This window comes from Syngnathus floridae, chromosome 2 (assembly GCF_059516105.1).
Source record: "Syngnathus floridae isolate MCC-2025c chromosome 2, RoL_Sflo_1.0, whole genome shotgun sequence".
Classification (NCBI taxonomy): Eukaryota; Metazoa; Chordata; class Actinopteri; order Syngnathiformes; family Syngnathidae; genus Syngnathus; species Syngnathus floridae.
This window is the reverse complement of record NC_142414.1, coordinates 11,139,894-11,359,576: the sequence shown is the minus strand read 5'-3', so window position 1 is coordinate 11,359,576 and position 219,683 is coordinate 11,139,894. Positions and strand designations below refer to the sequence as shown.

Here is a 219,683-nt window from a genome sequence, read left to right as displayed (position 1 = left end):
ATAAATGTATATTTAAATGTCTAATTTCTACACATAGTGTACTGGAATAATGTGCAATAGTAACAACAGCAAACTAATATTATACATGCCGAAGACTTATTTTATACAAATATTCTGTAATTAATTTTCAATTTGTACTGACTACACGATATTTTTAAAACAATGCAATTTTGCGTAATAAATAGCAGCTATATGCCGGTGCCTTTATGCTCTGTGTGGATATTTCACGTTTGTGGACTAACGGTGACACCCAGTGGTTAACCTGTACAAGTGACTAAAAGCCCAAGAATAGAACTGACACTTCATGCATGATGCATTATTCGGGTTTTATTTTAGGATGTAAGAGAAGAAACGGCAAGTGACAATAATTTATACCGGTGACAACTTGAATATGCATCAGGCCATTTAACATGCAATGTTTGGTTCACTTAGTTACTGTACGTTGTGCTTCTTTGGGCTGAGATTGGTTTTACGGAACTACAGCAATGGTACAAGTCATGCAAGTCTCTGAATGCCACGAATTAGAGGCAACTCTAGTAATATCACAGCAAACTTGTAATAGAGTCGTTTTAGCTGAAAATTGAGGAAAACCTAAAAACAAAAGCATTTTTTAAGTGTGCATGCACTATTAATTCGAAACAGAAGCCAGTTTATTGAAATATAGTACCCCATTTCTAGATGACACAATTAAGGGTTGTGGACATTCTGGTGGCTAACCATCAATGAAAGGGTTTGGTAAATGCTTAATAGTTCTTTTGAGGCTTTCGGCTACATCTGAGTGCATTTGACTACATTATAATTCGCCATACTGACAAATAGCACTTTGTTTGGTTTTCACAGTTTTACATGTACAATGCTCATGTGTTTTTGCACGATCCATAGAGGAATGAAATGACAACTAGATTAATGAAAGGAAATTGGCACTCAACGGTGAAAAGGCTGCACAAAGGGTTAAGTCTGTCTTCTCACAGTGTCATCATGGGACCATTTTGAGAAATTAAAAAAATAAACTGAAGGTCAAGTTACCAGTCACGTTCCTAAAGGCACCTAGGTTATGAGAGGGCAAAGGAATTAACAGTGTCAACATGGGAACCATTCACAACATTTCATTTGTTCCCCATAATTTATCATCCAGTATCCAACGAATACAAATTCTAAAATAAAAGAAAAATACCAAAGCCTATGGCCAAGACTGCAAGGATTCCCGGACCTGAGCCTTCTCTGACTATGTACAAAGTATGACCTCATCTCACATTCATTAGTGTGCGCACGGATCTAATACAAAGGAGATAACTATCAAAAAGCGAGAGCTATCAAGCATGGTCACAGTTGTGCGCGTAGACATGATCAATAAATACTGTATTACATCTTTATTTACATGGAAGATGAGCAGGTTTAGAGGATGCGGGAACGCTTGCTGCCAAGGGAACCATGCTGAAAGAGAAAGGAGACAAAAGTAATTCTGTTAGTAGGTGAGGAACGCAAGATCAAGTAAAACAACACTGAGTAGCACACGTCCATCACGGTTTCATCTGCAGAAAGAACAATAAATTACAACCTGATCTGATGAGAATGGACAGACATGTAAAAATGTCAAATTCTATTCATCAAGGTTGTATTGAAAATAATTTGAGATACAAATGCTTTGAGTTATGAGCATTGTCACAGAACAAATTGAACGTGTATCTTCAGGACACACTGAACAATAAATTACAATTTAACCACGTGTTTTTTAAATAAATCAAGGCAAATGTGCCGAGTTAGGCTTACTTGAGCTTGCTTGTAGAAGTGGGGAGCCAACTCAACAAGCCAGGACGACTCCACTGCCGTCACATCTCGCATGAAGTACTTGCTTGTCTGCAACACTTCATTGAAGACAACCCTGTGGTAGAACCGTGTTGCCAAAAACATAACTTCATGTGTCTATTTTCTCAAGAAAATTTGAGGAAAACAAAAAAACACGGTATTTGACACCACATTTGTGACATCAACAAAAATGTACTAACCATTTTGGTGGTTTCTCTCCATAGAGTACAGAGTTGGGGTGGATGTGAAGCTCACGATCGTCTCGTAAAGTCCTGAGGGAGAAACGAATATCATTGGGGTCATAAACAATGTACATGAAACAACCACCGTGTGCTAAGCAAGTTTTCAATGTTTCGATTTCAAGAGTCCAATTTCACGCCATTAGTCCAAGGAGGAAAAAAAAAAAAAGAAAAGGCTTGGGAAACACCACTTTAGGCAGAACACCAAGGTGGATGGTCAGAAATACATTCTAGAAAAGAGTGTTTACCTATAGGAACCAGAGTGGTGTATGCGAGCTGCATTGGCAAAAAACCCAGACACGATGCACCTCAAGATCACATCAGGATCACCTGCAATGAAGCAAGCAAGCAAGCGGTTACTAGAAGTGAGTCGAGGCCATACAAAACACTTAATAAACCCAGCGTACCTTCGCTAGAAGTCCACACCACCTTGAACTTGGTCATGAGGCGCCGCAGCTGCTCTCGTACCATCACGGCACGCTGCAGACCTTTGTAATTGAGAAAATGATCCTGGCACCACTTGGAACTCTTCTGGTGCTGCAGAATTCAAATGGGGAAAAATAGAGGCCAGACCTTCCAGACTTCCTGACCTGCACGGGAATTATCCACTCACTGTACCTTCATATAAGCTTCATACACATTCAGCATGGTGAGGTGATCTCCTTCGGCAACAGCAAATTTTCTGTGCTGACGGGCCTGCGGGGGGGAGGTGACAGAAAATGGTTAAATACGGAAACCACTTCAACATTTGTTATTATTTATAGTCTCCTCACAGCATTTTTCTTCTGATTGGGCGGAACAACAAAGATATTCTGAATCTGCATCATTGCTGCAATGGTCACAATTTCTTTGGAGCAGCCAAAATTTCCAGAATCCAGAAGCATCTTAGCAAACATGGGGCTGAGAGGGAATTCCGCCATCCGCATGCCCATGGGATCGGTCAGACGTCCGTAATTGTCCAGGCCTACAAATAAAGAGGAAGCTTTCTTTATATGATTACTGCAACAATCCCCAAAAAAATGCAGAATATGGTGAACACAAGGAATACAGCTTCTCAGTGCAAGTCAGTTTCATACCTCCAAGAGCATAAAGAAGCTCTAAAGCCTGAACCATACTCTGAGCTGGCGGAGGCTGTGGGAGGGATTAAAAGAAAAAAAAAAAAAAGATCGTATGAGTAATTCCAGTCGAAAAAAGGTCATACTTTCAAGATAAAGTTTGTAACCTTTTCTTGCATTTTACAACTTTATTTGTTATTATATTATTACTTGCCAATATAATTATTGATTCTTATTTAAAGTGAAAGCTTCAGGGATTTGAATCTTGTCTTGGGTGTTTGAGTGAATTTTTGGTTCCTCCCAGTTAAGATTGATACCAAGTTACCAAAAAAGGTGTAAATCTGAGTATGAAGGGTTCTTTATCTGTATGGAATTTAAAAGAGAGCGAGAGAAACTTCTGAACAGTATTTGGAATCTTTCAATTTGTAAAAATGCAACTCGAAGGTTACTACATATTTTATGCTTTAAATCACATAATTATTTTGTCTTTCCACTCACCGAAAGGAAACTGAACCGCAGAACATTGTCAATGCCTAAAGCTTTGAGCTGCAAGATAACGGGAGCCAAGTTGGTGCGCTGCATCTCTGGCACAGTAGACGCAGGCAATTTCTCAAAGTCCTCCTCTGATGAAAAGAATCATCGATTTCAGCGCACGAGTACGCTCACAGAAGACAAAATTGCAATTCTTGTTTTCTTATAAAGAACAGACCTGTGTAGAGTCTGAAGCATTTCCCAGGTCGGTTCCTGCCGGCTCTTCCTGCCCTCTGGCTGGCTGAAGCCTTGGAGATGGGCGTCACCACCAGTGACTCAATGGCAGTGTTGGGATTGTACGCACGGAGCTTTACAAAAGCGCAGTCGATGACAAAAACGATACCGTTGATGGTGATGGATGTCTCGGCTATGTTAGTGGCGACCACCACCTGGAAGAAGCGAGACATTTTGAAGAAGTGAAAGGCAGTCGTAACTACAGTGGATCAAATGAAATGAAACCGATTCTAGAAAACTGCCCGTTGGCAGTGGATTTACTTTGCGAACTGTGGCAGGCACCCGCTCAAACACCTTCATCTGCTCAGCATAAGGTAAACCGGAATACATTGGCAAAATTCTCAGGTGTTTCTTCATGCCTTGCCGTGACATAGACCTGGCCTGCTCCACGAGAAGGGACACCACCTTCTCCACTTCTTCCTGAGAGGACATAGCCAAAGCGCAAGACAATGACAATGTGACGGAAAGAAAAAGAATGAGCACAGGGTGTGAAAGCCTAAACATTAACTGTATTTAAAAGATCAATACAACTGAACTGTACTTGGGCGGTGACTCTTTGCAGTACTAGTAGAGTGAGTCCGTGCACATGTGTAATGTGAATTAAGAAACAAAGCCACAAACCTGTCCAGTAAGGAACGCCAGCACATCTCCAGCCTCCTCCGCCTCGTGTATTTTCATCACAGTTTCCACGGTGGCTTTCACATAGTCTGGTACAGGACTGGGGACCAAACAGAGAGACTTCCATGTAGAAAGATTCAAGTCTGAAGGTTGTATAGTGGTCACTACCTGATAGTGTAGAAAATATCCACTGGGAAGGTCCGGCCCTCCACGGTTAGGATGCCACACGTGTCCTTGCTGGGATCTCCAGACTCGTTCAGGTTGAAGAACTCGTGGAATTTCTTCAGCAAGCAGCAATTGTACAGTTAGCAAGACAAATCAAAATTCCTGTCCGACCTCTGAGCAAGAAAATAATGACTAATGCATTTTTTTTTTTTTAACAAGTTGTACCTGAAACGTATGTCCAAATTAAACTGAATAACTTGCACTTGAATAACGAGACGCACGTTTCAGTTGACATTAACATTTGTGCAGTATGGCACTTATCAGTGTACCACAATCTGACCTGGCAATGACTTCCACTTTTTTCACCACTGCAGCATATCTGTCCATCTTAATTACCTTGGCATCCAGAGTGGCGGAGGCCACGATCAAACGCAGGTCTTGACGTTTCTTTTGGATCTGATGAAGAAAAAGATTTGGAAGCCTCGTGACAGTGAAACAAGAGAAAGTTTTCCACCTACAGCAAATGCAAAGCACCTGAGCTGGAAACGTTTGCAACAGTGTATCAAAACTAGATATAAAATAATAATCAAAGGCAGGGGCAATCATGATTGGACCAATATTAGTGTCGTCACATAAAACATTTGATAAGAGACAAGAAGAGTAACAGCTTCACACTGTGCATAATGTTACAATGATTTACAAAAATATTAAATATAATTTTTGGCCATAAAACCTCTGCCTCAGATCTGTCATTTTTTTATTAAATGTACACAAGTTTAAGTTCCTTGGGTTACATTTTTGAATGCGTAATACCTTCTTTAGCAGGCCAATGGCGATGTCTGTGTACAAGGTTCTCTCATGAGCTTCATCAAGCATCAGGACACTGAGAAAGAAAGCAAAGCAGAAACTTTGCAACTGCTCTGAGCCATTAAGCAAGGTCAACTTTGCAGTTCATGACACTACCTGTATTTTTTAAGCAGGGGATCAGCCATCATCTCCCGGATTAAGATTCCATCTGTAAGGAACTGAAGCCCACAGCCACAGTGACGCAAAAATATGAGCTTCTGTCTGTACTATGCAGTTGTAGCTTGACATGCAGTTGTCAAAACAATCTAATGCAAATTGTCAACAATAATGCAATTAATTTGTTCCATCCTGTAGAACCCGGAAAAAAAAATGGTAATGTGTATTTCAATGAGGAAAGCAGCATAGAAAGATATAACTAAATAGGATTCAAAAGCATTAAAGCCACACTATCTATTGGCTGGGCATTGTGCAGCTCCTTCTGGTGTGGCTGCCTTAGCTACCTGGAGGCAGTGTAAGACAAAAAGAAATTAATGTTTAATGTTTCAGCTCATCAGAGCGGCATTAAATAATATATGACTGATTACTATTGTACTGTCTGTCTACATCTGCTGTTACATTCGTGTTCAATCCGTTGCAACATAGATGCTATTTGGCGTTGGCATTAAGTAATGTCAATCGTGTTTCGAGGCGCTACTCTATAAATAAGTTAACCATATGAACAGGAATACCTTGATCCTTGTTGCTTGAGGGTCTGAGCGGTCATCAAATCGAATGGTGTAGCCCACCTCATGTCCTAATCTGGCGGCTCTCTCTTCCGCAACACGGCCAGCCACCTGGCATCAAGGAAATGCAAAAACTGCTTATAGCGGCTGCCGCGTCCTTGAGTGTTCAACTAATCCTCCTTGAATGAAAAGACTGTGGCAAAAAAAGGGCAAATCATAAGAAATCTGCAGAGCTCTTACAGAGATAGCAGCCACACGCCGAGGCTGTGTCACACCAATCACCCTGCCCTCGGCCGCCCAGCCAGCCTCCAGCAGGTACTGAGGGGAGACAAATTGAAAAAGATAGCTGCAGAATGAGCAGAGCAGAATGACATCAAAGTTGCAGGAGCGCTGACACAGCACAAATCGGGTCACGCCACGGAGAAGAGGTCATGTTGACGATAAGTCACACTTAAGCACAGCTGATTGGAAAAAAATGCACGTGATGCAAAACATTTGTTTTTCATATTATCTTTCCCCACTAAAATGAAGTTAAATGCTATTAATCTGTTCAAGCTAACTTCTCAAAAAAAACTTTTTGGGGTCATTATAAGGAAAAACAGCACACGATAATATTGCTTTTTATAAACATAAAGTAATAAACATTAAATAAAAGATAAAGACTTAAAACTGTTTGTGCATCATGATTTAAAGCCCACTTTAGCCACCGGAAGGTAGATAGTGTTACCTATCATGCAGACACAAATCAAAAATAGACTTCATCTCCTACTACTTAGAAAGTTGATGTAGTATTAGTCATTATTTTCATGGAGGATAAATTATATACAGTATGTCTGTGAGTATTGTTGTACTGTCAACTAAGACATTATTTTGCATCACTGCAAAGTTGTCAAGATGCTACACTTACCTGGGGGATCTGTGTCGTCTTCCCGCATCCAGTTTCTCCGACTATGATGACCGTCTGGAAGCTCTCGACCATGTACAGGATGTTGTTTCTGTGCTGCAAATACATTTGGTCCACGATGAGACACAGTGGCTTGGGGCCGAGGGGGACATGACTAAGGTGTTAGGGACACCTTGAAAACGGGAAGCTTCTGTCTTTGCTTCTCGATGGAGAGTGCAATGAAGGGATTGTAGACGACAGTGGAACCGCTGGTCTCAGTGTTCAGTTCACGTTCTTCGGAGATCCCAGGCGCCTCGGACCCTAAACACACGGACGCGGGTCAACGGATTGACCGTACCCAATGAATGCAATGCAAAGCATAATCCGAAGAACGACGAATAATTATTCCCCGTTGTACTTTGCGCCCCATGTTTTAATTTGAAAGGCGACTTTCCGCAGGACTGGCTGCACATATCGCGCATATTCCGAATTGAGGCTTAAAGTTTCGCCAAGGATGACTGGCTTGTAAAGATGTCTATATGGGAGTGAATATAGAGTCGTATACACTATAAACGATGCCGAACATTCATGTAGACTAACTTACCCGGCTTCCAAAATTTCATCGTGGAACGGGTGCCCGCCATCTTGGATTTGACGTCACAACGTGTATTCGTTGGTCGTTGACGTCAGCGTTGCCAAAATTTGCACTGCAATTGATGAAGATTCATTCATAAATTTTCGAACAATAAATTTCACGGAAATTAATCAAATATGTCCCCGTCTTTATTACTTTTCTTTTTTATTTCTTTTAGCACTGCCATGAAGTATAATTGTTGCCTTAAACCGGAATGTTTCTGCTTTTGTTGTTAATTGTGTTATATTATCTCTCGTATTGTGTATAGAGAGGGACATCTTTTTTAAGTTCCATTCCTTCCGCACAGCTTCCAGTCCCCACAGTGTTGGGGTTTCAAACCATGGTCTAAACTCGGGTTAGGGTTTCCAATTCAGATTCGACACGATGCAACACTGCCATCTACAGGGATCTGTAGGCAATTTCATTTACCAGCCTGAATTTTGCAAACCACGCTTACACGTTTGAAAGACGCACTTGGCAAATATTGAAGTGGCAGTAAACGGTTGATTAATACTATTTGGCAGGTAAACCTCCACAGCAATGAATGAGTTGGTACATTTCAGAGTTTTTACTTCAAAAGTTGAATCAGCACTTTTGAGTGCTTTTTACATACTCCGTATGTCTATCTAATCTTGTCGAACTGCTGTTAAATCTTCTATTGCACCTCATAAATTGTGACTTCTCAGTTTTCATTTTCTTAAAAATAGGAGATGAGCTTTGTTTTCCGTCATTTGTTTTAAAAAGGCTAAAAATAAACCAGACCATCTCATTGAAAATGGAGGCCAAATAAAGCCCATGTTTAATGATTCCCAAAAGATTTGATCTGAAAAACACGATCGTTTCAACACACAATCTGCATATTTAGGCTAACAGTTTCATTACAACTTTGCAGGAACTGAGAACAAATGTTCTCGACTAGAAAATACTTAGCAACGTTACATCCTGCAAGACGTAACGCAAGTACAGAGATTTGGATTTGACAACAGGTTCATTGAAAAGAATTTACTTTAAATTAATATCAAAACAAGAGGTAAGACTGATCTGGAAGCTACGTTAAATTATTTCTACCCTCTTTTCTATTTATTAATAACCGACAATGCAATACACAAACAGTTTGTCTTAGTGTGCTCAGGCCAAGTTTAGCTTACATTAGAAAACAGTTTCCTCCTTGCTTGATGGACAGATCATGATTCAAATACTGTATCGTGACGACAGGTTTGGATCTAGGCTGGTAAAATGAGTTACAGCAATATTAAAATGCATCCACTCGTAAAAACCCACTTGGAACAAATGATAAACGTCACCGTGCTGCGGTCCAACTGAGAATGTTGCTCAAAATAGACAGGACAAGCGATGAAAAACAAATACAAAATAGCAATCAAATTGCAAAGGCAGTAATATTGGGTGTCAGTATGGTTCCAGGATGAGTGTCATGAAAATGAGCTTTGTTACCTGCATCTTAAAACTTGAGGGACCAGCACTGGAGTCGTACGGCTACAATGAAATGAATATTCTAACAAATGGCAATACAAATGTTTTTTCCAGCAGATAGGTCAGGCATGATAGCATCCACACTCCATTTTCTATCAAGACTTTGATTCATCAGAAATAGAACCAGAGCCACTATTCTTTTTTTTTTTTTGCATGTTTTGTCAGACATGGTGACAACGACACAAGAGAGTAAGAATGAATGTTTGTCACTCGTTAAAAGCAGCCCGGCAACAAGAGAAACTGATTTTTATCATGTTGATCTTCAACCAACTATTCCCATTATGCAGCGCACACTGAGGAGTCGTACTGTTGGCGGGTACGCCGGCACCCTTTCAGTCACAGAGTCCCTGCTTGTCGACATTAATGTTCGCATCAAATGTTGAGTGGAATCCTTTCAGTCAAAGTGTAGGGCTGTGTAAAAGATAATCCACACCACCTGAGAAGGACAAACAATGGGAGACATTAACAGCAGAGTCCATCAACGGCAAGCTTAACACAAGAACAATTGTCATTGCTCCATAATTATATATTTTGTTCCAGAATATACTGAATGTAACGAATCTTCAGTAGGACTGCAACTGCTTCAATCCCATTTTATCCAATATACATTTTTTATTCAACCGAATAAATAATCCTGCTTTCATAAACCAAGCTCAATATATTACAAGCCTAAAAGATGTTTTTCAGAAAGTCTATCCACGCCATCATGAAATATTCTCCCACCAGAAAAAGAGCAAAAGATGTCATGAAGCCTTCTTTGGTGAGCTCCCACGTTCCACCGTACTCTTCCTCGTCAATTTGCTGAAAGCTGCTGAAGTAGACATAGAGGACGCCAGCGTTGATGATGCAGAATCTAATGAGGCAAAAACGTGACAAGAAAATGAGCCCATCACATCAAACTGATAAAATAGGAAGGAAATTCCAGATTGAAGAATGCTTACATGGCAATTCCAAGGAATCCTTTAAGCGGGGCAACACCCCAGATGACACCGAGGATCACTGCAATGATTTGCCGGAGCCAGTAAATCACATCTAAAAACTCATCCTGCAAAGATATATATAAAAAAAAAAATTATTAACTGTAATGGTGCGTTTTCAATTAAATCCCCACAGCACATCACAATTTTTTTTTTTCTTGATGAATCGGTTAAGTAACATGTTTTGTTCCTAATAGTTATCTAATAATACTCATGCATCAAATTCACGTATTGCATGGTGAGAAATGCTGCAGGTCAGCTGATCATAGAGGTACCATGGTCTACCTCAGTTCAGAAGGAAACCAACTTTAGAAAGACCTCCTCAAAGATGTATATAATGTTGTGCAATTCACTCCCAATTTTGTTGTATACCTGTTGAACAATGGCAATAAATGCACTCTACTCTACATTTTGGAAAACGCCTTAAAACAAATCTTTTATTCTTATCCTTCAACACAGCATGACATAGGGCCATTTTTTGGGGAGCCTTATTTGTTTTTCCTGTTTAACTTTCTATGAGTAAAACTGAATTTTTTGGGGTGCCTTATTTGTTTTTCCTGTTTCACTTTCTATGAGTAAAACTGAATGGGGTTACATTGTATCGACACAATAGTATACTTAGACTTAACTTTATTCATCCCTTGAGATTGCTCTCAGGAAATTACGGTCGGTTCCAGTAGCTCACACAAAAATTGTTTTTACTTTGTCTTTTCATTACAAGGTTTACGGCTTCACTTACAGTTGCTGATTAGTGGACCCTTTCTTTCGTTTTGTCATTGAGTAAAAAAGCTGATAAAGACGTAAAAATAAAATAAAAAAAACATATGAAGCGATTTCTTTGGGAATACAAAACCAAGTCTGCATTCGGCAAATGAAAACGTTACTCAAAATATGATCCTCGCTTGATTTAAGTATACGTATTACGAATCGTTTTAACATAGCTGCAATACAATGTTATCCGCTCATAATGCAATGGACAATAAAGCAGGTGTTTTGCGCAAAACAAAATCCGACCACACGACAGGTTAGAGTTGAAAAGCGCTGCTGACTGACCTTCCCCTCCCAAATGGCATTACTGTTGAACGCTTTGCTCCATGTGGACTGTTTGACACCCCCATTCAGCAAATGATTTTCTTCTTTCCGCTTCGAGCTGCTCGTCATTCTTTACTGATTCTTTACGCCACACGCGTAGAAAAACAAATGTTACAAACTAAAGGATCTTTATAGTAGATTTAAGTATCTGGCGCCGAGTAAATGGAAGCAAGTCAGTAAGCTATTAAGTTAAGACAGTGCGCTGATCTGACAGATTTCGGACGCTAGCCTTTTAAGGCTGACTGAGCATGCGCAATGTACTTTGACCCCAGCCAGAGTTACCCAATCAGCTAGTGTGACGTCCGAACGTTTCTGTTGCCAAAAAAGATTCAGAAAATATAGAGCGACATCAAGTGGTCAATAAATGTAAACCAATGCTGGCCCTACGAACGTTACACAATACAGATGTCATATTTCCCCATAAATAAATGAATAAATGAAATGCATTCTGTTTCATCTATAGAGAAACACTAGCATCCTCAGGTAGAACTCCTTGCAGATATAGGGATGAAACAAAACAAGTGCTGATATTGCAGCTCTGTCCTAGTATTCAGCCTGGGGCAAACAAATACTCCGATACAACACCACCGATATCCGTTTGTCAGCCTGACATGCACTTTCTGGACAGGTGGATTTGGAGCCACGTCAACTGCCTGAAGATACTTTGTGGCAGGGGTCATCAACACGATCCCTGAGATCACTCGGTAGCCCCCAAAAGCCACATGAGTAGACTGCAAGGATGTTTGAAAAATGCAGTAGCTCACAATTGAGATGCCTACTTTTATTAGTGTGAAGACGAAACGCTGAAACCCTAACACTCTAAAACCCTAATCCACTGTTTTGAAACTCTCACCCAAGTTTGAAACCCGAACCTACTTTTTATAACCTTTACAATTATTATTACCCTCGTACTTTTTTATACCCAAATATTTTATTTGCCACGTTACCCATTTCTATGTTTTGAATTTAGAGGTGGCTGGTGAGTCTGAAGTTCAAGTAAAGTATCAGTTGCATCAGTTGCAACGACATAGGAAGTAAATATTAGAATTTCGTTTGGCTGTTTACCTGGTAAACTGGCAAACGGGTTATTTGGATAGGCGATGAGTTACATAAGATCCTTTTTGCCGTTGCGCCTAACACGGAACTATTTTCAACCCCAGTATAACAGCTCGACAAAAAAATATAATCCCTCAGGATATCAAGCTTCAAAGTTAACTAGCAAATTTTGAAGGGATTTTTTTTTCTTCTCTATGCTCCATTTAAATACTGTACCATCACAGACAAATACCCAAAACCTGTTCCCACTTTGCATTCTTGCCAAAGCGCTTGTGATTTTTCCTCGGACCAGTATTTGTGGATAGGGACTCTCAAAGACCAGACTTGAGCACCCTTACCCTAAACCGTGGTGAATTTGAACAGGGCTAGCGACTCTTTTATACCGCTGCAAGATGGCAGCAATTTGATAGGGTGGGGGAAAAGACATGTCAAAGAGGAGCGGAGCAGAAGAGCCAAGGCTACAAGGCTACAAAAGTGTAATCCAAAATCTGGGCACATCTCCATGGAAACGAAGGCCGGATTTGAAGGCCGCGTGAATTTGAACACCAACATACAGGCAAGGCACAGCAGAAGTTACTTCAAATTCAGCCTTTGAATTTGGACAGAGCATGTGACTCAATGAATAGTGCCACCTACTGTGGTGGATGTGCAATTATCTATTCATCCCATCCATTCGTCCATCCCAATGACTTCCTTAACCTACCTACCTACCTACCTAATCCAACCCTAATCCGCCAACCCACCCATCCTTCCGCGAGCATGCCGTTGCCTATTCCAGCAGTCTTTGGCTGGTAGGATTGGACAATTTGGAGTGGGCTACCATGCATGTTTTTGGAACGTGGGAGGAAACTGGAGAACCCGGAGAAAACCCATGCGGTCTCAGGGAGAACGTTCAAACTCCACAAAATAGAATTTGAAGCACTTCAATAACTTGTAAAGGTCTTTGAACACAATTTCAAACAAAACAAATATATTTAAAACCCTAATTGGGACAGAAAATGTCACAGAAGCACTGCAAAGTCGAAATAAAAAAACAACTGTCGCAAATTTGGTAGGTTGCAAAACTTGAAGTGTGACATGCCAAATTTGATGGCAGATGCAAATGTTGACAACCCTGGTGCAGGCGAAACTTTAATGAGTGGTTCTTGTGCTTGATTGAAACGCAAATAGACTTTTGCGTTTTTGATTGCCAACTGAATGAAGAAAGTATGACTGGTATGGGCCTGTGTCTTTAAGAGAGGTCACCTGGAGAGACAGGTGAGTTCATGGTAATTTTAGCCGTACTTCATGCAGTTGAACAGTGCCGGTACGTTGGGCCTCGACAAGTCCGATGAATGTGGGTTCGAATGACGGCGGGACACCGCTTCCTCTCACTGGGGCTCTTCGCCTCTTCACGCTCTCACGCCAACTCCACCGTCAGTGACGTATGCGTGTCACGTGCTCGCCTCTTCCCTCTCGACGTCCGCCGTATTTTCCTTCCCTCCATTGGCTGCTCACACACTGGAACCACTCGAAATAAAACAACAAGCTCGAACCGAACGAAGCAGGGTCGCGGGCGCGAGCGACGGGGCTCCACGCGTCTTGACGATCGGCCGATGGACGGGGCAGCTTCCTCCAGCAAGTTACCATCAATGAGGCGCCGACCTGCCGTCGGTGTGTTGGTTCCGCTGAGCTGCTACCATTGAAAACTTTTTAGGGTGTGTGTTTTGTTTGCCTCAACGACGTGCGCCGACAACGTGAGGTGAGTGCCGGTTCCCGATCTGCATTTCTTCTACTGCCGGTTCAGCCTTCGCCCAACTTCGCGTCCACCTTCTCCGGCCAGCTGCACCGTACGTCGCCTGCTTAAAATGGCGACAGCCGACGGGGGGTGGGTGGAGAGGGTTGTTCGAGAGCTGAGGACTTTTGTCTTTCTATATTTTTTCTCCCCACTCTGTGCTGCGAGAACCAAGGTTCCAATACGCGTATCATCGTCGTGTCCACGAAGTTGGGACTCACTCCGCCTGCCTAAGTTGAGCGGAAGGAGGATGAACACGCATCGTAATGGGAAATGTGTGATGGCGATGACGTTCCCATTCGGTTGTTCCCATTCCATTTCAGATTATTATTATTATTATTATTATTATTATTATTATTATTATTATTATTATTATTATTATGCAGGCTGATAATTGGGGACACTGTATAATTTCCAACAGATTTAATTATTCCAACCTAAAATATACTATGAATAAAATTGTCCCAGTTTAATGACACTCATTAAAAGTTTTGTGAATAGGCTTTTGATACACAACCTCCAAAAATACTTGAGTACCGCAGTGTTCCTTGGTGAAGATGGCAGAAGTTGGATTTGTACAAATTGAACTAGGATATTTATTATTGTAAGCCACTGTGATATATACAAACAACCCTACACGAATATAGATCCAGTTTTCTTGTGACATCATCCACTGAATTGTATTGTTGTGCTGCCTAATGAGTGTTTGAATAGAGAATCTTCCCGATCGCAAACACAAAATTGGCGAGCAAACAAATGCTGGTCATACGATCAACAGGAAAAGAAACAAATATTACATAACGATTCCGTTAAAATTTATTGCACAGTTATTTTGAAAACAACTTAACTTTAAAAAAAAGCTTTAATGTTCTGTACACACCTCATATCTACGGGTTCCACTGTCATTGATTATATTTTGTGTTTTAAATGAGTCTTTTGCACACCACTAGAGAAAGCCGGCAGTACTCCTACCACACTATAGAAATCGTTGCCCTTTTGTGTGTACTGTACTATGAAAAATAATTTAAGTTTTCCAATTGGAATGACACGCATAGTTGCCTTTTTTAAACGTTTTGCAAATTGCCGTCTTACCTTGTGCTCCTTTCATCTCCAAACTTAACTTTTCATTAACATGGTTTATAATATTAATATTACCCTTTGCGATTCTTCTAATCAGAATAACAAACAGCGGCTCCTTTGAAATGTTTTGCAAATAATCTTATGCCTTTTTTTTAATCATCATCTTTTGCTTCTTGTTTTATGTTTAAGTCCAAGCGGCTTGATTGTGATGCCCCGTAGCCAACGATAAGTTAGCATGCTGGCTCGGTGATGAATCATATGTTGTCATGACTGTGTGACTCTGGGGAATTTAAAGGTTCACCCACGGTGACATTAGTGCCGATGACTCAATGTTGGAATCAGATTGTAGTGCTGTGAAGGCCCAAACCAGCATATGTACGACAACACAGATGTACCTCGAGCTTGCAGAGTTTTCTTTAGCCGTAAGTTCATAAAATACTTACAACTCTTTCCACACTTTGCGGGCTTCGGATTTCACCTTGCAGAGGATGAGTGAATGAGCGATATGTCTGTTTGAATTGTACCCTCAGTCTTCACTCAAGGCTTCGACAAGGAAGTCAAGTTCACGGTGCCATTCTTTCAGCAACGTCACGTTCCCTCCCCACTGTCATGCCGACAATGTTTTCGCATATTTCTCTACCGAGTTGAAAACCAGCTCGGCATCAACTGCTTGTCAAGAGCTTTCTAAAGTCTTGCCAAGAGCATGCTGATTCACTCCCACATCCGACGCAAGCAGGTTTGGGTCAGTGGCGGCAGCCCGCGTTCTGCTCGGCTGGTTAGCAACCCGTGTGCGATGTCAGCCATTTTAGGTTGGACAGCGCAGAGCACGATGCGACGCCATTTTTCCTCTCTCTCCTTCTCTCACTCACTCTGTGTCACTCTCTATTCAGCAGCCCAGTTCTGCACGCCCCGACAGAGGCCACAGCACTGCAGCCCTTTGCAGCCCACACAGCCATCTGCTCTGTGACCTGAGTCGCTCAGAGAGGATAGACTGGGCCAGTAGGAAACTGAGGGTTTCACAGTTGCCAATGTTGAGCTAGAGTCATGGACGAATAAAGCAAATCTCTCAGAGACTTGCAAATGTCGCCAAAAGAGCAACTGTAAAGAACTCTTAAGTTGATAAACAAAGGGAAGTTAAATAAACTGGGCTTTAGCTCTTTTTTTTTTTTTTTTAATTTCAGTGCAACTTAGTTCACTGAAGACCAAGCCCAAAGATAGATAGAAGCTTTATTCATTCTACACGGGAAGAGAGTGAGACGTAACCAAGGCAGGGCACTGAGGCATGTGGTCATCAGGAAGAGTCAGTATCATCTCCGGCCAAAAATTTAACCTGGCGACCGCACCCATCTGGGAAAGAGTACTAAAATAAGAGCAATCCAAGGATGCTCCAAATGCGGCTTCAAACAAAACAAACTTTGGTAGCCGCAATGAATTTGCCTGTGTGCGTGGTTCACACACCCATTTTGTGTGCCTGAACTGCCAGTGGGTAGTGCTAGTGGTTGGGGTGAAGGGGTAGGAGGTGGTTGCCATGGGGACAGTAACACACCAGTGGCGCTGCCGACCTGTCTCCTTCGGCCAAGCATGCTACGAGAAGGAGGAGGGGGAGGAACACTGGGAAAGAAGGGAGGGCCAGAAGGGAAATGGAGGCGGATGGGGTGGGGGGGTATCCGAGTGACGTAAAAGGACAAGCGAGGAAGCTTGAAAGCAAGTAAACAAGCAAACAGCATACATAGGACATCTCGTAAGCACAGCATTGTCATCAGCACGAGTGTGTCCGCTGCTTAGTGACGGGTATTTTCATGGCCCTTCCGTGCCGCCTTCTTTCGAGTAGCGTGCGCTATAATTGGCTTATACTTTGCGGATCTAGCCGAGGCCTGCGCAAAAGTCAGACCGAGGGATGAAAAGAGGTCACGTTGTGCGGAATCACCAAATGGTTGTTGAATGACCAGCAGGAGAAAAAGATTTCTTTGTGTCACAGGCAGAACTGCGAATCTCACCCGCAGGAAAACGAGCCGACTCGCAAGCTTCGTAAACAAGCTTCACACGCACTCACTGGCACGCAGGCAGCCACCCCCGCACCCTACACGCATACGAACGTGAGCACATATGTGGCCTTGCTCTCCCAGCCCCCCCACCTCCCCATGGCTTCTTTCAAAATCGCACAGGAAAGCCACACATGCAAATGCTGCCACTCAGACCCAAAGACGCCATCGACACTTGTGACGTCCAATTTGATGACGTTGCGTTCATACTCCATGAGTCAACAGGCCGGCTGGGGTTGGGGGGGGGGGGGCGGTGTTGTTCATAGCGCAGCCTGCATATTGCTTTGTTTGTATCCTCACCTGACTGAGGCCTATAGCGTGAGCCCTAATTAAGCAAATCTTTGCGGCACAATTTTGTAGCTCTGCTCATTGCACTGGATTTTATACCCCCCCAAATACATTTACTTAATCTAAAAATATGTGTGTGAAGACAAACTTTAGTTTATGTCCTCCGACTGAGGAGCTTCTTGGCTTGGAATAATCCAGTCTGAGCAAGAACAGCGAGGAGGGAAAGGGGGGGGGGTGTCGAAGTTGGGTGGAGTCCTGCATGATTGTAGTTTGGAGTAAGAAAGGGGCGTCGAAGAGCGGGGGTGAGAAGGGTGCGGCGGTTGGAGGGGGGTATCGGGTAGGCAAAATTCCTCTGTGAAACACCTCTGCGCTTCCTCCACGACAGTTAACACCCCAAAGCGGCTCCCCATCCCCCATGGTTCGCTCGCGCTGGTCCCACCCGACAAAGTCGTGTAATGGATGACCAAGACTGTCCACCCAGAAGCCTTTGTTACGGTCATGTGACCAGTCCGCCTTGGCAGCGCGGTGCCCCCTGATGCAGAAGTGAATGGCAGGGTAGTAGGAGGGGTGCGGAACAGCCAAGACAAGAGAGGGACTCTCCCCCGGGGATGCTCGAAGGGGTCACGTTCCTTCAACCCAACCAAATCTCAGTTGCCAGTTTGCTCCCTCAAGTTCCGCACGATGTGGCGGCTAATGGCATGGGGGAAGAAATTGTCGGGTTCTTATCAAATGGAAGCCAATTCTGTTCTCAAGCGGTGTGAACCAACGTTTTAGCATTTCAATGAAGGGAACTGATGTTGGCGTGTTAAAGAGTAGCGTCCCTGCGGAGTGATCGTCAACTCGTGTCTGAAATTAACCTACCATGACCTTTCTCTTGCTATAACTTTTGGCGTGTTTACTTTGTGGCAGCAAGAGAAAGGCAGAAGGAAGGTCTTGACGGTGTTTGGAGAAGGACAGGTTTGTGACTTGGCCAATGTTTTGATTTGTCATATCTATCAGCAAGTGTGCCTTGTGTAATAAGGGGCAGGACTTGGAGAGTCTTTTGAATTTACCACTCAAATTGGTGAGCCATTGTCTCAGAACCATCTTCCGGTACATTGCCAGAGGTGCGTAGTAACCAGCTACATTTACTTAAATGACAAACCACATACCACTCATGTTAAAAAGCAAACTGACCTAAAAAAAACTTGAGGTTTGGCAGAGGGCATTTGCACCATCTCGAGCCATAACGTAACCCACAGCCGCAGGACGTCACCCCCGAGTCAAAACCCTGCACATATTTCAATTTGTGTATACTCTAGCATAATCTTGCCTATTTGACATTTGTGCTCTATTTAAAAAATAATCAGGTTAGTCACCAGTTAACACAATTCTTTTTTTTTTTTTTAATAGTAACCCTTGCTCAAGTAATTATTACGAGGACTACTTTTTACGTTTATTGGAGTCATTATTTTAAGGTGACATAATTCTTACTTGAGAAGGATTTTGGGTCACCTCTGCCCAGTGCCTCGCCTGGGGGAGGGAAGGAGGGAGCAAGCGAAGGAGGGATGGTGAAACTCCTCCCAGGAAGCCTCGGATATGGAGGAAAATATTCACTCAGTTGTAGCAACAAAACTACCAGCAAGCTGAGGGATGTTCCCAAACGACAGATGATGAGTAGAGCCGTAAGGTGAGCGGTGGCGGTTGTCCCAATATTTGTCAAGATGTGCAAGGACTCGTTTTTGTTTTCTCTCTCTCTAAATGGGGAGTGGAAAGGGTGGTAGGGTCACGATTGTGGGGAAGTGAGACATAGCGGCACGGGGGAGGGGAAGGAGTGGGTCAAACGGGAGCAATCCCGCTTTGGTGAAGAAAAAGTCGAGTTGTTGGAAAAATTCACTTTAATGAGCTTCCCTTTGGAGGTTTGATTGCTTTTAGTGTAGAGAAAGCCATCACGTTAATTGCTAGTACCCTCCGCTTGTTTTTACGATTAAGCTTGTCTACTTAATGCACACGAGCAACCCTCCTGAACAAGTTGCTATGCTCGTTGTGTTTTTCGTTCAATGTAACCACCCAAATGTTTTGTGATCTCCACATTTCCCCTCCAGGCTACCATGAAAGTTCCAAGTAGACGTACGGACGTGCTGCGCGCTGTCCCTCCCTCCACGCCCGGCCTATAGGCTGCCAGCAACGACCCATCCTCCCGATCACACCCCCACTGGCAGTTATTTGAGCGACGCTCCCCGCCGTGTGGCCACACCATGGCCAGCAAAAGGAAGTCCACAATACCTTGTATGATCCCCAGCAAGATCATACGGCACTTTGAGGACGTCGAAGCGGACATTCCAGTTCTCCAGCGGCAAACTACGATTTCCGGAGGCGGCGGCAGGCGCAGCCCGCCGGACCTGGCGCTCTCGCCCAAACTAGAGACAGCAGACCCTGTCGTAGACGACACGGGGACATACATCTGCAAGCCTTGCAACTTTGAAACCTACGACCTTAATTTGTTCTTAGACCACGTGTACGCCGGGCACCCGGAATTCCGTTCAGACCCGAGCTTCCTCTGCGTGAACTGCGGTTTTTCGGCGCTTAAATTCGAAGGCCTCGCCCTTCATAATGCCAGGATTCACCCCAGCACCTTCAACTGCCCTCTGCAGCTGAGAAGGAGGGATAGGAGGGCAGTGGTGGAGCAGACAATAGCAACCGGGTCAGATGAAGGCAAAGATAATGAGATTTCCATCACCAAAACCCCAATTATGAAGATGCTGAAGGGCAAATCGGAGCTCAAACGGATTGTAATGTCCCAGCCTTTGTCGGATGCGCACTCCTTATCTGGCTCCAAGGAGCCTGAGAAAAAGGAGACTGTCACAGTGGCCCAAGGCGCTCACGTGCCCACAGTTGTCCACAACAATGGAGCAACCAAGGTCACACTCCCCTCAGCCATTCAGATCGTCAATGGGTCTGGAGCGTTACCGGTGCTCAAGACCCCCATCGCACAGGTTGGTTCACTCAGAATAGCTACTGGTTAAACACTGAAATTCCAAAGATTTGGACACTTTTAAGTGAATTTTTAAGTGAAGTTAAGGTCTCTAAACAATGACTTGCTGTGGTTTAATTGTTGCACCACTAATCCAATGTATTTATAGGTGCTCTCTGTTCAGAACAAAAGCCTTCACCAGTCATCTTTGACCACAGTTTCCACTGATGCCTCATCTTCTAAGAATCTCCCCAAAGTAATGCTCGTTTCAATTCTAGTTCATTGAACATGGACGCCAGTCTGCATGCAAACTTTGTGTTCACGTTCTCGACTGTTCCCATCCAGGTGATGATTCCTTTGAGCAGCATACCCACCTACAATGCCTCCATGGACTCCTCCTCCTTTTTGAAGACCTCTTTCAGCAAATTCCCGTATCCCACAAAGGCGGAGCTCTGCTATCTGACTGTGGTCACCAAGTTCCCAGAGGAGCAGATCAAGATCTGGTTCACAGCGCAACGACTTAAACAAGGCATCAGCTGGTCTCCTGAGGAGATCGAGGAGGCCAGGAGGAAAATGTTTAACACTGTCATACAAACCGCTTCCACTAGCGCACACAATCAGCCACAGAGTCAGGCTCCGCACACCATCACGGTCCTGGGGGCCACTGGGATCCCTCAAATCCTGCAGGGGTCTCTCATTAGCCAAGGCGGGGTCATCGTCACGCAGCCCATGATGGCCAACGGCATTCAGGTCAACGGTACCCCTGTGGCGCTAGCTGTCACACCCAAGCCCCAGGCAGCGGCCCGGCCTACGATGCAGGCCCGGCCCGCTGCGGCCCCTGTGGCCGACAAGGGCACCGGTATATTGGTGGGCTCGGTGGCCAGCGGCAGTTCGGGAACCAACATCATTGGCAGCAGTAAGAGCAGCAGGAGTGGAGGAGCGTCTGCGAGCAACGTCATTAGCAGCAACACTCAAGCTAGTGTCATTAACCTGACTCTAGGTAGTAATAATCATGGCAATGCAAAGGTGAGCGGTGGCAATGTGAAATGCCACAGCAACGGAAAGAACAAAAGCGACGTCAGTAAAAGTGCATATCACACCAAAGTCGTCGCAGACAGCAAGTCTCCGAACGGCAGCAGCAGCACAAACGACAGCAACGGGCAAAAGAGCAAAAACACAGGCAGTGGCGGGAACAAAAATGACGCCGGTGCGGATGACGCGGATCCGAGCACGAGCAATTCCTTCAAAATGGACGAAGCCTCCTCGCCCTCCTCCAAATCCTCGTCGCCGTCTCCCGTGGCAGGCGGCTCTCGCGGTATCAACACCTTCCTGGACCCTGGCTTTTGCAAGGGCAAGAAGTCCCAGGAGCAGCTCGGCACTCTCAAGGACAGTTTTCTGAACAATGCCTATCCCGACCAGGAGGAGGTGGACCGCCTCATCTCACTGACGGGATTGACGGTGCGCGAAGTCCGCAAGTGGTTCAGCGATAGACGCTACCATCTCCGTAACCTCAAGGGCCCGCGCTCCGGCCCGGGTGGGCCAAACAAGTCGTCGTCAGGGAGCGGGGCAACGGCCGGTGATGAGGGCAGCCCTGGGCCTATCGATCTGTCTGAAAATGGCGGCGCTAAAACGCCGCAGCACAGTTCTGCTCCTCTGAGCCCGACGTCAACGCACACTCCCACATCCCCTTCCACGCCCTCGCGCAAACTACCCAGGTCACCATCTCCTGATTTCACCATTGTCCGCTACAAGGAGAGAGAACCCCACCAGGTGAGCGCATGGCCACAAAACAAAGAAAACACAGATTACACTGCTCAACAAAGGAACATTTCTAGATGTACAGTTTTAGCATTATGAATTTGTAAATTCTGAAATTTAGAATACCATGAATAAATCTGACTAATAGTGTATAGTGACACAATTCGTTGGGTTGGCCAACGTACACAAACATATTGGTGAACTCAAGTGTATTAACAACCAAAAAAACAGTTGACAATTACTCCATTGAAACAGGAACAGCACCTCCATATGCTCCCTCACAGTCTCTCTCCATTCCCCTACTCGCAAACTCGCATTCACAAACTAAATAAGAACACTCAGACTCACGGGACATGACATATTTGCCACAAGCCCTCTACTGCAGTGGTCCCCAACCTTTTTTGTGCCACAGACCGGTTACATGTCAAATATTTTCGCGGACCGGCCTTTATATAAATAAATAATACATTTATAAGAAATATATAAATACGATGAAATAAAATGACACGACTGGCATAAAAACGAATACAAAGCACATCAAAATCAAACTCACCATGAAGTATCTGCTCCGTAGCTTTGTTTTGGTCGCTGTAGCCGCAGAAAATCCCGTTGGAAAGGGAAGCAGGGTTTTCAGCGCTTTCGTGGCGATCGGGATATTCTGCCTTGATTTTAATCCAGTTTTCGTTTCCTTGGAAGTTGTATCCTCTTCTTCTGTTTCCACATTGGGCCTTTTCCTCTTTCCAAATATCTCTTTTACTTACTCACTTTTGCTAGCTAGCTTCGGGACGGGACCGGGACGAGCGTCTTGACCAGAATTCACCTGTGTCAAGAGACACAGGTGTACCGACGGATGTAATTGGGAGAGAATCCCCAAAATGTTTGATATTTTTCAAAATAAAAATCATTTTTGCTAACTTTGCCGGCGCGACCGGGGAAACATGTCACGTGACCGGGACGAGCGTCTTGACCAGAATTAATTGATCGTCGACCCCTGCTCTACGGCATCCAATCATAAAACACAAAACCCAGTTGGTTAAAATATAAGAGAGAGAGAAAATCGTTTGGTAAAACTGCTAATCAATGGCATTGAATGAGTTGTCACTGTTCTTGACTGATGTTTTTTATTCAGATCAAAGCGCTGGAGGCCAGCTTCGCTCAGGCTGCCGAACCGTCAGGAGAAGAAGTGGACCGATTGCGAAGTGAAACAAAGATGACCAGAAGGGAGATACACAATTGGTTCACCGAGAGGAGGAAGAAAGCAGCGGCGTCTGAAAGACGGAAAGAGGAGACGGCGCGGGCGTCGGGCGCTGGGGCGGAAGTCAACGGGGATGAGGGACTAAACGACGACATTTCAGGCGAACTCAAAGTCAACCCGATTAAGATCAATCTAAAGATGCTTAAGGTTACCGAAGCCAACGGAAAACTCGAGGACGAGGCGGTGGACGGCCACGGGGCGAGCTCTCAATCCAGCGTGTCTATGAACCCGGCGCCAACGCCCGCCGTCAAAGGGGCCGTTCTTAGAGGGAAGAAGACGGCCGAGCAGTTGCACCTTCTCAAGCGAGTGTACGCGCGAACCCAGTGGCCCAGCGCCGCTCAGTACGACGAGCTCATCTCAGGCACGGGGCTGCCCCGGCCCGACGTGGTGCGCTGGTTCGGGGACTGTCGCTACATGCAGAAGAACAGCCAGCTCAAGTGGTTGGAGGCGTACCAGAACACGGCTCTGGACGAAGACCTCCACCAGGATAATGAGCGTTTCCTTCAGGCCCACCTCGACAGCTGCGGCGGCCAGGAAGAGTCACAGGTACGAGTTAGCGAGTGGGTCAAAGTTTCCTCTGAAATAGGAGTCATTCTGGTAGTTATCTAATCCAGAACTAAATTCGTTTAAACCCGGCCTCTGCTGTACTCGCACAGGTTGGTCAGTAGACTCAAGATGTGTTTAGTGATCACCCATAAAGTAGGAGATCTCAAAACTACATATACGTAGAAAACCAAACCAAATGAACCAAACACAATGACTAATATTTGAGCACACTACAGGGGATTTGTCAAAATGATCAAATTTGACACTCCAAAATGAAAACAACCAAATATCAACTCAAGTTGCAGGGACAGCTGCTCTGAGAAACTGGGTGTGTGTTTACGCTGGTGGCTCCTCACATTATGATGACATGGCACAGTGGGGGGGGGGGGGGGGGGGGGGGGGGGGAACTCGGGCGTATTCTTGGATTGGGCGGGGCTGCTGCTTCAACAGGAGGAATGAGCAGGAATGCTCCAAGATGAGTGAATGGAGGAAAACAATCAGTATTTTAACTTAAACCTCCAAAAAGTTGATTTAGCATGATAAATTGTATTCAGAAATAAATCTATGAATTCAGATTATAGGGTAAAAGTTTGTGAATCACATCCAACACTTCTGTACTTCAGGAGAGAAAGTGTGTCTGTTCCTGTGCCAAGTTGCATTGAATTGATTCATTTGCATATGTTTTTATTGTGCAAATGTTGAGTGAAATGAGCAGCATTAAACACTGGTCCCTCCGGCTGCAGTTGCAGGAACTGGCAAAGGTGACTGGTTTGACAACAGATCTGGTGAGACACTGGTTGGCCACCAAGGAATCTGCAACTCGACCAGAACGAGTGTCTACTTCAAAACCCGCAGCGGCAGCTGAGCCGCCGCCGCCACTAGGCTCCTCCCCTTTGGAGCCGCACCCGAGAGGAAGTAACGAGAAAATTGAGCAGTCGCTCTGCGGCCAAGCAGGGGAGGGCAACACTCACAAGACTACTAAAGGTAGTTTGTGTGTCTTGAAATGTAAGATGAAGTGTAGTTACACTCTAATGGTAATGTTCTACTGTTTGACTCGCTACAGGAGCAGATTGACAAACGTGGCAAGATAACCCAACGGAAATGGGCCTTGAAAATGGCGTGTGGATGTGACCTCAGCCGCTACGCAAGATGGACACAGAAACCTGTAGCCCACCCTGACCCTTTTGTTTTCTTCTTAAGATTTGCTGTGCATCATGTCCCTTATTGGCTGTTTAAGTAGTAGTGGAAGAAAAAGTGATAGTAGAATTTAAAAAAAATAAGTGTGGTGGGGTTCTACAGATACTGAGGAGCTTTCACCATAATTTGCTTTGCTGATGGATGGGTTTCCTGAAGCCTTAAAAAAAAAGCCATCTTGCATTAGCTTACTCCAGATTCAACTGGCAACTGACAAAGAAGTGCAAGATGGACTCTTCATAATGTCTGAATGACAAATGAAGCACTGAGGTTATTTTCCTGATTTTTGTCCATTCATTGGTACATTGTATATACATGTATAAAGGATGGGATGCTTCATTCTCAGAAGACAACAACAACACAATAACTGACAGGTGGTGGACTTTTGTTTGTATCATAGCATCAAGTGCTCCTTGACGTCCTCGACATATGAACGTTTATTTTTATGGAGCATTTACATTATGTACATTTGACTGTAAAACATAACTTTTCCAAGGTTCTCTACTTAGGTTAAATGTATCATTTTTACAAGTGTATTTGTAGAATAAAATGTCGTAAAATATTTCACCACTCAAAATCCAAAATTGTGTGCACTTGAAGCTTGTCAACACGATTATTACTTTTCAACTCAAGACTGAATGGCATCTTTACATAGCGGAACAAGGACAACGTTGTGTTAAGTAGTAAGTATTTTATTCTTAAGCTTTAATATGTTTCTTATGAAAGGCAAAATTAAAATGAATACACTGCCTCTCCATAGTTTAGGCACATTACGGACAGGCGAGACTGTCAGTGAGTTAACAAAAAGACACTTTGGGGCCTTGCACCACACATCCAAGGTGTTGACTTTCTCATCCATTTTTCCTCTTTCACTAAACTGCATGAACCCAACAAAAACAAAAAAATTACAAAAAAAAATGATTACAAGGGCAACAGGCAGCGTTTTGTCTTTCCGTGTTGCTTAGACCAAGTCAGTCGAGACGTGTGTGTGTGTGTGTGTGTGTCGGCAAGTGAATGATGGGGGTGTGTACTGTAGACAGACATTTGCAGTACTGCAACATTGACAGCTGGTGGGGAAAAGCCATACGGGGTACCCAGTCTCTTTCACACACACTCCTCTCTCTCTCTCTCACACACACACAATTCTAAAAACTTTCTGTAGAACAAGCGTTTTTGAACATCCCTGCTTGAACCTCCAGCTCTTCATGAACCCTTATGGCTTGGGAATCTCAGTGTTGGAACACTGAGCAACAATACTGACCTAACATCACGACAGAGAGAAAACAAAAGGGCAAAGTTACACACGAGCTTCGAGTGAACCCACTGAAGGCACCTTGACGTCCGTCCGCAGAGCAGCGGCATCCCGCCTGCTTTGAGTTTACAAACATGCAGAAGCCAGAAGGCGTAAACAAAGATGATGGTTGACATTTCAACAAAAGCGCATCGGCAGTGCAACTTTAAACCTATGAAACACATGATGGCAGTGGTGGAACTTATTTAAATATATGGCATATTTTTCCACTCCTTCAACAAAATGACCATAATGGACAGCTTTCTTATCATGACGCTGTAACATTTTCCACGATTCGGAATTAAAACACTTTTGTCGAGATGAACCGAATTGTATCATGCGATCAACTGGACAAATGAATGAGCAACTGAAAACGCAAATGTGCAAGTTTGTGATTTTTTTGGAATGTAACAAAAAGAAAATGGCTACATGTGCTGTCTCACCAGCTATGACTTCTTCCTGATGCCTTTCACAAAAAAAAGTTAAATATGTAAAAAGGAGGTGCATTACATTCCCCCCGAAGAACAAAAAGAGCAAGAGAGAGAGAGAGAAAAATGCTCAAAACAGTCACAGAGCCCTCATGTTTTACACATATACATAGAAAGGAAATGGAAAGATCACATTATGAATGTTTAAATAATGGGAATAATTCAAAATGAGGGGAGATGGGAGCTCTTTGAGAGCAGGTCGGGTGCTGCTGTCGTCTGTCCGACAGCACAGCAGGAATAAATACATTTTCACACACAGAGATGAGTAAACAGCCCGTAACAGGAAACCCTTTCAAACTTTTCACTGAGCAGCTGGAACGTCTTTTTGTCTTCTTCCCGTGTGCAGCAACCAGCTTTCTCTCTGGCGTGGCGGTCCCTCCCTCTACGATGGTGAGTGGGCTGGGCGAACGGGGCGTGAGGTGTGGGGTGGATCGTGTGAGCTGCCTGAAATGTAGGCCAAAGCGGTGGTGGGCGTTTCCATGGAAACAGTATTCACAGCAGTCAGTGACATCATCAGTACGGGCAGAGGCATGTGGAGGGTTGTTGGAGGGGTTGTGGGGGAGGGGGCGGCTTTTGGATTCAGACACGGTTCTCTCCGCCCACTCGGGTTCGCCGTAGCATCCTGAGGGGGAGGCGAAGACCACAGAAGAGTCACGTCTGGAACCTTCTAATCAACCCTCGCGCCAGTCCGCACACACCTTCTGTTCTGCGTGTCCATGTGGTCGAGCAGTGGCTCCTGCGATACCCTGAAGTCGTCAAGCGGTGACTGGTAGCGAGAGTCGAAGGAGCCTTCCCGGCCCCTATACGACGCCGCGGCCTGACCGGCCGACTGCGGCACGGGCGACACAATGGAGGACACGGATGACGCTGAACCGTGCTCCCCGAAACGTTCTCGTCCGGCGTGGGCCGATGCGGTGTTTGACGGGGTCGCAAGGAACGGGCATATGATCTCTCCGTTTTCATCCTGGAAAGGGACATGCGTTAAAACACTGGTGGTGTTTTATGTTATTAGTCTACATTTTTCAAACATATACAAATATTAATACGGTCTTAAGTTTGGTAACATTGAGATCATATGGCCACATCTGATTGGATGCACAATTGCCGACAAGACCGTTTTTGGCCGTTTTGGAGACAACACAGGTTTGTGTCTGAGAGCATCACAATTGTTGTTTTCAATATTGTGTGTTACAGCCTCAGCACCTTGTCATATGTCCTCAAATCTGGACCAAAATTGTCAATTTGTTTCCCTTTTAATATATATATATATATATATATATATATATATATATATATATATATATATATATATTAGAGTCACTGAAGACTAAATTGTTCAAACGTAGGAATGTATCACTATTCACATGATGGCAGTGTTCTCAGGAACACAAGATGAATGCTTACTCTTCCTCTGACGATGTCCATGTGGACCAACAAGGAGGCCAACTCCAGATCCTCGTTAAAGCTGTTCTTCAGAGGGACTGAGCGATAACCTGGCACAATGCAGAAGGCAAGAGGTCACCACAAGGGTGGCGCCGCTTTGCTAGCAAGTGACGGCAATGCACCAGCAGCGTACCTGTCTTTAGGCTATGAATAGGGAACGTGGCCTGAGCCAGAAAGTTCTGGTCACTGAACATGTCGATCTCGTAGACCACGAAGCGCAAGAAGGCAAAGGATGAGTTGCTTACTGCAAACTGAAATGGCTTTCTGGGCCACGTGGGGTTCAGACCATTATCAGCTGCAGAAGGAAAAAGTACAGCAGTCAGACCAATGAAGTTTTGGCGTAAAAAAAAAAAAACACACATACAAGCCTAATCTATTAATTCAAATACGGCATAGCAGTTAGTTAAGAGTTAAACCGCCCAAAGTTTTCTCTCCCGCTCTATGCCGAGCCAGCATTCCTCCCATCATGAAAGCTTGGTGGAGGAAGATGAGCCTGCGACGCGCTGCGGCACGTCAGTCCGTCACGCTGACACACTGGGTCCTTGTCTAGCTTCATACCCTGGAGGCTACCCGCTTGATTCCGCCAGTAGTATATGCTTGCAGCTTATTATAAGCTTGTCAGACAGGTGGCTTTGTGCATATGAATACTTGTCTTTAAGAAAGAGCTGATGAGCTGCTTTAATTTTTCTTTTTAACAACAGTACTTAAAATGAATGGTAGTGGTATCAGTTTCTGATGCTGAAATACAGAGGTACGATACTGGTATCGGTATTCCGTGGACTGAGAGTCATACAACACCACAGCCAGCTTTCTCACATGGCTGGGAGTATCTCGTGAGTGGTTTGCATTGTTTCTGTTTACGTGACAACCAGGAGAGCATTTAGCTGCCGACACAACATCCGTCTGTCACCATATTGCATGGTGTTGTGTAAACGTTTTTTTTCTTTTTTGGATGGAGAAGTGCTCCTCCTCTTGTCTGCTTGAAGCAAAGTCACGACATTACCTCCAGAATTCAAACACAGTGAACTCGCTCGAGACAAGCGGCACGTCGTTCATTCTTCATATTGTCTGTATTGGCGCATGATAAAAGGCAAGGCAGGCCGGGCGTGTCTCTGTCAGTCGGCACTTGACCCAGTTGGAGACATTTAAAGGGACAGAGAAACCCTCCCCCTCCTATTAAAACCCAAAAAAAAAAAAAAAAAAACTTTTTGTCTTCCGATCGCAAAAATCGGTGTCCGTCCAGGACAGATGGATTTGACCGTTCTGTCCCAGGAACGGAATATCCATGACGGAGTAAAAAAACAATCACGTTTGCATTTGTTTAACAAAATTTGAATGAAAACGAAAAATCCTCACAATTGCAAGACTGAAAGGCATTATCAAGTGCCAGTACTTGCTATCTATGCTTATTTAAAATTGACCCTAGGTAATTCTAGTTTGGTTACAATCATAACTACAGCACAGTTAAGGGTGCTAACTATCACATGCAGAGCTCCGCAGCTTGTTTTTTCCTTTAAGAATCGATATTTGACAAGACAATTGTTTTGTTTTGACACTCAATACTCACCTTCCGAGTCTGTTTTTTGCTTGGCGCTGTCATACTCCGCCCCACACACCTCAATCTCGATCAGAGGACAAACAATGCCACGCCCGTGTTTGGGTAGGTGCCTTGCACCCAACACCTTTAAAAATAGACGCAAGTAAATACTTTGTTTACATCACACTTTTCATGGAACAAACTTACCAAGTGCTTAACATGGTTAAAACAGTTAAAACAGATAACAACATGAACATATCTAGGGATGCACCATGACTATTGGATCAATATTGAGGAAAAAAACCTCACATTCATTTAGCCGATACCAACAAAATTGGACAGATGACAAGAACAGAAATACCTCGATCTGAAGAGTGACTTCCGCGAGGCCCCGCACCGTGTGTCTGTCAAAGGGATCAAAGGTGTCGTCCCTCATGATGGGGGGCTGGAGGACGTAGCCGCTCCTTCCATTCAACATGAACAAGGCCTGGTTCATCTGCATGGGCTTATCTGAACAGGCGACAGTAGGAGCGTAAAACAATCACACGTTCTGACTCGGAAAGTGTGAAAAATGGGGCATACCCGCCGTCTGGAAGTTAAGCGCTACAAGCTGTGAGCCGCAGAGCCACATGGGCAGAGGGTCGTAGTTAGACGAGTCCAGTCTCTGGCCTCGAGGGTAGATCCTGGACAGCTGCAGTCGATTGTATTGCAGGAACTTCTTCCCTTTAATCTTGTTGACGTATTTCTCCGCCTTGGTCTCAGGAAAGGAAGACATGTCCCGGAAACAGGCGCGCTCCGTGCCAATCTCTAGAGGATGTCGAGAAACAAGGACAGTGTTGACTCACCTGGATTAGTGTTTGTACAGGGGAGGGAGTGAGCCCTGACTGGCAAAAAATTGAGCAATTAATGCCCCATTTTAATAACAGTTTATTTTAGTAACTCCCAATACAATTCAATGATATGTCTAAGTCACTTACCTTGTGTGGGGTGAACTCTCAGTAACTTCTGCTAACAACCCAGGTCGAATTTAGCCCTCCCCCAAAATTATTTGTATTTTAGCCTTTGCATCACTTCTATATACAACTGTGACAGAAATGACTGCTTTCCTATCAGCCAAGGCTTTGACGCCTTTATCCACAAAAGAGTCTCAAAACATGGAGACGTGAAACCAGCAGGTGAGTTTTCCAGTGAATTGTTGAGGAAAATTCACACATTCACGCGCACCCACGATGAAATGGTGGTTCACTGCAATATCACCATTAAAGTTGCGTACAACTTACTGTCTTCATCAAATGGCACAGGTCTACAGTAGACAACCAGGTCGGACAACTCCAGTGCAATCTTCTTTCTCCTCTCCATCATCTTCCCCTCCTCCAGCTATGGAAAGACATGCAACTGACGTTAGGAAACCAAAGCCAATGAAGGAGCAAAAGCTCCGGTGGTTATGTGTCACTTTGGAACCACAGAAAGTACAAAACAAAGGAACATATAAAAGTGTCTGTGTATGTGGGGGGGGCACACACACCTTTGCCTCGGAGGTCATCGCCACCTCACGAATCTTGTGAACCCATTCCTTTAATTCTTCCTGACTGCTGGCAGCAACTTCCAGCACTTGTCCAGACCGCATGGCGGTGGTTGGCACAAGGGAGAAGACATGTGGCCTGCTTCCTTTCCCATCCGGCCGCACACCTGTTCCGGAAACAGATGTAGAAATAAAAAATATAGTCTTAACACAACTTTTGTGAGCATCCCCATCACTAAATTTACTGTCTGAATTTATGTACATGTAATTTGATTGCTGAACTCTCCAAAAATAATTTAGAAAAATTCTTAATACTTGATATTAGTGTAAATGAAACCCCAAAACACTGAAGGACTAAGCACATAAATCATGCGGCTATGTACATCAAACACAGGTGTCAAATGTGAAGACAATACTGTTTCTATGGCCTACACAATTTAATCCATTTGTTTGGGATATAACATTTCAACACATCACCTCCCCATACATCAGTAAATGCACAACTTGTCAAACTCATTACTGCCGCCAGAGGGAGACAAAAGCACAGCTAAGGACAGAGAAGCAACTTTTAGAGCCTCACTACAGTGAGCATATCAATGCAAGATGGGTGTGCCCTGCCGAGCTGCAGGGCCTAGATTGCCGATAATAAAGAAACAAAAGAATTACAATAAAACCAAAAATGACCTATTGTAATACTAGAGCTAGACAAATCAAATGCAGCACAATTAGCTGAAAATTGAGATTGCAATCCTGGAAGAAGGCTGCCCTAGCACAATGAGTGCCGGCACCTACTGCTGCCATCGAACCGAACAGGAAGAGGAGTGGGGGTAGCAGAGGGTGGTGCTCACCAATCTGACAGGAGGAGACGTCCACAGTTCCTCTCAGCAGATCTCCCAGAGGGCTGTTTTCTGTCATCTCCTGCTGGACATAAAGGAAAAGCATAGGTGAATCGAGTGAAGCCGAGGAAGCACAGAGCGCTGCGTAGATTTGCTCCTCACATTTCTGTCTGGCTCTGCGGCTGACGGACTGATCTCCTCAACATAGTTTGCAGGAAACCACAGCTGCTTCTTCCCTCCACAGTCGCCCTTCCACCTAGTAGAAGTGTAATTTTTCAATCAACTAAAGCCACAGTCACTCCGGGAATCTTCCCACCAGCACTCATCGCCACCGATATGTTTTAAAGCATGAGAGCTCCTTCTACGATGCATGTCAAACTCACCATCCTCCTTCCTGTTTGTCCACATTGGAGATGGTGGCGTTTTTAGTAAAGGAGAGCTCGTCATCTCTTTGGGCTTTGTACTCATACATGGCTCTTACTGTGCACTGCAAAAGGCAGACAGAAAGTGCAAGAATTGTCAGAGGTAGCAATTCAACTGAAATATCTCCATAGCTGACACTCACCTTAAAGACAGGCATTTGATTGGCTTCCACATAAAATCCAGGATTTCGGCCTTCGTAAAGTGACCCGTAGTCGGGCTCCTATCAGACAAGACAAACTCATAATCGGACTGTCACTGTTGCATTCAAGATTACAGAAGCACATAAAGATCAAACCAGTCCAGTCAGTCCAAAGTGGTACTCACAGCAGTGCCAATCTTTTCTAGTGTGTCTTCATTGATGGGATATCGCAGCTTCATTTTGCGATATAGAGGGTGCTTCTCATAGTAGCTGATGAGATCCACAAGGCTGTCAAACTCTGAAGTGCCCAGCACCACGGTCTGACCTTCCTGCTGTACACAACAGTGCTTAATCTTGCCCTCGGCCCTGCATGGCAACAATCATAGGCAGACAACAAATGATTATCAGCCTATCACATGATTGATGCCTATCTATCCTTACAATCTCTCTGAACGTGACATTTAAATCAGAGCTATACTTGCCTGAAGGAAATGGCAAATGAGTTGGATTCAGCCCTCTTCCTGACAAGGAAAGCACCATCTCTTGGAACTCGCATCAACATGTTCTCAGCATGACTCCTAGATAGGTTGGCATGGTACCACCTGGAACAAACAACCGAGGAAAGACCAGATGAGAACAGGTACATTTTCTGATTTTATCATCACCCGGGCACTCCAATTAATACATTAAACCAAATCACAGCATTCCACACACTTTTTAATTGAAGGAAAACATGTTTCTCTGTATTTTTGTGTTGATGTCCTAAATCAGCGATTACCAGTGGGGTACAAGCAACGATAATGTTTGTCTTCAGCGCTATGCAAAAGACTCATTCAATTAAAAATAGAAAAGGGTAATTACAACCAACACATGCTAAACAATCCATCCAGGAATCAACATTGAAACTTTAAGAATCTATCTACCTGAGACAAATCCCTAGCGTGTGTTATAATCTTTGTCCAAAAAAGATTTATTATAATTCTGTCAAATAAGAGGACATGTAGATGATTGCATGGTAAACTTGTAAAAAACAACCTCTAAACAATTCTTTCATTCTTAATATGTTTTTGAGTCTCACTCTTTGCTCTCATGGGCATTGGTCTGCGGCACAGGCTCAGTCAGTTTCATCTCAAATTCATTGCAGCGCAAGGCCACCTGCTGGTAGTGGTTAATGAGGGCAAAGAGCGTGTCAAACACCAGGTTGTCAGTCAAGTAGAATTTTGGGCTGCCGGCCTCCTGGCGGGAGTGAATGCGACAATGCTGCACTCGTCCCGAGCGCCTAGAAGAGATGGATGAGAAAAAAAAAGTGACAAATGTGTTTCGTTTTCACTCCGTGAGTTAATGTATTAGAATGGGCATTTTCACAAATTAAAGATAAATAAATAAATAAATAAATAAATAAATAAATAATGAATACGTAGCTAGCTAGTATAGATTATTAGGAGAGTCACAGCATTTATGAAGTAGTGTATTTGGTTGAACTTTTCATGTGTTTTGGGGTTTTCCAGGGTGCTTGCGAGCCTGTATAACAGACCTTCAAAAATCACTTTGTTCAATATTGTCCTGTCCTGGAAAGGTTTGAGCATATACATTCAATCCATCACTTTCCTTGATTACTCTGTTTGTGACTGGATTTATTCAGAGTAAATGCAATGACAAAGTCAATGATCCAAACATGACAATATTAAATCCATAAAATGCAAATTCACTAGGATGAATCAGTGTTTGACTGCAGTCGTCTATTTCATGTCCCCAATACAAATTAGGTGTAAAATGAAAATCTAAAGTATTCAGTTCAATTAGAATGTCTCCAAAATATTCATTTAAAATGTGTAAAAACCAAACAATTCAGCCATCTTCCTTTAGATGACGACGTACATATTGCTTTATCACAATTTTCAGAAAGTACATAAAAAAAAAAAAACATACCAGAAAGACAGTGTGTAATCCCCCACAAAGGTCTCACTCTCTCGAACCAGGAAGGAGCCATCCGGCGCGCCGGTCTCGAGGCAGTACTCGGACAGCAACCGTTCAGCAATCTGTCGCCCGTCCCGCCCTGCGCCCAACTTTCCATGGAACCACTTTTCTGTGACATGCTGATCCATCCCATTGGAAACCTGTCGATTAGCAGGAAGGACTGATAAAAGAGCTCAAACCCAACACAAACAGGAAATACTTGACGCCACATAATTGAAGTGTTGCAATGATCTACAAAGAGGCTGGGGACAGTGTGGTCCCAGGGTGGCGTCACGTAAAGTGAGGCCAACTTACCTCTCTGTGCTCCTCCTCCTCGTCGTTACCCTGATTGCTTGAGGTCTCCTCTGAGTAGTAGATCTTGCTGCTGGTCAGGACAAAGAAATGAGGATACCACTCCTGCAGCGAGAGGGACAGGATATGAGGAGGCAGAATGTGTGAGCTACATTAATTATTTAGAGCATCCATGTGTTGCACAGAAATATGACCACCATCTAAGCGGGAAGAGCAGTTCGAAGATATTTGGCTCGAAGAAGGATACAATTACACAATAATAATATAAGGCCAATAATATGTACACAGACAAAGGGTGAACATAAATTACAAACGTGTCCCAGAAGATACATGAAAGTTTCAGTCTGTTCCGAAGGCACTTACATGATTGATCGGGTCTTCCAAATATAGGATTCCGTTTTTGATGGAGTTGCTGATGTCGTTCTCCGAGTAGGGAGTGGAGGTGGACACCTCCTCATAGGCGCTGCCCTCAGCGAGCTTCTTATGCTGCCACATAGAAAAGGAGAGCAGTGAGATGAAAGATGAATTTACAACTATGACAACATGAAAAATTATGCAATTTGACTGTGAAAACATGATTACGTGACGTGTGCCAAAGAGAGAATACAGCAGACAGTGAAATCAATTTGCCACAAAAGATCTAAGTGTACATTGTTGATTTAAAAAGATGACATAGGAAGCCCAACCTTGATGAGGATCTTCTTCTTCAGCTGGTTGGGTGAGGGCAAGCCATCCGCTGCGATATCCACCGCCTTGGTGAGCAACATGTCTCCAAACAGTTTCTTAAAGTGAGTGGCCATGTTCCTCTGCTGGACAATACTGCAGTGGTCCTCAATGGACAGGATTATGGGAAAGCTGTAGGGAGAGATCAGACTTAAAAAAATGGCAACTTCCCCTTTTCACTGCACTTAGGTGCCGTTTCTTATCTTATTTTCTCACGCAGTACAATTTCCTCAGGTCACATTGTTTCCCCACACATTATTTGTGCAGCGTGATTATCTTTGTCATACATCACTGGGGACGCCTGGAACACGACACTGAAGAGGGCCTGACAGTCTCTGGGAACTCACTCTGACGTAACAAATGCGTGCTCTTTGATGGTGGTCAGCACATCACAGAACTTGATCTTTGTTGTAAGCGTGTGCCCGTGGTAGATGACTGGCATTCCATCTGGACCATCCCAGCAGTCCACTGCAGAAACAAAACACATGTAGCGACATGATTGCAAATACAGTCAAAAGGAATAGAAACCAGTATTACAGAGCTACAATTTGAATGTGAACCTCACCTTGGTATTGGAATTCAAGTGTCTGAGGCGTGATTCAATTTCTATGACATGCTAACTCTTTCGCGCAAGTCAAAGAATCCAGCTTTACTAGTTCACGTTTGTGATCATATACAGTGGTTATGAAACTGCTTTGTGTGTGCATGTGTGTGGTGCTTTTGTGTACGCATGCGTGCAGCTGTGAGGGTGTGGTAGCTACATTGGCAGATTAACTGAGCGACCAGTGTTTACTCACATTCAATACAGCGGCAACCCATTCTTAAACAGCGCGCATATGCTTCCAGAGATGATTCACTGGAAAATTGGTCTCCTGTCAGGTACCTAAAAATAAACATGTGACGAGTCAAAGTATGCACACCTCTTTCACTGTGCAGCATCAACACCCGCATCGCGCACACACACATACGTCATGGTGCAATTTTTCTTTTGTTGCCCTGTGCAAACACCCATTTCAAACTCTATCAAAGCAACAATGTTGTCATTCTCCCTTTTGAGTTTGGCGCCCAGCATAGAAAGGTGCACATTAGAACAATGTTTCACACACTTTTCAACTGAAGGAGAACATGTACATAGTTTCCAGACAAAATATAGGCAGTTTGCCTATTGAACTATCCACTGATTATCTGATTGATGACGTCAGTTCAAAGGTGTGGAAGTTTCACGCCAAGATGCCAACTCAAGTGTTCCGTAACACAACAGTAAGTATAGACAGAAACTAGCTGGACCCTTACGTGTTGTGTGAAGAGGAGATCCAGTAATGGGACAAAGGGTTGTTCATATTTTCTGGACATACTTGGTCCAAGGAGGAATCCCAGATGGTGTTCTCTTTGGAGAATAAGTATGTCAGGAACTAGACAGGCCAGACCAAAGCACAAAATAATATTTTACTCAGCGAGTATGAATTTGTTAAAGGACAATAAAGTCGAATAAATAATATTCCCATATACATAACTACTCGTTGATAGAAACTTGAGCAGTAAAACTACAGGAAACCAAGGTATGAATTAAACAAGACGTACGTATATTGTTTGATATGTCACATATCACTGGCACCAGGCTGGAACTTCCTATTTCACAATTTGGTAATTTTCACCTATCCTATTGGTTAATATTATTTGTTACAAATTATTGACCAATATAAAGTGTTGAAAACGGCTTGCTCTCTTTTTTGGAGGTACAAATGTTCCGCCCGATGGGAGTGATATACTGGAGGGATTTCCTAATATTTATAAAAAAACAGAAGACTTGAAGGGGTTTTAGACTTGATGGAGAATGTCGCAAGATGTTTCAGTGCTTGATTCCCAGCATGAAGCGCTTTTATGTGCCATAATATGACCCCGTGAAAACAGACGGCACCAACTCCTACAGGCTGGTTTGCATAAGTGCTCTCTGTTCTCTGCTGTCTAGTCCATCACTGCTTTATGGCAACCACAGAGCGCATCTGTCACTTTCTGTATACAACTAACACAATACCACAGATAACCTTTTCTAATTGTGTGGGAGGTGTTTAAGGCCATATTTGGGCTTTCCTGTGTCAATTACCAAGCACCACCTACCTACACAAACAATACCATTTCACATTTTATCAGCAGCCAGCAAAAAGCCTCTGCAGTTAAAAATAATATTGGGAAAGTAAAACCAAAAAAAATGTAAGCGCATGCGTACCTCATCTTGAAGAAAATAAGGCTGTTCCACTTCTCGAAGAGGGTCTTTCAGGTAGCTGAACATAAACTCCTGAACTTTGATGCTATCGGTGGCCCACATATCCTGCATTTAACACAAAGTGTATAAAAACACCAACCTATTCAAGAATTAGGGGAAGCGATGTGCAATAAAGCAGAGGGATTATTACCATCTGAGAATCCAGCAGGAAGCTCTTAAAGTCCTCAAGGGAGATCCTCTGCTCTGGTCTGTCAATGAACCTGGCGGAGAGAGTAATGCCTCAGTAAGCACACATATGGGATGCGGCTGAGCACTGTCTTATTTGTTTAGTTTTGGCCTACCTCTGCAAAAATGGGACCTCGAGCTGAAAGGAAAGAGGGAAAAAATGTCACTTAATTGGAGGCCTGAGGATGGGCACAAACTGGTGTTGTATGAGGGTGGTTAGTCATGGCAGGCATTCATTTCTTTTAAATATGCCCCAGCCTGCCTCCTCTTCATCTGTAGGAGTGTGTTAATGTGTGTCCTAATGGCCTTCACTAGAAGGGCTTGTGAGTTTTGAACTGGACTGTATTGATCTTGCAGTCATTTGAGAACAGACAGATGGGGGAGGAAGCGTGCCCGGGGAATGGCATCGGACTGTGGGGGTGGATTGTCGAGGCCGGGGGGATGCACAACCTCGGACAGACTTGTCTGTGAACAAATTCTAGATGCGTTATATAAACTTACGTTCTTCTGAGCATCAAACATGAGGTTGCGATAAAGTTGTGAAAACTGGCTGAAGGACACTTCTCCGTTTCTCCACTCAGAGTCCTGAAAAAAGACGAGGACAATACAAGGTTCCGTCGTTCATCTCAAGCTTGGTGATAAATACAAAAGCAACCAGGAAAAGTATCAGAAGTGCAAGCCAGATTGTTAAGTAAAGTGAGGTTACCGGAAGTTTCTCTCGGAGGAACCTCATGTTGGGCACCCTGTAGTTGACCTGGCTCAGCATGTTCTTCAGATCCTTACAGGATATCCTAGACAAGAGCAAAAAATCAAACACAAATATGAAGACGCACGTAAAGCGGACTTGCTCTCTCGTCCAGGATGCGACAGACAAACATCTCTGTCTATTACTATAAGTCTTACATGGGCTGCTTCCTGCAGCATGAAAAACTGCTGGTCTATAACTGGGAGGTTATGTAGTTTCTTCCTTACACCTAACATTACGCAAGCCTGCTGTAGCTCATAAACGTACTCCCTTTTCCCTAAGTACAATCGACCGCCGCTTCAAAAAACACTCTAAATATACATGATACCAGTTGTGGTGGTGGTCAAACACGGAACCCCGCCCCACCCAAAAAAATCAAAACAACGGAAAAAACTCCTACGCAAATGCCAACGTGAAACTTCAAATGAAAGCAACTTACCTATCTTCTCTGTTGCGGTCAACGGCATAGAATTGCTTCCGCAGCCACCTAAATGTAAACAATGATGGATATGATGCATTAAAAACACGACAGCAAATGCCAAGACGTGGTCCACCTTGTACTGCTTTACCTCTCTATTTGAAGTGGTGTTGTGGACTGCAACGTGTCAGCAACAAGCCAATTTAACCCCTTCACCCACAAGGTCATCTCTTCATCGGATGTTGCTATAAGCAATGACAATCATTTTTGAAAAGTCGCTACATGTTTTTCCAGACATACAAACACCTTTTAAAACATACCTGCTAGGCTGAGAGATTTAAGGCGGAACTCTGTCCCGTACAGAATGACAAAGCAGTGAGCTTGATCCAGCCTGGCTGCAGAGTCCTCCATATAGCGCTCAAAGTCACGAGACTTCTGTCCGGGTCGGATCTCTTTGATTTCTCGGATGTCAACTGGTGATAAGGGCACACATATGACATGACACGACATAAGTGCTGGAAAGATTCAGCTGAGCTATGGCTTGGTTGAATGTGGATCGAAGTTGTTCCGAAAATCGATGTATGGATACTTAATGCAATGACGCTGCACTGTCTTAGAATACTTGTTGAACTTGCTGCATTAGTAGGAAGAGATTGAAATGTTTTATTCGTTTAAGCTGCAACAACAAATAAACACCACTTCCTCCCCAAAAAGCTAGCAGTATGAGTTTGGGGAAAGAGAAGACAAAGCTGGCTGCTAACCAAGTTAAAATTCAATCAAGCTTTTATACTCATTGACACATATGGCAGATTTTTGGAACCTGCCTCTTGTTAATGAGTGGACACAGAAGTTTGCATGTGGACTGCTTTTAAGACCTTGGCAGTGAGGAGACTCACGCAAGCACGCAAACACGCACACACAAAAGCACGCACGCACACAATCACATGTTTTTTTTTCTCAGCTCTTGACACTCTTCCTGCTCCTGCACCACACTTCCTGTGATTTTGTCGCCTACACACCACATCTGTTTGTGTTAAGGTGTAAATGCTCTTTTCTGGAACACCCCCCCAACACTCCAAAAAAACAGCTGAGTCTTCTCATGATGAATTTCACCATGCTAAAATGTGGAAAACCGTTAACAGGTTTCACCTGTATTGCATCTTTAAAGCTCCACTAGGGAACTTTCCAGTTCTTGTTGATTATGGCAGCGCCACATGTACAAAAACGGTAGTGTTTTGCCCGAAGTCAACGACATTTCCTACGAGTGCCAGCGTGCAGTGTCGTAAAATCCTGAACTGAATGGACTCAAATACATTGCTATTTGCAGTGGCTGTGTGAAAGATTACATGCGGTGATGACTCTAATGGTGTCCAAACGTTTAACTTTGGTTTGATACCATAACCGCATGACGCCCAGATAAGTTTAGAGCCTGAAAAATGATAAACAGAGGTGGGCATATTGCCCTTTTCGTGGATGAATGACAAGGAAAGAGAATTTAAAAAAAGAGATGGACTGAGGATGGTATTTTTGTGATGAATAAGGGGGGAATTTTGAAATGTTAATCATTACCTAAATGGGGGGGGGGGGAATGAAACAGTAAATTGCAAATGATGCCCGCTATATATTATTTTGCATGACATTGCAATAATTGACTTGGATTTGATCCTACCTTGGGCTTCAATGCATAGTCAGATCCTTTTAAACCTTTTGGCATGTGTTGCGGGAATTGTGACAGCTTGTGATTGAGCATGAAGAAGCATTTTGGACAAGGAATGCAGGAACGAGAATAACAGTATGCTACAAGAGAGTAAGTATCGGAACATTCATACATTGACTGTATGATCCCCCCGATTCCCCACCCCAAGCTACACGTCACTGAGTTCACCATACGTGCGGAAACCAGGACAGGTTGATTTGTTTCAGTCCTTTGTGTCAAACTTTGTGGGGGCCTACTTGAGCAGATGCCGGAAATAAGGAGGTAGGCAGGGGTATAACCTTATTAGAGGAGATGAGCGCATGTCGCCTGTGTACCACACTGCCACACTTCCTTCAGCTCTGCATTTTGCCTCCTACGAACACTTCTAATGTCCACAAACAAAATGTGCATTCCTGTACAACCCAACAAAGCAGCCATTTTCAACACCGCTTGTTCTTATGAGTGCACACTCAGGTTTTGAGTTACAAGTCATAAAATATTTTGTGGTCTCTGTTACAGGTATTGTGGGAACAGCATTTGATCTCTTATGATTACATATAGAACAGATTCAAACCTCTCCATAGGCAGACAGTTATGTTTTGTGCATTTTGAATGTAACAGGAAAAACACAGTCAAGTTGTGAGTATTTTTTTTCTAAACATTCAAAAAGTGCAGCCCATAAAACCAAGTTGATTGGCTCCCACTGGTGTTTTATCGAAAATCAACTGTCTCAAATTTACTGTAGGTGTTAAATTGGACAGTGATTTTAAATTGGACCAGCAAATGTAGATTGTGTGTCTGGCAGTGAAACCCTTGATTGTAATCGGGACGAGACTAGATAAGCAGAATTGCTTCAACCCACTTCCCTTTTCGACGAGTCATGTAAAATGTGAAATTAAGTTGTAATAAGTTTGTTGTTCTTGCTGAAATAAAATAGAAATAAAAAAGGATAATTTCTTCTATTACAATAAGGACCTCTAAATGTTAAAAAAAAAAAAAAAAAAATCACAACCTATTCCTGAACACATATGTGGCATCAATTCACCTCTCAAGATGTATCAAAATACAGCCATGAACTGGTGTGTATGAGAGATTTGCATGTATGGAATATTCCTGCAAAAAAATTATAAAGTGAAATATTCTCTTTTTTTTTTTCTTCACTTTTTACATCTGTGAGTGTGATGCATCCAGAGCAATTGTGCACAGGGCATCCTGCTTAGGCCAGAGGTAGACATAAAACTACACAACTCAGTGGAAGACTGCATGTTCGTAGATCTGTGCAGCACTTGCACCCAAGTACATGACTCAGGGATTCAGACTAATTTTTATTGTTGTTTATAGGGGCAGAGTGTATCATGGACTGAACTTTTAGGGATGCAAGCTGGATGTTTCACACAAGTGAATGGGACTTCGCCAGCAGTGTGCGAGCTCGCGAAAAGTTTCACTCCAAGTAGTGTTGTCCCGAAACTAAAATACCTTGATACCAGTACATGGCAAAAACTGAAAATATCAGTAAAAAAAAGCCATGCAATTATAGCTGACAGGTAAACAACTTAAAATGACTTTTATTTTTATTAATTAAAATAATACTATAAAGATAGTATGGTAATTTGTATCTATTTGGTAGCACAAAAAATACATACAAACAGTTTAGAATAATTTATCACGAAAAAATTAACATTGACACTACTGATATACAGTGTACATGTTCTCCCCGTGCCTGTGTGGGTTTTCCCTGAGAACTCCGTTTTTTCCCAAATTCCCAAAACATGCGTGGTAGGTCGATCAAGCGCTCCAAATTGCCTGTAGGTGTGAGTGCGGATGCTTATTTGTCTCTACACCACTTATGACTATCTCCGTTCACCACAAAAGTGAGATAATTACAAACGGTAAGGCAAATATCCAAGTACAAGGATTTAGCTGTTACATGGCAAGCGTGATCTGAGTGATCCACTTACTCTTTACACGCACAATAAATGTGGATATTTATTCATTTACATGAGAAGGATTTAACCGGCTGATGCACATTACTGAGGCGCTTCTGCAGTCATGCGGCGGCAGGTGCGCGGCGTGGCAGCCCCGTTTTTTGTTGGAGGGCATTGGCAGATTTTTTTATTTTTAAGTAATGATATTCAGGAATTACGGTATTGAGTCATTTTTGCCAACTGAAATTGACAGTATGATATTAGTACCTGTACTGCAACGCCATTCCTAAGCTTCAAAATGTCATCCATTAGTACATATGAAAATGTAAATATGTTTTTTTTTTAGAGTCAAGGAGATTTTTTACACCCTCTATCGCCTGATTAGACGTACGTTATAACCTAGATTTTTTTCAGCCACTACATTATGAAATTAGGATGCCTAAATGCCTAAACTGGGCACAGTCTAGAGGCTCTGCAACTTGAATGCATCCAGCATTAGACTTAATCGGTCTTGTGATCTTTTTGCGAACAAAGAACTTTGATGTGGCTAGTTCGTCACTGTCAAGAAAGATTGGTAGATTAGACAGGCTCGCTCAACAGATACTGCAGAAAGATTAGACGGACGGCCGGCAGGCAGGCAGACACTGAAGTCAAGCAAAAGACCCCTGAGAACAACTTATTATTATAGGAAATACTGTTTCAAAAGTTGACCAAATCAAGTTTTAAATAGCAGTACCAAACATAACACACATTACATTCTCAAAACATTTTAAACCAAGCATGTATGCACAACCCATCCATCCAAACTCATCCATCCATCTAAAACTTCAGACATTAAAATTGCCACAACAAATTTTTGCAGACGTAAAAAAGACATGCATGCAGCTATGAAGTAAGCGCTTTTCGATATAGATAGAATCAGTATCAAGGTATTTTATGCAGGGCGCGAATAAAAGTCAGAATTTTGGTATTGTGTATAGATGGGTACTTACTTTCTCCCTCAATTTTGTCCGTGCCCCGGGTCCAGATAATGGTCCTTGTCTCCAGCTTGACCTGGAAAGTTCTCCTCTCTGGCCTCTGAGACTTTTTGGAATAAAACAGCGTCAGCACTGTGCCCAGTTCCAGGTCTCGGTAGAGGTTGTTCATCTCTGCGTCGTTGTCCATCCACGCAACGGGCCCGTTGGAAAAGAAGCCTGCCGTCCCAGCCATGTTCACTTCCCCTGTTTGTTATCCGTTTCCTTTCAGAACAATATGCTCAGCCCAGGCCTAGTAGACAGGCATACCTACAACAGACGAAGGAGTGAGGCCTGTGGAACAACGATTACAAAGTGTGTCAGCTTCGTACATACTTTCAAGCATTTGACTCAGGCCGGAGGAACGCTCGGCAGCTTTGGCTGAATATTTACTATTCCGGTTTATATTTGGCCACACAAGGGAGTACAGGTAGTCAGTGTTCAAGGTATGATTAAAAAATATTTTGGTCAACAGTAGTTACTAATTATAAAAGTTCAGCTCATCTTTTTGACATGAGAGGAAAAGACACAAGGATCCATTGTATATGTAGTCATAATGTAACTACGCTGACGACAGATGCAAGTTAGTTTTGACTTTTGTGAATTCATAGTTTGAAATATGGAACGCATAAAAATATCAGTTGCCATTACGACAAAAATAAATAAAAAGAAAATAATATCTTGCAGGGAAGCTACTGTGTCTTGAAGCTAATATCCCAACACGGTAACTTTCTTCCTCACATTGGACCGTACACGTTCCACATCCAAGCATTCATATGTCGCAATCCTGCACAATACGTTTATGCAACATTGTTAAGGGGGGCGCGGGGGGGTCACTCGGTTGCGGCCATGGGATGCAAACAACCGAGTGGGGAAACAAACGTCGTCGTCTGGCCATTTCCTCAGCCTAAAATCGTGGCCGGTGAGAGTGAGCTAGCATGTTGTTGGGCCGCTGACATGCTGCTGTGCTTCGTTTCAGACCCTCACAGGGCTCAGGTAAGAAGAGCTACTCTCTCCTGTCTTGACGTGTCTGCTTTCATATCTTGGTCGGAAAAAAAGTTAATTGGGGGGGCGGGGGGTGTCATGGGGGACACGTCGCAGTAGATGCTGTGTTGTGCTGGACTTACCACCACAATCTCGGCCTGACCGCACATCTCTAACGGCTGCCTGCTCCCCTTTCCCGTTTGTTGCCTTTCCTTCTGCGTTTCGTCCGCTTTTCCGGGATTTGAGCACCGCCGAGTCCTCCGGGGGACTCACCAGCTCCCGACGACAAAACGCACAATTTTCTCGCCTCCCCTCTGGCAATCCATAGAGAGGGACAGGCAATCCGCGTGAGCAGTGCCAACGGTACCCGAGTCTGCTTTTTGCTCAAGTCGCCAACTGGCAGTCCAGCCGATTCTCCTCCCTGCGACTACTAGTGGCGTCAAGAAAACCTAGTATTTCCGGTGATGTCTTTCACAATAAAAGCAATACACGCCTATTGATCGATTATTGAGACAACTTCCTGAGCCGGTCCAATTTTTTAACCAAAATTGAGTTGTTTTTAACCCAGCATTTATACGCACATTTGAAAAGGCTGAGTATAATTTTTTTTTTTAAAAACTCATTTTTTTCGCGGACCGCATTGTAGTCATAGCTTCTTTCGGAGGGCCATTATGACTGTCAACCCAAATGAATGTATGACCACCTCATATTATATACAGTAAAAGCTACAAAACAAACTGACAAATAACTCGTCTTCAAATCAGATGAGTAAAACCTGGTCAAATATAAAAAAAAAAAAGATATTAAAAGTGAAGACAATTTGCAATTCTAGTAATGACACACGAATTTGGTGCACAATTTGTCTTCGCGGGCCACATAAAACGATGTGGTGGGCCGTATCTGGCCCCCGGGCCTTGAGTTTGACACCTGTGATATAGTTGCCCTGAATGTAGAACCCTGTTGTGTTACTCTCTGAATTCCCAGTCCTGGTCAGGTATGTCAATTACCCAATTCTGGGTATCAACTCAATAGGAACGTCCCATTCCTTGGACCTGTCAAAGAGAAAATAATCCAATGAACCCACCCGTCATGACACTAGACACAACAAATTCAATCTCACAAGGTAAGGTCTTGCGGTTGATCATCTCAGCCACTACACTCTGCTGTAAAGTCCACAACAAGGTTGCATTTGTTATTAGCTTCCACAAAGGCCGACAATGTCTTCACAACCGCTGCATGAGAATGTCAACACAAAAGCCTGGCCACTGTCAGGTCAGTGTCTTATTGACCTCTTTTATTTGGATTTCGCACATGTTCAGCGACATTGTACGCCGGTTTCCCATGCACCACCCTGAAAGGTGAAAGCCTTACGACCGGGCAAAACACAGAACATTCCTTTATCCATTGTGCTAGAGGAGGAGGCTAAATATAAATAGCAGTGGGCCATCGGTGAGGGAGGGTGGACCACCTCTTCAGTGCGGCCTGACCCTCCAAACAGCTAACAGCTCCAAACTGACTTCCCACATGAGCCAAGATGCTCCACGGCTGCAACTATGTTGCTGTGATTTAACCTTTCAATCGTTGGATTGAACGTAAACAGAGAAGCATGAATATATTGAAGAAATAACAGTATTCGTGGTCACATGTTTTGTTAGAATATAACATTTGCATTCCTTGCTTTTTAATTTCAATTAACTTTTTAAGAGAGATGCTGCACTTTTTGAGCTTTAAGCAAGGTTGTGTAAATGATCAACATTTAAATTATATCTACTTCATAAAACTCCAGTCAGCTATGTATTTGTTGAAATGTTCATTGAACTTTATAAGAGATGCTGCTGACCCTTGGAACTCCCTGCAATTTTTCGTTTTGAACATTTCGGTCCAATTTTAAAATGAACATGTTTTTTTATTTAAGAAAAAAGATGAAGAAAGAAGTTGTAAATCTGAAAAGCGGATGTTGAATAAACATATGCCCTTTTGGCATTTAAATGAATGTAAGTGTTGGGTTTGTATTATTTAAAAAAATTATGCACCAATATTCCTTTTTACTGCAAATGAATATCCACTTAAAATATCGGTCATCGGCCTCCACGAATAATCAGTAACGGTATCGGCCCTGAAAGAAGAAGAATATGAGTCTATCTCTACTACCGAGACGTGCACATACATCATAAAGTCATCAAGGCCTCCGTGTATTTAGCACTTCAAAGATGCAGTTCCTCAGATTTTATGCACTGCAGAAGTGGCCATGACCTTCTTGGGTCAGCATGACGGACAAGTCTGATTTTTCAGAGCAGGAAGATGACCCAGATGTTAGGGTCCAAGGGTTAAAGGCTGATGCAAGTGCTCCATGTATCAGTCCACGGGAGGACTAATACACATCTGCCAGAGGTGGAAAACTCGAAGAATGCAGGGTGCTGCGGAGCAGAAGACTACTCGGGGAAAACCGGAGTGCAGTGTGTTCATACAAGTTTGGGTGAGTACGTTCAATGTTTTATATTTCATGACGTGTTCAGATGTTGAAAAAAGAGTGACATTGCAAAATGTAGTCTTTTAAATACACACTGTATGTTTTCCTACAACTGTTAGCAGAATTTCAAATGAGCCATGTTTATTCATGGGCACAATTGCTGCTTATCATTTTGTTTCTGCATGCAGGGAAAATGCTGCTGCCACAAAATTAAGTTTTCCACATCATTACTCAACTGTGACTTCATTTATTCTATTGAAATATAAAACAAATGTCCTCATGCATGTTTCTGGGTCTTAAGAAGGTGAAATCATTTATTGTAAATTATGATGAAAACAAATATTTGGTCAATAACAGACATTTAATTCATTCCTTTGTAATCTGAATTTTTGAGGCAATAATAGAGGTCAACTGTTACCTGTTAGTCCTTCACCAGATATGCACACATTATATTTAGTGTTCTGGGCCACTCCTCCATGGATCTCTTGTCGAGCAGTAATGTTTTGGGCAGTGCAGGCTTTCAATTCTCGCCACAGATTTTCTCTTTGGTTGCGGTCTGGAGACTTCCTCGGGGCTAGGCCACTCTTGGTCTTTGCAATGCGTCATCTGGAGCCACTCCTTTAATGAGGGCGTTGTGTTTGGATTCATAGTCATACTGGAAGATCCACTCGTTTCATTTTTAATGTTCTCACTGATAGCTTGAAAACTTCACATGGGCCTGAACGTGAACTGGCTTAAGCAGAGGGACACATCTGACACTGCAGGATTTGATTCCCATGTCAGCGTAGTGTGCTCATGATGGTAACTTTTGTTAAATTGGTCCTAGCTCACTGCAGGTCATTCACTAATGTCGTTTGGGGATTTTTGCTCACCATTCTCATGATCATTTTAATCCCACAGGAATGTTACCTTCCTTGCATGGAGCACCCAAACCAGCCCAGCCAAATAGCTATTTTCCACCATTGTTTACAAATCAATTCTCTAAAAATCCTAAAATATAATTTTCTTTGACATCCTTAAACATACATATTTGACACACTGGCTAAAGCAGTAGAAAATTTAATTCACTTTTAACATCCTTTGCAAACAGGACAATCTCCATTATCAGTCTAAATGATTACTCTAGCATGTAACCCCCCCCCCCCTCCCCAAAACAAAACACGCACAACATATGCACACGTTTTAACTACAATCTCACATTACAGGACGGACAATACATCATTATTGTTTTTAAAACGATCTGTACATGATTTCTTCACCGAGTAAAAAATAAAATAAAATAAAATCACGAGGTGGGACAGAAATCCAAATCAAGTGATTCACAGCAGAGAACAGAAACATAACAAAGCAGACATTTGCTTCTATTTTGACTTCCTTCGTTTGGCCTGGGTGGGACTGGCTCCAGTTTCTGTTGAAAATACACGCCATGAAGTTTAGATGAAATGTGGAAATTGACATTCATCAGATTTGTTGTTGACAGCATTTATTCACTTGTGCTACCTTTAACAACAGCCGCAGCAGTCGTTCCAGGCCGTGCTGATCTCTTCCTGACAGCACTTTCTGTTACCGGCTCTTCCTCCACCTCCTTCTCAGCTCGTGAGCTGCGTCTACTAGGCCCCTTGGGTTTCTCCACAGCGGCCCTGGGAACATCAGAAGACCAACAAACAGAAGAAAATACAACACGGCATTATTAAAGAGGGGGTGAGTTGAACTCTGCACTACTCAGGAAGATAGAATACCGCGCAGGACTCTGCTGTTTTTCCTCATCTACCACAGATACTGTCCATCTTCATCCAGACAGCTCCACTACGTCAACATGACCACCGCTTGTGTCTTTGCTGCGCAAACATGCTCAAATACATACCTTGGAACTAAGTTGATGGGCGTCTTTCTTTTCTTTGCCCATCTGTGATAGAAGTGGAAAAACAGCGGTAAACTATCAACTGTGCTTGAATAAACATGGCTTCACTTCCAAACCATATGAATGAAGTCTCCAGAGAAGAGATGAGGCCATGAAGGTCAGCCGAGTTGTATATATGCATTGTTGCTCATAAGCAATGTCATTGGGTTTCACCTGAGACATGCATTACCGAAGGATTAGTAGACCGTTACATGCTCATCATACATACCATGTGCCGAGGCCACGAGGCTCACTGATTCTCACCATATACCCCGTTGGCAAACCATATGACCTCCCTGAGTTTCAGTGGAGTTAGAAACTTCTAAACATTTCTGAGGTGATTATTAATAAGAAATGTCGAAGTAAATCCCAAGTCTTCAAGTATTCAGCTAGACATCTATTCTACAGTAACAACAGCACTCTTGCTATGAGGAGTCTTACCCTGGATCAGGACTTGGTAAGACCTTGTCACCTGAAAGGACAGAAAAAAATCTATGTAACCAAATTACAAATAAGACCACATCAATTTTCATTTCTCTGCATAAAGTGACACACTCACTTGTCTTCGCAACAGCAACTGGCTCTTGTGAAACATCTTGCTGAACAGATTCTAAGAAATGACAAAAAGATAGAGTTACAACATATTTACGAGTTTGAATTAGGGATGTGCTGATCACGTCTTTTTTGCAGCCAAGTCCGAGTCCTGTGATTTAGAGGATGCAACAAAACCGATCTGATACCTTGGCAATGTATTAAGGAGGGGAAATAAGTGCATCCCAATTGTCTCTTTTTAACAAATATCATATATAAATATAATAGATCATACAGTGGCTGGTTTTCCGTTTTTTTAATATTTAAATGAGCACATGGCATGTTCTGTTTAATGGAGACGGCAACACTGCCTCCCTGCGGACAGAGAAGGGATGACATTTCAACGCATGAATATCTGAGACGCGTGTGGATTTCTTGATAGAGTGATGTTTGTGTCCAAAATGAGTATCCACTGAGCCACAAACACATTTGACAATCCACATTCAGAATTGAATATTTATAAATGGTAAGCCATGACAAATGCGCACACACAATAAAAACCACCTGTAAATCACGTATATATTTGTGAATGTGAAAAACAAAAAATTACGCCTACATTTGTGAATCCAAAAAACGTGAATATCATAAATGTGAAAATCAAATATTAATTTGTGGATCTAAAAATGTGAAAATCACTGTGTTTACTTCCGCTGTTTCCAGCTGTGTTGTAATAATGCATAGTATAAAACATATGCATATTCCCCCGATTCCGACTAGTTGAAAATAAGATGATCAGGCTGGACTTCCAATCATGTGATCGGGACATCTCTAGTTAGAATTAATGTGCGCAGAACTACACATTGAGGACATACAAGTACCTAGCATCCAGCAGAATTGATTCAAAACCTGTATTTACCTGGTGTGGTCTGAATAGTTTCAGCAGGAGCCACTGCTTGTGTAACAGTGGGTTCAAAAGACCCAGGTCCAGTCTGAGAAAGAACTCTGCTTGCAGTAGCAGCAGAGGAATTTGCAGGTGGGATCTCCTGAATCAGTCCAGGTGTGGCAACAATTGGAACCAAAGATGATACTGGATTTTGAACTGGACTGCCTGTAGAGAGCAAGGTCATAGAGGAGGCCACAGTGGTGGTACCAACTACACTGGTGATGGGATTTGGAGACGTTGCAGCCTGGGTGAAGTTTGACAGTACAGTTGTAGGAGGCAATGGAGCCTGGGTAGGAACAGTCACCTGAGCAGGAACCGAAACAAAAGAGGAGATTGACGGTGTCGTAAGGTTTGGAGTGGCAGCGGTGGTTTGGGCCACTGAAGGCTCAGTTGGAACAACAGGACTAGCAGAAGGGTGTAAGACTTGTGGGGGAGCAGCCACAATGGATACCTGAGCAGGTATTTGGGAATCAGCTGTTCCAGAGAGAGCTATGGTCACTTGCAAAGGTTTACTTTTTATTTGGGCTGTGGGTGCGGCAGACACAAGGCCCTTTCTTACTGTGTTCATACTGTTAGGACTTGAGCAAGGTGGAGATGCAATGGGAGCTTGAAAGGAGGAGGACGTTGAAGGGCTTGGAAGAGCTGGCTGGCTGACTGGTGGACTTGATTTTTGAGCTTCAACTACATTTTCTATTTTGGGGGCCCCGTGGTTGATTTGCTGAGGAGTTGAATGCGTACCAATTGGGGTAACTGAGGACACATTGGTGACAGTCTGAAGGTGTCCGACAGTGCTTCTCGGGAGTTGAGATGCGCTTACGTTTGCCCCTGATGACTGTGTGGAACTCGGGGCAGTAGAAAGTTGGATGTTTGCCGTCGACACTTGGATGGGTCCCACCATAGTGACTGACTGAGAAACTACTGTGGTATTGGGCGAGACAGATGTACTCGGGACTTGAAAAATGGGGTTGAATAACACAGGGGTGGTGGTGATAAACTGTGCTGGTCGAGTTACAGGTGTCTGATGCCGAATATCCTGTGGCCGAATATTTTTGTTCGGTAGAGCCACCATTGTGGAAACAATAGATGCAGGAACTTGAGATGTCGGGGCAGAAGTCATTGGGTTAGGGGTGACAAATACGGTGATCTGGTTGGAAGAAATGGAACTGGACGAAGCAGGAATCTGTATGACAGAGTGAACACTTGTAATAGGTTTCGAGCCCGCGCCAGATTTGAGCATCACGCTGGCTTGGCTTGGACTACAGCTGGTGTTTGAACCGCTGCTAACGGCTAACGGATGACTGCCCGGAGTGGAAGTCGCTGGTTTAGGGCTTACACTCTGGACAACATTTGTGTTAGTGAAGGTCGAACAAAGGCTAGTAGTTGTACTTAAAGTGGAAGTGATACCAGGAGAGGATAAAGGGTTGTCGTTACTGCTGGGGGTGGTATTGAAGGTCACGTTGGGCTGCATGCTGTGGCTGCTAGTAGGAGTTGACAAAGGAGGCTTGGCTTTCGTGTCTGATTCAGTAAGAGTGGCAGATGTAGCAACAGGGGCTGGCATTTCTGCACTTAACTGAAGTTGTCTCTCTGGATCCATGGCTGACTTGGGGCTGTCTTTTGTCATAACATCCCTAACCATATTACCATGCACGGGCCGAAGAGGTTTGTTCGCGACGTCTAGAAGCTGGTTGAGTGAAGTGGGAGCGGGCCTGACAGCCACTGTTCCTCCAGACTCTGGCAGTGGCGCTTTGAGCGTTGACTGCCTATCCGCTGCTTGTAACTCCAAGTCGGATTTCGGCTGCTGAGGAGCGGAAGGACGAGGACTTGTCATCCGTGGAGCCGATAACTCCCGCACAGGCTGAGGATGCGGCTGAGGCTGAGATACCTGACGTTGCTCGGACGCCATCATTATCTGACCTTCTCTGCTGCCCTCAGGAGGGTTACCTTGCAAACCATGGAAGGGACTCTGAGTCTGTTGTGTCTCCATGCTGCCACTTAATTGCGATACTGGATTTGGTGTTACTGATGTGGGGCTTAGCATCATGGTTTGCCCCTGAGCATTAACCAGCTGTTGAGGTTGGGGAGGGCATGTGATGGCCACTTTAGGACCTTTCTGTCTTCCAGGACTTGGTGTGGTTGATTTACGACTTGAAGCTGGGCTTGACCTTCGACTGTTGCTAGGACTGGCCCGTTTACTCTGTCCTCCAGACTGCTTGTCTGGTTTAGAGCCTCCCCCACCCGCACCAGTAGAAAAAGGTGGTTGACTGTTGCTAGCGTTATTTCCACCACTTCCACTGTTGCTATTGTTGCCTGGTAAAGTCAAGTTTGGAGGCGCCTGTCCAATGGCTTTCAATGTTGTTGGATTAAGGCCCTGTTGGTCAAATCCTCGGTTTAGGTTTGCCTGTCTGGGTGGCAGAGGAATGTTGATTTTAGGGGGAAATAGCCCAGCAATTGAAGCATTGAGCCTTTCTGGTGAAAGGTTGATTTCTGAGGGCTCAGTGCTCGGTGGACGATTAGTTGGGGTGAGGGGGTGATGGTATGGCCTGGGACTGGCCCTGTTGGGGGTTTTTGGTCTGGAACTCTGTGAAGTTGTTGAAACGTTAGGGAAATGAATGCCGGACATGGGTGCTCCTTGTTGAGGTTGAGTGGGTAATTGTTGTTGAGGACTGGCTCCAGTGTGCTGGGCCACTGATGACGGAACAGGGCCTTGCTTCATCACGTGGGTTGTGGAGCCCTGGTTGGCCATCATCTGTTGGGTGCCGTTTCCAGACTGCATGGCCATTTCTGCACCACTTGGCCTATCCTGCTTGGGGTGGATCCCAGAAGTTGTCTCATCAGATCCAGTGCTTTGGGGACCCTGGCCTGGATCAGGAAGGGACATTCGTCGAGCAGTACCTGCAAGCTAAAATGGAGAAGACAGTAGAGTTGACTCAAATACACTGCACACTGATAATAACTTTTTTTCTTTGTATGTAGAAACTTTGACTTGACAAAATGTAGCTTTCCTTAACAATTAAGTATTTTCTTGAAGAACAGTTGCCATGAAATCACCAGTTGCGCTCACCTGGGGATTTATGATCAGGGGCATTCCTCTTGTTTTGTCAGGTGAAGGCGCTAACCCTGCATGTCCTTGAAGGCTGATCATAACAGGCATGTTCCCTTGCTGTGAAACCGGGAGTCTTTGTGCCTCAGGTTGATTGCCAACGACACGAGGAGGAAGTTGACCTCCTGGAGCGATGGCCATGCGATTCTTCTGCTCTTGCTGCATCTTGAGCATCATCAACATCTGCTGCTGTTGCTGCGGATCAAGGTTGAAATCCAGCAGGATTAGATCAGTGGGTATCTATTGCATATTGCAAAATGATCTTGCAGTTTAATACAACTACCTGTTGTTGTAGATGCTGCTGCTGACCCTGCTGCTGTTGCAGCTGATGGTGTACCTGGGATTGGCCTTGAGCCGGAGTCTGTGGTCCTGTCATGCCTTGCTGCCCTTGAGGATTCTGGAGACCTTGCATTTGCAACTGTTGCATCTGCTGCTGCTGCATCTGCTGCTGTTGTAATTGTTGCTGCATTTGCTGTTGTTGTTGAATGTGTTGCTGTTGTTGAATTTGCTGTTGTTGTTGTTGTTGTATTTGCTGTTGTTGTTGAATTTGCTGCTGTTGTTGAATTTGTTGCTGTTGTTGTATTTGCTGCTGTTGAATTTGCTGCTGCTGTTGAATTTGCTGCTGCTGTTGTTGTTGTTGAATTTGCTGTTGTTGAATTTGCTGTTGGTGCTGTTGAATTTGCTGTTGTTGTTGCTGTTGAATTTGCTGTTGCATGTGTTGAATTTGTTGTTGCTGCTGTTGCGGTTGCTGTTGCTGTTGCTGCTGCTGCTGTTGCTGCATGAATTGCATCGGTACCTGCTGCAATATCCTTTGATCACCTGTTTGACCAGGGAATACTTGGGGCAAACAGATACCAAATGGAAATATGTCAACAAAGGTACAAAGAACTAGCTACAGCCTACAACTGGACATAGAAACTTAGCATCTCTGGTTGCCTCACACATATCCAGCTCTGGTCCTCGAGGGCCGCTATACTGCCTGTTTTACGCCTCCCTTGTTAAACACACCTAATTGAAATAATATCAGCTTGTCAGCTGATCATTTCAATTTGGTGTATTGGATAAGGGAGATGTGTAAAATAGGCAGGACAGCGGCCCTTGAGGACTGGGTCTAGCTAGGCCTGGGCTATATGAAGACCAACAACCCTGCGATTGACCCTATTTAAAACCAACTGTACTTAACTGAGCACAACATGTACTCACCGCAAAAATGTGTTGTTTTTAGCAATGTCACCTGAAATCATGCCATTTACTATTCTACTCCTTTAACATGCCACTAAAACTCAATGGACATTACAAATAAAATGACACCCAGGCAAGTGGATTTGTGTGTCATACCTTGGTTCAAATTTGCCTCTAAAAAATATAGCATAATCAAATAAATACAGTATGTTTATGAGGCTAATTAATATCTATTTAATACAATGAATTTAAAAATATTCTAATGAAAAAAACCTATTCCTAAATACCTGCCGGCCTGTTGGGAAAGTCAGCGAGCTTTGTACCAGAGTTGTCCAGGCCTAAACTCGGTTCGCCACCAAAATTTTGCAGGTCCGAATCCTCCATAGTACCAGCCACATCCATACTACTAAAAATATAAGAAAAACATTTGTCAACTTGAATCATAATGGTAATGTACAATATGCTTTGAAACCGTCTTTTTGTTGCCAATAAAACTGGTTACCCAGGTCCCTCGATTTGCTGAGGCCCTTCTCCATCTTTTGGCTTCTTCTTTCGTGCAGGTTTCTTTTTTTTGGGTTTGACCTGATTGCTCCCGCCTGCTTGCTTTCCTCCTGGTCCAAATTGGCTGGCTGAGATATCACTCTGCAGCAGATTTACCAGCAGGGGGCTTGTCAATGTTACATCTTTACTGACAGGGAAACCACCTGCCTGTGCACAAGGTCCCCCCATTGGAACCTGAGCCGGGAATTGGGAGTTAAAGTTCATGCCATGACCAGCAAAGTGTCCATTTCCCATTTGCATGTGCTGAGGGCCCCCCATCATGCCTTGTGCCTGCTGTACCTGCATATCAGGGACCATCTGTTGGACCCCCAAATCGCCTGTCCCACTACTGGGATCTCCCAATTGATGTGGGTGTGCTTGAGCTGTCTGTTGTTGTTGTTGTTGCTGCTGCTGCTGCTGCTGTTGCTGTTGCTGTTGTTGCTGCAACATTACTTGCTGCTGCTGTTTCTGCTGCTGCTGTAACTGCTGCTGTTGCAACTGTTGTTGGATAAGAGGATGACCAGCAGGAAGCCTCAACTGTTGCCCGTGCATACCCATCATTTGATTAGGATTGACACTAAGTGGAACCTGTTGAGGCTGCTGCTGATTCATCTGCTGGTGGTGGTGTTGCTGTTGCTGAAGCTGTTGTTGCTGCTGCTGCTGCTGCTGCTGTTGCAGTTGATGTTGCTGTTGTAACTGTTGTTGTTGTTGGAGATGGGCCATTTGCTGTTGCGGTGTCATCTGCTGTGGGCCAACCTGGCCCTGGAACTGAGGCATGTTGCCTGGAACGTTTGGTGAGGGGCCACGCATCATCTGGCCAGGCATGACCCCAGAAGGTATTTTTCCTCCAAATGGCTGTTTGTTGCCTTGCATTTGGTTTACGACCATTTGTTCCATCATGGAATTCTGTTGTTGTTGCTGCTGCTGCTGCTGTTGTTGTTGTTGCAGGAGCATTGCCTGATGCCCTTGGCCTCCAACCATCTGACCCTGCCCATGAATCACCCCCTGGCCTTGCTGAGGCATCATTTGCTTGGGTGGGGTCATCCCCCCTCTCTGCCCTTGACTGAGGGGCCTTGAGAGGACAGTCTGACCTCCACCCTGGCCTTGAACCATCTGGCTGGGGGAGGAGGACACGGGTTGGGCCTGATGCTGGAGGCCTAAGATCGGGGTCTGAAGGCCTGGCTGCTGTTGCTGGGTCATGCTAGGCCCAGTAGCTGTACCTGGGGACTGACCTGGATGGCCACTTTGTACACCCATAACGTTGGGTTGGGCATGGATTGAATTTGGTGTGGAGGATGGCTGCTGGACTCCTGATGCAAAGAGTGAAGGAAAACATTGGCAGTATTGTCGTAAACAGGTATTGCAAACATTATCTAATGTAAAAAAAAAATACATCCAAAGCACAAGAAGTATGCAAATACATTTTTTCGGAATATGCACTTTGTAAAGTTTAGCCTCAAAACTATGGTTTAATTACAGTGATCCATTGAGGGTATTTTACCTGTATGGGTCAATGTTTGGCTGCTCTGTAGCTGCTGATTAGATCCTCCACCGGGGGCTCCTGGCATGCCGGTGCCCACCTGCCCTTGAGCAAAGTTTTGGGTTGGATAGGCCATTGGCCGTTTCGGTATACCTGTGGGCAAAATTTGTTGACTTGTCATCTCAATGCCAAAGTAATTCTTATGATAAGTGGTAGAATATATATAACAGATGATTTATTTATAGTCACAATTATATACAGCAAAGAAAAGTGCCCAACCTGGATGAACTTGTGCTCCTGGTTGTCCGTGTTGGGGCATTCCGATGAATCCTTGTTGCATGTTACCTTGTTGGTTGAGGGCTGCTCTTCCTGGTGAGCCAACACCCTGTGGAAAACCCTGCGGAGTTGTAGGCCTCTGAGCCATCATTGGGGGAGTTCCAGGTGAACCCTGTTGAAAAGGAGATGATGAAGACCCCGGCGATTTGGCAGTGAGATTCCCTTGGGGGCCACTTGTAGGTGGAATGGGTGGAGGAGGTCTCGGTGGTCCTACGACACTACCAGGGCCAACCTGTGGAACTTTAGGCTGAGGAGCAGCAAATTGGCCCATTGCCATCTGTTGTTGCTGCTGCTGCAACTGTCCTTGTCCCATAGCATTGAATACCTGACCTGCCTGTTGACTACCAAATGGATAAGGTGGTGGCGGGTGACTGGGCGTCTGAACTGTAGTAAGGGAGGGAGGGCGTTGAACCATCTGAGCTTGAGGTGGAGGCTTCCTCCAAGCAGGACCTCCTTGGGCAGCTGGTGTCTGGAGGACTCCAGAGGGGTTCCAGCCAGGAGGTATAGCCATTTGGCCTTGTGGGTTGAATGGGGTTCTGGCTCCAAGCTGAGAGAGTTGCGCTTGCTGTTGGGCCTGTTGCTGTTGGTGATGTTGTTGTTGAAGTTGCTGTAAAGCAGCAGGGTTGATTGGTCTGCCAGCCTGCAAAGCCTGCATGTGATGGGCAGCCTGGGGAGGAATGGGGCCATGGGGACCAGGCTGTTGATGCTGAAGCTGCTGCTGCTGAACTGACATGCCTGGCATCATTGGATCCATGACATCTGTAACAGCATAATGTATCATTTTAGCACTTTTGATCAAATGTGCATTAGAAAATATCTCCAACCTGTCTGTGAAGCTGGTCTTGCGACACGTGGATGCATCTGTCCACTATTACCTGGCACCAGAGCTTGACCTGTCATGGCTGAGCCTGGGGGGACCATGGAAGGATTTGACATCCTCACTCCTGCTTGTGGGAAAGTAGCATATTAAACTTCAAATGCAAGGGTTTTTGTGATCTGAGAAACCAAGAGACCAAGAGCGGGTTGGACGATATGGCCAAAACATGACTGATGCACAACATCAATGTCCCATTTTAGAGTAGGAGCAAAATCGGCACAGTTTCAGTCTACTGAAGGGAAACGGCTGCGTTTTGTGTAACCTACCTTTTTTCTACTGCTGATTAGAAAAGAATGGAAAGGCAAATTCAAACATTTTCTTTTTCTGGTTAAAGGAGAGTCTATTCTTTCTCTTGGTAGTTTGGTGTATATTAAATACTGACCATAATATCTCGTGGGTCTTGAGATGGAAAATTCCATAACTAAGTTCTATAGTACTGGTAAAACAAACAACAATTGTTGCAATTTTAGATTTTAGCAACAAAAGAGCAGCAATACCTTGACCAGGCTGACTTGGAAACCCCACATCCATTCTCATTTGGCCAGCGGCTCCAATTGGTCCATTAACTCGGACTTCTTGTCCTCGATTTGGTCCCCCTGCAACGTTGATGGCCCCCTCTCCTAAACAATAGAAAAAACAGATTTATTAACACTTGTTATTATTACTTAGTTTTCCGCTCTAATCGCGTGTTCAATGGTTGTGAAACAAGATCTGTGTATCTGACCTTCGATTTGCACTGAAAGAATTCCCAGTTCTCGGAGCTGCTGCTGGTGGTTCTGAGCCAGCAGTCTCAGTCGTTCAGCAGCATCCCGTGGAATGTTGAAGGTAACACGCACGCTGTTCCACGGCTCGACATGCTGTGGCTGAAGCGTCTTTGAGTCTAGAAGAGGGCAGAATACAACTTCCAATTGGAGTGTATCGGAAATGGAATCAACCTATTTTTATTTGAACATAAAGAAAAACAACGGGCAAACCACCACCTCTGTAAGAAATATCTATCGAAGACAAAACTCATTTCAGACATGTAGCAAGTCAGCTAATGTGGATAGAATTGTGCATAAGCACGATGTATTGGCTCATTCATCAACTAGTATGATAGAGAAAGGCATCTCCTTTTTATTCTGAAATTATCACTTCATGGCAAAGGAACTGATGGGGTAGAAGACATTTTTAATTTTCCACAAATTAACATAACTGGGTATTAATTGTAAAGTTCCAACATATGTTCTGCCTGTAATTTACATCTTTAGCTTATTCATGATAGATTATTTCTAATTGGCCAATTAGACATGATCTGATTTTTTTTTTCCCCTAACAAATATCGACCTCATCCTCATAAAAATCCATTATGGTCGGGCCCTGCTAATGACAAGTTTGATCAGAAAGAAAAGATGGGTTTAAGTAAAGCATACTGACCCATATCAAGCATATTGGGTATACCACTGAGCACAGTGTCAAGTTTCATTTTGAAGTCTTCGTCTTCCATATTCCCTTGAAAGGCAACAAAAACAGTAGAATGCGCTCCTGCCCCACTTGTGCCTTCTGTGGCATCATTGTGGTTGTCCTCTTCAGTCTCAGGGCTTCTGTGGCAACTGTCAACCTCATCGCCGACACCAGAGTCCCAATCTGAGTCACTCTCACGCTCCAGGTCCTCCTCAGACCGTTGGGACAGCTGAGCTGGAGTGCCTCGATGAGCCATTCTCCTCTTTGTCTGGGAGTGGCGTTGAAGCCGTTTTATGCTAAAATTGCACATAAGAAAAACAAGTGATTACAATTTATTCCTGATTACCACTGATATTGTCAAATGCTTAGAAGAATCAGCAACTGGTGGTTTTGAGATTTCATTGTAGCCTGCACAGGTTCAGTATACCAAAAGCTGGATTTAGCAAAACAGCTCCAGAACACAAGTTAATTAAATTGTATTTCTTTCACTGTTTACAATGATTTACTGCAGCTCGTCGGGAATTGGAAAAGAACCATATTATTTGACACATTTATTGAAGATTGAACAGTTACGGAGCTGAACAATTTCGATGTAGCTGGTGACGCAAAAATAATTAGAGCCCCACAAAAAAATATATGGTTGGGGTAAGGAAAAGTAGGATGATGATAATTCAAATGTCAAAAGGTTTAAGAAATCTATGTTTGAAAAACAAAAAAAAAAACAACAACAACGTTACTGGACTGTCATAGCCCTCACGGCCAGAGCTGGAATCGGGAGCCATTTAATGTAAAAACCAGTACAATCATAACACGGTAGGCCAAGAATTATTCACTCCGACAAATCACCAATGAGAACCATTCTACCTTCTTATTTAATATTTCAGTTCTGTCGAATTCACATTCATGCACCAAATACCCCGCATGCACCGAAAAGATATTCGGGCACTCGCAGTTAAGCAGCATTACAAAATAAAAAGCTGTTCTTCTTGCATGAGTGACATTCATTCAAACATCTTGCTGGCAGTAAAATACGTGTTGTTGCAGTGTATGTTTTGCGTTAAAGTGATGTGTCAACGCACGAAATGCTCACATTATCTAATATAAGCAGTAACTACAACATAATAAAATGATCGGCCCTGCAGTTGTAGCGGGCCATGGCACAAAGCCTTGGTACCATGGGGGGTGGGGGGTCTCGATCAGAAATTCTGCATAAATGTATTTTGCATTGCTTCACGATAAAGTTAGCTTGTCGTGTAATATATTATATATTCGAAACTGATCAAGTCTATGACCAGGCTGATCCTTCGAGCACCCAAGCAAGCAATCAATTAGCAATAGCCAGCGACGTCCAGGTAATTCACCACGGATGCTTCGAAAATGCACATAATAGCTTCTGAATTCTTTTGGAGGTAAACGGATCAGCCACGCCTTGTTCATTGCAGGATACTCAATGATGAGGAAAAAGTCTTACCACACATAGTTTCTCTGAAAATAAATTGGACCTGTCGACATCTGCTAGCCAAATTAGCTAACAAAACAGGGTAGCAAAGAAAAACATATTAAGCAGTTAGCGTTTCCGTTTAGGCTTTTCAAAATAAATCGAAAGCGTGTACACACGTAGCCTATACACAAGTTTGATCATGTCCACAAAAAGCTAAAAATAAAAGTAAGAAATAATTTAATCAGTGGAACAAGTACAAATGATGAACAGATGCAATAGAGCAGTCTTCAGTTCCATTTTATTATGAGGATGGATGTAAGAAAAACAATCACATAAAATCGTTCACATAATGTGCGAATGTGTGCATGGCACTCTCCAGACAACAAAGAAGCATGAAAGCCATATTGCACAATTTAGGATTAAATTAAATCACCAGTGTATACTAAAATAGAACCACTTTAAGAACTAAACAACTGCTGTCGATTCTAACCTTTATGTACGCAACCTAAAGTAATTTGAAATATAAATAGACAATCTGTGGCTGCATGCATTGAAAAAACACGACAACAAAACACCTGTACACATCAAAATACAGTAACAATTGTGAATAACATTTTTCTGGTAGCTTGTTGGTCAAACATCTAACTAAGCATCTAACCAAAGTTACACAGCAAAGTAGAAACCACTGTACTTTTTTTTTTATTGTGGTCATTCTATGGTGGAACAATTCTGATGAACAGCTTGGCTTGAACGTTGGCTTGTTGATTAGTAGTATCACACCGCTGGACAATTGCTTGAGAAGTTCTTGAACCATTTGCACAATTGTTGCAGCATTAAAATTACTGTACTACTGCCCAATTTAAAATGCTGCATCATTGGCAGACTTGTTATTGAATCAGTTTTACTGCAGTTACATTGATTAATGACTCTCAACACCTACAGAACTTGTTCGTGTCCGTACAGCAGCAATATTGTATTGTATGCAGTTGCTCATGCAGCTTCAAAGAAGCCTGCCTGGAAAACACTACATCTGTAAATTCCACATTTATTTTCATAGATTAATTGTAGATGAACTTGAATCGGAACAGATACACGTTTTTCTATATATGCTTAGCACACATCAGGAATGTCATTTTGGGTGGAAGAACAGATAATATTCAACTGTGGTAGGCAGGCCAAAAATGGTCTCTTGGACCATAAAATATGTTCAAGCAACAGCTGCAAAGTAATTTAAAACCACATTTATGTAATTTGGTTTTACCAGGAACAGTTCATTGTCGTCCGATTTATTCAGTGTCCAAAATTAATAAGCAGCTTGTTTAAATTTGGTTTTACCAGGAACAGCCCATTGTGATTCAATTTCTTCAGTGTCCAAAATTAATAAGCAGCTTCAGGAGTGTTTTTGGACAACAGCTAAGTCCTGGAGTGTTCAAGGGCTAAGGCATCAGCACTACGGGGGTCTGTCACGCCAGTGATAAGGTCATTAGTTCTCCACGTACCCTCTACTAATGACAAAACATCAATCCTCTCAACCTTGTGTCCTTGACCCTGCAGGAGCTCAATGTCTTCATCCAGAAATTCAGCTGTAAGAGAGGATGGGGCATTGGGATTTGATGCAATCATCAATATAGCTTCAAAAACTTATTTAGTTCTGGAATTAACTTTAATAAAAACAAGTTTAAAGAGAAAGTCAACCAAAAAAATATATGCATCTTGACAATGATATTTTGTATGTGCCCCCACTAGGCCAAACACCACATGCTAATAAATATTGCATTCGTGGAATATGAGTTATGCAGCAAAATTTAAACATTTTTATGCATCTCAGGGGGCGGCCATTTTGCCACTTGCTGTTTTCAGTTTGCCAGTCGACTGAAAATGACATCATCATTGCCAGCTCAGATCACAGCCAATCACGGCTCAGCTTCAGAAAACTGGTGAGCCGTGATTGGCTTCGGAAACTGTGATGTCATTTTCAGTCGACAGCAAGTGGCATAATGGGTGGGGCCTGACATGGATAGAAAAAAATGGTGGATTATCCTTCTTTAGTTCATATTGCACAAACAAAACATTGATATGAACACTGTGTTTCAACAAGTCGGGCTGTACAGAATATATTATGACAAATACATTTTGGGGTTGACTCCCCCTTGAAGAAGCAAATGTCATAAAATGTTTAAAATCTCTGCAGCTGAGATTGAAAAATACCTTTAAAAAAAATTCACAAAATGCATTGCACAATTTTTGAAGAGCCTAGAATATCTGCAAATTAAGGGAGTTGGAAAAAACTTACAGTCCACGAGTAGGGTGTCTGTATCCAGTTCTGGGTGGAGTCTACCATAAGATAAACTGTCAGTCATATTTTTACGTGAAAACAAAACATTTAGCAGCACCTGTGACATAAGAAAACATCACACCATTAAATGAAAAAAAGCAAGATAATGTGAAAAAAATATATAAATTATTCACATCCTGCTAGCCCTCGGCTTCAAAATACCACAGTTGATTGTCGGAATTCAGTCATGCCATGTAAGATAATCACCTGTGTGATGCCACTAAGAGCTTTTGCTCCATTGGAGGATCCAACTGCAATGTATGTACCACACATCCTGTTGGAAGGCCTCACCACAGTGGGCATCAGGAAGGACAATGGTCGCTTTCCAGGCAGGACGCTGTTATGCTAAATACATTAACCATGTTTCAGAACGCAATAAGAAATCAACATTCAATATTAGAAATTACAGTGGTGCATTGAGATACAGGCGACCCCCACATTTTGAAACACGGCCAATGTTTTTGCTTTGACTTGAGAACTCAAACTGGAAAGAAGAATTCATTCATTCATTTTCAATCATTTCAGAAATTATTTGAATTATGAATGTGGCCACGAAAAAAATGAAAACTCATATCACAAGGCACCACAAATAAGGTTTACTTACAGGGTTCGGTGTGGAGCTTTGGGTTTTATTAGGCCAAGAGAAGGCCATGATTTGGCTGTTCAAAAGGATTCCTGAAGGAGTCACTATCCGACTGCCAAATGGTTTATCTAGGGAACTAAAAGATCAAAATATAGTGTGTAACTATTTTCTCTTTAATATTAACAACGAAAACAAGCCAATGTGATGGTTTACCTTACAACTGAGACTATGTGGTCATCTGGGCCCATGATCATGACCTGGGCAGCTGCAACGCCATCTTCCAAACTAAACGAAGGCGTGTAATGGCTGGCTGGAAAGGTCTGAAAGTCACTGATCATTTGGCGGAGAAAGGACGCCTGTTCTTTGCTTAGAGATTGGACATGGAAGGACTCTATGAATGAGCCTGACAGAAAACATATTTGAATGCAGCAGAGCAATGCACGTTGTATTACCTCAACATCCTACTGACTATATCTGAGACTGAAGTGTCAAACATGGGGTCCCCAAGGCCACTCGCCATGGCCAAAGCTATTTTCACCGACTGGAAGACATCAGTGGATAAATCACTCTACAGTGGAACCTTGTCATAGCGGACCTGGAACTAATAGATTGTGACGGTTAAATTAATTTATTTATATATGATTATATATATATATATATATATATATACACATACATACATACATACATACATACATACATACATATATATATATATATATATATATATATATATATATATATATATACACATACATACATACATACATACATACATATATATATATATACACATACATACATATATATATATATACATATATATATATATATACACATATATATATATATATACACACACGTATATATATATATATATATATATATATATACATATATATATATATATACACACACGTATATATATATATATACAATTTTATATATATATATTTTTATCATATATTATTTATTATTATTTCCAGGATTGACTCACAATATATTTTATTCAAGAATTTATTACTTATTGATCAAAAAACATGTCCTATTAGTAAATTGTCTATTCGTCAGGTAAATTGAGGTTCCACTGTACTGTATTTGAAATAAGTTTTAATGAACGAATGGTTAATATTACCTCTGCAGTCCAGTGATAGGTGTGGTTCCTGGGCATCTGGTTGGTAATGTTGTAACCTTCCAGGATGTTGAGAGCTGCGATCAGGCCAATACCCGCATGAGGTGCCGGAGCCACCATCACATCGTGTCCTTCATAAACATTCACAAAGAACAATATGTCAGTTGTAGTTATTGCAGAAAAAAAAAGAAGGGAAATGGAGAATGAAAATGGTACTCGCCTTGATAGCTAATGTGTGCTGGCTCCTGTAGGACTGTGCTGTAGTTCCCAAAGTCATCTTCTATGAGCACTCCACCACTTGCTTGCACCTTGAAATGAGCACAATAGTCAAGTCAGTTTCTGAGTCAGATGACTGAAATCAGATACAAGCGACCTGACCTGATGAAGTTTTTTTCCGTAACGAACCACTGTTTGTCTGATCGTTGACTTTGACTTGCGAGCAAAAAATTGAACTCAACCAAACTCACTTCACAAGAAGTAGTTGTTGTAGTGACTAATTCATGTGGCTTCAAGCTGTTTAACGTCACACTCAAGTTTAGTGACAAAATAAACACATTTTAGAAGAGAGTCACGCGCTCCATTGTGTATTTAAAACACCTTCCATAACTTATCTTTAAGTCCACAAGGTGAACGCTAACTATGTTTGCCTAGAATGATGGGCTAATGAATATCATCTATGTGGCGGTTTAAGGAATACTTTAAGAAATGATTTTTTTAACACAAATTGTGCACCAAAAGTAACAATTCTCATTAAACAACTTAGTATATTACTGCAGATTAAATTCAAAGTAGTTGCACAAAACTCTTCATTTGTTTGCGTGACTGTATTATACTGTCACCCAATGGCTATGCACACCCCTAATAGAGTGATATTTTCTTTATTAAAAATTACAGAACATTACATTGTTGATTTTAGCGAAGACTTTAACTCATGGATCAGTTGCGATTGACATATCGTACAAATAGTTTAAGCTTTGCCTGTATATCCCACTGTACTTCGTTTGAGTGCTTTTGATAATGAAATATTTATCATTTATTAAATTTATCATGTCAGGGCATCAGAGTGTGTGAAGAGTCAAGATGATGTTGATATTTGTGAAATCTTTACCGCAGAAACAATTTCCTGCGTCAGGTTTCCACTGTAGAACTCTGGTATCCCTTTAACTGCGATTGCATCCAAGACGCTGGCCAAATCGAGTCGTCTGCTCAACAACCCAGAGAGGGGAGCCTGGCCATTAGGTAGGAAAAGATCCCGAAATGCATCCGATATGTTCTGGTCCTTAACATTAGCAAGAGCTTCAGCTAGGGGTACAAAGACATGACAGACATCAAATTTAATTTCCTACAAGCGACTTACACACCACAATACGATTGTGACTTACCCAATTCATGAGTGACATTAAATCCGTTTCTTGCCACATCTGCTGCCAAAGAAACCACGTCCTTCCACGGTATTCTGGCAAATTTACGACATGGGATAATGGCTTAGTTGACAAAGGTTTGAAAACTTTTAAAATACAAAACAAATAACTGATTTGTCATCTGTACTGATTCTGCTAGGGGTAGGACAGCAGCTTCAGTGAAAGATAAACAATAAAAGATAAATATCAGTTGTGGCTCAGCTAGGTTAAATGTATTATTACATACGTACTTGCCATAAAGTTGGTGTGCCTGATGCATTCCACTTAGCATGCCTGGTACTCCAACAAGTAGACCGGGCTGAAAGGCACAAGAATTGCGCAGTTACAAAATCATAAAAGTATGGCTGGCTTAGCAACTACATGAGAGGAAAATATGCCTCACGTTGAGATCAAGGTTCGTCTGGAGTAACTCTTCCCGAATGGCAGCCGGCGCTGTTTCTCGGAAGTCAATGACTCTTGTCTCATTTTTACGGATGTTATGCACCAACATAACTCCCCCCCTGAGGACATCATAAAGACAATAAAAATGCTTCCCCCATGCCATACGTGATTTTTCTTTCGACAACTCACCCTCCTAAACCAGAGGTGTGGGGGTGTACAATGCCCAAACAGAGGGCAGCGGTGATGGCAGCATCAACACTGGACCCCTGCTTCCCCAAAACCTCAAACCCGAGGGATGTGCACCGAGCCACATCTGTCACCACCGCTCCTTGGTGAAAGACCTGGCAAGAAAAATGAGGCGATCGGTGTGACTTAGAGGTGTAAAGATTTAGCGATTAATCGACAACAAATCGATCATTGAATTAATCGCCTTGTTATTCAATAAAGTAATCATGTAGAGACATTTTCCAAATTTTCTGAATTCAGCCTCTCAAAAGTAGTCATTCTTTGAATTCTCTAGTCCTTCATGAGAGCAGACAGATTTTGTTTTGAGTTAATCAAAATAAGACATTTGCAAACATCTGTTTTTATTTTGGAAAACAGTGACCATCAATCCGACATGTGTAAAATTACTTAAATCCATTGCTTTTTAATTACTAAATAATACCAATAGTTAAAAAATGTATCCAGTTATTCGATTAGTCGTTAGAATAATCGATAGAATAATCGATTCTAAAAGTATTCAACAGTAACAGTCCTAGTATGACTTCTCTTGTAAGGCCAGAATTATTTCATCAAATCAACCCTATTTTTGCATGCTGATGCTCACTCCCACCTGGGGGTCTCCAAAGTAGATCTGCATGATGAGAGCAACGGTGACCCCTGTGGCAAATGTGAGACAGGCTGTGATGAAGACGTTCAGACCATCCCTCTGGCAAGCACAATCTTCCGAAAAAGGATTGCTTGTGGTCTCCCTGAAGGACACGTCATCGTAATAAGCCAGGTCAGATGCCGAGGAAGGGAGACGCTGGAGACGAGCAGAACTCAAGAACACATCGGGGTCTGGAATGGAAAATATATCAGATATTTTTAACAACACTTTTCTGAATTCCTCATGCATGCCCCATCCTAAGTGACTTTTGAGGACAGCTTTTAGTTTTAGGAAACGCCAGGTGACACAGTTTGACCCACCTGTCTCTTGCTCGGCTAAGACGTCATCGTCTTTACGAGATTTTAAGGCATTGTCCCCCTGGATAACTTCATCCTCTGGCAACCTCGGGAAGCTTGTGATGCTCATGTAGTCCACCGGAGAGTAGGCACTGCCCAGTGTTGTCTCTGGAGTGGCATCTTTAGCCACCACAAATCCTTCAGGGTAATCTGCCACGACTTCAGGGGTTGAATTTTGCATGGCTGTTCTTCTGGATAGTGCTGGTCACACACTGCACCTGTCCTCTCTTTAAATATAACATTTGACGCATAACCTTTATTAACATAACAGCACAACTGCGGTCCACAGCCTTTTTATGAGTGTATAAGTGTATGAGTCGTGAGGAAAAAAGTAGCGGCTTATAGTCCGAAATTTACGGTAATAGTAGAGAGGCTGTATTTTGAGACCCTTCGTAATTAGTGTCAGAATTTCTTTTCAGGCCCACTTCTTGGTTAGAATCAATTCTATGCCAAATTGGGTCACAGTCTAATCTTTTGTTTATCACTCCTGGCTAAGAATGTGGTGTGTTGCTCCGATGACGGTGCATTTTGACACGTGCAGATCATCTTATCTTCAATTCCATGGTTGACTTGCTTTACATTGATGACTCGTCGATACTGTGCCTTCGCTTAACAGCACCGCGTCAACACAATATTCAATTACAAACAACAAAAAGGACCTAACATTACCTGTCAGGAATTTCCGTGCGCTCTTTGCACGAGCCAGCTAACAAGCTACGGCAAATTCTAATCAATTACGGGCCCAAAAATAAGACACGCAAGCTCCTTACTTACCGTGCCGGCCGGGTGAGTGAGGAAATCGAAAATATTCCTTTTGACGGGTTATCACTCGTGTTTAGGTGTCGCGGTCATGTCGTTCTTGAATACTAAAACAAAACGATCGTTTCCCCCGCTGGAAGGTGTTTCACTGTGAAGGGAGGGTGTCCAACCTGCACAACTTGTTCGAGAAAACATATCACCGTAGGAGACACGCCGAGATATTTTTTTGAGAATAACAACCCGTGCGTGTCCAAAAACAGAAGTGCCACAGTGACAGTTGTTGTTGTCATCCTTGTAATCTCCTCCGCCTCCTCCTTCCATGGACGTCACGTATATTGGGCGCGTTTGGAAACTCGAACGCCCGCTAAGAGTGTGGGTTCAAAGACGCAGTTCGTTCCGCTCCCATTAATGTCCAAAGCCATCACTCTGTGTCCACGGTTGGAGCGCCTAAGTGCGCACAACGGCATCTCAGCGATACATTTGAATGGATGGACTACCAATAGAACCCTTGCGGCTGAGGATAGAGGGCAGCCATTTTACGTTGCCACTGTTACGAACACTTTTTGCACTGCTGGGAGCTGGTCATACCAGTAAGACGAGGTCATCAGCTATCACCAGGTCCTGCCAGGGTCCCAGGAACACCCTTGCCTAGCTGGGGAAGCTGCGGGTCAGTTTATTGAGCAAGACGAGCAGGTTGTCCAGTAACTAGTGATAAGGCTGTTCAAATCTCAGCTGTTTTGGCACAACAAACCATGCTGATAGTGGATTCCCTGCTTAAATAAAAATCTCTCATTATTTGAATTGCAACAGGTTTTCATTTTCCGGTTCACATCAGTTCACATCAAATACAGGCAGGTAATTACAATAAAGCCTCGAGTAAAAGCTATTAAAAACAAAACCTCAATTCAAAGCTACTAATGACAGTAATGTTCAGAATTTAGGATGTTAATAAAATGAAGAATACAATACAATGCAATACAATATTTGCTAATAAAGTTCATGAAAAAAAAACATGGTTTTCCATGAGTCTCAGTTATCTTTAACTTTAACCTTCTTGCCTGTTGCTATTTTAAGCATGTAGATCATACTTTGGTAAGTACAGCATATCACTGAGGGACAAATCTGAGCAAAGGGCAGGCACTCCTCAACCACCTTTTAATCCTGAAAGAAAAAATGAAATGTATCTGCAGCTTGTACAACAAAAGCACAAATATTTCTCAAACATAGACCCCGGTGTCTAAAATATTATGTTCTCAAAGCTGCTATCCTTAGGGGAATTTGTCATAGATCCCTTGTGGTTTCATTGTATCCTCCTGGGGAGCATGTATTAGGGGCTACGTTCCCACCCTGCACAGCCTGTCCTTGCTTTTTGCAGTGTATATCAGCTGCCCCTTTCCAAGGACACCTCCAGCCCCTGTCCGCTCGTGCCTTGTAGGGACACATCGAGGGGATTCACGTGGGCTTTGCGAGAGCACAGAGGCAATATGAAGAAGGAAATGAGAGAAGGTGGGAGAAGCTGACAAATTCCCTTTGCTCCCCTTCTGTCTGCTAAATGAATTGAGGGGGGTAATCTCTTGGAATATAGGAGGGGCGTATTTGCCTTACATCAGCTCAGTTGTGTAATTTGGATGGAGGTCAGGAAGCTATCAGGTGGCGTCTGTGCTGGCTAAGTGTTATGTGTATTTAGGAGGTTATCTTGGGACCACACAGTGCAGTTGAGGACAACGTTTACAAACAAACTGTTTGTAACATGATGCCCAGAGCTATACACAGCACCGATTTGCTAAATGTAACCTGAAAGCAAAATCCAGTTAGAAAAGCAATACAGCTTCGAAATGTTCCAGTTTGTGTGAGTCCAATGCTGACACGACACCACTACACTTAACTGTACATACTTGGTTTTAAAAGTCGATAACAAAATCTCCCCAAAAGAGGTGGTGACTGTAGTTCAATGAGGCCTAATTCCAAAAGGTACGTTTGGTGAAAACACAACACACAACGCCACACCATTAAAATAGAACTGGAGCCGTTGTAGCATCATCAAAATGCAGGGAAGAATTATGAACAGTTTGAAACAGCATTAGAAAAACACTTTTAGGCTAATGCCCAAAAAAAAGAAGTCAGAAAAATCCTACAAGAACATATTAAGTTAATTTGAAGTTAATAAGTACTTAAAATGACAGCGTGAAGAATGTTCAGATTTTTTTTTCAATGTTTATTCATTTTAAACACCACTATTAATTTCAATAATATGCCAAAAATATCAATTGTATCACATCAACACAATTTAATGATTGTAATGTCTAGTAATCGCAAATGATATTAAATGGGTCGCACTTCCCCGTACAGGATGCTGACATGTCTCACCTCTATTTTTCTGCTACGAACACCTGAGAGACAATGACCCACAAATTTGCTGGATCAATGCCTGCAGCATGTGTTAGAAATACAATACACTGATGGGAAGACTAGAAGTCATTTGTGATGACATTTTGCCGTGTGCTCTCCCTGTGGCACCCCTAGTGTGCACATTTAAAAATGCACGCACTTTAATCGTTGCATTCCATTAGGTCACCACTAGATAGGACTAAATTGCACACTGTCCCTTTAAAATGGTAATCGGAGCGTTCTGACGCGTCTTTGAATTTGCCTGAATAATTCTGAACATTTCTACATCCTAGTTGTCAGAGGGTGTGCACACTTGTGTAACCACATTTATTCAGTTGTTTGTTTTAACGTTCTTTTTTTTTAATGAAATTGAATTATAGAAGTAATTGGTTGAATTAATTGCAGAAAAATGTTGAAATGATTTACCTTTTTTTTATATCACAAAAACCTGGCATTAGAATGGGGTGTGTAGACAATTTATATCCATTGTATGTTTATGTATTACGTCAGAATTCAAATGCTTGTCCTCTGGGCATCCAAAATTGTGTCACGTGCAAGCAGTCTGACATGGCACTTCAACTCTCATCTGGCATGACACCCTTGGCCCATGCTTATCATATGTAAACAGCCACTAATGCTGCAGGCCAGAGAGGAAAGGAGAGCAAGAAGGACCAAAAATAAAAACTCCAAAAGTCAGTGTATCAACCCCTCGGACAAGGTCACAGTGCTGTTCTGCTCATGTTTTTTTTTGTTGTGTCACATGGTCAAAGGGGCAGTGCTTTTATTGTATTGGCATGTTTCCAAATTGTCTCTTGTATAAATACACAACAACAAACCCTTCTCGTCCGTCACCATGTCCATGTCACAGTTCAGGAAGGGGTTAAAGGGAGCAATTAGACAGCACCCAAAACAAACAAAGAACTGGTATTTAGAGGCAACAGATGTGAAGTATGAGTCAACCTATTGGTAAACCTAAGCCTTCTAGTACTTTTTAAGCAGTTAGGTGTCAGCCAGGGCAAGAACAGGCATGGCGCGTGTCACATTGGTGAACATCAACATTCTCAGGGAAGGCAAGGCCTGGCTCTGAACTTTCACCTATTTCTTCAGCCAGCTTGGGGAAACTATGGGAAACCTGGCAAAGCTCTGGATTTGTGTTGTGCAGACTATAAAAAAAGGAGTCAGAAAGCAGACCTGTATCGTACATAGATTACAAGAACATTTGGCTTGATTTGGGAGGTTAATTCCACCACTCATATGACGAGTTCGACAACAAAAACATGATTGCATGTACAGACTGTTCTGTTGTGTAACTCACATAATCATCTCTATGAGGTTTGTTTGAGTGTCTGCATGAGTTGCCTAGCACCTGGTAACTGTATAGGCCGAAACCTTATCATCTTGCTTTAACAAAGCTCAAGCAATGCAGGGCCCTTAGCTATCATCGCTTAGCAGAGATACTACCTGCATTAATTAGAAAAGTGTGTTTTGACTAGTTGGGTTGCAAGGAACATTTTACAAAGGGACATTTTGGACTGGCTTCCCCCTCAAAGTGTATTACATGACCTTTTGGATACAAGTCATTTGAAAGAGGAAATTGGGATGCTGTATGTTTTCCTTTTCTGAAGGAATTACACACTTTAAAGTAATCTCTGTGAGAACACAGGTGCATGCATGACCATGCATGCAGCTGCACATGCCTCACGACACGCGTCATCACAAGCAAGCTGGGAGACATGACAACAAACCCACGAGTTAACTATGCTACCAACCTGAACTTCAACAATCTCAAACGTGTAGAGGCATTGTCATGCCACACATCATGAGTTAATTGCTTTGTAAAGGCAGTGACAGACTGCCAAATGTCAAAAAGCTTTTGCGAAACCAATGCTGCTTTCAAACAGAGCTCTTTTGATTGGCTGTTGAATGTTGAGTGGCACGTGGAGGTCCACCTCACCAAGACGGAGGTCAAGGCGGAGAGGAAAAAGGTTTGTTTACGAACAGATTTTTAAGTGACAACAGCATAGATGGGCTAATCTTGTTTGTTTATTATATTTTGGGTGGCCTACATATAATACCTAAAGATATAAAAAGCAACTTTGTCTTCATAATCAACTACAAGGCGCATCCAGGGAATACAGACAGTAATTTGGCATTACCTCACTTATGTGAGCTAAGGAATAATAGTCGTGTACAGTGATCCCTCGTTACTTCGTGTTTCGTTTATCGCGGCTTCACTACATCGCGTATTTTTTCCCCCCAAATTAAAAAAACATTTAAAAGTCAAAATAAACTTCTAAATTGAGGAAACATGTGTCTAACCTTTACAACAATGTAGTATTGCTCCAAATGTTCATTTACATTCCTTTAGAAGTCCGTTTTCGCGTGTTACCACGATCGCGAATTAGCATCTTTCCGCTAACTCGTTAGCCTGCCCAGTACTTCTTGTTGGTGACCGTACTTCGCGGATTTCACTTATCGCGGGTGGTTTTTAGAACCAATTATCCGCGATAAACGAGGGATTACTGTATATGAAAGCGTTTTACGACTGTATGAGATTGTGTATGTGGGTGAAATAAAATGCATAATGAATATGATACATTATTCGTTGCGTATGAGTCTTTCAGTAATGTGTTATAGCGTTTCACTTGTGTATGTCATAAGCAACGTTTCTATAATGTGTATGCGAGGTCATCGTGAATTATGTCACTCACGGGCCCTCATACAGACGGCGTATAAGTACAGACTCAGAGTCAGTTTACCATCCCCCAGTTTTGTATTCTAAACAGGCCGCAGGATGTCAGCTGCTGATCAGAGATCAGCCAGCAGAGCGTCCTTCGTTTCTCTCTGGTTTCAGGTTGGTCTCAGTGGCCCAGCCCCCACCCTTCCCGTTTCCCACAGTTTGAGCTTGTGCTTGTGTCCGATTCTGATTGGCCCGCAGGTTTTAAGTAGGCGGAGCAAAGGCGTGTCTCTGTGTATTGTGATCTCACAATCAGCTGTTTTGTACGTTCTACATACTGATCTGAGGATCAGCTGGAGGCAGCAATAAACAGAAGGAGAAACGATAGCAGAGGCTTGAAAAGCTGCAGATGTTATGATCTGAAACATCGGTGTAATATTTTACACGAAGCCCTTCTTCTGAGAAGAAAGCCTTTTATTTTTATATGATGATGTTTTAACTACCTCGCTTAAAGGCTACCTAAAGCTATGCTTTAAGAATTGTCGTTCCTACTGTGTGTGAGCTCGTTTACAACTTGAATAATATTGCAAAGGCAGGTAAGCAGCTTTTCTTGCTTTTTGTGTTCGTCATGCACTATGCTTAATGAAATGATAGCTATTAAGATGACATGTCAACCGTCGTTTTGGAAAAATTCCATTGCGTATCGTCATCTTCTACTTGCACAGTCTAATATTTTTAATGTCGTGTGTGACTCAAAGCTTTTTTGGGGTGATTTGCGACGCCCTTTACTCGGAAGATGACACCAATCTGCATTGTGCAGTCGCTGTTGTGCAAACTGCACCAAATGCTCGATGGGGGATGTTAATGTTTTTCGAGAGGCGGACATTAAGGTTCTCAATCAACATTGCTGTTATTTTCCTGTCTGCGCTATCGTCAGGGTCGGTCGACGTCTTCTTGCGAGAGCCGCGTCGCTGATATGCCGCGGCTGTCATTGCTTTGACCCTACAGCTGGAGGGCTTACACGGATAATTCATCTGTAACCTGGATACCATAACCGACACAAAGTCTTCCGCTAGCCGACTGGCTCTGCATTATGCCGTCGGGTTTTACTGCTTTTACGCAACAACCGAGGCGATGGCTTTACGACACACCGCCGGACATTTAATGCTTTTATCTTAAACGGTAGACGGCATTTTGAACATTACCACGATCATGAATGCCGAGGGACTAATTTCGAGCGGTGTCACTGTGAACATAGCCAACAATTTCGCTTGGTTTGCGTTCGGACTTGTTTCTGCGGCTCCGTGACGTTGCAGTGACGTCAGAGTATCTTGTTTTCATTCTCTGATCACGCCCACTATAGAAGCCCCGCCCCTTACAGGGAAAGGGACACCATCTGTTATACAAGGATCCTGTTGGGAAAAATCAATGTGCAATTGTGTTGTTTCAGTCGTAAAATAGGAGTACAAAAACACTGACTTTCAAGAACTAGTAGCAGTGGCCAAACGTTTGTGCGCAAGTCCCACATGTCATTTTTTTGGGTAAAATAAATAAATAGAATAACAGAGATTCATAATAATATTAATATAATTGCAAAACTTGTATGGTGGTAGTGAACTAAATTTAACTAACAGCTTGACAGTGACTAAAGTTTTCAGAAAAGAGGCCTTTAGCATTTTATTGCCACTCCCAAGTGATGTTTACAAAATGCACTTTTTATTCTTAAATTTTATTTTTAAAACAAAATCACAGTTGTAAATGACTACCCTAGCTGCAAACGTCTGGTTTTTAATGCTATATCTGCATAGGTGCATAAAGGCCCATTTCCAGCAATCATCCTGCCAGTGTTCTAATGGTCCATTGTGTTAGACACTTCGGATTGTTCAATAATTTGTAAAAATAACATTCTCATGTTTGGATTAACTAAAGGTATAGATTTGTAAAATATGAAATTTACCAAACTATACACCCTTAAAAACACTGGCTTAAAAGCTCTGTGATTTGTATACACTCCTCTAAAGTTCATTTCTACCATTATGTTCTCCAAATAAGGACAGAACATCATATCTTATGCACCTGCACTCATGTCAGCAGACTTTTAACCTCGAACATTATTACATCATTGTTATGCATTAGGCCAGGCCTTATCCCTTGCCCTAGTACTTTCTTCAGTGATTGTCTCCTTTTCTTTGAATGTTCTGTACATGTGTACTTTCTGTGTGTTTGCGGTATAATGCATATGTCATAATTTTTATATATTGTATTCAAATAAACCAGGGCGATCTTGCAAACAAAAGCTACAGCTCATTTGTGGACCAAATTCCAATATATGACAATTCTGCTGAGCAAATTTGGGTGTCACGCTCTACTTAACAAGGAATGTACTTTTAAAGGGCACATAGTATATATGTATGTAGTGGTGCTACCAGTGAAGAACACAATTTTCTAACATCATTATCTGTTTGCTCTCTTTCAGGCCTTTGCTCCAAACCAAGTGAAACCTTATATTTGCACTACTGAAGCCCACCCTCCGCTTGTCCAAACCAAGATCCAGCAAAGGGCTCTGAGTCAAAGCAAAGTCAAATAATTATAATAATACACAGCTTACCTGAAAACAAATACCATTCACAGGCAGCTACAGCTTTTTTTGTGTGTGTGTGTGTGCGCATCAAGTCTTCAAAACCTTAAGGCCAAGCAGCCATGTTTCAACGTCTGAGCAACTTACTTTTTGGTGAGGTAGAGGAAGTGGCAGCTGAGCTCAAGGGACCTAATCCCTGTGTGACAGAGGCCGACGAAGATGGATGGATGCTTGTCAACCTGCCTGGTGAGTCTCATCTGTAGTTTGAATGGATAATAATTTTCCAAAGTTAAATATCATGACGACTGACTTTGAAAACTATGGAAATTAAATTTAAAGAGTGAGCACTGTCCCCACTTGCGAGCGTGTAGTCAGGAATTAATGAGGTGCAGGTCCAGAAGGCAACATAAACCTCACCTTGCTTGTTCATGATGACAATCATTATCAAGTGGATTGTTAAAAATAAAAAAGTGTGTACTCGCAAGCCAATCCAACAACGAAAAATAGGAGAAACATTTAAAACTCAAGAGGGTCAACACAATTAATGATGTGACTCTTTTATGTTTTGTGTCTCCTTGCCCCCTCTTCTTCCCCCCTTCCCCCTTCGATTTTTTTGTATACACCTTCACGTCCCCCACACTGGTATGCGTGCGCGTGCGTATGTGATGGCCACAAAATGATCCCTTCCACCTGCATAACATTTGGAACGTCTACAACATGTGGATCATATCCTCCCCCTTCCGACTTATTGGCATCCTTGATATCATTCGTACCATAGATGAGTCGGGCAGCATGGTGCAAACTGACGTTGAGACACAGGCCCAACTTACTTTTTCACAGCCAATCCCAGACAGCAACCGATCAAACCTTGACGACACTCAAACGCGGACTGAATGCTTAACTTGTATTCCCCGCCCACCAATCCATCGACGAAGGCCACGTACTGGGAGGGCGCAAGGGGCAATATTAATGCCAGACTCCTCGGCTAGTTTGAACCCATCAAGCACGGGTGTCACTACATTGTCAAGACGGGCCAGACGACCCGCAGCCTCCTCTGCTTCTCAGTCGACTTCTCCCGCTGGGAGCGATTGCGGGGCCAGTGAGGCTAGCAGCAGGGCAGGCTCAGAGAGAGGCTGCATGGATGAGAGCTGGTTTGTCACCCCTCCCCCCTGTTTTACTGCAGAAGGAGCCACGGCTGAGGCGAGCCCCATGGAGGACCTGCTCATCGAGCATCCCAGCATGTCTGTGTATGTCTTGCCGAGCAACATCTCCATGGTCTCCAATGCTAACCTCTCCGCGGTGGGTGAGGAAAGCATTGTGAGCATGGCGAGTAGCGTGAGGTGAGAAACTCACAAAACACTTGATTTTTTTGATTTTAGCATCATCACGAGCGGCGCAACAATCACAGTTTGTTTTGTCTCCGCTCCTGCAGCAGAGTGGCTGAGCCGACCGCTGCTCCAGCTACCCACACCGCCGGGCCATTCAGGGGAAGTTTCGGACCTTATGTCCAACCTAAGGTCGCTCATGTGGCCAGAGTGCAGCGTAGCAAAGCTCGCATGGAGAGGCGCCACCTGAGCCGTAACCGCATTCAACGCCAAAACCGCACCAGGGAGCAGATTCCCCGCCACGCCAGTCATGTTCGAAACGCCTTCCTGCACCAGCCTAGCAAGCGTAACTTCTGCCACTAGACTACCGACAAACCGGTGGCATCATTTACTCTGAGGGCAGTAAAAGAGCATAGTCAGCTTTTTACGCATTCAGTGCATTCAAGCATCTGATTTCTTTTCGGCACATTCTGGCTAATTGAGTTGGTGTTACACGTTAAACTAATTGGATTCTCCCTGTTTTGCAGTTAAGCCCTCAGAGTGGATTTGAATAGAACTTTGCTGCAATGTCCAAAAAAGAAGCAACAAAATATTCCTAAAAGTTCAAATAAGTATAGTTCTATTTATTTTCTCTTTTTAGCTAAATGTCTTGGACATTTTCCCTAGGTATGTTTGAGAAACAACTTTGAGATGAACTTCATGACTCATTTAACATTATTACACGATCTTTTCTGACTGAACAGAAAAAAAAAATTGGGGGAACTTTGCATGACTGCCACACGGGTAGACTACATTTGCAGAGAATGCAGCTCATCATTTCCTTGCAGCTTTATGTGAAGTTAATATAGCCACATGAAACTTTACTTTTGCCCCAAAAAAAAGAGGATGGACATACAGTGTGATGATTGCGGGTTGAAAAGCACAATAAAAAGTTTGCATTGGAGCAAACGATTTTAACACAGGAGCTAAACATTGTGTGATTCTCACATTTCACTTTGCGAAGGATGAGAGCAAGTAGGCGATTGTGGGAAAGTGAGAACAAAACAGACTAAAGAGTAAATGAAATGATGCGTGACTTAAACGCAATGAACGTGATTAAGAAAAACAGCTCAATGCAAAGTGACCCATGACAGCGGCCTGCGTTGCCCAGCATCAATTAAAGAGCATTCAGAATAAGTAAGTTAGCCTTTTAATAGAAAAGTATTGGAAGGTCCATGAATGCAAAATTCAAGAAACAGGCCTTCTGCTTCGGTCACATGATATATACTGAGTAGAGCGGTTCTGATGGTATGGCTCTTTAATTTGTTTTGTTGGTTTTCCAGTCATTGCATGGTTCCACCAATATCAATCTGTTCACGACGACAAGGTCAATGCATTAAAAGTTGTATGCAGAAGGCACACAGCATGATAATGACCTTTCAATTTTGTCAATTGTGCCAGCCGAAGCAATGCGCCCAGCATACACCAGCCACAGTGTGTGCCGTGATTCTCCACTTTTCACGAAACAAAAAATGACAAGTGTGATGGTTACATTCATTATCCACATTTTTAAAAAAAAAAAAAAACTCAGAATTAAGCATTTTTTTTCATCTTAAACTTTGACCATCAACACCCGCTGTTTGTTATCATATGCACACCAAACGCTAACATTGTTCACTTAGAGGTTCAGCTTAATGATATGTATTCAACAATATTAAACAATGGTGCTGAAGTGTAAACTAATGTTTGTATATTATTGGAGACATGGATGTACATTTGCACTGTCATTCATTTTTGTGAGTCAAAAGTTTTAGTGGTGTGCTGTGCGCTTGTGTTTTTCATTTGTGACCATTTCTCTTGACCTCCCCCCTCCCCCAAAAAAGTTTATTATGGTAGTCCTTTATTACACTTGTAAATATTTAAAGAACATTTCTAGTGCTCTGTTAGATGTCAAAACCTCTCAAGACCTGAGTTACAGATGGAAAATCCATGTACAGAAAGTAAAAACCCTGCCTGCCACATTTGAAGTTTAGTCACAGGTCCTTTGACTTAACTGACTTGTAAACAAGCTCATTGGCCTACTGATTTAAGTAGAATCATCTATGGCAGGGTTTTTACTTTCTGGATCTGGTTTTCCCATCTCTGGCCTGAGTCCTCACTGTTGAGTTCAAAGGGATTGAGATGAATCCTCTGCATCACTTTGATGCTCCTGATAAAAATGGAGTTGTATCTCACGAAGGAGCACAATGAAAATCACAGCAAAGGGCCTGCTTGGACTTTTGAGAGGACATTGACGTAGCTGCAATACGGCGATGCTTTCACAATCTTTGACAACAGAATAAGTGTTTTTAAAACATTAATTCAAGTCATTATTTTTTTTTAATTACATACCAAATTTGTTTTGTTCAAGTAAATAATCTAGTAAAAATCTTTGTTTATTTAGGTTTCTATTAATTTATGATGTATGAGCCCCCTAACCCGTTTACTATATTCATGTTGTGCAGGGTATGAAATGACACACCGAATTCTTGATAGATCACTGATCTACGTGTGTGAGATTGTGTGTGTATGTATGTGCATGCAAAGATCAAGCTACGTGTCTGCAAAACAATTTATTTTTGGGTTTTCCTCACCTCTGTTGTCATGTAAGAAGAAGACGTGCTCCGTGTGTTGTGTGTAAGCATTGAAAAGTGTGTTCAGAGTAAAAGTCATCCAACAATGTGGAGAGGGAGTGGTCATACTGTGTTGAACATCTTTGATGAAACGAAATAGACAGGTAAACAACAATGAGGCAGGAGCTCGTTTATATTTCAAGAAATCAAATCATGTATCATAATAAGACAGAATATGCTTGTATTTTTCTGTAGAGTAATTAGAGCTCGAGTGTTTTAAATGAAAAACAATGAATGTCTGGGGAGTTTGATGTTTATGTTGTGCCCTGAAATGATGGCAGCTTACCAACACATGGGCTTTAGCTCATGTTACATCTCAAGTAGTACACACCTCCCCATGAAATGAATATTTAGACACATAACATGTGGTGTATCTGATATGGTATTGTGCCTTTCACTTTTTTCTGCATGGTTTTTGTGATTTGCCCCCGTCATCACGTAAATGGAAAGTTGTCCTCGGACAGGCAAAACCTATGCAAAGTTGATCTGATGGGTATTCCAGCATCCATTCAGAAAACACAGGTACCCACCCACCTAGTCAGTCTCGAAACAACACAATAAATGCTCAGGTTAACCCCTGAATCCTGTGTCATTATTTTTATGTGAGATGAGGCCAGATCAATGTGTGTTATAAGGCGGAATAAAATGAATGGCCCTATTATTATTCGCTTAGACATTATATAGACTAGAAATATTTACGTACACTAAATAACTGAATTTAATAATAAAAAAAGTGTGCATAAGAAAATCAATCCTCTTTTTCATGTTAGGGGTATCAAAATTTGCGAAAATAATGGCACAGAAAAAACCAAGGGATTTTTCCCCAGCAAAAAGTGTGATCAACAATGAGTTAACAATAAAAACATTTATAAACATATATATATATATATATATATATATATATATATATATATATATATATATATATATATATATATATATATATATATATATATATATATATATATATGTATATATATTTTAGAAAGTGACTATCATCGTCAGACGTCACGCTGTCGTCATCTCCTGGTCAATATGAGAAATGCTGACGGTGAAAACTTCCGAGAATCCCAAACAAATATACGTATCAGCAATTTTTGACCTTGCTTTGTACAACATTCTGTTTTTGTTTCAGAAATGAAAATTGAAATTTTGAAATTAGAACTGTTATTAGACTTTTCCTTCCTCAACTCGTTACAATCATTATGACGTTAAATATTTATACTTTCCCTATATTTTCTATCATAATAGAGTGTAATGTAAAAATGTTGGGAGTACGCGCTATGTGGTTGGTGGCCCAACATTTTTATGTCATTTAATATCTTTGTACTGACCAGATTGGACACGTGAGAGGCACAAAAATTGCTGTCGTGTAAAGAAAGGGGGTTAAAGGTGCATGTCATGAACATGACAAGAACGCCGTGTCTGTTTGCGTACTGCAAGACCGCGCGCGCGCGCACACGCACACACCGCTCCGATGTCATCCGCAGTAAAAAATAGCGCCCAGAAGCTGGTAGTGGGACGGCGACGCTTCTTGAATGGACCTACACTGCTGAGATTGGAGCAGCCTCATCAACGTGCGCTCACCCAGTCCGCACCACGCCTCTCTCCTGGAACATCGTGTCCTTTGTGCAGGCACAATGACGGCCAAGCATCGCAAGGGAAAAAGCAACCATAAACACGAAGAGGACCATGGAAAAAGTGAAATTCCGGAATCCGAAGTTCGAACCGGAGGGAATAGCTACACACTTGTTTTGTTTGCATGTCTCGTCGTTGTAGTCGGTGTTGCAACGGGAGCATGGTTCTATTACCAGCAGCACCAAACTTTGACGCACTTGACAGACACCATAACGGGCATGCAAATGAAAGTGGCGAAGCTCCAGGCGTCACAGGAGACCATGCGACAGACTAGTGATAAGGTAAGAACTTAATAGTATAATACCAACTAGCTCCTCCGCGCGTTGAGGCTGCAGTGCGCGCTTCAGCTTGCAAGCTTTGTCATGACCTACTGACTTGATATCCTTTATAACTCCACGATCCAGCAGTAGCTACTATTCATTTATAACCTTCCACTTATGCAAAGTGTCTGATCTTACATGTGGCTCCACAGTCTGCAGTTGATATAAATAATATTATTAATAATACACAAACTGGATCCGTAAAGTCCCAAGGCTAAATATAGTGTGTGGTTTAGATGATACCGTAACACAAGGGCACACTGTTCACCAGCTCCCTTTGAAAGGTTAACCCACTAGAATTGGACTGACATTTGGGGACTTTCAGCAAATGCTCTATTCGATTTATGTTTTTGTGTCTGCTGGCCACTTTGTAAATATAATTAGATTTTGAATCTTTATTGTCAGTGTACAAAGAAATAATATAGTAATAAAATGTTGATTGTGTTGTGCGCATTAATGTCACCATTTGGACCTAATCAAAGGGATCTTGTCGTTACTTGATAATGATTTAAATCTTTACCCTTGGGTAAATTGTGACAAATTTGTTTAATCATATTCAAAAAGTCTCATTATATACAACTCAAGCCATATGGAGTGGGTACTTCTACTGTACAGGAATGTCCTTGAAAGCTCCCTCAGCCACTTTGGATTCTATAATGTTTTGGAATGAGAAGGAGCCAACAAGCTCAAGCCGACTGTTGGTTGTGATCTCAAGTGGCTCAACATCCCTGTTGCGCTTGTCGTTGCAGGTGCGTGTTTCAGATGATGTAGAAGGTCGCATTAATGCTCTGGAAGAGTCGTACGCGTTGGCTCAGAAACAAGTGGACGAGGCCTTGGCTACCGCAGAGCAGCTGAAAACGTCGGATCTCCCTGCTCAGGTGCTATCGCTCCACACGGAGATGAAATCCCGCCTGGCAGAGATCCAGCAGACCACTGTCTCTGTGGAGCAAATGAGCCAGCTGCAGGCGAGGCTTCAGAAACCTGAGGAATTGGAGCAGATTGGGCTTCAGGTTGAGGGCCTCGCTACGTCGAGCGCCGACTTATCTAAGCAAGTCCAAGCCGTGATGGGGCGCCTGGAAGAAGCAGAAGCCATTTTGGATGATGTTGCCACTCTGACGGATAACCTGAAGCAGGAGACTGCACGGCTGTCGGGACTGGAGGCGCAACTGAAGTCGTACCAGACGGAGATGGCGACTATCAGGTTAGAGAAAGCAGCTTTTTGTCCCGGGTGGGAATAACTCCTGTCTTCTGACCCATAACATTATGTTTGCTTTTGTCAAAGCCCCGCCGGCCACGGCTTTGTGTTGCGCTAAGTTGCTATTGGTAGGCCTCGTGACCACTGCAACATTGCAAGAACACACAGAGGCTGAATATTTGATAAGCATGATTTACTATGCATGATCTCACTGTGCAACCAGCGCAGGAGTAAAACCAACAAAAAGCATTGACATGCTTCGTCCTCAGAGAGCTGCTGTTGAATGAGCACGCCGAGCAGCTCGACGTGGAGGAACTGATCAGTGCACTTCGAATGAGTATTCAGAAACAGAACTCAGCCAGCCACAGCCGTCACGCAGAACTCAAGGCTCAGCTGGACAACCTGCAATGGCAGGTTAATCAGGTAATGGTAAAGAAATGATTAATGGTGGTTATAACAACACAGTGCAATGTTTGGATGTACCGTATTTTTCGGGCTATGAAGTCACTTTTTTTTTTCATAATGTGCATTATTGCCACCATCATTAATGCCTCAAAAGTATTTACCAACTGCCAGAAGAAAACGGAAAAATAAGTGGAAGCAGTAGAATATGAAGAACTGTTGTCATGGTAACTAATTGCTTCCAGCCCTAGCATGCAGCATTCACCACAATAAGCATTTTCTAATTTCAACAGTATATGGTGAAATAACTGACCAGGATTCTATCTCTGGCCACAAGGCAATGCTGGTTTCTAGTTTAAGTAAACCAGGGGTGTCAAACCCGGTCATTAAAGCCCGCTTTCCTGCATGTGTTAAATTCGAATCAAATGTGTTGGAGATGGAACACACACGACAGCAGCTCTTGGAAAAATAAATAAATGAATCAAAATTGCTCTAAATAGTAATTATGTCATTAAATAGCGGTTTATCTATAACATATGCTGCCCAGAATTTAAAAAAAAAATCAAATCTTATTTGAAAAGGAAACAAACAAATGCAATGCTGCCTGTGTTCAAGTTTCAATCTATAACAAACAAGGAGACTTTGTGTGTGTACAACCTGTAATATTTTTCAGTCACAAAATTTGGGTGCTTGGCTGCCCAAATTAGGCGCACCATCGAGCGACCGAATGTCCTTGGATGTCATCTTTTTTGCTTCTCTGTTCCTTACATGCCCAGAGGGAATCCTCATTAACTTTTTAGCTCTGTAAATGAAGCAACTAATTGCCTGACATAGATTCGGTAATGGATTCACAGTTCTGCTTGAGTCTAAGCATCTTGTATTTTAGTGTTGTCATAAAAGGTGTTTCTTTTATTTTTTTTATTTTTTGCATTTACAGACTTAATGCATCATTGCAAGGCATAAAGCTCGACTGGGGAACAGTGTTCTTCAGTGTTCTGCAGCCAGTGTACGGACCACTCAGTACACGCAGAGATTATAAAAAAAAAAACACACACACACAAATTCCGTACCCCAATTATATGTTATCACGGCAGGATTGTAACGGATGGTTGCCATGCAATTAAATCAATTGTCCGCGAAGGAAAAAAGGTTATGGACCACTACGCAACTATGTCCCCTTCCTCTCAGACACGCACACTCTTACGCTGCCCCAACCCGACTGCTATATTCATGCTGAAACTAATGCTTCAGATGTTAAATAATGTATGAATGTAAGCAGTATTCATCATTATATCGCTCTTATTGTGCCACATTAGCTTAGCTCAATTGTACACCATTGTAGCAGCCTGGCTAAAACGCCGCACCTAAGTGGTGGTTAGGGTTTCCAACTAGGGTTTTGAACTAGGGTTAGGGTTTCTACCAAGTGTTGCAAACTAGGGTTAGGGTTTCGACCTAGAGTTTCAAACTAGTTTTAGGGTTTCCAACTAGGGTTTCAAACTAGTGTTAGGGTTCCATCTGGGGTTTTGAATTAGGGTTAGGGTTTCTACTAAGTGTTTCAAACTAGGGTTGGATTTTAAAACTAGGGTTAGGGTTTCCAACTAGGGTTTCCAACTAGTGTTAGGGTTTCCATCTGGGGTTTTGAACTAAGATTAGGGTTTCTAACTAAGGTTGGGGTTTCTAACTAGGGTCTCAAACTAGGGTTAGGGTTTCCAACTAGGGTTTTAAACTGAGGGTAGAGTTTCAAACTAGGTTTTAAAACTAGGATTAGGGTTTTCAAGTAGTGTTTCAAAGTAGTTTTCCCTGTTGCATGCATTGGAGAATATGGATGTGATAGCACTTCTTGTTTTGTTGTCTCCTTTAAGATGGTAGGAGATGCTGAAACTGTGCCACAGCATGTGGAACAAGCTGAGGGAACTCCAGCTCCTGTTGTTGAGGAAGAAGATGCAGTTTCAGAAGCGGAAGCAGCAGAGTCTGACTCTGATGAGCCGGTACAGGAAGTTTCAGATGACGAAGCTGATACTGAGCAGATGGAACAATCCCTTACCTCTCCGGAAACTGTGACAGAAAAGGAGGAGCCAAGTTTGGAAGGGACTCTGAATGATGAAGATGAGTTAGTGCTTGACAACGGTGATGCCAAACTGGAAGATGATGATTATGATCATAATGATGAGAGCATAGTTGATGCTGAACAAGATGAATCAGACGAAGAGGAATTCGGCAATGAAGTTGAAGTGTAGGATGAATGCATCAGAAGGCAAGGTTTGTGAGGCAGTAGGAGAAGCGGCATGCATCAAGTGCTCTCTCCAGTTGATGAATTCAGACCAGAAGGCGTATTACAAGATTTCACGTTTACCTGTCAATAACCTCACAAGCCTCCAAAGCCTTATTGTCTAAACACTTGTTTTTTTAGCTGAGTATGTTTCACCTCCTTCAAAATCTAGGTTGTGCACTTCACAACAAAATAGATTTTTTTAAAATTACTGTAAATAATTGTTAACTCTAAGCCGTAGAGTTTCCTTGTTTCCATGTAGGCTTTATAAGTATGTGAGGGGAAAAATAACGAAGGAAGAAGAATAGCCAGCCGTAGAGGTTGGAAATGAAATAATGGCTTCAATAATTACATTTATGTAGGAAGTATTTAAAATTGTTAGTAGGATGTTTGCAATATTTGCAGAATGACAAAACTGCCACCAATTTACAGTACGGTTGTGATTAATTACCATTGTTTTTTTTTTTTTTTAATGAAAACAAACAAAAAAAAGTATATTTTTGTGCACTAACCTAGCAAATTAAGCTGGCAACAATGGGCTTCTCAGGGAACGTGTTCTCTGTGTGTTGCTTATGTACTGTAATTAATATGCAAATGTGATTTATATTGATCTGCAAACCAACTGAAAGACACACTGCACGTTGTTACGGCACTGTTACGGTTGTATTTAGCTACTGTAATTTTGAGCTTCTGTGATCAAGAAATTTGCAAACAAATTGCAGTAATTGTATTGAGGAAATGGAAAAAAAAAACATTGGAAGCACAACTAATTGATGTGAGCTTTAGCAATATTCAGCTTTGGCATGAGCAGTGCTAATGTAACACACAAAGAAAAATGCTGGAGGCAACAACTGGAGCTCAAAAAATTTGACAAAAACTATGCAATGCAGGACAAGCTGTGATTTTTTTTTGGGGGGGTTAAATATTCTGAAACAATATCCTGTATTAATGTTTCATAGACGGACAGGTGTGCTATAATTCCTTTTAAGCATTGCTGTACATTTTACCAAGAATTCAACTGAACTAAGATAAAGTTCAATATCAACTGGTCTTTAAAATAAACTCAAATGTTCAGTTTTGTAAAGTGATTGTGTAATACTTACTTTGGTTTTGTTGATCATGTTCTATTCCAGCTGACTTTTAGGCAAGAGGCAGGTTAGATCCTGGACTGGTCCACCAGCCAATCACAGAGCACATACAGACAAGAAGTTATTCACACTAATACTTAATTTTAGAAACGTCAATGAGCATGCATGCTTTTAGATGTGGGAGGAAGGTGTAGTAAAATCTCTTGGAAATTCTAACCCTCAAACAGCAAATTAGCGATAACCGATAACCTTTTTCTTTTTTTGGTATGCCTCAAATGTATTAGTTGTCACATCTTAAAAGAATAAAACATTTAAATCCCGCTCCTCACTACTGATGTGAGGTTTGAGGATGAAAAAAAAAGTGGTCACTGACAGCAGTCGCAGTTTTTGCTACTTTCTGAACTCTTGTCTCTTCAGGCAGTGAGGTTGAAGGGCAATCTCAAAAGGTCTGATGTGTAATAAAGTTGGTGGTGTCACCCTAACTAGTGTTTTGTATTTAATCTTAATGCTTCAAAGAATAGGTAAATCAATTTTGAAATGATTTACTTGGCTCTGACATTTTACCAATGCACACACATTATCAGTCCGATATGTACCTTGCGTGACGACTGACTCATTTAGGTCAAAGCTTGGAAGCAAATGTGAGCACTATGCTCTCAATTTATTTGGTGAAATAAAATCTGGATTACGAGATGAAATATGACATCTGTACAGTGAAATGTGTATCTGGGTAAAAACAAAATCAGATTTGATTGTTTCTTCTGTATGTTGCCACTCCCCATGCCCTTCCTTTCCCCTCCATACTCTTGTATCTTGTTTCCATCTCTCTCTCTCTCTCTCTCTCTCTCTCTCTCTCTCTCTCTCTCTCTCTCTCTCTCTCTCTCTCTCTCTCTCTCTCTCTCTCTCTCTCTCTCTCTCTCTCTCTCTCTCTCTCTCTCTCTCTCACAGCCTCTCCCTTTCAATGCTGCTGCAGTGCTTCACTTTCTGACCTTCTACTCGGACCCGGACCATGCATGCTTTGGTGCCCAGGTACGTTTCATGGGGGAGATCATTTCTTTATTTTTTTTTAAGTTGATTTATCTGTTTTTTTTTTCAATATAAAAAGTTGTGTTTTCTCTGTGTGTTTTTCAATAACAATGCTGCAAATCCTCTTGTATGCATGTGCAGCTGCTGAAACAGATGCCATGCTATTACTGCAGGAAGTTAAATGACATTACTTGTCAGAGCTTATCTTTTTTTTTTTTTCACTCCATTGGAAGCTACTTAATGCCAGCGGCAAATATAGGTGAAGGCTACATTTTGAGTGGAAGCACAAGTGAGGCTTTTACTGTAAAGTGCCAGTTTTCATTTTAATTCCAGTGATGCAGATGTGAATGTGAAGACTTTACTGCATCTGCTAATGGATCTGAAAGCCGCTTGCGTGACAACATTTTGGGCTTCTTGCTTCCTATGAATGTGCACAGTCATGTCAGTCCATATCCATGCTAGCTTTGCACTGTTGATTCAGCAGAGTGCGCTGCTGACCAGCTTGTCAATTCTCAGGATTCAAAGCGACTCCACGACAGGCACTTAAAGCCAAGGATAGAAGAGGGTGGAGAAAACAAACCATCTCCAATGATGCTGACTACTCAGCTCTTGTCCTTTGTGGCGCCACAATCACTGATTCTATCCAATGTGTTATTGAAGTCATCAAGTGTGTTACATGGAATTATCCAGGGTCATTTGATTAAGCTAAAAATGATTTATTTATCTGTGCCAGTGACATATTGTGAGAGGCTGGAGAAATTCTCTTCCACTGATAGCAGAAGGTACAATTATTTTTGACGTAATGATAGCTTTGTGTTGACAAAACAAACCCAGATTTCAGATTGAGAGTGACACAAAACCATCGTTATTTTAGTATACCGTGTTTGTGTGTGTATAAATAAATATAAACAGTCAAGCAGCACACAATTTTCCATACCCAAGGGGTATGAATAATTTTGGGTGTAACTCTATCTAGTCTATTTGCAACAGGGATAGGCCACGAATCATTTTGGATGTAACTCAATCTCCTATTCCTATCCCATATCTTCTTCAAACTATTCATATCCCAGTGATATGAATAAATTTGGGCTTGACTGTGTCTTTATATTCTAAGTTTTTGTTATACAACAGGGAACTTTCATATTGTTTTAAAAAGATCTGTCGGGCCGTTTTAGTTCCAGAATTTATCTGACCCCCGTCAGGGATGAAGAGGCAGAGTCTCAGAGGAGGGCAAAATCTCGTCATGCCAGACAGACCCGCAGGTCAACGCAGGTAACTTCTGAATGAAGAACAGAAGCCAAAAGATCATGATTTTGATACATTGGTTTGTGAAACTAATTGAATGCTACGCAGGGTGTAACGCTAACAGACTTGAAAGCGGCTCAGAAGATCTACAGTGGCTCAGAAGAGTTTGTACTTGATGGGAAAGTGGAGGACAGAGCTAAAATCAGTCCAAGATGGAGCAGCACAGATGAGGTTGGTGAGAAAATAAAAATGTCGTGCCGCTAGCTTCACGAGATTCATTTCTAAATTCAAGCTTTGTTTTCAGTGACCAACATGTATTCAAAATGAATATTTTGTGAATGCACAGCAGGGGAACATAAAACCCAAGTTACAAAGTGTTGCTGAGTGTACAGAAGCTTGCTGCCAGCCTACGTCCACAGGCCTAAACTCCAGTAGAGGTCACGTTTCTTATTTGATTGGTCAAAAAGATCAAAAAGAGGTGAAGTTTATTTACAGGAGATGAAACTTCATTTGTGCAGTGAATGGAAGAAGATGGAGAGATGAAAATCAAAACCCCCTTGAAGAAGAGCAGCTTAAGTTCGCAAAACACAGGAGCAGACGATTGGATGGATGCGATGGATCAGACGGCACCGTTTCAGAGGTATGACGATCATTCGCAAATCGTTAAAATGAAGCAATGCCGATTAAAAAAACGAACCCTCATTGATCAGCACCAAAAAAAGACATAGTATGGCAAGACATATGATTACCATTTGAATTCACAAACCCTGAAAGAGTTTTGTTCTCTTTTTTTGTTGTTCTTACTACTAGCACTAGAGGGCGATACAGGACAGTTTTTCCACCAAGTCCAATTGAAAAGGAAAAACACATTTCATCGAGTACGAACTGACAGTTTGAAGGCCCCTCGGGAAGAAAAATTGTTTTATGGCATACTTAAATTCTAATGGATGATGTAAAACCTATATCCACTTGTCAGTCAGAAACAATATGATTCCACCAAATACGTTATCACACCTCGGGATGACTCAGTTTTCATTATGGCCGTCGTTCCAAATGTTCATCCCGGTTCCCCCGTCAGCCGAAAGGCATCCGCGCTTCAAAGCGGCTAAGCTCCCATCTCTGACGCAACATATGAAAATGCGCTGCAATGGTAGTGTGCTTTCAACTTGTTGTGCCGCTTAACATCTCACAAAGGACCCAGCTCCCCTCCCTCCAAGTGGCTTTGCTTCTTCACATCACATGGCTGAAGTGTCTCAGCATTCCATACCATATTGGGCAAAACGCAGGCGCTCTCTGTGCTGTCTGAGCCTTCGAATCAGAAGGATTGCCTGCTGGCTTTTACCTTCTTAGCTGATACCGTGCTATGTGGGTGAACTTTGACCTTGAACGTCGGTGCTGATTCCACCCACTTGCTGCAGCGAGGGATGGATCGAGCGGCACTGCGTCAAAGAGCATATTACGAATGCCCTTCGCAGTACAGAGTGAAAGCAATTTCTCCTCAGAAGCTGACCTCAGGTCAGGGAATCAGCTGCTCTCCGCGGTGGCATCAGAAACACAAATCAGGCGGTGGTAACATGAGAGTCTCTCAGCGTTACGAAGAGGACTATATCTGGCTGTGATAATCACAGCCTGGCTTCAGCAGTAGAATAGACGGATGACTGTCACTAGTGCCCGCTGCTGTTTGACTGATCCCAACAGATTTTCCACATAGCTTGTCAGTAACAAAGAGGAGGACAGGTGCAGATGGATTCAGCTCTGTGATCTTGTCACCTTGGAGCTGGAAGAACGTTTGGCCAGCTCATGTATATCAGACTGCAGATGGTCTTATGAGATCTTGTAAAACCTCTCATCTGTGGCTCCACATCTTGGAATACATGCAAATGCAATTTCAAACTGTATGTAGAAGGGGGTGTGCGATTCTGTGCGTGCGTGCTGTGAATGGAGACCGCCCAGGGATGATACAGCTGCAACCTTTAATAGTCTGCACCACTGCTTGTCTACTTCACACTCTGTAAACACAACAAATACCATTGCTATTATTCAGATTTGGAAATTCAGACGCAATTTAGTATATAGTAGGCCACACTTTCTGCAATGCTGTAAATGGTTGTGAAAGGACCTTTTCTTGGGCCATCACAACACTGCATTCTTCTCACCATATGTATTCAGATACTTGTTACCTGTTTAAAACTGTACTTAGTAACACAATCTGAGTACCATAATATGAAAGTAATGTAACGCCATTACTTTTAATTACTTTTGGATTACTCTACTGTATTGGCTGGTGACCAGTTCAGGGTGTTGCTTGTCTAGCGCCCAAAGGCTACTGGGATAGGATGGATGGATAGATGATGGAGGAATGGATGGATGGATGGATGGATTACTCTAATGCCAAAAATGTTCAAAAGGCAACAGCAAAAATATCAGTATGAAATACTGTAATCATACTATATTTTATGTCTTATGGATGTTTAATATGCCTGGTTTTAGAATTCAGAAGGACACGTCAGTACAAGAATTATAAGACATTTATCTATGCAATCTTTTTTGAATCCAAACAAAAACCCCAAATTTGCGATGTTCGCAAAGCATTTACAAGCATTCGTTGCTCAGTAGACAGTGAATTTTGGCTTTCTTTGTGTTTGTTAAAGGTGCATAAAAGCTTTTACTTACAAACAACAAAACAATGCTTGCAGTATTGGAATTGTTTATTGCATATGACATTTTGAAATGTTAGCATATATTTTAGCAAGAATCATGGAAACTGATGCATCTTGCTTGCTTTTGTGGGCCACATAAAATGATCTGCGCTGTAAGTAAAAAACATTTTAATGTTAAATTTGAGAAGTTACACACAAGTCGTTTCCATATAATCAAAAACATGTTCAACGGTGAAAGTCGCTAAATATCATGCCCCTGAGATTCCCCAACATTCTTTCAAAAAGTAGACAAATCCAACATTTGCAACTTTCAAAACCATTGGCGTGCTCAGTGAGGTTAAACCGTTGAACTTCCTCCATGGTAACCAGCAGTCTAAATTAGTTTGACAGCTCTTTATAAATGTTATTTAAAACGATAAAGTCCGCCAGTGAATACGATCCAAAACAGTCCCCACCCTTCCTGTTCCTTTTGAGACCAACACATCTCATTTGACTGTCCGGCCAACAAAAAGCATACGTGGGAGGAGCAATAGTGCTCCATGAAGCCTTTTTATGACTAGTTATCCGCTTAACACCAGGAGATCGTGTTCAGCTAACTAGTTTAATTTAACTAATTTAACTAGAGAGCGGGCCAGGTCTCGACTATGGCAGCCCTCTTCTCCGCATTAAAAATGTAATCCTGCAAAATAATTCACATTCTGTAATTGATTCTTTTCTGTAGATTACAGTTAAATTTATTTGTTTGCACCCTGAATATCGGTATATGTATTCCATTACTCCTCAAGCCTGCTTATCTTTCCAACTAATCTGTTTGCCCTGACTGGTGAAAAAGGATGTCAGCATGCAAACCTCACTATATATGGAAGACAGCAATGGTCCATGCTATTGCAAAGTGTGGGCGAGCTTGTGTGTGCGTGCGTGTGCGCATGCATGTGTGTGGGTGCGTTAAATGGAATACTTTGACATTTAGGGCTTTGCCCCTTCTGGCGTTTGTTGCTAAACTGCAAATTTGAAGATGGATAAACATATCTAAAAAAAAAAAAAAAGGTCAGCTACTGCAGTCTCACAGAGATGCATTCCGTTTTACAAACCTTCAATGTCTATCTTAATCTCATTTTACCTTGTGATTGAATAGATTCAATTGATGATGTGACATTCTTTACAGCCACGTACTATACAATATATACTTTACAATACGAGCAAAAACGAGTTTAAAGCCAATAATGGCTCGTTTATATATACTGTTAATGTCAACATTTTGTATTACAAAATAATGGTTTTACTATTAAGTCTGGTGACCAAACACCTATCAGTGTCATTCAGTAAAGTTATTTACCACAATAAAACATTTTTCAACCATTTGATAAATCTGTTAGTAATATAAAAAATACAGTAATATTGCGAAGGTCATTTAGTCATTTCTGTGCTGCTTTCACAGTTTCTCCTTAGCAAATGCAGCTATTGTGCAAGGTTTGTCTTTGCCAAGAGGAAACAAATTATTTTGTTTTGCAAATTTTTACGCTGCTTTGGATAATTTATGCAACAAGATAAAGATTGTTGCAATGTGTGAGGACATAACTGATGAAACCATCTGGCCTTTAACAGTTACAGTAAATAAAACACATCTTGAGAATGTGCCCCATATTTTTGCAAAAGTTTTTTTTGTACAGACATTACATTTCCATATTTGGAAAAACTCTTGCATAACCGATTGCGCAAGAAGTGACAAATTCAAAATAAGTAAAGTAAAGCTGGACTCGGTCCGTCCTCTGCGTCACCTGCCAGGTAGAGTGGTGAGGCTTGCCACCTGGCGGCCGCTGACATCTCCTCGGGTGACCTTATGGTCTTCCAAGATGAAAACACCAGACTCAGATGGTGCTCCGCCTCCTCTGTGCAGTCCCGCGCATAAATGGACAATTTTAGGCCTCAGTGGCTCGTCCCGTCCCCGTTCACAGCCTCTGGCAAGATGCCACGGAAAGCTTGGGGGAGAAGCAAAGCAGAGAGGAAGCCTGGGAGGGGAGTGAGCTGTGAAAGGAGGAGGGGGACGAAAGAGAGAGAGCAGCTGATGAAGAGAGAGTATAACTTTGAGGGATCACAGGAAGAGGCAGCACAGGAAGAACTTTTTGCTCCTTTCTTTCAGGCCTTTTTATAGGTCACAGGCTTCTGTTTACAAGCTGAAGAAAATTAGAGATTATATTAAATCTTTGCTGAAAATTACATTTTGATCTAAACTGACTACTGAAGCTTGGAAGAAGACCAAAGTTTCTCCAAACTGGGCCACAGCTCTACCGACTGTTTTCCCAAAGGCTTCCCTCGACGCACCAGCATGGGCTCAGGTGCTTGAGGCAATCTTTGCATCTGTTATCTGGAGGCGAGGGAGGCTGTAGGGGGGAGGATGTCTTCCTACTTCCCCCGCACCAAAGACCTGACTCGTACCAGGAGGTCAGTCACCGACTCACCGCCATCGTCTCCATCCCCTACAGAAAAAAGCTTCCGAGTAAGAATCTTCCTTCCTGAGACAATTTTCTTTCCCCGACCATGCTATCACCACCACCTTCGTCAACCTGCATGAGGTGTTTGCAATTTGTCTCTTCAAATCCAATCACACCACATTGTCTGTCCGCTTGATAAAGCCAAACAAAGCGTCGTTTATCCTCCAAGCGTTAACGATAGATTAAAACACTTGACTGAGGATTTCGAGGAACGATTCAGGATAAATCTACATAACACCTGAAAGCCAAAATTAGCTGTCAAGGATTTGTGTCTTTAGAGAAGTACAAGCTGGAGTGCTACAAGTGGTTTTTTTTTTTTTTTTTAAAATCGCACTGTCACAGTACATTTATTTTCTGATTTTCTCACATTGCGCTATCATATTATGTGCAATGGCCCTCTCATGAAGCACCAAATTAGTTTACTATTACAGAGTCATCTCTGCTGAACTCAGTTTGTGGAAAAGAGAACTTGCCTTCTGCAATTTCCTGTTATGTTTTCTCTCGCTCCAAGTGGGCTATTCTCAGTGGACTACTGTGTTTACTGCATGTCAGTTTATCTGTTGGGCTGTTAAAGAGCATTATGCACCATAGTATTTTTTGCTCCTTCACAAAACAATATTTCTATGGTGTCTCATTGGCATGATCACATTGATGCCCATTTGAACCAGAAAGGTGGGGGATTGTTTGTGTGCAACAAACAAACATATTGGACTGTGAACTCCAAAAGCTCAATCTTGCGATAAATAGGACGGGGGGGGCGTAGACTTCCTCAATGATGTCACTTTCTGCTGACACTGCTGTGCTGTCATACTCGTGGACAAGTTTCTGTTCGTGTTATCATGGGCTTGGCAAAAGGTTTTGGTTAATTCGGACAAAAATAAAAAACAAAAAAAATCAGCTGAGAACAGAGAGGCATAGAAATTATTGCAGTCAAAAACATACTTGACATTGTCAGTCAAAGCTGATTATTATTATCTTTTTTAAATGCGCAATTTTGCTCTTCAAACAGATTGTGCGTGTTTGTATGCTACACACATACCTTCTCGTGTTCAACTGTAAATCCATACTGAAGTTCCAACCATCCATCGTCTCTCTATCCTCCCCAGGGTTACGGCTGAGCTGGAGTCCTCTCCTATCTGACTGTGGGCGAAAGGCCAACCGCGGAGCCGATATAAATAATTTAACAAGCATTCAGGCCCAAATATACAAAATGACATTATTATTATTGTATTCAAATTATTATTCTGAAGAAGGATCCATGTACTGCTCATCATTGCACTAACTGTTGCTATAGCATGAACCTTATACGGGCATAAATAATAAGACATGGCTCATTTTTATTATCATTGCAAGCAACCACATAATTTTTTTGGGAGTTCCTAGTGCTGCTAAGTGCAAACAAGTGCCAGAAGGTCATTGGGATGGTTTGAAGAAGCCTTCACTCTTCTATCGTGTAGAAATAAAACGCAATGCGGCTGAAATTGGTGTGTCAAGGGGACGTTGTGGCAAGTCAATATTTTTCAAGATTTCGCTTGATGTGTGGGCTCTCTCTGGAGGGTTGGAGGCCTGTGTTTGGTCAGCTCTCTTCAAACCCATGACCACATAAGGACACGAAGCACTGGCTCGGTCATGTAAACACACGCTAACGAATAGCTCCTTTAACACACTATAGTTAAACACGAGAATAAATATTGCCTATTTTGCATTAAATATTGATTGGGCTACATGTGCCTCTTAGCTTTTCTTGTGAACAGAAATGTTTGAATTGGCAGTGTAGAATTTGTGAGTCTGCGGCAGATCTTGCAAACGGATCAGAGACCAGTAGGGCCTCGCTCCAACCATTAAATGGTCGTAAACATCCACATATGTGTCAGGTTTACAAGCCTTTTTTTTGTTGGGCAGCGGACAGTCATTACATCAATATTCTTGACACATTTTTGAAAACGTGAACTTTCATAAAACAGTCGTCATTGAAAAGCCTACTGAAAAAAACTACAGGGGTTGACAGCCCTTAAATTCCTTTGTGAAAAGGGAATTAATTCAACACGTTAGGCTGAATGTTTTGCAGCACAAGGTCTTCCTGGATAATTCTTCAAGCTCTTGTTCAAGATTGCCATTACTTTGATGTGATGATGTTATCTTTATGCAATTAGAAGTAGTGGGAGATTACACCACCAAGGTTTGATTTTAGTCAACTGTCGAAATCCCTCAAGGATGCTGCGCAATGTTATCTACCTGGAAGTTATTCTGAGAATGGAAAATAGTCCCGCTTTATCGAACACAGACTGAATAATACATCTGGCTCTAAGCACACTTAATTGTTTCCAGGGTTTTGACTGATCCCCAATTGAATGGTTTCTTCTTTGTTTTTCAGCATGACAGATTGTCAAGGTAAGTGTTTCTCTTTTTCCACCCTACAATTACACGACTATGACGGTTAACCCTTAATAGCATCAAAATATTTTCAGCTCCTAAAATGTATTTTAGTAGTCCAAACCTTATTCATGATTTTATAAATATAAATATTACACTAATAGTCAGATACATATTTAATAATTGTACTTTTGCTGAATGATGGCTTGAAATCACTTGGTTCTACTGCCTTATAGATTTAGATACATACTATTTTTTTGATTAGCGAAAAAAGTTCCTTGCACGATTTATTAAAAAAAAAAAAAAAAAAAAAAAAAAAGCCTACCAGAAGTAGTGTGAATGTGATCTGCCGCAGATTGGACTCTAGTGGGGAGAATATCCCTGACAGATTGGGAAGGACCAGCTCCTACATTCGCAGGGAGACCAGGCTAGCTTCTCTGAACAAGCCGGAGCAAGACATATCAAGCAAAGACTATAAGAAGGTGAAACTTGTGAATATTTCATTCTCTCAAAGATTTTTAACTGCAGTGTGAAAAAACCCCACATTTTAATTTAAACATCTGGTCCAGAATGAAGAGTGGTTCATAGTCAATTTCATATTTTATGATGTTTCTTTGTCTTTTAGATGTACGCAGAGGCTCTACATGAGAATGAGCGCCTCAAGTCCAGGTTGCAGGACAGCAAGCAAGAACTTGTTAGCATCCGTTCCCAGCTGGAGAAAGTGACTCAAGTAAGTGAATTTCTTTATGGTCTTGTCATCGTAATCCAAATTTGTTTCAAAGGTTACGTGCAGAAAAAGGATGAATCTGCTACTTTGGCGCTCTTCACCTTAGATCATCCGCAGGCAGAACCACAATAAATTATTATCAATATTATTATTATTAGTTGCTATTGTCACAGTAGAATTGTCACAATAAAATTCTTCAATACTCACTTTTTAAATGAATGCACACACATGTGCTGGGAAAATGAGAAGTGAAGGATGAGAACACACCTTTTCTCCTGCCTTGCCAGGTAGAAAATAAATAGGACAAGGCAGGTAAACAACATGAGTTTTTCACGGATCGGATGGAGAAAGGCGACCAAATGCAGCTTGGATCAGGGCTTATTGAAGCAAACTCAAAAGGCAAACGGACATGACTTAACAAACAATAACTTGACTGACCGGGACAAGAAGACTACAGACATACTGACAACAGATGTGACGACATCAATGCTCCGACGGAGAGTGAGGGTGGGGCACCTAGGACTTAAATACACGACAGGTAACAAGAGGCAGGCGGGAATGATCACACTAATCATGGGCACACAGGAGGGGAGGGGTGAGCACACAGGCACACGGACAGAAACTAGACACATAGCAAAACTAGGGACGAGATGTGGCAGACTTGTGTCAATTATTAATTTTAGAATAGGCTGCAGGCCAATAAAAATCAAACGGTGGACTGCAAATGGCCCCCAAGCCATAGTTTAGACACACTGCTTTAGCCATTAATGCACACACTGTCACGTCTCGTCCCCAGCCGTTTTACTATGTGTCTATTGTCATGGTTTCTGTCTGTGTACTTGCCCCTCCCTTCCTGTGTCAACTCACAATCCATGCACTAACTACAGTCACCTGCCTCTTGTTACCTGTCTTGTATTTAAGTCCTGTTTGCGTGTCAGTCCTGGTCTGATCGCTGATGTCTTCACGTCTGATGTAGTCTTGTCACACATCCAGGTCAGTCAGTCCAGTTATTGTTTTGTTAGGTTGGTTTGTTCCCCTCATCCACCCTTCCCACTACCTTATCCCTCAATAGACCCTGGTCCAAGCTGCATTTGGTCGCCCTGTTCAATTCCGATCAGTGACACACACAGATTATTTCAGTTATCGTGTTTTATCCGTTGTTATAATGAAGCAACATTCTCTCTTCCCCCTTCTGTGTAGCGTCCTGTACATTTGTGCTATATTCTGTCTGCTGTATGCACACTTGCTCCATTTTTGCTCCTCTTATTTATTGTGTTATTTATTCATTGTTTGTGCTTACTTGCTTTTATTTTTAATTTTTTGTGTGTGTTGTGTACTATATCTTGTGATAGTGGGAACGTAATTTCGATTTCTTTGTGTGTCTTTGCATGTGAGGGAATTGACAATAAAGCGGACTTTGACTTTGACTTTCTTATTTGCAGAGGCAAGACAGGATAGCAGAGAAATCTACACTCCTTGAATCTGAGAAAAAGGTAAATTTTGTATTTTTTTTTTTTAATATCCCCCCATGTTTCTTTGCTGCTACGAGGAAGGATAGGTGTTTCTTTGTGCTCTTCTGATGCAACCTATTTAATCGCCTTTATTTTTTTGCAGGAAAAACAGGCCCTTGAAAAACGAGTGTCGGGCATGGAAGATGAAATGAAGGTCAGTTTATGTAAATCTGTCGTGCATTTAGCATCACGAGTTGAGGTGTTTTCTCAACTGAGAGATGTTATAGGTTTACACTCCATCATTTGATTTCTTATCGCTTGTCGTCCTTAGGATAGCATGTATGCTGGAGCTTAGCTGACTTGAGCGAGAGGCAGATATACCTTGGGCTGTCAATTGCGAATAGACAAACAGCCACAAATTCTGAGTCTTGAACTAACCTGACGTGCACGTTTAAAAAAAAAAAAAAAAAAAAAAAAAAAAATGTACGGGGAAAGCCCACACAAGCGTATTGTGGAGCTGGCCGAGTCCATCTTGTGCCAGCGATGTGAGACACTTTAAGTGTCAAATGAGATGCATACATTTAGCCAGGTGGCTTTAGAGTCAAGGAGAGAGGAGGTTAAAGCTTCAGGCTCATTAGCCACACTGCTCTGCTGGGTCACTTCCTGTCAGGCGAAGGAGTTTGCGCCGCGGCTGCTCGGCTTTGCTTTATCCCACTTATGGGGTTGAGTGTTGTGACCTAGTTCCAGTTGATTACCAAACTCGGTCCAATAGCAAAAGACCTGCTTTTGTGAAACATTCCTGCTCTGCACAGAGTGTTCCACTCTAGTGAGAGACAGTGCGGCAGATTGTACGCCTGGGAAAGCCGGTGCAAATGTTGCAAGATAACACTGTTGCATTCTTATGCTATGCAAAGGTCAAACATAACATAACTCAAAAACAATTGGCAGGGCCTTCAGTCGTTTGGACATTTCGCAACATTGGTTCGACGTTGTCAAACACAAAATTAGTTTTAGCAGTCACATCCAAATGTCTATTCTGCTATGTTGCAAAATCTCGGTGCTTTATTTTTGAAAACAAAATGGTGAAAGGGAATCTGATATTGACAGATTAAGGTTAGCGTCAGATGTTTGACATCCATGTTGTCACGGTTCCCTCAGCAGGACCCCCCACCTCGGTTCCGTTGCGGGTACCAACCCTGAGGGGAGGGGGTGGGGATGGTGAGTGGTCGCCATGATGCTGGAGTTGAAGAGCGACACCTGCCTGTCACTTAATTTGATTGTCAAAGACTGGGGCATGTTTTCACGCGTTGACACTCAATCGGTTTCAAAATATAAACACGATCCTCAGCACTCTTTCACAGCTTCAGCCCTCCCAGTCGGCCTTTTAAACCACAAGCATAGAAAAGCTTGCATCCAATTTTGAAACATGATATTTGGACATTGGACATGTTTTGATCTTTCTTTTATGCACCATCACAATGGATTTGTAGTCAAATAATTCAGTGTGATTAAAGTATAGGCTAAAATGGAAGGGCGTGCACGATGATTTTATTTACTGTAGCAATAACAGACAGGTTATGCAGGACTATCTCCACTTTGAGGAGCTCAATAGTTTTTTTCATTTTTAATATTTGGATGATAAATCCCTGCTTTTTGCTCCCTCCGCTTTTGTCCTCAGTAAGTGAAAACCATGCATGCGCCGTTGGCCTTGAATTGGGGCCAATGAAAAATATTCAATATATTTGCCTTCAGAAAGTCTTGAGTTGCGTTTACTGTTGAGCTTATGAGTTTTGTAGCAGTCATTCTTGTTCTCCAAGGCAAAAAAATCCTACTAGCATTTACTTTTGAAAAGCAAGTCAAGCCTTTTTCAAAAGCAAAATAAGAAAGAAATATTCTTCAGTGGCCAAACAAGTCAGTGGTGCAATTTCACACCAGTAGAATATGCTTTTTACTAAGTGAAAATAAAATTGAAGGTAGCAAGAGTGATAAACTAGGAGCAAGTGAAGATGGCAGCAATGAAGGATACTTATAGTGGTTGTGGTTATAATGACTTTTTAAATTGATTGTTAATTTAAATCCATCATGGTGGTGTTTATAAATCAAAATCATGAAAACCGTCCAAATACTTCTGGAGCATACTGTTGCGACACAATTGACACAAAATCACGTTTGCACAATATTAAGGTTATAATGACACAGAGCATCAAGAATTTGTCACTACCGCCTCCCCCCCTCCCCCACTCGTGTGAGCGCATTCCTTCAGAAAGTCAACTTTACGTATATGCATGACCTGTTTAATGCGAAACAAGGGCACTGTTTCAACTGGCTTATATAATTGTAATTCAGAGTTGTAAAAAGCAGCCAGATGTCCTCCTTGTTCCTCATCCTCGACTGCATTTGTCTGCAAGCGCGTTTTGTATCTCTTGGTGTGACTGTGTACATGCAAAATCTGATGTCAGTGAAATACTGTCAAGAATTGACTCATATCTGGAACAACTAATCATACCAAGAGAGGCTTTAACGATAAGGACCCATTAGAATGTTAAATGAATAGTGTTAGGATATAATTGCTTGAAATATTTTAAATTAACATTTAATATCACCTTTAGCATGCAACTGACCACTCTGTTGAGCTCCCCTTATTTTATTTTATTTTTTTCTTCCTATTCTGAAGTTTGAATTTTGTCGCTTAAGGGCCGTTCTTTGTTGAGCGTTTCATTGCACAGCCTTCCTCTTCCTTGCACACTTTCTCTGTCTTCCCTTCTGGGTGTCTTTCTCCTCCTCTGTGCAGGCTTTCCCTGCTCTTGCTCAGGCCCAGGCTTTGCGGAGCGTCAACGAGCGCCTCCTGGCTGAAAATAGAGCCTTGCTGCGAGCCCTCGCCCGCCTCTCTGAGACGGCCTCCATACCGGAGACAGAGGATCTCTGAACTCACCTCTTCTCCTCTCACCCCCTTCCCGAGCAACATAATTCTGATGCCTCTGCAGACCCCCCCCCCCCCCCCCATCCTCTATCGTGTTCCTCTCAGGCAGGTTGTGCCAATGCCTTGCACCAACCCCCCCCCCTTGCATCTTTCAGTGCACTCTTTTTCATTTTCCCTTTTCTTCACCACACTGATATCACAAACATCTGTTTTAAAAACTGATCTCCAGGTAGTATTTTGTTAAATTTACACTTGAGGCATCACATGGCGTTGACATGAATCGACCTGCTCAATCGAGAAGCGATTCCAGCGTAAGGTGACTGTGAATCAATCAGATGTTTGTCTCCATGACAAACCTGGGAAATTTTTGGGTCAGTCTACAATGTAATAATGTGTCCTCATAACAAACGTGTGAAAGTTGCTTGCTGTCGTCGACTTCTTCTCTCTTCTGTTGCATCAACGAAGTAGTTGCACCAACTTTGAAAAGTAAAGTAAAAAAAAACAATTAAGACACACATCAAACCTCTAGAATTGTACCTTTGGCTAAAGACGGCATAAAGTGGTGTGAATGGGTGAATGTGAGACTTTGTAAAGCACTACACTGTAAAAAAAAAAAAAAAAATCAATATGATGCGCTGACACCCCCCAAAAAATCCGTGTAACAGCAAGACTGCAAAAGACGAATCTCGATATAGAAAGGGAACACGGTAGTTTCGGTGACGTGTCCCGGAGAACAGAAGGTTATTGTCTATCTCCAGCAAAGAGGAAATACTTTGACAAAGAGGCAGTTTATTTTTAGTCCTTACCCCTTGTGAGGGACACGACCCAGATTCTCAAGTTGTCTTGTTTCTCTGTTTGACCTTCTTACAAATTCCTCATCAGTGCATGATCGTTTCCCATGAAGCATGTCACTGAAAATTGTTTGTGTTGTGAATGAGTTTGTTTTGGTGTCGCCGAGCTCTGTAACTTCAGTCAGTCGTTTTCAGTGTGATCTGTTTTCATTCTCCATGTAACTCATTGCTTGCATCCATTTCCTCAGGTCTTGACGGAACTCAAGATGGACAACCAGAGGCTAAAGGATGAGAACGGCGCTCTCATTCGGGTTATCAGCAAACTTTCTAAATAAAAGGATGTCACAACTTGAAGCTCTTTGTTTGCAGATGTTCAAGCCATTTATGGATAGTTCAGGTTTGACTGTATAATAATGAGCAACCCCTATCATTTTCAGGACCATACATGCATGCAGGTTGATTGCTATTTAAAAAGAATGAATGCATGGATCCCTCAACACAAATGGTGTATGTCTTTGATATGAAAATCCGTAGTGCTAATTACGAGGCATACTGGCCATGGCAAGATGAATATAATACCCAGGGCATTTTTGAAAATATATTTTTAAGATTGCACCTCCTATTACATTGGCACCTGGGAGCAAGCACTTTATTCCTAGAAATATAAATCCAATGCAATAGTAAGTTATTGAAATAACCTACCTGACTTACGAAGAAATCGAACTAAAGGTTGAATTTTTTTTTTTTAATCTTTTTCAAATTGTTAAGCTACACTATGAAATTGCTACTGAAACCCAGTGAGATGCAAGAAGCTTTATAAAACCATTTGCATAATCTACATTGTGTTTCCTGTCCAGACTGATGTGTTTAGAAAAGACATGCTGTTGCACAGAGAGTGCTAACACATCCATTTAATATGATGCATCATATCGATTTAGCTACAGTTGGAGGGATAAGCGAGCCTCGTGTTTTCTGGATTCTATTTTCAACGCCATCATCGTGTTTCCCATTTGGCAGTTCATTCCTTCCTCAGCAGAGACAAATTGCTAGACAGCGGGGGTGAAAGATGTTTTATAATATGCATTTGTGTATTTCCTTTGATTCCTTAGCTTTTGCTTCAAAAGCATACACCTATTATTCTTTCTGGGAAAATCACAAATCAAAAAAACAACTCTTTGCATTTTTATATGAATGTTCTGATTGTTTCTCCTTCCATCATAAGCAAAATTCTCACTAAGATAAAGTCTGCAAGTTTTGCATTGCACCACAATACGGTGTGCTGAAATCAACACAGGCTGACTGTCAACTGTTAGATATTTGATTTGTCTTCAAATTATTAGAAATTATATCACCTTTACAAGTCAAAATCTTGATACAAAACCATCCAAAAATCTATTTCACGCTCACACCTACGGACAAACTGAGTCGTCAATCGGACTAAGAAAACCAACAATTCCAAAATGTTGAACAGTTCTTTTGATGCTCTTGTGTTGGGGTCATCAAAACAGGAGGACCAACTGGTTGTTTTGAGCGCAAATCTTGCCTCCCAAGTCATTCAAAAGAAAAAAGTTGCATATGCAATGTTACTGGTAGCAGGCAAGCATTTCTTCCTGTACTTCTCTCTTCTGGCAGTATTGGTGATCTGTGCTATCGTGCTGACTCTCACAAGTGAATCTTGGTACTGTGACAGACATCTGGTTTGAGGGAGAGGGACTCACGATTATCATTATGCGTAGTCTTCAGTGAGGACCACTTTAAGTATAATGCAGTAAGTTAGTATTGGCACGTGATGATTTCCCCCTCGTCACGTGTGGGCTCATTTTTTGAAAAAAAACGTCAGACTGATATCGTCTCTCGTTTAACACAATCACACCACATAACGGACACAAAGCATCATTGTAATTAAAAGTTCTTTATTTCCTATTGGTTTTTGTTTTTTACAGAACTGGTAACACATATGATAAATTTGTAATAAGTTATTTGGCTCCCTTGATTATGTTATAAGGATCCTCAACATTTGTCCACATAAGGGTCAAGAGGAGTTTGTGAGCAACGTTTGTGTCCAGTCAAGGGCTAAAGCATGCGATCCACAGTAGGCACAAGTACTGACATGAACACACGCACCACGACACAAGACACGAAGGAACACAGCTAGAGGACACAACCTGACCGTCCTCTGATCCATTGCTTTCAAAGAGGATGAAGAAAAGAGAGGAACAGGAAAACAACATCTTGAATGAGAGGTGAAAGCGTTCAAAAAAGGGGTCAGGTACAGGAATTTGGCAGTATATACTATGTCCATGTTGTCAACATGGAGGCCAGCATTCTTTACGCACAGTAAAAGCAGAATTTGGGGAAGAACTCCATGCGCCCACTTTCAGTGATGATTTACACAGGAACAGGACAAAGACACAAATATAAAGGCAACATTCAGACAGACAAATGCACACAGACATTCTACAGCTGAAGAATACATCAGAAGGAGAATGATTTCACATTTTGCTCAAGAATAGTACGACTAAAAAAAGTGAGAGATGAGAGTTGAATGTGTGTTTAAAATTGGTTTCCCTTTTTAAATCCCAGAATTCAAATATGCAAAACAGTTGTGTGTTACAAAAAAAAGGTAGTGAGCAACATTTGAATAAAAATGCACATTTAGGAATGAATATTGAAGTTTCGGCGCGGATGTTGCACCATAGCCGCTGAGGAAGGTTGTTACTTTAGTTATTTTAGGTCCAAACAAACACACAATTCTTTCTGTACCCTAAAAGAGCAGAGAGTAAAAATCTCATCAATGTGCTTGTTTCTGCAGTCACTTTTGCTTTGTCATCTCACATTTTGCTGCCCAAAGGCTTTGCAAAACCAGGTGACGAATGCAGGCAGTCATAGCAAGGGACTGGCAGTCTTTCCAAAACACATGAAACATTTCTACTCAGGTCATCAGCATACGAGGCCAAGGGAAGCAAAAATCCTTTGCTAGTGTTTGTAATTTTGGAAACATTTACACTTTGTTTTTTTTGCAAAAGCTCGTGTTTGTATGGATAATAGCAGCATGAGCTAAAACTGCGAGAAGACTTTCCTGCTCGTGTATTATTACGTAGCTAAGCAATGCTTCAGACAAGGAGCCACGGCTCTGGTTATGCTTCTTACTAGTATTTTCAACATGAGCCATGGTCATTAAAGCTACGCTTAGTCAAGCTTTATCGTCTCTCGCAAGTGAATATGACAACACCTTTTGTTTTTAAAATAGAAATTATGCTAAATTAACTGTGTCCAGCTAGAAATAGCATTTAGCCCATTGTTAACTTTTAAAAGCATTACATTTTTATAAGCAAGTCAGCAATATAATATCTGCTGTAACAAGTTTGTTCTTGGTTTTGTAAAAATGGGTTGAAACCATTTTGTAGTATTTAGTATTCATCAAAACTATGCTAAGCTAAAAAGCAGACGCCAGTTTAGTTGATACATTTACCCCAAGTGCAAAACCATCTCTGTACATCATTTTGGAAGAGTGATTAAGAATCTAGTGAGGCCTGACACATAAATAATATGGTCCACCAACCATAGTTTAAAGATTCTGTAAATGAATAAATCAAAACACATAAATCTGCCCTAAGAAAGTGTTGTGGATGCTCACATTTGTGTAATATCTCACCCTCTGAATGAACAAAGACTACGAACAGAATGACCCGACAAACTGTGGCCAAGAAAAATGACATTTTCTTTTTCAAATAGAATAAATCTATCTACTCAGCTGAGCTCTAAAGAGTTAGTGCTTGAGTATTATGGCTTTTGTTTTATCATTTAACTTCTCTACATACATATATATTGTATATTATACACAGTTAAAGACACAAAGCCATGAAGGACATTTAAATAAAAAAAAAATAAATAAAAATAAGAAGACGGGGGACTCCAAGTCATTTGCGTTCACTGGAATGGAATTGTTCATTATTTTGGCCCTGTTGGAAGAAATAACCCTTTATTCGGAATCAACATTGGCACAGAGACTCTCATACAGCTGTTATTTTTGCTTTTAGTAGTTCAGAAATTATATTTGGAAAAATTTATAGGCTTGGAGACTTGGATACCCATGTTCCATATATATAAAACCTAATAATTTTCAAAATAAAGACCAAAGTAGCTTTCAGATAAACTTTGAAACAATATGGATGGCAAGTATGTCTTTTTGTTGTATTCTTAAATAAAAGCAAATTATAATACTTGGACCATACAGTTAGATAGCAAGCATGCGGCTATACAGTTTCATCCTACATGAACTCACGCACAGTACTGGACGACACACTTGCTTAAGAATTTCAGGCGTGGAAAGAGTCCTAGTAATTAGTAGTAGTCTTACTCTAACATCTGGATGACATTCTCTCCAATGACCCTCATGGAAAATAAATACCTATGTGTTTCATTTAGAAAATATACAGTGCATCTTTTTTTTTTTTTACCCCTTTCATTGTGTTAATAAAATGACAAATGACACCCATTTAAGTACACGAGATATTTTTGCTCCGTCTCTAAAACATGCTCTTATGTACAGTATTTTGTATAAACATGCAGTATCAACTTGGGATGAACTATGTACTATATAGGCAAAATTACACCAACGGGTTGCTTGATTGCTTCCATGTCGCCTTTTCTTTAGTGTTGTCAACACAAAAAAAGATGAAGAAGTCTTAATCATTGGTGGTTATTAAGAAAAACGATTAGCGTTTCTAAACCAAAATGCATTTGATTGACATTGACAAAGCACAGTCAACTGGTAGTTTTTGTTGTTAGCACTGGCGCAGTTACACAGGTATCCAATATTTTAGTCATAATTTGAAGTGTTTTCACTTCAGAGAGTTATTCCAAATACAGTGAACAAAACACAGAACCGGGAATTAATGAAACCAAAATATCTCATTCCCCAGGAAAAAATAAATAGAATCATACCAAAGAACAGCGTACTACCTAACAGAAAAATTCCCAGTTAGTGCAATTAAATTCCGCTGTTTGGCACGCAGTGTACGAAAACACGCGTAAATCAGTGCCGTATTCCATACATTCCGATACACGTAACACCCAAATCATTGAAAGAGACACAAATCATAAAATACACACAATCAACTCTACCAATTATCCCATGAATAATTCTTCCTAAAATTAACAATTAAAGCTCTGGTTTTGAACAATGTTTAGATGAAACATTTTGCATTAAAGTGCTTAAGGTGGGGCATAAATAAAAAAAGAAAGACAGTGATAAACAAAGAGAACAACAACACTAAGCGGAAGGCGTCCCTGGTAGTTGAAAATTGCTTATTTTGATACTTGGAAGGCTTGTCTCCTTTATGACTGTAGGACGGACGGTACAGCGGTGAAACCCTTGCGTGGAGTCCATGACTAATGGCAGTAGCTCTGAACGAGTGAGATGCAACAGCGTTGGGACGGGAGGGCGATGGACAGCAGGCAGTGACAACACACGCCTTGTAAATGTCGTCATTGGTGGTATTGGTCAAGTCTCGGTCGTTGTCACCACTCCGATGGTGCCTTGAATTGATATCTTGCACAGTCGAAGACACATAAAACACACATTTTCTCTCATCTTGGAAACTGAAGCTCTTTCTCCTGATCCACATGGAGAACAGCCTTCTCAAAAAGCGTTCAAGTGGTTTTTTCCCCTCTAACAAACCGTGTCGAAAAAAAGGCGTGGAGTCTCCTCTCAGTATTCCTGAGACGATGGGTGAAAGGTGAACTAATCAAACAGGCAGTGTGTCTGTGGGTAACTGCTCATGTGCCTTCCACTACTTGCTACCCAACTCTAGGAATGTACGTTAACTGAACAGAATGGTCGAGTAAGATAAGTGGCAGGTGTGGAGCGTGGTGCATAATACACCCAAGGAATGGACCTGCTTGTGTTATTCCTCTATCATATGGCAGTATAAAGCATTTTTATTATTAAGCACTATCCTAAGCAGACTGTGTCACTAAAGGGAAAGGTACGATATAGATGACGAAAGGGTGTTTTATCCCCCCGCTTGCCAGATTCCCATTTCGCGCTCTATCTGTTCTTCATGGTCGACACTGTACTTTAAGTAACGGAACCACAATCCCAATACAAAAATAGATCTAAAGAAAATCAACACAGCATCTGTCCATCCTCTAACTTGTCGTCTTTTTTTTTTCAATGACATGATTTCATACATATTACTTTTTTTTCCCTTTTTTTGCGCTATTTGGCATCATGATGAACTGTATCTATGGATCTTTTGAAAGATGGTAGGTAGGCGAGCCAGGGAATTGGGGGAGGATGTACATTTGGGACCAGAATATACATTGTGGACATGTGGGGCGTTCGGGGGCACCGTGGGAGTGGGTTGGGAGTTTACTTCTTGGCAGCCAGGGCTGCGAGGGCAGCATCCACCTCCTCCTCTGGCTGCAGTGGATGCCACTGAGCGATGGGACGTCGGGGGTTGGCCAACATGTCGGACCAGTGTTTCAGCCCGGCCCCGGTACCCTTGCTACCCACCCATATCTTCCCGATGGCATCGTTTTTACCAATCTTGTCGTAATCCAGCACTGTGATCACAGCTTGGATTTTCTGTTTTCAAAAAGAATACAAGAAAGTATGTCACAATCAAGGGGAAAAAAAACTTTTTTGTCATCAACACTGACCGACTCAACACTAAAACAACACCATACATATCTTAAAGTATTTTAGTGGCAGGTTTATGGTTTGGGGTGATTCTTTTTTGCTGGAACTGGAGATAAGGTAGCGGTAATTACAAGCAGTTCAAAATACCAGTCAGTGTTAGCACAAAACCTGCAGTCTTCTGCTCGAAATATTCACACCCCTGGGGTGTGAATAATTTTGGGCTGGACTGCCTTGTGAAACCTGTTGCAAATAGAGTTAGGCCCCAAATTATTCAAACCTCAGGGGTATGAATAATTTCAGGCTTCACTGCTTAACCAGTGTACCTAGCAACACCTCAATAAAAATGCAAACGTGATTATTTCAGAGTTTTAATTAAACAACATGCCAATTTATTGTTTACATTGTTTATAGTTTAGAGGCTATTAAGCAATAGTCTCCTTTTCTCACCTGCATTTGTTCAAGAGGAATCTCAAAGCTGAACGATTCGTTGTAGTAAGGATTCAATGTGTTCTTCTTCACTGTTGTCTTCTTCTTCTTCAGCCTCTTTCCATTTTGCAGCAGATTAATCTTCACATAGGGATCTGAAAGATGGATAAGGACATGAGCCATACATAGGGAATGCCTGCTTGACCTGCAATGTTGTGACGTATCAAGAGATGGCGCCATAAATGAATTTGGGGAGGTGCCAGGTGCTGCATGGGCGGGACTGCAGAGTCTACACGTGATGCACTCTTGTATAAAGTACCTGGGAGCGATGCTTAACAGAAAATAACTTATGTGTATTTGTTCGTATGTCCTTGCATATAAGTTCAAACATACTTGCAAGCTGAATGCTACAAACAGCATTTGACCTACATCAATATGACCAATACTTATGAAAAATAAGTAAGAAAATATGGTTCATTAGTAAGTTAATGGTTTTGATTAAAGTGCATAATTTTTTTTTTTTTCAGATTTTCTGATAGCTAGCTAGCTTACTGTATGTGAAAATTGAGTCAGATATCTTCTGATGTTGGGAGTCGCTGATGGGTACACTTGCCTGTCTTGTGTGCCGACACCGTGAGTTCGATTCCCGCATATGACGGTGTGTGTATATCAAAAAACAAAAATCTTCTGATGTCAATAAAGGTGCCAAAGAACTTATACTGTACAATTTAGAAGGAATGACTCATGCTTTACAAACCTGAAAGCCCCCCCACGTCCATTTTCTTCAGGTTCTTGGCTTCCAGAATGCAAATTGTGAGTTTACCAGCAGTGGGTACATAACGAAGAGAGATGCAAATGTCTCCCAGCTTCTCCGGCTGTTTTAAGAATGAAAAGAGAAAGTTAAAACCTGCTGCCATGAGCATGAGAAACAGAGGGGATCATTATTCATCCTTAAGTAGTGTTTGGAATACTTTATAAAGAAGCACAGGCTGCTTGGCCACTGAGCAAGACGACCATTTTTAGAACTTTTAGAAGACTCAAGCTTCAGGATATCACGTTCCATCTTGATTATTACCTCTTCTTGGTCCGCGCTGTCTAAATCTCGCCACTCCTCGATTGGCTTTGCCAAGTCAAGGGTGTTCATGGGTATTTTAATCTCGCCGATAACGTCATGTTTCGAGAAGCGATCAAAGTCATAGACAGACATGACCAGAGTCTTTCCTCCCATCTCTTGGAAAGGAATCTGGAAAATACAAACCAATCACAATTTAGTTATTCATAGCAACGTCTGGATACTTCACATTCTTCCACAAATCATTATTGTTGACTGCAGCGTAGAATGACCTTAGCTGTGACTTCAGTCTGGACCTTACAAAGGGTCGGCTTAACACACAGCTTCAGTAAAGCTAGTCTGACTTTGGCAAGCTTTTTGAATTGTTTCTGTTGAATCACTGAGCTGTGTCAGCAGGCGCCAAAGGCGGCCCTCTTCTTTAATTTAATTCTCACCCACATTCTCCTTGTCGGCCACCTTCAAAATGTCTTCAACCTTTTATTGCCAGTGGATGAAAGAATGAGGGCTAAGCAGGCATTAAACTCTTAGAGGAAAATGAATCAATCCAAAGCCAGATCGTGACTGGTCAAGCTGACATATTCTTTTAAATAGTAATGACTACAATGAGAACTACAAGGCTTACCTTAAAGATGAAAGTCTCATTGAAGACTGGGTTGAGAGTTTTCTTGTGAACCTTAGTGTCAAACTTCTTCTTCTTGTCAGGTAGGACAAAGACCTTGACGTAGGGGTCAGAGGTGCCACCACTGTCCATGGAGAGGAGATCGGCAGCTTGCAGGATTCCCACTGTCAGCTAGAAATACATTTGAGTAAGAGTCAGCATAGATGATCCTCTGGATCCTGATATTTGATCAGGTCAAGAGCTGCATAAAGACTATGATAAGAATGTGATGCTGAAACATTGTCCGAAATATTGAAAACTGAGGGTGGTTCTGAACTTTGAATGTTGCCACCTTAAGCAAAGTTTCACGAACCAATACATTATTTTTATGCTTTGACATTGGAAATTGGTGGAGAACTGGAATGATATGACCTCCAATCATTTTAATCCAGACGATTCTTACTTGCTTCCACTCTCTTCGTGAGTGTTAAGGAAACTGATATTCTTGCCTTGTTCTCCTGGAAGTCATAATCAATGGAGTACTGCAGCTTTCCCAGTTTCTCTTTCTCCTTCACCTCCTCTTCTTTTTCATCTCCAGTCAGTCCTGGTTCCACATCGTCTTCCTCGTCATCATCGTCCTGTTGTTTCTGTGAAACAGAGGGGCGGAAGGCAATAGAGGAAATAGTGAGCAGATGCTTTAAAGTCTCAGGTCGTGCTGATCAACAACCCTTGGCCATTAGCAGTCGGGTTAGTCACAGCACCTACCTGTCACTTACCCCTGCACACACAGGTGTTACTAGTGCGATCTGTTCATCGATGACCACGGTTGCAACCTGACTTGATTTCACTATTTCTTGGGTGACACCATTTGCTGTTAGTTGGCTAGTTACTTTATTTATTGGTATTCCCTGTCTAGCATTTAAAAATGAAGCGATGAAGTTGTCCTGACCTAGAAAACACTGAATTAATACATGGGTTGGGATTATAAATAAGAATTTTTTTGGGGTTTATACACGCTCTGAGGTGTGCATCCACTCTAATAACCAAGCATGCAATAAAAGTAAAACTTTCAATTATGTTGAAAAAATAGATCCCATATTAAAAAGGATTGTTTGAATATTCGCATGAAAATGGTCTACCGAAATAATTATAGAAAGTCAAATGTGACGTGGAAATCGAGACGATGTTCCTGTTTCATGCCATTTGAAATAAATTTTGGTCCAAGCTGAGAAGCACTGAAGGACAGAGCGATGGGGTAACGGCAAACCACGCACGCAGTGATTTCTGATAGGGAAGGCTATCTGGACTTATATCATATATATATATCATTCCTTGTAGCTGTTTAGCTTCAGACATCCTCACACATTTTCTTGTTTACGTTGCCATTGTCAATATCTGTCCTGGGTATTATGATGAACATGGTATATGGCATTAGCCATACGATTGGCTCCAAGGAGTCCAAGCATGAGTACTGAGACAGAAGTGATCAAGGATGCAAAATCGTTCTGTGGGTTTGGGAAATCAAAACTACTTCTGCCTGCAGGTTGGGAGCAGGTCGGCTGAGAAAATTACAAGCTAGTTTATCAATTGTTGCCTTCGATTTGATAGTCCGACTGTCCAAGCTAAAAGTCCTTTGATCATGCTTCCTATTCTTCGAGCTTTGGTGGTTTGTTCTTAACTCGTCCTTTCAGTTTGGATTCAAGTAGAGAATTGCTGACTTTTCTATGGGTGTCATCTTGAGTAAACACTGATGTCTTCGTAAAAAACGGACGGTCCAGCTACTCTCTGGTCAGCTGAAAGTGTTGAGCTGGAACAGGGCGCATACACAGATATAAAAAACATTCTCACTAGACTCATTTTTGTCCCAATGCAGGCAGACACTTGCCTTGCTTGCATGCAGTCTATCGTGCATACTTGGTAACTCACACCCCCTCTTGTAAACTCACACGATTGTACTTATTTGTGGCATTCTCTATTTCTGTGGAGGTCAATGCGTTTCATTCAATCATGCCAGGCCGCAAAATGCAGGGTATGTTTCTTTCTGATGGCTGATGTAAATGAATTATCTTGTAGCTTGAGCATGGGCAGTTTGAAAAGGGCACATTTTTGTCAGGACCAAAAATGTCTGAACTCATCATACTGCTTTGAGAAGATTCACTTTTCCCCAAACTCCTGGGGAGGGCTCTGGGATAGGGACATGATATGTCTGGATGCATGCCCTTTGCTCACCATGGGATCAAGAAGTGGTTTCACTGCGGTGTCTTGCCTCAGCTTTGAAATCAGGATTGTGAGTCGGGCACATTTTGGGCAAACATTCAGGCACACCATCTCTTTCGCATCTGTCACCTTGTATGTCAGCAGCATGGGTCATCCAGGAAAGTTACTCTCAAGTCAAGTTGTGGCCATTCAATGTTACCTACTGCAAGGGCGTACGCTGGTCTTTGTCAAGAGATACAAAACAAACAAGTCTGATCCGTCGTGGAACTCTGAGCATGTTTGCACGCGAGTGGGAAGCCAGTGAGTAAATTTCAGACCTCAAGAGCAATTAGTCGTGAGTCATTGACAACCTCTTTGATTTGCGTCGCGCTTTAACGGCCCATGATGGTGCAAACAAGCCCATAGTTCACTGGTGGGTCGCGTTTGTATGACATTATCCAGCTTAGCCCTTGCACATGCATGTTAGTGATCACTAGTGAATTGCCGAGTGCACTAGTCATTCAAAAGGCTCAATCAAAGGAAGGGTTTCATATTCATTTCAAACCATTTGCATTAAAACATGTCTTTGTTGGATTTCACATATCCGAAGAGAACCGTCGTTGTATCAAGACATAGCAATTGGTGCGGCAAGTCAGTTCAGTGGATTGTGCGAAGCAGCTTAATTGCTCCCAAAGATTCCTCAAGCACCAGCAGCGCCTAAGCTTGCAAAGAGCTCGGAAAGCCATAGCACTCATTGACATCATCACTGCAATCCATCCCCCTCAAGCCCAGCCCGCCCCCACAGCTCCCCCCTCTGCACTGGTCTGCGCTTACTCAGAGCGGCCAGAGAGGGGCGCCGCGTGCTATTAGACCTACCGTAGGCAGAGAAGTCCACCACAGTCAAGATACACGGAGCACATATAAGACACAAAGCAGGAAGGAGGAGAGCAGAGACAAAGGAAGAGATTGAACTCACAGCAGACACCAAAGAAGGGTAATCACAGCAAATGCAGTCAGCTAAACTGTAGGGAGTGAGGAAAATGACAGACACGCCAACCTCCTCATTAGCACAATCATATCTTGTGCAGCAGATCCATTGTGCCTTAAAATAACTGGACTTTTAGATGTATTGTTAGCCAACTGAATGAGTCGTCAAATCGTCACTGAGGCGTGCAAAAAAAAACAAAACAAAAAACAACCCAAATAAGACCTGCACAAGAACAATTGTTGCAACAGCTATTTTTAGAATCACTCTTGAAAGGTTGTGAAAACAGCGTCGGGGCTGAGCTGAATACATGGGACATGTCATTTTCCACTCAAATCCCAAAGCACAAGTGAGAGAGTGTGAGAGAGAGGAAAAAAAGAGAGAGAAGAAGAGAAAGAGCAACAATAACATTTATGACAAACACAGCACATAACAAAAGAAGAGAGAAAAAAAAATAAAACAGATAATCACGGTTGAATCACGGTTGCTAAGTGTTATTTTCATCCGTGAAAAATACACTGACCTGGTTACAAAGCCACTGAATAGAGTCTTTGCTCTTCATCTACCGTATGCTGTAGTAAGTGAAAAGTCGTAAGAATTGTGTGGCCAGTAGTCCAAAAGGCGTTAGAGCTGACTGCATAGTTTTTAGCGGTAAGAAATGAGGCCAATCCACAGCATTTTAAATTTTCTCCTGAGTCAGAGCTCAGGACTCAGCTCTGGCTGGCTGCACTCAGGGATGGGAATCAAAAAATACATCTAACATTGCAATCCCACTTATGACATCATCATCAACCATGCTTGACACTCTCCTGGATATTGTTAAAGATATGCTGCTGAGTTTGGACATATCTTTAACAATAAGGGTTAAGAGAATCAAGTCTTTGGTGAGAAGAATGAAGTCAATGAAAAGAAAATGCTATTAGTTAGGATCCAAGTTTAAGGAAGGCCTTGAAACCTAAATGTTACTCTCAGTCAACCAAGGTAGAAAAAGCTGACAAAATTCTGTCCTCTTGGAGAACTAGCAACTCACCTGATGATTTGGAAAATCAAAACCGTTTGTCCTAAAAACTATCTGTGCATTATTTATCAATTACAAGGCCATATTATATAAACTTGGCTGGGGTCAAAAACTTATTAACCGCTTAAAAATTCCCCAAACTCTCCCACAGTGTCTTATACCTCTCCTCCTTTGAGGTTCTTCATCCCCATGTCACCCTTTCCCTTCTTGCCCTTCTTGTTCTTCTTCTTCTTGCAGCAACATTTCTTGACGATGCAGAAGCAGCACGTTAGAATAAGTAAAGCAGCGACCACAGCAATGGCAATGATGGCCCAGGATGGCACTGTGGGTGGTAAACAAATCCATGTTATAGATGAAACATTCCTAGTCCGAGAAGAAAGAAACAAATACTTTGACATTTGACCGACCGCTCGTTTAGTCAGGTCCGTGTCATGCTATGGGCCAAACAGATTTTATAAGAGGTGCCACGCTTGTGATTAGATTGAGGGAAAATTAGATTTCTGCGCCATTAGGGGGGGGCAGCCACTGATCAATAGTGAATAAAGTCGTTATGAGGCCGCCAATGCCTGCGGCCAAAGCAGAAAATCCAATTCCAAAACGACTGCTTCGTCATCACAAGTTGATTGGAAGTTGGTTCAGTACTCACGTGGGATCTTATCGATTTCATTCAGAAACTTGTTTTTGATCTCGTCGAAGGCATCGTTCTTGCTGACCGGCTCGGTGGAGTTGTCTGCAGAGACCAGCGCGACAGGGGCAGGAGTCACAGTCAAGGCACTGGCCCCTGTTGGCTTGGCAGCGACCATGGGCGTTGTCTGGTGCTTGAACAAATTCCACTTAGTCATTTAGGCTGCACACAGTCCCTGGATAAAAAAAAATCAGGAAAGTAGCCATTACCCCGTTGTCTCGAGTGCTTTGTTACTGTTAACCATGCACAGGTATTCTACATTCATTGCACTTACTGGCAAAACAAATGCATGTTTGTAGTTCTGTTCATTTATTATTAGTAAAATGGCGGAATGGGAGATTACTGAGACCAAAGAAAAACAAAACAATTATTCCTTATTGCTTGTGTAATTTGAGCTTTGTGGAAACTGAGACTGCATCAGAAAACATTCTGGGTTTGGTACTAAGAAAGGTTTCTCACAAATAAATACAATGCAGAAGCCCTATGAATTGTAAGGGTGCTCGATACTATAGGCACTTGTTTTACCCCTTAATCTTGTGTTACGTTTCAAAATGGAATGTCAGTCTCAATGTCACACATCAAGGCAGAAGTGAGCGTGAGAGTGTCATTTAAAGCATTCATGCATAGCGGCCGCCACTGTGGACAGTTACTCAAAAGCTGATCTCTCGAAGCATGAGTACGTACAGTATGGATTAGAGATGTGTCATCTCATACACTCCCACCCACTAGTCAGCCAGGAATTTCTGTTTCTTAAAGCCTGGGAGATGTTAAAAAACTGGAGTAACCAATCAACAACCAAGGTGTGTCTTTGTGTGTGTGTGTGTGTGTGTGTATCTAAAATTTGATTATAAAATTATTATTCATATTTACATAATATATATATTAATTTATTTATTATAATTTTATTTTGATTAATTTTGCTCACATGTTCAAAATAAAGAACAATCAATTAACTTTAATCTACAATCATCAATCATTGGGACTATCAACCAATTTTATTGAATGTACCAATTACAACAGATGGACAGAAATATTCCTTTTCTGCCCTCAACATTTTTGGGAGTGTTTTAAAGATTTAGTCACAGGTCAAAGAGCTTTTGGATATTGGATAACATATTTAAGATGCATTTAACAGCATTAGAGCATGTTCAAATATGTGAATATGTGAATTAAACATTATTAAAACAAAGTATTTTATAGTTCACAGGTTTTTTCACAGTTTTGTAAAAACACAATTTCATCAGATAATGCTCAAACACAAGTCGGCCAACCCGAAGAGTAATAAAAACCTTTCCTGATGGAGGCTGCCTTAATTAATGCGTAAAAGGGTCGAGGTCATTGCTGGCGTATTAATGAGTAGAATGATAAATCGAGGTGCTTTACAAATGCATGATGAAGCCATTTCTATTCCCAGAACCCTGCGACCCGACACCATTGCATCCATTTTTACCAAGAGAAGCGTCATACTCTGAACAGCGATTGACTATGACAGCCTGCGCTCCAGTCTGACACCGTACTGGTTCCAACACATTTCACAAGGCAGTGAGGTCAGTGAGCAATGGTTTGAGCTGACTTGGTAAGAATATTTAGGAGAAATAACCATCAATAGACATCACTTTTGCTTTGTTTGCTTGTCACCTAATGTTTCAGCCAATTGTGCCTGACCATGAAAGGTGTTAGGAGAAACAAAAGAAACATGCACACACCATTCTGCCGTCGTGTTTTTCCCGCACCAAGCAAATGTTCACTCAGAGCTCTTATCGGTTCCAGAAATCACAGAGCGACAAGCGCAGCTAGAAACGACCTGCCGACACGCTGATGACTGATTGGGCCGAGAAAGATGACAAGAATAACAAGAGTTGACTCTTGACGTTATTAACGTCATGGAGATATGGGAGAAAAAGCAGAATTTTTCCATTTCTTAGGTGCCAATCCTCAAGTTACTGCTGCAGTTTCAGCCGCCATTTATTGCCACATATGAATTATTCAGATTGGGTCCAACAATGAGGATGAGCTCATGTCACTCACGGTCACCCCAACATGTCTTTAAAACTACTTATGCTGACATTCTACCTGAGGGGGAAATGAAATATATATAGTACACATTTATTTATTAAATCCTATTTATATTCCGTTCACATCAAAGTATTTCTGGTGGTTCAGAATGTAGTCAAACCAGACCACTTGTATTAACATTTACTGATATGGGCTCAAGCATTTGTCTCCCCTACTCTGAGGGTGACAGCAAGGACGGACAGAGAGGACTTACGTTTTATGAGTGCCACAAGAGACAGCTTTTAGCAACCGTCCTAGAAAAATTCACAATTTATAGTTGTCAAACTTCACGAGCCAATTCCAAAGCTAGATGTACACACTCCCAGTTCATGGGATCAAGCGTTAATGTTTGCATGTTAATATTAAACCTCAATATCAAGTACTGCCAAGGTTCTCCAAATAGTTCGGTCCATTATTTCACTGCTTCAATTATGAAGCCAAAAATAGCACATCATCAGTAGATGTTCATCACAATTTGGTCGAAGAGAAAACAAGGTTTTTAACAATCCATCCATTAGATATGACATTTTATGAAAACCGAAAATGGGAACCGAATAATGGTGCTGCAGGAAATGTCAGAGGATCTCCAGAGTGATTATGATGGATCCTCTGGGTTCCTTGAACATTTGTATAAAATCTCGGCAATCCATCAAAGACACTGCAGTCTGCTGAAGAGGCAGATGGATAATGAGAGACATTGCTTGGAGCTAAATCATATATGAATAGCTAAAAGAAAAGGAAGGACAGAGAAGGATTTGCAAACTTTTGATTTAAAGGTGTTGGACAGATGGGAAATTTGAATTTTGACCATGGAGCAGAAAATTCAATCGTTACTAGGTCTCTTCAGATAGAGCTCAGATCAAATGTTATCATGAAAACTCAATTATGAAAGCATATTACAGAAAACATGGAAACTGGGATCTTTCAGCATTTTTAATATCATTTTGCTTTGCCACAAGTACTTCTGTCGTGCAAACAACTTTTACCAATTAAAGTCATAATAATTAAAAATTACGATAGGAAATAAAATTTGAATCGAGTAATTGCATTCCAACAGTTTTAAGACAGCGCTCTTGTTAACATGTCCTAACCCCTACAGCTACTTTATTTATTATGTGTACATGATTGCAAATTATTGCTCACAGCTGACAGCCTTAACCTTGTGTACCGTAACATTCCTTTCATTTGATAAACAGAAACGCAGTAATCGACCAGCCTTTTTGCTTCATTGCTATTACAGAACCCATTTATGTGGAACCGATTATATTGTTAAAACTACCATAACAATATGAGCTCACCCCGGCTCACTTCTTTCTCATCGAGCCTGCGGCAATAAGGACGGACAAGTATTTGTTCTATCGGTGTAAAAAGGAAGAAAAAAAACCCCAGACCTGCATTTGCGCAATAAATCTTTGTCAAGAGGCCTATTGATTACACAGCCTTTCCCGACAATGTGTTATGATTCATTTGAGGTTTAACTCAGGAGACAGCAATCATTCCTGGCAGACTCAGCAAGCTTTGAGGTGGTTAATAAAGGTTTTATGAAGGCAGTTTTTTGGGGTATTTGCCTTATGTCCTGTGGAGAAAAAAAAGTGTGCCCTTTGAGGCTCTGCTTTATATTATCCAAATGCTGTTGCAAGATTTGTCCACGGATAATCACAAGTTGCCATCTTGAATAGACAAAACATTAAATAGGATAGATAGGAGATGCAGCCAGGTCAACCTTTCACATAAATTGCAGCATCTGCATACAGTATCTATAATAAATCCAATATAAAAGACCTTCATGTAGATAATGTGGCTCTAATTGTCACAGAGAGACTTTATAGACAGCCTATTAGCGTCCAGGTTGGGACCGCAAAGTGAAAACAACCCAAGGAGGGTGAGCTGAAGTCATGCAGCTGTTCTATTACACAACAACAAGTACCCTGCACAGCAATTAATTAACTATTTGTCCTTTGTTTCCCCGACCCTGACAACTTCCCTCGACACTGCTGTACACAGCTGTCTGCAAGTGGCCAATGTGTGTGCACGTGTGTGTGTGCAGATTAGTGTGCATGTCTGTATATGAAATAGAATCTTGAATTTCCATCCATATAAAACCCCAAATCACGTTAATCCTCACTTTCCTACTGGCTTCTGTCAACAAGAACAAAACTGGCCATAGGACTTGCGGCTGCAGCTGAAGGCTACATTCAGGAGCAGTGAGGCGGCAAATTAACTATTGAATATTAGGCAGTGTGAAAAGGTTGCCGTATTCAAAGGGAGACAACAGCAATGGCTGCTCGGCTCACACAGGTCACCAGACGAGCAGGTCCATCAAAGATAAAGATCTGTGAAATGCGATCTGTTCAAATCATCCAGCCCACGCTGACGCTACTGCCATCTATGACATAGTGTGTGACATCCACCTCAACTGCCCGTCCGCCTACGTTTCGTCCAACTCTCACTAATTTGATTGCGATGGTACATTGGTTCTTGGAAACTACAGTTTATCATTGATTTCGCAAAATCATAATGATAGGGAAATTATCACAGATTGTCCATGTGGATGCTCTAATTTTGTGCTCGCGCTTTTCATGTTGAGGAACTTTTTTTCATCCAAATCTCATTGGGCTCTTTTGGGTACAAAGCTACAAGCTGCAACTTTTGATATATGGTCGTGCCGACCCAAATCGGTCCCTACCGACTTTAGTTAATGAATTAATTTTTACAATGATTCAGCGGTACTGTCCCACGCAGTTGTCACATGTATGAATGAAATCCGATGACATTCACCACACACATTTGCTGAGCGCCAAATCTGTCTGCCTGTGTCTTGATCAAATTCCTCAAATTCACCTGCACCACAAGTTATACCCCGTTTTAGCGAGTCTAAAATCTAGTCTACTTTCCCTAACCAAATTGCCAGATGGGCTGGGGGCAGCAACGTGGTCCAGAATGCCCACCAAGGCATAACGTGGCCCTAAATACTGTAAAAAAAAAAAAAGATTTGCCCCAACACAAAATGAAGATGCGCCTGTTTTCACACGGAGCACACGGGCTCCTGTCTAGAAAAATGAAGGACCTCAAAGTTTGTTGCTTGTCTCAACTCTGTCTTGACCACATATATAAGGATTATTAGAAACATTTTAGAAATTGGAAAGGGAGGTGGGGAATCACACTTCTTTGCTGACGATCAGAAGTGGAGGAAATGCTCAAATTCGGTCTGATTATTGGGATGTGTACACTTTGCTTTATATCTAGCACAGAGAGCATTGATCAAATCAAGAACGCAGAGTTGAGTTAATTTGTTTCAGTTACAGATAATTTGCACCTATGTTCCTGACTCTTGCTACTCACTCTCCAGTAATGCACTCTTGCTGAAATGGACTCGGAACTCCCAAAGTCGCAATGGTTTCATTTTGCTAACTTCTAATAGGATTACTGGGAGAAACTGATGGCTGCATGGCCTGTTATTTAGCACTGAAGTTTGAGATAATGTGAGGCTCATGGTCCGAGCAGAGTGCATTCAAATGGAAGACCGATACTCCAATCTCTCAAGATAAAATACTCTTCTGCTTTCATCATCAACATTTATTACTATGCCCCTATTTTGCTGATTCACTAAAGTAAGACAAGTACAGAAAAAACCTCTGGCAAATTCTGAAAAGCACATGATGCAAATCCCTTGCCAGATTCAAGTTTTCCAGCTGAGCAACATAAAAAAACAACAACATTTTATGTTGTCACACTATGCTAATTACTGCAATGTAACAATTTAAGCCATGAAATCAATTGAAATGCATAACGATGTGATGTCACCAAATGTTATGATTTCAAGGACTGCATGTAAAGGATTAACTAAGATAACTTTAGTTATTTCTTCTGCAAACTCATTAAAATAAAGAATACACAAATTAACTAGGAAGACCACAAGCGTCGCAGAATTGATTACTGCATATTCAACTACGGCACACTGTATAGCTGCGTTTGCAACCCAACTTATTCTACCTGATATATTGTATCTACATCTCACTTCAACCTCTCGGCAATTTGTTATTCTGTAAAAATACTAAATGAATATCTACAATGCAGTGTCTTGATTTAGAACATGGAAGTATTCAAGTCAAAATAATTTGCTGTGTGTTGCTTTTACGAATTGAAACTTTTCAAGAATGCAATCTAATTTCTCTTTTTTTTTTGGGTGGCTCTCGTGAGGAAGAAGCGGTTCAGAAAATGTATGGATTGATATTTGATTGTGCTTTTTGGAATAAATATATACATAGTTTGACCAATGTTATCGGAAGAGTTTGTCAAGATAGATTTTGGAAACCGAGAAAAGCAACAAAATGATTCTGTACTCCAACATATGATGTGTTTCCAGTTCACTGCAACACAGTGTTTGCTTATGCAACCATTCGGGGTCAGAAATCTACTTGGGCATCACGCCCCCATAATTCCCTCCGGGTTGCAAATATACTCGTTCAAGATGCAGGCACAGAGAACAAAAAAAGAGCAACAATCCACAAGAAAAGATTGTGAGCATGATTCAGTGTGGCAGCTCTGTCAACATAATGCAATTAGTTCAGGAAATCCTGCCAGTGCCAGCACTGATCTGAGGGCAGTAGCCGAGATAAGGATGTCACAAAGGTGTCTTGCATATCACCTCACTGGAGAGCGCTAGAGGAAGGCCTCGCCTCGTATATCTTGCTGTGTGCTGACCCGAAGGGTGGTCCGGAGAGGCTTATTTACAAACGTGCTAGTGCAGATAAAACAACGCTTACTCTCACCTGCAGCTCGATGTGACTCAGCTATTGTCAGGAGGGATTCTTGAAAATGGCTAGGAGATGTGTCTGAACTGGGCTTGAATGCTGAATGAGGAGATGTTGGGAACATTTACAGCCAGTTGCCATACATCCTCCCCCTGGCCCTCAGCGCAACCTCTCTTTTCCATCCTCTGATAGGTCGATTCATTATTCTGTCACTGATAGAGTGAATCAATCTGTATGTAAAACTGCGTGGGGAAAATATAAGCAAGGGCAGGGACACTGCAGCACTGCAGATAGGCCATATGAAGATCCATAACATGGAGAGAATTAAAAAAAAAAAAAAAAAAAAAAAAGACTGAAGCAATTGGTGACTAAGACATGAATTTAAAAACATCAACAACAGTGTCAGGCTTCAAAGATGCTACTTCTCAAGCTCACCATTTAACAAATGATTTCAGTTTTTCCTAATTCTGTATAAAGTTTCAGGGAGGTACTATTTTTGGTCTTTAGCAGTTGCCAGGCAACCAGTGGAGATGACAGGGAGATACAGAAAAATTGTTTTTTAAAGTTTTTGTACAGACAATCCAAAGAGCGTGATGAAAGAGGCACTACTTTATGTAAGCCAGGTTCTTTTGTCATTGTTATTTAGTTTTCAATGCATAAAATGTCAAACAATATTACACACCTATGTGTGCAGTCAAAATCTCTACCTGGAAACGTAATTTTTAAATGTGATGCAAGATGACATTTTTTAATGTGTTACATCTATGATGTTTATGTTCACCTGCAGTTCAAGAACTGAAAAAAAATTAATTGCAGAATCGGCACACTGCAATACAAATTGAGTAATATTCTGCCACGTTGCTCGGAATTCCAAGAAGTCATTTTAACAAATGTTGAATTATATCTAAATTCATATTTTGCAGGTGCTAATCAGAAGAATGAACTAATTACCACTAAAATGCATTGGAATATGAACCTGTTCAACACGGCCGACAAATAGCTGTTACGGTGCATTCGGAATTTCACTCTGACATCTTAACACCGCTCTGAGAGTGTGTGTTCGGAGAGGCAGAGCATGCTCCCCTCCCATTAATTTCCTAACACAGCTCCGTGCCCCCAGTTGCAGTGGCTACAGCGCGCTCTCTGGCACTCCTTTTTTTTTTTTTTTTTGGTGCTGTCTTACTAACTGAACGGCATATTTGAACAACACTCTGGGTTTTCGAATGTTTGGAGTAAAGCAGTGTGCCCTCGGAGCGTATTCCCGAACTAATCTCTCCAGTCTTTATGACTACGTTCAAGTCGTTCCCTCTTTGCTCTATTTCACAATTTTTTTATAGCATATCAAAAAGTACACACCAAATGTTTCTGAAGTCTAGCAAGTGTTGTACAGTAAAAATGGCTCTGTAGCAAACAAGACTTGCTTTGGAAAGTACTTTAACCCATTTTTGCAACATTAGATATTACATTTCATATTGAACGGAACCAGTCTACTCCAACGTGATGAAATTTCCTCTTTTCTGCAAATCCATGTATAATAAATAACCCCCCTCTCTTTACACACACAGATACACGCACAAGCACGCGCGCACACCCAAACTATTTAAGCAAACTAAAAAAAAAAAATCTGTTATTCACAAGAAATTAACACTTTAATCAGCAGTGTGGCCCTGATACTACTTTACACTTTCATGTTCATTCACTGTATATAATTATTTGGAGATGTTTGCCTTAACCCATGGAGCTTCTATCATCCCTATGCCAAATTGGCTTTTCCCCCCCAAACTAAGTCTTTCATGAGACAAGCTGTCAGGCTTGTCTGGTTAGTGTTATGCTGTGCTTAACTATTTCCTCGTCATGAATCTGGAAAAATATCTCAGCAATTGTCACATAAGAGACAAGCTTTAATTTTTGAGTTTTCTCTTTTTGTTTTGAAGATGAAACTGCTGACATTGCACCATCAGCCTGGTGGCTAGTGATGGAAAAATGAAGCTTCAAATATGCTTCATGAACCATTTGTATTATTTTACTCCTCTAGATAGCATTGTTCGTTTAAATAAGATATTTTATTTGTTTAAGATATTTAAAGTTGCTGTAATTTTAGCCCAATATTAAACAACTGGTTCATGAAGCAATTTGGTGATACATCTGACTTTGCCATTGTCACCAACAAACCGGGTTGGGGGAAAACAGTATGTGACATCAGGACAAGTGGTTCCACGAGGACTCCAACAACGACACAATAGAGACTACAAAAGAATAATTTGGAATGTGCTTCTATTCTTTCTTACTCATTGAGCAGACCAAGCTTTTGGGCTCCTGCTGTCTTCTCAACGGGAGTCAATTGAAGACAGAAATAAGATTGGTGAACCTCAAAGCATCCTCATTTTTCTGGGTTTGCATGAGAGACTCGGAGAGTATTTGTCAGTGTGATAGCCACAGGATGCGGCAGCCTGCGGTTCACACTTAATGAGCCTGCCTGAATGTTTTACAGCCAGAGAGCTCAGCATCAAACGACCCTCTGCTTCTTGCCACTGCAGAGGTAAACATATGTTGAAGCTACCAAATATAGGATCTTCTGTGCAATTGTTTACAATGCTTCAGAAAGTTGAGTGATCATGTGACCACTCCAAATATCGGCCAGTATTCTCTTTGAAGAAACTGTGCAAACGAAACCATATTTGCTTCACAAGCACATATATTCCAACCCTCCAGGCTCTCAGTAACACTATGTGGTTATTTATAGGAATCGAGATTAATGTAGAAATGAATTTAATTCACTAAAATCTCTTCTAATGACAGGCCTAATGTGGAATTACATGCAGCCCAAGATAGGCTTTGTCCTTGGTACTGTCACCTCAGTGCTGCCAGTGTTATATGTCCCATGAGAGACGTTGGGGAAAAAAAAGAAAAAAAAGAGCATCCTGCAGCACTTTATAAAATCCCACCTCTTGTTCTCCCCTCTTCAACACAACTGTCAGCCTCCTGACTGCTTACAAGAATAAGAGCACATTTCCTGCCGTGTGTTTTGCTCCATAATGGCAAAATACAGTGGGGAGGGATTATTTTAGTGTCAGTTCTTTTAGCTCCACTTGGTGTTATTTCTCACTGATCGAGGCAATTTTGTGAGATGCTGTAATTCTCGGTGTCAAGCGAAGCATCTCTCAGCAGGACACGCTTGTGGACCCTCTTTGGAAAAGAGGCGTGTCATCTGTCAAGTAAACCAGATTGAGACCCCATCCCCTATCGCTTTTCTTGAGTAAAGTTTGCATCGCATGCATGGGCAACAAACGTGCCGAATGAAGTAGCACATGCAACGAACATCCCTCGGCAAGCAGAAGCATTCAAATCCCATCACTCGATTCCTGACTCTTCAGAGAGAAAGTATCCAAGCAGATGCTGAGAAGAGAGTTAAAACACACCCTTACCAGCAATACTGTGATTCCGTAATCCTATCCCCCACAACAGGCTATCCCATTCACCAAAGAGGCACTTAGGATTAATGATAAAATGTTTTTTGAATGTCCCTAGACCGCTCTCCCATCAGTACCAGCAACTGCAGTCCTCTCCACACCGTTTCCACTGCACCACTACTTAACCCCCCCCCAGCACCCCCACCCACCCACACAGTCTTCTGACTACCCCCACCTTTGTTTCTTTCAGTCCCCTCCTCCTCTTTCTATCTCTTTCATGGATCCCTCACCCCCACCGCTCTCTTCCCCACACTCTCTTTCCATCCCTCCCTCCACTCTAGTGCTCGGTACTCAGCTGATTTGCGATGCTGCTCACAAGGTGCTGTATGCAGCACTCTGCGTCCCGGTGCACGCGGGCAACCCAAATGCATCCTCATGCACTACGGACATGAGTGTTTCTCGCTTTTAACGACATCGCTGTTCTGAAAGGTGATGGAGTTGCATTAGCATAAACAAACGGGTTGCAAAGGAGTTGAAACAAACAAAAAAAAAAAAGATGAGACCTGGACATAATAGGATGAAGATGAGAAGAAGACATTTGCTGGCTGCTTATCACAGCATCCGTAGGCTGCATGCTGTCTTTATACATTTATCAGTGTTATGTGATTGAGCACGCACCACTCCCACTGTCAACAGAGTTTCAGAGTTTGGACTCACAAGCACGGCACAAATATAAACAGAGGAAATGATGCATAAAAAAAACAGTTTTATATGGAGTTATTCAAATGACAAGCTCGCATTACAATATTTATTTTTGCGCCATAAGAAAAATACATAAATCTGGCTTTAAAGCTGGAAAATTCTAAAATCTTAAGGCTCAGTCTGAACAATCTCCAAAGGCCACTCAAACAGCTTCAACTGCCTATTTTTCCTATTACAGTGGACAGGGCATGTATAAATCTGCTGGCTTAATGACAAGACGTGACACACTCATTAACTTAACACCAACGCTGAGCCAGACACTTTGGAACCCTGCGGGTGGAACAGTGTGTCACCAAGAATTATCATTGTCCCTTAAGTGAATCACCTTTCTTATTAGCTAGAAATGGGCACTTGGACCAAAAAATCAATAAAATTGCAATCTCTTACAATGAAAAAGCAGTAAGACATAGTGAGGCAACGTTTTGTAATTTCCTAACATATAACTGCATACAGAGGAATCTACTTTGTATCATGACCAAAGGCTATATTGCATTTCTCAGAGTTGTATGAATGAGATATTTAGGATTGATAAAGGTTTTCAACTGTGCCGACACCCGAAATGAGATCATTCTGATTGCCATTGTGTTACAAGTTATTTACAGTGTCAAGGAAAAGGAAAATAAACCTGCAAATATCTTTTTCGTACCATTAGCAACAGAACTGTCCACCTGCTTATTTGCGGATTCTAAGTACAAAGGCGTGTGTCATAACAATCATTCATCAACCCTGAGAAGCGACTATACAGGGTTAGTCACTACATGAGGTGTTCCTAGTATTACTCTTCTGCACTTCGATGTCAGATTTTTCCTGGTATCTGCTGGAGCCATCCAGCTATCTTGAGGGTAACTGCCCCCAGTGCCCTGTTGCCTTTAGCCTCCACGTTCCCTCCAGATTTTCATGTTACTTTTACCTTTTACGACTGCCTAACCCTAATCCTAACCCTTGACCTGACTGCAGTTCATCATCAAAACAGCAAATGCTCATATTTGATGGTGTCTGACACTTTGAGAGAGTGGTGTTCTCTTCGCGAATGTACTATCTGGGTTATCACTGCACCAGGCAGATGGCAGACAGCCTGAAAGACGTTGTGTGGGTGAGCGGTTTGCTAATTACTGTCAAAGTTTTGGATCCAGTGGCCCATGGTGGCAGTGGGTGGGGTTATGGCCCAGCGTAATGTTATGGCCAACAAACATGGCATTTTATGGATGACATTTTGAATGCACAGAGATACCTGACAGTCATTTGTGACAATCATCTCATGTTGCAGCATACACACCTCCATGTTGCAATGATCTGTACACAATTCCTGGAAGCTTAAAACATCCCAGTTCTTGCATGGCAAGTAAACTCACCGGACATACTCTTTTGGTGTATATGGGAGAAGATTCCATTTACCTACAGTATATAACTTTACGCTGACTATTTTCTGACCTTCCCAGACATTTCTTATAGAAAAACCACATTTTAGAGTGTCATTTTATTGTTTGAGAGACATACACCTTTTGTGTGCATAGAAAATTCAACTTGTGAAAAATGTGAGCAGAAACAAAAAAACGTTCTACTAGTTTTGTTCAACGTATTAACAGTAATTGAAAATTGGTTGTATGAGATTGTGCACATGCCTATACATAGAAAAAGATCTTATTCTCTTGTAGCGTGAAGACAAGCAGATCGGTCTGTCCAGGAAAGATTATATTGATCCATGCAACATCCTGGGCAATGCTGGGTAAACCCAAGCGGCTCAGCAGTGGCACATTTCCCAGGAGACATAACCCTAGCTCACAGACTGATAGCGATACTGTATGTCATGACCAGTATGAAGGTTTCCACTTTCGTAGATCTTCACCACTGTCTGTTACGGAAAGCAAATAATCTTATAATCATAATTTTATTGTGTAAGCCTTGAACTAAGCCGGCCATAGCAAGCGGGTTCAGAGCAAGTGAGAATACATTTTATATACTAAGGCATATGAGTTGTAAAAAGTAATTGTGGAGTGTGGAACACTTCAAATGGAAGCCACTGTAATGCTGTGACATTTGTTGTTGTACCAAACATTAAATGCTATATCATATGCTCCTGGTGTGATGTGTTTTAACAGCCTGACAGGGTCCTTATGTCACATAAACCCTCCAAACAGAAAATGGAATAAAGGAGGAGGAACGGCAGGGAAAATAGATAATTCAAGCTGTGATAAAATACACAGAGCAGACATGCCCAGGCAGACGAGAGAATCTACTGTTATCGACTCAACCCTCAAGATTGATTCTCTAAATATGAAGCAGTGGAGTGTTGTTCTAGCTGGAAATCTGTGAATGCTATACTTCAGTATGTGAGCCAGATATCAATAGTGGATAAGATGTGGCTCTCTGCATGTGACTGGCTGTTGTTGAAATGTAAGAAAATGCAACAATGCAATGCTTTCTTTAGTTGTGATGGCTCTACACAATTTAAAAAAAAAATATATATATATATATATATATATATATATATACATACACACAATGAGAGGAAAATTCATTTCGAAATCCCAGTAACCCAAAGGTTAAATAGCCTTCTCAAAGGAATCGTGTTTGAACTCACAGGGTCACATACAGAAAAAGGTCCCAAATATCTAATGGTGCTTAATATTGTAACCAAGAGTACCCTAAGGCATGTGAACTCAGTAGCCACGAATGATCAATGCTCATAATAAGAAAAAGGCGCAATGGGCTGAAACATGGTTAATGATTATAGAAGTTCTGCTAATATAAAAGCAGAGTCCATCCTTCTTTGCACGGTGGCTGTCTACAGGAGTTTATTGGCTTGACGTTGCCCAATTCCATCACTCATGGAAATGACTTTGATAAATCATTTGAGTGCTCGAGTGTGCAGGTGATGAAGGTAACACACACACACACAAAACCCAATCTTACAGTAAACTATGTTGTACACTTATCCGGTGCAGACACACCTTTGTCTCCTATGGTCCCTACCAACTGCCGCCGGTTTGGACTGGTGCAAAAAAAAATCAGCCCTGTCAATTTTGTTTTTGGATACCTCCTCATTGGCGAGTAATGTATGTTGGATGTATGATGGAAAGTATTTTCCAATTATCCCTATTTATATGTATGTATTGGGTAAAAATGGATTGTCATGACTCATGAGCAAAAACTATTATAAATGAACGTGGTAAGACAGTCTTCTAATTGTGTTGGGGGTACAGTTTCCCTGTGGCGTTTATGACCACAGCAAATTAGGAAATTAGATTGCATCTGTGCATAAGAAGGAGGAATCTGGGAAGAGGGTCAAATCCTGTCATGGGAGACCACTGCTCTCTTCTGTCTGTGAGTCAGCTCTGTACACTCAAGGGCATCACAAATGAATTTGTTGAATGTATAAATAGATATTTCACAAGAACAGAATGTTTAGAGATTCGCAGAATGTTTATTTATTGAGGCACATTCAGTGAGTTTCAATGACACGTGATTGTCAAAAACAAAAAACAAACGCACATACCGATGGTGAGTTAGCCAGCGGGACCGAGGCTTTTAGTCGGCACGCAGGAAGGCCAGAAAGGCGAGCAAGATGGATGATATTCCTTCCACAGAGGATGGAGGCTTGTAACAGTGCAGTGATGTGTGCCCTCATAAAGAGGACGGTCACAACAATGACACTGGACTAAAATGATGAACTGAAGAATATCCCCTTCCTCCCCCCACCCTACTTCTCTCGCGACCTTTAAGTTCGCATGCTGCACAGTGTTGTGCCACACAGAGGTTCCACACGGTCACACACACAAGATCTGTGCTAGTGGAACACTTTCGGCAAAATGTTAAATATTGAAGGAATGGCTGGAGGTATTCACAATGAAAAAGTTGCCAGTCCGACATCCTGCAAAGGAAATACAGTGTTCATGTTGGACTAAAAGGAGCAGCTTTATTGAATCAGCAGTCAAATTGCTGCTGTTATTTCTTAACTTGGGGTTATTGTTTTGTTTTTTTGTTTTGTTTTTCCACATGGCTTTCCTTACGTGTGGCCACTGGTAGAATCGGAGTCGGTTATTGCAAACATTTGTGTTGCAAAATAAAAGATGGCAAAAAAGACAAAGAAGAAGGTGAAAAAGAAGAAGAAGACTATAGAGCTAGTAATTGTGTGGCTTCTCTCATTAAAACTGGAGATTGGTTTGTTACAAACATCCAGCCATATAATATAATATAATATAATATAATATAATATAATATAATATAATATAATATAATATAATATAATATAATATAATATAATATAATATAATATAATATAATATAATAGTTCAACCTACTGCCCAAAATCAGCTGGAATAAGCTCCAGCACGCCTGTGAACCTCCTGAGGTTCAGAAAATTGATAATAATAATAATGATAATAATAACCATCATCATCATCATATCTTCTCAACAGTCAAGATTACTAAGAAGAATATTCCCAAAATGTCGCATAGAAAGTATGAACATTAATTATACTTCAACACCAGAGGAGCGTTTACTGTAAGTTTAAAACATTACATTACTACGTCTTCTGAGTTTTTTTATATTCCTTCAACGATAGTTCACTATGTTTTAGGTCACATCTTTAAAAACACCAACAACATATTGTCAAAGTGTCCAGAAGCTATCTACTTGCTTGTAGATAGCTTGTAAATGTTTGCTGCCACAAGGGGACATATTTTATAATGAGCCCAATTCAACTGTTCCTGTGCAGAATCTTGGCTCTCTTCTTCATGTTGGTAAACCATTAATTTCATGACTCGCTGGGCTTAATTGCTTCATTGTGATTGTCACTTGAAATACATCCAAGGGCGTAGATAAGTAAGTTCAATTTGTGCATGCCAAGACAAGAAATCAGCTAGCACTATTGAAAAGTATCAATTGCCTGAAGGTTTATCTGTTAGGTCTGTTGAGTTCTTTTTTTCTTGTCAGATCCCCCCGGGCATCACAGACAACCTTAAATGCAGTGGTCTAAAAAAGAATGAAGAAAATAACCAACCCTAGTAAAGTATTTAAGATAAGTACAGTAGGATTCGGGCATATACTGTCCAGAGCAAAAGAAGGTAGGGTTCACAAAACCAGGTAAATTGCATTATTTCACCATAAATACATAGCAAACCAAGCAGTCCAAAACGGGACGACAAGTATTGTGTAAGCAAGATAGAACAGCATAAGACGGAGGCAAATGAGCTTCTGTAAGAATTGATAACGTCACTGTGATCACCAGAGGTTATGGAAGAAAAACTACACTACAGTCTATTTATAGAGCATTAGTGAGACAGAGAAACACTCGGGGGCATCATTGTTTGATTTTGCAGCATCTTCTCTGATAGTGGACATTACTCGTAATAGTCTGCGACTACATAAAATGACAGTGGAAACAAAAGGTAATGATCCTCGGAGGATCTTGCTGAGACTGAAAGCAGCATTGATAAAAATATAAAACAGTTCCTGTGGATTCTGGGAGAATAATATTACCAAATAGACACAAGACAGGTGTGGCTCTGACACGTGACATACCTGCAGTCCTCCAGAGAAATGCTGGGAAAATGTCAGCGGGATTCGTCTGCATTCAGCTGAGCGTCGGCTGTGACAGCAGTTTTAACGCTCCTTTACAATGGAACACTCTCATGAGAATGACTGCTGCATTTTTTTTTTATATCAAAAGGTCAAACAGAAAACATTTCCAACCAATATTGCTTTTAAATAAATGCCTGCCATGAAGAAAAATCGTAGTCACGACAGATGGTATAATATTTGGCATGTAGAGTATGCTATTAAAGCTACTTCAAAAATCTCATCTCACATAATGAGGAAAAATATAGAGTCCAAAACATGGCTTGGAAAATTGTAAATTGGCTTCATGACAGGGGCGACTGGCTCTGATTCGCTGATTCCCAGATACAATCAGGTAAAATGGAATTGCTTGGTTACCATAATTGGATCGTTCCCCTTCCTATTTGTGATGCTAAAAGACACTGATCAATTTACTGGAGAAGCCAAATGAAATTTAATGAAAGCGCTTGATATCCATTACTAGCCCTTGTGTGAACGACTCAAAATGAACACTGCAAAACTCAAGCACAAGGTCATGAAAAGTACGCATAGAACAATTCATCCACGTGTGAAATCCTTGTTAATTAATAATTAAAGTGTGTCTGGTCGAGGAGATGTCATTTTCTAATAATCCACCACAACATCAGATTCTTAAGCTTATGTGGTTTGTAGGTCAGATGATGATAAATGAAATTGTATCACCTATGTGCAATCCCAGATCAACTGCCCGCAACCACCGGGCCATTTGATAGCGGGCCTCACAAAGAGACTGAATAAAAATATTTGAGTGCGCATCAGGAGTCTGAAGGCAATTCAATTTTGAAAAATGGACGTATCTGTCTGGTCCTGATATAATACAAAAAAAAAATACGACAGAAAAGACCAAATGAAGAAAAACCTACTGCTTCCAAGTAATTATCTGCATTTAAAAGACAATAGCAGCAGTCCAATTTACAATACAGGTTTATCACGACAGATGTTTCTCACACAGTAAGCGCATGCTGTGTAATATGTGGTGACAACAATGAAGCCTTCAAAACTGATATCATACTTCTGTTTTCAATATCCTGAAGCTGGATTTTCTCTAATGACAGCAACCTAAACAAAATTACAGAGTCGACTGGACATAGAGTGAGTGACACACTTTGGATGTCATTGTCTCTCATTAGCCCAAGATGAGACCGGCTTGTTGAAAAGAAATAAACACACGGCTCCCTCTAATTACGACTCACTACGTTCAGCGTAATGGCGAGTTGGATTTGTTGTCCTGATCTTTAATACTGATGGATCAGCCAGAACTTGTTTCATGTTGGGTTAGCACAAACGTCACAACTAATGTTAGTGGAGAGTGCTTAAAATGATTCTACCCACTATTTCCCTGAGGCACTTGCCATTGTTAAGTATATATTCCCCTAGCAAAAACAATAAGTCAGACACATGGGAATGACTGCTATTGAGTTTGATTATTTTACTTCTTGGTTCATTCTGAGGTAGTACAAAGAGCCCTATGTGTATTATTAGTACTAAAGATGTTTGTCCAACTCTTCTTCAGTCATTACAGGTCCATTTCTGCCCATGCCACATACTGGTGGCAGCTGAAAACATATCTAGTCAAATATTTGTATTTAAATATTGAATCATATGCAGACTTGACTAGTTTAGTTTTGCAGAATGCCTTGCACATATATCATTCATGACTTTTTGAAGGTGTATACAAAAGGTGTTTTTCTGGGCAGTGCTTTTATCCACACAATAAACGTTTGGATTGCCTGCATTAACTTTTATGCTGCGAATGTGTGTTGCTTCTTAAATGAAACCATAAAGTGCCATGCTTCAAATGACAGGGCCTCTCAATTCTTCACCAAGATTACTGTTCAGCTTCTCAGCCAGCACTTGAATTTCTTTAGCCCCTCGGGACCCCCATGTTGTCTTTTTCTCTTTCTCTGGCTCTGTCTGCATCTGTCTCTACGACACGTGGCTCTCCGTGACAGTTTCCCCTGCCCTGGCAGGGAAAAGGATTTGTGTGTGTGTGTGTTGGGAGAAGGGGTAGACCACAAGACACTAGTGCGGATCCTCTGCAGTGTTAATATGAGCACGAGGAAATGTGCACGTGTGAGAGTGGGTGTTTTCCAAATGGGAGGGATGTGGCCCAAATTTAATCTCTCTATTGTGACGACGATGAGTTGGGGTGGGGGGGTGGGGGGGCGTGCTTGCTGAAATCCCACTGGCAGTGCTGCAATGCAGGGGTTTAACATGGAGCCAGGAGGCAGCTAGGCGAACACATTTAAGAAGCACGCCCTGTCATAATTTTACACACATGCATAAATATGGACATGTATGTGGGCTAATAATAGCTCATTTGTTCTGCGTATTAAAGGTAAGCTGGGGATCTATAGCTTAATCGAGTCAATTCAAGATATACATAAGTATTAGAAATGTTAAACAAACAACTAATTGTACTGTTAGTCTGACGAGCCTCCTAGAGTGTCGTGCGTGAGCTAAAGAGCATAATGGTCGTTGCCAACATGACAGATTGTTGACTGTGGGAGTCTTTTACAGTCAGCACAAACCAACAATTGATGACACTTCTTTTACACGCTGATACACACAGTACTGACACAAGAGATAAAGTCTTAAAGAGCACTTGTCCGACTTTTGCAATCACGATAGTGGCTATGGTTACGGGAAGAGCAGTAACCCATACGTGACTTCTTCTGTATACATTTTCATGATAGTGTTGAATGCGATCCTATCATTCCAAAGCAGCTAAAAGGATGCAGAATGTTGCGTGAGCACTCCTACTTCCATCACATGTCCCTGTATCCTTGATGTTCCATCATTACCAAGTCAATTTTCTCTTTCGCCATGGTGCATAATTAGAGTTTAGAAAGTATTGAAATGTGAACCACAATGTCAACAACCGTCGATGTATGCGTTTTGATGGCGCTGAATAAGAACTTATTTGTAGCCCCAAAGCACAGCTGCCAAATCAGGTTAATACACGATACAGGGCAGCCCCATGCCGTGCGCAAGACCTATTTGTTTTTTGTGGTGCACATTAGACAGGCTACCTAGGCATCATTTGAATTTGAGTGATTTTAGTTCCACTTCCTCATTTGGATTCTGGTTCTAAACGATTTTCAAGTCTGATTATTTCAGGGGGTAGGGTTATGCACTTTGAAGCAATGGTGTCCAAACTGTGGCAATCCAATTTTTAGCGGCCTCATTGCATTGACTAAAATGAATATTTGACAAGGGCCTGCATTGTAATGAAGTAATTACTTTCTATACTGGCCGGCAACAAAGGAGAAGAGAACAAGAAATTTGTTCTCATATTTTGCCTCCTTGTTTTCAACCAATCCCTCAGTAGTTAGTAGTATTAGTATTAGTAGTATCAGTAGTATTCACTCATTCAGTAGAGCCACTCGCCACCCCCAACATCCCAAAAATTACAATGGTCATCATATTTTTACTACTGATGAGGTTATAATGATAATAATAATGATGATGATGATAATAATAATACATTTTCATTTACTGTATATGTTACCTAATCCCACTAGTTTAAACACGGTATTCAGATTTATATTTTGTTTGTGGATTAGGAATTAAGCAGAGAACTCCATCTCAGATGGCTGCCATTTTGTCCAGTACTGCCATCTGCTGTGGACTGAAATTGACGGCACTAAGAACTCAAAAAGTGGGGGTGGGCCACCCATGCCAGGGGCTCAAGTTCATCACTGGGCACCGTTATAGCCCCAAAACGTCCAAACGACCGAGAATGAGTAAAAGAGAATAACGCCTGCATGATTGATCCAGAAGGCTTTGCTGGTTGTATTTGAGATAAATGTCATTTTCTTTATCAGACTTACCTTGAGACCTGTATACTTTGGCCTAGTTCGTTGTTAGTTGTGAAGTAGGCTTTTCTGCGTATTTTAATACTATTAATATGAATATCATTTCCAAGATATAGTGCTTATATTCATTCCCCGCTCAATGAGAATCACTATGGAATCAGATAGATAAGCACTATCATCACTATTCCAGTAATGGAATCTAAAACTCAATTTTTCCTTCTAACAATTCCCATGCCTACCAAGGTTATTGCAGTTAACAAAAGCTAATTAATTAACTAAAACTAAAATTGGGGAAAAAAATATTTAGCAAATAAAAAATAAAATTGAAGCTAAATTAAAAAGTTTTGAAGACATAAAAACAATTGATCACATGTTCTCATTGTTACATTCAAGACTATCTGTTAGGGCACTTGACAACAACTTTTAAGACAAAGATGTTCATTCATCCCTCTGTTCCTTCAAGCTGTTGTTCCATGCAAAACTGGCAAAACAATCCATTAAACAACAAACATCCGTTAGTTAAATGCCGTAAAAAGCTAATAAAAATTAGCACCAAAGTTATGGTAAGTTATAAACCTTCAAACAACAAGCATGGAGCAATACAGAGTTGTATGTACATATATATATATATGTATATATATATCCTTTGTATGATAACTAGTTGCATAGAGTTTATAATCCTAAAAGAACCATGTTTTTGAAATTAAGGCAAAGACCAATGCAAATGAGCCAGAACCCTAAAGCCCACATAACAGCTTTCCTTGTCTGTAATGCAAACAAGTTGGAGGAAATCAATAAACAGCCAGGAGTCTAACATTACATACCGTATAATGTCAAATTGATTGCAGTAATGCCCTTTTTCTTCAGAGTGTCTGACGCAACATAATCAATCGCATAGGCTACCATGGTCTACTGTACATGTAGTGGTTAGAAAAGACCCTACATCGACTCTACCGGTTTTTTTCCAAGATTTTTCTCTAAGGTGTTTCAAAACAGAAGCAATTTTATGACGTACGTTAGTATAATAAAATACAAAGAGGTATTGGGATAGCATAATCATCACTGCCACTGTTTTGTGATTGTCCAGCCGTCCATTTCCAACACCACTTATCCTGTTTGGGGTCACGGGGAGTACTGGAGTCTATCCCAGTTGACTTTGGGCAAAAGTCAGATGACACCCTTGACTGGTTGCCGGTCAATCATAATCTGAGCACATATAGAGACGGATAAGCATGCAAGTGACACATCAGCAAGCCTCCAAACAGCGTTCCACCTTAGGATGAGGCCAGAAAGGGACACAAAGGAGCCGCAAGAGGGACTTTCTTTTGGCTCTGCATAATTTGGCCAAAGGTATTGTAGGACAAATGACAAGCCGCAAGTGACGAGCCAAGCGTCTCCTCGTGGGGGTCGTTCAACCTTCACGTTGTCCGAGAAATCCATCACGAGGCCCAAATATGGGAAAGCACGGCGCCACCGGTCCAACGCAAATTGAGGGTGACAGCTCACTCCTCATGATGAGCTACACTTGTGCCACATTAAAAGTGACTCTTGTTGTTGCATAATTATGTCGGTCTCAGTGCATTAACGGCTTTCTGTCTCTCACACTGCATGAGCCACAACATGCTGGATTTAATTACAAATACTTGTGGCTTTAATAGGTTGTTTAATTTCCACCATGATTGCCCACATACTTTGTAGATGACAACTGTAGTCACTCTGTTCCTTAAAGGACTGGTTACTTTTGAACCTTATGAATTAAGAGCGTTCTTCTACGTGAGCTGACCTACACCGTTGCAATATTTCATTCATATCTGCTGTACAGTAGACAGAGATGCGTTTTCAATTAAGCACTCATTAAGTCCTAAATTAGGCAATGCCCTCTGAAGCATACGAGCACAGGGAAGAGGGTAGAAAGGTAACGTAATGCAATTTAATGCACACATGCCTCCCTGATTTAAATTCAAACACATTAAGCACATTTCTTTGATTTACTGTCTCAGCTGAAAGTGTTTCAGATGCCTTAAAAACATGACACTTTGTAGCATATATTTTTCTGGGGTGCTTTATGTCCAGTGCTGCAGAATTAATGCAGTGCAAAAGGAATGAGGCAATGTTTCGGTGATAAATGGGAGGTTATGCTTTAAGGATGCTGCCACAACACCCGGTCCCACATCCGAGTGCGTTATCACCTGCCCTCCTGTAGCCTCGGAATCTGAGCGCGGCATCACGGATCAATGAAGCGAAGCGAAGAGAAGACAAGAGCAATCAATGCTTTTGGGAACGTAACTGTGTTTCTGCAAAAAAATACTACACAGAAAAATACTGCTGTCTTTTATTAATGACAAACACTAAATCTTGCTTAGTCCCAGGCTGAAAAGTGAGAATTGGTTATCATGATCTTCTGGCCTAGAATGATATTATCTCTTATCCTTGTGATAAAAAGCTACATTCAGTGTATAGCAAACAATTTAAGAAGAAAGTTAAACGATGATTATTGCGTGCGACAGTTTAATCAACACCAACCTAAATGCTTTACAGTCGTTAGACAGGTGTAGACCTGTTCGTCATAAAAAAAAAAAAAAACAGGAGATGAGCTCTGAATTGCTGTATTGTGAAAGTCCATCATATATTTTATAATTAGTTGAAAACACAACCCATTGCAATGAATGCCACTCATTCAACAATTGATTAAGGGTGTCCTGTTCAAAAAAATCCATCACCAAACCCACTCAAATTAAAACTGTCTCCTTTAAGAGGCATTTTAATTATAACAATTAGTATTATTTTATTCAGAATCATTCATTAGTGTCAGTAGTTTCCAAATGAGTGTTTTCCCTCCCAAATGATTATTCTACCATTAAATACTGGCTCCTTAATTGACAGGCAATTAGAGAATTTGTCATCCATTCCCAAAGCTTTGTAATGACACAATACAACTAACAAATGGCAATATATAGTAATTACTCTTGATCTCACGGGTGAGACCAAACCAGAGGTACCAGCAATCCATCCAAACAAGTCCCATCCATAGAGGAATGTGAAAGAATTTTTGTAAAATCCATCACAAACTCAGGCATAGAGTCCAACATGAATTAGTGTGCACGTGTGTGTGCGCGCGTGTGTGTGCATGCATGCATGCATGCGTAAGCAGTAAACAACATTAAGGAGAGTGTGCCTCACTTGCAGCACCTCCATTTCTGGCCAAATTTACACTGTCGGAGCCATTCTCTTGCAGAATATTGGCTTGCTATCACAGTGACAAAAACAACTATACTACCCAACTATGTAGTTCATCCAACAGAGCTTTCATTTTATATTTTGCAGCAGCAAACCAAGAAACATGTCAAAAAGAAATTTTCCTCATCATTTATCGCACCACTGGTGGTTATCAGCTACCGTAAGCTTATTCTTTCATCAACTCATCATCACTTCTTTAGTAAGCCGAAGCGGATGAAAGTTAATGCCCTGACAATCAAAACGCACACAAACTTGACAAAAAAAATCACTCTTTTCGCACCATGCAGCGAGTGAAATCCTGGGTAATCAGGTGAAAGTTTCGCAGATATTGAGGAGAAGAAGGGTTGCCAGACAGAAGATCACCCCTAGCAATGCAGCGGTAAATCACCAAACAGAGCACCATCTGCTGCTTGTCAGAACATTGGAACATTGATCTTTAAGCTTAAGTTGAGTCTCGATGTGAATCAGAGCTCTAGCGCAGATGAAATGCTGGTGAAAAAAATGATGCCATTGTCGTACGTGCCTCCAGAAGCTGGCCAAGCCATGCCAGAACAAAAACGCTAAACGTTTGGGGTCCCTGGCTTTACTGTATTATATTTTCGAATCATATTTGACAAAGTAATTTCCCAGAATGTAGCCAGTGTGATGTTCCTATATGCATCCTTCCCCAAAGGAAATGAAATATTTAATTGGGCGCTGCAGTTTTGCATTAAAAAATGTAATTATTGAAGCACACGCATGTGCTCATGATTATCCCTTTCCTGTTTTTTTTGGTCCTTAGTATTCATTTGGTGTTCAAAGCTGAACCTTCTCTTGAGACAAAATGTTCTGTATTTAATAATGCAAGAGCTTCTTTCTTTGGCTAAGGGCTGGCTGACATTCTACTAATCGTTGACAGAGCCATGGATTCAGCTTTCACAGTGCTTCACTTGTTTAATAGAACATCAGTTAAGTGAGCTCTCCATGGTACCTTCGAGAAGATTTGATCTAACCTGACTAATGATCTGTGTCTGACAAAGACATAATAGCTTCTATCCCTTCATTATTAGCTATCTGGATGTTTGCTGTTGCACAGGAGTACGACTGAGACTGCTGATACGTCAACAAACAAGAACTTGTGGTTACCTTCTTATTCTTCACTTAAGTCATCTTGTCTCTTTCACTCAGTGATCCTTAAGCAAGCTTATTACGTGCTGGGTTTATTTTCTTTTTGTTTGCGTGTGCAGAGGACAATTGGACAAAAAAGACTGCAAGGCTGCTGATGTAATGAGTGAAGAGAAACATCTTCAAAAGGACATTGTGTGATTAAACGTAGGTGATCTAAACCCTGAGTTGACAAACAAAACAAATCAATGTTATGACTGCAAAGCCTTCTGGGACTTAGCTCAAAGTACATATTGAGTCTGCCAAACATGCAAATTTGTCACACTGCTTTTTTGTGTGTTCTGGAACTGGGGAAAAATAATCAAATAAAAAAATCACAAACGTTATCGCAGCAAATAGTGTTTATTCAGCAATGGCATTTTGGAGCCAGTCACAAGAAGGATTTATGTCATAGTATTTACAAAACTCAGTTCAGTGTGGTATTTTGCTTGCTTCTGGGGATCAGAGCAGTGTAATAATTGTCTGGCGCATACCGGTTTATAAAATTGACTTTGTCTATTTTGTTGGCCAGCGACCTCTCGTTCCTCATAATGATCGATGGAAGAATCTCTTTTTATTCTCAATCTCTAGAGAAATCTCTCTTTTATTTCCACTTTTTTCCTGTTCTTTCATATCTTTTAGCACAACCAAAAAAGATGTAGGTGAGTGACTATAAGAGCCCTTATATATTTTTTCCTTGCGTATGATGTGTCCTTCACCAGCACTGTGGCCTTTACGTATTCAAAAAGAAAAGAAGCGGGATTCATGCTGAGCACCTTCTCAATATATCTTCTTTTTCCAATCAGTGACCTATACCGGCATCCACGGCGGTTCGCTAATGGAAAAAAGGAGACCATACAGCCATTTGGTTTCAGATCAAATAAAAGCGTCATAGCTCACAGATGCTCGTGGGTTCCCAGCAAACAACATTACAAAATAATTACTTTTGTAGAATAGTTTCAATGAGACGTTTACCAATCACTAAATTCCAATTGAATAAAAGGAAATTTAAAACGGGCAGGTAACCTGTCAGTGCACTGGTGGTAGGCCAAAGGAATTTCCATGAATGCTGCTTTTGAATTGAATTTATTCAGCCAGCATTAATTGTGGACAAAATTGAAAAGATACCAATGAAAGCTTTTCTTGCTGTGTGTAAAAGGCCTTTTAGAAGCTTCCTCAGGACAAGGACAAACCCGCACACTTGACAATAAACTTGTGTTGTTCTTTCACATAAAAATCGGCACATTCTTAGGTCGAAACATTGAAACACCCCCTTTCAATTTATGCAAGGCTTCGCTGACTGGATGTCTGAAGGGGTCGAGCCTTGATCTGATGAGGTTAGGTGATAGAGATGAAAGCAATGCATCACAATGTAAAGGGTGCCTGCTAAGTAATATAGCTGAGGAGAAGAAGCCATCTCTGAGCTCTGACAGCACTGACAGGTAGCACACTCATACATATCAAAGTCTGAAAACATCTCATACAGCCACAATAGGATATATTTATTCAGATTTAAGAGTGAGGGCCTCTCCTTCCCACATGCATGCACCTGAGCACATTAGTGGGCACATTGCTTGAAGAGCTTCTTATAACCAGCCACTCTTGTAAACAGCACAGAACAACCTAGATTCTGTAAAGAAAACGACTAAATATAACACTATGCTGCAGAGGCAAGCCACACCTCCTCCTCACTGATGGTCCACCTCAGCTGGGTGAGTTGTACCAGATGCGTCAGGCTATAAGGTGTTTGGATACAAATTAGATGATTAACTGAGTTGCAGGAGCATTGAAGAATTTGGCCCTGATACCAGGCTCATTGGGGTGACTAGCTAGGAGGGCCAAGGGACCAGATGGGACGGAGACACGAGATAGAAAGGAAAGCTGGTGTAGCCCCGGTCTGGCAGCGATATTTCTCTGTGTGTGCTCACACCGCTGCGATAGGAAACAACAAACTGGTTCTGCTCGAGCAGTATTGCAGCTGCTTGCTCTTCATGGGAAGTTATCACTGCCTGTAGCTCCGCCCCCAAACATTAATTATGCAGCTCAATGCAGCACTCCCAAACCCTGCAGCTCTTCTGCACACTATCCTCAACTGATTCCTCCCTCTCTCTCGCTCCATACATTATGAACACATTAAATTTGAACATCTGATGCATTTGAATTTGCTGCAATGGCTGATTGAAACTTTCATTTGTGCAACTTATACATTTCTATACAGAGTAAAATAAGCCATGTTTTGTAAAAAGAAACTGACGATTAAATATTTAAATATTCAAAGTAAATATTTAAATATTTAAATGAAATATATAAATATTTTAAAATGTAAATAGTAAAATATTATTATTATTATTATTACTGATGTTTTTATTTAAATATTCAAATATTCAAATATTTTAGCATTTAAACATTTATATATTTAGATAATAATTATAATAATAATAGTAATAATTTTTTTTCAAGTTGGCCTTTTAGGTAATGCGTGCTCCGCCCCTTCTCACTCCATCATCTTCGTAGATAATCCTTCTGGAAATTAAACCATATCCTCCTTCTGCTGTGATTAACTAGCTCCATCTATTTTTGCTTTTTTTCCCCCCCCTTCAGGCATGCTGTTGCTTTAGTGCAAATCATTGGCAAACAAAGTGTGATGCATTGTACTTAATGTCCCTTAACAACATCTCCCCGGCGATGCGCATTAGACTTAAGTCAATTGGCAACTTCTAAGAGCGGCAAACGCGACTGGACTTTGAGCAGATAAAGTCCACACGACGTGATGTGAGCCAGTCACATCCGTAAATAGAGGGAAAGCAGAAAGGAGATATAACGAGGGAAGCTCTCACGCAGCGCACGGCCGTCGTTCCGCCCCCGGGCAGGCAGTTGGATGCAAACGTGGCAGCTGATTAAGGAAGCGGAAACAAAATCTCAGCCGTTTCCTCGAGCTTTGACATGATTATGATTCATTTCACGTCATGCATGTGTTTTGTGCGCATCCATTGGTGCGTTCTTGCCCTGCCAAAAACTGTACAATTAATCCTACAGAACTTCAAGCATTTGTGCGTAAGCCGTCCAGGAATAGTGCCTGACTTGAAATAAAATAAACCGCTATTTTTCATACAAGCCCTCCTGTGATGAGGGTCGCCGTGGATCATTATTTCTAATTTGCTACACCGGATTTTCCTATCAAAATGTCAAATTAATAGCCTGTTTTGAAAGGGTTAATGTTGTTTGCAGGGCATTTGGAGCGCGTTCAATAAATTGCCTGTCCGTGTTTGCAAAGATGTCACCTCTGGAACAAAAGCAAACTGTGAGGCAGATGTTGCTAATGAGAAAAACATGTCCAGGGAAGGTGGGGATCATTCAGCTGGTATTGGGTGAAAGTGTTACACGCTTACATAATCGTGGGGGTGGGGGGGTGCGCTACTCCCGTTTACAACATGACAAAGCGCTAACGGGCTTTTCTTAAAATAAAATTAAAATAAGCAAAAAAGAACAGTGGTGGCTATTTTCAAATGGACTCTTCGTGAGATTCCTGCAGCAGGAAGCCTGCTACGCTGTGCATCTCTGCTGCTGCAGGGGTCTCTTCAGCGCATGGAACCGGATGGCGAGCAGAGAACGCAGCGGGGGCTGGGCACCGCAATGTGCTGCAGTGCTCCGAGCTCCGCTCTGCACACCCACTCTCTACTCTGCCTTTGAACATGTCTTCCATCTCTCTCGCTGTACCTCTCGCATACATTCGCGTTCCCTTCTGCTTTAACCCCTCTCACGTTATTTGATGTTTTTGTCATATTTTCTCAACACCCTGAATGCTTTTAAGCATCCCCGACTACTGTGCACAAATAGCCTAACAATACTATGTTTATGGGTGTATGAATAGCATATTCCTGCCTCCACGTCAAGGTCTTTTAAAATAATGTGCACATCCAGAATAGGCATTTCCTTTCTTTTCACTTCAATGTTTTGCCCCCATTTAAAAGCTTTTATGTTTCCAACTGGAGAGCATCTCGCTGACTTCATGCTGACCTCACCACCATTTTCCAGGATGAACTAGCCTTGTCAGAACATTTCAAACACACTCTTTTGTTTTAATGTGCATAACTCTTTATTTTGCTCTAACAATATAATATGCATGCTACTGTTATTTCAGCATATATTTTGTCTGTTCTTACTCTTCACTTTTGTCTAAAACTTTGTAAAACCAAATATTATAGCCGCCTTGAATTGCAGTAAATCACAGATGTTTAAAGCATCTTGTTGGAGGCATGCCGATTTTTACAAAGCATGCTAATTCAAGGGATCAGTGAGGGGTCTCATCTCCCTATCCCATTATGATCATTGCCATGTGTGCTAGCCTCTGCATCTTCTCAACCATGAGATTTAAAAAAGAGCGATGGCCCCACCGGTGTCAATTCAGTGAGCGAGTGTTTGGCATATTTTGTCAAGTGTTTGCACACAAGTGCTAGCGCTCAAACACACAGCACACGCAATACACAAGTTGCTAGGTGGAAGTTAAATTTTGCTGCGGCAGAACATTTTGGATGATTACAGGATGAGTGTGAAAAGGTGTTGGAACATTCTGTGATGAATAAGGCAAGCAAAAACAGTCCAGGGGTCTCAAGCTTGGAGCATGCGGGTACATGCTGTGTGAGCTTGAGAAAAAAAAAAAAAAAAAAGGTGCATAAATAATTAAATGTTTTGTCCGCGTGAAAGATGGATGTGTTAAACCAACTGCAATTTCAAACCAGTAAGAAAATGCAAAGAGAAATTAGCTCATGTGATTTCAATGGTGCTGTCCATGGTGCTGAAACTGGATACGCTCTCCTCCCCGCAGATAAATTATTCATAGACAATTCAAACAGCCTTCAGATCCTGCTTTTATGATACATCCGACTCTGGAATGTGTTATTCTAATATCATCACGTAAACACAGTACACTTTAACCCTAAATCTATAAAATACAAAAAGTCGATCCACCCTCCCCCTCCCAGTTCTACAGCAGGACATCTGTAGAGATTGTGTCTGAGAAACCACACAGTGCCCACTGCTGGACAGTGTCCAATCTTCAAGATGACATGTTCGTGACAAGCCATCAAGGTCAGAAATCAGAAACCTACAAAGATGCTATAACAACACCCAGAATGGCCCCAGACAATGATAAAAGTAATCCCCTGTATGCAGAAAACAGTGCTCTCTTGTGTTGACAGTTCAGACGTTTTGTGGCAGATATACAAACAAATCATTAAATATATGCCACACACAGCACAGCATCACACTTATGAACATGCAACCTGTCTTTTATCTCCAATACCATGTTGAACTTAACCGCAGTCCCAAACAGGCTTTGAGAAAAAAATAATTTTCGAAAGCAATTGCTACTTTCGACCCCTATGCCTCAAACTGGCACTGATGAGGCAGCTCGAATCAGGATGTAAGGTGGATACTGCAGCACCAGAGAACCGTGTGCACAGAAACTTGCCTCGCAGCATCAGGGAGTCCCACACTAACCCCCCACCCCCACCACCACCAACCTCTCGCCCGCCTTTCCCTCCTGCTTCTCTTCATTGACTTTATTCTGAAAATGTCAAGTGTTGTTTTTAAAACACCCATCCATACAGCAACAAACTGAAACAGTGAAGAAGTTGAAAAAGTAAACGATGGTGCTGTCATAAAGAAAAAGCAAAAGAGCCGCTTACCTTTTAATGCTGCTTGCTTTCCAGTTGACACAGAGCTCTTCTCCACAGACACTTTGAGATAGAGAGAAAAACAATCAGTCCGCTTACTTTCTCTTAATTCCACTTTGACAGAGTCTTAACACAGCCTCATAAACACACCTTTGCTCTGCCCTGCTGTTAACTACACACACACATAGAGTGCACCCCGAGACCGGAGCACCCAAATTGATAAAGATCTGCTCAGGGGAGGGATACAAACTACACACACACTCACACACTGCAGTTTTTTTTTCCTTTCTCTTGCCCACTCGCTCTGCTGCTTTTTTCCCCTGCTGTCTTTGCCTGCACTGCCTCCTGATTGGCCAAGCTGCTCTTCAATAACATAAGCTCTGTTCATTAGTTGGAATGGGGCACCTCCCGCCCAGATCACCCCCCCTCCCTTTTTTTTTTTTTTTTTGCCTTAGAGCATGTGGGGAAGAATGCTGAGCTCTGCAATTTTATGCGCATAGAGGAAAGAAAAAAAGCAATGGAGGACAAGCGAGGTGGGGGCTGGACGGCTGGGAGAGGCATAGTGGTGGGACTTTCAGGAGTGGCGGGGGATGGAGACTGACCGAGTGGGCTACAGCGGGACAGGCTAAATGCATCGCGGGGACAAAGAGAGGGCAGAGTTGGATGTCGAGCAGCACCAGCTGCAGCATGTAGAGGGAGATTTCCCCAGCGCTCACTGCAGCTATAAACTCTGCTGCAGTGTGCAGCCTGATTGCCAGGCAAGGAGGGAGGGGGGGTGTGGGGTCGGCTGCAGTAATGCCTAACTAGTCATCCAGTGAGCCTGGCGGTGTACGATGGGTTGAGAAGTGGAGCCAGCGTGTAGAGCAGTTAATGCCTTCTCCCTATGAATTATTGAAGGTGCCCCACAGCAGAGTGGGCGTGCCGCAGCCAGCAAAGTACCCAGATTGTTCCTCACAATCACACTCTGGTTTCAAAATATCATCTAAGATGTACAGAAATATCAAATTATTCATTGGACCCTCTTGACTTGACCTACTAAAAATGTTCGTAATCATACCAAATGCACAGTTTGCCCTCATTTGCACAACAGGGCAAAATAAATGTTACGAGGATATATATATATTATAAAGACTAGATGGTTTATGCACGCTTTGAGACAATCTGAAGCAGCGTCGCTACAGGGTGGCCATTTTGACACAGAGCTGGTCGATTAAACATCACATTATAGTCAATATATATTTAATATAACTGTAGAATACTCAACACAACTGATGTTCGAACGGCTTGTGTTGTCAAGTAAACATCAGAGATGTAGTTATTGACACAAACAACTATCGGCTTCAAAAATTCAGCACAGCTCAGCGCAAAAAAACAGTCCTCTGTTGTAAGATGGCTGACTAGTGGATCCTTAAGCCATCTAGCTTTTTCTATAGAAATTTGCGGTTAGGTGCACTAATCCCGAGTCCTCGCCTCTTTTTCTTAACTCACATCTGTCGGTACCGCCATTGTGTCCCAGATGCATTAAAGTACAATGCTCAGGTAGCTCAATAATGAAGCATACTCAAACCATCTGCAGCAGTGACAATGAGCACTTAAATGATGCCCACACGGTCATGCGAATATGATGTTTGTTCAACGAACAAAGAGAACAACCTGGTCAGTCAATGTGTAAATAAAGAGAAATCTGATATCTGGGCCTAGAGTCGTATTCTGGGAAAAAAAACAAAAACAATGTGATGCTGAAACACAAAGCACCTACAGCAGAGAAAATTGTTGGTTTTGATTTGGCAATATCTTTGGTATAATGTGTATTATTTGTGTCACTTGCACTGTAGCTGAAAGGGGAGATATTGGGAGGAACAGGTGGAGTTTTTTAAATGGATGCATATATTGGTCATAAAATGTTGTCTTAAAATCTTAATCACAACAATAAACAAACTGTGTCTGCTTAAAGTAACACCACATAAACAATTATATGTTCTTATATTTTCTTTGGGTTTTTTTTTTAAATAGAATGTGAAGAAACTGGTTGGCTACATCTTCCGCTACCAAACATTTAAAGTTGCATGGAGCTGGAAAAAAGGTTACAGAAGTCTTTAGAAAGTCTTGACATTCAGCAGTTCACAGTTGAACAAATTAGGGGTCATCTTGGAATTTGAGCCCATATGAACTATGTTGGAGAAAAATTTAGCTTTTCTGGGTGAGTACCGACACTGTGGGCAGGTTTAGTATGTTACTCTTAGCAAAGCGCAAGCATGATCATCAACTAAGATTAGCTAAGCTATGTATGAGTCTATCAGTCCTCATTAAAGAGGAAATTGTGTGAAATTTATGAATAACTCACGTACTCATGGCCAAATACAATATTTTGTGATTTTTTTGTAGAAATCTGTTGAGGCAGAGAAAGGTTTACTGTAAAGTTGTACTGGAGTTTGAAGTTTTTTTTTTAAAACCAGATTTTTGACAGATGATAGGACAGTTGTATTTGTAAAACTTTATCATCCCCCGCAGTTTCTCATTTTTCCCTGAGAGCTATTTTTGGCCAGGTCATGGTATTATAGTCAGTGCTCACATTTTTGCTTGATTTGAAAGTGTATTCGAGTGTGTGTGTGTTTTTGTCAAACGGCAGCTGTGGAGGGCAGAAATAAGGTAGCATACATTGTCTTGGAGGAATCACCCTGTACTTCACAGAAACAGTCAATGTTGATAACACATAGTAAATGAGTAACTTTTTAAATCGAGTGATACCATTTAAACTTCTTATCGCACTTTCAGTTTCGAAATGATTCAGATGATCTGACTCACATCCTCAGCACGTGACAAGCAGGAGCTGTTAAACTGTTTATAAACTTCACAAGTCCACGTGCATGGACACACGCACGTAAACACACACACACACGCACGCACACACACACGCAAACACACACGATCATCTCCCTCTCTTTCCATTTCTCCACCTTTCAGATGTTTGGCTCACTGTTTGAAATCACGTGCACTCATGGTATAAATGCACTTGCACGCTTTCACTTTCACCAAAGCAGATGAACTCGTCTACAAACTACAACTACATGATGATGGATCTTGAGACAGCTGGTGAGTTTGGAATTTGTATCTCAGTAAATACATTATACCACATATCAAAATGAATGTAATTTGATAAATGTAAACTGTGTTGTATTTTTTTTTAACTGTGTTAGTGTCATTGTTTTTGTCTTTCTTCATCATCTTCAAAATAAAACCTTTAATCACTTCATTCCACATTAGCTTTTTGTTCCTCTCATGCGGCAAGTATTGTAAACAAAACAAACACTTCTAGTATGACGCACGACCGTTGAAATAATGCACATATTCTGAATATGTATACCGTAATTTCCGGACTATGAGCCGCCACTTTTTGCTTAAGTTTTGAACCCTGCGGCTTGTAGTCTGGTGCGGCATATCTATGGATTTTTTCGTGATTTTTGTGATGACTTGATCGCAAAAAGGCTGTGGACCGCTGTTGAGCGGCACCGCTTTGCTGGGCGGAGGGACATGTGACACGGTCACTGGGGAGAAAAGTGGTGTGTTGATCGCATGTCCATCCGCCAGGCAAATAGTGCCGTACAATTAACACAAAGAAAAGACAGAACATGATCAAGACGGACATTACTGAATAAAGGAAGCTTTTATACACAGTCATTAAGGGGGACAAAAGAAAAGCATATGATGCCGCTTTAATTTCTAAATTGTGGGGTGGTGGGCTTTGCGGGGGCCCCCTATGTGTTTGGGGTCCCCAGAAAGTTTTCCCATTATTCTCCCCAGATTGACCCTCCTGCTTTCAAAATTTGCAGTAGAGAGCTATGAGGTCTTTTGACACCACAAACGAGGTCCTGAAATCATCAGTAGCATGACAGACTTTTGTCATTTGAGTTGCTGGAATTAGTGCTAATTATTCCCTTCATTTACTATTTTTAAGGATTCTTAAAAATTTTACCATTTACATGAAACATGTAAAGTTTAAAGGTAAAACCTTTCTCTGTCTGGCTGAAAGAATTCTTAAAAATAATAAACAAAAAAAATTGTAAACAAAAAATGAAGACAGCATGAACTTCCACAAATGATAATCTCATCGTTATTTTCATAATTTTCCTTTAGGTAGTTATGGGTTGGGATAATTCTATTCTGACATTCTGCACTATTTGTCGATAGTGAATCTGATTGATCTGTTGTTGGATTTTTCCTACTTTATGGTTTAGTACGTAGCAGTACACTGTGTGCTGTTTTCAAAGAACCATTTTTTTCTCCACTTTATTAATTTTCATATTGGAGTTGTAGATTTTATAATGGATCTTTTTGAAAGTGACATTTGGAGTTGTATCCAATCATTTGTTGCATAATGCATCATATTTTTCCTTTGCAGATGTTAAGTCTAAGAGTCGTCTCCCAAGACTCAGTCTTCTGACGTTCCATCACCGGGCCGTAGGAGACAAGGTCCACCTGAGTCAAGGGTGTCGCCATGCAAAGAGATCAAACAACAGCTTCGAAAACGGCCTTTTGTTCAGCAATCGTCCAGTGAGCGTCCAGGAGCGGATTCGGCTACGAGTCGAGGCCACCTCTGCCTCATGGGACGGAACCATGAGAGTGGGCTTAACCAGCGTTCCTCCAGACTCCCGATCTCTGCCCCTGCCCAGTGTGGCCATCTCTGACCGTAAAGGCACCCACGGGCACTGGGTGGCTCCCATACATGAGGAGTTCTGCAAGGCAGGATCAGAGTTTGAGTTCTGGGTGTCAAGATCGGGCTGCTTGTATGTTTCCAACCAGAACGTCCAGAAGCACAAGCTACTAGGTGGAGTGACGCTCGGGCAGCCTCTGTGGGCCATGTTTGACCTTTATGGACAGACATGCGCCATTACTCTCTTGGGTAAGTCTCATGTTGGCCATGTAGCCTGAAACATTTTTTTCTTCCAAGGGTCACATACAGAAAATGGAATGAGAATAAAGGTCATTACAATGCAGGCAAATGACATGTGCCATGACATTTGTTCAATTTACAATACTGTTGAACCACAAATAGCCCCCAGGCCTTAGTATGAACACCAATTATGTAGTTATTTGAATAGCCACCTCATTGATGAGAATCCACCTTTTTGTCCGTTTATGGACAGGCTCTGAGAAACGCTTGATGTGTTTCACCATGAGGTCACGTCAGAGTCTCCCCTCATCTGTTTCTGATACAGGTGGGAAGTCTGTCTTCAGGAAAACAATTGACATGATTGTGATGAAACTCACGGTACTTTCTCTTTTGAAGAAGCGACCTGTGTGGTATGCCTGTGCAAGAAAGCCATCATCTCTCTCCCTTGTGGCCACTGTTGTTTGTGTCGCTCGTGTGCGATCAGGGTCTTTGAGAATTTTGGGACGTGCCCCCTGTGCAGGAAGAGCATGGACTTACCGCCGATGGTCAGAGAGCTTGCTACTAGCAGCATGGAGTTACCGCTGAATCCTAAGAGAGCTTGCTGCTGAGAGACAATGAAAATTTATCAATGCACCATCATGTGCTCTAACTCTCCATCTTGCAGCACTTATAATTTGATGTTGTTTCTTGAAGATGGACAATATGAACTTTTATTTGGATGAATAATACAAAATGTGCATGACCTGTTTCATGTTCTTCCAGTTCCTCCGAAAGGCAGAGCTTTGTTTGTACTGTGATAGTTTTTGTATCGATGATGTAATAAAAATATATGTATTTATACAAATGCAAACAATATACACAATAGAAAGCCACTGCTGATATCACCAGATAACCTTCATGGTTCAACAGAATCCATTCAGGGACACTGCTGGACGTCAAGTTAAGATAAGATTTATCGTCATTGTATGGTGAGATACAACGAAATTGGGCAGTTTATTCATATTTCAAAAAGAGATGGTCCCACTGACAATAAAAGAAATTACATTGGATAAATCTTTGATAGCACTGAAGTGCTCCCATTGTAAAAACTTATAGGTGATGTTTCAAAGAAGACTTCACCATTCTTACGGACATACAATGTTAAACTATTATGTTAATAAATTCGCTCACAACATTTTTTCAACATTCTTTACTGTCATACCCTATATTGTTTCAGTTCGCACATATATTACAAATATCCTGTCACAGACCAGTTAAAAGTGGACTCATTAGTTTCATTTTGATGGTGCCTATCACTTACTGTCTTGTGACTTACTGTCACACCACGTTCTATTTCAGTTCAAAGTTTTCACGTTTATTACTGAATGTTGACATTTCAGTTTCATTCTGATGGTGTCCTTATCGTCCTGACCTTCAGCGGCGCTGAATACAGCCTTATTATTTTACTGTACAACTATAATAAAGGGATTCATGTATAGCAATGGGACAACCACAAAGACAGTTAAAACAGTCAATTGAAAGAAATGACTATACAGTAGCAGTCAATAGCCAAATAATAAATCTAGATTTAAAAATGAACAGTGAGGGAACTTGCCTAACAATTAAGGGGAGGTTATTTCAGAGGGAAGGACTGGCAACAGAAAAGGATTGATTCCCTGTGAAGCTTCCAGGAGCGTGATATCCCCTAGGAAGGTTTATGAATGGTCTGATAAGGAGAACGCATCCTGGTTACTCAGCGACACATAGATCTGATGGTCATCCACATAACAGTGGAAGGAAATGCCATGTTTTTGTATGAGGCAAATACAATGAAACCAGCAGGGGCCCCAAAATAGATCCCTGTGGAACACCATACAACAGAAGGGCAGAGTGGGACTCAAAGCAACCTTGGGGAAGGGTCAGTGCAGGGGTTTAAATGCTGAATCAATAGTTTTAGATAGAACATGTGGGTTCTATTCACCGCTTTCCACATTTATTACACATATAGGCACAGAATCAGTTATCAGTGTGTGAACTTTGTATTGTTTAATTTACAACTCTTTGGTCTTGTTGAAAGTCTGCACTCTGTTTTGTTCGAAGTGGATGTGTAAAACATACGACCTAAATTTATTATGGTGCCATAAACCTTTATCAGCATATAAGCAAGTCATGAAAACACTACGCTATCATGTAGGTAAGAAAGCGAAAATAACACTATCAGCTGTTTTGATGTTTTGATTGTGTGACTTTAAGATAAGTTTCAGACTTTAATATTTTTTAAAAATGGACGCAGTGTCAAATTTAATCTGTACTATACATAATGGGCAATGACAGATGTCCCTTGGAAAATATTTTTTTTATGTTGTGGTAGGAAACGTGTCCTTTTAGTGTACATGGAAGTATTTGAGGTTACATGTTCTTAAAAGCACCATTTTAATTTTGCCATATGCAAATGGCTATAGATATAAAAACGAATTCACACGTTGATAAAGACATTTTAAAAACTTGAGGCCATCTGTTCAAAAGTTGAAGCTCAAAAGAGGATGCTCGTTGCAATAGGACAATTAGTCAAAACAGAAGTAAATCAACAGCAGAATGCTATCAGAAGCAGGGTGATCAAAGTTCAGACTTCAAACTGAGAAGTGGTGGTGTGACCTCAAGAAAGCTAATTACATCTGATGTGCCAGGAATCTTGCTAAACCGCAACAATTATGCCGAGAGGTATGCTCCAAAATTCATCCTGATCATTGCAACTTGAAACGTTTGCGTTATTCTGTATTAGTTTAAAAACAGACTGTTTGTTTGGTCTTATGATTTAGATGACCAGACTATACTTAGTACGACAATTTTATGCCAAAATTTAAGAGATTCCATGTTCATATTCTTTTTTTCATCCACTGTAAAATACCTCACAAACAGATGTTCAATTGATCTTATAGAGAGAAAAAAAGGCCATTTATCCTTTAATATCAGGGTCAACTATTATAAAAACTCAAACACAGGAACTGCAAAACATTATCTATTTGTGTTCTCCTTCATCACCAAGGTCTCTTTTTTCACGGGGAGGCTGTAGACTGTAAGAGAAATATGTGCAGGTTCAAAGATCTCTTCCAGCATCGCTGAAACTCTTTCCCAATTGAGTCGATCCAGGCCACAGCCAATACTGCGAGGGAGACACAAATGATCGTTGATGAAAAGACATTTCAGAAAACATCTTTGATGAAAATTGTGAGACATATTTCAAATAACCCCAATGTGGGACGAATTAGGGTTATCTTATCTGTCTGTCTGTCTGTCATTTATGAGAGATTAACCTTATATTTTTGTGTGTGTGTGTGTGCGTGTGTGTGTGGGGGGATGGGGGGGGGTGACAGATAAATTCAAACCGAGGCAAGGAAACTCTGGTGACTTCATGTTGGATACAGTGTGCTCTCATGTCCTCCAAGCTCTGTCTCAAATTGTCATAGGTTGGCTTTTGGCTCGCCTTCTTCTTGGTGATCTAAGAGGTCACAGGGGGAAAATGTCTTTTTTTATCTCCTAATGCACACACGTCCACGGCCATGTTCAACTATTACCAGATAGTACACAAAACGTTTCCCTCTCTTCAGTACAGCACACTGTCCCACCAGCTTCTCTGATTGGATAAAATAAAGATACTGTTACAGGGGGGGAATCTAAGTACATAGGACAAAAGCTATGAGTCAAATCCTTCCCGAATCCCCCTCAAGAGTAAGATCATTTGTCATAAAAATACAGGCTTGACTCACTCTGTGCCTTGAGCTCCTCGACCCCTCCGAACTTGCGCTTGAATATGACTGCGATGCCTGCCCCCATGCGGCAGTCCTCGCTAATGCAGTGAGCTACAGCCTCGTCCACGGGACACGAGAACAGATCTCCCGTGACGTGATTTAGTCTCCATTTGTCGTTCGCCAGCTAACCAGAGGGGGGTGACATTTCACTTAGAATCGTGTCTAAAAAAAAAAAAAAAAAACCCACAAAGGTCCTTATCTGCGTGACTTGAAAAACGAGCAAGTTATTACCTCCAATGTGTCGGACATGCCTGCTTGAGATGCCATGTGAAACGGTGAAGCACTTGAAGCACACGGAGACGCCGTGTGACCAAATGTTACTGAATTGTGATGCAGTAACTCTCTTAAAAAAGCACAATAATGTCGTCCTTCAGCCGAGTGACACTTGCTATACTACAAGGGATTTGTAACTTGCAAACTAGCAGTTTGCCACCTCAAAATACAATACATAAACAACGCTTTGATTCGTTGACCAAGGTCTCGTTTTATGTCGTTCTGTCTCGCGAGATCAATCTTTTTTTATATAGCGGCTCAGCTCAGGAAAACCGGACTTAGAACTAGCATGGACTGAGGGTCAATTGGTAGGCAGAAATAGTAAGAAAGGATATAATCAATAACTAAATCATGGACGACATTTATTCTGTTTTCAATGTGCTTTACTTTGAAAAGCATGCACTTCCACTGTTTGCAGCACGTCCGTTGCAGCGTCGCAATGACCCAAACACAAATAGACTTGAGCGCGTCCCTGGCAAGGGGGACCAAGCCAGATTTTTTTTTTTTTCAAGCATTTATTCAAACACGAACACATTAGGTATAATAACATCCTTTAGCACCTATCAACAACGACAAATATATAATGCATTTATATATATTTCTTTATAACATGAGCACATCAAATACACATTTTTATGCACACCTATGCTAGATGGCATGTTGTACCATATTTACATTCATGCAGGATCTGTGAGACAAAGCAGGATTGATGTTCATGTCACACAAAAGCTTTGTGCACATGATAAGACTTTAGAAGTCCACACTGCGTCTTTGCTCATTGATCCAATCCCCAGGGTTGACATCCATCTGCAGCATCTTCATCACCCACTTGTCCCTCCGTGCACCATCAATGAACTCGTCCAGGGAGAGTTCACCTAAGTGTGTGAAACAACCACATTAGCATCCAGTGTACACACAGGACATGATGAGCAGTGAGATTTTCTATTAATACTCTTTAAAGCTATTAAAGCTAACACTAAGCTCTTAAATTGCCCACACAGCATTTTAAGATGTCTAAAAAAAAATGTTACAAACACTCACCATCTCCATTTTCATCAACCAGCTCAAATATCCGATCCACGACTTGGTCTGGGGTCAGAAGATTGCACTCTTTATCCAGCTCTCCATGACAGGCTTTCTTAAGTCGATAAATAGACTTGGGAAGAGTAAGAAAGAATGTTTGGATAAGTGTCAAATTAAATAAATTCTCTACAAATGTGGATAATCCATGTGAAATGCTGGATTACCTCCACAATTTCAAGAAGCTCTGTTTTATCAATGCACCCACTTCCATCTTTATCGTACATTTTGAACGTCCATTTCAATTTATGCTCCAATTTACCCCGAAGCACCAAGTTCAAAGCTGCAACGTACTCGAGAAAGTCAATGGTGTTGTCCTGTGTACATGAGAAACCAAGCGTTAAAAACACTTTAAACTCGCTAATTTACACATGCAAGAGAGGTCAGTACTTACTCCGTTCTTGTCGAAAGCCCGAAACATGTTTTCAATGTAATCGGAAGCCGCTTTGTTATCAGCGACCCCAAAAAAACTCTTGAACTCGTGCATAAAGAGTGTTCCACTTGGGCATTCCACCACAAACTTTTTGTACCATTCCTGCAACTCAGCAACATCTATTTCTTTGTCTGGGTCGCTGTCCTCACTTAGGCGCTGACCCATTATAGAAAGTCTTATCGCAGTACCCAAAAGACTGCAAGAATTACATTACATAAAACGCTTTGACCCGATTATTAATACATAGATGTTTGGAAGGCAGTCAATTAAAATGTGAAGAAATGGCATGCCAGCTGTGTCGCTGAAACTTCGTCCTGTGGTAGAATCCCATCTGGATGAGACAAAGGTTGTTATGGCTCTCATGAGGGGATTACAAATGTTCACTTGTCAAAATCAATCGGTCCACAGACACATCATGAGATGATTGTCATTTAGCACCGCCCACATAGCCACACATTGTCAATACTATATACAATATTAGCTCCTTCCCATGTGTTTTCATTATGTTAATTGAAGACTTAACTTTTATACCAGAGGGAGAAGTCGGTCAGTTTACAGAGCTTGGGCCCGGCCGGGGCAAAGTAATGGAATCATTTTCTAAATGTGCAAATAATCCTTACAAAGGGCTTGGGTGACTAAAATATCAGAGTTTTATGCAATATGTATAAACCATCACACGGAGTTGAAAGCTTGCCATGGTCAATACCATCCCATCCCTCCTTACCTGCTGACAACAGCGATTGTGTTAATCTTAGCTGAGAAGTGTCAAGGCCATTATGGATTTCACTTGACAGTGTTATGCATACCCTCAGGTATATAAACAAACTAAAAACAAAATAGTGGGGATTAGAAATAACAGGTTTTTAGAGAGACATGTTCCTGTAACATAGTGGCCTTTGCATGTGTGTTTTGCAGACAAACATCTTTGTAGAACTGTATGTGAAAACTGCAATGCAAGTGAGAGGTTAGGTCACACTCTACACTTGTGTGATCCCTTTGTATAAGCTCAGTTTTGGATTTAAAGAACATTTTATTACTTAATTTTCATATTTATGTATCTACTGCATGTCTTATTTTTCATCTTACTTGATGTGCAGTCATTTATACATTATTTTCACCTTACCAATAAACTGCTGATTCAGCCTACAAATGTATTGTGAATAAAACTTTAATTCCGATGCTATTATATTACCCAAATGTTATTATCACAACTATATAAACGTATTTACCTTCCTTGTTGAAAAGGAAAATTGTTCCGCATACACGGCAGAGAAACCAAATCCACCGCATTATTTCCATGACAAGATCTATTGCTTTGTATGAATACAATGAAAGAAGCATTTCTTTTCCAGATATTTTTCTTTGTGCCCATGAGCACACATGACAAGTGCATAAAACTGATTTACAGGCATGTACAGTACTGTAAAAATCTCAAGTTATTAAAAAAACGAGGCATGGCTACAACTATGGTATTAGAGGGAAGAATTGTTAAGGACTCTCAAGACAATGTTATGCTAAAATGTCTTAACTTAATTGTCACTAACCATCAAGGAGCTAGTGCTAGTAAGTGCAATGTTAATGTTAAAAAAAATAATACAATAAGATGAATTTTTTTTTTTCTCATAGAAAAGGATGTTAAGAGGAGTCAGATTCATCTGGAGAGGGACATTCTTTGTATCAAAACTATTCTTAGGCTAAAACAACTCAAGCTACCAAAGTATCTTTTGAAAATACATACATGCCAATGATGAAGGTATTAAACTCAGCTCATATGTTGTGGACATGAAATGGTCTAACATGGCGTGGGGGATGGGGGTGTAGAAAAAAGCGAGTCAACAGTGGAAAAATCTCCATGATGTCCTTCTTAGTCCTTCAGACTAGTTGATATTTGAACAACCAGCTCATATTGAAGTAAACATAAGTTCCTTGCAAAAGGAACCTCCAGATCCATATCACTCCTGATCCTGCAGCCTTTAATTCCACAGTGATGCAGCGTACCCTTACTGTGTTGTCAGTGTCAAGAGTCAGTTAGGTCAACTGGCTCGTTTATTCACTTGCCTTTCCTATCCCCAGGCTAGATTTCAATCTGCGCAGTTTGAGTTGTCTGCACCGCCCCCTGTTGTCAGGTTGGGTGAATTATCAGGAGAGGAGAGGACCGCTTTGACACTCGGCAGGCAGTCTCCTCCGTCACTGCCGCTGCTGTCCCCAGTGTTGTGCTCAATCAGCGTATTCTCCTTCAGTTGTCCCTTCGATTGATGACTAGTGATGTCAGAGTGGGCCTTCTCCTCAAGTTCCCTCTTTTCACATGGTTGTGTCGGTGGGCTTCTGGGGTCTAAGGAGAAAAACGAGGTGAAAAACTGTTGTAAAACATTTTGATGGTCAAATTGATTTCCACTACTTTTTTGCTGAGGGTGGGCAGAGTTCATGTACACCTACCTGTATCATCTATATTGGATTGTGTTCGACAAGATGGTTTGCTTTGGAATTGTCGATCGCTAGAGTCTTCTAAGAAGTCACCCTTTGCTGAGCATCTCTCCATTCCTATACATGAGGATTCCTTGTTTTCTCTTGTTATGTCATCTTCCAGATTCTCGCTGACCTTTAGCCTCTTGTTGTTGTGCTTGTCAGCATCAGAACCCCCCTCTTCCACCTCCTCCTCCTCATCAGTGTGTTTACTTTTTGTCCGGCTCAGTGTGATTTTGCCTCCCACGAGTGAAAGGTCAGTGCTGTATAAACAAAAATGTATGTTAATTAAAATACATTCCTAATGTATGATTCATTTCTTCATTGAAGCGTTCATATCAACAGTAAGCTGTGCGATTGAAATCCCTTGATCTTAGTGAGGTGAGTAGAATCATAGCCATGAATGAAATTTAACAGTATCAAACAATGTTAAATATGCCGTAATCACTAAAACTACAAGACCGGATGTCAAGTAATTTCAGAAAATTCCAAATGCAATCTAGGCATGTCACAAGTAAATAAAAAAATACAATAAAAAAAAAAAAAAAGCATGAAAATCTCATTTATACTTTGTAAATTACGCAAAAGAGTCATTTAAAATAGCTTAGTTGTTAAAATATGGTTGATCAAGTTTACTTCACACTTGAGCTTGAAGCTATTAAGAAATATGTATCGGGCCCCAACTTGGCTCATTGGGCCACCATCCAAAAAAGGCTTCTACCTGACGCAAGGCTCCGCATTGGGCTCTGGCTCCTTGTTGATTGCACACTCAGAGAGGCCATTGGTGGAAAGCAAAGTCGACGATGACAGCTTTGGCCTATTCAGCCCTTTTGGCATGCCTGGTCCGTTAACATTTCGACTGCAAAATAATGGCATGCCGATTTCTTACACCTGGAGAACCAAAAGGATTCACCCCTAAAAGTAACCCAGTGTGGCAAGAGTGGCTCCCACCTGTCAGAGTGTACCAAAGCGGTGCCAGAAAACATCACACCATTCATTCTGTTTGAACTCAATGTCCCATTTTTCCTGTTGAAAAACAGAAAGAAACGAAATTAATGTATAGCAAAAATGTGAAGCATGACAGTTTTGGTACTTACTCCGATGTAGGGTGCACACAGCTGACCACCATTACATTCTGTAAATACAGCCAGGAAGAATATGAATATTTAATACATTTCTAACATCACTCATTATTAATATTGAAAACTGACAACCTTTTCTATACCCCTGAGAAACTTATCTGTTCCTGTATAATGTCGCTTTGGGTCAGTGAGCAGCTCACACAGACGCTGAATGGTGAATGGGATTCTGGGAAAGTTACCAAGAGATATGTTTAGAAGGAATCACGGGAAACCGCCAGCATCAACACTGAACTTGAAATGTTGCCAAAGTTGACAAAGACATACCAACTTAAACACACTGGACTTGTGTCTCAGCCTGCCGCGGGTTTTAATGATCTTATTAAAAATGGATTCTTTCCTTGTCAGCTTAATTGCTTCCAGTTCTACAGTTGTAACAATACATCCCTTAGCCACAGTTAAGACATTGTACATCAATTCAACAATCACTCTGATAAGGTGAAAGCGAAACATAACTTATATCATAACAGTTATTTGACATAAAATATAATACTGTGAATAAATCTCTGAAATAATTATAAATTATGTGTTCCGACTGTCTTGTTTCGCCAAAACAGAGTGCCTGCAATCGCTGTGGTTAATTTTAATGCAAAGCGATTAATAAAGAAATGGAATGTATTTTCAGTTAAGCGCTGAAGATAGAAATGCGGTGCCTACTGTTTGACAGAAAATAAAGTTTTATATCTGTTAAATCATGGGAAACTGTGGAAGAAGGAGAATATTATAGCATTTTATACACTAACCCATTAAAGTTGTCAACTATTTTTAATATCCTCTTCTTCATCTCCTCGAAAGGAACGTGTTCTACATTGGGATTGTGCGTGCCTCTCTGTTCAGGTGTCGATGAGTGAAAATCATCTATGATGTTCTCCAATTTAAACATAAAGTAGGGTTTGAATTGTGACCACGGAATCCTAGGAGAGATCAGAGATTTGGTCAGAAGAAGTCAAAACAATTATCACAAACAATTGTATTACCACACTTACTCAGATGACAAAAAAAAATGTAGGTTGTGTAATTGAGTGCAAATTTGTGGAACTCACATTGCTTCCCCTGTCTTGGCAACATGACACAGGAATTGCTCCAAGACTGGACTTGTATCCCTTTTCACTTTATTCTCAAAATCTGTAAATGATGACATTGATAACTTTTTAATGTTTCTGACCAAAAGTAAATTACATAACTACATAATAATTACATAAACATAACATGAAACAATTAATTATATTGTTGTTGTTTTTTAAGCCACTTGAAATGTTTCGGTGTTACAGTTAAGATGACTCACAGACTAAGCAAAAACACAAGTACGTACGTTCAAGTAGTGTTAACACCACAGCATAAAATCATATATTATGACAATTGCATTAAATTGCGGTTCGCTTGAAAGTTGCAATTTAGTAGCACGTTTATTAACTAGCATTTGCATAACTAATTGATATCGATTGACCAATCAATGAATGAGTTATGGAAATTGCACAGCTTGCAAACTAAACTTGCTAGGTTGCAAGCTAAGTTGATCACGTAGTTACCGACGATTAGCGGTTCCACTCGATGGTCGAGTGGAACCGATATACATATCAAAAACTCTCACGAATGCGCAATTATTCTTTTTTTTTTATTCAGTGTAATTTTTGCCTTGGAACGCTTCCAACAACGCCTCGGTGTCCATCGCTGCCTCCGGTAACCGAAGGAAATACTGTATTTGCTAGTTAGCAATAGCAAGCAACAACATAACAAAGCTGGTCCGGGTGAAGACTGCGCATGACTGTCGTGACGTCATACATAAACGTCTGTATTATGAAACGGACGTTCAATTACTATCAAACTGAACTGTGACAACATTGAATACTACGTATGATCATCCGTGGACGTCAGACGTCGAAACCATCCATTCATCCATCCATTTTCTGTACCGCTTTGTCCCCACTTGCATATCCAAAGAGGAAGCGTCTTTTTTTAGTTGTTGTTGTTGTGCGGTGCGGCTGAGTCATCAGCTGATCATCAGGTTTACTTTCACCGAGCAAACACTGCACATGTAACTCAGAAGCTGCGGTGGAAACAGCGTCAAAAGACGACTGCCAGTGTTTTGACAGTGTCATTGAAGTTCTGCGGAAAAACAACAACAACAATGGCACTACCGGTGGCTGCCGCGTTACATTTGAATTCTCCATCCATTCTCCTGGAGCCCAGTATTCACATCCGAGAACAAGACACCGATTTAGGAAGCTACGATGAAGAAAGTGACATTCTGCCTTTACATTCTGCCTGGACCTTTTGGCTTGATAGGTACGTCACAGCTTTCCATTTGAAATATTAACGTTGTTATTCAGCTGTTATATCTCAAGAGAACAAAGAAATTGGATGCAGTATGTAGCAAGTATTGAAAAATTGATATCAACACTAACAGTCGTTGCTGGGCGTGTTCAACTAAATTCTATTCAAATAAAAGTCACGTCAATCAAAAGTTTCTAGCTTTTCTGACCTATTTTCCTTTTTGACCTACATTTATATGACACCTCCTTGTGAGGATCCCATAATTTAAAAAAAAAAGATCACTCATACTGAAACTAATTCCACACAAAGTCAAATCAACTTCTCACTTGTTAGTTTTGGAAGTTTTAATGCTACAAAACTGTTGACCCCTTGCTGGGTTGCCAATAAAGACTCATGTGGCTAGTCCTCGCAACTAAGCCCCACTTAGACATCTACTTGTCATTTCAGATCAAATTTCATGTTGAATGAGTTACACAAGCGTCATCCTCCACCTCGCGTACATGTCACTAGTTGCTGTGTTCTAATCAGGTCAGAGTTGTTTACTTGCTGATTCGTCATGTGATTCCCACCTCCATGTTGTCTGTTTGATTGGCAGGACACAGGAACGTGACACATACTGGGCAGAAATTTTATTTGGAACATGCCGAATTAATGTTTTTTTTCTAAATAAGTATCTCCTTTGTCAGATCTCTTCCAGGAGCTACAGCAGCTGAATGTGAGTCCAACCTGAAGAAAATCTACACCGTTGAGACAGTCCAGGCAAGATTTCCAGTCTTTTATAATCTTGCCACATCATACACAGTATCTGTAAGATAATTCTGCCATAACAAGAGTAGAACTTAGTATTTTAGAACTTACTCCATTTGTGAATTCCTAACAATAGCAGTGGTAGTTAAATGACAATAAAATCCTCTGGCTAGAATTTCCATACAGTTAAAGAAAATATTAAAATCTGAAACTGTCAATACCCAATCTCCCAGAAAAACGCAAATAAAACATTTGCCTCCTGTAGAACTTTTGGAGAGTTTATAACAACATACCCAATGTTGCCATCTTGCCACTGAGGTGCAGCTATCATCTGATGAGAGGTGAAAGAAAACCACTCTGGTGAGTTATTTTAAAGATAAATACTCTATCTACTTATCGACAAAATCTTATCTATTTTGTTATTGTTTTCAATCAGGGAGGAAGAAAGTAATGCTAAAGGAGGTGTTTGGAGGTTGAAAATACCAAAAGAGTGCACAGTGAGTGATGTGATGAAATGAAATAGCTCTGATTTTCACAATCTTTATGAGCTATTTAATATCGTCTTTATCTTCACAGTCTGCTGTGTGGAAGGAATTGCTACTGGCCACAATCGGGGAGCAGTTCAGTGATTATTGTGCCGCAGGTACAGTAAGATATCGTTTCAATAACTCGCTTGAACGACATATGATCTATAGTAGTGGTTCTTAACCTGGGTTCGATCGAACCCTAGGGGTTCGATGAGTCGGTCTCAGGGGTTCGGCAGAGCCTCCGCCACGGAGGTCCAGACACACATGACTTATCTTATAAATTCGTGATGACGCATATCGGAACTGGTCTCAAAAGCAACAGCAGAAGTCACACTGATTTGCAGGTATGTATGTAATTTGTTGTGAGTTCATGCATTGTGTTTGTCCTTTGAACAAGGTGATGTTCATGCACGACTCATTTTGTGCACCAGTAAAAAAAAAAACATATCTATGGCTTGAATTTGAAGAAAATCTTATTTTATTTCTCACTTAAGAGGGGTTCGGTGAATGCGCATATGAAACTGGTGGGGTTCGGGACCTCCAACAAGGTTAAGAACCACTGATCTATCGTCAATATTTAACCCACGGCTCATTTCACCCACAGAAGATGAAGTGGTAGGTGTCAGCGTCAGTGTAAGAGACAGAGAAGATGTTGTTCAGGTGTGGAATGGAAACGCATCCTGCGCTGATGAGTCTAAAATTGTCGGGAGGATCCATGAGCTCCTTCCGGAAACGCCATTTAAAGCGGTGTTTTACAAACGTGAGTATTTCTTCACAGTGTGCATTTCTGCAATTGTTTCATTGATTGTGACGCTCATAAATGTTAAGTAATACTCATGTTTGCTTTGTTACAGCTCATAAGGATCATCATGCTTTCGAAGGAGGTCGAGCTTGATGCGAACACGTTTTGCACTTTAAAGCACAGCTCGCACCATAATATGTAGGCAGAGTTTGAAACAGTCGAGTTGAAGCTCACGTTAAATCTCAACATACTCGACTCAAAATGTAGCCGTTATATTATGGCGAAGAAATTCCTTTTGTTTTTCGGAACTAGTCATTCTTCTACTGTATTTGAAACAGTTTTGCTTGTTTTTTGTTCTTACTAACTTGTGCACACAAAGTTCTCGCGAAATTATAACAGGTTATGTACAGATGTGTAATTTTGATCTATTATAGTATTCATTTCAGTTTCTGGAACACAAACTTATGTTCTTTAACTGAGTACATCTTTAGAATGACACATCTTTTTACTCTTTGTACATAACGGCCAAAATCAAGTTCCCTAAAGCACACGTTCGCAAACTTTAATGAGCCAATGCACCTATTTTACATAAACATTTCACGGCACACCACCAAACAAAAATATCGAAATAATGATGATCTTGTCTCAATTTATCTTACTGTGTGTGAAATGTTGCTGTTTAATTGAACACAAAACTGATGTCGGAAGCCATGACTTAATTGTGTTTGTAGCAACTCCAAATAGCCTTTTTGCATTTGAGACCAATACGTTGGATCCTTTACCTCTCAGAAGAGCCGCTTGTCATAATTGAGAAATTGAAGCACACTGAATGCGCTTCAATGACTGACTAAAAACAGTGGCTTGTGCTGTTACACACACACACTGAATGGATTCATATTTACACTGTATTGCACATGGAGACTAGTATAGTATAGTGTAGCGTCGCACTGCTAAGCAGTCAAACAAATGACTTACCCACATCCACTTTCTCCATCTTACTATTGGTCATCACCTTGCATTTGCCATTTATGTCATGTGACCCAAGCAGCAGCACATTAAAACAGTACCCAAACTGTATCCAGGTCAAATTTATTGTAGCTTTGTAGCTTTTCCCAGCTAATTTAAAAGACATCTCATTCTTTTGCCTTTCACTAGGTTATTGCATGCATGGTGACCTGGTTGAGAATAACAGCCCTAGACTAAAGGCAGTTGGTATATGTTTGTTTAATTTTCTTTAAGCCCCAAACTAATGATAGACTTTGCCAGGCTAGGTCAAGTGTTTCTTACCCTTATGTTTTCACTGAAGTAATTCCATTAAAAGAGCGTGTTCATGGAAAACTGCCTGCACGTCTGCAGTTGACCTTTCACTTCAAGACTTCTGACCTTTGTAACTGTTGATCTTGGACAGTGCCTTGTGTTTGCCAGCAAACAATATGCTTTGCCTGTGTTTGTTTGACTTTGTTTAAAATAAACCTGCTAAAAATTGTAAATGAATTTACGTAAATTCATTTGTGGGTTCACCAACAGAAATTGATGACTGCCGATACACTACGTTGAACGTGGAGAGAGGGAAAATGTCGCCGTCTTGTGGCTATTTATGAGTCATTCAAAGTCAATCTTGAGTATTGTCAATTCTGTTTGAGGCACGCTGAATACTTTTGCAATTAGATATCCATCCATATCCTCACTAGGATCATATTTTGTTTTTTAATAAACTGAGAACACATTGCTGATAGGTTCAAACAAAGTTGATTAACTAATTCATTACTGTTTGAAACTCGGAGAATGCATTCGTCGCTTAACTTTTGTGATCCAGTTGTTTAAGTACAACTTTACGACGATACAAATCTACAGAGTGATCCGTGCGATATTTTCGTTCCTAATCTGACGGTCCCGCGTGTGGACATGACGTCACCATTGTTTACTTTTATCGAAGCCACGCCCTCTGTTAGCAACTTGTGGCTAGCCCCGCCGCCAACGAAGCCACTCCGAGGTTCATTCTCCCGACGCCGCACCGAGTCCAACTTTATCTACGCGTACTCAGGCTGGTGAGTGAAAGTGGATGGAGTCGCATGCAGATAAACGAATATTAACCTGGACGCCATATTTATTGCCGTATCGACGTTGGCAAAACGAGAGAGATGATTCCTTTCGGTTAGCGGCTAGCTTTTGTTGTGCATCGCTACGAAGCCCTAGGTTGGGTTTGAAAACACGTTCATATTCTCCGGAGGAGAGAAGAGGAAATTTAGCCTATGAATAACATGCGCTCATCGAATATACTAACTCGCAGTTCCTCGTTCCACTAGCTTAATGTTGGGGTATATCATACTGCAATGGCTGCTTTCGACGGATGTCTAGTTCATTCATTTTTGTGCCGAGCATATAGCACATTTCTTAATATTGTGCAACACCTATTTGACATCTGCTCAAGCTTATTCAGATTGATAGTGTTTGAATGTCGAACATTGGGTGACATGACCCATCCTTAAAGTGAAGTAAACCCATCTTTGTAAATATGCTACTACCAGTACTCTCCTCTAAAACAGATTGGAGAACTAACAAACAACAAGACTGATTAGAACGATTGTATCGACCGCCCATCCAAAATGAAAGGGACAAACACATTGACACAATGCATTACGATCACCTTGTTTGCATGAGAAAGTTGAAGTCAAACTGTAACACCACAAAATCTCACACATTATTATTAGTTGTATTTTCTTGAAAACTGTTTTGCCACAGTGCTGTTTTTATAATCTAATGTTTTGCTCATAATGTCTTATTTTCTTGAATGCACAATAGTTAAATAGTCATTCTCGGTTCTTCCAAGAAAGTGGACTCACGTTTTCGAAATTCAGCTTTTTGTCTTTTGTAGTAACCATGATCTTGTGTAAACACAAGAGAAACTTTGCCTGCAAATGGTGGATATGGTTTGGATTGACTTTTATTTGCAGAATCACTTCACTTTTTTTTGCCATCTTTACAATGTCCCTCTCATTCATTACATAATACTTCTCTGACACTTTTCATGCAGGAAGTACTCTCTTTGTGTGTGTGTGTGTGTGTGTGTGTGTGTGTGTGTGTGTGTGTGTGTGTGTGTGTGTGTGTGCGTGTGTGTGTGTGTGTGTGTGTGTGTGTGTGCGTGTGTGTGTGTGTGTGTTCTCAAGTGACCAAATAAAATTTCATCTGTAACATGGACATCAGTCCCAACAATCCGAATAATTTGATGTTAATTTAATCGTGAGCCTCAATGACTGTTGTATATTCAACCGTTGACTTACATGTTTGATTTACAAGTTTGCAAGCCTTGAATCTAATGACGTTCTCCTTGAGGCAATGCTGCCCGTTTCATCTGAGCTTTTCCATCTGCTCACATTATCTGTTTGCCTACTTTATTTACTTTTGTTTATGCTGCTTAGCTTTTGACTCAAGCACTCCCAAGCTGTACACATAAAAGCTTTCTTGTGCATTGTACTACCTGACACGGCCGTTTATCGCACCACCTGGTTAATGGTAAATTGTTCCAGAAGGAAGATATGTTTGCACATAAACACAGACCCAGGGCCCCTGTGTTTACAGTAGTCATGGCAGCACTCAGTTATTCAACAAATAGACCAAGCATGTTCCTCTCACAGTTTCAGAGGAGACTGTTTGCAATGTGTGTATCGTACGTAGCTTGTTTGTTTGTTTCTTTTACGTTGTAATCGGGTTGATTGCTAACCGAATTCCAGGTAATAGTGAATAAAAGCATAGTGTTTTACCATTGAGCTTGCTTGGTAACTTTTTGGAGAGTAGCTCATAACAACCCAGTTGTTACCTTGCTGGATGTGCTTGAGTGTCCGCGCCTTAAAATCAAGCAATAACTCTATAATGGCGTAAATAGTTGGGGAAACCACGTGCGGACAAATCTCCAAACGTATGTTTATTTCTGAAATGGAAAACAATTTTCATTTACGCTGAGCCCATCTTTAAGTGCTGTGTAACGCCTTTAGACAACATATCCTTATTACACTTGTCGCGTGAGATGCTAATATAGTTTGAAAGGCCAAGTGCCATTATGAAACATTGTCCGTGGCTTGGAGTCATGAAGAATCAAACTCTCTATAACAGGTCAACTTAAAAGGAAGTCAACCCTGAATTTTTCTTACCAATCTGCTGTAAGTGTCCCAACTAGTCTCAACACGGCATTTTGATTAATATTGTGTTTGTGGAATATGAGTAAAACAGCAAAATTCTGTAACTGTCAGCTTACTTAAAATACATGATTTAAAAACTATGTAGCCAATCCCCTCATATTCATTATGCCACCAAGCTGTTCCTACTGTGGGTATAAACGGTAGTTAGAATTCATCATGCTCCTTGACTTGACTTTTAAATAACCTCACCATTGAGATTTGTATTTTCTGTCTACCATTATGCCACAGTTTTCATCCAGCTGTTTCCAATGACACCATTTGTTTGTTTTTCTCAGGTCAGTGAAGTCCAGATGCACGAGTCTGGGTCAGAACCAACTAGCCACGCCATTCCAGCTGTTAGGACACAGAACGGGAAAAATGCTGAGAATGACAGTCGACTAAGGAGCGGCCATACTCCTCCCCCAGAGTCACCCAGGGTCAGTTTATTATTGTTGGTTTTCCTTTCTTACACAAATCCTGATGGTTCAGAGTCTCATTTTGGTAACATCACCTCAGTATTGGAGCATTGCTAGCATTTTGGGAGCACTTTTGCTCAATGGATTGATGGGCGGGCTGGCGGAAAGATGGATAGATACTCTGTAGATGGATAGATACTCCGTAGATAGATAGATAGATAGATAGATAGATAGATAGATAGATAGATAGATAGATAGATAGATAGATAGATAGATAGATAGATAGATAGATAGATAGATAGATAGATAGATAGATAGATAGATAGATAGATAGATAGATAGATAGATAGATAGATAGATAGATAGATGTGTGAGCTTTTTGTTTTGTGCGCGCAATGTAGCCTTGAACCCCTCACTGTGTCTTTATATTATTGTTGAAAGTTAGCACTGAGAGGGGTGCAGGGATTTTGAAAGGGAGGGAGTTGAGAGGGGGATTTTCTTTTAGCTCTTGTCCTGAGCCCCCCCACCCCCCACACACACAGACATCTCTGAGGTAAAAAAAAAATCACAGAGAAAATTATTTTGTGGCCGCTTATTTATGTATTTGCTGCCAGGTGGGCTTGAGAATGGAGATCAGTTTTTGTCTGTTCAACGGTTTCAATCAACTACTTTTTGTGCCCGGTTGTGCGTCTGCTAGGGAAAGTCACGTGCCTGTGATTGTGCAATATAATATTGTGGGTGTTTTTGCAGTTGCTTGTGCGTTGCAGGATACGTGTTAGTATTAGATTTTAATGCTTTTTTTTGCATCCATGTGTGCGTTTGGCTGTCAGTCATCTCGGAGTTCACAAGACCAGTCTTGCAGGAACAGATCTGTGTTTACACTCGGCTGCTCACTGGTATGACTCTCAACAATAACAACAACACAAGATGTTTGGACTTGCTGGCTGCCATGGTAACAGGGATTAGGCAAAGGCTGTTGTTGTGTTGATGGTGTCCACAGAAAAACAGAGGGGCCAACCAGCTCTGCCTGTCTGTCTGTGGGGTAGACCTGTTTTTTTCATGGCTTTTGTGGCCACCTTGACTGCATTGAATCTCATAAGAAAGGCCAAACAAGGAGGCCATCGACTGTTATTGTTAGCCCACAGCCCCAGTGAAATTCTCCGTCAGTTTGTTTACCCGACTCTAAACAGACTCTGCCTCAGAGAGAGATGTTTGTTTGTGGTTCAGACCTTAATTAAAATATGAATCCTGCATTCTGTTTTTCGTAAACAGGCTCTGCCTGCTTTTTATTCATTATTTAGTCTCTGTGCAATTTTGATGACTTTGTTTATGTTTACTACAAACATTGCCAGAGCAGTGAGGCGCTCGACAGGGAGCGGAGTGGGGGTTGGTAGATTGCTGCATGCTCAGTAGACGATGTTGTTTATGTGGCACTGGTTGTTTTTGTTTTTGTTGTTGTTGTTGTTGTTTTGATGGCAGTCTAATTCCCCCGCGGTCATCTGCTGTTGTTTGGTACGTTTTGATCTGAAACGGATTGACGGAACTTTCTGCACTAGAAGGTGAGTTGGGAAAATGATCACGCACAAACGTTACGTTGATGTTTCACGTTACAAGTTTCTTTGATGGTATGGCATGCGTCATGCGGTCCAGAACACTTATACATGTGTGTCAGACTCCCGGCCCATTTTTATGTGGCCTGCAACTTTGAAAACAATACAGTCCACGCTGCTTTACCAACCCAAGTGGTCATAAACATATCCTTCTACATTTTGTAATTTTACACAACTGTAACTCTATATCAGTATATGATTACCGAGAGTGAAAGAAAGGAATGAAATAGTCCTAACGTGTCAAAATAAACTATTGTGAAAGTAAATACTTTCAATGACTCGAAATGGTATGAAAACTCTGCTATTAAACACGGCCGATGTTTAATTTATACAATTGGTGTTTGTACACACAAATGCAGAAGCAAGAAATGCCTGCTGTAAATGCGCATTTGTTATCCGAGAAAGACCATGTGGGATGCTGAAGTCAAATAGATGAACATGCAGTCCTGCTCATCTGTATTGGCGCATCCACGTTTGCATACATTCTTTTAAAGCTTCATTGCACCAGTTGTAAACAAGCTGTTAGTGCCCATTGCCAAAGAGCTCTATTTTTGTTTTGTCCGCCCAGAAAATATTTTCCCAGAAGGATTGTGTTTTGTCCAGGTACTCCTTGACAAAATGGAGCTTTTCCATTTTATATGCTTGCCTCCACAAATGCTTCCAGTTTGGCTTTTATAGCTTTCGTTTTGAAACAAAGGAATACAAAGGTGTTTGGAGATGGCTTCATATACAAATTGGAGGTCTTGTGCTTGCAAATTACAGTGCGTACTTCTAATGTCTTCAGACAGTTCATTTGTTTTTACCATTGTGAGAATGGAAAAGGGGACAACAGCAGGCCTTTTAAAACATAAGTCACAATTTGTTGCTTAATTCATGTCACATAGACAATTTAGAACTAACAGTTCTCATTTGTGATTTACTAAAGGTGAGTCACAATGTGTTTGCATACTGATTTACAGGAAAGACTGCCAATGCCAGTGACACAGCGCACTTTTGAGTTTTCTATTTTCCCTCTCATTGTTCATTGTTTTAGTTGTTTATCAGTTGCTCTTTCATTGAAAAGGTTCTCTGTAGAAAAGAAACATTTTGTAATTAGTCTACAACAATTGTAACAATAGTATTCTTAGCTCTGACATTTGTTGTAATAAGATATGGCAGGCAGAACCACTAAAATGCGATTTTTAGTAGATACATTTCTTTTTGAAGCTCCGTTTTAAGGTAAATTGACGTCTTAATAATAACTTTAATAATGTGTCCTAGTATGCGTTTGATTTGTGGTTCTGTTTCATGTTTGTAAAGCGTGTTCAAACACGTGTGACTCGTAACCACCCAACCAACAAGGGCATTCTTATCAAGTGCATTCGTAATATGTTTACTCAAGCATTTCATCTTGTTTTTCTCTCTACCAGTGTTTTCATCACTGTCAGTGACACCACACCCAGTTTTTCCCTTTGTGCTTTGTGTGTGAGTCTGTTTAAAAGTTCACAAAAACACCCACTGGCCAGGAGTGAAAAGGTCCATTTCCTCTGTTGTGTTGCCAGTCGTAATGTATGAAAAGGATGGATGGAGCACTCGCTGCCTACAGTGGCCCCTGGATGTACTGCATATGTCTATTCTGTGTGATATGGCATTCAAAATTTTGGACAACCAAATTCTGCTGATTCTCAGCCTTATATTTGTGACAAATTAGTGGATATTACATGACAATCAATTACCACATCTCCAAAAACAGCAGCTGTCATTTTATCAGCCCTTGCCTATTTGCAGACACAAAATACATCATCTCAATTTTTTCCTCAGGTTTTGATCAATCACATTGGACGTGCATTTTTGTACTCTAGGACTGCACAACTGTGCAGCAAAGTTGACTTGTTCGGCAGATGCGATTTTTGTTTGCGCCTCTGTCAGTTGACAAGCTCCCACATCTGTTTGCACGCTCTTGCGTGAATTGTTGCCCATTGTTTCACACGCAACCCTTATAATTAGATCTTTGATGATGTCCGGAATGAAGCCTTGGCTGGGCTGTTGATTCATCCTCAATGTTCCTGGTTGTCACAGGTTCCAACATCGTCATCCATGATGACCCCACCAGCTGAGGCTCCGCCGCAGCAGCAGCCGCAGCAGCAGCAGCAGCAACAACAGCAGCAACAGCAGCAGGCGGCGCAGCAGCAGGTTCTTAGCCCTCAGCAGATCCAAGCCCTCTTCCAGCAGCAGAAGGCCCTCATGCTGCACCAGGTACTGCATCAGGAAGGGGGTGCAACCCGTCAGTTTGGTCTGATTCTTGTTTTATGCCCAGCAACAAATTCAAGAGGTCTTCAAGAATCAGCAAGAGCAGCTAAATATGCAGCTGCTCCAACAGAAGAATGCAGGGATTGTTAGCCAGGAGGTAAGTGGACATATTTGCACCTCTTACCTCTACACAGATGCACATCTGTGAATGCAAATACCGATGCCCAGTGTGACAAACATACTTGGGGAAAAAAATCTTCCCATAAATCCGTCAACATGAAATTAGCAGAATGAGGAGGCACTTGGCTGAGAGCAGGTGTGGGTGTGTGGATGCAGGAAATGTTTTGTTTCTTTCTAAATGTGCTTGTCTTCCACAAGTGGTATGCAGACAATAAAGGGAGTCTTTCTGACCACATTAGTCGATCCTTTGGGAGAACTGTAGAACTAAAGTGAAATAATCGCATTAGCTTGTAACAGTAAGTCCAACATCCCTTCCCATTAATGCTGTCACCGCTCGTCAACCGCTAACTGACTTTTTGTTGTCTTTGGGCTTGCTTTTTAACTGAGCAGTATTTGAAGAGATTTGAACCGTTTTGTTGTTGTTTGTGCCCATTCGTAAATCACTCCCTTTGTGTCCTAGCTTACGGCTCAGCAGATTGCCATCCAGCAGCAACTTCTTCAGGCGCAGCAGCAGCATCTGCTCAACCTGCAGAGGCAAGGCCTGCTCTCTGTGCTCCCCACCAGTCTTACCGGTACGTCGGAGGTGAAGCTCAGACAGGCAGATGGACGGACTCTAACATGACGTTGGGTTTTCTAGGCTGTGAAAATGGCAGCGGCACGTTATCCACGGGCGGAGACTCCAGAGAGTCGTCCAATCATCAGTCTGCGACCAACGGACACCCCGCTCTCCTGAAAAGGAAGGAAAGGTGCTTTCCTGTGTAAACTTTCATACATCCTGTTCTGCAGTATTGTGGGCCCGTACTTTTGTTTACTTACACATCCAGAGATGCATCACTGACACCGGTGGTATTTTCCGACTTGTTCCAGCGCCTCGCTAGATGAAAACGTGCCCAGTAGCCACGCTCTCTACGGGAACGGCATGTGTAAATGGCCTGGCTGTGAGACAGTCTTTGGAGACTTTCTGGCATTTCTCAAGTGAGTCGTGGCTTGTTGCTGCAACACTGATTGGACCCTTTGGTGGTGCTTATTTATTTTTGTCCAGGTACTGTGTTTGTGAGATGTCTTGATTAGTGACTTTTTTTGGCTTTCCATCCCATCTGTTTTTTTTAAGGCGTGCTCTTTCCGATATTGATCCGAGACTGATCCCCGAAGGCGTGGAAGGAATCATATACTGATTAAAAGGATTATTTGCGTGTTTTGCTACACTTATAACACATTGAACAGTAGCTACAAAATGGTACCCAAGTGGCACTGCAAACCTGTGCCTCAAATCAGACGCCTGGAGATACTCATGCCCGAACAAGGCTCAAGAACAATACTGGCAAATTGAGAAGAAAAGAAGTCCTACCCGTGTGTATTTATAGGCAAGTTAGCTCAGACTATCAGCAAAGCTTCCTGAAATGTTTTATTCAGTCTCAAATCCAGTTTTGAAAAACTTTGGCTCGTGTATCACAAAGTTATACAACCAGTGTGTGCATGACAAGTCCAGACAAAAAACAGGATCTTTAAAAAAAAAAAAAAAAAAGAATAATTTATGCATTTTCTACTGCTGGCACATTTAACACATTCATCTCCAGCTGTGATGTTTGCTGTTCTTAAATCTGCTCTTGAATATGTTCTTTTCCCCGCAGGCATTTGAACAGTGAACACACGCTTGACGACAAAAGCACCGCACAGTGTCGCGTGCAGATGCAAGTGGTTCAGCAGCTGGAACTACAGGTTTGTTTCTCGTAGACCAATCTACATTTTGTTTCATCAAAGAAAGTAAACTTTGCAGCATTACACACTGACTTTGTATAAAATGTCTGCCAGCTATGGTGCCACATTGGTTTCACACCAGAAATAGCATTTTTTGACAAGCTTACACCTCCATCCGTGCCAGATAATAAGCCAGTGTGCTTTTGTCACATCACAGACCGTGAACTTAGCACCTCTCTATTTCATGTGCTTTGAACATAGCTAAAGAAAGACAAAGAGCGACTTCAAGCAATGATGGCTCACCTGAAGTCGTCGGAGCCCAAAGTTGCCGCTCAGCCCGTAGGTTTGCCCATTAACACTTTGATGGTAGATTGCATGGTTCAAGGGATATCATTCTAATGTTTTGGTTTTTCTCTTAATTTGTTTTTCCTCTGCAGGCAAACCTTGTGCCTAACATGTCCTTCTCCCAGGCAACGCCGCCCAAAGGTCCCCATATGAGCTTGTCCCAGAGCGCCACGGCGCCTTCCACGCCCCTGACGCCCCTGTCCGAATCCCCCTCGGTCCTCACTCCCAGCGGTGGCTTCAACGGAACCCCTGTACGCAGGCGGTACAGCCGCTCTGTCAGCCAAGGTGAATGCCAAGCATCCACAGGCACCCGAGCACGACAGGAAAAAAAAAAAGAGCATTTTGAATTTTTGGAAAAGCATATTAATTTGAAATTTGAGAGTAAGATTGTTGTTTTTAAACAGATATCGTTGATAATAAGGAGTTCTACCTGAGCACAGAAGTTAGACCGCCATTTACATACGCGTCGCTCATACGACAGGTAAAGGCTATGTTTGATGAAAATGCAAAATGGTATGTTTGCAAGAATTTGCAATTGTTCTCTTCACTTCTGGAATATTTCCTTAATCTTCCTCAGGCAATATACGAGTCACCGCGCAATCAGTTGACTTTAAATGAAATCTACAACTGGTTCACAAGAAACTTTGCCTATTTCCGACGCAACGCAGCCACATGGAAGGTACGGCTGCCAGTTTGTGTCAATCGTCTGCATATCGTAATGTATTATTTTCTGGAAATGTCCAGAATGCTGTCAGACACAACCTGAGCCTCCATAAGTGCTTTGTACGCCTTGAGAACGTGAAGGGAGCCGTGTGGACGGTGGACGAGATCGAGTTCCACAGACGAAGGCCCCAGAAGGCAGCCGGTAATGGGTGAGTTGGCTAATGCCTTGTTGACGCCACAACATCTCAGACCCAACGTTCCGCATGAATGTTTTTGGGAGGTTTGGCGTCTGTGACTTAGTCATTTCCCGCCGAGCCCTGACTTGCTTTTTTTTTTTTCTTTGCAATTACAGCTCCCTCTTAAAAAACCGACAGAGTTTAGCTGGGTCTGCTTCCCAGGTAGGCCTGTGGTGTGCGAAAAGGTCGTACCTTGTTTGACAGGGAACTGGAAAAGTGAATCACTTCACACTAAACGATAATTGTGACTTTCTCAGGTTGGAAGTTTAGACTGCAATGCCTTCTACAACCCGGGTGTGATGGGCAGCATCCCGTTGCATTCCCTGCCCCACGTCCTCCAGGAGCAGATGAACGGCGCCCTTGCCAACGGGTCCGGCTATCAAAGCGACAGCAGCGCCACGCAATCGCCACCGCAAGCTTTGTATGTCTCAAGCGCAGTATTGAATGATTGCTGATGAAATGCCTTTGACGCACCACTTTTGTTCATTGAACCAGCATCAAAGAGGAGCAAGAGGATGGGGAAATCTGTGAAAATTACCCTTACGAATCTCCCGAGAGCACAGATGAGCACGGCCACAGCCCGGAGACAAACCGCGACGACAACGACAGCAGCCCGGAGCGGCTTCGTCTGGACCGCGTGCCCTCTCTCTGACCACGCGGTCCAAGATTTCAAAACCACGTATTCCAAAAGAGTCCCAAAGCAACTGCTTCATCGACATAACCAAACACTCTTGTTGTTCTTTTATTATTTATCAGTATTTTAGGGGGTTCTTTTTATCCAGTTTTTAATTCTGTACAGTCAAGTGAGATCACACATGTGAAAACTGTCTTTTCATGGTTGATATTTTTTAAACACGAGCATGAGGAGCAGAGAAGCCAAAGGAAAGGGAACACGGATAGGGAGCACTTCACAATTAAAAAAAAATAAAGAAAAAACAATAGTTGATTTTTATTTTAGTCATATTATATATGCATTTGTAGAGATGATTCTTGATATGTTCACTGCCTCCGTGATCGCATATATTTGTAACAATATCATCAGGTGATTAAAAAAAACAGAATGTCTTTATACGTGTTGGTATTTTTCACCCCCACCACAAACATTGCTGAATTTTCTCAAATTGAGCATGTATGAGTAGATGCTATAGATTTACCTTTTACTGTAGACCAACTCTATGAAGAATAAATTCATCATGATAACTGTCAAAACTGTGTAGTTTGTTTTGTGAAATTGCTCCCATTGGGCATTTCTCTTGTATCCAATTAAATCGGGGAGTTTGTTCCAAGTGCGAGCAAGATTTGAATGTAGACTCTCATGTTGAAGTGCCACATGGGGCCAGAGAGCGTTGTTGAATGTTTGAAGAACCGATTATTCTATGACATCACACGAATAGGTGGCTCCCGATTGGCGAATAATAATGGGTAAAGACGAGGGGAATTGGGACACGATGGATAGATACTCAGATCAACCACACAGAGGTCCGAATCCACACTCTACTGGAGTAATTAGCGACAGAGACAGGTAATGTGATATTCTAATTTTCTTCGATAAATGAAATTTCTTCTTAAAATGATTGAAATGATAAGTACACATGAACTGGTATTGATGTTTACATTTTTAAATTATTTTTTTCTTTAGCATGTTGTAATAATAATAATAATGGTTCACCAGTGGGTGGATTTTTTTCTGAAACGTCAAAGTTATAAATTACAATGCACTGTCAAATCTGTATTGCTCAAGATTTTTATAGGGAAATGGGAACAATTACAGACATTTTTCTAAATATGCCAAAAATGCATTAACATAAAATCATCTGTGAATAACATTGAGTGTAGAACAGTGTTATTGTTGCTTCATGCAAAGAAATTTTGCCACACTTTAATAATTACAAAGTAACATTTTCTTTGCTCTGCAGGAGATGACAACTTCTCCCTCAACTGCTCCTGAGCCGAATTTTACGGAGCTTGGGGAAAAAGCAACTACTGAATGTGATGGTAGGTTTACATCATCTTGTTTATAATTTAACAGACTTAATGTGTTTATTATTTAACCGAGAACCATGAATACTTATTGTGTAGTCAGGAATCCCCCCAGTTCCCCGGAGCGGGAAGCACACATAGGATGGAATGAATCCGGAATCTTGGAAACAGGGTCGGACAGTTTGAAGAGCAGCAGCAGTAGTGTGTTTTCCTATGATGACTCACATCGGTCTGTCACTAACGGTAGTGTACATGTTGCAGTAACCAGCAACACTATTCACAGTTGAAACAAAAGTCTGATGTTTCTCTTTTCCACCCTCAGAGGACTGTGCAGCACTTTTGCTGGCTTGTCTGTATTGTCGCTTCAATGAGTTCACAAACCTGCTGCTGGACACATTCAGCAGGGCCGTCAGCCATTACTTTCCTTCAGGGAATGATGTCACAGAGTCCAGTGAGAGGGACCATCAGGGATGGGAGTGCTGGACCTGCAACCTGGGAATGGACTGGGATATCTGCAACTCCTGCCAGGACTCAGCAGAACTTCTCGAGCTAGCCATGGAGATATCAGAAGTATGCTATCGCTGAGAAGAGCTCATGGCAGCTTTGGAAGCTTAAATAGAAAAGTAACAGTGAAAACTTGTCATACGAATGCAGTGGTGCTCAACCAATGTATTGTGAGTGATCGGTGCAGGAAATAAAGAGGTGGGTGATATTTTTCAATGTGGTTGACATTCATTGCCATTCAACATGCTTTTCATTTTTTGCACGAAGCGTAAGTAAATAAAACCCTCCACATTTTTTAAATAAACCTTTTAATGTTTTTTCTGCATGTAATTTGAGTTCACAGAGTCGTCGAGTGTGTACATTAACTACGTATAGTTACACATCAACAAAACGGAGCAACAAGAAGCAGAGAATACATTAGGATGAACCACAGGACATGACAACAAGTACATCTGTCTAATTTGATGTTTCAAATGAAAATGTGACCTCAAATCACAGCAGGCGCCTTCAATGGAGCATCACTGAAAACAAACTCACATTTGTGGGTTCAGTTCGTATGTCAAGGTTGTGACCTGGTTGCAGGTAGGCAACATTATGTTCCAAAGCTTTAAGAGTACACCTAAGAGATGTCTTCTGGATCTCAAGTTTGGCATCAAAAGAGGAATCCTACTGGTAGGTAGTCATTTGTCTAAAGGGAGGTCTCTGCTTTGCCTGGACTTGAAGTGGAATCCAACCAAAGTGTTACTCGCACCACGTAATAAAGACGGTCAAACTTCGAGAAAAGTTAACGAGCCTTAACCCGTTCATTTTAAAGCCACACTTGATTATTACGAGCACTATAACTACTGTATGGTGGGGGAGCTGACCGAATAAGGTGGTATAGCAACTGTACATTGAGTAACTTTGGCACACTGGCAGCTCATTTGTGTCTGTCATCAATTTAAATTACATTCAGAAATAACAGTGTGAAATGTGCTATTCAAGTTGGGGGGATTATAATCCTTAATGTGTTCAACACATAATAAATAACACATATGTCGGAAATATAATAAAGTATCACTGCCAAGAATATAAAATCTATATCAAAACAAGCCACCTCTCCCACAACAGAATAATAAATTGGCACAAGAATATTACCCAATATTCATGACATGTGGCTGTGTTTGTTAGAGAAGCTTATTCATTTGATTAACATGACGTTTGTTGTCAGGAAGAGTGAGACTAGAACAAAGTTTCTTTTTTAAAAAAGATTATTTACCAAAATAAAAAGAAAATGTGTAAAAATATACATTTAACAGGGATAGGTTTAATCACAGTTAAATTAAAGGTCGTTCTCCTAAAACAGTGGTCCCCAACCACCGAGCCAAGGACCGGTCCGTGGGTCATTTGGTACCGGGCCGCACAGAAAGAAAAAAATATATATACTATATATTATCGACGATCAATTAATTCAGGTCAAGGCGCTCGTCCCGGTCACATGACACGTTTCCCCAGTCGAGCCCGCAAAGTTAGCAAAAATGATTTTTATTTTGAAAAATATAAAAAAAATCTGGGGGATTCTCTCCCAGTGACATCCGTCGGTTCACCTGTGCCTCTTGACACAGGTGAATTCAGGTCAAGACGCTCGTCCCGGTCCCGTCCCGAAGCTAGCAAAAATGGGTAAGAAAAAGAGATGTTTGGAAAGAGGAAAAGGCCCAATGTGGAGACAGAGGAAGAGGGTACAACTTCCAAGAAAGAAAACAAAAAACTGGATTAAAATCAAGGCAGAATATCCCGAGATCGCCACAAAAGCACTGAAAACCCTGCTTCCCTTTCCAACGGGATTTTCTGCGGTTACAGCAACCAAAACAAAGCTACGGAGCAGATACTTCATGGTGAGTTTGATTTTTATGCGCTTTGTATTTGTTTTTATGCCAGTCGTATCATTTTATTTCATCGTATTTATATATTTATTAGAAATGTATTATTTATTTATATAAAGGCCGGTCGGTGAAAATATTTTCTGACATGTAATCGGTCTGTGGCGCAAAAAAGGTTGGGGACCACTGTCTTAAAACATTCTTCTACATCAATTAATTCCATTATTAACTATGGTCAATGCTTTATTTATTTTATCATAAGATGCTTGTCATCCGACAAGCTCTTGGATTTTTTTTTTTTTAACTGCAAAAAGTTTGTAAAGCAGCTTGACGTTCTCCCTAAACACCAGTAAACATCTAAAACCCAATGGTAGTGCCAGTATCTATAGCTCCTCTTACACAAGGCACTTAACATCATTTATAAAGATGACATCATCACATTGTCACTATGTGAATGGACAGGCACAAAGTCCACCATTGCCTAGCTGGAGACTGAATTGTAACAGGGTAGATGACAAAATTGCGCAATGTGCTACAATTGCTGGAAAACAAATACACAATGTTCATACGTGGCAAAAAATCATCAGTCTTACACGATATTGTTTAAAAGTAGGAAAAGCAAACAACAATCACATGACTCAATGCACAGATACAGACAATAAAAAACAACTTGATTTAAAGAGGTCATTCCAGTGTTTTGATTTTTTTTTCCATGCGCTTCATTCAGAATCCATATGCAGTCGCCTTGTTGTCCTTCACAAAAAAAAAAAATGCTCACATAAATTCTTTTTGATGCATGCTTGTTGTAGAAATGTGCACTCCGATGACTTGACAGGTGAAAATATTTCAGCCATTTGGTCGGTGAGGGATGCGATATTCAGGTGGCAAATAAAAGCTGCTCTTAACATCTCATGTCGTTTGGGATAATATTATGACTATTTACTCATGTTTTTCACTTATCACCTGTAATTTTGGCTAAATTAAGCATAATTGTGGAGGATCTCTGAAAAAAATGCACTGATCAGAAGCACTGACTAAAACTGATCTTATCAATTTGCTATTTACATTTTTATATAACATTTGTAAATAACATAAAAGTAATTTTTACACACTGTCACAATATTAATTAAAAATACCAATGAGTTTGTTTAAAAATGTGTTTTCTTTATGTCTGTAAATTTTGTGTTATTCAAGTCATACTAATATTTAATCAAGTCAGCTGACCTCCTCTTGTTTGTTAAATTTGTTGTGCTTTTCTATTTTTTCCTAAAAATATTCAGACATGGGGGAAAAATGCAATTCGGCTGACCATAAATTACGTCGGAGGGTGGTTGTATGAACAAATTATTTAGATACATGAATTGGCTTCAATCTACATATGATTAAATCGTCATGGTTTTCATTGGATGAAGGCTAACAACCATAGCATGTGCATAGCATGTGCATAGCGATTCTGATGTCATATTAAGGCATGTTCAAGTTCTAAGACACGAGGAGTGTAAAGCACTACAGTAATAAATAGATTTCTTCTATTATTGCTATTTCTCACCACAACATATACTATATTTTACCTTCAATTAGAATTTCCTCAGATTCTTTGGAATCACCACAAATAGACATAATTTAGCATGTACCCTAAGATAAATAGGTCTATTTTACATATAAAACTCTCAACTCATTGTCATCAAAGTTTTGATTAAAGCGAAGCAACTTTAAAAATCAATCCTTGAAATCAAGGTTGAGGACTTCCAAAGACACAAATATCATAAAAAAAAAGAAAGCCAAAGACTGAAAAACATGTTAACGCAGACAGACAAAAAAAACAAACAAAACACCAGCAGCCCAGAGTGTAGCCTTATGGAGGGGCTCTTCCAGAGGGGGGCGCTAACAGCCCTGCTCATTCTCATCCATGCTCACGCTGCTCTTGCGACTGCTGTCCTTGGAGGCATCCGGGGAGACGGAAGAGAGCAAAGGGTCCCCGCCTTGCACGGGCGATACGTTGTCTTCCATGAGGATGTCGTTGAGTTTGGAGGCTGGCCTGCCGTGAATGCCGTACTGCCCGTCGGAAAAATCTGTGTGAACCTCGTTTTGCTCTAGGGTGACGGGGGCCTCGGGGGTACAGGCTGGGTGGTGCTGGTGATGCGTGTGGGGGTGCAGTGTGTACAGCTCCTGGTGACAGTCCTCCAGGGCGGGCTCCTGCTTGATCCTCCGGCCTATGAGGTCGGCGGAGCACAATGCCGAGGACGTGATGGCCAGGCCGTGAGCTCGAGCTTGCATCTCTAACTCCTGCACACAGCAGGCGTGGTGGGAAAGTGGGAAAATACATTGGTTCAGCACAACCTTTGACTACGCCTTGCACCAAAGATGACTTGTCAGCACTAGGATAGTGAAAATCTTTCAGTCCATAACATAGTTCTCGCTCAAATGATCTCCAAATGCACTGAAATCCGTGTTAAACTTAGTTTTGTGCTAGTTTTTGTTTCTGTAAATATGTTTAAGAGGAGATGACGCATATTAAATCAGCTTGATGCATGTCATATGTCATGTCACAGAACCACAAAACCAAGCCTCACTTTTGGAGGCTACCCAATTGTAATATAAAACTCATTGGAATCAAAAAGGATCAAGATGACATATTCCCCTACCTGTATCCTCAGCATAAGATGCCGATTGGCATTTTCAAGCTTCCTCTGACAGTTCTCCAGCTCTTTGGCCCTTTGTTGTTCCCGCTGCAGCTTCCTGATGTAGTCCACGGAAGCCTTGAGGATGGTGCCTTTGTTCCAGCGCATGTCTCTGAGAAGCGTGCAGCAGTCTTAAGTTAGCCATGTTTGTTAGACCCTTAAATATCAGACACAGCTAATGCTACTGAGACCGTGTTGCTAATGCGGCACGTCATAAATTGAGGCCACCATAATTCACACGTGTTTGACGCTGAGGAGTCAGGAGGAGCCCCCCCAGGCTTCCATGTTTCTGCTGTTTTTTAAACAGCTGTGATGTACAGTATTACAGGCTCAATGTCTAAAAGGAGACATCCTGTGGTTCCAGGCAATGCCCGCTTTCATTTCCCCCGAATATCAATTTGACACTGTTGCTACCTCAGCTAGTCGCGTATCAATCAAACATTCTTGTTTCCATTTTATGTGCTGACGAAAAACAAAAACAGTCCAGCCTTGTGGAAAAAAGAACATTTTGGGTCAGTTTGAAAAAACTAAAAACGACAGCCTATTTTTATTTATTTTTTTTGCAAAAGTTCAAGCTTCTTTGAAACTTGCAGAAGAGGACACAATATTTTAACAAGTTCATTTACGACTGCAAAAACGACAATGAAAGTCAAATATTTGCAGTCAAATTTTTGAATTTATGAAAAAAAATTAAATTAGAAAATACGTAACAAGTTAAATTCATTTACCATTGCAAAAACGACTACAGTAAAAGTCAAATTTCGCAGTCAAAGTTTTGAATTGAAAAATGAATTCATTGAAAATTACATAAAAAATAAAATTAAAATTACATAAAAAAATTAAATTAAATCACATCAAATGTCCTGGGTGGAGTGTAATTGTCATCAAAATAAAATAAAAAAATCTTGTCTTTACTGACAAATTAAATTTGGCAGAAACCCTTCTTGCCAGCCCTAATATCAATATGGACACTTGGACACTCATACACTCTTTTATGTCATTATAATAAATCAAACCAGGCATTATTTAGGGGTCCCATCATTTGACAGAACAAGGAGTTTTGTAACCAAAATGGATAAAAGGAGTAACTTACGGGTCATTTGACTTTGGAATTAAAGTTCCCAGTTCCTTGATACGATCATTAATGTTGAACCGTCGTCTTCTCTCAACTGCGGAATAAAAGTAGATGATATTGAACATAACATTCAAGTGATAGCTGAGAAGATTTGCAAATGAATCCAACACTCACTCAAGTTGTGGTTGTCCTTCTTCTGTCTCTCCTTTGCTAGAGCTCTTACTTCTGCTGATGGGAAACACATCAGTGCACGTCTAACCGAGATAGCGCCGACATTTTAAAGTCAAATGTCACACATACCAACGGGATATCCTTCAGGCCTCTGATAGTTGTCAAATTTTCCACATGATCCGGACTTATCCAACATGTGCATTACGGCCGGAGATTGTGACGCTGCGTGGCAGATGTTGTTTTCAGCGCCGTGACGTACACGAGAGACACAAACAGAAAGAACCATTAGAAACGAGTCTTCTCATTGACCCCAGTAAATACGATGGTATATTATTGGAAGCACAAAGGAGTAGAACTTTGCATTGATGTTTTCCATGCAGAGAAGATGAAACAATGCATAATTTTCATTATCAACCGTATTCTCGAAGCACTTACCCGAGTATTCCCTTTTGATGTTGGGCAGATTGGCAGGGCAAGAGTTGCTGATGGGCAATCCTTGCTGGGACATGCCCTGATTTCCATACATGTCCATGATGGTGGTGGGCACTGGGATCTGTGGAACACAAAGCGGTTAGGGGGTTGCTTGCACAGATGATGAGAAAGATGGTGAGGGAAAGTCAACACCCAAATTTTATTTATATGTAATAATCTGTTCTGTACAGTCCAACTAGTCGAAACGCAGTGCTGTTTCATGATTCTTGTTTTGTTTCTGAAATGTGAATTGATGCTTGTATTCATTTCAGGTGGCGGCCATTTTGCCACTTTCTGTCGACTTAAAATGACATCACAGTTGCCACCAATTTTCTGAAGCTAAGCTGTGATTGGTTGTGACCCAAGAGCGGCGACTGTGATGTCATTTTTAGTCGACAGGAAGTAGTAAAATGGCCACCCCCATAAGATGGATCAAAACGGGTGATTTTTTGCTGCTTAACTCCTATTCCACAGATGCAATACTAATCAGAATGCCGAGTTTAGACTAGTGGGGACACGTACAACATATTATTGTATAGAAAATGTTCGGGGTGACTTCCCCTTTAAGGATGTACCGTGTTGGCCATTTGAAGTCCTGGGTCCATCAGGCCGAGGATATCATCGCTGTAACTGGACTCCAGACTAATAATGTCATCGATGACATCATCCATCTAAAGCAAAAATATGTCAATCAAGTGAAAGGTCATCAAAAATAGGCGTTGGTTTGCAATGAATGAGAACAAGTGCGGTAGGTAACCTCTTTCTCGCAGTTCGAGTTCAGGGTCAGTAAGGCCATAGGGCTGTTGGGGGCGCTGTTGCCCGGCCCTGGCGGCATGCCCCCGTGGTCAGAGGACTGGTTGGGACAAGGCAAGCTCAGTACCTGTGAGCCAAGCTTTCCCAGGTACTGCTTGACCTGCTGCTGCTGGGAGCGCTGGATGTGGTACTTGGTCGGGTTCTCCAGATGAGTCTGCACCTGTTGTGGCCCAAGAGAACATTCAAAACATTGCCAAACGCAACTGAAATACAGTACAGTAGAAAAAACAAAGTCTACACAATCACTGTTTCAATGTTTTGTTATTTTTAACACAGCTGGGAGCTAAGAAATACCTCGTTTTAAGATTGCACAGTCAAGAGTGAACATGTTGCAGTCTAATACAAACACAAAATATGTCTGACAACTATAATTAGCCTGTGATTATTTTTCAATGTGATTAGGATGATTTGATCATTTGACTGTCGACAAATAAAATAAAAAAAGACAACTATAGTTTTTGCTTAAGTACAGGCAGTCCTTTAGTTCATCACATTTGACGGAACATTTAGGGTTTGCTTTTTTTTTTTTTTTTTAGGAAATCATATGTAAATGTATTTTATGAAATTTCACTGTGACAGAGGTCAAAATGCATTTGTCGACCTGTAACTTTTAACGGCTAAGGTATGATTGTCAATAGCTGCGATATTAGCAAGGACGCATTCTGATTGTTTAATTGTAGTTCACTTACATAAGATGACACAAACCTTTATAGCATATTGATCAGTTGTGGGACATTGGAGCCTGTAAGATCATTTCCTATACACTCGCAAACGCAGTGAGCTATAGTTACAACCTAAATCCTAATATTTGTTTCTTCAAATTGTATTCATTTATTCCCAACTCGTTATACTGTAGCATATCTCTTGGCTGCACCTCTTCCAGTGTGTGGATATTAGAGCTTTTTTTTTTGGGCCAATAAAATTTTAGCCTCTACGTTCTGCCACATCAATGTTATCCACCAAGGATCTTGAAAATCAGTAGTGCTGGCCAATGTTAGTTAAACTATATTAGCAATCAGATTTCAAATTTGTTCTTACACGGTCAGAACCGGCGAGCTGTACTTTTCCATCCTCTGATTCGTTTGTCATAACTTTGCCATGTTATTAAAATTTTGCAGATGATATTCGTGGCACAGTAGCATACTGTTATCTTGCATTTTTTGTGTAGTATTAGTTGTTTCTATAAATGCGAGATGATAATGGAGGTATTAAGTCGGGTAAGTCCCCACTGAAGACCCAGGCAACCACCACTGTTACTAATACTATGATTTTTAGTTATCCATAATTTTTTTGGTAGCATGTGCTAAATATCTCATATGTAATTTCAACCTGAAAGAAATGAATGTGATGAATTCAAGGACAAAAGTTAAAGAAGTCAAGTATAATGCAGCATGCACATAACTGTGTTTCTGATCAGTTTAATGTGAAGCAAAGTTTGTATAAGCACTGCACACATATTAGGACACTAATGTTACCACAAATGCGAATGAACACAACAAAAGAGGCATAAACCACGATAGTCTGTGATCCAGGGTCCCTATTCTCATTTTTGCCAAGCCAGTATATCTTGTACCATTGCATTTTTTTACTCACTGGCTACAGTTTTATCCAATGTCAGAGCATCACAATGAAATAAATTTAAGTTGGAGCAGCTTGTTGCATTGAAGTCATTGCTCATCAAAGTCAAGCCCATGTCAAAATTGCTGAATGCCAAGTTATACTGTCAAGAAAAATATAAAGAAACATACCTCATAAGGGTGATATCCAAGCATCTCAAGCATTATGCGCACTGATTAAAAACGTCCAGTCTAAAAAGCAGACTCTTGCTTTAACTAAGATCTAAACTGTGATGGATAACTGCTTCTTTTCTCAAGACTGAGATGGCTACGAGAGAAGCCAACGCCGACTTGTCTTTAAATGGCAAGGAAAAAAAAAAACGTCATTAGTTATGCGCGTTAGAGATTGCCGGCAGACACAATGAGCCTTTTCAAATTTGGGTTGTTTCATGTAAAAACTGAAGTTATGCCTTTATGGCGTATCACTTGATGCGAGGATGCTGCACTAACAGTAAGTGCCTTTGTTTGGCAAGGTCCACCTCTTCAGCTCCAATCTGCCTCGGGCTTTAACTTGGCCCCATCCAGTTGTTTAACCCTGTGGATCCTCAGCAAATGAGGCCATGTCAGCACAGTGTACATAATGAAGCCTCTTACAACTTTGTTCTCCATATCCTTAAGTCCCCTGTTTCCAACTTTTTGCCTGTAACGTCAGAAAGAGTCAGCAACCAATAACACTTTGCCTCTTCTTTTCGGCATGGCTATACTTGCTTTAAGGGGGTTGAAGTCTTTGAGCCATCTGCCGCTTTTCAGCCAACAGACAGGCCCAAGAGAAATGAATTTGATATTTTGTGAAGTCAAGAGTGCTGTGACAGTTACCCCAGAAAGATGATTAAAAAAAAAAAATACTGTTCTATTATTATCTTTCCTTCCACCTGTGAGACAATCAAGTCTTGTGTTCCTATAAATGTCACAAGAGCACAAACACTCTGTTGTTCATGCTGGGATACAATATCATTGTCCCGGTGGCCATGTGAGGTGCATTAAAACACGTCCTGCAGGTAGGTCTCACCTTGGGCAGCAAATTGTCATTACAGGGTTGTAAAAAGGACAACACTGAGAGGGCTTGAGATATTTACAGCTCATCAGAGGAACTTCAATAACCCCGAGGCAAAGAATGGGATGTACTGGCCAGTGAATTAAACAAGATGGAATTTTGCTATCTAGCGACTGATAAGGACTTCATTCACTTCACTGGTACATCTGTAATAATCAATGATAGTGTCAAACTCAAAAAAAGCAAAACGCTTGGGATCGATGTGAGGAAGATACACATAACTTCCTTTTTCTGTCCAACTCCATTTTAATTTCCCACAATCCAAATATTTGACGCAATGAGAAACTAGCTTTGCTCGTACAAGAACTGCTGACGCTCTGATGTCCATGCGCACTGCAACATGTTTTGCATTAAAGTGATGCCTTGGGCTTGATGTGCTTCAGTGATAAGTCTTTGTTAAATAATTTGCATGCAACCATCCTCTTTGCCACGCTTCTATTAGGCAGTTTAAAAAAACCCAAACAAAACATAAAAACCCAACAAATTTCCATCCAGCGGGCCAAGCAATGTTGTCTTGCAACTCTCAGCATGTTGTTTGCTTTCCGTTCTGGTTCAAACTCAACAAATCAGTTGTCAATGTGCCAGGAATTAGGCCACAGAGAAAAGTCAACAAGAGTGCAGGAATAACAAAGCCTCATTAAATACTTAAAAACAAAATAATAATGCGGTTAATAGATTAAAATTTGGGTAGTCGGCTATGGTGTAAAAGTATGAGCAGTGTGGTTCTTGATGTGCTCACTGCTTAATTTGTAAAGTTCCTTGAGAGAAAAACCTGTTTGTTGGTTATGCTTCAAAAAATGGATTGGTGACCAGCCTAGGGTGTGCCCTGTCTTTCAGTTTAAATCAGCATCAAAAGGCTCCAGTTTCATCCTCGTGAGGACAAGCGGTATGCGTACGGTACAAGATGGATGGATGGATGGATGGACGGATGGATGGACGGGCGGACGGATGGATGGACATTACAGCGGAGGTTCTTAACCTTGTTAGAGGTAACAATTCACCAAACTCCACATTTTGAAATATGCATTCACTAAACTCATAATTGGAATTACACAGTGCCAATCAATGCACTTGTTGACTGACAGGCACATTTAGAACTTCTCCTTGCCAAGTGCTCTTCACATATCATTTTCACAACAATCTTTCATTTCGTTGTTTTGATGTCTACGGTCCCCAAAAAAAAGAGGAAAATTGTGTACCATAAAAATAGTTGATGCTGTCATGCTGAATAGTACATTCTGTGGTTTTAAGGAGATGGGGGATAGATCAACTGTCAAGTACTTTAGACACGATGTAAATGTAAATGCTTTCTAGTCATTATTTGAACATTGGACCACATTTACATGGGTTCAATCAATCCTAACCTTGAAGATTTCTTTTTTTTTTAATTTTAAATACAAACCGTGGATGTTGACTACATGCTTAGCTGTAGGTCCACAACAAATGAACAAGAGTTTCAGTTATTTTCAGAAATGTTTACATCATTCTCACCACAGAATTACAAACTGCGGTTGTCAGTTTGTTGATTTCCAGATTAGTCATAGATTAGCAAATGAAATAAACTGTGTAATAAGTGTTTTGTAATACTTTGTTTCCCAGTCAAATTAGCTTTTCACTTAAGCCCTTAGCTGTACTGCCACACTGAGCAAATAGTCTTCATCACATAACATGGAGAACATTTTGCCCTATTGACGATAACGAGGAAATATCAGAAGTTGGGGTTTCCAAGATTTTGTTCATCCTCAAGGTTTTTATCATAGATCATAGACTGTACACTATCTCAATACACAGAATTTATTTGAGCCCCCTAGTGGGGACAGACAGAGAGTGGACTCTTCCAGTCTTGTCAATACGTATACTCTTGCTTTTGTTGAAATTATGTAGGTTGACGCAAGAAAATAATAATTAAATGTCAACATTCAGGAAGGATCAAAGGCTATTTTGAGGTAACTTTGAATTGCCATAGCCACTGTAAAGAATTTACAAATGTCACGTGCCTTGAGCGCTATGAAAGGATGTTAAAGCTTGAAGGAGCAGCAGGTTTAAATGTCGTTTTGTGTATTCTGTGAATCACACACACTAACTGACTGCATCTGCGGCCACAGCAAACAAAACAGCTTGTTGTTTTTCCAGATAATTCTGAAGCCTTAAGCAGTCCCTGCAGGCATCAGCAACACAAGATATTTAGAGTCAGAGACATGGACAAGGCATGTTGTTGTACTACTTCCGAAGGGAAATCTTTTTTTCTCTTGTATGCTTTTGGGCATTATGTGGTGTTCCTGAAGAATACTTAACAAGAAGGAACTATTAGCAAAAGAATGGATCACTTTGTGAGACGCGAAAAAATGCTTGCACGCTCTGTGGGACTCACTCCAAAAATTGTGATCTTTAAGAGACAAACCATAATGAGGTTTTCAATTTTCTTCAGTGCATGCAAAAGGTAATTCTCTAGTACATAAAACCCAACGTTAACCCAAATATTTTCTTGACAATAATATATTGTGTCTAACATGGCATTCTGATTACTATTGCATTTATGAAATAAGAGTTAAGCAGCAAAACTCACCAGTTTGTATCTGAAGGGGGGGCGTGCACAAGAGAAGTAGGTTTTGGCACGCAATCAATCGGCAATGTATTAAGCTCGCAATTGACAGTAGCAACATCCAATCAGAGCGCCAAAAGAGGTTTTTAATAATGATAAAACGTTTTTCATCCAGTGGTGGGACTTCTTTTTGTGTGAGTGTGACACTCGAGAGAAATGTGTATCTCACGCTCTATGCCTGAGTGTTGACAGCTCTGTCTTTGATTCCCAGGACGCCAACTAACTCACCCATGCAAACTGCTATCTCGCTCTGATGCTAATATTAGGCAAAGTCACTGCTGTTTCAGCAAATACAAGCAAGGCTGTCAATTATTCTGGGTCATTAAGTGAAACAATGTTGGTGTTAAACTCCTGTCTGTCACTGGCCAAATTGTAGTTTCCTTCAGAGGGTCGTTATGACAATCACCTCATGAAATAACACCACCAATTCATGGATAACTAGATTTGAAATCAGAGGCCAAATCTTACGACATATTTTTTAAAAAATTTGTTATTGTTTGAGCTCTCGGGGAAGCTGTTTAAATACTGCTGGAAGGTTTGCCTACACCATGCCAGTTTTCTTTGATGTACCGCAAAAAGTAATATGACTAGCCCATGACGTAGCCTAACTGAGTCAGTAGTTGCTGTAGGGTTGTTCGATTATGAAAAAAAGATTAGTCACGCTTATTTGGGGAATAATTGACGCACATAATTTTGATTGATTTTGATTTTTTGTACTCTGTAAAAACAACAAAAAAAATGTTCGACATTTAATTTCTTTTAAAGTCACAACTTGTCATTTATCCATAAACTAAATCAACAACGAAAAACACACAATGTACAAAACACGCTTGTCAAAAATTGTTTGCTTCCCAGTCAGTGACACGTGCACTCAAGGAAACCCACTTGCGCCCATACAGCTCAGTTAAGTAAACAATGAAATAACTGCCCCCTAGTGGTTGGAGGTCAAATAAACCACGGGACTCCTAAATTATTACTGTTGCTTTACACCTCTGTACAGTTCCATTGCCAATGTTGATGTGCAATTTTTGCATACTACATGGGTCACGAGTTACTGATTGTATAATCCAAGAGAAAATGTACACAACTTTTGAGGTACCATAAATCCCCAGGAAAAAAAAAAATCTAGGAATCATGATTAACCCTTTTAGGAAGTTATCCTACAAACATTTCAAAGAGGTATTTTTTTTCCTCTCTTAAATATGCAGTGGAATGAAAGCGGCATGGGCTAATTACGAGCATTCTTCACTGAATTAGTGTTCGGTGTGTGGCAAGGCTATGCTCTCCTTTGTCTTGATCCCTAAACTGATCCCTTGCTTATACCCCGTGAGGTCATAGGTCACTTGTTTAATTAAGGGTCCAATCAGTCTTTAGATAAACTCATCTGAGCTTAATGTTTGCACTTTTTGAGGGCCAGCAGCTCTGCCTGGTACCCCTGATCTTTGCGCGCACTCGACTAATCTAACCACAGACAGGGGGAGTAGGTTAACCCAGCTCAACAGCGCCAAGCTGCAACGGCCTTTTCATTTGACAACTTCAGTCAGAGAAGAATGTCTGTAAGCTCTTGCCAAACCAGAAAAATAACTCCAACGCGGCATATTGTACACAAGGTGAGGGTTTGAGGAGGGGGCGCCCTAAAGCTCTCAAAGCGCTGCAGATTAGGTTGGTGCTGCGTGAGAGGACCACTGTTTGTGGCCCTTATACTGTATTGGAGTGCCATGGCTGGCCCATGCCACACACATCCAAGGGTGATGAAAGTGTGGCTGAGCAAGCAACCATGAAATCTCTCAATGTGCTGTGGATGGATTTAGTTCAACAAAGATTACTCAATAGCTGCCAGAGTATAGGCCCTTTGCAACACACTCCATGTGAGACTATACAACTTTGTGTTTTATAATCACGACAACTTTATATTCTGTAGATTGATCTTTGGTTCTCTACTGGTTTTCCCCGTATGCTATTTTCATCTTTTCATCAAGTCCTCATGCAGCCACAATATATCGAGATGGCATGTGAAATTAGTAGCAATTATATTATTTTGAATTAGTAGCTATTATAATCAAAAACGGTAACAAAATAGTTTCATGAATCTTTTTAAATGAGAAGTTTAGAAAATGCACCATTAGGCAGACATTTTACTTTTGTTATATTTTAATAATCCAAGATTTCTTAGCATGTACAGTAAACATTTTTGTTTTGATGTATTTTTCCCAATATTTGAATTTTATGGGGGGGGGGGGTGGTCTGACCGTTTTTTCGTGTATGGAATGGTTACCAGCGTTTCGAGAGAATTTTTACAGTTTTGTTATTTTTTTTGCCTAATGTATTTCAATGAACGTCAATCATATGCAAACGTTTGCTTTTCGTGGGCCAGGACGGTCCCAATACTTGTGAATATTTTAGGGTCGGCAGGATGGTAAATGAAAAATTTGTTTAACTACTGTACATTGACTGGATTGATGTGATGGTATTGATTATTATTATTATGGTTGTTATTATTATTATTGTTAATTTATTTTTAGCTTGCTGATCGGTGATCGGCTCCAAAATTCTGAATCCATGTAAACCCTCGTAATATGCATTTCCACCCTCACAAATTGCAGATTACATTTTAGAACAGAAATAACTATTTTAAAATCATTTTTGAAATTAAAAACTGAAAAAAGTACTCTAAGAGCATTTGTGAGGAAAATAAACTGCAAAGTTTCAATGTTGGAAAATAAAACCAACAGAATGGCACACATACAGTAGCTATTGCTATATTTACCGGACAATTGGGCAAAACGAAAACTTACCAAAGAGCGGCGTAAGAATGCACCCTCAAACGCTACGGCTTCAACTCGTACAAAAACCTTAAGAGTTTCCCGGCCCTCGCACTGCCAGGGAATCAAAGCTATGAAAAGATGTGAATGTAGCTGAGCAAATAGGATTAAAGATGGCTAAATCCAAATGGCTGGAAGCACAGCATGCATTAAAGAGGAATTCTCTCAGGAAAGATAATCCCCATATACACACATTCTAACACACTTCACTCACCCCCTTTTTTTTTTTTTTTTTTTTTTTTTTTTTTTACACACACCCTCCGAGTAATTCCGTGATTGCCTGACTGTCCACACACCACAGTCAATAGAGTCTATAAATACACTGCTCAGACTGCAGCAATGACACACGCTGATTCCAGAGATGAAAATAGCCGAATAATCACACTTGCCGTCATATTCTTCTGTTCCTGCTCCAGCATTACGCACCAGAATCGGAGAGAATCTTACCTTCAGCACTTCCATGGGCACCTGTGTGGTGGCCGGTGCAGGGACGCTGACATTGATGGCAGGGGTCTGTGCAGCTGTGGTTTGTGGGTACTGGGCGTCTTGCTGCCTGCGCTGCTCCCGCCGCTCCTGCTCCTGAAGCTGCTCGCGCATCAGCTGTTGACGCAGCAGGATGCGCGAGGTTGTGGCCGAGGAGCTGAGAGGAGGCTTGGATGCGCTGCGCTGCTCCGACGAGCTGCGGTGAAGGGAAAAACGATGCTAGGTGACTGAGGCGAATGGAAGGAGCAAAAGAGGGCGTGGGGCGGGTTGAGAAGGTGAGATGAAGAGCAGAAACTTAAAAGTGAAAATGAGAGGGCAGTCAGAGGTCAGGTGGAGAGAGAGAGAGGTCAAGCAAGATGATGGTGAGAGATTAGCTGTGTTGATTCATGAGCACGTCTCCCTCGACACACGCCTGCGGGATTTAGTTGCTCGGTGTGGGGCCACTCTCCAATTGCGCAGCACTTGTGATTACTTTGTCTTCCTGGACCGTTTTCTCATTTAGCCTTCAATTCTGTAGGGGATTGACAGTACAGAACCACTCCCCACCAAATATCAGTGGCGCTTTCTGGCTCCCTGCTCCTGTCTTGCACGGTGAAGCCGTGTCCTATTCGCTCGCCACGCTTGCCTTTGCAAACGCAAAGACTGAGCAGCAGTGGCGGCCACTGACTAAGTTAAGTTGAACTTCATCACGAGTGGATCGTGTGGGCCGATTCATAGGAGTAAATTGCGATCACAGAAAACAAAACCCCACAATACCATCACTCAGTCAGTTGTTGTAGCAATGACGTCGCATTTTCTGTTCAATTGTTTTTCTTAAATTAGTGGCGCGATTAAATTGTCTCTACTGTACAATTAGATGTTTATGTGGATGTATCATTGAAACCTGATCACCTCTCAAAACAGGTTGATTTCAGTGAAGCTGAAGAAACGGAATGGAGAGCGTGTTGTAAGTCTTAATCCTTTGACGAAAGCAAGTCACAGACATGTTATGAATTTTGACAAACTTGCACAGTATGTTTCCTCTAAAATGTTGACAAACGTAGAACTCAACTTGACCATTGTCTGATCCTATTGATTGAAATAAATGAAACTCCGTAATTGTATTGTTGTATACAATTTTTACAATCGTTACTAATAATAATAATTACATTCATGATTATACATAAATATAACAACTTTGATTTTAACTCATGACCACTTTTTTATCATTTTCATTGCCCAAGAGAAATCCATTTTAGACTTTTCTTTCCATTAAAGTGACTGAATATGGTTCATTGAAAGGATGTGTATATGGTTTCATTTTGATACATTTCATGTGAACATTCTAAGATTCACACATGCAGTAAAAATTTATAAATTTGCTTTGGAGATGTTTTTTAACAGAGGATGAAAATAAACATCGAACCTCCCCGCCTTTTTAGAGCACCGTTCATGGTCTCGTCTTAATCCATTTGTTTGTGTGTGTATGATTACACAAGAACGACTGACCCCGTTTCCTTCGTGGAGAGGTATGATATGGATCAAGGAAAAAAAAAACCCTCAATATTTATAGTTAGGGACGACTCAAATAAAAAAGTAGAAATGCCCAAACGTTGCTAAATTCAGCGGCACGCTCAAAATGTTTCACATAACAGAAAGAGGAACAAGGGGGGCTGTTTCAGTTTTCCCACTCTCTTCAAACCGAGACGGTTACTCCCCAGACAGAGTCGGTCGGGCGCTCCTAAAATAGAGGGACTCTGCTGAAGCAGAAGTTGTCGGGATGAAGCCTTCATGGAGTGAGTGATCCTTTTGATACAACTCGGCAAAACGTCGGCCAATCCAGCTGTGCAGTAATCGGACTAATTAGCCGGCAGAGTCAAACACCGCTTCGGTCTGCCGTGCATTGGGTGGGTGTTGGGCCCTCAGCGTACCATAATTCCCCTCCTTCTCTCCCAGCAATGAATATAATCTCATTGTCTGAAGACATACCCAGTGAATCTTGAACAAGAGAAAAAAATACTAGAGAGCAAGGAAACCATATTTCCTTTGTCGTTAATGGTAAAAATGAAGCATAAATTATTTACTGGGAAATACTAAATTTTTTATACCAGACTTAGTTTCGTTTTTATTAGTCTTGCTGCCACTGTGTCGTCAATGATCACGTCTGGTTATTGATTCAAATAATTGGAATTAAAAGTCTATATGCCTGTGTTAGAATGCATTTTTCTAATGGAAAAAATAGAAAAAAGCTATATAATTTCAAAACTTAAATGTGACCTAGAACAAACTGAACAAATCATTTTTTTCAAGAGAGAGGAGGGAACCTAAAAGAAAACAACTTCTCAGCTGTGATTTTGTGCAAGTGTGAACATCTTTTTATGACAGGGATTAGAGCAGCGTTCAGGAGAAAAGGGAGTGATCCTAAAAATCGTACTTAGATAGATTTTTAATCGCTAATCCACTGCGTATACACCGGAACGCAATGTAATTCATTTTCAGTTTACGGTCCTGTTTAGCTGTGTGTGTGTGGCATTATTCATTAAGATGTGTACAATTTTCTCTCAATTTATTAAACTGAGTGCTATTTTTCAGTTCAAAGTTGGATACGCTGCCATTGATCATAATTTCTTTCAACTTGAATAAAACCCCAGATTCAGCTGAAGAAAAACCAAACGTAAAGCATGATGCTGCCACCCCCATGCTTCCCTGTGGCTATGTTGTTCTTTTGATGAAGAACAGTGTTGTTTTCGTACTAAGCACCGTCATGAATGACGGTGACAGCCTGGGGTCCATCAATTGACAACCAACATGGATGCGTCACTGACGTCAATAGGTGGTGGGTTCATGCAACAAACAAGTGGCAAGCACGTGGTGATATTTTACAAAAACGAGACTGATAGCAATGACCCCAGCAGTCGTTGGGGGGGTAGGCAGGGTACACCCCTGAACTGGTTGCCAGCCAACTATCTGCACTCACACATACGACTAATTTGGAGTGCTCAATCGGCCTACCACGCACGTTTTTGGAATGTGGGAGGAAACCGGAGCGCCCGGAGGAAACCCAGGGACAGGGAGAACATGCAAACTTGACACAGGAAGGCCCTTCCCCTGAATGATAACAATGAGCTCTTTCTGATGCTGTGAAAAGTCTGTGCCGACCGTGGCTTGTGTTAAGATTTGACTCCAAAATAGCCTACTAGAATGTCTAAACTTTATGTGGGATTAATTTAAATCAGTGGTTCCCAAAGTGGGCGGTACCGCCCCCCTGGGGGCGGTGGAAAGATCTGGGGGGGCGGTGAGGACGAAGGGGGCGGTAGGGGGGCGGTGAGGACGAAGGGGGCGGTAGGGGGCGGCAGTCCAAAGTCAGAAGTTGAAGGGGGCGGTAGGGGGGCGGCAGTCCGAAGTCAGAAGTTCGAACGTTTGTTTGACGACACATGTGCAGTAGGACGAGTCAGTCGACGGGGGGGTTGATGGACGACGATTTGTACACAACATGTGCGGTAGGACGAGTCAGTTGGTGGGGGGGGGGGCGCTAGGAATTCACTGGGGAGCCAAGGGGGCGCTAGTCTGAAAAAGTTTGGGAACCACTGATTTAAATAATGGCAGGTCAATACTGACCCCAATTTAACATGAGTTTAAATGGGGTTTGTTACCAGTAATTATGAAGACAGCATAGTTAAAAAAAAAAAAAAAACAGCGTGCACGCTTGTGCAACCATATTATATCAGTTGCTTATTCTTTTTCTCGCTTAAGTTATCTAATTAGTGCCTGCCCACCCATGAAGTGTGAAATTAAACTACTTGCTGGTTGATCTCCCAAAATACGTCTCAAAGTAAACTGGCCAAGAGAATGGAAGCAAAAGACTGTCCATCTCCTAATCTCAGAGTTTTCAAAAATCTTCAGTAAAACCACAAAAAGTCTCACGATTATTTGCTTGTCTCTTTTTTGATAGTTGCTAGAAGGGACGGAAAAGCTAATTATACTAATTATAGCAACAAAGATGCAAAGTTGGTGACACTGGGTTTCATTATATTCCCAAGAAATACTCTAAATTTGCATGAGACAGAATTTACAATTTCAACCAGTGTGACAAATGGATGTTAGGTGGATTGTAATACTTTGTGTATTGTGTATTTTGACAATCCCATTTTATGACTCGTGAAAAAAATAACTTGGAGTGTTTTAGATGTTTTGTGAAGAGTGGTAGGCACCTGACCAAATCAACAGCAAAAAGAACTAATCAGCTAAGAGCAGATGTGATGTCAGAAAAAAAAAACATCTTCTTTTGAAATAAATGCATGGCTTGGATGCAAAATGTCAACAACAGTTAATTACTGCTTAAGCCTGTATCTCACTGAGCAGCGGAGGTTCGCACAAGTTTGTGCACGGCCTAAATGTAGATTTTTCGTCAGGGTTTGTTTAAGGTCGCAAACAGTGGCAAAGACATACGCCAGGCATTCGCCAACAGTTTCAATAGTCTTCAACAGTTTTGCGCATGCAACACGGGCTGAAAATTTCTTTGCGTCAAGAACAACTCTGCAACTGTTTGCAACCTTTTCAGAACTCTGATGAAATTCCAACAATTGCTACACTCACGATTCAGTGAGATACTGAATATTAATGAATATTAAACACTACAATTCTCTACAGACACATCTGATTAAATTTTCTTAATCAAAATCTGACATATTCAATGACATTCTACATTTCCCAGTATACACCATAGCACGATTACATTATCGTAAGACAGGCAGTAAGATATTAAAATATTGAATATACAGTATTGGTTAATTATTTAGTAGATTAAAACCATCTAACTGAACTGCAGCTAAACAAAAAACATAATGAGCCTTTAAGTTTTTAGCTTAGTTCTTTTTTTTTTCTTTGTTCTAGATCCCAAACCTAGAAGCTGCTTTAAAGTTCATAATGCATAATTCCATTGTCTGCAAGGGTGATTGTGTTTCTTTCATCCCAGAATTTTAAATCCAAGTCACTGGATCTAATATTGTTAATTTTAGTCCCACTGCCAAAAGATTTCCCTTTTTGTTGAATCTAGCTTGCCGTTGTAACCAGTCAGCCACTGTGCCACCACAATTCAACATCAGTAGACCTTTAAAAAGACATTTCGATGTAACTCCAATAGCTACGTACAGCATCATTGCTGAGTCCTACTGCAGACAAAGGAAACCTTAACTAGTTGTAGACATTCCAGTGTGTGTCTTCAATACACTTTATCACCTCTGCCACAACAAAAAGCTCGACAAACAGGAAGAGCATTCAACAGCATTTGTCACCAACTCACAAGATTGGTGATAGAAGAGAACAAAGCATCCTCACGAGGAGAATGGTTTGATGAGGGAAAAGAAACACTCGAGTAATGGTCACATGGTCACACAGCCGACCTGGCAACTGTATTGACATTTTGATTTGGCATCATGTGGCAAAATGGCCACATCAGAGATGGAATAAAAAAAAGGGGGTGAATTTGTTGCAGAACGTGTCATAGACATTTCAGAGTACTACATAATGCTTGCAGCTGAACTGAGCACCTTCCGAATCCTGCTGACTTGCGCAAGGGTACACTAAATAGATAGTGCATGCAATTAGTGTGAATTATTTATTTATTTATTCATTCATTCATTCATTTATTTAATAATCAAGTCAATTAATTAATGATCAATTTGTTAATTGACATGCGGGGCCATTACCCATAAACCTGGATCCCACGTTTGACGCTTAGCTTAGTCAGTTGTGTCATTTTTATTTTTTTAAATGATAATATCCTATTTTGCAGGGCATCCGGTGAACTTCTACTTCAACCTACTCAAGTCGTTCGGATGGAAGTATACAGTACACTACATTACAGTAGGTGATCATCAGTGACACACTGTGGAAACTAGGGAACACAGGGAAACAAGCCTAAATTATTTTTTTCTGGCGCTGCATTATTACATTATAAAAGGGACTCAATTATTCGACATTAGACATGTTGCACAAGAGGAAGATGGTTGCACCAGTGCTACCAGTGGCCAAGTGAGTGTAAAGAGTGCAGCACTAGCTGATGGCTTGCATGAGGTACAAATAAACAAAAATAATATTCCTTTCTTAAAAACATCTCATTGTTGGTTCAACATGGGGAAGACAAGAGTAGCCATTGAACATTTTACCACCTTGAATTGCTGCTCTCCCAACTCACAAACTAAGTCTGAAATCTGAACTACATGCAGCAAACTGGAGTGAGTTTAAAGATCACCTTTGCTGCCATCGAGTGGTTAAATAAGGCATTTTTTATGTAAAATATAAATTCGAGCCCAGCATTCCATTTTAAACTTCTTTATCATTCTACAAGCATAGTGATGAAATTGATCAGTGAACCTCTAATGTGAAATGTGCTGAATCAGTTGCATTGATGAAATGAGATCTGACAAATAATGGGTTGGATGAAATGCACAGTTGAAAGGATGCATTAAGAATCACTCAAAGTTTAAATCCAGTTTTGGGCACAGATAGGGAAGTAGTGGAGGCATTCTCCAATTTCTAAGTTTGTACAATTAAGTCCTAAATGATTCTACCTGAACCAAATTTTGAGTTGAAGTGACTTCTTATTTTTGTGAGTGGATATTGTTTAGCTGGTTAAAGGCACAAAAAGGTACTATTAATTAACTAAAGTAATTATTAATTTTTAGTACTAATGTGATAAAGTAAGCACATATAAAATAAAGTAATAAACACTAATAAACATGGTATAGTCAATGCTGGTCGAGAAACACAAGTTCGTCTCCTTTGGGTGTCCGTAGGAGATAGATGGTGTCAAAACATGTCAGCCTCCTGTAAATTGAGTTGCTAATTCAATTAGGTTACTAGATGAAATTACAAGACCCACGATTATTTGTTTTTAATATATGTTGATGTGATGCAACATACTTTTTGTATATCAATGAAATTAATAGGGGATTTTTAAAAGAAATCAACATTGAAGAATTGAGTCTTAAAATCTCTCTAAAAGCAATGTATGGTGCTGCCTACTGGTCATTGATAATACCACAGCCTGGTCAAAAAAGCAACATCCAAGTACTTGTAAGACGTCTACTTGGTCTTCCTGTGCTTAAAAGTAGGCATATGGAGACTATTTATCATCATTAAAAACTTGATCCTGATTTGAGGTTGTGGGGTCAGATCTGGGTCAACACAGACAGCACATGATCAACTGACGTATATTCCAACATAACTCCAAAATGCCTCGCTTTAACACATGCCTGTAATATCCGAGCCTCTGTGCCGCCATACTCACAAACTGTCAAATGAGCAGGGTCTGTACACTTGCACTCCAACGGTCTCCATATTTGTTTGTTTACTCCTGAAGGTGTACCGCCCGCCCTTGGAGTCTAGTGAAAGTCATGCCGCTTGGTGCGCCACTGAACGTGTGTCAGAAGAGGGAGGCTCCTGGGCTCTGCCTGCACCCTCCAATCGCCGTGCAGAGTCCAAGGCGGAGGACCAGCCCCCGTCTGAGCACACCCGAGCTGAGAGGAAGAGCGCTCACCCGACACTCTGCCCACCAACGCACGGATTCCAAACACATACAGATTCGGTTTCACTTGCTGATATAGGCCCCTGCTGGTGAGAGATTGTTGCGTGAGATTTTGTCAGGGGGTCATCCTTGAAATCGAAACAAATGTTTAAGGTTGATTTATTATTACAATATTTCATGAGAGTTTTCCTTGTTACAACAATGGCTCTGAAGGAAATATGAATGTGAAAATATTATTTATAATACAACCTCAAGTAAAAAATAATAAATAAATAAATAAATAAAATTAAGTAAAAATTGGGACAAGTAGAGCCACGCTGGTGCAGCATTTGACCTGGAGTTACCTCAAACATCTTGGTTTCAAACAACCGTAAAACAATAGGGTTCTTGCTTAGACAAAAGGCAAATTAAACACTGCTCTAAGTCTGTGGGAAATTTGGTATTGAGTTGCAAGTTCCAACTTAAAAAAAAAAAAAAATCAGGTCTGCCTGTCATGCCTTGATGTAGACCAGGGATGTCCAAACATTTTCAATTGGCCTGGAAGAAATTTTATAAATAGAATAGAATATGGCCTGCACTTCAACTTTTACTTGAGTGTATTGCACTGCACAGCTGATACTCACCAGAATAATTTACTAAAATCATATACACTTCTGTTACTTTTATTAGTCCATTTCAGTCTGTTAATGTTGATAACAGTTTTAAGCGAACATTAATAGTTGTGATGCTAAGCCTAATAGCTTAAAATATACTCGTCCCATTTCCCATTTATTGATTATTTTCTGTACTGTAAATCTGTCTAAGAAATCTGAGGCTGCTGTTGTGAGAATGAGCTACCAAAGATTTTTGTGAATACACCATCATCATAAATGCAGTAATAATTTTCAATTAATTTTATTACCGTATTTTTCGGACTATAAATCGTGTTTTTTTTTTTTCATAATTTGGGTGGGGTGGGGGGGATTTATACTCAGGAGCGACTTAAATGTGAATTTTTTTTTTCGCAAAGTTTTACTTGATCATTAACACTTTACTTACTAGTATAGTTGATCGTTAAAATTGCTGTTTATATTACATTTATTTGATCTAGTCTGACGTCCACGGCGCACGAAGTTCTTCCAGCGTCAACAGCTGTGTTTTTTGGTTTTTTTTCCCCAAGTGACATGGAAGACGAAGATTCTGATGGATTTATTGATTTGGAGTGACACGGATGGTTCGATAAAATTGTTGTTTATATTACATTTATTTGATGTATCTTGTCTGACGTCCGCGGCGCACGTAGTCTTTCCGGTGTTACATGTCCCACGTTATCTTGCTCCCCGTCTCGAGTTAGGACTGTTATTGTAAGGCGAGTTGCGCAGTTTTGTGTTTCGCAACTGCAGAGTCATCACAGCGACTTGGAATTTCACTGATTCCGAAACTGTTCAAATTCTCAATAAAAAGGCTGAATGAAACGTCTCGTTTGTATTTCCGACTGGCTGCAAAAAATAGCAAACACCAAAAAAAGTCATCAACGGGATTTGAACCAGTGACGCAAAGAAATAAGAAGAGTTCACAAAGCAGAGCCTAAAGCGTTGTGCTATCGTGACACACTGTGAGAGTGTTAGATGATGTTCAATATAAACAATTTTACCATTTTATCAGCATTTCAGCCAATTTGGTTGTCACTTTCAAGCTCAAACTGTTTATAGTATTCAGCAATAAATAATGACCTCAAATGTAATGTGCATGTTAACAAAAAGGTCAAAGCTGCATAAAAGATATACATTTGCAACGCCCTACAGCAATTCCTGTGAGTGTGCCGTAGTGAAGTGATTAGTGCTCTGGAGTCTCACCCCAGCGATCTGAGTTCAAACCCCAGTGGAACCCAAAAATACATTTTATCATGGAAAAATTTGCGAGTGTGGACCCACCCTCACCCCCACTTTCTGATTGGCTGTTTGATCTGTGACGTCACTCGGACACCCTATTAGATAAACCGCCATTTTCAGATGTTCCTAATCACAGGCCACTTCATTAGGGAAAAATCATGGTCAAAGCTTAAATGAAAGTGAAAAGTGCCACACCCGCCCTCACCCCTACTTTCTTATTGGCTGGGAATTACACGACATTCCATTAGGTACACCGTCATTTTCAAGTGTACCTAATAACAGGCTACTTTATTATGAAAACAGGTGTCAAGTCCTAGTCCTCGGGGCCGCATTTCAACATGTTTTCCAAGTGACCCTTGTTAAGCGCACCTGCGTGAAAAGTTTTTGGTCACTTTCACGTTCTGAAGGAGCTAAAACTTTTCACGCAGGTGCACTTAACGAGGGAATCACATGGACACTCCATTAGGTACACCGCCATTTTCAAGTGTACCTAATAACAGGCCACTTTATTAGGGAAATATCATGGTCAAAGGTCACAGGTGTCAAGCTCTAGTCCTCGGGGCCGTGTTCCAACATGTTTTCCAAATGACCCTCGTTAAGCGCACCTGCGTGAAAAGTTTTTGGTCACTTTCACATTCTGAAGGAGCTAAAATTTTCATGCAGGTGCACTTAACGAGGGAATCACATGGACACTCCATTAGGTACACCGCCATTTTCAAGTGTACCTGATAACAGGCCACTTTATTAGGGAAATATCATGGTCAAAGGTCATAGGTGTCAAGCTCTAGTCCCCGGGGCCGCGTTCCAATATGTTTTCCAAGCGACCCTCGTTAAGCGCACCTGCGTAAAGTTTTTGGTCACTTTCACGTTCGGCAGGAGCTAAAACTTTTCACGCAGGTGCACTTAACGAGGGAATCATACGGACACTCCATTAAGTACACCGCCATTTTCAAGTGTACCTAATAACAGGCCACTTTATTAGGGAAATATGGTCAAAGGTCACAGGTGTCAAGCTCTAGTCCTCGGGGCCACGTTCCAACATGTTTTCCACGTGACCCTCGTTAAGCGCACCTGCGTGAAAAGTTCTTGGTCACTTTCACGTTCCGCAGGAGCTAAAACTTTTCACGCAGGTGCACTTAACGAGGGAATCACACGGACACTCCATTAGGTACACCGCCATTTTCAAGTGTACCTAATAACAGGCCACTTTATTAGGGAAATATCATGGTCAAAGGTCACAGGTGTCAAGCTCTAGTCCTCGGGGCCGCGTTCCAACATGTTTTCCAAGATTTCCTCCGTGAAGCTTTGACCATGATTTTTCCCTAATGAAGTGGCCTGTGATTAGGTACACCTGAAAATGGCGGTGTACCTAATGGAGTGTCCAAATGACGTCACAGATTAAACAGCCAATCAGGAGGTGGGTGTGAGGGCGGGTGTGGTACTTTTCACTTTCACTTCAGCTTTTTCCCTAATGAATGAAAAAAACGCTTACAAAGGTTCCAAGTCTAAAAGCACATTTAGGTATATGCACACACCTGGGATCGAACCAAGCTCTTACCAAGTAAGAGCCCATGTCACTAACCACTCGGCTATTTTGACCTGTCATCCAGCACCCGTCTGGACTCTTTTGTACTAGTGATGTGCATTCCATTTTTAAGTGAACTGAATCTTTAGAATTGGTTCACTCAAAAGGTTTGTTTGAATATAACAAGGAATAAAACACCAGACAAATTTTAACATCAATGTTTGTTGAAATAATAATAATATTAAAAGTAAATTTCAAAGCAGTAATCCAATGTGAAATTGCAGTAGATGTATTGGATAACAATATTTAGATGTATATATGCATACACGTTATTTAAAAACTACTATAAGTGTTATAAAATCAAGATTACCCAAAGAGAAGCATAATCTCCCCGTTGTTGCATAACGGCGCATCCCTTCATGCAATAAAGTTAGCCGTTAGCTTGGAGAAAACGCGCATAAAAGAAGTGGTGTTTCAGTGAGTGGTTCTTTCTTTCCTTGGCAAATCGTAAAGCTACATTCTGGCTTACATAGTTCACGCCAGGAGGGAGACGCAACATGTTCACTGACTGATCCGTTGATGCACGGGAAGGAAGGCAGTTGACCTATTGACTCGTTCGCGAACGGGAAAGTCAGGATCCGTTCCCTCACTGATCCGTTCTCGCGATAAACTGGAAATGCAAATCACTCATTGATTCGTTCACTCACAGATTCGTTCAGTTGGTGAACGGGAAATGCAATTCACGACTTGTTTGTGAACGGGAAGTTACGTCATTTTCTTCTTCGTTTTGTTTTACGGCGAGGTGGCACCAGCTTCAATCCGCATTACCGACACCTACTGGTCGAAGTCATATGAACTGAAAAAAAGAACGAATCACTTTAGGAAGTTATTCGTTCACTCTCGTTCACTGAAAAGATTCGTTCTTTTGAACGAATCGTTCACTCACGCGCCAACACTATCGCATGACAGCTGATGCTGAGCTCCCATTAGGCCATGGTAACATTAGCCTGGTAATGGTAACATTGCAAACGCATCTAAAATGAAAAACCATGTCACGAGTGTAGTAGAGTTAATGCTGATGACTTTGAGTTCAACAAGTCTGGTCTATTCGCTTGAGCTGCTCCATTAAACCATATAGTGTACATACCTTCCATGCAACATAAGCGAGGGTTCCATAGTATAGAGGTTAGTGCTCTGGACTCTCACCTGGTTCAAATCCCATTGGAACCCAAAAAATATTTTATCATGGAAAAATTTGCAACATAACTAACCCTAACCCTAACCCTAACCCTAGCCCCAACCCCAACCCTAACCCTAATCTTGCCTCTAACCCTAACCCTAATCCTAAACCAACCCTAACCATAGCGCTAACCCTAACCCTAACTCTAACCCTAACCCAACCCTAACCCTAGCCCTAACCCTAACTCTAACCCTGGCTCTAACCCTAACCCAACCCTAGCCCTAATCCTAGTCTAACCCTAGCTCTAACCATAGCCCCAACCCCAACCCTAGCCCTAGTCTAACCCTAGCTCTAACCATAGCCCCAACCCTAACCCTAGCTCTAACCCTAGTCCAACCCTAACCCCAACCATAGCCCCAACCCCAACCCTAACCTAACCCTAATCTTGGCTCTAACCCTAACCCTAGCTCTAACCCTAACCCAACCCTAACCATAGCTCTAACCCTAACCCTAACTCTAACCCTAACCCTGGTCTAACCCTGGCTCTAACCAAAGCCCCAACCCAAACCCTAACCCTAGCTCTAACCCTAACCCTAGCCCTAACCCCAACCCTAATCTTGGCTCTAACCCTAACCCTAGCTCTAACCCTAGCCCCAACCCTAACCCTAATGTTGTCTCTTACCCTAACCCTAGCTCTAACTCTAGCTCTAACCCTAATCCTAGCTCTAAACCTAAACCTAACCTTAACTCCAGCCCTAACCCCAACCAATCACCAACCCTAGCTCCAACCCTGTGTTGCAAATTTTTCCATTATAAAATATATTTTTGATCGCACCGGGATTTGAACTCAAGTCGCTGGGGCGAGAGTGCAGCGCACTAACCACTACACTACGGAACCCTCGCTGAAGGAAGTACTCTATATATTTTAATGGAGCAGCTCAAGCAAATAGACCAGAGACTTGTTGAACTCAAACTCATCAGCATAAACTGGCGTGGTTTTTCATTTTGGATGCGTTTGCAGTTCAATTCTTCACCATACTGATAGAATAAAATCGAGAAGTTATTTGAATTCTACGCTCCGCACGTCTTCATGTGCGCTATAGTATGGGTGTCGTTATGTTTTATTATCATCTTTAATGTCTGCAGGCGCAAAGCATTAAATGTCGGTAATAGTTTGAGATTGAAAGTGACAACCAAATTGGCTAAAATGGTCTGAAGCCACTTTTTCTTTCTTTTTATAAGTACTTATATGTGTGTTAAAAAAAAATAAAAAAATAAAAAACCTCCATGCACACTCTTCTCTGTTAGAACTTGCTTACCTTAAAGCATGCAAACATCGCATGACAGCTGATGTTGAGCTCCCATCAGGCAATGGTAATTACTTATTTTTGATTTCTTATTATTGTAGATTATTTTCCAAGTGAAAAAAAACCTACTGACTAAGTCACAGAAACAATATTTTCTTACGCTGACTAAAAGCAAATAATGCCAAGGCTATTCAAGTCGTATTCCAAAATAAAGGTTTAACCTGGCATACAACAATTGATTATTTAGCCCTCCCCACAACTCACTGCAAATGAAAGTATTAGACAACGGCCCACAGTCAGATGCCATAAATTATTTAAAAATGGGCTCTACGTTTTCTTAGGACATACTGAATAACATGTTACTCAAAGGGTGGAGAGGACATTGTGTATTTGTGTTTGGCAGGATGTCCACTCTGTCACATATATCCAGCACAGTGATAAGCAATACATCAATGACATTTTTTTTTTTGACTTAATGCGCTTTTTTTTCTTTTTTTTTTTTGCTACACAATCTGTGCTTTTCTCATGCCAAGTGCCACTTGAGTTGCAATGCCAAAACTCCCTCCCTTGTTGTCATGGTAACAAAAGTCATCCCTGCCACAGGCCCAACAGTTTATAGAGTAGGATATAAACCCCTAAATACAGGCTAATTTCAGCGAGACAAGAAAAATACTGTCTATAATTCTGACCCCTGGGATACTTGGGAACTATTTTCAATTCAAATATATATATATATATATATATATATATATATATATATATATATATATATATAGTATATATATATATTATATATATATATATTATATATATATATATTATATATATATATTATATATATATATGATTTATGTATTTATTTATTTATTTATGTATTTATTTATTTATCTACTTATTTATTTATTTGGGGCTGACATTGTCGGTAAACACTCTAACTTATTGTATCAACCCAACCAACAGTCATCAGACTATTCACATGCTTGGTCAGTGTCATGTGATCCGAGGAGGAAGTGGGCTCACATGAGGCAAATTAAATGACATTAAACTTCATTTTCGGCAATGCCCTGTACTCTGAGTAGTGCTCTTGTGCTTTAGTTCTAGTCAAAGCCGCCATGTTTTCCAACACTACTGACTTTCATGTGAATAAAACAAAGTCAAGGTAAAAATGCCGATGCGTGTAAGAGCTTACAATTGCCCTGATTGAGCAGACTTTTTATTGAAAGTGGATTTTTTTTTGCCACATGTAAAGAGAGCACAAATGTAAAGGGGAGAAAATATTTCAAATCTGCAGCAAAATGTGATGTTAAGGTGTGTAAGGCAAGCATGAATGTAAAAAAATAAGATCTCAGTGTGGACACAGAGGGGTTCTGTCCTCATTGCGTCTGGCTGTGACAATGGGGTCATGGATAGGGAAACAGAAAACATTCTGCTGCAAGACGTCACTGTTCTTCCACGACATAATCGCCAACGTTACATGGCCATGCTGGGAGGTTTTGCAAGCACCCACTTACATCACGTTTACAGAGATTTTGGGACACACTGAGGGAAGCCATGTTGTTCTGACATGAGTGAAAAAAAAAACAGACATCACTATTTATCAAGTCTTTACTTAATTTTGAGATATTACAATATTTCTCAGACTGAATTTATTCAACAAATTGAAACATGTAATGTACACTACACACATTAGATTTCTGGCAATTTTATGTTTTTCTGAGGTTTTATTTGTTTTGCAAAAGTATAGTGGGCTGGATAAAATGTTCTCCCAAGTGCTCCCAACCTCTGCTTGAACTCATGTGTTTGCCGTTTTTTATCAAAGACAAAGCCATGTCTAATACAGATCTTTTACTTTGGTGCCCTCTAGTGGAGAAGGACCTTTGTTGAAGTATGATAGGGCGCTCCATTAAGGCTACGCTTACACTGCATCTCAATTCAGATTTTTTTTACCTATATGCAAGATGTATCTGATTTTTAATCAGTCTGAAACGCTCTATTGCGGGGGGATGTTGCGCAGGTAGCAGACAAGACTATTTGAGAGAGGGATTGGCTGCTTTGATTGGCCATGAATCAGCAAAGTTTTGAGTTACAGTATTGACTTTGTATTTTACTTTACTTTAATCTTGCTTGAAACATAAATTATAAAGTTAAAAATTATAAATTTGTGGTGATAGATGGTTTGCTTATTACACGCAGCAATGACATGATGTCATCTTTCGTGATGTCTCCATGAAATGCAATCGAAAAGCCTCAATTCATTCCCCAAAAATATTCTATTTCTACTTCTTTTTACTACCTCTTTCACCTATTCTGACAGGAAAAAATGCATTGAAACACACACACACTTTTCAGGTAGATATCAATTACTTGCAGATTCTCATTATATGCAGCAGGTGCTTGGTTTAGTGCAGTCCAATCACGCTATATATTACTAAACCACTTTATGATTGGAACCTCAACGTGCAAGAGTTGGTAAATACTTTCTAGTCACTCAGCATTGAAAATGTTTTTCATGTTGAGTCGCAACAGTAGCTTTTGTAATTAGCTACAATTGTGTGACATAGTTGGTCCATTTATAAATGGAAACATTGCCAAAGGAATGTGGTTCATGTTAATACTAATAATACTACTACTAATAATAATAGTAAAAACTACTAGAAAAAAAACGCAATCCACCTCAGATATGATCTAGGAAACAGAACTGTGTGCATAATTTTTTTCTCATAATTCCAAAATAATTTGAATTTCTTGGGAAAACATTCAACCGTTTGGGTTATAAGGCTAGTATTTAATTGTTTTAGATAACATTGCTTTTATTGAACCCTGCATGAGGATAAGCGGTTGGGGAAATGAATGAATATATTGTTATATTATATTAATTATATTATATTAAGATTACGTTAGATTCGATCAAATATGTCATATGCCATTTTGGCTGAGGAGCATCTCGATGCACCCTGACCTGTCTGCCCTCCCCGAGCTAATATTTGAAGTGGATGTTAACAAGACAACACCCAAACGTTGCATAACAGCGTGCGGTCAGGAGAAGAAGAAAAAAACATCAACAATCAGCGGCGCACTGGGTCAGCAGAAAGCCCATAACTTGCCCCGAACAGTACTTTACGAGAGGTCTGCGGCTTCATTATCACCTAAACACAAAAACCACCTCAGCATGCCAAATAACTACTGACCTGCTTTTTAAAGGCTGACTCTTCAACTCGTAATACGTTTTGGGCTCTTCTTGCAAGTCCTCTCCATCATCGTAGTCGGGAACTATTCCCGATTCTGATTGCATGCTTGCTTGAAGATGTCAACTTTTAGCGGCGGAGAACTTATAAAAACAGCTTTGTGCGGCGCCGTACGTCGACCCTATGACACACTGCGAACTGCATCTGTCCGGCACCCGGAGCTGTGTAGTCCTCAACACCGAGCCACCGACCAACTGCCGGCACTGTTGGGGGTCGGTGAACTACGGCGACCATCATGCACTGCGGCTGTCAATGTCATCGTGCACCCGATTGGCTGCACTTCCATGTCTAACATTTTGCCATTACAAAAACTTAACTCCGCCAATTTGTTTTACATTATTTGTGTTACATGTGAAAAACGTCTACATTTATTAGCATGTTTGTTTGGAGTTCAACATTGCTAGCCTGGTAATTATAATAAAAGGAATAATCAAGTTGAGAGCCCAAAAATAATACCCAACATATTCTTGTGCAATGGGACTAACCACTAATGCACATCTTCCATTTTTGACATCGTCTTAAACTTTTGCTATTTAAAGAAATAAAAAATAATCCCCAACTTATTCTTGTGCAATACTACTAACCACTAATGCACGTACACTTTTTTCATTTTTGACAACGTTTTAAACGTTTACTATTTAAATAAATGCGTGAATGTATAACTATTGAGTACATTAGCCAAGTGTTACACGGAAACGAACGTAGGACGTCGATTTTCCTTTCCTAAAGTTTGGTTTGTGCCTATACACCTACCAAACACTTGATGGCAGTATAAAGCAATTACACAACCATGTTGAAGGCCACGTTTGCTTCTGCTGGATGGAAAATCAATATTTGCATTTACTCATCCTGCTGAACTGGTTTACCTCTGCTTATTATGCATGCAAATATGATTCAAATGAACTCCACAGAAAAACACTACTCATAAACGACATGTAGCTAAGGTTGTTTTCCAGCTGACGGGCAGAGATAAACAAGACACATTCTGATTGTTGTTGACTAGGGGCGCTCATTACCCAAAGCCCCCGGTTGAGGGAGGCCCCCAGATCTTTAGATGACAAAGCCCATAATCATGTGCTCAAGGGTGTAAACACATTATAAATCATTCATAGTTTACTGGCTGCCTCGAAATAAATCTATCAAGAATATTTTTTAAATCAAAATATCTGACAGCCATATTGAGCACATTGCTCTTATGCTTGCATGCATTGTACCCCATAATTGCGTATTTCACGTCTTGCTTTTCTGTTCCCAGTGATGAAATTGAAACACGATTTGCACAGTATTGATGAGCAGTGGAAAATGAGCAAACATGACTGATGAGTGAGCTGTAATCTTAAACAAGTTAGATGCTTGTATTTAGGTGTGAAAAGGGAAACTGTTGTCACAAATATCCTTAAAATGCATACAGTAAAGCCAGCGCTAATTACATGGAGTAATTCCTTGGTATTAAAATTGTGTTAATTTGAAAATCAAAAGAAGACCGGATCAAGGTCTTTAGTATCGTTACCATTGTTCAACGCATTTGTTTATGAAATGACAAATGGAGAGCATTACTATTTTGTCGACTGTCATAGCAGCAAACATCTGGAATCTGTGTGTGAGTCAACGCTTCATTTTGGAGCAGGCACACTAGGACAAAACCAGCACAATAATAATAAAAAAAAAGTACTGGCAGTCCAGAGTCTACTGACTCCCACAAATTCCTTGTTTACTCGACCCGCTTCCAGCCAAACTACTTAAAGAATTATTTCCAATTTTAGGACCGTCCATCTTAAATATAATCAATCTGTCTGTTTCCTCTGGGATAGTGCCAATAGCCTTTAAAACCGCTATTATTAAACCACTACTTAAGCGAGCAAATCTTGACCCGGACTGTCTCAGTAATTATAGGCCAGTTTCAAACCTCCCATTCATAGCAAAACTTCTCGAAAAAGTAGTAGCGCAGCAGCTTATTGATTACATGGTCGCTAATAATCGATATGACTCCTTTCAGTCTGGTTTTAGAGCTAATCATTCTACAGAGACAGCACTTGCTAAAGTGACTAATGATCTCCTCATAGCTATGGATTCAAATACGTCGTCTGTATTGTTACTACTCGATCTTAGTGCTGCCTTTGACACTGTAGACCATGGGTCACCAACCTTTCTTAATCCGAGAGCTACTTCCTGGGTACTGATTAAGGCAAAGGGCTACCAGTTTGACACACAATTCTGAAATAGCCAATTTGCTTAATTTGGCTTTTACTATGTGTTATTATTGTCATTTCCAGTTCACATGTAAGTGTGATTTTAACAAGAATAGCAAAAATACAGTCAAACCTTGGTTTTTGACCACAATCCGTTCCAGAAGGCGGTTCGAGAAGCGAATTGGTCGAATTCCGAATCTGGTTTTCCCATTACAAATAATGTTTTTTTTTTTTTAATCCGTTTCAAGACAAAAAAAACCCCGCCTTTTTTAAGCAGTTTTTCATTTGCGCATATTTGTCGGATCGCGAAACTGCAGCGCACCGCCGAACGCGCAACCGTCGCGCGTCGCCCACCGCGCAGGTCGCATTATTGTGACAGAGCCGTCGCTGAAATTTAGAAAATATTTTTAAAGTCCTAATGTACTTCCCCAAATTTAAGTGGACCTAAGTGTGCAGGGAGCTTAATTTTGTCCAATCGCGCAACTGCAGCGCACCGCCGAAGCGCAACAGTAGCGCGTCGCCGACCGCGCAACTGCCCCGCCCTGGTCGCATTATTGTCACAGCGAGGTCGCTATAATTTAGAAAATATTTCTAAAGTCCTGATGTACTTTAAAACTTTTAAGTGGACCTCAAGGCGCAGGGAGCTTAATTTGGTCCGATCGCGCAACCGCAGCGCACCGCCGAACGCGCAACCGTAGCGCGTCGCCGACCGCGCAACTGCACCGCGTTGGTCGCATTATTGTGACAGAGCCGTCGCTAAAATTTACTAGATATTTTTAAAGTCCTGATGTACTTTCCAAAATTTAAGTGGAACTCATTGCGCAGGGCTCTTAATTTGGTCCGATCGCGCAACCGCCGCACGCCGGGCGCCCACTGTAGCATTGCTTTAAGAGCGTCTTTTTGTTTTAGGATGGCTTTACTGCTTCCACTTGCTTTCTTTGGAGGCATGATTAGGGGTTAATACAATCCTCAAAGTAACGAAAATACAATAACAACGGACTCAGTCGGCATCCAGGCCGCGCGGTCGGGTTTTCTCGGGTCTTCCCGGCTCATCTCGCGAGGTTCGACCTCCGGATTTTGTTTGACAACCGAAGCAAAAATATCTCGAATTTTTTTGGTTCGAATTCCAATTATTTCGAGAACCGGGACGTTCGAAAGCCGAGGTTTGACTGTAAAATAAATAGATGCAGCTCACTGACAAGTGCCGCTATTTTGAGCTAATTTTAGAACAGTTCTGCGGGCGACTCATGCGGTCCTCACGGGCGACCTGGTGCCCGCGGGCACCGTGTTGGTGACCCCTGCTCTAGACCCTGCAGACATTTTCTTGGCCCTCGGTATAACTAAAAGACTAGCGTTTTGCGAACGAAGGTTACGAGACGGAACATAAGGAACGACTAGGTCGACGAAGGCGCTAAGCCATGCAGTGATTTATAGGTTAGTAGAAGAACCTTGAAGTCACATCTTAAATGGACCGGGAGCCAATGTAATTTGGCTAATATTGGGGTAATGTGATCAAATTTTCCTGACCGTGAGAGCATCCTCGCAGCGGCATTTTGCACTAAAAGTAGACTTTTGATACTGGACTTAGGAAGACCAGAGAATAATACATTACAGTAGTCCAGGCGCGACGTAACGAACGCATGTATAATGGTTTCCGCATCCCCGGTCGAGAGGATAGGACGAATCTTAGCAATATTACGAAGGTGAAAAAACGCAATCCTGGTTATATTCTTAATGTGTTTTTGAAAGGAGAGCGTTTGGTCAAATATTACCCCGAGATTAGTTACCGTATCACTCTGAGTGATAGTCCGGTTATCTATAGTTATAGTGGTTTCCTTAAATAAGTGTTGATAACGAGTAGGACCAATTATCAACATCTCAGTTTTATCTGGGTTAAGACGAAGGAAGTTGAGAGACATCCATTGCTTGATCTCCGCAAGGCACGCCTCGAGATTACAACAGTCCCGTGGATCTGTCATCGATAACGGCATATATAATTGGGTGTCATCCGCGTAGCATTGAAAGCTAATATTATATTTACGTATTATGTCCCCAAGCGGAATCATATAAATATTAAATAAAATCGGTCCGAGTACCGATCCCTGTGGAACACCACACGTAACATTATAAAGCTCAGAGGACGTATTACCATGGACCACTCGGTGCGTCCTGCCTGATAGAAAGGAATTGAACCAGCTGAGTGCTGACCCTGAGATACCAACACAACTTTTAAGACGCCCTAATAAAATATCAACGTCTACAGCAGGGGTCACCAACACGGTGCCCGCGGGCACCAGGTCGCCCGTGAGGACCGCATGAGTCGCCCGCAGAACTGTTCTAAAATTAGCTCAAAATAGCGGCACTTGTCAGTGAGCTGCATCTATTTATTTTACAGTCAAACCTCGGCTTTCGAACGTCCCGGTTCTCGAAATAATTGGAATTCGAACCAAAAAAATTCGAGATATTTTTGCTTCGGTTGTCAAACAAAATCCGGAGGTCGAACCTCGCGAGATGAGCCGGGAAGACCCGAGAAAACCCGACCGCGCGGCCTGGATGCCGACTGAGTCCGTTGTTATTGTATTTTCGTTACTTTGAGGATTGTATTAACCCCTAATCATGCCTCCAAAGAAAGCAAGTGGAAGCAGTAAAGCCATCCTAAAACAAAAAGACGCTCTTAAAGCAATGCTACAGTGGGCGCCCGGCGTGCGGCGGTTGCGCGATCGGACCAAATTAAGAGCCCTGCGCAATGAGTTCCACTTAAATTTTGGAAAGTACATCAGGACTTTAAAAATATCTAGTAAATTTTAGCGACGGCTCTGTCACAATAATGCGACCAACGCGGTGCAGTTGCGCGGTCGGCGACGCGCTACGGTTGCGCGTTCGGCGGTGCGCTGCGGTTGCGCGATCGGACCAAATTAAGCTCCCTGCGCCCTGAGGTCCACTTAAAAGTTTTAAAGTACATCAGGACTTTAGAAATATTTTCTAAATTATAGCGACCTCTCTGTGACAATAATGCGACCAGGGCGGGGCAGTTGCGCGGTCGGCGACGCGCTACTGTTGCGCTTCGGCGGTGCGCTGCAGTTGCGCGATTGGACAAAATTAAGCTCCCTGCACACTTAGGTCCACTTAAATTTGGGGAAGTACATTAGGACTTTAAAAATATTTTCTAAATTTCAGCGACGGCTCTGTCACAATAATGCGACCTGCGCGGTGGGCGACGCGCGACGGTTGCGCGTTCGGCGGTGCGCTGCAGTTTCGCGATCCGACAAATATGCGCAAATGAAAAACTGCTTAAAAAAGGCGGGGTTTTTTTTGTCTTGAAACGGATTTAAAAAAAAAAAAACATTATTTGTAATGGGAAAACCAGATTCGGAATTCGACCAATTCGCTTCTCGAACCGCCTTCTGGAACGGATTGTGGTCAAAAACCAAGGTTTGACTGTATTTTTGCTATTCTTGTTAAAATCACACTTACATGTGAACTGGAAATGACAATAATAACACATAGTAAAAGCCAAATTAAGCAAATTGGCTATTTCAGAATTGTGTGTCAAACTGGTAGCCCTTTGCCTTAATCAGTACCCAGGAAGTAGCTCTCGGATTAAGAAAGGTTGGTGACCCATGGTCTAGAGCATTCTCTATTCGGGCTCCAGAGCTTTGGAATGCCCTACCAATGGATATTAGAACTACTACCTCAGTAGAAACATTTAAGACACGTTTAAAGACACATTTCTATGAGATGGCCTTTAACTAACTTGTGATGGCCGATTTGGCCGGAGTTTGTTTTGTTCTCTCTGCCCACCCCCTCCCCGGCTGGGGAGGGGGTTAGGTGGCTCAAAAGCTGATCGCGGCTAGCTGGATTCTCGGGGACCAATTCAAGATGAAGGAACTGCAGCTCAACCCCCTTGAAGACACGGCCAGGACAACCGAGGGCACCTCCGACATCCATTTTTTCATTGATTTTCATATTATGTGTTACTTGTGCACTCTCTGCATCCATTACAACCTGGTGATCCTGAAAGGGGGATCCTTCCATCTGTGGTCCCTTCTCAAGGTTTCTCATTTTCCCCTGGCAGGGTTTTTTTGAGTTTTTCCTTGCCCTTTTGGGAGCTTATGATCAGGGGATGCTTTGAGAATAATTGTCAATTTTTGGCTATGTGAAGCCCTTTGAGACTGTTTGTGATTTAGGGCTATACAAATAAACTTGACTTGACTTGACTTGACTTGAATCCCAACTGTGGAGTTCTACCTCATGACGATGACATGTCAAACGCATGTGAATGTAAGTAGAATGAAATTGCTTTCTCGTTAGAAGTATGTATTTATCAAAATGGCGTTCTGACAGTTGTCTTCAGATTGTGGCAAAAGCTTCCATTCCTAATGAGGCTAACGAGGGCAATGAGGGTCTTTTGTTTATGAACGTGTTCTAGGAGGAGACTGACTGCACAGATGGTTCTGAGGGGATCTCAACGAGATAATTATTCATGTTTTAATCACAATGCCAAGAGTCAGGAGGGGCTGGGCCCGTGGGGGGGGGGGGGGGGGGGGCTTGGGGAAGCCCCAGTCAGCATAAAGGTTATTTGCATACAGTACATTAGCATGAGATGGAAGTTATCTGGTACAGTAGCTCAAATTGTATTTTTATGATTTTCCTTGAGGCGACGTTACCACAAAAGTGACCAGTGGAGTAGTTGTAATTGAGAGTCATTAATATTTCAGCAGCCTCAGCACCCTGTTGTGAGAGCAACAAATGTGAAACGTACACCAACAAGCTTGAGCGGCACTATTTTGTTGTTCGGTGGATGTTTACTGCTATTTTGCCAGAGCCACAAGCACATTAGTCCTCTTTATTCATCTGCATAACATACTGAGGACAACCTGTTCGAGTTGCGTCAATGGAATAAAGACACAGGATAGCTGTTCAAGAAATTGCCATGGCAACAATATCAATTGATGTCAGAAAACGCTTTGGCGTGGCCATGAGAGCTGTAGTGATAATATACCAAGTATGCTTTAAAATAATTAAAGCAAACAAACCTAATGATAATAGTGTCTATTTATCATCTTGATTGTTTGTACTCTGTCGATTATAGTCAGATGAGGTACAATATAGTTGATAAACAATCTGTACAATTAAAATTGGCAATTTAATATATAATACAGGAATGACCAGACATTGTCAGAGATGTATTTGGTTCGTAGTTATAATACTTTGGTTATCAGTAAAAATATGAGAAACATTTATCAGTAGGTTATGATGCAGTAGAGTTCTATGCGGCTACACACCAAACCACAACGGACAGTTACCAAAGGTAAAATCAATCTCACACTTGTAAATGGACAC

The 219,683-nt window shown here is 41.4% G+C and overlaps 18 protein-coding genes and 2 long non-coding RNA genes across 45 annotated transcripts; 9 read left to right on the top strand and 11 right to left on the bottom strand.

Annotated features, from left to right (window-relative positions):
- Window positions 1–307: 307 nt before the first annotated feature.
- On the bottom strand, window positions 308–7,781 carry dhx35 (DEAH-box helicase 35). Its single transcript, XM_088369077.1, has 21 exons — window positions 7,665–7,781; window positions 7,254–7,381; window positions 7,085–7,177; window positions 6,418–6,495; window positions 6,184–6,288; window positions 5,612–5,673; window positions 5,462–5,531; window positions 5,045–5,104; window positions 4,652–4,764; window positions 4,487–4,583; window positions 4,127–4,285; window positions 3,810–4,020; window positions 3,599–3,723; window positions 3,122–3,176; window positions 2,819–3,009; window positions 2,664–2,741; window positions 2,453–2,582; window positions 2,294–2,375; window positions 2,007–2,078; window positions 1,771–1,882; window positions 308–1,434 (listed from the first exon to the last, which is right to left on the bottom strand). Exons 1-21 carry the CDS (start codon window positions 7,702–7,704, stop codon window positions 1,396–1,398), a joined length of 2,100 nt encoding a protein of 699 aa, XP_088225203.1. The 5' UTR covers window positions 7,705–7,781; the 3' UTR covers window positions 308–1,395.
- Window positions 7,782–8,460: 679 nt separating this feature from the next.
- On the bottom strand, window positions 8,461–11,517 carry rab5if (RAB5 interacting factor). Its single transcript, XM_088369084.1, has 4 exons — window positions 11,216–11,517; window positions 10,127–10,230; window positions 9,909–10,038; window positions 8,461–9,621 (listed from the first exon to the last, which is right to left on the bottom strand). Exons 1-4 carry the CDS (start codon window positions 11,321–11,323, stop codon window positions 9,580–9,582), a joined length of 384 nt encoding a protein of 127 aa, XP_088225210.1. The 5' UTR covers window positions 11,324–11,517; the 3' UTR covers window positions 8,461–9,579.
- Window positions 11,518–13,602: 2,085 nt separating this feature from the next.
- Window positions 13,603–25,784, top strand: zhx3b (zinc fingers and homeoboxes 3b). Its single transcript, XM_088369076.1, has 7 exons — window positions 13,603–14,051; window positions 19,579–20,469; window positions 20,617–20,703; window positions 20,793–22,217; window positions 23,335–24,006; window positions 24,750–24,990; window positions 25,070–25,784. The coding sequence occupies exons 2-7, from the start codon at window positions 19,732–19,734 to the stop codon at window positions 25,078–25,080; spliced, it is 3,174 nt and encodes a 1,057-aa protein (XP_088225202.1). The 5' UTR covers window positions 13,603–14,051; window positions 19,579–19,731; the 3' UTR covers window positions 25,081–25,784.
- An 87-nt stretch (window positions 25,785–25,871) lies between these two features.
- plcg1 (phospholipase C, gamma 1) lies at window positions 25,872–45,548 on the bottom strand. Of its 3 annotated transcripts, none has more exons than XM_088369073.1 (33): window positions 45,244–45,548; window positions 44,096–44,410; window positions 39,803–39,955; window positions 39,634–39,727; window positions 39,504–39,551; window positions 39,026–39,110; window positions 38,821–38,904; window positions 38,436–38,458; window positions 38,285–38,354; window positions 38,098–38,199; window positions 37,164–37,282; window positions 36,668–36,753; window positions 36,218–36,338; window positions 35,834–36,002; window positions 35,511–35,633; window positions 35,151–35,252; window positions 34,809–34,996; window positions 33,958–34,158; window positions 33,362–33,481; window positions 33,065–33,245; window positions 32,883–32,960; window positions 32,701–32,804; window positions 32,480–32,573; window positions 32,330–32,402; window positions 31,485–31,648; window positions 31,240–31,336; window positions 30,542–30,766; window positions 30,321–30,469; window positions 29,990–30,104; window positions 28,556–28,717; window positions 28,384–28,472; window positions 27,678–27,943; window positions 25,872–27,601 (listed from the first exon to the last, which is right to left on the bottom strand). In XM_088369073.1, the coding sequence occupies exons 2-33, from the start codon at window positions 44,310–44,312 to the stop codon at window positions 27,559–27,561; spliced, it is 3,945 nt and encodes a 1,314-aa protein (XP_088225199.1). In that variant the 5' UTR covers window positions 44,313–44,410; window positions 45,244–45,548; the 3' UTR covers window positions 25,872–27,558. The 3 variants fall into 3 exon arrangements, with proteins under 3 accessions (XP_088225199.1, XP_088225198.1, XP_088225201.1); XM_088369072.1 differs by having other exon boundaries at window positions 44,096–44,386; XM_088369075.1 differs by having other exon boundaries at window positions 32,330–32,399; window positions 44,096–44,386.
- Window positions 45,549–47,340: 1,792 nt separating this feature from the next.
- tp53inp2b (tumor protein p53 inducible nuclear protein 2b) lies at window positions 47,341–80,851 on the top strand. Of its 5 annotated transcripts, XM_088369080.1 has the most exons (5): window positions 47,341–47,576; window positions 49,083–49,271; window positions 76,723–77,070; window positions 77,603–78,164; window positions 78,257–80,851. In XM_088369080.1, exons 3-5 carry the CDS (start codon window positions 76,947–76,949, stop codon window positions 78,510–78,512), a joined length of 942 nt encoding a protein of 313 aa, XP_088225206.1. In that variant the 5' UTR covers window positions 47,341–47,576; window positions 49,083–49,271; window positions 76,723–76,946; the 3' UTR covers window positions 78,513–80,851. The 5 variants fall into 5 exon arrangements, with proteins under 5 accessions (XP_088225206.1, XP_088225207.1, XP_088225205.1 ...); XM_088369081.1 differs by lacking the exon at window positions 47,341–47,576 and having other exon boundaries at window positions 49,076–49,271; XM_088369079.1 differs by lacking the exons at window positions 47,341–47,576; window positions 49,083–49,271 and adding an exon at window positions 74,562–74,838.
- On the bottom strand, window positions 48,614–61,501 carry ncoa6 (nuclear receptor coactivator 6). Of its 8 annotated transcripts, XM_088369071.1 has the most exons (18): window positions 61,374–61,501; window positions 59,876–60,198; window positions 59,184–59,339; window positions 58,957–59,079; window positions 58,407–58,529; window positions 57,526–58,341; window positions 57,268–57,399; window positions 56,067–57,076; window positions 55,729–55,961; window positions 55,514–55,632; window positions 54,328–54,881; window positions 54,006–54,239; window positions 50,918–53,843; window positions 50,030–50,080; window positions 49,912–49,942; window positions 49,435–49,476; window positions 49,071–49,210; window positions 48,614–48,978 (listed from the first exon to the last, which is right to left on the bottom strand). In XM_088369071.1, the coding sequence occupies exons 1-18, from the start codon at window positions 61,412–61,414 to the stop codon at window positions 48,932–48,934; spliced, it is 7,101 nt and encodes a 2,366-aa protein (XP_088225197.1). In that variant the 5' UTR covers window positions 61,415–61,501; the 3' UTR covers window positions 48,614–48,931. The 8 variants fall into 8 exon arrangements, 7 of the variants coding, with proteins under 7 accessions (XP_088225197.1, XP_088225191.1, XP_088225194.1 ...); XM_088369065.1 differs by having other exon boundaries at window positions 55,729–57,076; XM_088369068.1 differs by having other exon boundaries at window positions 54,328–54,863; window positions 55,729–57,076.
- On the bottom strand, window positions 61,625–69,747 carry ggt7 (gamma-glutamyltransferase 7). Its single transcript, XM_088369363.1, has 16 exons — window positions 69,197–69,747; window positions 68,387–68,649; window positions 68,031–68,257; window positions 67,385–67,536; window positions 67,197–67,314; window positions 67,045–67,112; window positions 66,776–66,849; window positions 66,502–66,695; window positions 65,614–65,701; window positions 65,397–65,524; window positions 64,714–64,802; window positions 64,475–64,627; window positions 64,283–64,397; window positions 63,886–64,023; window positions 63,637–63,736; window positions 61,625–62,926 (listed from the first exon to the last, which is right to left on the bottom strand). Exons 2-16 carry the CDS (start codon window positions 68,601–68,603, stop codon window positions 62,757–62,759), a joined length of 2,031 nt encoding a protein of 676 aa, XP_088225489.1. The 5' UTR covers window positions 68,604–68,649; window positions 69,197–69,747; the 3' UTR covers window positions 61,625–62,756.
- A 1,388-nt stretch (window positions 80,852–82,239) lies between the features above and the next one.
- On the top strand, window positions 82,240–88,194 carry LOC148401747 (uncharacterized). Its single transcript, XM_088369630.1, has 4 exons — window positions 82,240–82,719; window positions 83,508–83,959; window positions 84,223–84,376; window positions 86,218–88,194. Exons 1-4 carry the CDS (start codon window positions 82,441–82,443, stop codon window positions 86,590–86,592), a joined length of 1,260 nt encoding a protein of 419 aa, XP_088225756.1. The 5' UTR covers window positions 82,240–82,440; the 3' UTR covers window positions 86,593–88,194.
- A 486-nt stretch (window positions 88,195–88,680) lies between these two features.
- Window positions 88,681–103,751, top strand: LOC148401745 (protein phosphatase 1 regulatory subunit 12B-like). Of its 6 annotated transcripts, none has more exons than XM_088359098.1 (12): window positions 88,686–88,741; window positions 89,914–90,010; window positions 90,092–90,214; window positions 90,330–90,420; window positions 90,502–90,623; window positions 97,510–97,526; window positions 97,864–97,990; window positions 98,134–98,238; window positions 99,678–99,728; window positions 99,850–99,900; window positions 100,848–100,904; window positions 103,646–103,751. In XM_088359098.1, exons 1-11 carry the CDS (start codon window positions 88,722–88,724, stop codon window positions 100,884–100,886), a joined length of 843 nt encoding a protein of 280 aa, XP_088215224.1. In that variant the 5' UTR covers window positions 88,686–88,721; the 3' UTR covers window positions 100,887–100,904; window positions 103,646–103,751. The 6 variants fall into 6 exon arrangements, with proteins under 6 accessions (XP_088215232.1, XP_088215224.1, XP_088215215.1 ...); XM_088359089.1 differs by having other exon boundaries at window positions 88,688–88,741; window positions 100,845–100,904; XM_088359106.1 differs by lacking the exons at window positions 100,848–100,904; window positions 103,646–103,751 and adding an exon at window positions 102,478–102,697 and having other exon boundaries at window positions 88,681–88,741.
- LOC148401746 (uncharacterized) lies at window positions 92,674–98,745 on the bottom strand. 2 transcript variants are annotated; one of them, XR_015853886.1, is made up of 6 exons: window positions 98,674–98,735; window positions 98,443–98,514; window positions 97,834–97,945; window positions 96,175–96,275; window positions 94,966–95,120; window positions 92,674–94,668 (listed from the first exon to the last, which is right to left on the bottom strand). It is a non-coding gene; the product is annotated as an uncharacterized LOC148401746 (long non-coding RNA). The 2 variants fall into 2 exon arrangements; XR_015853885.1 differs by having other exon boundaries at window positions 98,443–98,745.
- Window positions 103,752–105,293: 1,542 nt separating the features above from the next.
- Window positions 105,294–147,791, bottom strand: LOC148401744 (synaptotagmin-2-like). 4 transcript variants are annotated; one of them, XM_088359037.1, is made up of 10 exons: window positions 147,627–147,791; window positions 147,489–147,539; window positions 116,985–117,198; window positions 116,500–116,660; window positions 112,649–112,786; window positions 112,164–112,331; window positions 111,545–111,712; window positions 111,227–111,344; window positions 110,491–110,624; window positions 105,294–109,989 (listed from the first exon to the last, which is right to left on the bottom strand). In XM_088359037.1, exons 3-10 carry the CDS (start codon window positions 117,178–117,180, stop codon window positions 109,774–109,776), a joined length of 1,299 nt encoding a protein of 432 aa, XP_088215163.1. In that variant the 5' UTR covers window positions 117,181–117,198; window positions 147,489–147,539; window positions 147,627–147,791; the 3' UTR covers window positions 105,294–109,773. The 4 variants fall into 4 exon arrangements, with proteins under 4 accessions (XP_088215163.1, XP_088215180.1, XP_088215153.1 ...); XM_088359054.1 differs by having other exon boundaries at window positions 112,649–112,777; window positions 147,489–147,785; XM_088359027.1 differs by having other exon boundaries at window positions 147,489–147,784.
- Window positions 147,792–150,410: 2,619 nt separating this feature from the next.
- LOC148401743 (E3 ubiquitin-protein ligase NEURL3-like) lies at window positions 150,411–153,555 on the top strand. 2 transcript variants are annotated; one of them, XM_088366297.1, is made up of 4 exons: window positions 150,411–150,569; window positions 151,876–152,376; window positions 152,621–152,692; window positions 152,764–153,555. In XM_088366297.1, the coding sequence occupies exons 1-4, from the start codon at window positions 150,518–150,520 to the stop codon at window positions 152,973–152,975; spliced, it is 837 nt and encodes a 278-aa protein (XP_088222423.1). In that variant the 5' UTR covers window positions 150,411–150,517; the 3' UTR covers window positions 152,976–153,555. The 2 variants fall into 2 exon arrangements, with proteins under 2 accessions (XP_088222423.1, XP_088222416.1); XM_088366290.1 differs by having other exon boundaries at window positions 152,621–153,555.
- Window positions 153,556–155,273: 1,718 nt separating this feature from the next.
- On the bottom strand, window positions 155,274–156,653 carry oard1 (O-acyl-ADP-ribose deacylase 1). Its single transcript, XM_088366335.1, has 5 exons — window positions 156,387–156,653; window positions 156,114–156,279; window positions 155,922–155,980; window positions 155,733–155,845; window positions 155,274–155,509 (listed from the first exon to the last, which is right to left on the bottom strand). Exons 1-5 carry the CDS (start codon window positions 156,420–156,422, stop codon window positions 155,362–155,364), a joined length of 522 nt encoding a protein of 173 aa, XP_088222461.1. The 5' UTR covers window positions 156,423–156,653; the 3' UTR covers window positions 155,274–155,361.
- A 107-nt stretch (window positions 156,654–156,760) lies between these two features.
- guca1b (guanylate cyclase activator 1B) lies at window positions 156,761–158,298 on the bottom strand. The gene is made up of 4 exons (XM_088366321.1): window positions 157,903–158,298; window positions 157,676–157,825; window positions 157,470–157,584; window positions 156,761–157,303 (listed from the first exon to the last, which is right to left on the bottom strand). Exons 1-4 carry the CDS (start codon window positions 158,104–158,106, stop codon window positions 157,179–157,181), a joined length of 594 nt encoding a protein of 197 aa, XP_088222447.1. The 5' UTR covers window positions 158,107–158,298; the 3' UTR covers window positions 156,761–157,178.
- Window positions 158,299–159,281: 983 nt separating this feature from the next.
- LOC148401740 (serine/threonine-protein phosphatase 4 regulatory subunit 2-B-like) lies at window positions 159,282–163,324 on the bottom strand. The gene is made up of 9 exons (XM_088366278.1): window positions 163,179–163,324; window positions 162,587–162,668; window positions 162,287–162,457; window positions 161,619–161,712; window positions 161,502–161,539; window positions 161,356–161,430; window positions 161,126–161,263; window positions 160,378–160,667; window positions 159,282–160,273 (listed from the first exon to the last, which is right to left on the bottom strand). The coding sequence occupies exons 1-9, from the start codon at window positions 163,210–163,212 to the stop codon at window positions 160,023–160,025; spliced, it is 1,173 nt and encodes a 390-aa protein (XP_088222404.1). The 5' UTR covers window positions 163,213–163,324; the 3' UTR covers window positions 159,282–160,022.
- Window positions 163,315–167,323, top strand: LOC148401739 (eukaryotic translation initiation factor 4E type 3-like). The gene is made up of 7 exons (XM_088366309.1): window positions 163,315–163,829; window positions 164,504–164,576; window positions 164,830–164,924; window positions 165,001–165,061; window positions 165,141–165,207; window positions 165,696–165,851; window positions 165,946–167,323. Exons 1-7 carry the CDS (start codon window positions 163,672–163,674, stop codon window positions 165,984–165,986), a joined length of 651 nt encoding a protein of 216 aa, XP_088222435.1. The 5' UTR covers window positions 163,315–163,671; the 3' UTR covers window positions 165,987–167,323.
- A 424-nt stretch (window positions 167,324–167,747) lies between these two features.
- LOC148401738 (forkhead box protein P1-B-like) lies at window positions 167,748–178,594 on the top strand. Its single transcript, XM_088369284.1, has 16 exons — window positions 167,748–167,881; window positions 170,305–170,445; window positions 174,093–174,269; window positions 174,331–174,420; window positions 174,904–175,015; window positions 175,081–175,189; window positions 175,311–175,418; window positions 176,075–176,162; window positions 176,403–176,480; window positions 176,579–176,771; window positions 176,891–176,967; window positions 177,064–177,165; window positions 177,231–177,358; window positions 177,502–177,547; window positions 177,643–177,806; window positions 177,881–178,594. Exons 2-16 carry the CDS (start codon window positions 170,320–170,322, stop codon window positions 178,035–178,037), a joined length of 1,755 nt encoding a protein of 584 aa, XP_088225410.1. The 5' UTR covers window positions 167,748–167,881; window positions 170,305–170,319; the 3' UTR covers window positions 178,038–178,594.
- Window positions 178,595–178,844: 250 nt separating this feature from the next.
- Window positions 178,845–180,066, top strand: mdfic2 (MyoD family inhibitor domain containing 2). The gene is made up of 4 exons (XM_088365783.1): window positions 178,845–178,907; window positions 179,302–179,380; window positions 179,465–179,608; window positions 179,688–180,066. The coding sequence occupies exons 2-4, from the start codon at window positions 179,305–179,307 to the stop codon at window positions 179,948–179,950; spliced, it is 483 nt and encodes a 160-aa protein (XP_088221909.1). The 5' UTR covers window positions 178,845–178,907; window positions 179,302–179,304; the 3' UTR covers window positions 179,951–180,066.
- Window positions 180,067–180,160: 94 nt separating this feature from the next.
- Window positions 180,161–212,357, bottom strand: mitfb (melanocyte inducing transcription factor b). Of its 3 annotated transcripts, none has more exons than XM_088365753.1 (10): window positions 212,095–212,357; window positions 195,481–195,712; window positions 186,884–187,099; window positions 186,702–186,797; window positions 186,091–186,208; window positions 185,785–185,877; window positions 185,659–185,712; window positions 185,503–185,578; window positions 184,374–184,521; window positions 180,161–184,014 (listed from the first exon to the last, which is right to left on the bottom strand). In XM_088365753.1, exons 1-10 carry the CDS (start codon window positions 212,196–212,198, stop codon window positions 183,613–183,615), a joined length of 1,539 nt encoding a protein of 512 aa, XP_088221879.1. In that variant the 5' UTR covers window positions 212,199–212,357; the 3' UTR covers window positions 180,161–183,612. The 3 variants fall into 3 exon arrangements, with proteins under 3 accessions (XP_088221879.1, XP_088221886.1, XP_088221895.1); XM_088365760.1 differs by having other exon boundaries at window positions 185,659–185,709; window positions 212,095–212,356; XM_088365769.1 differs by lacking the exon at window positions 212,095–212,357 and adding an exon at window positions 202,787–202,913.
- On the top strand, window positions 181,339–203,929 carry LOC148401736 (uncharacterized). Its single transcript, XR_015855127.1, has 4 exons — window positions 181,339–181,743; window positions 190,447–190,598; window positions 201,290–201,360; window positions 202,859–203,929. It is a non-coding gene; the product is annotated as an uncharacterized LOC148401736 (long non-coding RNA).
- Window positions 212,358–219,683: the final 7,326 nt, after the last annotated feature.

Bases quoted from the DNA above. Each gene is read 5' to 3' on its own strand.
- dhx35 (XM_088369077.1), bottom strand. From the start codon at position 7,704: ATGGCGGGCACCCGTTCCACGATGAAATTTTGGAAGCCGG. The intron at 3,724-3,809 runs GTCTGTTCTTTA...TCTTTTCATCAG, and splicing joins ATGCTTCAGACTCTACACAG to AGGAGGACTTTGAGAAATTG. The intron at 2,079-2,293 runs GTAAACACTCTT...TTTCTCCCTCAG, and splicing joins CACCACTCTGGTTCCTATAG to GACTTTACGAGACGATCGTG.
- rab5if (XM_088369084.1), bottom strand. From the start codon at position 11,323: ATGACGAGCAGCTCGAAGCGGAAAGAAGAAAATCATTTGCTGAATGGG. The intron at 10,231-11,215 runs GTCAGTCAGCAG...ATATCTTTGCAG, and splicing joins ATGCCATTTGGGAGGGGAAG to GATGAGTTTTTAGATGTGAT. The intron at 10,039-10,126 runs GTAAGCATTCTT...TTGCCTCATTAG, and splicing joins GGATTCCTTGGAATTGCCAT to ATTCTGCATCATCAACGCTG.
- zhx3b (XM_088369076.1), top strand. From the start codon at position 19,732: ATGGCCAGCAAAAGGAAGTCCACAATACCTTGTATGATCCCCAGCAAG. The intron at 20,704-20,792 runs GTAATGCTCGTT...GTTCCCATCCAG, and splicing joins CTTCTAAGAATCTCCCCAAA to GTGATGATTCCTTTGAGCAG. The intron at 24,007-24,749 runs GTACGAGTTAGC...CTCCGGCTGCAG, and splicing joins GCGGCCAGGAAGAGTCACAG to TTGCAGGAACTGGCAAAGGT.
- plcg1 (XM_088369073.1), bottom strand. From the start codon at position 44,312: ATGGCTGGGACGGCAGGCTTCTTTTCCAACGGGCCCGTTGCGTGGATG. The intron at 33,246-33,361 runs GCAAGTATAGCT...GTTGCCATGCAG, and splicing joins TCATTTGCCATTTCCTTCAG to GGCCGAGGGCAAGATTAAGC. The intron at 32,403-32,479 runs GTGAGGAGCAAA...CTTTATGTCCAG, and splicing joins CCGCAGAGCCAGACAGAAAT to CAGGAGATGACAGAAAACAG.
- ncoa6 (XM_088369065.1), bottom strand. From the start codon at position 61,414: ATGTCGACAGGTCCAATTTATTTTCAGAGAAACTATGTGTG. The intron at 54,882-55,513 runs GTATTTAGGAAT...GTTTGCCCCAAG, and splicing joins CTTTCCCAACAGGCCGGCAG to TATTCCCTGGTCAAACAGGT. The intron at 48,979-49,070 runs GTAGCACAAGTG...TATTTTCAACAG, and splicing joins TGCTGCGGCTGTTGTTAAAG to AAACTGGAGCCAGTCCCACC.
- ggt7 (XM_088369363.1), bottom strand. From the start codon at position 68,603: ATGCAAAATTCAACCCCTGAAGTCGTGGCAGATTACCCTGAAGGATTT. The intron at 65,702-66,501 runs GTAAAGATTTCA...GCTCATTTCAAG, and splicing joins CGCAGGAAATTGTTTCTGCG to GTGCAAGCAAGTGGTGGAGT. The intron at 64,803-65,396 runs GTAATATTAACC...GATGTCTTCCAG, and splicing joins CCTATCACTGGACTGCAGAG to TCGGTGAAAATAGCTTTGGC.
- tp53inp2b (XM_088369080.1), top strand. From the start codon at position 76,947: ATGTTTCAACGTCTGAGCAACTTACTTTTTGGTGAGGTAGAGGAAGTG. The intron at 77,071-77,602 runs GTGAGTCTCATC...TTCGTACCATAG, and splicing joins GATGCTTGTCAACCTGCCTG to ATGAGTCGGGCAGCATGGTG. The intron at 78,165-78,256 runs GTGAGAAACTCA...CCGCTCCTGCAG, and splicing joins AGCATGGCGAGTAGCGTGAG to CAGAGTGGCTGAGCCGACCG.
- LOC148401747 (XM_088369630.1), top strand. From the start codon at position 82,441: ATGACGGCCAAGCATCGCAAGGGAAAAAGCAACCATAAACACGAAGAG. The intron at 82,720-83,507 runs GTAAGAACTTAA...TTGTCGTTGCAG, and splicing joins TGCGACAGACTAGTGATAAG to GTGCGTGTTTCAGATGATGT. The intron at 83,960-84,222 runs GTTAGAGAAAGC...CTTCGTCCTCAG, and splicing joins ACGGAGATGGCGACTATCAG to AGAGCTGCTGTTGAATGAGC.
- LOC148401745 (XM_088359106.1), top strand. From the start codon at position 88,722: ATGCATGCTTTGGTGCCCAG. The intron at 90,421-90,501 runs GTCACGTTTCTT...TCATTTGTGCAG, and splicing joins AGGCCTAAACTCCAGTAGAG to TGAATGGAAGAAGATGGAGA. The intron at 99,901-102,477 runs GTCAGTTTATGT...TCCTCTGTGCAG, and splicing joins GCATGGAAGATGAAATGAAG to GCTTTCCCTGCTCTTGCTCA.
- LOC148401744 (XM_088359037.1), bottom strand. From the start codon at position 117,180: ATGACTAAGTGGAATTTGTTCAAGCACCAGACAACGCCCATGGTCGCT. The intron at 112,787-116,499 runs GTATAAGACACT...TCTGTTTCACAG, and splicing joins AGAACCTCAAAGGAGGAGAG to AAACAACAGGACGATGATGA. The intron at 111,713-112,163 runs GTAAGCCTTGTA...TGTATTTTCCAG, and splicing joins ATGAGACTTTCATCTTTAAG to ATTCCTTTCCAAGAGATGGG.
- LOC148401743 (XM_088366290.1), top strand. From the start codon at position 150,518: ATGAACTCGTCTACAAACTACAACTACATGATGATGGATCTTGAGACA. The intron at 150,570-151,875 runs GTGAGTTTGGAA...TTTCCTTTGCAG, and splicing joins GATGGATCTTGAGACAGCTG to ATGTTAAGTCTAAGAGTCGT. The intron at 152,377-152,620 runs GTAAGTCTCATG...GTTTATGGACAG, and splicing joins ATGCGCCATTACTCTCTTGG to GCTCTGAGAAACGCTTGATG.
- oard1 (XM_088366335.1), bottom strand. From the start codon at position 156,422: ATGGCATCTCAAGCAGGCATGTCCGACACATTGGAG. The intron at 156,280-156,386 runs GTAATAACTTGC...CCCTCTGGTTAG, and splicing joins GCATGTCCGACACATTGGAG to CTGGCGAACGACAAATGGAG. The intron at 155,510-155,732 runs GTTTGAATTTAT...TCTCCCTCGCAG, and splicing joins ACCAGAGTTTCCTTGCCTCG to TATTGGCTGTGGCCTGGATC.
- guca1b (XM_088366321.1), bottom strand. From the start codon at position 158,106: ATGGGTCAGCGCCTAAGTGAGGACAGCGACCCAGACAAAGAAATAGAT. The intron at 157,826-157,902 runs GTAAGTACTGAC...TCATGTACACAG, and splicing joins GGGCTTTCGACAAGAACGGA to GACAACACCATTGACTTTCT. The intron at 157,585-157,675 runs GTAATCCAGCAT...ACTCTTCCCAAG, and splicing joins AGCTTCTTGAAATTGTGGAG to TCTATTTATCGACTTAAGAA.
- LOC148401740 (XM_088366278.1), bottom strand. From the start codon at position 163,212: ATGGACACCGAGGCGTTGTTGGAAGCGTTCCAAG. The intron at 162,458-162,586 runs GTGAGTTCCACA...GATCTCTCCTAG, and splicing joins GCCAAGACAGGGGAAGCAAT to GATTCCGTGGTCACAATTCA. The intron at 160,668-161,125 runs GTAGAAGCCTTT...TTGTTTATACAG, and splicing joins AATGCGGAGCCTTGCGTCAG to CACTGACCTTTCACTCGTGG.
- LOC148401739 (XM_088366309.1), top strand. From the start codon at position 163,672: ATGGCACTACCGGTGGCTGCCGCGTTACATTTGAATTCTCCATCCATT. The intron at 163,830-164,503 runs GTACGTCACAGC...CTCCTTTGTCAG, and splicing joins TGGACCTTTTGGCTTGATAG to ATCTCTTCCAGGAGCTACAG. The intron at 165,852-165,945 runs GTGAGTATTTCT...GCTTTGTTACAG, and splicing joins TAAAGCGGTGTTTTACAAAC to CTCATAAGGATCATCATGCT.
- LOC148401738 (XM_088369284.1), top strand. From the start codon at position 170,320: ATGCACGAGTCTGGGTCAGAACCAACTAGCCACGCCATTCCAGCTGTT. The intron at 175,419-176,074 runs GTGAGTCGTGGC...TTTTCCCCGCAG, and splicing joins GACTTTCTGGCATTTCTCAA to GCATTTGAACAGTGAACACA. The intron at 176,772-176,890 runs GTGAATGCCAAG...GTTTTTAAACAG, and splicing joins CAGCCGCTCTGTCAGCCAAG to ATATCGTTGATAATAAGGAG.
- mdfic2 (XM_088365783.1), top strand. From the start codon at position 179,305: ATGACAACTTCTCCCTCAACTGCTCCTGAGCCGAATTTTACGGAGCTT. The intron at 179,381-179,464 runs GTAGGTTTACAT...CTTATTGTGTAG, and splicing joins AGCAACTACTGAATGTGATG to TCAGGAATCCCCCCAGTTCC. The intron at 179,609-179,687 runs GTAGTGTACATG...TTCCACCCTCAG, and splicing joins ACATCGGTCTGTCACTAACG to AGGACTGTGCAGCACTTTTG.
- mitfb (XM_088365753.1), bottom strand. From the start codon at position 212,198: ATGCAATCAGAATCGGGAATAGTTCCCGACTACGATGATGGAGAGGAC. The intron at 186,798-186,883 runs GTTACCTACCGC...TTTTTGCTTTAG, and splicing joins ACTCGAACTGCGAGAAAGAG to ATGGATGATGTCATCGATGA. The intron at 185,579-185,658 runs GTGAGTGTTGGA...TTTATTCCGCAG, and splicing joins GAAGGACAACCACAACTTGA to TTGAGAGAAGACGACGGTTC.